Raw genomic sequence first — 288,358 nt, forward strand, 5'->3', positions numbered from 1 at the left:
GCATGTGCACCTCACAATTTCAGTGATGGTCGATTTACCAACACAAAATTGGAGATGCAGGGATGCATAGCTCTCTCCTGTGGCCAAGAAGCTGAAAAGGAAGCAGAGAAAAAGGGGAAAAGGATTAGTGAAATCAAAAGAACTAAAGTAGCATGTCACATACAGATCAACAGATTACATTTTCAGCATTTTCATAATGGAAATATTTGGCCAAAGTGCCTGGAACTTCCTTGCTATCTGCATTCCATTACAACAATGTTGAATGAAACAGAGTATTTGTCACTTTTTTTTTCATTTATCTGCATCGTACCGTTGCACTACATGGGCCCAGTAAAATTGATGAAAATTAATATTCCGTCGCCATACAAATACTCAATGTTGCTTAGTGGGACAGATACAAAGCGGCTTTTTTGGGGGGGAGGGGGGGTTTGTTGTCACCTACGGTAACTCAGCTCAGAGATCGTGTTTCCACAGGGGTTTGTACTTGTGTTGTCAGATTATTGGGTACAGGTGCACTAGCTAGCAAGCAAGGGATTTATATGAAATGTTACAGTTTGCTATGACAACCACCAACTCCATAAGCTGACTGATGCACCGGTAAAGTACACCGAGGACTCACACATACGCACATCAACAAGACATGGCAATGAGTTATGGAGGACTGTGCAAGGGATCTAAGTTTCAACACGCTCACAGACGGATACGTGCGTGCCAATACTATGTCAGCGTACAATCCCATTTTAACCAGTCTCCAGTCAGACTCAATAAGTAAGTAATTCTTACAAAAGACATATTTTGGTTACTTACCGAAGGGTGATGAGCAGCCTTTCCTCTGCAGTGATCGCCTTTCGCATTTGGGTGTCCTGAAATGTGAGATCCCGGCGCACCAGCTCCAGAAGACGCTCGAAAGCCTCCTGCGGCAGGCGGCAGAACATGACAAACTTCTCAGGATGGCTACAGAGAGACATACATAAGAGACAGTGTGAGACTGTGTGTGTGGTGGGCACAGAAAGAGAGAGTGAGAGAGAGAAACACACAGAGAGGGAAACATAGGGAGAGAGAGATATACAGAAAGGTGTAGAGAGGGAAAGAGAGAAAAAGAAGGGAGAGAAATATACAAAACAGTGAGAAAGAGGGAGAGAAAGAGGGACACACCAAGGGAAAGAGAGAGAGAGGAGAGAGATAGAGGGAGGGAAAGAGAGAGAGAGTGGGAAAAAGAAGGGAGAGATACAGAGACACAAACAGAGGTAGAGAGAGAGAGAGAGAGAGAGAGCGAAACAGTGATGAAATAACATTACTGCTTCAGTAGCAGCGAAGCAAATTTCGGGCAATAATATACGTACTTTTTCAGATCTTGGTACAGGCTTACAAAGTGCCCCTTCGTCCCCCGCTCCAGCAACAGGGGATGAACCCAATACCGCCTGGATCCCCATCCGGTCTGAAACATATTTTCAGCAATACATTAGCCCACTATTCGCAAGTTTAGCAAGTTAAACACACATTTGCATTTCACGTATATAGCTGACCTTGTTGGTTTTTGCGGCGTGCATCAGCAGGACACAGATCAGATACTTTCGCCTGTAATATTTTCGAAGACGCATTCTCTGTCCACTTTCCATCTTTCCTAGCTGTGCTTTCCCTGAACAAGCGGTCAGTGAACAGGGTGTTCCCACTTCCTTCCCAGTTGTGGGGAGGGATCATGACATCACAGGAAGCAGTCGAAATCTGCAGCAAAATCTGCAAGAAAATACGCGACTACATAGCAAATACCGCAGCGGTATTTTCTGCAGCTTCTTCGAGGCGGATTTTGATGCGGTTAAACCGCAATGAAATACGCGTATAAAACCGCAACAAATTTAAGTCAGTATATGCGGTTTTGCCGCTGATGCGTCTGGGTTGCGGCAAATACGCAACGGAAAATACGCAGTACTTACGCAGCAAATCCGCCGTGTGTGAACCTAGGCTAATAGTAAGAGGTACATACATACACATCCATGCCTAATGAGCCTGGATACACATATATCCCCAACACACATATCCTTTCCTTGGACCCATTAAATTGACATCAACATTAAAGGGTGTAATAAACAATCATTTTTCTTACAGAAAGGGCCCTAGATTATACTCCAGATTAAGACCACAAGGGCACGAAGAGTCCAATATAAAAAGCCATTAGAGCTTCACCCCCAATAAAGTTTTGGAATTCCATCTAACTCTATACCACAATTGACACACAGAATGTCCTGCCTCTATAAAATGTGTGGCAATGGGGAAATCTCTGTTACCAGTTCAAATCATACTCTTGTGTTTGGCAATATGCAATTTAACTTCTGTTGTTGTTTCCCCAATGTAAATCAGCCCTCAGAACATGTTTATCTGCATCAAGAGAGGGTGTTTCCCCTATATGAGCTGTGCTTGCTGCAGTAACCCCATCAAAGGTAACAAATTTACACATCTGAGTACAGGACGTATGTACTATATTAACAACAGGTTCTCTTGTCTTTCCTCTTTCGCAATTTACATGATTGTATGCCCTTGTGGGCTGATTTACATTGGGGAAGCTACAACAGAATTAGTAAAACCTCCTGAACAGATTATGAATATTGTCGCTACCAATGGACAAAATGTTCCCTTACTAGGCTTTTGGGAGGCTACAGTGATGACAGGGAATGCCGAACTGCACCATCAAGGTATCTTAGTAGTAGATGTAGCAGAGAGAACTGCTGCAGCCGTCATTTTTGGCCTGAACATTCTTAGAAATTGTTATGGAGAAATGCTGGAAGCCAGGGGCGTAACTAAAGGCTCAGGGGCCCTGTTGCAAAACGTGAGCTGGGGCCCCCCCTCTATCTGTATCTGTACCCATACCTAAACCATGCTGCACAGAGACATAACTTGAAGCTTCTGGTCCCCAATGCAAAACCTGTAACAGGGCCCCCAACTATAATGCTTTATTAATATTCAATAGTTTTTATTAAAAGGCATAGGCATGACATTTGTGAACTTACAAACTTTTACAGTCCATACAATGATTAGATGGATTGCAGAGTAATACATTTCTTAAATTACATTTGTGTATGCGGCAGTTGCCAGCTTTCTTGTAAAATAAAACTTTCTTATACTTCTAAGAACAAAGGGATGGGGGGGGGGGGCTTAGGTAAGTGGAAGAGGGAGGGGGGAGGGGAGAAAAGGGGGGGAGATGGGGAGGGGAGAATCTGTGCTTATTCATACTGGTATTTTATTTCCATTCCGTACATATTTAAGTTTTGAACCTATATAACTCTTTCTATACCCCTTCTAGGATAGAATATTTGATCGTTACCAAGAGGCTCAAGATTTTAGTCACAGGCTTTATGAATTTAGGTTTAGCATAATTTGGTGTGGGTGATAGTGTCTTATCCAGGGATCCCATGTCTCCCCAAAGTTAGAGATTCTGTTTTCTCTTATGGCGTAAATTTTTTTCCATGGTCATGTGTTCTGACATTAGCAGGATAAAGTTGGACAGGGAGGGTGTGAGGTGGGATCTCCAATTCCTCACTATCAAAAGTTTGTATACCAACAGGCTATGGGTTATGAGTTTTCTCATTTTTTGAGGTATATTTTCTATGCCTAGTAGGAATAAGGCTATGTCTGGTGTTGGGGAGATCTCTACCCCCCTAATTGTTTTAATAAGGTGCAGGAGCTCTCTCCACACCCCATTTATTTTTGGGCAGCTCCAAAAGATATGTTGTAAGGTACCTCTTTGCCCACACTGTCTCCAGCACTGGTCTGAGGAACTGGGGAAGAAGTCAGCTAATCTTACTGGGGAGTGGTACCAACGGGTGGTTAGTTTATAATGTACCTCTACTAGTGAGGCGCATAAGGATGCTTTGTTTGCCCACTTATATGAGCGATTCCAATGTTCTGGTGAGTAGGATCTTCCCAATTCCTTTTCCCAGTTTAGGGTGTGTGCTCTTTTCTTTTGGTTCGGTTGAGAGTTGGATTCACCGCAAAAGAGTTCATATATGTCTCTTAAGGGTTTTTTTTGAGGGGAGGGGTTGAAGAGGAGATTAGTTAGAATTTTAGGCAGGGAGGTCCCCTCGAGTGCCAGATAGGGCCATCTACTTTTTAGCTGGGAATATAGAAGGAAGTCTCCTCCTTGTAATCCATATTCTTTTTGGAGTTGTTGGAAGGGTTTTATTTTTTTTCCACCTGCTAAATCTGAGATCCAATTGATACCCTCTATTCTCCAGGACTTTGTCTTTATGGTGTTAGGCTCAAATTCTACACAACCTATCGGGAGGGGTATATGGGATCTGGGGAGGAAGTCTTTCGTGATTTGGAGTAGGTGTTTCCATATTGTAACCGTGTTTGTTATTATTGGGTTTTTAATTGGGTTAGTTTTCCAGTTCAAACTTGTGATCAGCAATAAATCCTTTAGTGTTCCGTTGCCCAAACTGGTTTGTTCTATGGAGAGCCAGCTAATTCCTGTTTGGGAGGTTCCCCGGGTCTAGTTTGTTGGATAATGTTTGCTTCATAGTAAGCAGCGATATTGGGGACACCCAAGCCTCCTTTCCTTTTTGGGGTATATAGTATGGCAGCAGCAACTCTCGGTCTTTTGTTTTCCCATATAAAGGACATTAGTTGTTTTTGTAGTTTCTTTAATAGTTTGGGGTTGCATCTTAAAGGCATAGTCCTAAATACATATAAGATTTTGGGAAGAATCATCATTTTGTAGATCACTATTCTTCCCATCCAAGTTAGTTCTGTTTTGCTGAAGTTAATCAGGTCTTGGCGGATAACCCGAATAAGTTGTGCTATGTTGTTATCCATGCTTTTTGTTATGGGAAGATTAATTGTTGTCCCTTGGTATTGAATACCTGTAGGGTCCCAGACGAAAGGAAACTCCTCTTTTATTATTTTTTGTAGATTAGAGTGTAAGTTGATGGGGAGGATTTTTGATTTTGATGGGTTCACTTTATAATATGAAATAGTACCAAAGAACTTTAATAGGTTGTATGCTTCCCTAAGGGAGCCTAGAGGGGAGGATAGCATCAACACAATGTCGTCGGCAAATAGACCTATCTTTTGGTCTCTGCCTGCTATGGGTATCCCTCTGATCTTGTCGTTTAGTCTAAATGCTTCCCCTAACGGCTCTATTGTTAAGATGGACAATGTGGGTGAGAGGGGGCAGCCCTGTCTGGTCCCGTTGGTTATCAGAAATGGGTCCGATAGTACTCTATTAGTAAGGACTCTGGCTGACGGTTTTTTGTAGAGTGCCTGGATGGCTGAAAGTATGTTACCTTTAAGCCCAAATTTTTCCAGAGCTGAAAAGGTATAACCCCAATGTAGTCTGTCGAATGCCTTCTCCGCATCCAAAGTTAGGAGCAGAGAAGGCATCCGAGAGCTTTCCACCTCCCCCACTATATCTATCAATCGACGAGTAGCATCCGACGCTTGCCTACCTTTGACGAATCCCGCCTAGTCGCTATGTATGAGATATGGTGTGAATTCCAACAGTCTCAAAGATAGGATTTTTGCGTAGATCTTAGTGTCATTATTTAGCAGTGAAATGGGTCTATAGTTAGCTGGGATTGACGGGACTTTACCCGGTTTGGGGATGGTTACTATAGTGGCCTGTAGCATTTCGGCTGGGAGGGATCCTGTTTGCATTGCTTTATTGTATATGTTTACCATGTGGGGAATCTTTTTGAATGTTTTGAAGTATTCACACGAAAAACCGTCGGGTCCTGGAGCTTTGTCTTTTTTGGTTTTCTCTATGACCTGAAGGATCTCTTGGGGTATGATGTTAGAATTTATTTTTTTGAGTTGCTCTTCGCTTAGTTTTGGCAGTTGTAGATCTGAGAGGAATGTGTCTATAGATTTTTTTGAGGGCGGATGAATGTTCGGGTTTTGGTTGAGGTTGTATAATTCCTCGTAAAATTTCCTAAATTCTTCTGCGATAGTTTTGGGATTAAGTATTTTGTTTTTTGAGGTTTGGTCTATCACAAAGGGTATTTTGGTTTTAATTCTTTTTTGTATGACTCTGTTAGCCATCCATTTGGTGTTTTTATTGATTTCAGTGTAGTAAGTGGTCTTCATAAATTTTATGTTTTTTTCATGCTCGTCTATTAGGATGTTGTGGACTCTAAGTCTAGCTTCTCTTATTTGATTACTGCTTGAAGGGAGGGGGTTGGACTGGGTATGATTCTCTAGATTTTTCAAATCCTCTATAGCTTTTTTAAGGAGGGTGTTTTTTTCTTTTTTATAGATGGACCCTTGTTGAATCATAACTCCTCTAATGACTGACTTGTGTGCGTTCCATAATGTATAACGACATATATCTGGGTTGTCATTGTGGAGGAAGTATTCTTCCATTGCTTCCTTAATTTTTTGTTGGAGTTTTGGTACCTTCATTAGGAATGTATTGTTTCTCCAGGTGTTAGAAGTGTTTGTTGGGGGGCCCATTTTTAATTTTATCGAGATCGGAGCATGGTCTGACCATGTTGTTACACCTATCTTGGCCTCTTGGGTTTTATTCAGAATGTGAAAATCTACTAGAAACATGTCTATTCTAGGTGATGAGCTATGTCTAAAGGAGTAAAAGGTAAATTCTTTAGCGTTTATGTTCATTACTCTGAACACATCAAATAGATCATTATTCTGTATCCAAGATGATAGGCTTGTTCCTCTGTTTCTGCCTGGGTGGCTGGAGTCAAGGGAGTGGTCAGTGATTACATTGAAGTCACCGCATAATATCAATGAGCGTTTCTGGGCTCCCTTGATCTTTCTCATCACTCTGTTCAAGAATCTGATTTGATGTGAATTCGGGGCATAGATGTGGGCCAGGGTGACGAGGAAGCCTTCAGTTCTACAAATTAGAATTAGATACCTTCCCTCAGGGTCTTTAATTTCTTAGAGTAGCTGGAAATCCACCGAGTCTTTAACTGCGATCATAACGCCCGCTCTTTTCTTGGTTGCATTAGCCAAGAAGCATCTGGAGAACTTAGGGTGAGCCATTTTCGGATGGTTGGGTTCTTTTAAGTGTGTTTCTTGAACACAGAGAATGTCCGCGTGGGATGCGATGGCTTCTCTCCATAGGCAGGATCTCTTAAAGGGTGAGTTGAGACCTCTCACATTCAGGGAGATTAGTTTCAAGTCCATTTTAGATTCTGGTTGGTTGCTGCAGAGTTGTGTTGGAGCTTGTGGTATATCCTAGAAGTTCCTGAGGTTTTGTTAGCCCAGTAGTATGCACGGAAGGGTTCGGAGTTTTGTTCGGGTGACATCTTTTGATAGAGGAGTGTGCAGGGATATTGCTGGTAGGGTAAATCAGGGAATGAAATAGCTTTGTAAATGTGGAGCAACATAACTTGTGTTGCCATTGTCAACTAAGAGTAAGGTTAACAGAAAAGGACCTATCCTTCAGTGGGTTCTAGGGCCCTAGGAAGGTCTTGTTTGGGGGTTGAAGAGTTCAGCCTGTGCCCAAGCATAAACGTGCTTATGGTGCCCAGGGTTTTAGTTGTGAGTCTTGATCTACTTTTTTTTTTTTTTTTAGGGTGTTTCAGCGGTATGAGGTTTTGTCCTTGTTTGGTCTGTTGTTTTGTTTGCGTGACCAGTCTTTAGTGATGTGTGGCGGGTGATGCTCTTTGGGCTCTGGGAGATTCCATCCTTTCAGGAGATGTAAACCATCTTCATAGGTTGAGATTGTGGTAGTTTTGCCGTCTTGGTTGATGTGTAGTTTAGTGGGGAATCCCCATCTGTAGGTTATGTTATTTTCCCTCAGAACCTTGGTTATGGCCGTGAATTTCTTCCGAGCTAGCATTGTGGTCTGGGAAAAATCAGCAAAAATTTTTATGCCGCTTTAAGGAGCGGGGAGTTCTCTTATGCTTCTTGTTGCTCTCATCAAGTTATCTTTTGTGTGGAAGAAGTTCACTCTGGCTATGACATCCCTTGGAGCACTGTCGGGGATATTTTTAGGCTTCGGGAGCCTGTGGATTCTATCTAGAATGTGTTTGTCTTTTTTAGAGTTGGGAAGAAGCGTTTTAATTAGGTCTTGTACATATGCATTTAGGTCTTCTGGTTTCACTGCTTCAGTAATGCCTCTGAGTTTTATATTGTTACGGCGATTTCGATCTTCAAGATCGGCCATTTTGTTTTTTAGGAATGCCACTTCCTCCTCTAATTTATAGTGAGCATCGATAAGCTCGTTGTGTGAGGTGGTTTTTTCACCAGTTTTATTTTCCAGGTGATCGACTCTTTCTTCTAATACGTTAAGATTCCTGTTTATCTTAGTGTTTATATCTGCGAGGTCACTTTTAATTGAGCTTTTTAGAGCTATCACCATGTCTCTTATAAAACACTGTGAGGCCATTTGGTCTGTGCATTCAATATTTCGAAGTGGGTCAATATCTTCCTCTTCTTGTCCACCTTCTACTGTTTTGTTAATAGCCTTATATGGTGAGTCCTTTCTGGGATGTCTTTTATCTGGGCTCTTGCTGGGGGGACTAATGGCTCTTTTCTCTTTGCTATATGTGGGTGCTTCAGGAGGAGAAGATGGCGCCTGCACCCCCCCCTCCTCCCCCCCTCGCCTTCTCCCTGTAGCTCCGGGTCCTCTCTCCTCTCTGGTGTGTCTGTCTCGGCTGTTTCTATTATGCCGTTATGTGGTGAGCTACATGAGGGAGTTGTATGCAGTGATGTGGACAGCTTGCTGTTTCTGCTTATCGCTTGATCTTTCGGTCCCTCTGCTCGTGCTGCTGCCTCTCCTCCGGCGCTGCTGGAAGCCGGCTCCGCCATTTTCTCCTCTTCTGAGCCGCGCGCCGGGTAGAAATCTGTGAGGCGCTTCGGTCCAGTTTTCCCGGTTCTCCTTCGGGTCGCCATCAGCGGTAGGTTTTCTTGTTTCCCCTAAGAGGTTTGGTGCCCTGGGCAGGCTTTTAAACGCGGTTATGCTGGGTTTGAGAGCGGAGCTACTCAGGACACGTCTTCCATCGGCTCCGTCAGGCCACGCCCCCCAACTATAATGCTTTATTCATAGTACTGGGCTCCCTATATGGAGAAGAGAGGCCTTATGGGCCCCCTAAGGCTCCTGGGCCCGGGTGCAACCGCATCCCCTGCACCCTCTATAGTTACGCCCCTGCTGGAAGCCTTACAAAACTCCATTTTTTCTGCTTTACAAGCCCAGCAACGAGTCTTACATCAGACTATAAAAGTCTTGTCCACCCACGAGAAGTTCACCAACGATAAAGGTCAAGTAGGACATGCAAGAAAAAAATTGTGAGAGCCCATAACTTTAAAACCTGGGACTGAAACTATAATCAGGTGTCAAACTTGACCAGGTCTCCAAGGAAGAGATTACCAAGCCCTGGTAGAGCCACTTCAATTAGAAAATCATCCAGTTATTATGGCAGCCTGGAGTGTAGTGAACATCTTATGAGGAAGAGTGCCTGTCTGTCTACTTAATATAGGAGAGTCTGTGGTGCAGTTGAAGAAATATTATCCAGTAACACAAATCTCTCACACAAGGACGATATCCTCACCCTCTCCGGAGCAGAGGTTCAACAGAATACATAGAGTCTCGACCGCAGATATAGCCAACCTGAGACGCCTTGGTGGGCTGAATTACAAATTGGAATTGCTGACAGCCCTGTTACCAAGAAAGAAAGAGTAGTCAGAGTAGCTCAGAAATTTCACCAAGCCTTCAGTAAAAACTCATTAGACTTTGGCCGAACTGAACAAGTCTGTCACTATATCCCAAGAGGATCCCATCCACCCAAAAGAGAAAGATACCAACCCATACCACCAGCCATATACAAACCTGTAAAGAAACTAATGAAAGACACCAAGGTGATACAGGAGAGTCATAGCCTGTTAGCAGCCCCGCTGGTACTGGTGAAGAAAAAAGATGGAGGTATTTGGTTTTGTGTGGATTATAGAAAATTGAACAATATCACGCATACTGTTGGCTATCCTTTGCCCCAAATTGAAGACTCCCTCACTGCTTTGGGGTCAGCAGTTTATTTCTCCACTCTAGATTTGACTAGTGAATACTGTCAAGTACCCATGGCTCAAAAGGACAAAGAGAAAACAGTTTTTCCTTCCCCAATGGGGCTATACGAGTTCAATTCTATGGCCTTCAGCCTATGTAATGTTCCTGGCACTTTTCAAAGACTCTTGGAAAGATGCTTTGGGCATAAGAATTTTGAAACGGTGCTGCTATATCTGGACGATATCATCATATACTCCAAGACTTACGATGACCATCTGAAACACCTGGCTGAAGTGTTCAAGTTACTAGTTCGCCATCACTGTAAGGTGAAGCCACCCAAATGCCATCTGTTATAAATGCAAGTACGATACTTAGGACACTCAGTGAGTGCGGAAAGAGTTAGCCCGTTCCAGAGCAGATTGCAGCAGTACAAGAATGGCCAATTGCCCAAACTGTTAAACAAGTGAGGAGTTTCTTAGGAGTCGCAGGATACTACTAAAGATTTATCCCCAATTTTGCCAGAATTGCGGAACCACTGCACGAACTGATCCGAGGAACATCAAAACTAAACTGCAGAAAACCATTTACATCACATAGGAGAATGAACAACAAGAAGCTTTTGAAATCCTGAAAAATAAGTTAATATCCCCTCCTGTCCTGGGATATCCAAATTACAACAAACCGTTTTGAGTATGCCTTATTGAACACCAGGAAAGATACTCACTGATTGAGGAACAGCATTTGTGTCCCAACTATTTCAAGAACTGTGTAAACTATATAAATGCACCAAGATCCAAATGACAGCTTATCGTCCTCAAGGAAATGGAGTCTGTGAGAAAATGAACCAGACGATACTAAATCTGTTACGTACCATACCAACCTCCAAGAGAAGTGATTGCCTAGGTTTACTACCTGAATTGATTTGTGTGTGTGTATAATAACACCATCCATTGTTCAACGGGATACACTCCTTATTAACTAATGTTTGATCGACAAGGGAAATTGCCTGCTGATCTGTCAATGGGAGTATAAGTGTTTAAAGATCTAAATCCTTTATGCACCACAGAATGGATTCACGATCTACAAAGACGCCTGAAAACAGCACAAGAAACTGTAGACACTCACATAGAGCAAGTTCATAAAAGACAAGAACAAGATTTTAACTTGCAAACCAAGGCTGAACCACTAAGAAAAGGAAAGAGTGTGGCTAAACAAAGAACACCGAACAGGAAAGCTAGACGACAGATGGGAAGCAATGCCTTACACCATAATAGAAATACCTTTTCCAGAAAAAGACCTGTATCGAGTTGCTCAAGAGGGAAGTGTCTCAAAAATTGTTCACTAAAACAGGCTAAAACTTTGTTTACTAGACCTTACTTCGGAAGACACATCAGAAAAAGACGAAGCTACACCAAACCCAATGAATAGTTAAGAGGTAGCAGTAGGTTGTGAGGGTGGGCCCTGTTCCCCATGTTTGAAGAAAAGCGAGACGTTCCAGAGATCCGCGAACCTCTCTGAATTCCCTGCCCGTTTAGCTTTGACTTTTTCAAAGGAGCAGATTGTGTTCACCTCTTTATACCATTCCGAGATGGAAGGAATCGTGTTATCTCTCCAGTATCTGGGAATTAAGATCTTGGCCGCATCTATGAAAAATGGGAGAATGGCTTTGTGTTGAGGTGTGAGGCCTGGAGTATCTAAGTTTAAGAGAACAACCTCAGGTGTAAGGGAGATGTTAGATTTGAAAATAGTACTTAGTAACCTCTGGATCTCTTCCCAGAACGATTTTAAGAGCGGGCATGAAAACCAGATGTGGGAGTATGATCCGGTACCGTCTGAGCATCCCCAGCATAGAGGAGAGTAGTCTAGATCTATTTTGTTTAATAAGACTGGGGTTTTATACCATCTGGAGATGATTTTGTAATTTAGTTCTTGTAACCTAGTGGAGGAAGAAACCGAGTGAAACCTAGATATAATATCCTTTATCTCATCTGAAGTAAAGGTGGTATTTAATTTGGATTCCCAGCGAGCAATAAAGGAGGGTTGATGTTCGTCTTGTGTTAGAGTCTTGTATATTTTAGAGATTGGACTCTTAATGGACTGGAGGTTCCAAAATAGTTTATGAAATAGTAAGTTCTGATCTGTGTGTATGATGTCTGGAGAGTGCAGCACAACCGAGTTCCTAATGATATGCAAGTCTTCGATTGTGAGTAGCGTATCCCCTAGGAGGCTTTAGTAATATTGTATATCTTGGGGTACAGACTTGTCCTGAATAAGGCTGTTGCTGTGTAGCGTCTTTAAATGTGAGTCCCTCATGATTTTCTGTTTAAGTACTCTAAATTTGTTGGGTATTAGTGCAAAAAGTGGGGTGTAGCCGCTTGTCTGGGGTACTAGTTTATGTTTCTTGTTAGCTTTGTGCCATACATTTAGTTAGTTTAGTGTACGGATTCTGGATCTCCTTCAGTCTAGCTTTGTTGTATGGGGTGGACCAGAACGATAATTTCTGATCATTGTTTAGTGAAAGAAGCTCTAGTTCCACCCACAGTTTAGAACTTGTTTGGCGGGTTAGGTCTACCATGCGATTCAAATGTGATGCCATCCAATACAGTTCAAAATCTGGAAGTCCAATTCCACCGCATCTCTTGGATTTAACAAGCGTTGCGTGTTTGACCCTGTATCCTTTACCCTGCCATATAAATTTAGCTATAAGGCTTTTGAGTTTGGTGAAAAAGATCTGTGGAATCTCAACTGGAAGCGTCTGGAGCACATACCATATCTTTGGTAGATAAATCATTTATTAGATTCTTTCTGCCAAACCAAGAGATCGGCAGAAAGCTCCAAGATATAAGATCTTTTTCCATTCTCTCAAGTAAGGGTACAAAATTTAGGTTGTATAAGTCTGCTGCGCACCGAGATATTCTTGCCCCTAGGTATGTGATTTGTTTACTTGAATTTTTGAATGGCGAGATTTTTAGAATTTCTAACTAAGAATCATGCCTAATGTTTATGTTTAATAGTTCTGCTTTTGAAAGGTTTAGTTTAAAGTTGGATATCTGGCTAAAGCTCTTGAAGAATATGGGGAATTGCAGTTTTAGGGTCCGTAAGGAAGAACAGCATGTCTTCTGCATACGAGGCCGATTTGTGCTCCCTGGAGTGGCATATCATACCTGTAATTTTGTTATTTTGTCTTATTTTTCCAAAAAGGTTTCCAAAGTTAGGATACATAGTAGAGAAAAGAGAGCAGCCCTGTCTGGTTCCATTATTGATTCGGACTACAGGGGAAAAATCAGTGTTAACTTTGATTCTGGCCGAAGGGAAGGAGTACAAGGCCATGATCTTATCGATGAATATTTCTGGGAAGCCAAATTTTGAAAGGGGCATTCGTAAGAATAACCAGTCTACTATATCGAAAACCTTTTCGGCATCTGTTGTGAGAAGGGCTAATGGGGATTTGTTCTGGTGTGCTGAATGCATTATATTGAGTAATTTTAGGCCTCATGTCCACGGGCAAAAGAAGAATTAAAATCTGCAGCGGATTTTAACTCTTCTCCCGCACGCATAGGGATGCATTGACCACCCGCGGGTAGATAAAAACCCGCGGATGGTCAATAAAAGGGATTTTAAAAAAAATGGAGCATGAAAAAATCTGGACCATGCTCCATTTTCGTGCGGGTCTCCCGCGGGGACGGCTCCCGCGGGCTTCTATTGAAGCCTATGGAAGCCGTCCGGATCTGCGGGAGACCTAAAATAGGAATTTAAAAGAATTAACTCACCCGCAGCGGACCGGGAAGGTCTTCTCTTCTTCACGGCCGGATCTTTCTTGCTTCGGCTAGGCGGATGTGCCCGGCTCATGCGTGCGGCACGTCGGCAACGTGCCGCCGGCGTGACGAGTTCATCCGCTGGCCGAAAAAGAAGGTCCGGCCGTGAGGAAGAGAAGACCTTCCCGGCCCGCTGCGGGTGAGTTAATTCTTTTAAATTCCTATTTTAAGCACTCATGTCCGCGGGGCAGGAGGGACCCGCTGCAGATTCTACATGTAGAATCCGTAGCGGGCCTGATTGTCCCCGTGGACATGAGGCCTTAGTGTATTGTCTTTTGCTTCTCTGTTTGATACAAACCCCACTTGCTCACAGTTGATCAATTCGGGCAGAATCTTTTTACTTCTGTTAGCTAAGATTTTAGCAGATATTTTTATATCGTTATTGATTAAGGATATGAGCTTATAGCTGCTACATAGGGAGCAGTCTTTCCCTTCTTTGGGGATTAGTGGGATGTGTGCTGTCAGAGCCTCTTTTTGAAATGGGCTTTCCGCAGTAATGGAATTGAAGTAATGGACTAAATGTGGGGTGAGGGTCCCTTTAAAAATTTTGAAATATATGGATCCAAAACCATCTGGGCCAGGGTTTTTCCCGTTCGGGGCTGATTGGATACATTCCTCCACCTCTCGGGAGGAGATTGGCTCAAGTAGCGGTTGTAATTGAGTTATAGGTACAGTGGGAAGTTTGACTGAATCTAGGAAGTCACGTATTTTTTGTTTGATTGATATATAATATTTGAAACTCCAAAGAGTCTTTTCCCGCATTTATCCGATAAAGCATAGTGTTTATATCTAGCGAAAAAGAGATACTTTTCGGATTTTTTTTATTTAAAATCTTATTTAACTTGATACACAGGTTAAATAGTTGTTTTTCATATTAAAATGACACCTTTTTCTTGTTACAAGTTTCTATATGTTTGATCTGTTCAGTGAGAAGGGTAATCTGATCTCCCTCTCTCCTTTTTTTCCCCTTGCACCCACTTCAATAAACAGGCCCCTTATTTCCGCCTTATGGGCCTCCCAGAGGATCGTGGGATTTTATGGTTCTAGCGCATTCTCCTCAAAATAGTGATGTAGACCTCTTTGTATATATTCAATGTCTTCTTTGTTCTTTAACAAGCTGTCATTTAAGAGCCAGTTGGACACTGATCTCTTTTTGGGGGAAATGACTATCCTCATGAAGATCGGGGCATGGTCAGAATATAAAATAGAGTTGTAGAAAGTAACATAAAAGTAATCTATTCTCGAATATTTTTTATGAACCGAGGAGTAAAAAGAATAGTCCCTTAACTCTGGATTGAGGACCCTCCAAGTGTCTACCAGGTGGAGATCGGCCAGTAATTTTTTAAATTTTTCTAATTTTAGAGAAAGGGACAGCTGAAGAGCCACTGGACATGTCCAGGGTGGGATTAAGTGGCACATTGAAATCCCACACCCCCCTATAATGAGGTCCCCTTCAGAGAATTTTTGCAACTGTTTGGTGACTGCCACAAAAATTGTGTCTTGGTTAGAATTAGGAGCGTATATGTTTGCTAGGGTGAGTACTCTGTCACCCATCGAGCCCTTAACAAAAATAAATCTACCCTCTGTGTTGGCTAAGACATTTAGTGTTTGAAGGGGAACTCTTTTATGTAAAACAATTGCTGCACCTCTATGTCTTTTCATTGGAGTAGTGGCGTTAAACCATTTAGTGAAGGTTTTATTTTTAGTGAGAGGGGTGTAATCTTTCTTGAAGTGGGTTTCTTGAAAGAAGATGATATCCACACCTTGTTTCTCTAGGTAGTGTAGTATTTGAGACCTTTTTTTGTGGAATATTGATACCTTTTACATTGAACGAGGCTAGGTGCAAATTAGCCATAGATAAATTTTCTAGAGAGTATTTTTAAGCGGAAAGTGTCAGCAGAACTGTCAGGGCAATTCAAAACACATAGATAAAGAAACACATAACAACAGCTGGTCTTTGTTGGACCAGTAATAAGTAAACACATTATGACTAGGGATGAGCGAGCGTACTCGAAAAAGCACTACTCGCTCGAGTAATTTGCTTTATCCGAGTATCGCTGTGCTCGTCCCTGAAGATTCGGGTGCCGGCACGGAGCGGGGAGCTGCAGGGGAGAGCGGGGAGGAACGGAGGGGAGATCTTTCTCTCCCTCTCTCCTGCCCGCTCTCCCCTGCTCCCCGCTGCGACTCACCTGTCAGCCGCAGCGGCACCCGAATTTTCAGGGATGAGCACAGCGATACTCGGATAAAGCAAATTACTCGAGCGAGTAGTGCTTTTCCGAGTACGCTCGCTCATCTCTAATTACGACCTTTTGCTGCTTTACCAGATTTAGGGACAGGGTCCTTTTCCGGATCCACGTTAACAAGCAGAAATTAGAGAGTTTGCGGGGGCGTGGAGTAGCAGGTGAGAAACCATGGCTCCCCACGTAGTCTGTAAATTTAGTGGATAAAAGAAAGATTGAGAGAAAGCAGAAGCAAGCAAGCACATGCCAAATAGAAAGCAAACAGTGAAATCAAAGGAAAGAAGTAGCATCATGAAGCGTTTCTTATTTGGGTCTTTGGCGTGATGTTCAAGTATCGTCATTAGGCAATCCTCTTCTGGATGATTTGGTTGGGTTTGTGTCATGAGTGCGAGATTTCTTCGCTTTACGGGGTGTCACTGATGACCAGTTCTCACAGGCTGGGAGAGCAGGCAGGTTCAGGAGATCCTCAGCAGTGGTCCAGTCCGTTATTTGGATATGGTTCAGATCCAGTTTGGACAGGACCTGGGGAAGGTCTTCGGGAGTTCTAATAGTCCATGTCCTATTATTACTAAATATCGCCAAGCCAAAAGGAAAAAGGCATTCTTAGACTATCGTTTTGTCACTCAGAGCTTTGGTTAGAGGCTGAAGTTGTTCTAAGGTCGAGAGTGAGTTTGGATAGATCTTGGAATATCATAAACTCCTTGTCGGCATATTCTATCTTTTTCGCTAGTCTGGCTTTGTATAGAATTTCTTCCTTAATTTTGACGCTTTGTAGACAAAGTATGTCTCTTGGCCTATCTGCATTGATTGATCTTGGTCTGAAGACCATGCCCTGATCGAAATCCTCAGGTTTATTCAGGAGCTCTGCGAAAATCGCCGATAGTGCTGTTGGTATTTCTTTATCTGGGACCGATTCTGGGATTCCCCTTAAACGTATGTTTCTCCTCGAGCGATTTTCAAGATACTCAATTTGTAGTTTCTGGAAATAAGCTTCTTTTTGTTTGTCAACGACAATCTCTGTAACCCTCTCAGAGTGGTGCACCACCTGGGAGTAAGTGTCCTCCAGGGTTTGCACTCTTGAATAGATTTGTTTGACGTCCTTTCTCAATTCTGAGATTTCTTCTTTTATTGTCTGGGTAAATTCCCTGAAAAGATCTCTTATGTACACTTTGGTGGACAGCGCTTTGATATAGTTTTTAAGATCCGAGTCATCTTGTGCATGCGCCTCCTCCTTTGAATCACTGTCCAGATCTGGGGGCAGGGCAGGCATGGGTATAATTTTATCTTCTTCTATGGTAGCTTTTGTTCTTGTGGATTTTGAACATTCAGGCGTGGATCTTTTGATTATTTTTTTCGCTTTCTAAAGATCTGTTAGGTGTTTTAGAACTTTTGTTTGGCTCCGGATTGACATTTTTAATATTTTTTTCTCATCGTATCTGCTTTCTGATGTCACTACGTTGGGAGGAGGGTATATTTTGGTTTACATTGGTAGAGAGTTGACTAGTAGTTGCTTTGTGCGGAGAGCCACTGTTGCGGCCGAGCGATCTTTATTGCAGAGTAGACGGGAGCAATAATATTTTGTTATTTGAGAGGTGAATTTATGAGTACAAAATTTCCTCTGTCTGGCGGGCTAGGGTTGAATTTATTTATTGTGTTGATACACTTTGAAGAAGCCTTAAATTGGAAGTTTAAACAAGCGGAACATCAAGCAAAAGTCCCAGTGACCTACCAGAACTGCTTTAAAATCATGTATTGTTTGTCCAATATATAATAGTTAACAAGGGCACCATAAAGCAAACCACAACTTTTTAAGATGCATATCAAATAAAATATGCCCCAGTGTTATATTTTTTTCATCAGTGAGCAATTTAAATTTTACAATATGCTCAGATAGTTTGATTATCACAATTAAAACACCATCTATATTATATTAATGGCTATGGACAAGGGGCGGGAGAGGGTGGAAGCTTAGTTCCATCCACGTCCTGTCCCTTGTCCACAGCCAGCAATGGGAGGAGGCTGCCCGGGCTGGTGCTTAGCTCTGCCCACATCCTGCCCCCTCCCAATGCAAAGAACTAGCGGGGAGGATAGGACAGGTGAGCCTGCACAGGGGGAAGGAGAGCAGAGGGAGGAAGTTTAGCAGCCAATAGGAGCCCATGCAGCGGCCGACGTACTCCGGCCCAAAAGATAATTCCAGGAATATCTTTTGGACCCGACATAAAAACGCCGGGCGCTATATTGGCCAGATGGATGCTTTTATGTCTCAGAAATACGGCCATGTGATCTGATGCATTGGAATCCAATGCATCACATCAAAGCATATATTAGCCGAACGTGAAAACAGATATAGAGCTTGATTACCTGTGCTGGTTGAAGACTAATGGCTGGGTGGTTCCACATTCCAGTCAATCACGCACAGGTTATTTATTCAATAAATATGGTAAAATATATCTAGAAAGAAACATATGTTACTAAATCTTATATTAAGCATCATATGTCTATGTATTAGATATTACAGCAAACTGTTTTGTTTCAGTTGAAAAGTGGAAGACAGAGCACTGGAGGATATTGGCTTAAATGACTTTCCCATACTTATCGCTGCTCACTATGGACAGTATAACATTTTGTGCTCTAATAATTTATTTGAGGTTATTTTTTTATTATATTTGCTTACTGAATCCACTGTTATTTCTTTCACACCCATAAAAGCATTTTTTAACTCTCCTAAATTCATAATAGATGCATATAAGACATCACTGTGTCACTATTCACATCCTGTCCTAATGCAGTGCATTAAAAAACACTATTGCGTACTACAGAGTAGTCAAATGCATGCTATTAAAGCCTTTCAGGTCAATGCTATGTCATTTCATTATACTCTGTTTTTAATATATTTTCTTTATTATATTTTTTTTAGTGTATAAAATTATTGGCTTAAGTTAGACCTTACAATACAGATAAATGGGAGTGGCGTAGGAAATGAAAATAAGTATTTTATTCATAGACACATTTATGTTTTTTTTTACCCACAGATGTCATGTCATTCCTTGTGCATACATGAAAGCCCTTCCAATTCTCCTCTATTCCAAGCAAGACATGCAAGACATTACTATGCTACTATTCACATTCTAACTGCACATAATATATATATTTATTTATAAAAATGAAAATTAAATGTTATGATCATAAAAATACTACCCGACAATATCAGTGCACTACACGTGTTCTCCATGTATATTCACAGAAATTTATGTGTGTTTATATATTTTTTGATTTATGTCCCACAAACTCACAATGGCACTCAATGATGTTATATTAGGAAATCCCCCGTTTTTTTTTATCAACCAAAGGTAATGTATATTCATGAATCTGTGGGTTAATAACTAGAGATGAGCGAGCATGCTCGTCTGAGTTTCATGCTCGTTCGAGCATTAGCCTGCTCGATGTACTCGTTACTCAAGTCGAGCACAACGTGGTGCTCGGGTGCTTGAAGAAATGTCACCCTCTCCTCCCCACATGTTTTGAAAACAATGGTCTGCCAGCACCCCTAATTGTTTTTCATGGAAGGGCTTTACATATAAGCCCTTCCCTGAAAAACAATAATTTTAGTGTAAAAAAACAAACAAACCTTACCTCTCTGCCGCTGCCGTGTCCCCCGCGGTGATGAAGAACACATCTGCCACATGCGGCAGATGTTTCCTTCATCCCCGCTAGTAAAAATAATTCTCTGCTGCTACATCTGCCACATCTGTGACAGATGCAGCAGAAGAATTCTTCAATTCCCTACCGCAGCTGTCACAGATGACAGCTGGGTAGAGGATCCTGCTGCTGGCACCCGGTAATTGTTTTTCAGAGAAGGGCTTTAAACATAAGCCCTTCCCTAAAAACAATAATTTTAGTGTAAAAAAAACCCCAAACCTTACCTCTCCGCCGCTGCCGTGTCCCCCGCGGTGATGAAGAACACATCTGCCACATGCGGCAGATGTTTCCTTTATCCCCGCTAGTAAAAATAATTCTCTGCTGCTACATCTGCCACATCTGTGACAGATGCAGCAGAAGAATTCTTCAATTCCCTACCGCAGCTGTCACAGATGACAGCTGGGTAGAGGATCCTGCTGCTGGCACCCGGTAATTGTTTTTCAGGGAAGGGCTTTAAACATAAGCCCTTCCCTAAAAACAATAATTTTAGTGTAAAAAAAAAAGCCCAAAACTTACCTATCCGCCGCTGCCATGTCCCTGCAGGAATGTAGAACACATCTGCCGCACGCGGCAGATGTTTCCTTCATCCCCGCGAGGAAAAAGAATTCTCTGCTACACCTACCACATCTGTGACAGATGCAGCAAAGGAATTTTTCATCCCTGCGGCGAATAAAGAATTCACTACCAAAGCTGTCACAGATGACAGCTGCAGTTGGGGATCCAGCTGTTGGCATCCTGAAATTGTTTTTCAGGCAAGGGCTTTAAACATAAAAAACAAGAAGAAATGGTGAATAATAAAAAAAAAAATACTCACCTTTTTTCAGCTGCCGGGGCTCAGCCACATCCAGCCGTCTCTTCTCCGTGCACTGCTGTCACTAGTATTCAGCAGGCAGGGATTTTAAATCTCCGCCTGCTGAATGGGCTGCCTCTGACTGGCTCAGTGTAGGGACCAATCAGAGGCAGCCCATTCAGCAGGTGGGGATTTTAAATTCCTGCCTGCTGAATATTCCTCAGAGCAGTGCAGGAGAAGAGCTGGCTGGACGCGGCTCAGCCCCGGCAGATGAAGAAAGGTGAGTATTATTATTTTTTTTATCACCATTACTTCTTGTTTTTCAGGGAACGGCTTATATTTAAAGCACTTATGTATAAAAGTGTTGGGTCTGATTAGCGATCAGCCAATCACAGGCAGTGCTCAGCCATTTATTAAATTCAAAGCAAAGTTATGACTAAAGGCACATTACCAGTTACATGGGACCCAAGTCTACATTTAATTTGCTTAGTTTTAAAATGTTTGGATGAAAACTTCTCTGGTTAAATGACCTACTCTCATTTACATGAACATGGTGCATGATCCAAGATCATGAATTTTAAAATCCTTGTCTGGGTGACTTTTCTATAAGAAATTAATTCAATGAATGGCTGAGTGCTGTCTCTGATTGGCTGAGCGCTGTCTCTGATTGGCTGAGCGCTGTGACTAATCACAGTCAGTGCTCAGCTGTTACTCAATGAATGGCTGAGTGCTGCTTGTGATTGGCTGAGCACTCAGCCAATCAGACACAGCACTTTCAGGACGTGGGGATTTTTAATTCCCCGGACAGCAGAAAGTGCTTCAGAGCAGTGTCGGGGAGCCTGCGAGACAGTGGCAGAGAGGTGTGTGTGTGTGTCCCCAAAAATCATGCAGGGGTTGCCTGCATCCCATTGCTTTCAATGGAGTGGCAGTAGTGCCAGCCCCATTGAAAGCAGTGGGCACAGAGCTTCAGTCTTGCGCTTTTTGAACATGCATGGAGTGCATTTTTTTGTGCACATAGGTGTGCAAAAAAAAGAACGCTCATCTGACTTCGCCCATTCTGACTTTACATCTGGTGTTACCTTTCACTATCTCTATACCGAAAAAAGAAAAGCTGTTCATATTACCCCCGTGATGACATACAAAATGATTAACCACACCAAAACTGCCGATGTCACTTTTGGAAATGTTTCTCACATGTTCCATAATTTTGGTGGAGAGTTTCCTTGATGTGCATCCCACATTTGACAAATTACATTGTGTGCATTGTATGTTGTATATCACACCTGTGGAAAAGCAGTTGATGAAAATATTTTTCTCATGCCAGGGGTATAGAACTACTTGTTTTTTTAGGCGAATTGACATGCATTACATTTGTTCTAACCAAATTTTTTTAAAAAAAACTCTTATCTGGTAACCAGTGTTCCTTGCGGGGAGTGCTTGAAAAACGGCTTGGTGATAGTTTGTTCCTTATACTTCTATTCTTTTTGGGGACACAATATGTACCTTTATCTAAAATAGTTTTCAGGTCCTCAATTTATTTTAGAATAGGCAAGAATTTAAAGAAGAGTTTTTTTAATGCTATTGAATTCCTTACTGAAAGCTGTTGCAAAAGTTAGTCTATGTCCATTGGATTTCTTTTGTATTTTGTTTATTTATCAAGGTTTCCCTAATGGAATTGACTCTTTTCCCATCTCTTTCCAAAGTCTTGGTATTATATCCTCTCTGTTTTAACCTGAGGCATACATCCCTCTCAGCATCAATGTAACTGTCTTCATTAGAGCGGCTCTCCTAGCTTTGTACAGTTCTCCCACTGGGATTGCCTGTATGCTATTAGAAGGGTGACAACTACTTGCTAGCAGAACAGTATTGCCAGCATTGGGTTTGCAATATAGGTAAATATTTACCCTTTGTTAATATACATCACCCTTAGGGCGAGCACCCACTGGCGTTTGCGTTTTCCGCTGGAAAAAAACGCAGCGGTTTCGCCGCGTTCCCCGCGTTTTTTCCGCCCGTTTTCCGCGGCGTTTTTCGCGGCGTTTTCGCGGCTTTTCCATTAATTTCCATGGAGAAAAATAAGCACACATATGCAACTGACAGCTCCTATGTTAAAAACGCAAACGCAACGCAAAAAAAACGCCAGTGGACAGGAACACATGTTATCTCTATGCCTGTGCAGGAAAAACGCAAAACGCAGGTAAAAAAACGCCAGTGGGTGCTCGCCCTTAAGATGGAGATCTAAAAATAGGATCTCCAAAGGGTGATGCAAACCAGCAAAGCTTAAATTGCAATTATTAATAAATGTAAAAAACTCAGATATGTCATTCAAAACATAATCTGACACCCATGCCCTTTGCCCATTTGTATATTCTTGTCCCATACCAGAATTATGTCATCTATATCCCACATACCACACCACACAATGCAGAAAAGGATTAGAATATCAAAAAAATAGTATGCTGCTCCCATCAGGCTACAAACAAGTTGGCAATGGGAAGGGGGGGGGGGGGGACTTGGAGCCCATAGGGGCTCCCACAATCTGTAAATAACACACACCATGAAACAGAAAATAGTTGTGTTTAAGTAGAAATTTGACACTAGAAATGATGAATTATTTCAAATTGTGACCATATTTACTGTATTTTTTAAAATGAAATATTAGTGCCTGTAATGCCGTGTGGTGTGGTATGGTATGCACGAGTAGAGACTTGTGACATCACATGTCACCCATTTATATTGGTCATAGCATCAAAAATTTTCCAACTGCTGGATAACACTTTTACTGTCATTGAGAAATTCAGGTGTTCTCAGCACAAGAGGTTCTAGGGCTTGGTCAATCCACGTGCTCAACCTTTTGCTCAGGGAACTGATACTCGACACGATCGGATGCAGGGGTAGGGGGAAGACATTCTTATGTGTTTTTGGGAGGCCATAAAAGACAGCATTAGATGAAATCAAATATTTTGCCTCCTTCTCAGATATCACCCTAAGACTCAAGCCTTCCTTTCACATGTTTCGTAGCCTGGTGGGATCCTCATTCATTCTTCTGCATGTTGTGGAATCATCCACAATAATTTGAATTCATTTAGCATATAGCACAGAATTCAGAATGACAATGCTCCCATCTTTATCATACTGCTTAATTAAAAGGTTGTTGTTCTCCATCAAACTATCCAGTTCCCTGCGTTCCCCAACTGTTAGGTTCTTCACATTTCTCCTTTTATATTCCCCACTTTGTGTTTCCTTGTATAGGTTCTTCAATTCTCTTTCCATTGTATGTTGGAAATCCTAAATGGCTCTCAAGCTGCATGCCAAAGGATAGAAGCCAGGATTTGGAACTCTCATATGTAATCTGTCGCATTTCCCCAAAGGGACATTATTTTCTTCTTCTAGTGCCTGTAAATCCAGTAGAGCCGTTATCTCCAGTATGCTTTTTCCAGAAAAACTATTCTGTGTTCTTTCATTTTTAGATTGCACACTCTCCATTTTATCCTCATTTTTGTTATCCTCAATATATTTTTTGACAACTAATGTCCTAACAAACTTGTTCAGATCCAGAATTGTTTGGAATAAATTGAATGTAATGTCCTGCACGAAATTTAGTCCTTTATTAAGAGCGTTGATCTGTTCTTGGGACAAAATATGGGGAGTCGTGCAAATTACATTGTCTTGTATTCCCCCTCCGAGTTGGATATCGTTTTGTTCTTTCTCCTTCTTTGTGTCATTTTTAGGACCCCTCTTTTTTGAGTTGTTAGAATTTCTCTTATAGGACTTGTCAGAATAGGATTGTTCGAAGTCAGATGTGTCAAAACACCCATCAGACTCATCCAGCTCCGAGGATGAAAATGTGACTCTGGCACATGATTTCTTAACTGGTTTTCTCATTTTTAATATAGACCTAGGACAATGACCAGATGGACTTTTTAATTATATATATATGATGGATTCTTCAAGTTTCTTTAAATTTTCTGTTATTTTTGTTTGTGAAGCATTATAATCTGCTTGGCTTGTTGATTCAAATAGTTGTTTTTCAGAAGCTTTAATGTCCTCCTTTAGATCCTCCAATTTTTTTTGTGTTCAAAGTCAATAATGCGTTTTATCAAGCTAAGCAAGCAATCCATTAGGATATTATTCCATCTGGTTAGAAATTCTTCAGAACAAATGGTTGTTGGAGTCTTGTTGATCCACAGACCTCTTGGCACCATATTCATCTCTAGATATTTAGATAGTGTATTGCGGTCCCACCAGTCTTTAATCTCTGCTTTTTTTTACTCTTTACAAAGAGTTGAATAGCATTTTCAGGTCTGTATTTAAAGAGCTTCCTGTGGATGCCACATTTAAAACCTGTGATAACCAGCTGAATTGTGCTTGCAATTCCAAATCCTATCTGAATTCCATAATTCAATTATATCTTGTTATGTCGGTAAACAAGCAAAAACAAAACCTTCCATTTAGTGGCTTGGGGTGTATTAGAATTATGCAATAAAATTCAATGCAATATCGATGAAATCAATGTAAAAACCCCGCAAGAGATGGCTCCTGAAGCTGAAAAACATGCAAGTGTGAGGTAAGAAAACATAGAGCCCACCCTCTATAGCAAGGACCCCACAGCATGGCGATGATAAAAGACAAAGCCCAAACCAAAAGAAAACAATCAGCTTCAGCGGAATAGCAATATACTAATGAAGAAAAAGGTCGGCTTCAACATCTATATTCTTCTTTATTTTTAGGGAAGAAACATAATTTAGGCCGCCTGCAGACGAGCGGGTCGGATCCGGCAGCGAGAATTCTCGCTGCGCGATCCGACCCGAGCGCCTGCAGGGACGAGCGCGTACTCACCCGCGCCTGGCGGCCCCGGCTCTTTCATGTGCCGGCTGCCGCGCAGCCGGCGCATGCGCAGACCGGAGCCGGCGGCCCGGTAAGTGCGTGCCCCGCAGAAAATTAGGACATGCCGCGGTTTGTTTGCCGCGCGAGATTTCCCGCGGCCAAACCGCGGCCGTCTGCATAGGAGTGCGTATTTTAATGCACTCCTATGCAAACTTTCAGCGGCGGAAATCCCGCAGGAAATCCTGCGGCGGGATTTCCGCTCGTGTGCAGGCGGCCTTAGACAGACATCAAAGGAGCTGCAACAGCTATGTATACACTGACAAACATAGTCTTGTATAATAAAAAGTCTAAAAACAAACAGATATAGAGCTTGATTGCTTGTGCTGGTTGCAGACTAATTGCTGGGTGGATCCACACTGCAGTCATTCACTCTCAGGTTACTTGCAGGTTTTCAATAAATATGTTAAAATATATCGAGAAAGAAACATACATTACTAAATCTCTTATTAAATATCATATGTCTACTTATTGGATGTTACAGCAAATGGTTTTGTTCCAGTTAAAAAGTGGATGACAGAGCGCTGGAGGATATTGGGTTAAATCACTTTCCCATACTTATCGCTGCTCACTATGGACAGTATAACATTTTGTGTCCTAATAGTTTATTTGAGATTATTTTTTTATTATATTTGCTTACTGAATCCACTGTTATTTTTTCACACCCATTAAAGCCTTTTTCATTTCTCCTCTATTCATAATAGATGCATATAAGACATCACTGTGTTACTATTCACATCCTGTCCTAATTGAGTGCAATAAAAAACGCTATTGCGTACCACTGAGTAGTCACAAAGGCTGAATATGTATGAGCCCATGCATGCTATTAAAGCCTTTCAGGTAAATGCTCTGTGTCATTTCATTATACTCTGTTTTTATGTATTTTCTTTATTATATTATGTGTTTAGTGTATAAAATTATTGGCTTAAAGGAGATGTCTCGAGGCAGGAGTGGATTTTTTTTTTTGCGCAGTCCCCCTAATTAAGCATACATTACTAAGCCCCCCTGTAAATGACTTTTCTAGCTGGTTTGTACTTACCGTTCCAGCGTTTCAGCAACTTATAAAAATTTTCCCAAGATGGCCGCCGGCTCTTTTCCCGTCGCTTGCTGTAGCCCAACGTGCGCGCTCCCGAGACGCTACCAGCTGTGTCTCCCTGACAACCAGATGCCCCGCAGCCGCCGACCGGACCCCTGGAGTGAACACGGCCGACCAGTCACCCACCGCCAGGCAGCAGGTAACCGGCGCAGCCCCCCCCCCCCCGGCACAGCGGCAGCCCCCCCATCACAGCGGCAGCCCCCCCATCGCAGCGACAGCCCCCCCATCACAGCAACAGCCCCCCCCATCGCAGCGACAGCCCCCCATCACAGCGGCAGCCCCCCCCCCGGCACAGCGACAGCCCCCCCATCACAGCGGCAGCCCCCCCATCACAGCGGCAGCCCCCCCATCGCAGCGACAGCCCCCCCATCACAGCAACAGCTCCCCCCATCGCAGCGACAGCCCCCCCATCACAGCAACAGCCCCCCCCATCGCAGCGACAGCCCCCCCCATCGCAGCGACAGCCCCCCCATCGCAGCGACAGCCCCCCCATCACAGCGGCAGCCCCCCCGGCACAGCGACAGCCCCCCCATCGCAGCGGCAGCCCCCCCATCACAGCAGCAGCCCCCCCCGGCCCATCACTTACCAGGACGGCTGGACGGTGGGACAGCTGGGCGGCTTCTCGGGACAGCTGGGCGGCTCTGCACCTTCCTCTAACAGAGGATGGTACAGAATGGCTGCTCCAGCGCGCTCCCGAGCAGTGACAGCTCATCTGCGCATGCGCAGAAGAGCTGTAGCGGGGAGCACACTGAAGCGGCTCGTGCTGAAAGGAGAAGAACGGACTGCGCAAGAGCGTCTAAAAAAGCAAGCTGCTAGCGAATTTAGATGGAACCATGGAGAAGAGGACGCTAGCAACGGAGCAGGTAAGTGAATAACTTCTGTATGGCTCATATTTAATGCACGATGTATATTACAAAGTGCATTAATATGGCCATACAGAAGTGTATACCCCCACTTGATTTCGCGAGACAACCCCTTTAAGTTAGACCTTGATTTATTGCTACACTTTTTCTCAATAGTATATCAACAATACAGATAAATGGGAGTGGCAGTGAAAATGGGAATCAATATAAGTATTTCATTCATAGACACATTTATGGTTTTGTGGGTCTATGACTGAAACCAAAATTCATTTGTGTCATATGTGTGATATTTATTTGGATTTTTGTCCCACAAACTCACAATAGCACTCAATGATGTGAATATACATGGAGAACACGTGTAGTGCACCAACATTGTCGGGTAGAGATGAACAAGCACGCTCATTTGAGGGCTTATTCAGACGACCGTATATCAGCTGCGTATTCACGACGACCGATATACGGCATCCCTCTCTGCAGAGGGAGGAGGCTGGAAGAGCTGGGAGCAGTGCACTGAGCTCCCGCCCCCTCTCCGCCTCCTCTCTGCCCCTCGGCACTATTTGCAATGAGAGGAGGCGGGGCGGAGCGGAGCTAAATGCTGATACTTGACCCCGTCCCGCCCCTCCCATTACAAATAGTGCCATGCAGCGGAGAAGAGGCGGAGATGGGGCGGGAGCTCAGTAAGCTGCTCCTGGCTCTTCCAGCCTCCTCCCTCTGCAGAGAGGGACGCCATATATCGGCTGCCATGAATAACCAGCCGATACACGGATGTCTGAATAAGCCCTAAGGCTGATGCTCGACTGAGCATCGGTCTTTTCGAGTAACTGATTACTCGTCCGAGCACCATGCGGTGGGCGGCGGGGGGGGAGTGAGAGAGATCTCTCCCCCCCCCCCCGGCTCCCCGACGCCCGCCCCATGGTGCTCGGACTAGTAATCAGTGAATGGAATGTGGATCCACCCAGCAATTAGTCTGCAACCAGCACAAGCAATCAAGCTCTATATCTGTTTGTTTTTAGACTTTTTGTTATATATGACTGCTTGTCAGTGTGTGCATAGCTGTTGGAAAAGGCCGCAAGATGAGCCGAAACACGTCCAGCTCCTTTCATGTCTTTCTATATGATGTCTCTTCCCTGAAATAAAGAAGATTTTAGACGTTGAAGCGACCTTTTTTTCTTCGTTTATATATTGCTATCCCACTGAAGCTGACGGTTTTCTTCTCGTCTGGGGTCCATCTATCATCGCCTGGCTGTGGGGTCCCCGCTATAGAGGGTAAGCTCTATTTTTTTCTTACCTCACAACTAATGGGTGGTATGGAGTTAAACTAGAAAGTTCAAAAACCTGACAGATTTATAATCCAGCATGAGTCGCTGTGGTGAATCCGGCACATTTTAAGCTTGCCTTTCTTAGCTTGCACTGTATAACTTAGAGGCAGTATGTGTAAATGTGCCCCAGTGTTTTTGCAAATACTCTTTAAGTAATTTGCCTTTCCATGGTCCATGGCTAATTTGAACTCATACATCATCAAAGCGTCCTTTTCATTGGGGGCATAAAGTTATTTATGGTAGAGCACATACTTTTCGGAGGACACATTTTCAACTTGGTGGCACATTTTTTAAAGAAGCAAATTGTCATCGATCTACCTTGCCTTCTATATTTAAGAAATATACAGTATTTTATATTAATTTTTTAAACAATCAATAAAAGCTACTGCAGTCTGTGATGAATTGAGTCTTGATTTCCCCAGATTTTTCTCTCTTCAAAATATCTTTCCTTTGCAGCAATCAGTGTTGCAAATGCGGCCTTTTTTTGTCAACTTCCTAAAGTTGCGGCTTCAATTGAAGCTAGTTTCTTTTGCAGCAACTCCTAAAGGTGATTTTGACTTGCAACTTGCATATCTCGAATTTATTTGTCCAGATGATCCCAAAGGACTTCCACTGGATTGCAATTAGGATTCTGGGATGGACAGGACATGTTCTTCAGCACCTGGTGTCATTATTTTGACCCTAGCACACTTTTTGCAAAAATAAGCAAGTATGTTGTGGGTTCTCACCTTGCTGTAGTGCACAACCTTAACCAATTAGGGGGGCTCTTAAAGGGATAGTATGGGATACTATGTTACAGTAACAGAGAGGCACTAAGGGACTGCGGAAGTGCGACACAGGAGTGGTGATCTGACAGGTGGGGCACGACTCACAGTACTCCTTTATGTCCTTGTATACCCCTGGCCAGAAAAACCTTTGAAGAATTCTATCCTGTGTTTTTTTTATAAGTTCCTAAATGTCCTCCTAATGCATGATTATGCGCTAAGTCTAGCACCTTGCACCTGTACGGCTACGGCATGACCAACTGTTCCACTACTTTCCCGCTTGTTTTTGTTACGCTATACAACAAGTTATTATTCATGGCAAAAAGGGGGGGGGGGGGATTTGGTCAGAACCCGGTTCCTGTAACACACCATTTATCACTACGACATTTTCTTTTGCATTGACAAGTGGGGGGTCCCTTAACTGGGCTGTCCCAAAGTTCCCAGACGCATCCTGCAGATCGGACACATCCTGAACCAAGGGGTAAACTGCCTCTTCAGCATCATCTCCCGCCAAGACCTGAAAAGGAAAAGTTACATCCTCTGATTCAACGTCCACATTTACCCCGCTATCCTGCGGAGGTGTAAGGTCAGCTGGGTTTGCTTCAGTCTCTTTAGAAAGGGTTATTATTTTCCCCAACAAGTCCCAGAACACAGGGAAATCACATCCCAATATCACGCTGTGCATTAACCCTTTGACAACACCAACATTGTAGGTCACGGCTCCGACATGAGTTTCAAAGTTACACTGTGCCATAGGATACACACTTGTATCTCCGTGTATACATACCACACTCGTGCTTACCCGGTATGAAGCCTTCTGCTATCAGGCTGGCATGCACTAGGGTGACCAGGCTACCCCAGTCCAGTAGAGCCTCCACAGAATAGTGGTTTACACTTATGCGACACAGTTGTGGCTCAGTCTCTAGTCTCTGTGAGGCATTGCAAGCAGGCCTTGTGAACAAGGACTGGTACCAAGCACTGTCACACTCCATAGGCTCATTGGTCATAGGGCACTGCGCCAATACATGCCTGAGCCCCTGGCATCTTCAGCACCTCAAAGGCCCTGGCTTCTTTGTCTTTGGAAACTGGTTGGGGCTATCAGAGCCTTTCAACTCCAATGGTGCCCTTTCTAGTGGCCCGACCTCCTTCCAGCCAGACTACAGCTTTCCTCTAGCATCTAGTGGTCTCTTACCCCGTTCAGGTCTGGAACTTGTAGCGGCGGTCTGGACATCCCAGAGGTAGTTCTCAGTTGCAGTGTAGTGGTCGATCAAGTCTACCAGCTGGTTAGCAACCCTGGGTCCTCCGTGACCTGCCAGGGTCCTCCATGACCTGCAGATCTGCCAGCAGGGCATGGGTATAACGATCCACCACAACCTTGTCAACCATCTGGGCAGGTGTGCAAACGTCCGGCTCCAGCCTTTTGTTCACCAGATGGTACTTGGCTGATTGGTCGGACCTGTAGCTCCAATTACGGACTCTCAGAGCCCAGACCGCCACCGTAACACCCAGATGAGCCAGGATCCCTGCTTTTAACCTGGCGTAGTCGTTTACCTCGTGACTACTGAGGTCGTGGTAGGCCTTCTGTGGTTCCGCCATGAGGAACGGTGCCAGAACCTCGACCCACTCAGCCTTGGGAAGTTTCTCTCGTTCGGCGATTCTCTCAAACCCAGTTAGATAGGCCTCAATGTCGTCCTCAGGAGTCATCTTTTGCAGAAATTTCTGCACAGTCTCTCTGGGCCTGGCTGTAGTCGGAGCTCCGTCCTTCCTCAGGGCTGGATGTTTAAGGAGGAAATCCGTCAGCCGGTCCATCCGCGTCAACAGCTCCTCAATAGCTGGGGTTAACACTTGCATCGCGGTCGCATGCTTTATCCAGGACATTCACCGGGTGTCTTGCCATAGTCCTCAGCAGTCGGGATTGCTGCCCGCATCCGAGCACCAAGTATAACAAAGAACTCCAGGGGGAGGGGCGGCAGAGACACACTGTAGCAGAAATAGAATAAAACTTCCTTCAATTTTACTTCATGGTAAAATCCAAGCAAAGTAAAACAGCAAAAGTCCTCTCAAAACAAAGCAACAGGTGCACCATGCAGAGTGCTCAGGTCCATGAAGTGAGGTGTTGCTCCCTCCTCAGCTTGACAGGCTCTGACTCCTTGGGAGCTGCAGTCTCTTATGCGCCCATTAACGGGGTCAGTGCCTTAAGCTGAGCCTCCTAAGAACCAGGATGAAGTTGTGGACTGGACCGCCATTACAGTGAAATTTACAGTGAAATCGCGATTTTGCTCGATCGCGATTTTAACATTACAAGTCCTATAGACCCCTGCAGAAAAAAAAAACGCTGCAAATTTCGCAGTGAAAAAAAACTGTATCGGGTAGTCACTAGAGATGAGCGAGCATACTTGACCACGCGCCTTTTTTGCCCGAGCGCCGCGATTTTCGAGTACTTCCGTACTCGGGTGAAAAGATTCGAGGGGTGCCGTGGGTGAGTGGGGGGTTGCAGCGGGGAGTGGGGGGGAGAGGGAGAGAGGGCTCCCCCCTGTTCCCCACTGCTACCCCCCGCTCCGCCACACCTCCCCCCGCCCCCGGCGCCCCCCGAATCTTTTCACCCGAGTACCGAAGTACTCAAATCGCAGTGCTCGATGGAGTAATTACTCGAAACGAGTACGTTCGCTCATCTCTAGTAGTCACCCATACAGAGAAATTGATGAATCTGGAATTAATGAGCAGTAGAGTATTTACACATTTTTTTCCGTCTTCAGGCAATCAAGAATGCAACAGTTGGAAGGAAGCAGAATATTATGTCTTTCCTTTTCAATTTGATGATGATGACGATGTCCTCCACGATGTGTCCATCAACGGCAACACCCTAGCTTCTGGCATGCATTCAAATGTGTGATGCTAAACCGAACTTGATCTTAACAATCTGGTCACAGGTGGCACAGTATAGTAGTCCACTAGAATTGTTGGTGTCATTATAGGAGGGCTTTGAGCAAATTTTCAGAATCTGGCGTTTGGCGTCAAGTTCTTCAAGGCAGGAGTGTCCAAAGGCATTAGTGCCTGTATTGACAGAATTTCACTATCCTGGTCTTCACTGAGCAAGCTCCTCCAAAGTTTCATATGAAAAGCTGTAAGACTTAAGGTGCCTCTTCAAGACATCCTTATATCTAAGGTATTGGCCTCCATTTCTGCATTTTCCACAGGAAAGTTCCAAACAGCTTTGGGCAGTCTTGAAAAGTCCATCTGCACCACATATTCACGCCATCCAAGTTGTCCCTGCATAAGCATGTATTCCATGCCAGCAAACTTGGATCAACGCAATATTACAGTGTTTGGTACACATTCCTCTTAGCTCATACGAAGGATGGCCTGAAGACACTTCATGTCGAAAATGTCCTAACACCAGATATCACCTTTATAAATGCACCACATTTGAGATGCATAAAGCAGTAAAGGTGCAATTTCTAAACTTTTGATTGAGTTTGCCAAAGCAGCCTTGCAATACGTGAAGAGATTTCCGACTCAAAATCATTGTTGCTAAATACCGAGCTTCCAAGATATCAGAATGTTGATACTTCTTCTATCATTTTGTTGCTGAGGAGAAGTGCATTATCTCTCGTAGATGTAGCTCTTGCAGGTTGCTTCAGGAACTTGGTTTTTGATGCATTTATTATGAGGCCAAATCTGTGACATGAGTCATCTAAATGGCTCAAGAATAACTGCAGGTTTTCCATGCTGTCAACCATAAGGCATACGTCGTCGGCATATAGTACTTTAACAGACTGTTATTCCACCTTGTTTTTAGTTTTAAAGCGAGACAAGTCAGAGACACGTCTACTGAATCTCACACTAATCATCATTTGTTCACAACATCTTTTCAGGGCATCATTTAGCACAGCAGCAAAATAATCAGCAAATAAAGTAGAAGCCATTACACCACCTTGTTGAACACCACTAATGACTGGGAACTGATCTGTAAGCTCCTTTTCATGTTGTACATTAGCCAAAACGCCATTATGGAATTGATGTACAATATTGACAAACTTTTCATGACATCCAACCTTCTGCAGAATTATCCATACAGACCTTGGTACTCGATGAAAGGCTTTTTCAACAAAACACATATAGAGGTCACAGTGTTGTTCTAGGCTTTTTTCCTGGAGTTACTTGATCACAAATATTGCATCAACGATGCCTCTATTAAAGGGGTTGTCCCGCGAAAGCAAGTGGGGTTCAGCACTTCTGTATGGCCATATTAAAGGGGTTGTCCTGCGAAAGCAAGTGGGGTTATACACTTCTGTATGGCCATATTAATGCACTTTGTAATGTACATTGTGCATTAATTATGAGCCATACAGAAGTTATCAGAAATTATTCACTTACCTGTTCCGTTGCTAGCGTCCTCGTCTCCATGGTACCGTCTAATTTTCAGCGCCTAATCGCCCGATTAGACGCGCTTGCGCAGTCCGGTCTTCTCCGTGTTGAATGGGGCTGCTCGTGCTGGAGAGCTGCTCCTCGTAGCTCCGCCCCGTCACGTGTGCCGATTCCAGCCAATCAGGAGGCTGGAATCGGCAATGGACCGCACAGAAGACCTGCGGTCCACTGAGGGTGAAAATCCCGGCGGCCATCTTCGCAAGGTAAGTAAGAAGTCACCGGAGCGCGGGGATTCGGGTAAGTACTATCCGGTTTTTTTTTTCAACACATGCATCGGGTTTGTCTCGCGCCGAACGGGGGGGGGGGCTATTGAAAAAAAAAAAAAACCGTTTCGGCGCGGGACAACCCCTTTAATGTTATAAGCCAGTACTTCTCCATCTACAGAGAGAAGAGCAATGCCTCCGTATGATCTGCCAAATCTCCCTTTCCTCTGTAAAGTTTGCAGATGGAGTTTTTCTGTTATTGTGATATAGTTTCTAGTCTACAGATTCTCAGGACCAGTTCAAACAGTCTATTTCATATATTTGGTCCATTGTATGTATAAATCTCAGCTGGCAGGCCATCTGAACTGGGAGTTTTACCATTTTTCAGTCATTTTATATCATTACTGAACTCTTTGAAACCAGGTAAAATGTCACAATCTGACAAGGTTGGTAAATTTTCAAGGGTGGTGATATAAGGTATATTTGCTCCATGGCTACCCGGATTTAGCAATTCATTAAAGTATTCTACCCATTGCAAAAGAGCTTCTTGAGGGTCTGTTAATCACTAGGTCTGATCTTGTGAGAAAGCTACTGCTGTTTGTTCATGTATAGGTCCAAAGACAGTTTTTATACCCTCAAAAAATGTTGCAGTCTGGCTGGTTTCTGCATACTTCTGTTCTTCTGCCTTCATCTGCCACCATCAGTTTTTCAAATCACGCACTCTAGTTTGATTTTCAGGGAAGGGCTTAAATTTCAAGCCCTTTCCCGAAAATCATTGCGGGAGTTGCCTGCATCCCATTGCTTTCAATGGGGCCGGCTGCAGTAGTGCTGGCCTCATTGAAAGCAAAGGGCACGGAGCTTTGAACCCGTGCATTTTTAACATAGGTGCGCAAAAAACAACGCTCATCTGACTGAGCCCTTATAGTGTACGCATTGTTCTATATTATACAGAATATTTATCATGACTGTGCTGTTTAATGTGAATGATGTCAGCAACACCTTTACAAGTAAATTGCTAGTTTTGTTGAAACCTAATTATATCACAGTTTTCATAAGATACAGGTTTACAATTTCCATTTATTAAATGGAATCCAGTGCTGCTGATTAAATATTAGACAGTCTTTCATTATTTGAAGTTTTGGGAATACTGCCCACCCATAATGACCCTTTCTTTTAAATTAGCCAATACAATATGCTTACTACAATATTAATTACAATTTGCCTATATTTGTGTTTCTAATTAGCAGCTTTATGGGATAAAAAATGATATTGCTTTTATGTACTTAGCAAGCGAAAAAAAAACACAAATCATGTTTTTTCATTTTCCTATATTCGTACTGTACATTTTTTTTTTTATAGTAACATCAAGTGATGGGAATTATTTTTCGTATTTCAACATTTTACATTTTGCACAGTATCTATACATTCATGCATATACCAGAAATGCTATACAATGATAATTCAACATTCCTGAATATTATCACCAAACCTTTATGCAAATTACTTAGGTCAGAGGCAAAAAAGATTACACTCAATTCAATGTCATATGATAACTGATACATTTTCCTAGGATCTTATGGTAGTATAGGACTGGTGGGCAAGTTCCTAAAGTGGCAGGGAGCAGGGGCAATTATTATTATTGTATGTGTTAAATGTTGAACTTGGTACTAAGTGCTAAGCTGGACAATGGTGAAGGCTGTGTTATTTGTGTGTCCAGGTCTAGAAACATCTGACAATGTGACATATATTTAGTCCGGCTGCTTTTTGCAGCAACATGAAAATGTTTTTGCGTAAATGTAAAGTTTCTAGATTTCAGTGTAGTGTATGTGGTCCAACCCCAGAGTTAGAAAGGATGACTGGCACACTAATACCCCATCCATTCTCCACAGGCGTCTCACCACCTGTGCGAGTTCAGTGTATTTAGTGATTTTCTCGGTGTATGTATTGTTAATGTTGTGAGTGTTTGGGATATATATGTCTACGATAGAGATGAGCGAACGTACTCGTCCGAGCTTGATACTTGTTCGAGTATTAGCGTGTTCGAGATGCTCGTTACTCGAGACGAGTACCACGCGATGTTCGAGTTACTTTCACTTTCATCTCTGAGACGTTAGCGCGCTTTTCTGGCCAATAGAAAGACAGGGAAGGCATTACAACTTCCCCCTGCGACGTTCAAGCCCTATACCACCCCCCTGCAGTGAGTGGCTGGCGAGATCAGGTGTCACCCGAGTATATAAATCAGCCCCTCCCACGGCTCGCCACAGATGCATTCTGACATAGCTCAGGGAAAGTGCTGCTGGTGCTGGAGCTGCTATAGGGAGAGCGTTAGGAGTTATTTTAGGCTTCAAGAACCCCAAAGGTCCTTCTTAGGGCCACATCTAACCGTGTGCGTAGTGTGGAGGCTGCTTTTTGCAGTGTTTGACTTTTTTTTTTTTTGTATATCGGCCGTGCAGAGCATTGCGTCCTGCAGTAATTTTACATAGTCCAGGGCCAGTAGTGGTGAGGCAGGGACAGAAGACATATTTAGTGTATATAGGCAGTGGGCCTTTCCAAAAAAATTTGGGAAAAAAAATCTACTTGGGCTGCCTGTGACCGTCCTCAGTGTACTGGGTCTCTGCTGGGGGCAGTTGTCCTAATTCATACGCAGCCAGCTAAGTGTTACAGCAGGCTTGCGCAAAATTCTTTCCTGCCTCTGTGTTGCCTCTTACATCACCGCTGTATTTCTGTCCACAAGTGTACTGGGTCTCTGCTGGGGGTAGTTGTCCTAATTCATACGCAGCCAGCTAAGTGTTACAGCAGGCTTGCGCAAAATTATTTCCAGCCTCTGTGTTGCCTCTTACATCACCGCTGTATTCCTGTCCACAAGTGTACTGGGTCTCTGCTGGGGGTAGTTGTCCTAATTCATACGCAGCCAGCTAAGTGTTACAGCAGGCTTGCGCAAAATTCTTTCCTGCCTCTGCTGTGCGTTCCGTAAGCGAAGTCAGCCTCCAACCACAGGCCAATAAGCGGCACATTTAATTACAGCGTTCTGTTTCTGCACTACTGGTAATACAGCATGCTGAGGGGTAGGGGTAGGCCTAGAGGACGTGGACGCGGGCGAGGACGCGGAGGCCCAAGTCAGGGTGTGGGCACAGGCCGAGCCAGTGCGGTGGCCAAGGGTAGAGGCAGGGCCAGACCGAATAATCCACCAACTGCTTCCCAAAGCGCCCCCTCGCGCCATGCCACCCTGCAAAGGTGTGGCAGTTTTTCACAGAGACGCCTGACGACCGACGAACAGTGGTGTGCAACCTTTGTCGCGCCAAGATCAGCTGGGGAGCCACCACCACCAGCATGCGCAGGCATATGATGGCCAAGCACCCCACAAGGTGGGACGAAGGCCGTTCACAGCCTCTGGTTTGCACCACTGCCTCTCCCCCTGTGCCCCAACCTGCCACTGAGATCCAACCCCCCTCTGAGGACACAGGCACGAGTGCCTACCGGCCTGCACCCACACCCTCACCTCCGCTGTCCTCGGCCCCATCCAGCAATGTCTCTCAGCGCAGCATCCAGACGTCGCTAGCGCAACTGTTTGAGCGCAAGCGCAAGTACGCCGCCACGCACCCGCACGCTCAAGCGTTAAACGTGCACATAGCCAAATTGATCAGCCTAGAGATGCTGCCGTATAGGGTTGTGGAAACGGAGGCTTTCAAAAGCATGATGGCGGCGGCGGCCCCGCGCTACTCGGTTCCCAGTTGCCACTACTTTTCCCGATGTGCCGTCCCAGCCCTGCACGACCACGTCTCCCGCAACATTATACGCGCCCTCACCAACGCGGTTACTGCCAAGGTCCACTTAACAACGGACACGTGGACAAGCACAGGCAGACAGGGCCACTATATCTCCCTGATGGCACATTGGGTGAATTTAGTGGAGGCTGGGACAGAGTCAGAGCCTGGGACCGCTCACGTCCTACCCACCCCCAGAATTGCGGGCCCCAGCTTGGTGCTGGTATCTGCGGCGGTGTATGCTTCCTCCACTAAACCACTCTCCTCCTCCTCCGCCTCCAACGCAACCTCTGTCTGGCAATCAAGATGTGTCAGCAGCAGCACGTCACCAGCAGTCGGTGTCACGCGGCACGGCAGCACAGCGGTGGGCAAGCGTCAGCAGGCCGTGCTGAAACTACTCAGCTTAGGAGAGAAGAGGCACATGGCCCACGAACTGCTGCAGGGTCTGACAGAGCAGACCGACCGCTGGCTTTCGCCGCTGAGCCTCCAACCGGGCATGGTCGTGTGTGACAACGGCCGTAACCTGGTGGCGGCTCTGCAGCTCGGCAGCCTCACGCACGTGCCATGCCTGGCCCATGTCTTTAATTTGGTGGTTCAGCGCTTTCTGAAAAGCTACCCACACTTGTCATACCTGCTCGGAAAGGTGCGCCGGGTCAGCGCACATTTCCGCAAGTCCAAGACGGACGCTGCCACCCTGCGGACCCTGCAACATCGGTTTAATCTGCCAGTGCACCGACTGCTGTGCGACGTGCCCACATGGTGGAACTCTACGCTCCACATGTTGGCCAGACTCTATGAGCAGCGTAGAGCTATAGTGGAATACCAACTCCAACATGGGCGGCGTAGTGGGAGTCAGCCTCCTCAATTCTTTACAGAAGAGTGGGCCTGGTTGGCAGCCATCTGCCAGGTCCTTGGAAACTTTGAGGAGTCTACCCAGATGGTGAGCATGGGCAATTTTTCTCAGGTACATTAGTACTGTTGGTACACCAATTTTTGGGGGCCCTCGCCTACAGTGTAATCCAATTAATTTTTTGCCCACCTGCATTAAAGCTGACGTTACATCAGCTGTGCTGGGCACTGCAATGGGATATATTTATGTACCGCCGGTGGCTTCCTGGCACCCACCCATGCTGTGGGTCCACACGGAGTTGTAACTGCATGTGTCCACTTCTAAAGAACCCCAGTCTGACTGGGGCATGCAGTGTGGGCCGAAGCCCACCTGCATTTAATCGGACGTTACCTCAGCTGTGATGGGCACTGCAATGGGATACATTTATGTACAGCCGGTGGGTTCCAGGGAGCCACCCATGCTGTGGGTGCACACGGAATTCCCATTGCGGAGTTGTACCTGCCTGTGACTATTTATAAAAAACCGCGGTCTGACAGGGGTATGCAGACACCTTGACAAAATGAATAGTGTGTGGCACATAGGTTCCCCATTGCTATGCCCATGTGTGCAGCTCCTGATGGCGGTGGCACAGGATTATATTTCTCATTGCTTATGTACAGCATTGTGGGCTATCTCCCCACCCCTTTTAAAGAGGGTCGCTGCCTAGCCGTGCCAACCCTCTGCAGTGTGTGCCTGCGGTTCCTCCTCATGGCAGACGCACTTATGAATAGACATGAGGGTGGTGTGGCATGAGTGCAGCTGAAGGCTGCGCAGGGACACTTTGGTGTGCGCTGTGGACACTGGGTCATGCGGGGGGTTGGGCAGCATGTAACCCAGGAGAAGTGGCAGCGGAGTGTCATGCAGGCAGTGATTGTGCTTTGTTGGAGGTAGTGTGGTGCTTAGCTAAGGTATGCATTGCTAATGAGGGCTTTTCAGAAGTAAAAGTTGTTGGGAGGGGGGGGCACTCTTGCCGCTATTGTGGCTTAATAGTGGGACCTGGGAACTTGAGATGCAGCCCAACATGTAGCCCCTCGCCTGCCCTATCCGTAGCTGTGTCGTTCCCATCACTTTCTTGAATTGCCCCGATTTTCACAAATGGAAACCTTAGCGAGCATCGGCGATATACAAAAATGCTCGAGTCGCCCATTGACTTCAATGGGGTTCGTTACTCGAAACGAACCCTCGAGCATCGCGATAATTTCGTCCCAAGTAACGAGCACCCGAGCATTTTGCTGCTCGCTCATCTCTAGTTAACACGGTAGAGATCAGAGGTTTTCTCCATTCTCTGCTGTGTAAGAGCTGATGCCCAGCTATCCTCTGCCAGAGGGAGCACCCTCCCTCTGTCAGCCCTTTACATGCTGCGGTCGCATAGAACATGGCATATAAAGGGTTAACACAGCAGGGATCGGAGGATTTCTCCATTCTCTGCTGTGTAAGAGCTGGTGCCTGGCTATCCTCTGACAGCCAAGTACCAGCTCTCCCTGCCATAGAGACCATCGGCTGGCTTCTGACAAGCCGATGGTCTCCATGGCAACCTGTAAACAAAGCAATGCAGGAGTTTGAAAATAGAAGCCAGAAGTTGCCGGCAGATTGGTAATATCTTCCTGCTTCTTTTTTCAAAGTTCTGCACTGCTCTGTGTTGGAGTGTGCAGGAAGAGCACAATGCCACAGCTTATTGCATTGTGCTCTACAGGTCCCATAGTGAAACAGAGCCCAGAAATATTCCGGGCTATATCAATATTTGCAGTGAAGCTCGTCCGGGAAAATTTACGGGTATGCCACTCAAGGGGTTAATGTACCCAAAATGCTTTGTACATTGTTTTTAAAAACAGAAAAAAAAGTTATAAAAATGTAATATTTTGTTTATTACTTTTCTAATATATTTTTTTTTATTATATTGAACATTTCCTCACATGTATTTAGAATGAAAATAAAATTCACTATATAAAACGAAATACTTTTGCTGAATACTTTTTTCTTGTTTTGTTACATATTTGATAAAAAAATTTTACGTAATGGGCATAGATCAAGGTTTATCGTGAATTTAGGCAATGCTATACTTTTTGTCCCTAGCCTAATAAAAATGTGTAGTGTCAAATATTAAGACTTATCTTTGACTGTATGGGATTGCCCTTAAGCTATAATATTTTGATTCAGATATCTTACACTGTGAAAACAGATTTCAAATTCCATTCACATAATTCAAAGAATTCATCTGCAGCCAAAAAAGTCATACAGTAAAACCAGGATAAATTCTTTATCACGTAAGAAAAAGGTAAAATTGAAATGAGGTGAAAAAGTGCACTAAAATATGGATACATCTCTATTTCACAATGCTTAAGTACAAAAATTAAATGTATTCAACATTCAAATGAACAGAACCACTTCTTCTATTCTTTACATTAAATAGGCTGTTAGGTTATTATTTGAAATGTAAATGTCGGGTGCAGATGTGGTAAAATAAGAAATCAAATAGTACTTGCCTGTCGATCCAACACTGCAACCCCTAATTCTCCCGATCTCTGTTAACAGCAGAAGTCAGGTGACGGCTGCCTGCAAATGAGAAGCTGCAGTGGAACCACTTATTTTCCTAGCATCAGTGATCCCATCATGGAGTACAAAACACCAACACTGCAGCTTTTGATTAGTAGGCAGCGGTCACCTGACTTCCGCTGTCAATAGAGATCGGGAGAATTGTGGGGTTGCAGCACTGGACCACCAGAGCCGAGGACAGGTGATCAATCTTTTTTTATTTACATTACCACATCTGCATCTGATATTAATTTCAAAATATAATCAGACAACCCCTTTAAAAGTTTAAACACAACGTTGCCTACAATATATATTAAGATTTTTCAGATTTTTAATTTCCTTGTAACCTTAAAGTAAACAAGTGATTTTTCATAGTAAGCTACCATCTGTGTGTGCATGATGAGTAGCACTATATCTGATCATATAATGTATCTCAATTGTATTCTGCATTTTAGCAGTTTTCCCTTTTGTAGGTTGTATCTCTATGTCTCAGTTTTTCCTGAGCTAGTGAGTGGAGACTAGCTGCTATGATGTCTTCCATATTCTGCACAAAGAGTTGAGGAAATCTTGCTCTCCTACTCTAAATACCCTATACAGAAAAGCAACAGCAGCAGGGAAGACAATATAGAGATAACTGAGCAGTATAGATGTGATTCCAGTAGCTATGGGACATTATTATTTATATATTTTTAATAGTTGTAAAATATCATTAGAAAATTATGTCTCAGTCTTTTTCCCTCTGTTTACAGATAGTAGGTAGTTTATTTCTAAACAATCTCACATATCTTAATCCCCCATTTTCTTGATCTTTCTATTCTTTCCCTCATCTTCCCTGTCTAAAAAGACAGTTGCAACATAAAAGACTAGGCTTAGATACAAAAACTGTGTCAGTTCCACATATAGCACTAGTCTATTGATTTTAAGAGTAGGGTGTTCACCCTGAACAGAGCATCCTAGTGGTTCTGAAGATTCACCACTAATAACAAATTACACAGCCCTTATTAGTAGGAAACACCAAATTACATATAGCCCAGTAGATTATTATTTATCTTTCATCCTTACATGCTTTCCCCTTTGTAAGGTGATCCTACATAGAAAAACAGCATGCACTGCTACAAGATAAAGAATGCAGCCGGGCAGCACAATAACCACATCTAGAGACAGCAGAGATTTGAATACCAATCTTTTGCACCCATTTAAACCGGTCACACACGTCACCAATCACAAGTCAGCCAATAGCAAGTCAGCATCATGGATAAACCTACTCAGCAGGAGCTAATCCACCTGTCCATGATGATCCATTATGAAAGTACATGCCATCAACAATGTCACATGTCTATGTCAAAGATCCAGCTAAACTAACAGGCTGATATTGTGTGTGTGTGTGTGTGTGTGCGTGCGTGCGTGCGTGCGTGTGTGTGTGTGTGTGTGTGTATGTGTGTGTGACGTGTCATCATGTGTTGCATGTACATTAAACTTATTGTGGTTGCCTGTAGTAAACTACAGCCTGAGGCCTACTGGATGCCTGCATTGGCCACAAACTCACAGATCAAAGGAGTCAAGTGCTATACGCCTACCTAAGAAAATATATTAAAGTAGGCTATACACTAATAGTGAATCATAGGCATAAGATTGTAACATGTATAGATAAGCAACCTTCACAGAGTACACTAACTAAAAGTTTTTATTAGATTACACTGGCCAACAAAAAATATTGCAAGAGGACATGCTCATTGAGTTTTTCCTATTATAATAGCTTAATTACTTTTGCCTCAATTATTATTACTTGTAACATTTATTTGGGAAAATGACCTGTATTCTGAATATTATGGGCTGGGCTATGGAAAAGTAGCCCTAACCACATTGTTATGAAAGCTGTCTAAAAGAAAATCTGTCATTTTCATGCCCATAGCAACCAATCACAGTGCAGCTTTCATTTTTTATACTTCTGAGGTAAATAGAAACTGTTTTGTGATTGATTGCTATGGGCAGCAAAGACAGGTTTTATTTTAGACAGCTTTCATAAGAACATGGTGCCAGGCTACTTTTCTGTGGCCCACCCTGAATTAAATAGGTTTAGGAGGATAGGTGCTAATGTCAGTTTAAAAGACATTTGTCAACCTATCGTGCCTGGGGGCCTTATGTGGTTTAAGAGTTATAATAACAATATTAATTTCTAATAGAGAAATGGGGTAGCTAATGTAACTAAATGTTGCAGCAACACTGTTGGAAGGAAGACTGAGTTTAAAAACACTATTATAGTATTTCAGAAAACAGAGATTGAGGAGTTGATGAGTCATCTTTAACATTATAAAGGATGTGTAGTATTCAGTCATGACATCTGCTATAATTTGGGAGTTGAATATTTTTTCTTTCTTGCATTAAATATAAAAGGTATTGTAGAGTTAGAAGAGAGAGGTTTAGGACAAGATGCTAGCAAAGCACTTCCTTTGTCACATAGCTATAATATTTAGCCTTAGGTTGTCAAAGAGCTTGATCATACATATACAAATCCAACGAATATAACTGATTTTGAAAATGACTAAGTAATAGAGATGAGCAAGCGTACTCGGATAAGCACTACTCGCTCGAGTAATTGGCTTTATCCGAGTATCGCTGTGCTCGGGGCTAAAGATTCGGGTGCCACTGCGGCTGACAGGTGAGTCGCAGCGGGGAGCAGGGGAGAGCGGGCGGGAGAGAAGGAGAGAAAGATCTCCCCTCCGTTCCTCCCCGCTCTCCCCTGCAGCTCCCCGCTCCGTGCTGGCACCCGAATCTTTAGCCCCGAGCACAGCGATACTCGGATAAAGCCAATTACTCGAGCGAGTAGTGCTTATCCGAGTACGCTCGCTCATCTCTACTAAGTAACTCTGCTCTGGCGGGACAATATAATATCTTACTGAATTGGCTCAATGGATAATGCTATTGGAAAGATGAACTCACAACACATTTCTCAGTAGCTGTCATGCTTGTGAAGTGTCCCCAAAGAAATACCTTGTGGGTGCATAAGACCATGGTAGAATCAATGTCTGCCATGCAATTGAGCTTGAAAATGTTTTGAAGTGTATAAGGGTTTTCTAGGGGACTGTATAAGATATTTATTGAGTCTCAAAATTACTAAGGGAGGATTATTAAAAGTTTCAGATATAACAAAAGAGATCGGTGTTTCATCAGATAAGGAAATCATATCTCTTTTAGAGACAATGCATTGAAACAATAGTTTAGCAGAAAGGAACATATCTAAATTGGAATAAGTTTTGTGGGGGTGAGAAAAAACAAATAGTCATTCCAATGAGATGGACTTGTTTAAATCAACTAAGTTTTTCTTTAAAACTTCTGGAAATTTGTAGGTTTATCTGAGTCACTTTGAACAGAGGTATCTAAAGAGGTCCACATGAGTTTAATAAAATTACTCACTATGAGGACAGAGCCAAATCTATATTTATCAATTTTCTTAAAAAAAGAGCGATGGAATTTAGATTGTTTTTTATTTAGGGCATAAATGGTTGCTATAGTATAATCAATATTGTTTATTGTACATTTTAGAAATATACATCTCACTTTGGAATACACATATGGTTTAATCAGGCAAAAGGTCAATGTATTTTTGAGGGTTAGTTCTTTATAAAGGTGAACATTATTAACACTAAGTGAAATTATTTGAAAATATCATTTTTAAGGCATTTATCGGCCCTCATGTGGTGCATAGTGTTAAGACAGCTGTATGCAGTCCTAAGCTTTTTGCTCACTACCTGAAGGTTGCAGGTTCAATCCCCACTTGGTTCAGGTAGCCCGATCAAGGTTGACTCAGTCTTCCATTCTTCCGAGGTTGGTAAAATAAGTACTCAGCTGGCTAAAATTACCTGAAAGAGCTGTGGAATACGTTTGCTCTATACAAATAACAAGTCCCTTTCCCTTTTTGATAAAAATAATAGCCCTTTTCTTTTTTTCCCCCATAGGAGAAAGATTTATGCCTTAATCTAAATAAATCTGATTGTTTCAAATTTGAACCTGTATACACATAATATCTGCATGAGTTTGTTTGGCTTCTTCCACAACTGTGAATATTTAAATGAATTATTTAGTTCTTTATTAGGCCTTAGTCACACGGGCGTTTTTTCGCGCGATTTGCGGATCGCATGACGGATGCGCATCCGCAAATCGCGTGACCGGGGCCAAAAAAATCGCCCGAAAAATCTGCTACTAGCCGCGTTTCATTAGAAACGGGCTGGAGCTGTCCAGCGCATTAAATTCAATAGAGCCGGCAATACAGCCGGCTCTATTGAAAGCAATGCGCTGCGGGCGAGCACAGGATGAATTGTCGGGAATTTTTGTGAGGCCCAATTATTTTATATTTATTTGTTAATAAAAGTTATATTTTAAGGGATATACCCAGTGAATATTTTGAAAAAGCCTTTTCTTCTATATCCCTCTGCCTCTGTGAATTATATTTCAAACGTTACCTATGGCAGGTTTCCTTTCAACTAATATTGATACTAATCTTTGGCTATCAGAGGCTAACTCTGTTTTTTCGGATAAGACCTTTCACCCACAGTCACAATTCACTACCATAAGATCGACCTTTAAACACCTGACAACAGCATACAGGGAATACACCAGGAGCTGGTGGGAGATCCAAGGCCTCCAAAAATATCTAGAACATAATATTGTTCCCAGAGGCCTTCGATCCCCACTACTCCCACCTCCTAGATGCCACACACCTGAGTTTCTTGCCAAATGGGAAAAGGAGGTGACCGATAGTTCGTTGAGACTGATCGGCCTTCTTCTTGAAGAGGAAAAAAGCACATACGAAAAGAGCTCTAGAGTCTTGACAGAGGCTATAGAGAAAGCCAAGTCTTTCGCTACTGATCCCGAATTTCCAAATAAAGAAAAGGCATTACAGGAAAATATAGAGAGATATACTTTGCTCATTAAAGAGAGGAAACACTCTCAATTCTCTAGAGATTTGCAAGATTTCAGGGAGAGAAGAGCGTATAAAATCTCTTACACCAGATCTGATACTGAGATTAGCTCATCGGAAGGTGACTTCTCAGAAGGTGAAACCTCTAAAAGAGCTCAGCAGGCTCCTTTTTAGGAAGGGGCAAGAGGAGGTACCCCCCCAGAACTCGGGGCAGAGGTCGCCCCCAATCAAATCGGGGCACGGGCTTTCTAGGGCAGCCCATCGGGCACTATTTCATGAGGGAACGACGAGATCCCCAATGAGTCCTAATCATTCCAGCCCAATAATGATAACCTCTGCTCTCGTGTCCCCTCCTAGGGAGGCAACCTCTTCATCTGCTTCCATTACCTCAGATAGACTACAGGTGATTAATCTGTCTTCTCATACTTTGTCGGCAAGTGAACTTGCTCTCCTGGAGAGGGGCCTGTCCTTCGTCCCGACTTGCCAATTTAATAGGTTTGTTTGGACGAAGGACATGGCCCTCTTCCTGAGGAAATTGAGATGGAGGAAACATTTTGCCATGGCAGACCGCAAGTTGGCAGCCAGCTTGGGGCTTGAGTCCAGTGATATGACAACGATAAGGGATCTGGAGGCTCTCGAACATGATCAATTCAGAGAGAAGGGGGTAGGACCCTTTACTGATCTCAAATTGAATAGTACTAAGTTTCCACCACAGGGACAGTCACCACACATCGATATTTTTGAAAAGATCATTCAGAACGAAATAAAAAACAGTTTGTTATCCCCATTGAGAAAGAATAATCTGTCCCCCAATGAATTGAGAGCTCTAAAAAATCTTGAGACAAATCATGAATTAATAATCAAGTCATCGGACAAAGGGGGGAATACAGTCGTCCTATCGCGGGATGACTATATTGTGATGTGTAACAGAATACTGAACGATAGAGATACATACAGAACTTTATCTCATGATCCCTCCGATCCGTTCAAAAATTCCTTGAGATTACTCCTGGACCAAGCTCTAAATGATCACTGTATTGATCAAACTGAATATAATTTCCTCCTCCCCTCGAGCCCACAGATAGCCACCTTTTATTCTTTACCAAAGGTGCATAAGGGCCTACACCCCCTCAAGGGAAGGCCCATAGTCTCGGGGGTGGACAATTTGTCACAGAATTGTGGCATCTATTTGGATAAAGTGCTGCGCCCGTTTGTCCAAGCGTTACCCTCTTTTGTTCAGGACACTCCCGATGTCCTTCGTCATATCGAAGGCATTCAAATTGAAGAAGGGGTCTGTCTCGCTTCCCTGGACATAGAGTCTTCCACCAGATCAGGGGCACCGCGATGGGGAGTCCAGCTGCCCCATCCTACGCAAACTTGTTCCTGGGCTGGTGGGAGGAGCATCTTGTCTTTTCGGAGGAGAATTGCAACTGGACTAAAGACATTCTAGTCTGGTATAGATACATCGATGATGTTTTTCTGTTATGGTCTGGGACTAAAACCAGTTTTTCTGTCTTTGTCGATCGACTAAACGACAATAACATTAATTTAAAAGTCACTTCGGAACTACAGGAACAATCTCTGTCCTTCCTCGATATTAACATCTCTAAATCTTCACAAGGGTATCTTTCCACGACGCTATTTAGGAAGAAAACGGCTACCAATAGCCTGTTGTCGTGGCACAGCTACCATCCTTTTCCCCTACGTCGGGGCATTCCCAAAGGGCAGTTCTTAAGATTGAAAAGGAACTGCTCATCTGAATCTGATTTTCGGAGGGAATGTGTTAACTTAACAGACAGATTTCTCCAGAGAGGCTATCCTAAAAACATAATCGATCAGGCTTATGATTTTGCTGTGAAACAAGACAGAACGATTCTTCTCAAACAACAGACTAGATCATCAGACAATAAAGTACGGGTCATTGGAACGTATGATGATGGAGTACCATTCATGCAAGAGTTACTGCAAAAATACTGGTATATCCTCAAAGAGGATCCAGATATTCGAGACATCGTCCCAGAGAGGCCCCTCTTCACTTTTAGGAGGGGAAGGAATCTTAAAGACCATTTGGTCAAAAGTCATCTGGACCCTTCTGTTAATACACGCACCTGCTTGGGCCAAGCTCGACCTAGTGGTACTTTTGCATGCGGAAGGTGTGAAGCCTGCACATACATCAGTAAGGGTGATAGATTTTACAGTGTGTCAACAGGTACCCCGTATGTGATTAAGGATTTCATTAATTGTAAATCCTCACACTTAGTCTATGTTGCCACATGCCCATGCCCCAAGAATTACGTCGGCAAGACAATTCAGCAATTCCGCAGACGTATCTTGGGGCATGTGGGCAATATCAGCAGGGGAGAGAGCACCCCGATGGCAAACCACATGCGTCAGGTGCATGCGGGGGACAAAGTCAATATTAAATTCCAGGGTGTAGAACTTATACGCTCTTATGGAAGAAGAGGTGACGTCAACCGCAAAGTTCTACAGAAGGAATCACAGTGGATTTATCGGTTAGATTCCGTGGCACCCAGGGGTTTAAATGAGGTGCTACCCTTTGGATATTTTCTCTAACTCCTCTCTGGTTTATACATTTCACTTTCAGTTTCCTGGTTATTTGTCTTTGGTCTTATCCATCGTCCCTGTTTTCATTTATTTCAAATAAGCAGTAGGCATTTTTTTTCCAGAGTATATATGTATACTTACCTTTGTCATTTGTCATTTATGGGGTCTTGCAGTCCTTGATATCATTTATGCGTTTTTTTTCTACCCTTTAAATATCCAATGGTGCGCATATATAATAGTTTTTTCATTTTAGTGACTCTAAAACGTGCAAGTTCCATTCATATTTCTATGTAGTGCATATCACTCTTTTCCTATCGTTTTTGATTACAGTAGTCCACCTTTCTATTTCATTAATTATCCTGATTTTACCTTTATACTATCAGTGACTGCTGTTTTCATGTATATCACTAATCTAAATGCTATTTTTCTGCTAAGCCACACTTATTTATCTAAACATCACATAATCATCCATATGTATACTTACATTATCTATTGCTGCTTCGTATTTTCAATCTCACAGTCATAATCACCTACTAGCGAACGAGCATAAACTCTCCGGTCTCCATGACTACGGATGTCCGTTTGTCTATCTATTAGCCACAAGCACATTGGCCATCCTGCGGCTCAATCCCTCCCTCTCACGTCAGCAGGCCGACATGCAGTGACGTGTCTGGGAGGCGTGTCAGTGCGGCTCGGCATCACCAGCCTTAGCCCCGCCTTATCAGTGACGTCATCATGTTGTGCCCCGGGCGCACCTCCGGACGTCAGCGCGTTCCCCTGGCAACTCAGGGACGCGTCCGGTCCATGCAGGGTCCTGTTGCCAGCGCTGTTTTTGTAAGTAGCTACGATCGCTTAGCTAGCGGTCGTTCTTTTCAATACGCAGGCGATCTGCTAATATGCGATGGGGGTTTGTTTTACATGTCCCCCCCCCCCCCCCTATGGTGAATTATGACTAGTGGCCTGGAGCTGATTGCGCTCGGCCCTCCCCCCCTCCCCCCTGTCCACAACGTTGTAAGGGGATGGTTTTACTATGGATGGCCACTCATTGGTTTACAGGGACGGGCCCCCTAGTGGGGCGTGAGCCTCCTGGCCTCATTTAAGACACACAACTCCTGTGTAGTCATCATTTCCCTCCTGTCTACCATCAAGACAGGAGTTGCTGTTCTTACTCTTCTCTTCCCACCTTTTGCTCTGTCTCCAACCGGATTAGGGTTTACCTTTTTGTGTTATCAGCTTTCTCCACACATCGTGGGGTTGCTGATTTTTTGTGGACATTGTTTCCAGTTTTTCATTTTCTTAAACCCCTTTTAGGGGTTTAATTAATTTTTGGGTTGTTTGGGACGCTTTATCCTCTATTGGCGTCCCTTGTTCTGGTTAGGTCTATCTAGAGGAGCAAATTCCTCCTTTTCTATCTAGGAGGACTTAATTATGTAGGGAAGTTCAGGGTTCAATATTTATTGCCTGCTAACAGAATTATCTTTAGTCTAGGGCACCGTTATAGGTCAGTCAAATCGTGTAATAGAGAAATGTTACAACTACCAAGGACAATTCTTTTTCGTGTCTTTTGACACTATCGTGTACTACGGTTCCTGATGAGTCTGTATATGACAGAAACGCGTCGAACCAGTATGAACAAACCAGTATGAACCATTTTTGTAATAATAATTCTTTCAGAAGGTTTCTCTGAAACTTGTCCTGAATGGTTACTGAAACTATATTCTGCATGAGAACGCATCATTATTTTAATGGTGGTTCGCTGGGTATTTCTAGCAGAATTTGACTCTTCTTTGACTAGTAACCTGTGGTCGATTATCCATCAGCCACTTGTGTACTCTTTCTCAGGGTGCATCAGCAGAGGCCTTGCTTGTGGTTTATCCACTCACAATTAAGCTATATACAGTTCCTTTTCTCCATCATGGACAAAAATCTATCATAAACCTCTGCTGGTGTCCTACTGTTTCAACATCTGTAGCTCGGTGCTATTATCCAGATTGGGCAGTTACCTGGTCAGAACCAGACCTTTTCTCTTATTTAAGAGGTTTGCGTATTATGAAGACATAGGCCTGATGGCCTTTTGTCATTTTTTTCACCTCTAATGAATTCCGGTCTGCTTTTGATGAGACACAATAGAAACCTGAATGCACGTCGCCATTGGAGGGGTTCTGTAAACCACTTACTTTGACGGAACGATCACCCTTCTTGCATCTCTTTGCAAAGGACGCATACTAATTTGGTCCTTTAATCTGTGTTGGGTGGCATCCATCCCCAATGGTGACTAAATAAGAGTGCATAATAGTGTCTCACTTTGCAGGCTACCCCTGTACTTTAATAAGAGGTGTCAATTATATATATTTTCTCTGGTTTCTCTCCAGGGTTTAAATTCTTGCTCTGTGTTTGTCAGTTCTAGTTTGTCTGTTTTTTGTGAGGCCCAATTATTTTATATTTATTTGTTAATAAAAGTTATATTTTAAGGGATATACCCAGTGAATGAATTGTCGGGAAGGGCTTAAATATATAAGCCCTTCCCTGCAATTCATCCAGAAAAGTGTAAAAATAAAAAAAATCTATATACTCACCTTGTCCCGGCAGACGGAGTTCAGAGCAGCCGGCCTGCAGTGGGTGTGAAGGGGGTGTGAGTCAGACCTGCCCCCTGATTGGCTCAGCGCTGAGCTCGCCGGCAGCCCATTGCTTTCAATGGAGCTGGCTGTATTGCCGGCTCCATTGAATTCAATGGGCAAACATCGTTCTTCTCTGCCACAGCTGTTACAGCTGTGGCAGAGAAGAATGATTTGTCTTCTATATGTTCTCAATGGGGTCGGCGCTGCTGCCGCCGGCCCCATTGAGCGCATATAGAGAAGAGAACAGGAATCGCAGATCGCAGATAGGTGCGATCTGCGATTTCTGTTCTATAATTTATCGGACGAGCGCATAAAAAGCTCTCATGTGTCCGATACCATTGCAAAGCAATGGTTTTAAAAAATCGCCGGATGCATGCGCATGCGCAAATCGCGCAAAAAAACGCCCGTCTGACTAAGGCCTAAGGGCGCCCACCCACTGGCGTTTTTTTTCCCTGCGAAATTCGCAGCATTTTTTTCTCTGCAGGGGTCTATGGGACTTGTAATGTTAAAATCGTGATCGCGCAAAATCGCAATTTACCGCGAAATCGCGATTTTGCGCGATCGCGATTTTAACATTACAAGTCCCATAGACCCCTGCAGAAAAAAAAAATGCTGCGAATTTCGCAGGGAAAAAAAAACGCCAGTGGGTGGGCGCCCTTAAGAGGAACATTATTAACAATAAATGAAATTATTTGAAAATAACATGTTTAAGGCTTAACACTCCTGTATTGAGGTCCCCATTAAAGTACCGAAACCATACTCCATACATAGAAATTCTGTTACATATTCTCAGTATGATGCAAACAAATTTTTTTAAAAAAACCCTTTCATTGAACATACAAAACTTTAAACAATGTGAGCAACTTCTTTAAAAAGGTAAGCCTATGATCCATATTGGTGATGCAAGAAGGGTTTGGAGAAAAATATCTAAACTATTACATACTGTGTAAATTGATGCTAAGTTCTATTTTGGCATTTTTATGACTTAGATATAAAATACTTATGTTAGACTTCTTATTGTTTGTAAGAAAAATATATTTCTAATTAAAAATTAATGTTTAAAAAACAATTATGTAAAATGGAGAGCTCTAATCATGAGTTATGAAAAGGGAAAAGGAAAAAGCAGTTCTTCTAGTGGTGTCACTCAAAACTGAACCAGAGGTCCACAGTGATAATTATAAAGAGAGCATAAACAGTTAAGATGCTGAGCTAGCCACCCATTCTTCTTCCAGTTGAGGCAATTGTCTTGCTCTAGGAGATCCAGAAGAGGTATCCAGGTTCCAATCCTAAAACAAAAAGCATCAAGGTATCTGGTGATTCAACTGCCATTTCCCCCCATTGTTTTCACGACTAGTATAACTGGAAAAAAAACATTTATATGGGATATTGTTGGCAGGAAGAATTTTAGTAGCATTACCAAATTTTTGTCATTCTGCAACAGTAGTTACTGATAGATTGTTGAAAATATTCTGCAGTTTTTCCAGGAATTTCTGGACATTTATTGCTACAAACACAAGTTTGTCTTTAAGGGCTCAGTCAGATGGGCGTTTTCTTTTACGCACATTTTTTGCATGAAACGCACACAAAATGTATGCATCAAAATTTTGCGTGGATGAAGAATTCCCCTGCCACAACAAGGGTACCAAGGAAGATAAAGTCTCGCACACATTCTATGTAGATTTTAATTTGAATTTGGCCATTTTTTGCAGTTGTGATCATTTTTATCTTCTTTAAATTCAGGTAGATTAAATTCACTTTCAGTTTTAATCTCACATATCAGCTGCTTCAGACCTACTTCTGTTTATTGCTTTACTTATTCCTCCCATATTTTTTAGATTTATGCAAGACGCCCTCCTCCACAGGCAGAAACATTACTGTATTACCAAAATACCAGCTACCAGCTACAGTTCAATATCAATGCTCAATGCAGACCTCAAATGGTGAGCAAAGTTCCTGGTTTTACATCACAGCCCCAAAATACTGTGGATTTATTCCTCACAGAAAAGCCAACCATGAAATAACTAGAGACCATGTTCATTTAGTTCTTCTCAGCACAGATGTCAATAAAGGCCCATTTACATCAGCAGATGATCGCTCAAAGATCGCTCAAACGACAGTTTGAGTGACAGCATTGAGCGATCATTTTGCATAAGGGCTTATGACTAAACCCTTACTGCACGAAGAAGACGGACGCACTTCAGGACGAACGATTCCCCGCACCGCGAAGAAAGAAAACATGACCGGCAATGAAGCTGGTTACATGTTCTGTCTTCCGGCGGTGCGGAAATTCGTCCTCATCTGCAGTGCGTCCGTCTTTTATTGCAGTAACACAGGTGCCGATGCGCCCGTGTGACTAAGCCTTAAAGTATTAAGTAGTTACTCAGCTACTTAAGTACTGATTAGGTTTGCAAATGAAGTCTTTGCTGAACTCAGCTAATAGCCGGAGGGCTATTATCTGCCCTCAGATCCTTTGTTCTCCATGGGGAAACAATGCTATCAGCACTCCCCGTGGAGAACTTCTGATAAGAGTGAAGGACGATTTTTAGGTTAGCTTGAATTTAAAGATCATCTAGCAGTGCCCGAAAAGCGGACGATGGGTGCCTGTTTAGACCCGCCAATGATCACTAAAACGATCACCGATTAGCGATTTTTTTTGCGATCATCGGCTGGTGTAAATGGGCCTTTAGGCATTTGATAGGATAACTCTACATGGACAAGGTGCTGGAAACATTTGGCCTTCCTCCCCTCCTCAATAAGTCTATTTTTGTTTTTGATTCCAATTTCTCAGGCAAAATTCAGGTAAATGATACTGTGTGGGATCCATTCTTTATCAATAACTTGACTAGACAGGGCTGTTGCCTGACACCCACTTTATTTATCTTGGTCCTGGAGATATTGATTTAAACAAAATATACAACATCCAGGTGTTGATGGTCTCAAAATCATAAACTTTGTCTATAAAACATGGGCTTTTGCCAATGACTTACTGCTTATGCTTACCAATCCTGGATAATCCCTCCCGAGAGCACTAAACGTCTTTAAATGTTTTGGCCAAGTATCAAATTTTAAATACATTACAATAAAACTGCAGCCATAAAATGTACAGTCCCAATACACCAGCTAGCGAAGCTGAAAAGTAACTCCCCCTTCAAGTTGCCCTCAGCCAGTAAGAGAATACATAGGGTTTCAATTGAAAGCACATCCAGAAAATATATTACCTACTCTCTTAGTAATATTAAATGTAAACTAGAAAACCTAAATATTTCCTTTATCTCTTGCCTTGGCAAGAAACATATTGCCACATATGAGCTAACACAAATCTTTTTACAAAACCATTAAAGCCTTTCATAAAGTTTTTGTTACGTTCGTGCAGGTCTTATTCACCTTGCCTGCATGATTGTAATATTTTCATAGTTGGGATATACACACGTTTTGGCACCGTTCAGATCAGATATAAACCAAACATGCAAGTAACGAAGGCAAAACAGGGGCATAGACTCTTCACCACAGCAGGCGGCCAAATACTTATGAAATATACTAACATAACAAGATAGATGAGAGTATAAATAAATATAAGGTATGAGTTAGTATTTTGGGAAAAGTACATAAGCTCTTAAGCCCATGTCAAAGGTCCTCATTTCCTTGTGAGTCCCTAAACAACTAAACCAGAAAAGGGAATCCTGCTGACAAACTGATACCTATGGACCACCTTTCTCAACTTAGATAGGCAGAAACACCAACATAGGACATAATACACACCAGGTGTCTGCACACCTACAGTCAGACACTGAACAATTCATAGTTCACACCAGTTGTCTGTACACCTACAGGCAGACACTGTAAAAGACCTTGAACACTCCAGGTGTTTGGACACCTACATACACTGGACAAGTCATAGTTGATATAAGGGGTTTGCACACCAACTAACAGACACTGACTGCTCTTTTGATAATACATATAATTGCATGTGTCAGACAGCATCACCAGTTGAGACAGGAAAGCATCAGCTTCCTGCCAAAAATGCTGCAAAATCTGTGCACTCAGGCATACTTTTGATTTGATTTTGAGACCCACTTGGCAGACACCTTCCTCATGTCTAGATGATCAGGAATTATAGACCCAACTCTTACCATGGAAATGTTCAGAGCCTCAGCAATAATCTTAGCAGAAATTCACCTGTCTTCCAGAATCATGTCATGAATGGCATCTACAGTTTCAAGAATGGTCACCATTAGAGGTCCCCTGGAATGGTTTTCAGTGTTGGTGTTGAAGTGGCTGTTTTTAAATTTGGCAACCTAATTTTTCACTGTGGAGTATGAAGGGAACTTGTTGGCTAATGTTTGCACCATGTCATTTCATTACTTCTCTTCTCTCCTTTGCAATGAAATCTGCTGCAGACTCTAAATCGTTTTCAAACCTGCATAACATAATAGCACATGAGATCTTGCTAAAATTTGCTCACAAAGTATTGCAAAGATTATGCTTTTAAATGATATAAATTTTATTGATGTGAAAAGAAATGAAGATCGAAAAACCAGGGACTTATCAGCACCCCCTTGTGTACTATCATGCCTTATCCTAATCCTCATTTACACGCAATGATTATTGCTCAAAATTTGCTCAAACGATGTATTTTGAGCGATAATCGTTGCATGTAAATGCTACCATTGTTTGCTTTACGTTCAAACGATGATTTTTAGCTGAGTTTAAAATCCATCATTCAGCCGGGGAGCTGATAGCAGGGACCGCGCAATGTGATTCTCCATTGGAGTGCTTATAACACTGTATTCAGCTGCAGTCCCATGGCAAAACAAGAGGGATGCCTGTAGATAACAGACCACCTACTGTTTTCTGCATACAGCTCAGCGAGGCTCATTTACATGCAAATGAAGGTAATAAGCTGCTAATTGGCATTAGTGCCCATTAGTACCTTATGCAAAATGATCGCTCAAACTGTCATTCTCCCTATCTTTTGAACGAATTTTGAGCAATCAGCTATGCATGTAAATGGGGCTTTAAACTGATATGGAAGAGCTTTGCTGACATGAGGCTTGAATACCTTACCTAAGGGTATTGGCACACTGTATTTGTCAATTTTATCCAATAAGAGATTTGAATTTAAAAAATCCTGGCTACAGAGCACTCGGCAATTAACTTATGGCCTTTTTACATGGGATCACTGAATTAGGCCTTAGTCACACGGGCATTTTTTGCCGCGATTTGCGGATCGCGTGACTGGGGCCGAAAAATCGCCTGAAAAATCTGCTCCTAGCCGTGTTTCAATAGAAACGGGCCGGAGCTGTCCAGCGCATTGAATTCAATGGAGCCAGCAATACAGCCGGCTCCATTGAAAGCAATGCGCTGCGGGCGATCTCACGATGAATTTTCGTGAAGGGCTTAAATATATAAGCCTTTCCCTGCAATTCATTAAGAAATGTGTAAAAATAAAAAATATATATATACTCACCTGGTCCTGGCAGACGGAGTTCAGCCGCGGCCGGCGACAGTTCTCCTGAACTGCTCTCTGTAGTATTCAGCAGTCGGGGATTTAAAATCCCCTGTATTGCCGGCTCCATTGAATTCAATGGGCAAACATCGTTCTTCTCTGCCACAGCTGTTACAGCTGTGGCAGAGTAGAAGGATTTGTCTTCTATATGTTCTCAATGGGGTCTGCGTTGCTGCCGCCGGCCCCATTGAGCGCATATAGAGAAGAGAACAGGAATCGCAGATCGCAGGTAGGTGCGATCTGCGATTTCTGTTCTATAATTTATCGGACGAGCGCATAAAAAGCGCTCATGTGTCCGATACCATTGCAAAGCAATGGTTTAATAAAATCGACGGACGCATGTGCAAATCGCACGAAAAAACACCCGTCTGACTGAGCCCTTAAGGTGAATTTTAAGCTGAAATGAGCTACAATGATCTCCGACTGTCAGACTCCATTCATAGTAAACAGGCCTTCGTTCATAGATGAATAATGGCCTGTGTACTGAGGCCGATCATCATTTGATTTTTCAGCATTGGTCATTCAGTTGCTGCAGGCATTTACACTGAACGATTATCGTTAAGATTTCCACAATACAGTGGGAATCTGAACAAAGATTGGGCTGTGTAAAAGGACTTTAACATTCCTATTTTGATAAGATCAATTTGTAGCTTGTGCTGTGTACATAAAAAGTGGACTTACAGAGAACAAAGTAAAATCTCCATTTTAACCCCTTAATGTTTTTTTTTTTTTTTGCTCTACTACTTTTATTTTTTTCAGAGACGGGGATGGCTTGATAGGCAGTCTTGCAAGACAGCCCTGGGGCCTTTTAAGAGGATCCCAGCTGTCATGACCCCCGCACAGCTCCTTGCAATCTCAGAATTGACAGCAGCATTTAAAGGGTTAATAGCCGCGTCAGGCCACGTGGCTGATTGCAGCTATTGCTCGCGGGTGTCAGCTGTTATAAAAAGCTGACGCCCACGCTGTGTCAAGAGAGGTTGCCCCGCGATCACTCTTCATACATACCCTGACGTTGCATGACGTAAATGTACATCATATAGCAGGAAGATGTTAAAGCAGATAATTCCCTGAAAGTATGACAGGTTTATTTAAAAAAAAAATAGATCACAAGTAATTGTGGGACCATAGTTACACAGTCTTTAACCCCTTAATGACGCGGCCATTTTTCTTTTTCCATTTTCGTTTTTTCCTCCCCTCTTTAAAAAAATCATAACTCCTTTATTTATCCATCCACGTCACTGTATGAGGGCTTGTTTTTTGCGGGATGAGTTGTATTTTTCAATGGTGCTATTTAAAGTACCATATAATGTACTGAAAAACTTTTAAAAAATTCTAAGTGGAGTAAAATGGAAAAAAAACGACATTTTGCCATCTTTTAGTACGTCTTGCTTCTACGGCGCACAAATGGCAACAAAAACGACATGATAACTTTATTCTATGGGTCGGTACGATTACTACGATGCCAAACTTGTTTAGGTTTTTTTTTACTATACTCCTCTTTTTTTTTTTTAAAGACATAAAATTTTTTTCAATTATTTTCTGTCGTCATTTTGTGCGCGTGATAACTTTTTTATTTTTCCGTCGACGTAGTTGAGCAAGGTCTCATTTTTTGCGGGATGTCCTGTAGTTTCTGATAGTACCATTTTGGAATACATATGACTTTTTGATCGCTTTTTATTGCATTTTTTCTTGGAGACAGGGTAACTAAAAAAGTGCATTTCTGGCGTTCTTCATTTTTTGTTTCGGACGACGTTCACCGTGCGGGAAAAATTATGTGCTACTTTGATATATCGGACTTTTACGGACGCGGCGATATCAAATACATATTTTTAATTTATTATTTAGATTTTTTAATAATAGATATGGCAAAAGGGGGGTGATTTAAACTTTTACAACTTTTTTTTTTTTTCAATTAAAAAAAAACTTTATTGATTCTTTTTTTTACTTTACTTTGAAGTCGCCCTGGGGGACTTTAAGATGCGATGCTTTGATCGCTCCTGCAGTATGACGTAATGCTATAGCATTACGTCATACTGCTTTTTGACAGGCAGCCTATGAAGCCACCCCACGGGGACGGCTTGATAGGCAGTCTGCTAAGGCAGCCCTGGGGCCTTTCAATAGGCCCCCGGCTGCCATGATACGTGCATGGCTCCCCGGATCTCACCGCGGGGGGGCCGCGCGGGACCCCCGAACATCGTTCGGGGGATTTAAATGCCGCTGTCAGAATTGACAGCGGCGTTTAAATGGTTAATAGCCGCGATCGGCCGCGCGGCCGCGATCGGCTATTGCCCGCGGGTGTCAGCTGTTATAAACAGCTGATGCCCGCACTGTATGAAGAGAGGTTGCCACGCAACCTCTCTTCATACATACCCCGACGCTCCATGACGTACCAGGTACGTCATTGGTCGTTAAGGGGTTAAGGTTAAAAAATAATCATAACCGTCAAATTTAACAAAGGCAATTTGTGTACAAACAAAATAAACAATCTACTGTCTAAACAAAACAAAACACGAATATTTTTATTAAACCCAACTCATACACCCTAGAGCACCACAGCAGAGGGAAAGAAAAAACTAATAAAAAAATATTTTTTGTGCGCGGAGGTCAGGGATTTTTTCTATGGTTCCTAAAGCCCCCGAAATGTTTGAAGTTTATTAATCTTTGTATAATATAAGTTTTCATAAAGAAAAATAGAAAAATGTCCTTTTTTTATTCAAGGTTTATAAGAAGGTCCTTTGACAGTTATTTACTTGCTGCCAATTTATGAGCCATGTATAATGATTTTTATATAGCTACTGTCATGTTAGAAGGAATATTAACAAGGTGTGAAATTCCCAGTATACACAGAGTATTTTCTAGGAAAGTGTGTAAATTAAAAATTAAGTTAATATTAAATTTTGAGCATCTCCATAATGAATGAATCCAATCTGTATATCTCTAGATTTCATCCCTACCAATATTTGCATGTATAATATACACAATGTGTAAAAGAGAACAGAAACTTTTGTAGCTTTTTTTTTTTCTGCAGAGGTCTATGGGACTTGTAATGTTAAAATCGCGATCACTCAAAATTGCAATTTACAATTTCGATTTACGAAATCGCGATTTTGCGCAATCGCGATTTTAACATACAAGTCCCATAGACCCCTGCAGAAAAAAAAACGCTGTGAATTTCGCAGTGAAAAAAAACTGTAGTGGGTAGTCACCCTTAAACAGCTGAATGTATTTGGAAAATCTTAACGAAATAGGAAAAGTTTAAACAGTTGCAGACGTGTGTAAGAAATATCCATATATATTCAGAAACACAGGATAACCGTTAAAACAATTACACAATATGGTTACCTATGTCAATCTATTTAGCCCACATTTGGCGGAATTTAATTGTATTACCAAGTTGACCAGCAACTGAATTGTATGTGTCACGGTCTGTTGGCTGCAGCGGGGTCATGGCATGGTGGTCTCGACGTGTAGATGGACTATCTGCACTGTTTCGGTTTCTCCGAGCAGTTGATGTTTATGTTTTTGTGGTTTGTTGTTTCTTTGGGTGTTACTTTGGTCATTTGTTTGCATTCTCTCAGGGTTTTCCCTGTTACTGATTTTGTTCTATTGATTGGTATGTGGATTTTACCCTGGTGTTTGTGGAACTCTGTCTATTTAATGGCATTGCCTCAGTCATTATTTAAGTCTTCTTTTAGGTCTGGTTGTTGCTCATTATTTTATCAGTGGAGAGACAAACAGGGGGATCTATTTTGAGGTGAAAGTCTTCATTCATGTGTGTGCTGTAAAAAATACTGTTTTTAAAATGACACAAATGCCAAAAAAATGAAAATCTTAATTTTTTCCTTATGCTATGCTTATATTCATTCAAAAACTGTGGCATCAAAATACGTAATACACCCCTGGATGAATTTGTTAAAGGGTCTGGCTTTCAAAATGGGGTCATTTGTGGGGGTTCTCCATCGTTTTGGCCGCTCAAGGTCTCTACAATTGAGCTATGGGGCCTAAAACATCTCCAAGCAAACTGTCTGTTCTGAAAGCCATCAACTGTTCCTTGCCGTTTGGGCCCCATTGTGCATACGGACATAAGATTAGGGCCACAGTGGGTATGTTTCTGAACACATGATAAATGGGGGTATCCATTTTGGGATGCAAATCCTCATTTTTATGTGCACTATAGAAAAAAAACTGTCTTTAAAATGACATATTTTCAAAAATATGAAATTTTATTTTTTCTCCTCTAAATTGCATTAACTCTTGAAAAGAAACTGTAGGATCAAAATACTCATGCCCTCACTCAGTGAATACATTAAGATTAGAGATGAGCGAGCATACTCGTCCGAGCTTGATACTCGTTTGAGTATTAGGGTGTTCGAGATGCTCGTTACTCGTAACGAGTACCACGCGATGTTCGAGTTACTTTCATTTTCTTCCCTGAGAAATTTGTGCGCTTTTCTGGCCAATAGAAAGACAGGGAAGGCATTACAACTTCCCCCTGCAACGTTCAAGCCCTATACCACCCCCCTGCAGTGAGTGGCTGGCGAGATTAGGTGTCACCCGAGTATTAAAATCTGCCCTCCCGCGGCTCGCCACAGATGCATTCTGACATAGTTCAGGGAAAGTGCTGCTGGTGCCGGAGCTGCTATAGGGAGAGCGTTAGGAATGATTTTAGGCTTCAAGAACCCCAACGGTCCTTCTTAGGCCATAGAAATCGCAGATCGCACCTATGTGCGATCTGCGATTCCTGTTCTCTTCTCTATATGCGCTCAATGGGGCCGGCGGCAGCAGCGCCGACCCTATTGAGAACATATAGAAGACAAATCATTCTTCTCTGCCACAGCTGTAACAGCTGTGGCAGAGAAGAACGATGTTTGCCCATTGAATTCAATGGAGCCGGCAATACAGCAGGTTCCACTAAAAGCAATGGGCTGCCGGCGATCGCGGGATGAATTGTCGGGAAGGGCTTAAATATATAAGCCCTTCCCTGCAATTCATCCAGAAATGTGTTACAATAAAAATATATACCGTATATACCGGCATATAAGGCGACGGGGCGTATAAGACGACCCCCCAACTGTCACCTTATACACCGGGAATACAGCGGAGCAAAGAATAAAAATCATTACTCACTTCTCCTGGCGTTCTGCGGTGCTGCTGCAGGCTGTCGCTCCCTCCTGGTCCCCGGCAGAGCATTGCTTTCTGGACACAGGGCTTGAAATCCCCGCCTCCAGAAAACACACGTGCCTTCAGCCAATCACAGCCATTCAATGACATCAATGACATGCAAAATGTTTACGGAATTATTCTCTGTTAAAGTGACACATGTCAGATTTCCAAAATTTGGCTCCACCATTAAGGCGCAAACAGGCTTGGTCCCTTAAGGGTTAAGTAAAGTCAAAAGATAGTTAGGGACTTCCAAAAGATAAACACTTTTAGGGTGACTACCCACTACAGTTTGTTTTTTCACTGCGAAATTCGCAGCGTTTTTTTTTTCTGCAGGGGTCTATGGGATTTGCACGATCGCAATTGGCAGTGTGGCCAGCAGTCTCTTCCCCCTCTTCTTCCTCCCCCTACTCCTCCTCCTCCAAAACACGCTGAGATATAGACATGAGGGTGATCTAGCTATTAAGCGACATACTGTCATCCCCTGTCTCCTATTCCAACTGCAAAGCATCGGCTTTTATGCTTAGCAGCGAACTTCTAAGCAGGCAAAGCAGCGGGATGGTAACGCTAATGATTGGTGCATCGCCACTCACCATCTCGGTAGACTCCTCAAAGTTTCCGAGGACCTGGCAGATATCTGCCATCCATGCCTACTACTTAGTAAAGAATTGCGGAGGCTGACTACCACTCGGCCGACCACGTTGCAGCTGGTATTCCACTATTGCTCTACGCTGCTCGTACAGCCTGGCCAACATGTGCAGCATAAAATTCCAGCATATGGGCACGTCGCACAGCAGTCGTGCTCTGGCAGCTGAAACCAAAGTTGCAGGGTCCTCAGGGTGGCAGCGTCCGTGGTGGACTTTCAGAAATGTGCGCAGACGCGACACACCTTGCGAGCAGGTCAGACAAGTGGGGGTAGTTTTTCAGAAACCGCTGAACCACCAGATTGAAGACGTGGGCCAGGCATGGCCAGTTTGTGAGGCTGCCGAGCCGCAGAGCCACCACCAGGTTACGGCCATTGTCACACACGACCATGCCAGGTTGGAGGCTCAGCGGTGAAAGCCAGAGGTCGGTCTGCTCTGTCAGACCCTGCAGCAGCTCAGGGGCCATGTGCCTCTTGTCACCTAAGCTGATTAGTTTCAGCACGGCTTGCTTACGCTGTCCCACCGCTGTGCTGCCACGCTGCGCGCTACCGACTGCTGGCGGCGTGCTCACACATCTTAATTTAGAGGTAGACGTGCCGGAGAAGGAGGAGGGGAGGGTTAGGAGGAGGTGGCATAAAATGCTGCAGATACCAGCACCGAGGTAGGACCTGCTATTCTGGGTGTGGGTAGGATGTGAGCGGTCCCAGGCTCTGACTCGGTCACAGCCTCCACCAAGTTCACCAAATGTGCCGTCAGGGAGATATAGTGGTCCTGCCCGCCAGTACTTGTCCACGTATCCATGGTTAAGTGGACCTTCCCAGTAACCGCGTGGTGAGGGCATGATTTATGTTGCGTGAGACGTGCTGGTGTAGGGCGGGGACTGCACACCTGGAAAAATAGTGGTGACTGGGGACCGAGTAGCACGGGACCCCTGCCGCCATCATGTTTTTGAAAGCCTCCGTTTCCACAAGCCTGTACGGTAGCATCTCCAGGCTTATTAATTTGGCAATGTGCACGTTTAAAGCTTGTGCGTGCGGGTGGGTAGCGGCGTATTTCCGCTTTTGCTCCAACGCTTGTGTTAGCAACAGCTGAACGGTGCTCCGAGGGACATTGCTTGATGGAGTGGAGGACCGTGGAGGTAAGGGTGTGGGTGCAGGCCGGGAGGTGCTCATACTTGCATCCTGGGAGGGGGATTGGAACTGTGTGGCAGTTTGGGCACAGGGAAAGAGGCAGTGGTGTGAACCGGAGGCGGTGAATGGCCTTCGTCCCACCTTGTGGGGTGCTTTGCCATCATATGCCTGCGCATGCTGGTGGTGGTCAGGCTGGTAGTGGTGGCTCCCAGGCTGATCTTGGTGAGACACAGATTGCACACGACTGTTCGTCGGTCATCCACGCTCTCACTAAAAAACATCCACACCTTTGAACACCTAGCCCTCTGCATGGAGGCTTGCCGTGAGGGGGTGCTTTGGGAAACAGTTGGGGAATTCTTTGCTCTGGCCCTGCCTCTACCCCTGGCCATTCCACTGCCTCTTCCAACCTGTCCTGCTGCTGCACTTGCCTCCCCCTCTAAAGCCCTGTCCTCAGTAGGCTTAGCAAACCAGGTGGGGTCAGTCACCTCCATCGTCAAACTGCTCTTCCTCCGAATCCTTTGTGCGCTCCCCCCTCGGACTTACTGCCCTTACTACTACCTCACTGACAGACAACTGTGTCTCATCATCCTCATCCACAAAAAGCTCTTGAGACAGTTGCCGGAAGTCCCCAGCCTCATCACCCGGACTCCGGGAACTTTCCAAAGGTTGGGCATTGGTCACGACAAACTCCTCATGGCAGGGACCCGAGAATAGTTCCTGGAAGTCTGCCTGCTCAGAATATGTCATTTTCATGGAGTGAGGGGGCAGGGAGGAAGGAGGAGCAGCCAGAGGATTTAGAGTTTCAGTCCCTAGGCTGGGAGTAGTGGACTGCGTAGAAGACTGGGTGGTCGATAAATTGCTGGACGTGATTTCTGCCATCCTCAACAGGACCTGCTTGCACTGCTCTGTTTGTAATAAAGGTCTACCACGCGGACCCGTAAATTGTGATATGAAGCTGGGGAGCCCAGAAACTTGCCTTTCTCCTAATCCCGCAGCAGTCGGCTGTGATTCACCATGCCCAAAAATTCGGCCTGTGCCCACACCCTTACTTGGACGCCTGCGTCCTCGACCCTTACCCCTATTCCTCATCATGACGGATTAAGAATAGAGCAGGGCCCAAATAAATTACCCCAGTGTACAGCACTGACAACTGTGGCTTAATTCACCGCACACAGAGACTTGTAGATAGCGGAGGCTCTATGCTGTGACTAGAAAAAATTAACCCCTTGTCTTGCGCTGATACCTAGGAGTAATTTACTGCTCGCAGAGACTTGTAGATAATAGAGGCTGTATGGAGTGGGAGAAGACTCTAAAGCCAGTGGATAGTGCTGGTAACTGCGGCTATTTCAACCCCACCAAGGAAAGGGTATTGTGAGACGCTCTGCACAGTGGCAGAGCTGAAATACTTTGCAGTGGCCCAGGAAATATTACTGTACTGTTTAGTGGTGAGACCTCTTTCTAATGCACTGCAGACATGGAACAATATAACTGAAATAGTTTGCAGTGGCCCAGGAAATATTACAGTACTGTTTAGCGGTGAGACCCCTGTCTAATGCACTGCAGACACAGAACGTATAACTGAACTAGTTTGCAGTGGGCTAGAAAATGTTAGAGTGCAGTTTCACGGTGAGAGCTGGTTGTATGGCACTGCAGGCTGAGAACGCTATTACTGAAAGGCTGGGAACATGCCTAGATGCGTAATACAAAAATTGATGCACTACTGCTCCCAGCCACCCACAACTGTAAAGCACACGGTCAGATGTAGCCCTAAGAAGTACCGCTGGGGTTCTTGTACGGAGGATCAGGACAGTATAACTTTCCCTATAGAAGCAGCTCTGTCCCTAACCTCTGCGTTATCCACTGCAGACTGAGAATGCTATAGTTGAAATGGCCTGCACAGCCCAAGACGCTTAAAAAAAATGGTGCCCTACTGCTCCCAGCCAGCCACAACAGTAATGCACACTATGAAGAGTAGCCCTAAGAAGGACCATTGGGGTTCTTGACGACAGGATCCTATTCTAACACTGTCCCTATATCAGCAGCAGCACTATCCCTAACCTCTGCCAGCATGCATCTGAGGAGAGCCACGGGCGGGACCAGTTTAAGTACTCGGCGGTCACCTGATCGGCCCAGCCACTCACTACTGTGGGGGGGGGGGGAGGGCTGGCACATCATAGCAGGAAGTGGTAATGCCTTCCCCGCATGTCTATTGGCTAGAAAATGGAGCTAAACATGCGGGGAAGGAAATGCAATTGACTTGAGTACCGCGTGGTGTTCGTCTCGAGTAACGAGCATCTCGAGTACCCTAATACTCGAACGAGCATCAAGCTTGGATGAGTGTGCTCGCTCATCTCTAATAATGAACAAATCTCTCACTTTGCTCAACACAGTCTCTGTCATTCATTTTTGGTAGAAAGATTAAGAGAATTTGGATTATCTAAAATAGATCTCTGTCATGAAGATCCTATAAAAATTCGAGGTAAACCCAAAAAAGTCTTTTTAATATTGATATCACAACAGGGACCTTGGTAGCAATAAAATAATTTCTCTCTTATAGAATTGTCTTTCTTTTTAAGAGTGAGAGTGGGGAATAGTTTGAAGAAGGCATTTGCAATCACCCAACTTTCTAGGAAAAGTTCTTAAGAGCTCCAGAAGATGTGTAGTTGCAAATGGGGCCAAAGCTGTGCCTCCTTTTGGTGCTGCAAACTAGGTGTAAGCAAGGAGAATGTGGGGTTCCCCAATGGTGTCCCATCTCTGGAGCACTATAAGGCCACCTGCAGACGAGCGGGTCGGATCCGGCAGCGAGAATTCTCGCCGCGGGACCCGACCCGAGAGCCTGCAGAGACGAGCGCGTACTCACCCGCGCCTGGCGGCCCCGGCTCTTTCATGTGCCGGCTGCGGCGCAGCCCGGAGCCGGCGGCCGGGTGAGTGCGTGCCTCGCACAAAAATAGGACATGCCGCGGTTTGTTTGCCGCGCGAGATTTCGCGCGGCCAAACCGCGGCCGTCTGCATAGGAGTGCGTATTGTAATGCACTCCTATGCAAACTTTCAGTGGCGGAAATCCCGCGGGCAAGCTCTGATTGGCTGAGACAGTCAATGAAGGGCTGTGATTGGGCATCGAGCAAGCGCCGACAACCAATCACAGAACTCTATTGCCGGAGCCGGGGTTCTCAAACCTGGCCTCCGGCAATAGACTTGGGAGTGTTGGAGAAGCCCGGATCAGCGGCAGAGAGCAGCGGCCACGACCCGGACTGCAGCGGCTAGGTGAGTATTGCTTTCTTTTTTTCTACCTAGCGAGCTGGGACTGATTTTCGGGGTTGGGCTTCTATTACAAGCCCTCACGCCGAAAACCGGCAAGCGGTTAACGCTGCCAAAAACGCGGCACCAAGTGTTGCTGCATTTTCAGCAGTGCTAAAATCGCTGCCCATTCATTTTAATGGGTGACGCAGGGCTGAAAATGCCCAAAATAGAACATGCATCGCTGTCAAAGCGCAGCGTTGGGAGGCGCTGTGTTTTCAGCCCTGTGTGAGCAGCCCCATTGAAATGAATGGGAGTGTTGTACAGCGTTTAGCGCTGGGCTGAAAAGGCAGCGCTAAACGCTGTATAAAACGCCCTGTGTGAGGGAGGCCTAAGGGTTATCACAGGCCAAAATTCACAGTGGGCTTACAGATCCTAAACGATTGTGATTCACAGAGAGAAACTAAAACATAACTTTAATTTGTGTGTCTAATTAAAAACAAGAGCAGATATATAATCATACAGAACTATGGATGGCACCAACTAATGTGATGGAATGCTACCTCAAGGTACTCAACAGCCTGGATCTTAAAAAGCAGGAGGCAGCCTTAGGTTCCTACGATACCAAACACTAGTGTCGGTGGACATTTAAAAAAAAATGAGCATCAGTGGGAAGTGCACCATCCCTATCACCTCTCTCACTGAATACCTATCCATTTTCCAAGGTAGTACCCTGCCCCCCCTGTACTTGAACCGTGAAATTGGTCCTTGAACCCACACTGTTCAAATAGAAAGCTGCAGATCCCCCATGGCAACATTGAGGGATCAGCAGACATGTGGGAGGTACACAATAAAGGTGGTAAGTGCCCCCCCCCCTCCCACACACACACAGCATTAGTAGAATGCTGGTCTTCTTATGTGCTGTAAAACAGCCATAATTCCCCAAGGTGAACAAGTGGTGTTTTAATGGGGGTCCTAGCTGGCAGCACTGAGGTAACTGACCCAAAATTATCTGACAATCCTGAATCCCAAAAATTTAAAACGGTAATGCAAATCTAGGGTAGGTCCTATTAGAAAATTAGAGCTAAAAATAACTAGCGCTCAGGCTCAACACATTTCTGATAGACATATATCTGTCTCATCCTCAGGAGCATAAAGAAAGCAACAGGATGTTTGCAAGTAAAATAATAAACCAGATGATCGGTGCTATCCCACCCAGATGCTAGGTGGATGGTCTGAATGATAATCCTGGGGTTCAGTATCACCAGGTTATTTTTGGGTCAGTTACCTCCTGCTTGTCTGCTGATTCCCCAATGTTGCATGGGGGGATCTGCAGTTTTCCATTTGCATTTTACGGGTCCAAGGACCAATTTCACCGTCCGGATTTAAACGCTGGGTATGGGTGGGTGCTACCTTGGAAAATGGATAGGTATTCAGTAAGAGAGGTGACAGCGATGGTGCACCTCCCACTGATCCCCATTTTTTCAGACATGCCCACCGACACTAGTGTTTTATACCATAGGAACCTAAGGCAATCTTCTAGTTTCAGGATCCAGGCCGTTGAGTCCCTAGAGGTGGCATACCATCACAAAAGGTCAAATGTCCATGAGCAATTTGAATTGTGGAATCCATGCTGGGCACCTGCACGGAAGATCCGTGAGGGAGACATGAGGGTCTGCAGCTTAATTAAAGCATGCAAACTTGTTTTGAGGACCTTCTGGTCCAGAAAACAAATCACAGCATGCTTCTTATTGCTGCGGTTCCTGCACAGACGGCTTCTATTGAAATCAATGAAGCCATCCCATCCACAGTCCATTCGAACTTGAATTACGGATGGGCCGTGAATTCTGCGGGAGAGCAGATTTTAAAAAATAATCTCTACTGCGCATGTGTGGTGGCGAACTGGCTGGCGCTTCCGCACACATCCACAGTGAAGACCTGGACGGGTAAGCACGGTGTTCAGCCACGGGTAGGGTCAGATTCCGCTGCTGTCTACCGCATGCGGTATCCCACCCACCCATGATCATGAGGGCTTAGTTGGTGCCATCCATTGTTCTGTGTGATTACATATCTGCTGTTGTTTTTAATTAGAAACATGAATAAAAGTTACGTTTTTTATCACAAGCCAACTTTGACAAGACTTAAACAAACAGTCTCCTCATAGAAGTAATCACTCCAAATTTCTTCCTCACTATCTTTTCTCCTTAGAGAGAGCAACAATACTATAAACTAAGTGAAGAAATTGAAATGGCCATGCACGCTCCTCTTGGTAATATGCAAATAAGAGAGATGGAATAAATCCTCCACAGTGCCACCTATTGAAAGTCTGACTTTGGCTTGAAGGAATGCTGCCTTTCAATAGGTGGCACTGTGGAGGATTTATTCCATCTCCCTTATTTGCAAATTTCTTCCTGTACTACTACACTAATCCTTCATGTTTACCTAGAAGCGCAGCTTTTTTTTGCACATTGTTATATTTATCTCCACATCTGCGGTACGAGTTTATCCTGGGTATCCGGCTAATGCTCTCCCTATCACCAGAGGTCAGGAATCCGGTAATATGATTCATCCGAATAAGGCTGAACTGGACTTTTGGTGTGTGGGTCTATACATTAGACGGACCCTCTGCACCAGGTGAGTCCTCACCTTTTTTAATTATTCTTTTCTGTCTTATTGTTGTACACTAGAATATATATTTACAGGAGCACAGTCTTATCATTATTTTCTAACATCTCAATGGAGTATTAATAAAGTCCATGCAGGTTTTATGCTTGATGGGATTTGAACCTAGGACCCCAGCACTAAAATGTGTTGCTAACACACACAACTAGTTAGTGAAGCCAATATATAAAAAGTCTACACACTCCTGTTAAAATGCCATGTTAAAAATCCGACAAAGATGAATCCATTCAGATTTATTTCCACGTTCAATATTACTCATTAAGTGTACAATTCTATTGAAAAACAAACTGAAATCATTTAAGGTGGAGCAATTAAAATAATGGGGTTGCATAAGTGTGAAACCCTCTTATACTTGGGGATATAGTTGTGTTCAGAATTAGTCAATCACATTTAAAATCATGTTAAATAGTAGCTAGAGATGAGCGAATGTGCTCGTTTAGAGCAATTACTCGATTGAGCATCGCTTTTTTCGAGTAACTGCCTAATCGGGCGAAAAGATTTGTGGGGCGCCGGGGGTGAGCACGGGGTTGCGGTGGGGAGTGGGGGGGGGAAGAGAGAGAGAGCTCCCCCCTGTTCTCCCCTGATAACCCCCGGTGCCCCCCGAATCTGTTCGCCCAAGTAGGCAGTTACTCGAAAAAAGCGATGCTTGATCGAGTAATTGTCCTAAACGAGCGCGCTCGCTCATCTCTAATAGTAGCTAGCACTCAGCTGCCATTATTTGAAGTGATTATGATTAGAGATGAGCGAACGTACTCGTTACGAGTACTTACGCACCCGAGCACCGCCATTTTCGAGTACAGCGGTACTCGCGCGTAAAGATTCGGGGGGCGCCGTGGCGGCACGGGGGGTAGCAGTGGGGAGTGGGGGGGAGAGGGAGAGAGAGAGGGCTCCCCCCTGTTCCCCGCTGCTACCCCCCGCACCGCCGCGCCTCTCCCCGCCCCCCGGCGCCCCCCGAATCTTTACGCCCGAGTACTGAAGTACTCGAAAATGGCGGTACTCGGGTGCGTAAGTACTCATTACGAGTACGTTCGCTCATCTCTAATTATGATCTACCCCATATAAAGTTAAGCTATTCTTGAAGACTTTTTCTGACATTTTCTTATGGCCCATTTACACCAGCCGATGATCGCTAAAAAAACGCTAACTGGTGATCGTTTTAGCGATAATCGGTGCATGTAACTGTGCACCCATCGTCAGCTTTTCGGCTAAGTAGCTGAGTAGCTACTTAAATACCAATTAATTTTTATGCAAAATGATCGCTCAAAGCTGTCACTCAAACTGTTGTTTGAGCGATCTTTCAGCAATTATCTGTTCGTGTAAATGGACCTTTAGTTGGATTTTTCAGCAAAAGCCATGGTCTGTGAAGAGCTTACACCACATTAAAGGCATCTGATTGTTGAAAGGTATCAGTCTGGAAAGCAGTACCAAAAAATTTCCAAGGCATTACATATTCCATGCAACAGACTGTCTAGGGTGGTCGCAAGATGTAGGGGGAATTTTGTTTTTCATTGTATCTTTGACGGGAACCCCTAAAAAGTTGCCAATTGGTGAAAAATTAGATTGTCAGAGATTCAGCTCGATCAGATAACATTAAGACCTGCCTCATCAATCTTACATTATCCTAAAACAGCTACTTTTGAAGTTTTGTGGAGAATGCAGCCAGTTCTTCCCTTTTGTCTCTGAAGGCTGCATGGGAGAAGTCGATATAAAATTCCTACGAGCACAAGAACGAAGAGAACAAAGAAAAGCAGCTGAGACGGTCAGACTGGAGAAATCAAAACTGAAACCCATCAGGGTCATCAGGTCCAACCCCCTTCTCAATGCAGGATTCACTAATTCATCCCAGAGAGATATTTGTCCAGCCTTTGTTTGAACACTTCCATTGAAGGAGAACTCACCACTTCCCGTGGTAACCTGTTCCACTCATTGATCACCCTCACTGTCAGAAAGTTTTTTCTAATTTCCAATCTGTGTCTTCTCCCTTTCAGTTTCATCCCATTGCTTCTAGTCTTTCCTTGTGCAAATGAGAATAGGGCGGATCCCTCTGCACTGTGACAGCCCTTCAGATATTTGTAGACAGCTATTAAGTCTCTTCTCGGCCTTTTTTTTTTGCAAGCTAAACATTTCCAGATCCTTTAACCATTCCTCACAGGACATGATTTGCAGACCACTCACCATCTTGGTAATGCTTTTCTGAACATCCTCCAGTTTGTCTATGTCTTTTTTAAAGAGGGATGCCCAGAACTGGACATAGTATTCTAGATGAGCACTGACTAAGCAAGAGTTAAGGGGGATATTGACCTCACGTGATCTATGATATCAATTCCCTCCTCCAGATCATTTATAAAAATGTTGAACAACACTGGGCCTAGGACAGAGCCTTGTAGTACCCCACTTGATACATTCTTCCACTTGGATGTGCAGCTATTTATGACCACTCTTTGAGTACGATCACTCAGCCAGTTGTGAATCCACCTAACAGTTGCCTTGTCAATCCCATGTTTGGTCATTTTTTCAATAAGTACGGTATGAGATACTTTATCAAATGCTTTACTAAAGTCAAGATATACTATATCCAGCGCATTTCCCTGATCAACCTAGTTGGGGATTCTCTCATAGAAGAAAATTAGATTTGTTTGGCATGACTTGTTTGTTACAAATAGAGATGAGCGAGCATACTCGTCCAAGCTTGATACTCGTTCGAGTATTAGGGTGTTCGAGATGCTCGTTACTCGAGACGAGTACCACGCGATGTTCGAGTCACTTTCATTTTCTTGCCTGAGAAATTTGCGCGCTTTTCTGGCCAATAGAAAGACAGGGAAGGCATTACAACTTCCCCCTGCGACGTTCAAGCCCTATACCACCCCCCTGTAGTGAGTGGCTGGCGAGATTAGGTGTCACCCGAGTATTAAAATCTGCCCCTCCCGCGGCTCGCCTCAGATGCATTCTGACATAGTTCAGGGAAAGTGCTGCTGATGCCGGAGCTGCTATAGGGAGAGCATTAGGAGTGATTTTAGGCTTCAAGAACCCCAACGGTCCTTCTTAGGCCACAGAAATCGCAGATCGCACCTATGTGCGATCTGCGATTCCTGTTCTCTTCTCTATATGCGCTCAATGGGGCCGGCGGCAGCAGCGCCGACCCCATTGAGAACATATAGAAGACAAATCATTCTTCTCTGCCACAGCTGTAACAGCTGTGGCAGAGAAGAACGATGTTTGCCCATTGAATTCAATGGAGCCGGCAATACAGCAGGTTCCACTGAAAGCAATGGGCTGCCGGTGATCGCGGGATGAATCACTGGCTACATGAATTAAATGTAGCCAGTACATCCCTTTTGTCTCTGAAGGAGCAAAAATTGTCTGTCTTCTTCATTTCTGTTCTTTAGTAGAGATGAGCTAACGTACTCGTAACGAGTACTTACGCACCCGAGTACCGCCATTTTCGAGTACTTCAGTACTCGGGCGTAAAGATTCGGGGGGCGCCGGGGGGCGGGGAGAGGCGCGGCGGTGCGGGGGGAGCAGCGGGGAACAGGGGGGAGCCCTCTCTCTCTCCCTCTCCCCCCCACTCCCCACTGCTACCCCCCGTGCCGCCACGGCGCCCCCCGAATCTTTACGCCCGAGTACTGCAGTACTCGAAAATGGCGGTACTCGGGTGCGTAAGTACTCGTAACGAGTACGTTCGCTCATCTCTATTCTTTAGCACATCCTGGTGTGCAATATCAAACAGGTCATCAAGGCTTGACTTAAAAGCTTCCACTTCCTTACTTTAAGCTTGATTTTGCAGTTTTTTCCACACCTTGTCAAGTTCTTCAAGTTTCACAATACAATCTTTCAAATGTTTAGTAGGTAAATTAGCTTTTTGAAAGAAAAGTAGAACTTCCTGGATTGTGAGCCTAGCATCTCTGGTTTCTAGTTTAACTTGGTAATTATTGTAAAACAAACTGAGTAAAACTTGACCGTTGGATGGCAGCTTACTGCCAGTAATTTGATGGGACATATATCTAATCAGAAAAACCTTGCCTTTCTGCCTCAAACTTACACCACTTGTAGCTGCAGAGGACAAAGTCGAAGGTTCTGAATCCATTATTACTTACAGCTCTGGAAAACAAGAAATATAGTATTTAATAATATATAAATCTTAAAAACTTAAATTGAAACATTACTTTGATGTGCTTGACTGCAAAGACTTCAACTACCAACAAAAGCATGGTTAAAAAGTAATGTTTATCACGTTTACACCTTTTTTTTTAAAGTCTATCTTCTGATCTGTACATTTGTCAAAAAAGTTGTGGGAGTGAAAATTAAAGCGAGAAACATTCTCTACAAAAGTAAAAAAAATAACATGTTACTAAGATAAACCATTCATAATTTATAGTGGAAAAACACTGATTTTGTTTTAAAAAAATAGCTATTTTAGAATACTTTAAGGTTGATGGGGCACGTCTTAACATTATCTGACCAAGCTGAAACTTTGGCAATCTAATTTTTACAACTTTTTAGGCGTTCCCATTGAAGAAATTTGGACATTGATTTCTTGCGACCACCCAACTGAAGATGGTAATCAAGAAGTAGATTAAATTTGGCACAACTGTGACATTACCAAGAATTGGCTGTCCCTCAAAAATTGATGAAAAGGCCAGAAGAAAATTGGAGCAAAAGCCTGCCAATAGGCCTACATCAACATTAAAGAAGCTGCAGGTATTTCTGGCAAGTACTGGTTGTGCAATGCATGTGACAACGATCTACCATATTCTTCATATGTCTGGGCTCTTGGGTACGGGGGCAAGATGGAAGCATTTTCTAACAAGTAAAACATCCGAGCCTGGCTATGTTTTGCTAAAACCTACATCAAGTCTGTCAAAAGTGTTGGTTGAACTTTTTTGTCTTAATGCTAAAAGGTATGTTTGGTGCAAAGTTAACACTGCACAAACCCCAAAGAACACCATTCCCACAGTGAAGCATGGTGGAGGCAGCATTATGCTTTGGGGCTGTAACTGGAGCTTTATCAAGGTGGAGGGAGCTATGAGCAGTTGCAAATATCAGTCCATTTTGGCACAATACTTTCAAACCTATGCTAAAAAGCTGAAGATGAAGAGGAATTTTGCCTTTCAACAATGACCCAGAGTATATCTCCAAATCAACAAAAAATGGTTTAATTAGAAGAAGATTTAAGTTTTGAAATGGCCCAGACAGGGCCCAGAATCATCCAAAAAGACTGAATGCTGTTATAAAGTCAAAAGGTACTCAACAAAGTATTAGCTTTAGGCCTCATGTCCATGGTAGCCCACAGCGGAGTCCCACCCTGCCCACGGCCGAGGCCACTATCTTACCTGTGCGGATCCCGTGTGGGTCTTCTGCGTTGTGACCAAATCTTCTTTAGGGTAGATGTGTGTGGGCATGCCGTCCAGTGCGCCCGCACACATGCACAGTAGGAGTTTTTTTTCAAACACCTGCTTACCCACACAATCCGCGGCTCGTCAACAGTGTCAGCTGCGGGTGGGCCAAGGAGAGGACGGCTTGAATTGACTTCAATAGAAGCCATCTGTGTGAGAACCGCACTGAAATGGAGCATGCTGTGATTTGTTTTCTGGACAAAAAAGGTGTGCAAATCAAATCTGCATGCTTTAATGCATTTGCGGACTGCCCATGTATCCCAATGGGCGGCTTGATTTGTGGATCTTCCACGCGAGTCACCCACGCAGATTCTGCAAATCAGGTCAGCCCGTGGACATGAGGCCTTAGGGTGTGCATATTTAAGCAACCACATCATTTTAGGGGTTTTTTTTCCACCCTAAAATATTTCAGTTCATTTTTCAATGGAATTGTACAGATAATGTGTCTCAGTAAAAGTGCAAATAATTATGCAATGATTCATCTTTATCACTGTTGGGAACCACTAATAAATAAAATTTAACTTTTAATAAATAATTAATTAAAATAATGCGCAGCCTAAATATGGTTCAAGAAATTTTTCTATGCAGTTGAGAACCGGGGTAATGTTGTATTCGCACAATCAGTCATAGATTAATAATTCTTGGACTAATATGATAAACGTTCAAGATAGTCCAAGATCTGACAAGTGATATGTATATCGCAGCTTAAACACTGTGATCACCAATATGTGAGCTTCATTGGATATAACTCAATTATCCTCAGGCATGGCTCTTGATGCATTGAACCATGTCTGTTGAGGTCCAATAGAGCTCACTTACATCAATTGTAATTTATTAAGTCTAGAGCCAATAGTTATATATGACTCATATAGAGCTCTATAGAGAGTGGGAGTGCATGTATTAAAGAGCACTCCATTCACAGTCAACTGTAGTATTATCAGTCATACATTTGTAGCTCTTGGACTAATATGGCATATATTCACACCAGTCCAAGATCTGACAGATAATAGATGTATGACAGCTTATATGCTGTGATCACCAATTTCTGAGTCTCTGTTGGATATAGCTCAGATAACCACAGACATTGTCATTGATGCAATAGACAATATCTGTTGAGATCCAGTAGTACTCACTTATGTCACTTATTTTTCTCTAAATCTAGAGCCAGTGACTATGCCTAACTCATATAGAGCTCTATAGAAAGTGGGGGTGCATGTATTGAAATGCACTCCATTCACAGTGAGCTGTTGTGCTAATGTGCGTTACCCTATCTGGTTGTACATGATAATATCACTAAGCATAGTAGCTATGTTGTGATTAATGCCTTCCAGATTTGTAAGAGAGCTATATTTTCTATATTTTCTGCCCGTGATTTCTAGGCAGAAAAAAGCTCTTCTTAAAAAAAAAAGAAACAGATAGTAAGAGGAAAGGGATGTTTTTTGTTTTTTTAAAGTTATCCCATATTCCTCATTTATTAGAGGAGATGCTGTCTAAAGTTTCAAAGTCATCTCCTTTTGCCTGCCACCAACGCGTTTCCGCAATAAGATATAAGCTATTGCTTCATCAGGGTGGTTGTTAGAGGAGGACAGACATGCAGCCTCTCGGCTGTAAAGATCTGAGCATAGATGATTGTGATCATTGTGATCTATGCTCAGATCTTTACAGCCGAGAGGCTGCATGTCTGTCCTCCTCTAACAACCACCCTGATGAAGCAATAGCTTATATCTTATTGCGGAAACGCGTTGGTGGCAGGCAAAAGGAGATGACTTTGAAACTTTAGACAGCATCTCCTCTAATAAATGAGGAATATGGGATAACTTTAAAAAAACAAAAAACATCCCTTTCCTCTTACTATCTGTTTCTTTTTTTTTTAAGAAGAGCTTTTTTCTGCCTAGAAATCACGGGCAGAAAATATAGAAAATATAGCTCTCTTACAAATCTGGAAGGCATTAATCACAACATAGCTACTATGCTTAGTGATATTATCATGTACAACCAGATAGGGTAACGCACATTAGCACAACAGCTCACTGTGAATGGAGTGCATTTCAATACATGCACCCCCACTTTCTATAGAGCTCTATATGAGTTAGGCATAGTCACTGGCTCTAGATTTAGAGAAAAATAAGTGACATAAGTGAGTACTACTGGATCTCAACAGATATTGTCTATTGCATCAATGACAATGTCTGTGGTTATCTGAGCTATATCCAACAGAGACTCAGAAATTGGTGATCACAGCATATAAGCTGTCATACATCTATTATCTGTCAGATCTTGGACTGGTGTGAATATATGCCATATTAGTCCAAGAGCTACAAATGTATGACTGATAATACTACAGTTGACTGTGAATGGAGTGCTCTTTAATACATGCACTCCCACTCTCTATAGAGCTCTATATGAGTCATATATAACTATTGGCTCTAGACTTAATAAATTACAATTGATGTAAGTGAGCTCTATTGGACCTCAACAGACATGGTTCAATGCATCAAGAGCCATGCCTGAGGATAATTGAGTTATATCCAATGAAGCTCACATATTGGTGATCACAGTGTTTAAGCTGCGATATACATATCACTTGTCAGATCTTGGACTATCTTGAACGTTTATCATATTAGTCCAAGAATTATTAATCTATGACTGATTGTGCGAATACAACATTACCCCGGTTCTCAACTGCATAGAAAAATTTCTTGAACCATATTTAGGCTGCGCATTATTTTAATTAATTATTTATTAAAAGTTAAATTTTATTTATTAGTGGTTCCCAACAGTGATAAAGTTTGTTCCAGTGGGAACTTTTCTGCCTCAGTGATAAAATGATTCATCTTTGTTGAATTTTTTTAACATGAGAACAATATATAGATTCCACTCTATACATATCTATATTATTTGACTCTCATTGAAATCAATGAGTCAGAATCAGCTGTCCCAATTCCTAATTATTTTTTGGAAATCGGGCTGCGCACTCTAAGGTGTTTCATTTTGTAAGGCAAAAAATAAAATGTAACATTTTTGCAAACTTTGCTTATGCCCCCGAGTCTCAGGGATGCAAAAGATATATATGCCAAGTTTTAAGAAGATTGGATAATATTTAGACGTTGCGCCCTTTGATCAGTTTTGTAAAAGTAGGCAAAAAATACGATGTTTCAATGTTAATCACTTTTATTGGGAAAACTAGAAATCACAAACTTAAAATAATACTAAAACTAGACACCAAGATTAATAGGTAGTATGATAGGCAAAAGATGTGTTATATTTATCAACTTTCAACGATGCAATCCCTTCTTTTGTTCGCTTGGTGATGACTTTTCTGTGATGCTGGACTACCCTCAACAAGAATTGTTTTTGTTGTTAAACCCTGACCGATTCGTTAAACTTTTTATCAGAGCAATTCCTCTTCCTGCGTTATCATTGATCACCTTAAGAGCGTTCACACGGCTTCTTAGAGAATCACTGCAGTATTCTGTCACTTCGTGGATCCCAAACAATTCAAAGAATGTCCTTGTTTTATTAGTAACAAAATGGCTCAGGTCTTTTCCTTCCAAAACTAGGTTTTTATCCTCTAATCGTTTCATTTCCTTTTTCTTTGCAGGTTTGGTTTCTAAACTTTTAGTCATATTCTTCTTTTCAACCTGAGTAATATGTTCATCCAAAAAAGCCAATCCTATCTTTGTTTCTGACAGATACCAAAGATGTCTCTTAGCAACTGTGAGAGCACTGTTTTTGATATCTGCATCTGGGTAAGTGCTCAGAAGCTGTAGCATAGCCAAATCATTTTTTGGAGCCTATCGACTTACAATTGCCTCGTGCTAAAAGCAAACATATATGAGTCTGACAAAATGTGCAACCCGTTTCATTCCTTTCAATTCTCAATGAGGAATATTCAACTGTTTAGTGAAGAGGACAATTTTAAGTGCATATTGCCTTTGCTATCCACCTTGCTTGATGCAGAGATTCTGGGATCCTGAAACTGAAGAAGTTTTGAGACCAACCCCCTAGTACAGGAGTGAGTGTTATAATAACTCTTTGTAGTCTTCTTTTGGATGACTTCTGTCTTTTAGGACATTTTGGATGTAGTTAACCATTTTCACTCGTTGTTCTTCTAGAAAGCCTTGAACGGGACTTTCTTCATCCAGCATTGTCTTATATGACTCCTTATCAAGTGAAGCCCACAGACTTTGGAACTTCCGAAAAATCTGGATGTCAGGACCACTTGATGGGTATGCCACAACACTCCTCAAACACTCCTTTTAATATTACTTCATGGGTGTGATGATAGGAAGCCAACCACAACAATATTCGTCTAAATTCCCTTTCAATTCTGGGTACATGCCCCTTGGATCAGTCCTGTATTAGATGCTGTAGTATCAAAAGATATACTGATGACATTGTCACGTAGCCCAAATCGGTCCACTTCCCGAATAAGCACTTTAGCCATCTGCTCACCAGTGCCTTTTTAGGGCAACAGGTACACCAAGCAAATGCTCAAAATCTTTGCCAGTCACTAGAACTGCAACTCTATCTTCCAAAGTTTTGAGACTGAAATGGGCAACAGTTTACTATCCCAATGCAAGACCAAATGAGGAGGATTTTCAAAGAGTGACTCTGATTTTCTTTGCCATTTTACTTCTATTGATTGCCCGAGCTCGGTAAACGGTAGCTGGAGATATGGACATTTTTGAAACATCGTGGGCAAGGCTCTTTGCAATTGCTATAAATGAAGTACTTGCTTGTTGAATAGAGAGCTGTTCTCGATCCCAAGTAGACGTGAGTGTCTGATCAAGAGGTTTTAACCTAGGACTTGAACATAATTTTTTTGCTGCTAGAGGCAAAAACTTGGCCTCTTCGTCACTTGGTGCTGATAATGATGGGGATGAGTCTTCCAGTATAACTGTCATATCGATTTCAGCGATAGCTTTGTAATGTTTATTCTTATATGAATCATTTTTGTCTTCTTCTGTACACTTAGTTCTTATTTTAGAGGTGAAAACCTTGTCTACTCCACTCATTGACAAACTCATATGATCTTCTCTTTGTGACCTAAGAAATTCTTTATCTTCTTGTGATACGCTAGTCATGTCCATCACATGCCGGAAAATGTCAAATAACTCGACAAAATCACCTTTCCAAATCTGCCGTTTCACATTTGCTTTATTCCTGTTTCTCAATTTATCTTACTCAGATTTTGGTATTCTTTGTACAGATTCTGTATAATAGCATGGATATTCTCCTCCGTCTTAACAGGGATATTTGCTTTCCTCCACACTTCCTGTAGTTTACTACTGGTAGATTTAGCAGCACCCGAAAGTGTTTCTTTCATTTCCTTGTTAATACAATTCAGAATAACGATCCGCGCCACCATATAATGAGTAATAGGAGTAACTCACCTGGTGCACAGCGGGGTTCCCGTAGACCGTTGAATCATTGGGGAACACCCCGCCTGCACCTGTGGTCCGAGTGTGCCTGTAGTGTTACACGAAGAGACTCCAGATATCCTTCAACGGGGAAGGAGAGCCGCCAGAATGAAACAATCCCAAAGAGAGAAAACTTCCCTCAATGGGTTAAAACGAGCAAATCTTCAACGTGGAAAAAAACTCTTTCCGCGCTCCTACTGTGGCTCCTCTTAGAATAAAATGAACTGTCGTAGCAGAAAGTCTTTATATAAATTATTAATAAATTTATTTCCAAATAAAAAGATTGCATGCAAGTGGAAATCTTGCAGCAATGGTTATACAACGCGTTTCGGCGTTCTAAGACGCCTTTCTCTATTTAAAGGTTGTACTCTGATCTATCTGTATACTTGAGAAAGGCGTCTTAGAACGCCGAAACGCGTTGTATAACCATTGCTGCAAGATTTCCACTTGCATGCAATCTTTTTATTTGGAAATAAATTTATTATTAATTTATATAAAGACTGTCTTCTACGACAGTTCATTTTATTCTAAGAGGAGCCACAGTAGGAGCGCGGAAAGAGTTTTTTTCCACTTTGAAGATTTTCATTTCCTTGTGATGGTAAATAAAAACTAAAAGTACTTGTTCATTTTAAGGGAGCCGAGCTCCTAAAAATTCACCCACTAGGCACCTTTTCTAGCAGCCAAATTCTTCTTTTGGTTCTCATTTACAAAGTTCAATTACTTGCAAAAGATGAAAGAAATAGATGAGAAGCCCATTAGTACAAAGCACTTCAATATTACAAATTTCACTAGTTTGAGATAAAAGTGATCAATGTGTGCAACCCCTAAATATTATCCAATCTTCTTGAAATTTGGCATACATATATCTTTTACATCACTGAGACTCGGGGCGTAAGAAAAGTCTTACGAGAATCACATCTTTGGAAAAATGAAACACTCTAGCGCACTCCCAACCCAAATAGTTTAAAAATCATTCAAAACTACTGTTAGTCCCTCTATCACTTATATGTTATGTCATTCAATGGTCAGAGTCATCAAGTGCAAGTACAATAAATAATTTGTTTATCCAAAGTTCTGTATCTTGGATGGACCAAATAATGGATGAGCACATCTGTGAGTGCCTGCTTACCCTCAATCTTATATTGCTCCTCCCCAGCCCAGCCCCCTAGCAGTTCTATAAACTGTCACAGTTGTATCCTCCTGCCCACTCCTATACCGCTTCTCAATCTCAATCCACTGCAAACTCCTACTCCTCTGCGCCTTCTTCTTTTCTCACTTTCCTCTTTCTAAAAAGCAATCAAACAAGAACAATCTAAATAGCACAACACAACTAATATAACAAGTGGTTTCTTCACATTCAGCACAAAATGTTACTTTTAGGGTGGTTTCACACAGGCAAGAAAATCTTGCGATTTTTCTCCTGATGCGATAATCAATAAAAAAGCAGATTTGAAACCAATGATTATCACTGATGTGATGTTGAGAGATCAAAAAATTGCAGCATGCTCTATTTTTCAGCATTGTGCCATTTTTTTTCTTAAATTTCCCATCTTTCCCTATGGAGCATGCTTTTGATTGCATCGCAATACAACAAGCATGCGATGCGATTTTGATAGAGATGAGCGAACGTACTCGGCCATGCCCCTTTTTCACTCGAGCACCGTGATTTTTGAGTACTTCTCTACTCGGGTGAAAAGATTCGGGGGGCGCCGTGGGTGAGTGGGGGGTTGCAGAGGGGAGTGGGGGGGGGGGAGAGTTAGAGAGAGAGAGCTCCCCCCTGTTCCCCACTGCTGCCCCCAGCTCCACCCCGCCATCCCCCGCTCCCCGGCGCCCCCCAAATCTTTGCACCCGAGTAGCCAGGTACTCGAAAATAGCGATGCTCGATCGAGTAATTACTCGAAACGAGTACGTTCGCTCATCTCTAGATTTTAACATTAGAAAGTCCCATTGGCAATAAAAAAGTGCAATTTTATTGCACAATTTTATCACGGACGGCAGCGATGCAATGTGAAATTATTCTAAAAAAAAGGATAGCTGAGGCGCATAAATCGCAAGACCAAAAACGCAATTTTGCCGAGATTTTCTCGCTGCAAAATTGTGATCGGCCGTGTGAACCTAGCCGTGGGCCAGCTTTACATGAGTGTAAGCATATTTGCGTGCTTTTCTGCGAGTTGGGCATTGTGTATTTGTGCGCAGTTTGGTGTATTTCACTGTACTTTTTAAACACGCAAGCCGTGCACAATTATGTATGCAAAAAAACATGCATCGATACTCTCAGCTATTGAAATGGCCATATGTTTCATGAGTTCAAAAGGTTCTCTTTCCCTGCACAAATGCGAGAAAAACAGAGCATGCTGCATATTTCTTTGCGTGACCAAATTGCATACGTCAAAAACACACATGTGAATGAATCATTGAAATCAGTTCTATTTCAGGCTCGGTCACACAAGCATTTTGATGCTCAAAAAGAGCGCTGCCCGCTATCCTCTGCCACAGCTGTCACAGAGGAGCGTGATCTTCTCCCATTGAATTCAATGAAGTCGGCAATACAGCCGGCTCCATTGAAAGCAATCGGCTGCCGGCAAGCGCTGTAGTAATTTTCGGGGAAAGGCTTAAAATCTAAGCCCTTCCCTGAAAACCATCCTAAAAATGTGAAAAAGTAAAAAAGATATATACTCACCTCTCTGCAGCTGCCAGGTCTCAGCCGTCCAGCCGGCTTTTCTCCTGCACTGCTCTGAGGAGTATTCAGCAGGCAAGTTAAAATCCCCGGCAGCTGAATGGACTGCCTCTGATTGGCTGAGCACTGTAACCAATCAGAGGCAGCTCTCAGCTATTGAATGACAGCTAAGAGCTGCTTCTGATTGGTCACAGTGCTCAGCCAATCAGAGGCAGCACTCACCCATTCATGAATTCATAAATGGGTGAGTGCTGCTTCTGATTGGCTGAGTGCAGGTAGCAATCAGAAGCAACTATCATTCAATAGCTGAACCCCTGGATACACAGAACCCCAGTTTGTGCAGAATGCAGTTACATGCGTTCTGCGAATCGTTGTGTCCTATAATTTTCACTGCAGGCGTTTATCCGCCTGTAAAATTTGCACATGTAGCCGCTGCTATTGAAAAGCATTGGTTCTATCTAGTGCAAATCTTTTGACGTGCGGAAAAACATCCATTACAAACGCCCATGTGACTGCGCCCTTCCTGTGTATTGTGCATGCAAATCTTTTGTATGCAAGTATGATCTCAAATACAATGTTGTCAATAGAGCCTTAATGACTCCTGCAGTCTCAGAATTATTCAACCCCTTCATGACAAGCATCTATAATACCTAGTAGAGCTATTTTGCTGTTCTGACCTGTTGCAAATGTAATGCATAGCCATACACCAGCTGCTGACAGCACTCCGGAGTGATGGGGAGGATTTGATAACGCTCCCGTCTTCACATCCTCAGGTTCAGCAGAACAAAGCTATAAACAATATGAGCAGGCAACATTTTAGGTACAGATGAATTCTGTATAGCATATAGAGCAAATATACAATGATACTCTCCTCTGTAAGCATCGTGTCCAGAATAAATTCTCCCATTATCTTCAGGCTTTATATTCTTTCCTAGTTCCAAAAAAGGAAAAAAAAAGAGTAAAAAAATAAAGAATGGATATGTTCAAATGGATGTAAACCAAGCACAGACATATACCGCATGTGCAGTCAGTTCAACTACACAGGGACACAAGGATATTTTTAATCTACGGTATTCTGTAAATTAAAAAAAAGTCCATACTTACCTCCAGCATCCCCCCATCTGCTGCAGTCTGTGCTGCACCAGATTCCTGCTAACTTCCTGGTAGCGCAATTAGCACACATGATAGCACTAACTGTAAGTCGGTGGGGACCGATGCAGTGTTCATGGCAGGGGCTGCGGAAGTGAACAGAGGTAAGTATAGGCTGCTTTTTGTGCTTATAAGAGATTATTACTACTAAGCAGGAACAAAAGGGGCACCATTAGTGAATAGGGTAAGCTGTTGTTATCCATTTAGCCGCTCACCACCATCGGTGACCCTAAAGCCAAGCTCCCTCCATGTTTTTCGGTTTTGCACTGCTTCTTTCAGTTGTGTGATATCCATGCCAGTATCCACTCTGACAGTATCTGCCATCATGTCCTTTGGCGTCCAGGTCTTCTTTTGCCACTGATCTGTCCAAGCATTATAGATTTTTCTAGCGACTCTGCTCGCAGTACATGACCAAAATACATAAGTCTAAGTCTGGCCATCTTGCCCTCTGTGAGCCTGAGCCGAGTCATCATACCTCCAGTGATACTGGACTCCAGTCTTATATGATTCAGGACTTCTCTGTTTGTTACTTTCGCAATCCAGGGTATACGCAGCAGCTTTCGCCAGCACCACAGCTCCAACGCGTCAATCCTTCTATCAGCCTCTCTCACAGATCAACTTTCACATCCATACATGGCTCTGGGGAACACGATGGTTTGCACTATCCTGCATTTAGTTGCTATGCCGATATCCCTACTTTTACAGGTTTTGCTTCGCCCCAATGCTCTGCTATGTTTTATCTATGGCACAGAATCTCCAGCCTGGTCAATTTTGGAGCCAAGGAAGATGAAGTCCCGAACACATTCTATGGCCTCATTGATTACAATTTGGCCATTTTTTGCAGTCGTCTTAAATTTTGTCTTCTTTAAATTCAGGTAGAGGCTTGTTCTTTCCCTTTCGGTTTTCAGTATAGGGTATAGTGGTCATTTTTACTGAAGAGGGCATTATTAATAAATGTGCGCATAAGGGGGACTTTTACTGAGTTGGGGCATACATGAGGCATTGGCCATGTTTACTGTGGGGAGGATGCCAAAAGTGGCATTTAATGTATTGGACCTAGAATGGGCACAAAATAGCGGCTACTATTACTGTGTGGGGCACGCACGGGTTGCATTATTACTATTTGTGGCACTATAGATGGGAACATTTTCTATAGATAAAGAAAACAAAGGCAGGTTGTTTAAAAACTGAGGAGCCAAAATATTTGTTTCAAATTCTGCAGAGACTTGGTATAACAGCACTGTAATCACTTATTTGGACTGCAGGGTGCCTACGTAGAGTGAGTCTGAATCACCATATGGTCACTCCATGGGTTAATATTGTTTTTCTATTGTTTTTCTTTTCCAGTAACAGTATGGCGATAATATGTGGTCACAGCCTGAGGGTTTCATTTGGGTCTCATATAGTGCTGTTCTTGGCAATATTGATCTTTGTAGATTTCTTTATTCAGTAAGAGTACGGTGGTATTTTTCCATCACTATGTGGTGGTATTACGTGGTCATGGTCTAAGCATATTATTTGACCCTTATATCAAACTACTAACGACGACCTGTCCGTTCTGCATGACTGAGTGAGTGGGTTTGTGAGTGACTGACATGCTCGGCCCCTGATCACAATGCGGTAATGTCATCAAAGGTCCTTCATCCCCAGTGAGGGAGTTACATCCTCCACCCCTGAGCACATGACAGTGACATCATCACAAAGTCTGTACGGCTAGGTGTTCATTAGTATTCCATAGCAACTGAGGCCACAGGGGGTTTGTATTGCACCCATAATCTGCACAAGAATGTAGGATATTTGATGATGTCACTGTCATGTGATTAGGGGCAGAGCATGTAAGTCATTCACTCGGGATGAGCATCACCGTCATGTGAACGGGGCGGAGCATGATGATGACATCATTACAGGTCCTTCATCTCTAGTGCTGTGTTGCTCCTGATTTCTGTTGTATGGGATGAACAATGTAGGTAGCAGTGCTGTATGTGACATGCATGTAGCAGTGCTGTGTGGTGCATTGCACCACCAGAAACACCAGTACTATAATTTCCTAATCATTACTAGTAATGTTAATATTGGCAATGTTTGTCTTTGTAGCGGTCTTTATTCATTAACAGTATGGTGGTATTATTCTATCTCTACGGGGTGGTTATATATTATTGGATTATTAGTAATGTTGGTTCTGGTATGGTGGGTTTTATTCAGTGACCGTATGGAGGTAATATGAATGCTGATATTGTATATGCACCTTGTATATGTTTTATGTAATATAATTTAGAGGTCTGGTCTCATGCAACATATCAGTGCTTAGCAGTTTGTTACACTAGTCTGCAATTGAGACTCAGCAGGAGAGTGTGTCCTTACGGGAACTTTTCATGAGACTAGTCAATGTTCATGTTTGGGGAGGGGAGGGAATATTCAGAATTTTGCTATGGGGCCAAGCCTTTTCTAGTTTTATATATATTCTTTCACAGAGGCCCTTAACACTCCGTGTCCCCCTCCCCTTGCAGATGGCAGTAAACCTGACAAAACAGATATGAAAATGTTCCTTTTTTTTTTACAGATCTGTATAACTGATCTGTCAAACACCGTTTGTTTCAGCTTGTCAGTCATTTTTTAATCCATTTCCGTAGGCGGATCCGTAAAAAAAAAACCAGAAAGCCAAGTGCAAATGTGAACAGAACATCCGCATATGCTAATTTATTGTGAAAAACTAAGAATAAAAAAAAATACATATTCCAGTTTGAAGATGAAACAATTAACTGCAGTTCAGCACACCTTAAATACTCCTCAAAATGATAATTTTCTGATTGCAGTGGAATTAGCATATTTAATACTGGGTTTGTATCTCTTCTTTTAAACAGATGGAATGTTTAATCTCTGCCAACAAATCTAAAAACAGCTTTGGTAATGCAGTCATCTAAGGTCTAAAAGATGTCAAATTGATGAAGCTGGTCCCAACTCTAATACATGCAGAATGCCAAGGTCTCCTTATGTAAATGTATGCCTGCGTTCCCTACAGCATGATGCTGGAATGTAATTTTTCTGGTGATGAAGAAGTTACAGAGATGTTTTTAGCTGCTACGTTTTAGCTGAAAGCAGATTAGATGGGGCTGATTAACTGTAGCTAGATCCAGTCTGTTACAAAGTAGTCTTTAAGAAACCCCTCCTCTGTGTGGCAACCCACCCTATTCATTTGCAAATCATTCTGTGTGCAGCCAAGATTTCACTCATGCTATTTCTCCTCCTTCCCTAGCTATTACCTTCCATGCTGAATACTGCTTTTCTATCAGCAGCACAATCTCTTCATATCTGAGCCTTGTTTATTAATCTCAAGCTTTGAAAAGAAACCAGACAGTCTGTTTGACTGCAATCCTTCTCTTGTCAGAGTTTAAATAATACTGGAAGAGGCATCTTAGATAAGAGCAGATGTAGAAGAGAAGTTACTGTGCAGCACAGTGGAGAATGTAATGACAGCAACCTGCCGAACATAGATTGATGTGCTTGATGCTTACTTTGAACTAAGGTAAGTGTCTCATACAGTGCTAGTTGTGTTCCAGTAGATCTATTTGTCTGTATACATTATATGAACTCAGTAATTACTTTTTTGCTTGCTATAAAATGATTTCAGATTTAATCTGCTATATGAAATTTTAAAAGAAAGCAATGAAATAACTTTTGCATTCCTTTTCATATTCAATATGGCATGTAATTCAGAGTATAAATTGCAGAATGTTTCTTATTTATACCCAAGACTTTGTTTAGAATACATATTGTAATAAACACAGGGTTGTTTTCCTTTAATTGTACACAATGTTGCAATTACAACGTGTTGAAAAGTGAATAGCTGAGGGCTGGTAGAATACAGAATAGCTAGAATGTGCAAAGTAGAGCTGCTCTTGTATTAAACTTGTTTACCAGATGTTGTACTATGGCACTCTGACCTTCCCTTTGATATTAATCAGCACTAATATACTGCGACAAGGCAAAAACATATAAAACTGACATTACGAAATAAAATGAATCAGCAATTATATGATAAATTGTTGTGCTTTATCTTGTCTTGCCAGCGATATATATGAGAATGGGTGTATTTGCATATTTCTTGTTACCTTGAAGATCCCAAACGTGAAATGATGAATACCAGCTGTAAAGAAATCAATATTTACTGAGATTGGAAGGAAATTTTGCACTTTATTGATTCACCTTAAATACACCTACACATTTGGGTGACCTGTGAAATATAATTGTGCCAGAAGTATAATTTTCAAGATAGAAAATGCGGTTTTGCATGTTTTTTTAAGCAGATGATAAATGAAGGAGTACTTTGATAATCCCCATTTGTTCCTTATGGGTACAAACTGACCCACCAGTTTAAATCATTAGCATGGTCCATAAAAGCAGAATGCTATCTATGGGGGTTCTATTGATAGAACTATGTCCAAAATAGTGATGATACAAACTAACATGAATCACTTGTTCAATCACTTTGGATGAGTTACATGAAAGTATATAATTTAATGGGTGGATACTATAATAGCAGTTTAACATAGGACTACAAATAAGCCTACTGTATTATTAATGTCTCGTGGCATGCATCCCCCCCAAAATGTGATCTGGTAAATTCAACTCTGCTGCATCTGTATTGTAAAACCTTATATGTATAAACATTGTATTACATTGGTGCAGAATATACATTTCAAAATAGTGTAAAAGTAAAATAAATAAGAATTCAAGGCAAGGAAATGTAAATCCAGAGGAATTAGATTTCCTCTGTGGAGTATAAATGAAATAATATAATTGTATGATGGTTAGTAATCATTCTCGCAGTACAGTATCTCTCCCTTGTTCTTGAACTAGGATAACACTTTTTCAAGCACAATAGTTAAATCAAGGCCAGTGAGAGATTTAACACCATTATATAAAGGTCTGATCTTGACTGAAATGACAGCTCATTATTTGGAAAAATGCATCCGACTCAAGGCTACATTTCTATAGCTGTGGATGGAGAGCACTTGTTTTCACCTATTCGGAGTTCTATTTGCTGTTAATAATAAAAGCTGTGTATGATTTTACACTTGTGTTAATTGCTTGGAGAACATTTTCAGGAAAAAATAGTATTAGATGTATGAGAGGGCATAAACAGATGTTCTCTTCTCTCGCCTGACCCAAAGATTAATCTCCATACAAGCTCTAGATAACTGTCCTGAAAATCTCCCTTACAATGTATTCCAACTGTAGTCCTGCGAGGATATCTGTATAAGATATGATTATCCAGATAATACTGATATTATCCATATGGTCAATAACCTTAGGAATATGTAGATGGTAATCATGGAAATCGTATTACAGTTGTGTTGTCTGGTCCTTTCAGGCTATATCTTTCTTGCCTTTGTGTAATTTAAACTTTAATTATTTTGCCGGCACAAACTGTTTTGGAATGACTTTTTCCATTTCAGAGATGTACAGAATATAGCAAATTGCATAGTTAACATAGTGCTGATATTACTTTTCGTGATAAATGAGCCCCAGTGCTAATCTGAAGTACAAAATGTCTGCTTCTGACCTTTAGAGGTCACCTGCCAATAACCGCAGCTGCTAAACCCCTTTGTGTGTTGTTCTTTGGACCTAAAAAGAGCAAAGTTTCATCAATAATGTTTCTCTCTAAAGTGATCCTTAGAAGTTTGAGATTGTTTTTTTTTCTGAAGAGGTCATTTATAGTACAGCTATCATTATTAGTGAGACAGTACTGGTTTTATCAGATGCTAAGCAGAAGGCAAAATCAGTTTCACTGCACGGGGCAAGAGAGTTCATGGAGTAGGAAATGGAGAAGAATAGTGTAACTAGTTCTGCAATTAGGGCAATGGTATTTGTCTGGTGCAGCATCACTTGTATGCTGTATGCGCATAGTTTTCTTGATTTATCCGGCAGTATATAATACTCTTAGTAATATGTGGTCATTATGTGCAAATCAGTAAACACTAGATGGACTATTTATCCCATTAAAGTGAGTCACTTTCTAATGTATGTAACCGTGCTTACAATTAAAAAAAAATAATAAAATAAATCAAATTTGTATAGCGCCAATTTATATTCCGCAGTGCTCTCGGGTAATTTATTTATTACTCCTCACCAAGCTGGGTACACATTTTACCGACCTCGGAAGGATGAGTTAACCTTGAGCCGGGTACCTGAACCATGTGGGGATTGAACCCACAATCTTCAGGTCCTGAGTGAGAGCTTAGGACTGCATTTCTGCTGCCTTTGCGTCTGTGCGCATAATTTTCCCAGCCATTGTGTACATCTGGACACATTGTAGCACCTAGAATAATATGTAATGCACTTAGGGACCTCTCACATGGCACAGAATTGTCCGTAGGACGCAGCTCAGATGCGAATTTGGTCAATTAGTGTAGATTTTGTTGCGTTTTTAAATGTAGAATGCGTTCTGCAGAAAAGTCTTCCAGAATTTATTGCTTTTTTTCCCGCAGACTTCAATTGCAGAATTATGTCTCTCATGTATGTTAGAAATCCGCAATGAGAATTTCACAGCAATGCAGCAGAAAGCTTTTCCAATGGGGAATTTATTCTTGTGGCTTCTAAGTAAAGATGTGCGGATTTAAACAGGTGCAGAATTCAAGCCTCATTAGGATAACATTGGGATGCAGAAATGTCGGCACGGGGTCCATCCCATGTGAAAGGTCCCTTATGTGTCAGGGAAGTGTATGACACAGTTTGAGGTAATGAAGTGTCCAGCCTATCTAAAGTCAGTAAATTAAGGAAACAATTGAGGCGTTTCAAGGAGATCCAAACATAAATTAATTGGAAGCTATTTCTTTCTTATGATACAAATGGAAATAAAATTGATGCATGTACCAAATCGCCCAGCTTGAATTGTGCCTTTCGTCTGGGTTATTTCGGGACATTACCTCCAACAACACAGGAGCCCATATGTAAGGCTTCTTTAGGGTTCTTAGGCTACAGTCTCAGGGCTTCCCCAGATGAACATATGCACAAGTACGCCTGCCGCAATGGAGCACATGAACCGGGTTGTAGGATGGCAATAATCAGGCTGATACGCGCATGTCAGTGGATAGTAATGTAATTTTTGGCTTGAAATGCCAGTCCCCACTTGTGTGTTACTCACTTTCATGAAATAGAGTGGATATTTAAGGCCAAATAAGGGCAGGCTGTCTCCTTTTTCCTGCATTGTCCGCAGGTTCACACCCTTCTCCCTGCGTAACAAGCAGAAAGTTAGGGCAGCTCCCATCTTTTCTCACGTAGGAAATGCGCGTGCGATATGATTGAGTAATGGCTTTCGATTCATCACATTATACGAGTGTGAGTTTCTGTGCAAACACATTTGTCTGTTTAATCCCTTAACACTTAAACTGCTGGAGTGAATAATTACCCTTGCTTGTAGATCAGAAGGAAGAAGAATATATCATAGATGATTTGTATTTGGATCCCCAGTGAAGCTCAATCATTATTTATTTATTCATTTCACTTCTTCAGTATTTCCCTGTGTAATTTACGGCACTCCCAGGGCAACGTGTGGACGTAAACAGACGGGTGCATGCACTAATACGCTCACCGCTACGGAGCATATTAGGGCATGAACCAGTGTTTGGGGTTTTTTGACTATTCAAACTCTGCACTTTTGTATGCAAGTTTGAAAAAAAAGAGGGAAGGTAGGTTGGGAACTATCTTTCTCGAGTAGAGAAAAAGTCCTATCTTTTCTCAAGCGCAGTATTAACGTGTCAGAATCCTACTGGTGAAAAAATGCAATTTGCTCAATTTTGGCGTGCAATTGCCCTCCAAAGACATGAAATCACACACCAAACTGCAGGATTTTGTGTGGAAAACCAATAACACCTGGGACTAGGTAGGCTGGCTACTCAAACATGGCGCTCTCCGGACTACGCCAATGTGAGCAGTCCTGACAGCGAAACAAAGTACAGTAAAAAGCCTTGATATGGGCATGGTAGCATGCGATCAAGCTCCCTGAACAGCACATAACAGTCACGCTATCACGAACATATATGCGCTTATGCCCGTGTGTGGCCAACCTTGGAAAGAAAAAATCAAGCAACATATATTTGTAAGGGCTTCTTCACACGACCATATCTGCGTGTGCAAAATATACACATGTAAAACACATAGTAGGACCTGCTCTATCTTTCTGCATTTTACGTCGCAAAAGCCCTGGTAGAAGTCTATAGGAGGTGCCATGTACACAAGGGAATGTATGAAACACTGGGCAAAATGCGAAAATTATAACACATCAGGACCTCATTAGGCTAATAGCCTTTTAATCCACAGAAAGATGTGAGGTACATGTGTATAAACTGGCCATGTGTGCGCAAAGAATACAGTGCTATGAGCAGACAGGCACGCAAATGTACCTCATCGAACCTCATTCATGCACAATGCAGCAAGCGTATTTGTGCATATGCTGTGAAGAAGCCCAACGAGTTGTTTCACACGGGCGCGAAAATTGCATGATTTTCACCTGTTGCGAGAGTCAGTAAAAAAAGGAGATTATGAAACCAATGATTTACAACGGTTTCCTTCCCATCTGCGATGTTTTACTGATAAGATGTTTTACTGATAAGATAATAAAAAATCGTGCCACGCTCTATCTTCCTGCAATGTGCAATTTTTATTTTTTTTTATCTCCCATGCTTCCCTATGGAGTCTTCGTTTTATTCTTCTTCTTGCGTTGCGATATGATTTTAACATTAGAAAGTCCTATTGACTTTTGCAATAAAACAATTATGTTTGGATCAGGCGATGTTATTGCGGGTGGCAGCAATTCAATGTGAGATTATTCTAGAAAAAAAAGCAATGCTGACGGCTAAAAATTGTGGGAACGAAGACGCAATTTTGCTACGTTTTTTTTTTTTGCGGCAAAATCTCGATCATCTGTGTTACACTAGCCTAAGGGCTTATTCAGATGGGCGTCATTTTAATGCTCAGATAGTCACGCTACAGCCATGCTAAAACAGTGCAGCTACGAGTATCTGACTGTTAAATTGGGTGAATGAATAGCAGCTGCGAGCATGTCGCGGCTCCTATGAGTGAGTATATTATACCCCTCCCTCCCCACCCACCCACTCTCTTTGCCAGACAGCTCCCGTAGGAGTCTATGGGAGCCACAGGCACTGTACGGTCAAAAGGTAGGACATGTCTCTTTATTTGAGGGAGAGAAATTTTGTTTAAAATCGTTTATCCGAAAAAGCCCATCGGAAACCATGGGTTCTTTTAGATGCACTTTTTTTGATGCACCTACTCAGCGTCAAACCGATGGTTGTGTGAAAGAGTCCTTAATTTGTGATTAAAATGGGTGGGGAATAGAGATGAGCGAGCATACTCGCTAAGGACAATTCCTCGATCGAGCATTGTCCTTAGCGAGAACCTCCCCGCTCAGAAGAAAAGGTTCGGCTGCCGGCGCAGGTGAGAGGTGAGTTGCGGCAGTAAACAGGCGGGAGCGGGGGGGGGGGGGGAGAGATCTCTCCTTCGTTCCTCCCCGCTCTCCCCCGCCGCTCCCCGCCGAATCTTTTCTTCCGAGCGGGCAGGTACTCGCTAAAGGCAATGCTCGATCGAGTAGTTGCCCTTAGCGAGTATGCTCGCTCATCTCTGGTGGGGAAACAATCCAAGCAGTTTTAGATATGAATACATTGTTACAAATCTTTCTACTACATGAAATAGTGAGATTCAATATTTAGAATAGCGAGTGACTCAATATACTCAGAAATCCTCCACCGGCAACTACTCAAGGTCATGGCGAGTCCTAACAATAGCACAACTGGAGATGTGAAGGAAGGGATTCTACACTTATCGAGAACAATTAATCATTTTTGCCCTGTTCATTGAAGTACAAGAAATCTATTTGAGTTTTTGATTATTAAATGCCATACACAATTCCTCAAAACTGATATTCATTAAAGATAAAGTATTTAAGCGAAGCACTTAATCTGCAGCGTCTATACCGCTGTGGAATCGAAAAACAACATATGTTTGAAAAAAGCGCTACATTAAATACATCAGAGGAATAAAATCAGAGAAAATGATATTTTTAGACACAGTACTGTCATAGGATGTTGACATTGATGGGAGTTAAACCAAATTTCACTAAATTATTCAAATGCTATGCATGTAGGATGAATGTACAAAACATTAGAGGCGTCTGTTTTAATCTCGATGATGCATGCCGGCAGTTGCTATCATCCATGATTACTTTTTCATCAGTTATCCAATCCTACCTAAGTCCATTGACCTTAATGTAAGAAGAAAAAAATGCTGAGCTATCCTGCCCGGCTCTTTCTGCTCATATCTGCTTTTAGTTCCATTTTTTTGTATATTAACATCAGTGAACAATTGAACAGCTGATGCAAAGAAATCCATCAGAGAAAGAAATGTAACGGGATACGTCTAATCTGGCAGTAATGGGAATGTATTTTCAAATCAGTAAATGTGAAGCAGAGGAGTAAGAAGTGTAAAAGTTTTTTAAAAATTGAGAAAACTTGAGCATGAGGACTTGCCTAAGGGCAGCTTTAGATGGATACATTTGTTTTTGTTTTTGTGCATGCAAGAATTGCGCGTGCAAAATACAGGGTATGGAACCAATTGATTGCAATGGGTTTGTTCTCATTTCCTTTTTTTTGCACGCACATTTCTTGTGCACGTAAAAAAATAGGACCTGCTCTACTTTCCTACATATTTGCACACCAAAGGGCCCCATAAAAGTGTGCAAATGTGCGTGCAATATACAGGAACATGCGCAAAATGCTGGGTAAAAAGATGGGGAAAAGAAGATATCCAACCAACGTACGCTGCCCATCTGATGCATTGGTTTAAAATGCATTGGTTCAGATGGGCATATTCCTGTGGTGTAAAAGCACCCGGCTGGCCAAGATAGCGCATATTTCAGCCAGGCGCTTTTTAACGTCAGCCAGGAAAGATAGTTCAGGAATAGAGATGAGCGAACGCGTTCGTCCGAGCTTGATATTCGTGCGAATATTAGGGTGTTCGGGATGTTCGTTATTCGTAACGAACACCATGCGGTGTTCTGGTTACTTTCACTTCCTTCCCTGAGACGTTAGCGCGCTTTTCTGGCCAATTGAAAGACAGGGAAGGCATTACAACTTCCCCCTGCAACGTTTAAGCCCTATACCACCCCCCTGCTGTGAGTGGCTGGCGAGATCAGGTGTTCGCCTAATATAAAAGTCGGCCCCTCCCGCGGTTCGCCTCAGATGCGGTGTGAGTTAGATGAGGGACAGTGCTGTTTATACCGGAGCTGCTGTAGGGAAAGAATTGGTAGTTAGTGTAGGCTTCAAGACCCCCCAAAGGTCCTTATTAGGGCCACTGATAGCTGTGTGTTGGCTGCTGTTAGCAGTGGGATTTTTTTTTTTCTCAAAATCGCCTCTGCAGACCGTTGCACCCGGCATTAGGGACAGAAGTGCTGCATAGGCAGGGAGAGTGTTAGGAGTGAGTGTAGCCTTCAAGAACCTCAACGGTCCTTTCTAGGGCCATATTTATCCGTGTGCAGTACTGTCCAGGCTGCTGTTAGCTGTGCTGCATTTTTTTTGGGCTTCTCAAAATCGCCTCTGCAGAGCATTCCACCCTCCATTGATACTGCAGGGAAAGAATTGTATAGGCAGGGCCACAACACAGTTATTATTCATAGAATATACGCAGTGCTGCCTTTTGGTGGAAAAACAAGTGGAAACAAATCTATTTGTCCAGCCTCTGTCCGTCCTTACGAGCGGTGGACACGTGTGAGCTGCGTGAAGAACAGTGCTAAATCATACACACCCAGCTACGCTTTACTGCTGGCTTCGCCATTTGCTTTCCTTAATTGGGAAAAGAAATACCTGCTCTGCCAGAGTTATAATAACTCTGCTACCCTCACGTTCTGTGACACATAAGCAGGGACACAGCACAGTTATTACACTTCTCATGTTCATTGAATATACGCAGTGCTGCCTTTTGGTGGGAAAAAACTGAAAACAAATCTATTTGTCCAGCCTCTGTCCGTCCTTACGCCTGTGGACACGTGTGAGCTGCGTGAAAAACATTGCTAAATCATACGCACCCAGCTACGCTTTACTGCTGGCTTCGCCATTTGCTTTCCTTAATTGGGAAAAGAAATACCTGCTCTGCCAGAGTTATAATAACTCTGCTACCCTCACGTTCTGTGACACATAAGCAGGGACACAGCACAGTTATTACACTTCTCATGTTCATTGAATATACGCAGTGCTGCCTTTTGGTGGGAAAAAACTGAAAACAAATCTATTTGTCCAGCCTCTGTCCGTCCTAACGCCTGTGGACACGTGTGAGCTGCGTGAAAAACATTGCTAAATCATACGCACCCAGCTACGCTTTACTGCTGGCTTCGCCATTTGCTTTCCTTAATTGGGAAAAAAAATACCTGCTCTGCCAGAGTTATAATAACTCTGCTACCCTCACGTTCTGTGACACATAAGCAGGGACACAGCACAGTTATTACACTTCTCATGTTCATTGAATATACGCAGTGCTGCCTTTTGGTGGGAAAAAACTGAAAACAAATCTATTTGTCCAGCCTCTGTCCGTCCTAACGCCTGTGGACACGTGTGAGCTGCGTGAAAAACATTGCTAAATCATACGCACCCAGCTACGCTTTACTGCTGGCTTCGCCATTTGCTTTCCTTAATTGGGAAAAAAAATACCTGCTCTGCCAGAGTTATAATAACTCTGCTACCCTCACGTTCTGTGACACATAAGCAGGGACACAGCACAGTTATTAAACTTAGATTATTCATTCACTAGAGGCAGTGGGGCCTTTCGTTTTCCCAAAAGGGCAAAAATTATATTTGGCCTGCAGTGTTGCGCCAATTTATTTCCTGCCTGTTAAATCAAATCACTGGTAATACAGCATGCTGAGGGGTAGGGGTAGGCCTAGAGGACGTGGACGCGGCCGAGGACGCGGAGGGCCAAGTCAGGGTGTGGGCACAGCCCGAGCTCCTGATCCCGGTGTGTCGCAGCCGACTGCTGCGCGATTAGGAGAGAGGCACGTTTCTGGCGTCCCCACATTCATCGCCCAATTAATGGGTCCACGCGGGAGACGGTTATTAGAAAATGAGCAGTGTGAGCAGGTCCTGTCCTGGATGGCAGAAAGTGCTTCGAGCAACCTATCGTCAACACGCAGTTCTGCGCCGTCCACTGCTGCAAATCCGAATCCTCTGTCTGCTGCTCCTCCTTCCTCCCAGCCTCCTCACTCCACTACAATGACACCTGCTCAGGAGCGGGAACACTCCCAGGAACTGTTCTCGGGCCCCTGCTTAGATTGGGCAGCAGCGGTTCCTCTCCCACCAGAGGAGTTTATCGTCACTGATGCCCAACCATTCGAAAGTTCCCGGGGTCCGAGGGAAGAGGCTGGGGACTTCCGCCAACTGTCTCAACAACTTTCTGTGGGTGAGGAGGATGATGACGATCAGACACAGTTGTCTTGCAGTGAGGTAGTAGTAAGGGCAGTAAGTCCAAGGGAGCAGCGCACAGAGGATTCGGAGGAAGAGCAGCAGGACGATGAGGTGACTGACCCCACCTGGTGTGCAACGCTTACTCAGGAGGAAAGGTCTTCAGAGGGGGAGTCAAGGGCATCAGCAGGGCAGGTTGCAAGAGGCAGTGCGGTGTCCAGGGGTAGAGGCAGGGCCAGACCGAATAATCCACCAAGTGTTTCCCAAAGCGCCCCCTCGCGCCATGCCACCCTGCAGAGGCCGAGGTGCTCTAAGGTCTGGCAGTTTTTCACAGAGACGCCTGACGACCGACGAACAGTGGTGTGCAACCTTTGTTGCGCAAAGCTCAGCCGGGGAGCCAACACCAACAGCCTCACCACCACCACCATGCGCAGACATATGATGGCCAAGCACCCCACAAGGTGGGACGAAGGCCGTTCACCGCCTCCGGTTTGCACCCCTGCCTCTCCCCCTGTGCCCCAACCTGCCACTGAGATGCAACCCCCCTCTCAGGACACAGGCACTACCGCCTCATGGCCTGCACCCACACCCTCATCTCCGCTGTCCTCGGCCCCATCCAGCAGTGTAGTTCAGCGCACCGTTCAGCCGTCGCTTGCGCAAGTGTTCGAGCGCAAGCGCAAGTACGCCGCCACGCACCCGCACGCTCAAACGTTAACCGTCCGCATAGCAAAATTCATCAGCCTTGAGATGCTGCCGTATAGGGTTGTGGAAACTGAGTCCTTCAAAAGTATCATGGAGGCGGCGGCCCCGCGCTACTCAGTTCCCAGTCGCCACTACTTTTCCCGATGTGCCGTCCCAGCCCTGCACGACCACGTCTCCCGCAACATTGTGCGCGCCCTCACCAACGCGGTTACTGCCACGGTCCACTTAACTACGGACACGTGGACAAGCACAGGCGGGCAGGGCCACTACATCTCCCTGACGGCACATTGGGTGAATTTAGTGGAGGCTGGGACAGAGTCAGAGCCTGGGACCGCTCACGTCCTACCCACCCCCAGAATTGCGGGCCCCAGCTCGGTGGTGGTATCTGCGGAGGTGTATGCTTCCTCCACTAAAGCACCCTCCTCCTCCTCCTCCTCCTCTGTCTCGCAATCAAGATGTGTTAGCAGCAGCATGTCGCCAGCAGTCGGTGTCGCGCGGTGTGGCAGCACAGCGGTGGGCAAGCGTCAGCAGGCCGTGCTGAAACTACTCAGCTTAGGCGATAAGAGGCACACGGCCCACGAACTGCTGCAGGGTCTGACACAGCAGACCGACCGCTGGCTTGCGCCGCTGTGCCTCCAACCGGGCATGGTCGTGTGTGACAACGGGCGTAACCTGGTGGCGGCTCTGCAGCTTGGCAGCCTCACGCACGTGCCATGCCTGGCCCACGTCTTTAATTTGGTGGTTCAGCGGTTTCTGAAAAGCTACCCACGCTTGTCAGACCTGCTCGTAAAGGCGCGCCGGCTCTGCGCACATTTCCGCAAGTCCCACACGGACGCTGCCACCCTGCGCACCCTGCAACATCACTTTAAGCTGCCAGTGCACCGACTGCTGTGCGACGTGCCCACACGGTGGAACTCTACGCTCCACATGTTGGCTAGGCTCTATGAGCAGCGTAGAGCAATAGTCGAATACCAACTCCAACATGGGCGGCGCAGTGGGAGTCAGCCTCCTCAATTCCTTTCAGAAGAGTGGGCCTGGTTGGCAGACATCTGCCATGTCCTTGGTAATTTTGAGGAGTCTACCCAGGTGGTGAGCGGCGATGCTACAATCATTAGCGTCACCATTCCTCTGCTATGCATCTTGAGAAATTCCCTGCAAACCATAAAGGCAGCTGCTTTGCGCTCGGAAACGGGGGCGGGGGAAGACAGTATGCCGCTGGATAGTCAGGGCACCCTCCTGTCTATTTCTCAGCGCGTACAGGAGGAGGAGGAGGAGCATGAGGAGGATGAGGAGGAGGGGGAAGAGACAGCTTGGGCCGCTGCTGACGGTACACCGGCTGATTGCCTGTCATCCTTTCAGCGTGTATGGCCTGAGGAGGAGGAGGAGGAGGAGGAGGAGGATCCTGAAAGTGATCTTCCTAGTGAAGACAGCCATGTGTTGCGTACAGGTACCCTGGCACACATGGCTGACTTCATGTTAGGATGCCTTTCTCGTGACCCTCGCGTTGCACGCATTCTGGCCACTACGGATTACTGGGTGTACACACTGCTCGATCCACGGTATAAGGAGAACCTGCCCACTCTGATTCCCGAAGAGGAAAGGGGTTCGAGAGTGTTGCTATACCACAGGACCCTTGCGGACAAGCTGATGGTAAAATTCCCAGCCGACAGCGCTAGTGGCAGAAGGCGCAGTACCGAGGGCAAGGTAGCAGGGGATGTGCGTAGATCGAGCAGCATGTACATCCCAGGCAGTGCAACAGTCTTTAAGGGCCTGGCCAGCTTTATGGCTCCCCACCAAGACTGTGTCACCGCTCCCCAGTCACGGCTGAGTCGGCGGGAGCACTGTAAAAGGATGGTGAGGGAGTACGTAGCGGATCGCACGACCATCCTTGGTGATGCCTCTGCCCCCTACAACTACTGGGTGTCGAAGCTGGACATGTGGCCTGAACTAGCGCTGTATGCCCTGGAGGTGCTTGCTTGTCCTGCGGCTAGCGTCTTGTCGGAGAGGGTGTTTAGTGCGGCTGGGGGAATCATCACAGATAAGCGTAGCCGCTTGTCAACCGACAGTGCCGACAGGCTAACACTCATCAAGATGAACAAAGGCTGGATTTCCCCAGACTTCTGTTCTCCACCAGCGGACAGCAGCGATACGTAAGCAATACGTAGGCTGCACCCGCGGATGGAAGCTACGTTCTCTCTCACCATCCAAAACGGGGACATTTCTGCTTCATCAATCTGTGTCTAATATTCCTCCTCCTCCTCCTCCTGCTCCTCCTCCTGAAACCTCACGTAATCACGCTGAACGGGCAATTTTTCTTAGGGCCACAAGGCTCACTCAAATAATTTTTCAGAACAATTTTTATAAGTTTCAATGCGCTTAAAAGCATTGGAACTTTAACTTGAACCAATTTTTCGTTACACTGGGCTGCCTCCAGGCCTAGTTACCACTTAAGCCACATTAACCAAAGCGATTAATGGGTTTCACCTGCCCTCTTGGCTGGCCATGGCCAATTTTTGGGATGTACATTAGTACTGTTGATACAGCAATTTTTGTGGGCCCTCGCCTACAGTGTAATCAAATTAATTTTTAGGCCACCTGCATTACAGCTGACGTTACCTCAGCTGTGTTGGGCAATGCAATGGGATATTTTTATGCACCGCCGGTGGGTTCCAGGGAGCCACCCATGCTGTAGGTGCACACTGAGTTTTTAATACATCTGTACACTTCTAAAGAACCCGTCTGACTGGGGCATGCAGTGTGGGCCGAAGCCCACCTGTATTACGCACGACATTACTACCTCAGCTGTGTTGGGCAATGCAATGGGATATTTCTATGTACCGCCGGTGGCTTCCTGGCACCCACCCAGGCAGTGGGTCCACAGGGAGTTTAACCTACATGTGTCCACTTGTAAAGTACCCCAGTCTGACTGGGGCATGCAGTGTGGGCCGAAACCCACCTGCATTAACCCTTTCCAGTCCACTGTGTGACCTGTGAAGACATTAGGGTTTAAGGCTGTACAGCTCCGTTGTTGGTAGACGTCCGTCGGGGTTCTCTTACTGTATATTGCCAGCCTCTCTGCTGTCGGAGCCTATCCTACGTGTCAGCTCATGCAGTACTGGCTTTAGCCAGCATATAGCGCCGTTGTATAACAGCAGAAAAAGAGTAAGCCCCCTAGGAAAACCATATACAAATTGGATTGGAAAGGGTTAAGCACAACATTACTACCTCAGCTGTGTTGGGCAATGCAATGGGATATTTCTATGTACCGCCGGTGGCTTCCTGGCACCCACCCATGCTGTAGGTGCACACGGAGTTTTTACTACATCTGTACACTTATAAAGAACCCCAGTCAGACTGGGGCATGCAGTGTGGGCCGAAGCCCACCTGCATTAAGCACGACATTACTACCTCAGCTGTGTTGGGCAATGCAATGGGATATTTCTGTGTACCGCCGGTGGGTTCCAGGGAGCCACCCATGCTGTGGGTCGACAGGGACTTCACAATAGGGAGTTGTACCTGCCTGTGTCTATGAATTAAAAAGCCCGGTCTGACTGGGGCATGCAGACACCTTGACAGAATGAATAGTGTGTGGCACATAGGTTCCCCATTGCTAGGCCCACGTGTGCAGCTCCTGATGACGGTGGCACAGGATTCTATTTCTCATTGCTTCTGTACAGCATTGTGGGCTATCGCTCCGCCACTTTTAAAGAGGGTCGCTGCCTAGCCGTGCCAACCTCTGCAGTGTGTGCCTGCGGTCCCTCGTCATGGCAGACGCAATTCTAAATAGACATGAGCGTGGTGTGGCATGAGGGCAGCTGAAGGCTGCCCAGGGACACTTTGGTGTGCGCTGTGGGGGGGGGGAGGGGGGGCGGTTGGGCAGCATGTAACTCAGGAGAAGTGGCAGCGGAGTGTCATCCAGGCAGTGATTGTGCTTTGTTGTAGCTAGTGTGGTGCTTAGCAAAGGTATGCCATGCTAATGAGGGCTTTTCAGAAGTAAAAGTTGTTGGGAGGGGGGGGGGCCCACTCTTGCCGGTATTGTGGCTTAATAGTGGGACCTGTGAACTTGAGATGCAGCCCAACACGTAGCCCCTCGCCTGCCCTATCCGTCACTGTGTCATTCCCATCACTTTCCTGAATTGCCCAGATTTTCACACATGAAAACCTTAGCGAGCATCGGCGAAATACAAAAATGTTCTGGTCGCCCATTGACTTCAATGGGGTTCGTTGTTCGAAACGAACCCTCGAGCATCACGGGAAGTTCGTTCCGAATAACGAACACCCGAACATTTTGGTGTTCGCTCATCTCTATTCAGGAACTATCTTCCTGGCCGGAATACAGCAGTGGCTCCCATAGACTCCTATGGGAGCCTATGGTAGCTGCAGGAGAAGGGAGGCAGGAGGGGTGTGTAATACACAGTACACAATTAAATAAGCATGTAACGTGTATTTACACCATATTTTAAAAATCACAAGCACAATATATGTCCAACTTACTCAGACTCATATCGCACTCATTCGTGTGCAACTGTAACAAGAGGGCGCACTCAATGTCTAGAGGAAAAAAGTTTTCTACACAACATAAAGGAGGTTCTTTACTGTAAGAGCAGTGAAAATGTGGAGCTCTCTGCCTGAGGATGTGAGGATGATGGTCTCGATAAAAGAGTTTAAGAGGGCCTGCATGCTTTTCTTGAGCGATACAATATTACGTTATATCACTGATTACTTCAGAAGGTTTGTTGACCCGGGGGTTATTCCGATTGCCAGATTGGAGTCAGGAAGGAATTTTTTTCCCCCTTTAATAGGGAAAATTGGCTTCTACCTCATTGGGGTTTTCTGCCTTACTCTGCATTAACATTGGGGGGATAACAGGCTGAACTGGATGGACATATGTCTATTTTCAGCCTTACATACTGTTACTATGTGTGTATACAGCTTTTCTCTGTCATGTGTGAATGAGGATTCACCAGCATAGTTCTGTACTTTATCACATATTTTCTGAAAATCCTCAACAATCTCCCCATATATGAATATACCCTAATATGGTATTAAAAATGGAACAGTTTTTTTTAATCTCAAATCTTTAGTTTTTGCTTTTTAAGTATCAAAACTCCATCACGTTGTAAAACAGTCTGTTTTTTGGAAAAATAATCAATATTGCATTTTCTTTTCTCCTATTAACTTACTGAACTCCTCAGTGAATTTATGAGCTTATTTTAGTATAGCATATAAGCAAAATCAACAGTCAATGTGAATTATGAAGCACAGTAAATGGCCATGCAGTTCCGTCAGCAAAATGATGCCACTTTATAGGATTTAATGGACCAATATATTAATCTAACATTGTAATGGATTCCCTAAGCTTCTAAGGAGAGAAAATGTATTTGTATTAAATGTATTATTACAACTATTACTACTGGCATGTTTTAAAATTATAACATACAGAAGGGGGAAAGAATGCACTTGTATATTGGGGTTTGTTAATTGAAATCCTATTAACTATGTGAAGTGTGTATGTGGTTACCATTTAAGTGGTCGATACTGCATAAAGAAATCTGATATTATAAGAAATACTCCAGCAAGCACATAAAATGATTCACACCACCCCCTAACTTAGCCCATTTTGAAATAGACAACCTCTGCCTTGCTTTTTAGATAAAATAACCTAGTTTCTCAAATTTTTATAGTAGAAATTAGAGATGAGCAAGCATGCTCGGATACATCAGTTACTCGAGCAAGCCTCGCTCTTCTCGAGTAACTGCATTCTTGTCCGAGCAGGCTCGGGGGGGGGGGGGGGGGGCGGCAGGGGATAGCAGGGAGGAGAGTGAGAGAGATCTCTCTTTCCCTCCCGCTACTCCACACCCCCCCCCCCCCCCCAAGCACGCTCGGACAAGAATGCAGTTACTCGAGAAGAGCGAGGCTTGCTCGAGTCACTGACTTATCCGAGCGTGCTCGCTCATCTTTAGTAGCAATCACAATTTTAAGATAAGGGCTCATTCACATGAAAGAATTTGTGCAGCTAACATACATGTGCAAAAAAACGTTACTATTGGAACCAGTGGTTTCCTATGGAAATATTCAGATGAAGGAATTCTAGGTGCGCAAAAAAATCGCACCTAAAAAAACATGACATCAGGGATTAAAATTCCCGGCTGCAAGAATATAGGTCTTCAACTAACTTTGGTGCGCAAAGCGCAGGAGTGTCCTTAAACTCCTATGAGAGCTTGAAAAAAAAGGAGGGGGAGAGAGTTTAGCTGTGCCCCTAAACCCAGAAGTATTGTGTCCCCGCTGGGGTGAAGGGAAGCCCTGCCTCAGGAAAACCCCTTTTTTCTCAGGGGAATCCCTTTATCCAGGTTGCTGGGAAATCCCTTATCCCTGCTGCAGGGAAAACTCTTCATCCCCACTGAGATAAAGAGAGTCCCGGCAATGAAGGGAACCTGCAGAAATATGAAGGGAATCCCCAGGGACCCCCTTCTTCTCTCTCTTCAGCAGAGCATATTTTCAGTCCCTCCCGTTTGGCGTGGAAAGTTTGCGGCTGAAGCTCACGACTGCAGCGCAGAAGAATCATCTGTTCAGATGATTTTTCCGCAGCTAGAGTTGCGATTTTTTGTGCAGCTGATAGCTGCTTGAATTCAACACCCATGTGAACGAGACCTCAAACTGTAATTCTGTGAAGGACTGTACATGAGCTACTCTAATGGGGGTAGTCCAGGCATCCTATACAGTAATAGAGCCTTATCATATTTGGCAGAAGCTGTAGTTATATGGATTATTCCAAGTTGAAAGCAAGATGCTAAATGCCCACTGTAGTAGGGTAAGGCAGCAATACTGATGACACAGACAGGGGCACAGTGATTGGGGTACAGAAGTTGCAGTCACACCAGTGTTCTGAAGTCTTAGTGGCACAAAAGGTACCTCTGCCCCATATGAGGTTGTCCATTCTTGTTCAATGGTACACGCGATGCAAACATGCTCATGTGAGAGAGCTCTAAAGACTTCTTCACATGGGCGATTTTGTATACTTTTTTGCATGTGCAAAATCGCTTGTGCAGCCTACAGAGGACTGAACCTATTGATTTCAATGGGTTCCCTCACATTCTGCAATTTTGAGCTTAATTTTCATGTGGGCAAAATATAGCAAGATGCGTGATTTTGCAGGGTTAATCAATACCACTGGGGAATTAGTAGGCTGCCTATCCGGCTCAATCATGCTGCACCGATGTGAACGGGCCTGGCAGCATAGAAAAGTACAGTAGAATGCGCAGATTCATGTGCGATAGCCCACGATAGTGCTCCCTTCACAGCACTATTACATCATGCTATCACAGGTATATCTACACATACAGTATGCTTGTCTGCAAGAGCCCTAACACAGTAAATATTTTTCTTGCACAGATCATATTCCTTTACCTACGGTAGTAAAGGAAGTATAAAACTGTGTTGCTACAAGGAAACCGTTCTGCTTTAATTTTCTAAAAAATGATGATTTAGCCACAGGATAGGTCATCAATAGCCAATTGTCTGGGGTCTGGCACATTTTTCAGCTGAACCAGCTGCCACCTTGCAGGAAGCAAATAGCTCCATACATTGCTCCTGTGTATAGGTCATCAATTTTTAAGAGCTGGAATCCAAAGCCATATTCAGTAAGTGAAGATAAGAAATGTCGCCTGGCCTAACAAGACAAAACTAGAACTTTTTGATTTATAAGTTATGGAAATATTAACATATATTTTTTCAAGGCCAACTTCATGTAAGTGTATTGTGGCTGCTTTTCTACAGGGTTAGGGACAGCGCTCCAGAAATAGGCAAAAATAGTTATAGTTGGAGTAGGGACTCACCTGGTGTTTGGGGCCAAAACCCAAACAATGTCAGGTTGACCACGAATCCTGTCGACGTCCCAGTGGTCAAAGGATTTTTCTCAGACCTTATGTATAGCGTACATCCACCAGGGATGTGGAGTGGCCAGATCAGCACCACATATCATGTTGGAATATCCAGGAATCAAGACACAAATACGAATGCAAAGTAAAAAGTTGGTCATGCGCTCATAAAGAGTGATGAATCAGGAAGTTTGCCTAAATAGAGGAACTTACTAAGACATAAAACATAAGAGGTCTCATGTCCTTGAGATCTCCGCAACAGCAATTGGCAATGTACCATTGGACTGGTTCTACATCCTTCACTCGAATTGCCTTTTGGAAGGTCTCGAGGACATGAGACCTCTCATCCCAAATAAGTTCCTCTATTTGGACAAACTTCCTAATTCATCAGTCCTTATAAGCGCAGGACCAACTTTTTACTTTGCATTTGTGGCTGCATTTCTGTGCCTCTAATACAGATGTGTGTTCTGGCCCTGTCGAAGAGTTTGCTAACCCAAACTGTCACCATCATAAATTCCTATTTTACTGACAATTTGGGTCAGGACAGAAATATGGCGCAATATGCTTCTATGAAACTGGCCTTTAATGCCTTGCACGTGTTTTGCAACTGGTGTTAAATAAAGTTTCTGCAGCATTTGTCTTCTACAGCTTACATGTTTTGTACTACAATACAAGCCGTTCGATTCCATTTGGTGCTCATTGCTTTCAGATGAGTTCTCTGAGGGCTCAGGCTGAAGTTCCTTTGTGCTCTCCCGAATGCCAATCTAAGCTGACATCTTTACAACCAACTAAAATAAGCTTCAATCTAAAGGCATGTCAGCTTAGATATATATTTGTTTTATAGCTGTTTGGGCATGAAGAGGGTGAGAATGTGGTCAAAATATATGATGGACATCATCTTTGGTTTCTGGCATGTGTAACTTTACATCTTTGAGTTTATTCGTATTTGCTTTAGAGGCTCAGACTTGGAAGTGTTTAGAGATGAACAAATATTATAGAACGGCTTTAGTACGGTTCATGAATTCCACACTTCAAATCCATGGCAGTTTACAATGCAATGCATGCAGTTGGGGGGTTTCAAAACCCCATGCATTTCTAGTGGGAAAAAAATGGCCCCAAAATATGAGTATGCTACAGACTTAAAGTTTCGCCCATTAATGTCTACAAAGATGGATGTATACAGTACGTTGGCGATCTGTTTAGCATCAGCATATTAGCAGTAACCAGTATATTGCATCTTCTTTTCAAAGTAGCTGTCTAATGTAGTTCAATTATCAGCCCATCAATGTTAGGCTGGCGCTACTTGATGATTTTGACAGCATCAGGTGTTGCTCGCTGTGTAACAACATTGCACTGCCATTTAACTCAACAATGTCGCAGGTTGTCACAACTGCAATGTCGCGGGGCAACAAAAAAACAAACAACCAATGCCATGGCTATGGCAATCTGACTTGCATGGCTCTACCAATCTATTCAATGGCAGTGCAATTTCACTGACTTACACATTGGTTTTGGTCGCACAACGCACATCGAGTCCAAAATCGTGGTGCAGCCCTTGCCTAACTGATACAATACTAAATATATACTGATGCAATATCATCAATATTACATCTGAATAGCAGATCCATATTACAGATGTTTACCAAGAAGCGGTACTCACGTGAAACGGGCCTTACCTCTCATTCAGATGGTAATATTCTGGTCAGTATATTGTTTCAGTATTTATTAGCTAAATCCAAGAGTGGAACTTACGGCTTCTGCAGACAAATGTATGCGTAAATACGCTCGCCACAAAGGAGTGTATTTGCGCAGAAACTAGATTTGGAGATGGCCCTAAACTGGCTGATACGCACATGACAGTATTAGTACGGTAATTTTTGTGAGTGTGTCACCCCCACTCTATTGAATATAATGCCAACTTAAAGCCAAATTAGGGCCAGCTGCCTTTTTTTCCCTGCGTTTCAGAAACGCAGGGTAACTCCATCCCTCCTTTTTTATTTGCCAAAGACTTCTATTGCAGCTTTCTGCATAGCGCAAGACCTCTCTTTTCTCGCGTGTAGGATTTGCACACAAGAAATACACCCGTGAGAATGAACCCATTGAAATCAATGGCTCTGCGTTGTCACGTTTTACGGGCATGAGTTTCACTAGCGCAAAAACCTGCACAAACACATTTGTCTGTGTAAGCCCTAACAGGGACAAAAACTATAATGGAAACATTTGTACCTCTCCCGTGTTTTGGACCCACTCCTAAGTTTATCTTGCAAACAACTCTGCAAAATCCTGATCAAAATACTGTTGTCGCAACGCGTCCGACGGCTGGAGCCACATATGCCGCTTTTGTATCGCCTTCTGGGCTTAAACAGATGGGCGTGTTTTAGTTTCGTTATGTGGCCGTGAAAATTACGTCTGCATACCGGGACAAAACGAAGCCATTGATTTCATTGGTTTTGTTTTCACAACCAAAATTTTCGTGCGTTAGTAGTACATGAGAGAAAATATAGGAGTTGCCCTATCCTTCTCACACGTCGTATTAATCTAAGATAAGGCAGGACCTATTTGCCCACTTTTTTTTAAACTCGCTTGAATACTCTGTACAAAAAACCCTGCTTCATGAGCTGAGCCGCTCCGTAGCGGTGCGTGTATTAGCGCATGCATCCACCTGTTTTTTCGCTTTTTTACTGTCTAAATTTTGTGCTATTTCAAAAATACTTTATATGCCTCTTCATGTATTTGGCTCTTCCCCTCACTTCTACGTTCCTACACAAAAATGTACGCCAGTTTCAATATGGCGTACATTTTTGCCATTATTTGCACCAGTTTCGCTTTACAGAATTGGGGAGGCCAGAGCAGAAAGGTGAAAAGTTGCAAATTCTTGTGCAAATCCCCACTTGGGCAAAAATTTGCAACTTTCTCATACTAGAAACTGGTATAAAAGGCTTTAAAAAGTTTTTCATACTTTTTAAAGGAGTTGTAACTTTTTTTAAGTACCTTATTCATTATTAGGCTCAGCACTACTCACCGTCTTTGTACTCAATTGATGAGATGTTGTTGGTGATGCACAGTTGGGCAGGAAGTATTGTCAGAAGGGGTCATACTACAGATGTGCACAGGCCTTCCACAGGCAACAGCAGTCTCTGGTTTAGGCTTTAAACAGATGAGCGTGATGCACAAAACGCTCGCTCCTGGATGATTTTTTTTGGCGCATTGAACAGATGTATTTAGCACTCATGCCTGCGCAAATATAGAGCATGTGTGCACAGGAACAGGTCATTAACATGGGTGGGGGAATCATCCCATTCTGATTCGAAAGGCTAATTATCCTAACAGGGTGCCGGTGTGTTTAGCGCATACCCGTGCCGGCAAATGTGCATGTTTGCACACCTCCCAAAGACCTCCATGGGCTTTTGGATGTGCAAACACACACAAGATAGGGCAGGTCCTATTTTTTTGCACCAGCAAAAACAATGGGCACAAAAAAATGTAAATAAACCAATTGAAATCATTGGGTTCTATTCTCCACATTATGTGCGCAAGAATTTTCCATGGCAAAATTGTGGCATATCACGCTCATCTGTTTAAGCCCTTAGCAATATGTTTGGCTCACTGTGTGCTCATACTGTGTTTTCAGTGCACAGCAAAGTGCTTGAAGGAACTTTCATCTGAGGCATTTACAGTTGGGTAAATATATATATATATATATATATATATATATATATATATATATATATATATATATATATATATATATATATATATATATACATATATATATATACATATATATATATATATATATATATATATATATACATATATATACATATATCCTGTGAAAAGCTACAATAACCTTGTATTCCTCATCCTTATTTCTGAGGATATGCAATTTCCCCTATATTTTACTATTTATCATCTTTAGGCCTCGTGCACACGGGCACGCACGGATTCTGCTGCTGAGTCTCGCAGCGGAATCCGCTGGTGCCCGCAGACATGGGTATCAAAAGACAGGTTCTTACCTCTCCTGATTCAGCGCAGGTGTCCTCCGTCGCAGCCAGATCTTCTTCAGCATGGCTGATGCGTCCAGGCACCTCGCACCCTGGCACCCCACAGATCAGCGGCACGTCCACAGTGACAGCTGCAGGTATGCCAAGGCAGGGACGGCTTCCGTTGACTTCAATGGAAGCCGTTCCTGCGGAATCCACAGAAAATAGAGCGTGCTGCAATTTTATTTCGGCACGTAGCGGCCACAAATAAAATCCGCTGGTGTGCGTGGACCGAGGAATCTCCATACACATCAATGGGCACATTGAGCAGGGGATCGCCCACACCTGCTGACAAGCGCGGAATCCACTGCTCAGTTTGCCCGCAGCGCATAAGGCCTCAGGGTGGCTTCACACAGGTAAGAAAATCACACAATTTTCGAGTGGTGCGAGAGTCAGTAAAAAAGCAGATTATAAAACCAATGATTTTCAATGTTTTCCTTCCCATCTGCAATGTTTTCACTGATGTGATGTTGAGAGAACAAAAAATCGCAGCACGCTCTATCTTTCCTATTGACTTTCATGTTACAAAAAAAAAACATGTGATTTTTAACGCGGACGGCAGTGATGCAATATTATTCTGAGGAAAACCTTCGCTGCTTGCAGCAAACCGTGATCGCCCGTGTGAAACTAGCCTTCGTGTAACTGTTGTTTCATTTGTTTACAAGTAGATGTATGTAAACAAAGGAAAAAAAACTTAGTTAAAAACACCAAAAATCTTTTAGTTTGGATAAAATGTGACTGTATAGGATCAACAACAACGACAATGTAAAAAAGAACTTGAATATTTGTAAATTGTCAAGTATAACGCGCGCTGCATTATACTTGACAATTACACCTCAAATTTTGGAAAAAGCTATTTCCAAGGTGTTTTTTCTTATTCATGCATATATTTAGTTGCTTTTGTTTTTTGCTTTTTTTTCAGAAGCCAAGTCTTGAAAAAGAAATATTTTACGAAAATAATCAAAAGTGTTCTCCGGAAAACCATGAAGGCATGTTACAATTTGTCTTTGATTATGTGCGCAAATTTAATATTTATGGCATATACAACGCCTGTGGATAAAACAACTGTGGAATATAAGCATCGAAACCGCCGCAGCTTACCTCAAGATGGCTTAAAAGTGTTACAGCGCAGAAAGCGAGGCTGGATGTGGAATCAGTTCTTTTTACTTGAAGAGTATACAGGTTCGGACACACAGTACGTTGGGAAGGTAAGTTGTACGGGAGAGTGCGCAAAAAATATGTATCTGCCAATTTCTTACTATTATTACTCCGGGGGATTATTGGGAATACTGTTCTTCATTATCGCGCTATGAGGGAAATGTTCTTCATGCTAGACATTAAATGGCTCTTGTTAGAATTGTTGGCTGCTATCATTGCCCAGTGATTTACATTTCTAGACTTCATCTCTGCTGCTTCTGGCCAGTTTCACATCAGTGTGCAGTAAAATACGGAAAGACAATTGCGCAAAAATGTGTTGTAATGCACATGTAAATCCGCTAACGCCCATGTGAAGCCAGCCATAGGGCTCCTGTGGATGAGCGTATGTGCAAATACGCTCGCTTCTGTGCCATGTATTTGTGCAGTAAGCAAGCCACGTAATGGCGTATATATATTTTTCCATTTGCAATAGCTGCACATAAGCACGCACATAAAAACACGCTAGCAATACATCATGCTGTCATCTTTGACCCAGCTCACTGTAATCACCCATAAATATTCAACATGTGCGCCGTGACGCCATCCTGCGTTGCTTCTGGCACTTTCTGGGTTTGGGAGAAAGTAGTTGAGGTTGGAGACGTCTTCTGATGACGAGGATGTTCTTTTGCCGTGGTTGCTGTCGTTCTAATTTGGGCGTCATATGAGATGGCGGAGGTTGTTCCTAGAAGGAGGAGTCTGCAGTTTAGGTTCATCCTTTAGTGTCCCAGAGTGCCGTCCCCCGCTCAATTGACTAAATTGATGAGCATCTCCATCTCAACTCAGTTGAGCTTCCAAAATCCTAAATTCCATTATCCTAAACAATCTCCAAAATGGCAGCTGTGTAGAGATGAGCGGATGTGCTCGTTTAGAGCAATTACTCGATCGAGCATCACTTTTTTCGAGTAACTGCCTAATTGGGCGAAAAGATTCGGGGGCGCCAGGGGTGAGCTGGGGGTTGCGGTGGGGAGTGGGGGGGATAGAAAGAGAGAGCTTCCCCCTGCTCCCCCCTGCTACCCCCGCTCCACCCTGCCGCCCCCCGGCGTCCCCCAAATCTTTTTGCCTGAGTAGGCAGTTACTCGAAAAAAGCGATGCTCGATCGAGTAATTGTCCTAAACGAGCATGTTCGCTCATCTCTACAGCCGTGCCTTCCCTGCAATCAGCTTTAAAATTTATAGCATCCTAACAGGTGGCTGTGTAATTATGCCATTTTTGTCGCATGCTCATGTGTAGTTTGTGCGCACCGCTATAGACTCCTATGATGCCTTTGGCGCACACAAAGATATAGCTCATTGCGTATTTTCCTGCCTGATGAGCGATGTGAGCAAACCCATTGAAAACAATCGGATCTATTGTCTGAGGTTTGCGTGAGCGTATTTCCACGGGCAAAAGCAAGCACAGATACGCCTGTGTGAAGGAGCCATTGCTGTATGCAAAACACAGACCCAATATGGAATAAAAGCACGCTTGTCTGAAAGCAGCCTTTAGGGGATTTTCACATTGGTCAGAAATGCTGTAGATTTTCCATAGCAGAATTAGCCGCAGCGTTCGCGGTACAAGCATTGTGGATGGTATTTTAGACATTTTATCCACAGGCCTGTGCTGTGGGTTTTATATCGGCTGTAAATGCACATGAAATACACACAATTTTGTGCTAATTTGGTGCAGATTTGCTGTGAACTTGCTGAGTATTTTCTTATGTGAAAAGCAGACAATGAGGCCGGCGACAGATGAGCGTAAAACTACTTTTTTGCGCAGAGAACAAGTGTGTTTTGCGCTTGTGCCTGCGCGAATACTTGTGTATTAGTGCAGGCAACGGTTGTTCCCATGGGCGCGGGAATTACTCTGCCCTGTTTTAAATGTCTAAATAGAGATGCTGGTGATCGCGGTATGCGCAGCGCTTTGAGCATAGCTGCGTGTGTTTGTGCGCCTCCCATAGACCTCTACATGCAAATACGCGCAAAATAGAGCAGGTCCTACTTTTTTGTGCCTGTGAAAAAAGAAGTGAGAACCCATTGAAAGCACGGCCGTCTGCGTTTTCACTTACAGGACAGCTGAAGAGTTCAACCCTTGTGATATACATAAATATACATACTGCAGAAGAAGAATCTGCAGCGTTTTATAAAATCAGCGCAAATCCGTTGTGGAAGTTCTCTGCACCACATGGCTTGTACTATAAATGCTGCACTGGTGGAAATTCTGCAGCGGATCCTGTCCGTGTGAAAGCAACATGAATCTGCAATATGACAGCATACTATTAGGGCCCCTGCAGATCAGCATATGCAGAGATATACTCGCGATGGTGTGATGTAATTGGGCTGTAAAGGGAGCGCTCTTGCTGGCTATCGCGTGTATCCATGCATTCTACTGTACTTTTCTATGCTTCTGGGCCCGTTCACATCAGCGCGGTACATGTAAATAGTCCTTGTGTTATCGATTAAGGGCTTATTTACACAAGCGTATATCGGCCGGCATTATACACTTCCATCTAAGCAGTTCCCCCCTTCCTTCCCCCTCACCGGCCTAAAACGCACTCAAAATCGCTTGTTTGTAGAAGCCCTATGCTGATTTCACAATGCATCTTTTGTTGTTGTGTTTTAAGCAGTTTTAGGGACCTCAGCATAGGTCACTGATAGTCGATCGGCAGGATCCGCTGCTTGCATACTCCCCAGGTCAGCTGATTGTCTGGCCCACTGTGAATTCAACGGAGCTTCATTCCTATTGAAATCAGAAGGAGCAACGCCTCTATTATACTTCCAGCTCTGACTGCAATGAAGAACTGGAAGTGTAATAGAGGGCGTTGTACCAATTGATTTCAATGGAAGTGAAACTGGCTATTACACCTTTGGCCCTGACCACCCATGCCAATGTCTGGCTCTGCTGCATTGACAGCAATCAACTATTGATGACCTATACCCAAAAAAGGTCATCAATAGTCCCAGAATACCCCTTTAATTAGTTCTGATTAAAATCTAATCTATAGCCAGCCAGACATGTTTCGCCTTGCGGCGTCCTTAGGGGTACACCAACCAGGACTATAAATTACATTTTAAGGGCTCAATCTGATGAGCGTTTTTTTTTGGCGCACATAAGCTATGTGCGCAAAAAAATGTGCACCACGCATGTTAAAAATGCGCGTGACCGAACCCCCTGGCTCCACTGAAAGCAATGGGATGCAGGCAATATCTGCAATGATTTTCAGGGAAGGGCTTTAAATATAAGCCCTTCCATGAAAATAAGCCCTAGCTGCTTGAAAAAATATATACATCAACTCTCCGATGCTGTCCATCTCTGGCACGTCTTTTCTCTGGCTCTCCGGCAAACTGAATTCAATGAATGGCTTAGCACTGCCTATGATTGGCTGAGCGCTCAGCCAATCAGACACAGCCTTTTCAGGAGATTGGGATTTTTAAATCCCCAGCAGAAGAAAAAGCTTCAGAAGAGTGTCGGGGAAGCCAGAGAGAAGACGCGCCAGAGCTGCACAACGGCGGAGAGGTGATGTATGTATTTTTTTATTTTTTACAGCAGCTAGGGATGATTTTCAGGGAAGGACTTATATTTCTAGCCCTTCCCTAAAAATCACTGCGGGGGTTGTCTGCATCCCATTGCTTTCAATGGGGCTGGCAGCAGTAGCACCGGCCCCATTGAAAGCAATGGGAAGGCTTCGCAGTCCTTTGTCACAGCTTTGACAGCTGTGACAGGGGATTCCTTCATCCCCGCGGTGAATTTGCTTGTTACTGAACACTGTGACAGTGCTGTCACAGTGTTCAGTGACGAGTGGACTCCCTGCGGGAAACCTTTACGCGCAGCACGGACCTTCCCAGCGCACGGATGTCCTATATTTTGCAGATGTGAGTATTTTGTGCCTGTAAAAGACGCACATGTGAACACACCATAGGAAACCAATGGTTTTATCAGACGTGGGTTTTTTTAGCGCATATAGACGAGTTTGCCCTAATAGGGTTTTGGTGGTTCTGACTTATTAATCTGTACATAGGCTTCTGGAAGTTGGCCAACCAGGCCTATGTTTTAGTGTGTATATGCACAATTACACACATGATACTAACTGATGACTGCTGGTGACATTTGATTTGCCACCACCATTTTCCCCCTTTTTAAATATTATTTAATGTTGTCTTGTGTTTTTGAATAATAAAATATTATATTTTATGGGATATTACCTGTGGGTACTTTTTGCCTTTGGCAATTACAATTGTGAACCTCATGTATGTGTGGCCTATCAGTTTTCCAGTTCTTTGGCAAAGTTCTTATGTATTTGTGCCTATGTACTCCAAACAACACATATGGATCCTTACAAATGACATCTTTAGACATACAATTCACGTGCAGCTCTATTATTTCTGTCAAATGTCACATCATCTGCTTTGATGATCCTATAGACAAAATTTTACCTATCAAGAGGACAATAGAACTATCATTCCAATCCAGATATGTGTCCCACCTTGATTGTGGTGTTTACCAATCTGAACTGTTGACATTGTAGAAATCTGTGATGCTGACAGTTTGGGTCTGTAAACCCCACTTGGGATGGGACACTCATCCATATTAAGCACTACCTGATATATCCGGCTTCGCCCGAGTTGATTTGGTACTGGTGTTTATCTGGTGTTCACACGGAAAATCTTATGAAGTCGTGGTTACTTTAGAGATACCGGAAAAACATATGTTCACCATTTTGCATAGTTCTCTGCGTTGCCCAGGAAACACCACGTGGAGGTAACCATGCAACGTTTCCTTTATATAAAATGACATCAGGAAGTGAGAGAATTAGATTCCATACGTAAAATTTGGACAGTAATTCTTTTGCGCTAAGAATTAAATAATCGAGTTGGGACCCATTAACTTTTCCTATTTATGACATAGTCAATGCTCGTGCCAAATTTCATGTTTCTATGACATTGGGAAGTGAGAGATTTAGATTATGTACGTAAAATTTGGACGCTAATTCTTTTGCGCTTAGAATTGATCACATGTAATAGCTACAGCATGGCCGAAAAGTGCACTGACATGCGGTTTTATCACAAAACTGAGCATAAATTGATTTTTAATGCTTGTGTGATTTTGCATATGAACAGCAGTTTTATCCACAAAACCGTGTGCCCATTAACAGTCAATTTGGAAGCTGTTCCAATTTGCAGTAGAATATCATGTCAGCATAGTTTTCATGTCACCACACCCTTCACAGGGTTCCTTGTGGAATGCAAACTGTGTGAATAGTACAACTCCTTGCAAGAACCTGAAGGTCCACAACTGTCAGGGCATGCTGGGAGTTATAGCTCACTGTGATGATGGGGGACCCAGGGAGGGAGGATATACCCTGCAATGCAACTGTGCCTACATGTCATCTCAACCAGCATCTATAGAAAAAGAAACTTGGCAGTTTATTATATGGATATACAGGCTATCTAAGGTGCGGTATAGTGGACTGTGTCATTTGCTATTTGTAGGGAGCTGGGGACCCAATCTTGGCCAGGGCCCACCTGTTCCCTTGTGGGCCAGTCCAAGCCTAGTGGGGCCGTATAATTACTTCTAGGACTCTTTTCTTTTCTTGACACTGAGTATGATTCATAGTAACATTGGTTTTATATTGGAGGCCATTGCCCTGCTGCAGAATGAAATCCGGAGCCAGGGGCCTTCTATTTTTGAAAAAAAGTCTTACTTTGCAGCATTTTTTCTACACCTGCCTAAAACGTTTACACAGTACTAGAGATGAGCGAGCACCAAAATGCTCGGGTGCTCGTTACTCGAGTCGAACTTTCAGTGATGCTCGAGAGTTCGTTTCGAGTAACGAACCCCATTGAAGTCAATGGGTGACTCGAGCATTTTTGTATATCGCCGATGCTCGCTAAGGTTTTCATTTGTGAAAATCTGCAAAACACAAGAAAGTGATGGAAACGACACAGAAACGAATAGGGCAGGCGAGGAGCTACATTTTGGGCTGCATCTCAAGTTCCCAGGTCCCACTATTAAGCCACAATAGCGGCAAGAGTGAGACCCCCCACCACCACTGTCAGCGTAAAGATCGTTCTCCTCTGCCAAAGCTGTAACAGCTGTGGCAGAGAAGAACGATGTTAGCCCATTGAATTCAATGGAGCCGGCAATACAGCCGGCTCTATTGAAAGCAATGGGTTGCCGGCGTACGCGGGATGAATTGTCGGGAAGGGCTTAAATATATAAGCCCTTCCCTACAATTCATCCAGAAATGTGTAAAAATAAAAAATATATATATACTTACCTGGTCCCGGCAGAACGATGTTAGCCCATTGAATTCGATGGAGCCGGCAATACAGCCGACTCCATTGAAAGCAATGGGCTGCCGGCGATCGCGGGATGAATTGTCGGGAAGGGGTTAAATATATAAACCCTTCCCTGCAATTCATCCAGAAATGTGTAAAAATAAAAAATATATATATACTTACCTGGTCCCGGCAGACGGAGTTCAGCGCGGCAGGCTGCAGTTCTCCTGAACTGCTCTGAACAGCTGTGAGTAGTATTCAGCAGCCGGGGATTTAAAATCCCCGCCTGCTGAATGAGATGCCTCTGATTGGTCACAGCCTGACCAATCAGAGGCATCCCTCACTCACACCCATTCATGAATTCATGAATGGGTGAGTGAGGGCTGCCTCTGATTGGCTCAGCTCAGGGACAGCTGAGAGCTGCCCCTGAGCCAATCAGAGGCAGCCCTCACTCACCCATTCATGAATTCATGAATGGGTGTGAGTGAGGAATGCCTCTGATTGGTCAGGCTCTGACCAATCAGAGGCCTCTCATTCAGCAGGCGGGGATTTTAAATCCCCGGCTGCTGAATACTACTCACAGCTGTTCAGAGCAGTTCAGGAGAACTGCAGCCTGCCGCGCTGAACTCCGTCTGCCGGGACCAGGTAAGTATATATATATTTTTTATTTTTACACATTTCTGGATGAATTGCAGGGAAGGGCTTATATATTTAACCCCTTCCCGACAATTCATCCCGCGATCGCCGGCAGCCCATTGCTTTCAATGGAGTCGGCTGTATTGCCGGCTCCATTGAATTCAATGGGCTAACATCGTTCTGCCGGGACCAGGTGAGTATATATATATTTTTTATTTTTACACATTTCTAGATGAATTGCAGGGAAGGGCTTATATATTTAAGCTCTTCCCGACAATTCATCCCGCGTACGCCGGCATCCCATTGCTTTCAATAGAGCCGGCTGTATTGCCGGCTCCATTGAATTCAATGGTCAGTGCTCGTTTAATCGAGACGAGTACCGCGTGGTGCTCGTCTCGAGTAACGAGCATCTCGAGCACCCTAATACTCGAACGAGCATCGAGCTCGGACGAGTATGCTCGCTCATCTCTACACAGTACTATAAATATATATATTGTATCTACACATACTAGAAAATATATGTTTTCCATATATTGTATTTAAAAAATACGCCTTTCTAATTAGTGTCCCTCCATGGTCTTGATTACTTGCATTCATGGGCACACATCTTTTTTATGTTTGTATATTGGATTTTTACATTTTTTTTGTATGCAATAATCCAATTCTTCTGTGCCTTGAAAGGTGAAGGTGCTATTTGAAAGAAAATCAGCATATCCGTGTTTAGAATGCAAATAAGCTTCACATTAGTCATCTGACAGAAAATATTCTTTTGCTACAAACATTCTCCTTAATTTCTGTGGCTTTGATGTATTTTCTAAAGGTTAAATAACATTTTTGATAAGTAGGAAAAAAACACCAAAAATTGCAGTGAAAATGCTTTTCTAGAGGATTGGTCTTTATGAAGAAGTGGGCCAACATACATAAGACCTAAAGCAGGGGTGGACTTCACGAGAAAAGGGGGAGAAGTTTAATGGTATATTCATAATAGTATAGCAATACTTATCTTATCAATTATTGAGAAACAGCTTCTATAATTCTTGTATTATAAATCAAACCATTATTTTGACAGTGTACTGAATAGCACAAATGTGCGCGCTTCAAAGGATGACAGTAGTAATATTAGTGATAATGATAATAGGAATAAATGATGAGGATTGCAATGATTTAACAAGAACATCTCATGATTCTCAGTTGCTACTAATTTCTAATGAAACATGCTAAACTGAATGCATGAACTGACTGTTATGTAGACTAATATACTATCCAAGCAGAACTGCCAAATTGAACAGTCCAATGCCAAAGTCTTATTACATCGTAAAGATCAATTATTATGAACAGGTTGCATTGGTAATGTAATATTTTAGCTCATATGACTCATAAGGTCTCGCTAAAAGATTATAAAAATCATTTGTTTAACCTGAAGCTTTTATATAACTAATATTCCAAAATATTCTAAGCACAGTTTCCCATAAATGCACAGTGCCATGATATTATTAGATACTCTATCATTGTGTCTGTAGGAATTTTTGTTTTTGTACATCTAGATATTAGAATACAAAATCGAATCAGATGGCTACAAAATTTGTGATGTTTCGTTGATAACCTAATTCAGAATATTCATATGTTCATATTAGTAGTGGCGTAGCACAAGCCAGTAACAGGTCCCATGTTTATTTACTACGCTAATGTACAGAGATTGCATACTGAAATATACATTTTTATGCATGATACTCAACTGTGTAAGGGAATTTACACAAAGACATATTAGGCTCCGAATAAATACATTTTTGTGCAGAAAAGTGGCAAATGAAGTTTAGCACTGAGAAGTATCAGCTTATGCACATGATAAGGGGAATTACATGGCAACCTTATATGTTAAATGGGAAAATGACACAGGAAAGGACTCAGGAATTTTAATTGACAGCAAACTTAAAGGGGTTGTCCCGCGCCGAAACGGGTTTTTTTTTTTTTAACCCCCCCCCCCCCCCCCCGTTCGGCGCGAGACAACCCCGATGCAGGGGTTAAAAAAACAAACCGGAGAGTGCTTACCTGAATCCCGGCGGTCCTGCGTCTTCATACTCACCTGCTGAAGATGGCCGCCGGGGTCTGCTCCCTCCGTGGACTGCAGCTGTTCTGTGCGGTCCATTGCCGATTCCAGCCTCCTGATTGGCTGGAATCGGCACGTGACGGGGCGGAGCTACACGGAGCCGGCATTCTGCACGAGCGGCTGCATTGAAGAGAGCAGAAGACCCGGACTGCGCAAGCGCGGCTAATTTGGCCATCGGAGGCCGAAAATTAGTCGGCACCATGGAGACGAGGACGCCAGCAACGGAGCAGGTAAGTATAAAACTTTTGATAACTTCTGTATGGCTCATAATTAATGCACAATGTACATTACAAAGTGCATTAATATGGCCATACAGAAGTGTATAGACCCACTTGCTGCCGCGGGACAACCCCTTTAACAAATAGCATCATGGGGTGCACCAAAAGAGGTATAGGTGCATGGGACAAAATATACTGTAGTTCTTCGACTTTACAAATCACAAGTCACGGGATTTTGTGTACACTTTGTGCACCAAGAGATATCAGAGGTTGAGCGAGAACAGTACCCAGAGAAAGCATCACAACTAGGATTATTTAATAATAAGCTTTATTTATATTGCGCCAACATATTCAGCAGCGCTTTTTGCTTACAACACAGACTGTTGAGGGGCAGACTAATAAATATGTATGAGTATATCGGGGGTTAATGAGAATCTCTGCTGATCATCTCTCTACCGTTCTGTTTACACCTGAGATTGTAACTACAATAAGGAAACATCCAATAGGAATAGATGAAATATGATTTCTCCACCAACATAGTAGGGGGTTCTTTACTGTAAGAGCAGTGAGACTATAAAGGGATGCTTATGATATACTTGTCATGGTGAATTCACTAAAAAAGTTCAAATGGGCCTGGAGATCTTTTTTGTGTGTGATAGTATTACAAGTCATAGTGACAAGAGAACTGGAGACTATGATGCTGTTGATCCAGGGATTTATTGTGATTGAGCGATTTAGAATATTAAAGCAATTGGCTTTTTTTTCAAAGGTCTTTTTTTACCTTCCTCAGGATAACTCTGCAGTGCAATAGGCACAAACATGATGAACATACTGTAGGTTTTATTTCACCTTACAAACTATGTTACTATTTTATTGTGACTGATATATCCAAGCCACACTCCAGCATTATGGTACGTCTTGGTGATAGTTAACACGCGCCCTGCTTATGTGAGAGATAACTGTGCTCCTAATACTCAGTGTGGCACTTAAGGAGTGTTAACAAAGGAAGAGGGATCTCCTCTCCTAATTATATAACTGCTGCGAATTGATCTTTCGGTACCGGGGATGTCTGCCAATAGTGAGGTTCAATGCTTAACATGAACATTGCAATATTTTAGGATTATTGTTGAACTATAGATAGTGACAAGAAAAAATAAATACTGTTTTGTTTAATGTAAAATCTTGGGATACTGGCGTGGGAGCAGTGGGCGAATGTAAAAGGCAAATTTTTATTTTTTTCTATTTTTACACATATTCTGTAGCCAATTTTGTTTTTCACCTACACAACATCTTTCATTGCACAATGTACCAGGCACATGCTAATATACACCTTCTGCACCAATGTCCTGATTTCTCTTGCTATGCACTACTGTACAGCACAACAATATTGCACTCTTCACACATTTAGCAAAATATAGGAACTGATGAGGGGTATTATGCCTTGCTGGAATGTCTCATACACGTTTTGTTAATTTTTCTTCCTTAGAGGCTCAACACAATGAACAGTTACTGTCACTTTAAGTGGTTCATAAACACAATGCTTACAGTCTCTAGAAGAAGTAGACTACTTAAGGGTTTCTCTCACACTTGGTGAACACAGTCACAAGAACAGAAGAATAGCTACAATAAATGTGTACAGTCTCTTACTGCAATACAGCCGGCTCCATTGAAAGCAATGGGCTGACGGCGAGCGCGGGATGACTTTTCGGGAAGGGCTTAAAAATATAAGCCCTTACCTGAAAATCATCCTAAAATGTGTAAAAAGTAAAAAAAAATATACTCACCTTGTCCCGGCAGAACGATGTTAGCCCATTGAATTCAATGGAGCCGGCAATACAGCCGGCTCCATTGAAAGCAATAGGCTGCCGGCGATCGCACAATGAATTTTCAGGAAGGGCTTAAATATATAAGCCCTTCCCTGCAATTCATCCAGAAATGTGTAAAAATAAAAAAAATATATATACTCTCCTGGTCCCGGCAGACAGAGTTCAGCTGCGGCCAGCTGGCATTTCTCCTGAACTGCTCTCTGTAGTATTCAGCAGCCGGGGATTTAAAATCCCCACCTCCTGAATGAGCTCCCTCTGATTGGTCACAGCCTGACCAATCAGAGGCAGATCTCACACGAATTCATGAATGGGTGAGTGAGTGCTGCCTCTGATTGGCTCAGCGCAGCTCTCAGCTGAATGACAGCAGTTCAGCACCACAGTGCAGGGGACAGCAGGAGAAGACGTGGCTGTGCCCGGCAGCTGAAGGGAGGTGAGTATCTATTTTTTTTTGTTTTTTAAATCACTTTTAATTCATTTCCAGGGAATGGCTTATATGTAAAGCCCTTCCCTGAAAAAGAATTCAGGTGTGCCAGCGGACCATTGTCTTCAATCGAGTCGCCGGCAGCAGCAGCGGCTCCATTGAAGAGAATGCCTGCATTTTTATTCTTTTTTACACTAAAATCTTTCTTTTTCAGGTAAGGGCTTATATTTTTAAGCCCTTCCCGAAAATTCATCCCGCGCTCGCCGGTAGCCCATTGCTTTTAATGGAGCCAGCTGTATTGCCGGCTCCATTGAATTCAATGGGCTAACATCGTTCTTCTCTGCCACAGCTGTTACAGCTGTGGCAGAGGAGAACGATCATTATGCTGACAGTGAGGGAGGGGGGGTGTCTCACTCTTGCCACTATTGTGGCTTAATAGTGGAACCTCGGAGCCCGAAATGCAGCCCTGCATGTTGCCCCTCGCCTGCCCTATCCATTTCTGTGTTTTTTACATGACTTTGGTGATTTGCTAAGATTTTCACAAATGAAAACCTTAGCGGAGCACCAGTCATATACAAAAATGACTTCAATGGGGTTCGTTACTCGAAACGAACTCTCGAGCATCACTGAAAGTTCGACTCGAGTAACGAGCACTCGAGCATTTTGGTGCTCGCTCATCTCTAGTTATTAACATTGATGCTACCCTTGTTCTTATCACTTCACAAGTTTTCTATGTTTTGTTATATGACCTATTACTCATTTGCGCTATTTATTTATTATTTTTAGCCTTCCACCATATTTTTTTGTAGTTTACATTTTATTCTGTCATGTATAATTGCATAATGTCTACTGTTGCACATTATTTTAGTATCACTAATGGGTTTTAATTGCATTTGTATCACTTTTATTATCTTCATCATAGAAGTTGGCAGTTTTGCCTTTTTATTTCACAACCACTAATAGTTCACTAGCATTCCACTATTCATCTTATATTTTATGAACATCTATGTATACTTTTATATGTAAATATGTCTATATATGTGTGTGTGTTTTTATTGGGGGATTGATTTACTCTGTTCTATTTTAAGTATACATATGACAATACACATTCATTTGTTTTATTCGCCCCTGTGGTCAATTTGGTGATTAGTTCGCTTGGTTAATCTTTGCTAAGCGCTCCTTCATCACATCTGATTGTTGGAATGCAGACCAGTGGAATACACATGTGACTTCCAGTCTGGCGAGCTCTTCCGCTCCAGCATACATTTCCGGGCTTTAGTGTGCAATGCCATGCAACATCGAGCGCTAATTACCTCTGCCATTAACGAACAAAATGTTTAATTGGCATTATAAATGCAGCACTTTTTTGTCTCTTATAAATGTTTGATATTGGGGGGCTTTTGATGCATTCCATGCAAAATGCATTGCAGAGTTGTACCTCTGTTATCTCTTGAAATAAATCGATGAAAATCTTTACTGCTTGCCAGTATTTGTGTTATTTGGTTTTGCAATTTCTCTTGGCTACAGGGGGTTGTGGTGACTACGTTTGGTCTCACATTCTGCACTGGTGAAGTAAGTGAATGTTCTATTTTATCTATATCACTATCACCAGCTAGAGATTTACTCCCTAAGCACAATCCATATTTTATGCTTTTTACCCATTCTCCTTGGTGCTCTCCAGAATTGGGTGTCCTGAATGGAAGGGACATTCTCTTTACCCTTTGGGTTTCATAACACTAGGCTATCGTGGCTGTAAGGTTCAGGGGCTGACCTCGGTTTCCCATGATGACCTTATTACACCAAGTGAGTTTGTTCCACGCTTTTTATTCTTTGGGAGTGCTGCTCATCTTTTTCCATTTGATAATTTGTGCACAATCTCAGATATGGTTTTCTTGAGTACTGGTGCCAAAGCTGTACATAGTAATCCATGTGTGGTCTGACCAGTGATTTGTAAAGAGGAAGAACAATGATCTCATCATGTTCCCCATGACCTCTTCTGATACACCCCATGATCCTATTTGCCTTTATGACAGCTGCCTGACACTGGTTGCTCCAGTTAAGTTTATAGTTAACTATAATCCTCAAGTCCTTTTACATGTCAGTTTTGCCCAGTGTTTTCCCACTTAGCATGTAAGGGTAACATGTATTTTACTGTGCATAACCTTACATTTAGTAGTGTTACATATCATTTGCCACCTTTTTATCCAAGTCCCCAGCTTATCCAGATTCATTTGCAACCATATACTGTCCTCTTTCGTGCTAATTACTTTATATACTTTTGTATCATCTGTACATATTGATGTGTTGCTGTACAATCCCTCCCTGATGTGGTTAATATATTAAAAATAAAAGGGCCCAATTCTCCTTAGGTACCTCACTGGTATTGGTGACCCAATCAGAGTATGGAGCATTAATAACCACCCTCTGCTTTCTAGCACTGAGTTACTTACCCACTTACACACATTCTTGCTCAGACTAAGCATTTTCATTTTATATACTAACCTTTTACGCAGCACATAATGAAATGCTTTGGGAAAATCAAGGATCCAATGACTCCCCCCAGTTAAGTTTGCTACTTACCTTCTTTTAGAAGCTGATCAGCTTGGTTTGACAGAAGTGACCCCTTATAAACCCAAATGTATATGGAGCTCTACAGCTATTTTCCTTGAGGTACTCCAATATAGCATCTTTCAGAAAACCCTCAAGCATTTTACTCACAATAGAAGTTATACTAAGCAACCAATAGTTTCCATTTTTGCTTTTTATGACCCTTTTTGAATATTGCACCTCATTTATTATGCACCAATCCAGTGGATAGACCTTGTCACTATTGTGGTAGATGGCTAAGAGGTTTGCCATTTTGTCTGTATTTTCTGTATTTTTATCAGCTGTGAAGGTGCTATATTGTATCTCTAATCTTATCCTCTCAGAAAGGGAATATCACCCCCCCCACCTCCACAAGAATTGAAAGAGCAGTGCTTTGTGTCTATAAACTGGTCAAACTGGTTCTAACCAGCAGAGAACTTATCTAGGAATATCTTTGTGTAAAGGGACAAGAAATGGCTGTCTGGAGAGAGAAACAGGAAGTATTTCCTTCAGACAACAAGTCAAAAATGAATAGAGCATGCTCAAGGGAAGCTCCTCCCGGGTGAATGATCTCACAGCTACCTCACAAATACCTCCCTATGAGAATGACCTATCAGCACACAAAATTATGTAACTGTAGCTGTAACCTAAATTACCTAACTTCCTGATTTGAAAGCTTATATAAACTTTTACCCGGCTAATACATCAGAAGCTTTTTGGCACACATGATGTAAGACGTGTGGTTTTGAAAGGCTCTCCAAGCCTGTACTTTGTTCCTATCTAATATGGCACCCACAGTATATCGAATAGCGAAAATCACGCTAACACTATAATGGTCTGTCTATCACATTACTTAATTCTCTTAGAATCTAGGGGTGTATGCCATTGGGACCTGACGATAAGTCTATGTCAATCTTTGTTAAGGCAACTCTGCACTTGTTCCTGGGTGAGGCTGGTGAGATTTAACGGAGTGTTCACTTTACTTTATCTCTCTGCATTTCACCTGACATTTCATTTTCCTGAGTGAATATACTGGTAAAAAACTTTTTAGATTTGCTTTCTCTTCATCAGCCTCTGCAATTTTTCCTACATTATTTAAACTTTCACTATTAATCTTTTTACTGTTTATATAGTTCAACAACAGTTTAGAGTTTGTTTTGCTCTCTTGGCAATAAGTCTCTCTATCTCCATCTTCGCTGATTTTATTTGCTTTTTACAGAATTATTTTTTTTCCTCTATAGCGCTTTAGTGCTTCTTCACTGCCTTCTTGTTTTAAGAGTTTGAATGCTTTCTTTTTGATAAAACTTGATAAAAGTGTTCAAGAGGGGTCGGGATGCCTTTCTTGAGTGATACAATATTATATGTTATAATCATTAATAACTTCAAAAGTGTTGTTGATTCTGGGATCATTCCAATTGCTAGATTGGAGTCAGGAAGGATTTGTTTCCCCTGAAATGGGAAAAATTGGCTTCTACCTCATTGGGTTCTTTTTGCCTTCCTCTGGATAAACATTGGGGGACAATAAGCTGAACTAGATGGACATATGAGAATAAAAAGTGAAAATCACTTACTTGGAGGAGGGGTTTGATAGAATTTACAGACCCACCCAGTAATGGCTGCTTGAAAAAGGGTGTTTTAACCCCCAAACCACATTGCATGCTACCCTGCTGTATGTTTGTTTACTTTTGTTACAATAAAGGACTCTTTTGAAATTAACCCACTACCTCTGGCATTATCACTAGGGGGGTTTATAAATGCCATCAAACATCTCCTTCACGTAAGTGATTTTTACTTTTAATTGTGAATATTTCTATCTGGTAATCTAAGCATAGGAATTTTATACATTTTTTTTTATTATTGTGGTACTCGGTTACCCCTAGATGCTCTCCTTCACATGGATTTTAAGCTCTCCAGATTGTATACTCTGGGTTTACAGGGATTTCAGGTGTGACAGCTGTTACCTATCCAGGTCCAGCCGTTCACACCAGGTGAGTCCCCCTCTTTCTTTTCTTTCCTTTATTCTCCTATCCCAACTGATTGTGACTTACTGAGACTGAAGTGCTGTCCTATTTATACTGTTTTTTGTAGATGGCCATATGTCTTTTTTCAGTGTTACATGCTATGAAACTTTGTAAGATGTTTTTTTTTAATTTCCCATTAATTGTTTGTACTCTTATTTCTGAGGACATTGTCCAAGTCAGTTATGTTAATGACATCTCTAGGCTGATTGAACTTTGCCTTATTGAAGTTTAGTATTTTTGTAGCCCCCTGACAAAAACATAAAGTAGAAATGTATTATATTATGATCACTATTTTGCAGGTGCCCCCCAACCTGTTCCCATTATTCTGTCAGGTTTGTTGGATATTATCAGGTCCAAAATGAATATTCCTTTAGTTGGGCCCTGCACAAGTTGGGTAAGGTAACTATTGACTGAAACTCATATTGTTCATGAGATCTGTAGGTTTCACTTTCCCTGTTTTTATCTGGCTAATTAATGTCCCCCTTAATAATTACCTCATTGTGATTTGCCATTTCATCGATTTACCTTAGTAATAGACTTTCTGTGGCTTTTGTTATATTTGGTAATTTGGTGGCCTATAGCAGCCCTCCATGAGGATTTTATTATTGCTGTTTGCTCCATGTATTTCTTCCCATAGAGACTGCACATGTTCATTTCAATCACACATATCTTCATGTAGTGTGGGCTTTAAACAAGACTTTACAAAAAAACAAACCCAATCCCTTTCATTTCTTGCAGTCGCTCCTGTAAGAGAACCACCCAGTCATGGTTTTTGTGCAACGAGGTCTCAATTATCCTCGCTATGTCATAGTTTTCATTGGACATTATTACTTCCAGTTCATCAGCCCTATTGATTATACTTTTCGCTTTAGTCACCATGCGGTTTAGAAGTTTCTGGTTATTTTTTATTTTAAGTGTATCTCTATTTATTGTTCTGCCAGTTGTAACTGTACTACCCACTCCAACCACCCCACCCCTATTTTTATTACTTAGTCAAATAACTTCCCCTCTATTTCCCTGGTTGCCCTTCCTCACAGTCCTTAGCTTAAACAGTCCTCCAACCTCCTAGCCATCTTCTCCCCCAGCACAGCTGCACCCTTCCAATTGAGATGCAGCCCATCCCTATGGTAGAACCTATAGCCAACAGCAAATACATCCCAGTTCTTCAGGAACCCAAATCCCTCTTTCCTACACTAACTATTGAGCCCCTTGTTTACCTCCCAAATCTCCCACTGCCTTTCTGGTATGGCACATCGTACAGGTAGTATTTCAAAAGATACTATTTTGAAGTTCATTGCCCAAAATTTACATCCTAGATTCTTGAAAAAGTTTTTAAGGACCTTTCACCTACCTCTAACTTAGTCATTGGTGTCAATGTGCACCATGACCACTGAGTCCTCACTAGCCCCTCCCAGCAATCTGTCAATCAAATCCACAATGTGTCAAACTTAAATATCAGGAAGACTACACACCATTCAACAATCCTGGTCTTCATGGTATATCACCCTGCCTATCCCCCAATACTAGGACCTGCCTAGCCTGTCTTACTCTCCCCTTCCCTTTCTTACTAGTGCAGACATCCCCCTGATGTTCAGAGGACATGTCGTGCTGCGGCAGTGCTAACTCTGTAATGGCATTCTCCTCATCTGCCAACTTTTCGAAACTTGTTTGGGTGTGTCAGTTTAGGACTAGCCTCCCAGAAATTTTCCCTCTATTTTTTCCCTCTTAGTGAGCAGCAAACTCCTTTCCAGGCTGTTAATGGATCTGTGTTGAAAGCTGCACATTTAGGGCAGGCTCACACTTGCGTATGTGCAGAAATGCTCGCAATAGCATGACTTTTTGCACTGTGAAGGTTGCGCTATCATGTGTGCATCTGCACTTATTACTACACTTTCTACGCTGCCAGAGATCTTTTACATCGTTGCAGGACACACTCTCACCATGATTAAAAAGGCTGGGCAGCCTAATTAGCTGCTGGTGTTATAGATTTCCCCGCAAAATTGAGCAATTCATTGAACAATTTTGTGGAAATTGGGTGCAGATTTTACCCCCCCCCCCCCATAGACCAGTAGTACCAAAATGTTGCACTTTTTTGAAAACAATAGATTCTATTTCTTGCTTATGTGAGAAAGCCATTAGATCCAGGATCTGGGCTTCCGAATGCGTAACAGGCTCACATCTCGTACAGCAGTATGTGCCTTCAAACAGCTATTCAAGGTCTGCATACTTGGCACATGATGTACACTGGATGGCATTGTCAATCATGGAGCACATTCTAAATGGGGATGGTATAGATAAAAATCAAATAATATATAGCATTGCAAATAACCATGAATAGATTTAAGTGACTCCATTCTAAAGTCGATGAATCTAAAGTCAGCTGATTTTTAATCACACACTGAAAATAAACCACACATTAAATCAAACCGCACTCACAGCTCACACAATCATAGTTTTATTTGCTTCAAATGGCTCTTAGCAGCAATAACTCCTCCAATGAATCCTCCTTTTGGAAATAATAATAGAATTCAAAGGAGATTGATGTGAACATTTAAAGAAGGGGGTGGCAAAACAAAAAACAAGATTTCCCTGCTTAGATTTTTAATTGTTACTAAAAGTTTGAATCTTTATTTTTCTCTCGAAAACATGACAGAGCCACCCCACGAGTAGCAGGCATCAACATGTTCTTTCCTGGAAATGCAACATCACAATGTTTCTCTAAATATTCTGTATCTTTGGTTATTATAGACAGGAACATGCCCAGGATTTTCTCACTAAGGGAATGTTCCTGCTAGTGCTGTAATGTTCCTTTCTAACTTAAAGGGTTTGTCTCGCGAAATCAAGTGGGGTTATGCACTTCTGTATGGCCATATTAATGCACTTTGTAATGTACATCGTGCATTAAATATGAGCCATACAGAAGTTATTCACTTACCTGCTCCGTTGCTAGCGTCCCCGTCTCCATGGTTCTGTCTAATTTCGGTGTCTTCTTGCTTTTTTAGACGCGCTTGCGCAGATGGGTCTTCTCCCTTCGGCTCCGCTCGGCAGCATCGGCGTTTTGGCTCCGCCCCCTTGTACGCATCATCACGTAGCTCCGCCCCATGACGTGTGCCGGTTCCAGCCTCCTGATTGGCTGGAATCGGCACGTGACGGGGCGGAGCTACACGATGATGCGTACAAGGGGCGGAGCCAAAACGCTGATGGTACCGAGCCGAAGGGAGAAGACCCATCTGCGCAAGCGTGTCTAAAAAAGCAAGAAGACACCGAAATTAGACGGAACCATGGCGACGGGGACGCTAGCAACGGAGCAGGTAAGTGAATAACTTCTGTATGGCTCATATTTAATGCATGATGTATATTACAAAGTGCATTAATATGGCCATACAGAAGTGTATAACCCCACTTGCTTTCGCGAGACAACCCCTTTAATATTCTCACCACCCATTTGCCCGATAGCTCAAAGAGTTGGAAAAAAGTTCACTTCTCTGTAAGGACACTTGCTGATGATACCGAAGATCAACAACAACACTTCACATACTGAGAAGTGAACAATGTCACTCAGGGTCTCATTGTCTACCAGGGCAGCAGGTAAGCTGTCTGCCTTTACTCTATACATAGAGTGACGCTGCAGACCATGGCTGGCTGCACTGACAGGCTAAAGTAGCTTGCCCCCTTTCCCTTCACACCAGCAATGCTGCAGCAGGGATGTGTGCATTAGTAATTCCTACAACAGCAGATGGAATGGAGTTGAGTTTTTTTTGCAAAATCCAATAAGATTCTTGGGATTAAAGGGGGTAGTCCATGAACAACATTTATCACTTGAGATTAACTGGAATCACTGAAGGGCAGTGGTGGGGGGCACAGGGTCATGTGCCCAACAGGCCGATCGCACTGCAAGTGCTTTGCGCTGCTGCACCTACTGATCTGACCGCTGACTATAAGAGGCTCTGCAGCTGAACACGTGTCCCCTTTACGTGATGTCACAAGCCTGCTTTTCACTGGCCTTACCTGTGTGAGGCATTGCAATGTCTGAATATGGCATTCTAAAGCATTGCAAAGAATTAATTAGCACCTCCCCTTCCTGCTGAGCGCCAGGTGAAAGAGTTCAGGGTGATGGAGCTGCCCTGCATTAGCTGTTCCTAGAGCTTTCACAAAGACTCTGTGCATGGAGCTGGCTGGGACTCAGGAGCAGGAGGAAGAGAGTTTGTCTACTGTACAGAGTCTCTGCTGGCAGACAGATTCATTCTAAGGAACCGATGCTGCACCTGCCTGTGTGACTATGGACTGAAGCATTAAAAAACGTAATTGCGACCTTTCCTGGCCATAACATTGCTTAAAAACACTTATGTTACCTTTAAACATTTTGTCAGCAGTTGGGAGACAATTCCTTTAAGGGTATGTTAAAGGGGTTGTCCCGCGCCGAAACGGGTTTTTTTTTTTTTTTCAACCCCCCTTCCCGTTCGGCACAAGACAACCCCGATGCAGGGGTTAAAAAAGAACACCGGACAGCGCTTACCTGAATCCCCGCGCTCCGGTGACTTCTTACTTACCCGGTGAAGATGGCCGCCGGCATCTTCTCCCTCCGTGGACCGCAGGGCTTCTGTGCGGTCCATTGCCGATTCCAGCCTCCTGATTGGCTGGAATCGGCACGTGACGGGGCGGAGCTACACGGAGCTACACGGAGCCCCATTGAGAAGATAAGAAGACCCGGACTGCGCAAGCGCGTCTAATTTGGCCATTAGACGGCGAAAATTAGACGGCAACCATGGAGACGAGGACGCTAGCAACGGAGCAGGTAAGTGAATAACTTTTGATAACTTCTGTATGGCTCATAATTAATGCACAATGTACATTACAAAGTGCATTAATATGGCCATACAGAAGTGTATAGACCCACTTGCTGCCGCGGGACAACCCCTTTAACATATAGAGAAAATGCTGTGGATCTACACCAAAATCCACAGCATTTCCGCATTAAAAACTAAGTTCAAATCTGTGCCACTACAGTCTGGCTAGTAGGGGGTTGTCACAGGCTACTGCAGCCAATCACAGACCTCAATGTTCAAGCGCTGAGGTATGTGATTGGCTGCAGCAGCCTGTGACATCTCATTCACAGAATACCTCTGCAGCCTGTAAACAGACCTGTTATGGAGCATGAAGGTGCTGTGCTGGACATGTGAGGAGCCAGGAGACGGGATTATATGATCTTTTATTATGATTGGCCATGGGAGCAAGCACAAATTAAAACAAAAAACTAACAACCCTATTTAAAGGGTTTGTCCAGATTATATACAATGGCTTTTAATGAATCTCCCGTGCTGTAAAATAACAGTCAGCTGATACTCACCTCTTCCTCACTCTCTGCTCATCCCCTGCTGCTGGCTCCAGTCTCTGTTCTCAGCCTGTGACATCCCATAAGTCTGTCTGCTACAACAAATGACAGCACTCATCACTAAGCCCTGTCATTGACTGCAGTAGCTTGTTTATAGAAGGGCTTGGGCTGTCAACAGCCTGTAAAGTGACGTCAGCCAAAAGACCAGTATCGGACAACCTCTTCAGGTTCGTGAAGCTTGTTTCTCATGAACGTATTACTGCTGCTCAACTTTGCATCCATTTTAAGGATGAGTTTCCTAATCCGACCATATTCTCATGTGTGTGTAAACTTGCACCTGAACCAATTTTTATTTTAACTGGGCTGCCTACAGGCCTAGTTACAAATTAAGCCACATTAACCAAAGCGATTAATGGGTTTCACCTGCCCTCTTGGTTGGACATGGGCAATTTTTCTGAGGTACATTAGTACTGTTGGTACACCAATTTTTTTGGGCCCTCGCCTACAGTGTAATCCTAGTAATTTTTTGCCCACCTGCATTAAAGCTGACGTTACCTCAGCTGTGCTGGGCACTGCAATGGGATATATTTATGTACCGCCGGTGCCTTCCTGGGACCCACCCATGCTCTCGGTCCACACGGAGTTGTAACTGCATGTGTCCACTTCTAAAGAACCCCAGTCTGACTGGGGCATGCAGTGTGGGCCGAAGCCCACCTGCATTAAACCTGACATTACCTCAGCTGTGCTGGGCACTGCAATGGGATTTATTTATCTACCGCCGGTGGGTTCCAGGGAGCCACCCATGCTGTTGGTCCACACGGAGTTGTAACTGCATGTGTCCACTTCTAAAGAACCCCAGTCTAACTGGGGCATGCAGTGTGGGCCAAAGCCCACTTGCATTAAACCTGACGTTACCTCAGCTGTGCTGGGCACTGCAATGGGATTTATTTATGTACCGCCGGTGGGTTCCAGGGGGCCACCCATGCTGTCGGTCCACACGGAGTTGTAACTGCATGTGTCCACTTCTAAAGAACCCCAGTCTGACTGGGGCATGCAGTGTGGGCCGAAGCCCACCTGCATTAAAGCTGACGTTATCTCAGCTGTGCTGGGCACTGCAATGGGATACATTTATGTACAGCCGGTGGGTTCCAGGGAGCCACCCATGCTGTGCGTGCACACGGAATTCCCATTGCGGAGTTGTACCTGCCTGTGACTATTTATAAAAAAACCCGGTCTGACTGGGGCATGCAGACACCTTGACAGAATGAATAGTGTGTGGCACATGGGTTCCCCATTGCTATGCCCACGTGTGCAGCTCCTGATGGAGGTGGCACAGGATTGGATTTCTCATTGCTTCTGTACAGTATTATGGGCTATCGCCCCGCCCCTTTTAAAGAGGGTCGCTGTCTGGCCGTGCCAACCCTCTGCAGTGTGTGCCTGCGGTTCCTCCTCATGGCAGACGTACTTATAAATAGACATGAGGGTGGTGTGGCTATGAGGCCAGCGTGTGGCATGAGTGCAGCTGAAGGCTGCGCAGGGACACTTTGGTGTGCGCTGTGGACACTGGGTCGTGCAGGGGGGTTGGGCAGCATGTTACACAGGAGAAGTGGCAGCAGAGTGTCATGCAGGCAGTGATTGTGCTTTGTTGGAGGTAGTGTGGTGCTTAGCTAAGGTATGCCTTGCTAATGAGGGTTTTTCAGAAGTAAAAATTTGTTGGGAGGGGGCGGGGCCCACTCTCTCCGCTATTGTGGCTTAATAGTGGGACCGGGGAACTTGAGATGCAGCCCAACATGTAGCCCCTCGCCTGCCCTATCCGTTGCTGTGTCGTTCCCATCACTTTCTTGAATTGCCCAGATTTTCACAAATGGAAACCTTAGCGAGCATCGGCGATATACAAAAATGCTCGGGTTGCCCATTGACTTCAATGGGGTTCGTTACTCGAAACGAACCCTCGAGCATCGCGGGAATTTCGACTCGAGTAACGAGCACCCGAGCATATTGGTGCTCGCTCATCTCTAATCACTACATTTTTTGTTATAACATATTCCCTATTTTAATGAAGGGGGATGCAGTTTGCATATTTATATATTCCATTTGCTCTTATAGGAAACTATTAATGTTGAAGTTGGAGCAAAGATGTAAAATGGCAACTTATTAGCCTATCTTTAATATTTTTTACCCCATCTATGCAATATGTAACTGACGGAAATCCAGATACTGCATCCACTACCATACATCTGTGTCCAGCTTGAGTTTACCCCAAAAAGTGCCCAATATCTTTTTCACTTCCTGATGTTTTTCATCATCATGACTGGCTTCTGTCCTTTCTTACTCGCATGAGAAAATGTTGCGTATCAGAACTAAGCACAATGCCATGCACTGCGAGCCTTTGTAAGGACTATCTGAGAAAAACCTCTGTCATTGAAACTTCCTTATAGCTCTTTAGCTTTCTTTCTACAATCACTTTGCGTGGAGCATTTCCTTCAAAGTCTTCAAAACTAACCCTTGGTTGTGCTTTTCTGCAAGGGCAGAGGATTATGACTATTCCAATGTAATAGGCTATTAACCCCCCAACAGTCACATAATATTTGGAAATATCTGCTCCGAAATGTCACCTTTTTTTTTGTAGATTTTGAATGTATGTCTCATGTAAATAAATTTAGTGCAGAACTCAGTCGCCTTAAGCGCATTTTTAACCCTTTAATGATATAACAGATTTTAGCCTTAACAACCAGTAAAAAGTATTTACCCTTTTTTTCATAGTCACAGCATTTTATTGCTTCATGTAGGTGTATGAGATCTTGTATTTTTGGGGCGAGTTCTAATTTATATTAAAACTAATTTCAGGTATATATAATGCATTGAATACATTTTATTATTTTCTTTGCTAGGGAGCAATGAAAAAAAACCTACTTCATCATCTTTTTTTTATTATTATTATAGTATTCACTATGTGTTTTAATAATGTATTATTTTAATATGCTAACTTTATACTACTGGTCAGTACAATTATAACACCACCAAATGCATAAAGGTTTTATTATGTTTTACTACTTTAGCACGATAAAAACACTTTTTTTTTTAACAAAAGTGTTTTTTGTGCCGCCAGATTCGAAGATCAAAAAATTCTTATTTTTCCACTGAGAGAGCTATATGAGGCTTCACTTATAGTTTTTATTGGTACCATTTTGAGGCATTTCTGACTTTTTAATTTTTAATTTTTTTTTTTTTTTGGGGGGGGAGAGATGAACAGAGACTGGCTATCTTAGCATTTTCTTATTTATTTCCAGGGGTGCACAACTTTTTCTGGTCTGAGGGCCACATTACTGAACCAATTTCAAGGGTCACAAGGGCATTTCCACCTGAGACATTTATGACATATCCTAAGTATGTGCTATAATAAAATGAAGTAAGTTCCCCTTCCCAGAATCCTACCTATTGGGAGAATGGGGGTTACCATTCCCCTCAATCAGCACCCCAGAGAAAAGATAATGGACATGGCTCTCTCCATTGTAGATGATGGATATTGAGGTAACGGCCCGGCATTTCATAAGTCCTATAAACTACAACAGAGAGAGATGCATGTATATATAATGCCTCTAACTCATATACTCATCTCTAGAGTGCCAAATGGGTCAAGAGACTTTATTCTAATATATAAGTGACCCAGACATGGTTACACAGGGCACCCTTAATACTTGTCTTAAATATAAGGGATCTAGACCTGGCTACACAGTGCACTCTTAATACTTGTCCTAATATATAGGGCACCCAGACATGGCTACACAGTCCACCCTTAGTACTTGTCAAACTACTAACGACCACTTGTCAGTTAGTTTGTGAGTGCTTCTTATGCTCCACCCCTGGTGACACTATCACTCTGCTCCCTGTTGACGTCATTGAAGGTCCTAAAACATATATAAAACACAGATCCTGACCATCAGAAGAACAACAAAGTTAGGGCTCTTGAAAAGGGGAAGACAAAAATACCATAAAATAATGATAATACAACTAAGCCGTTATTGTCTCAGACACAACTCAGCAGTGCTGACAGAAGACACTGACCTGCTGTGACCACATAGAATTGGTGAGCTGAAGGATCTGCAGTAATGTCACTGCTGTGGGAGAAGACACTCTGCAGTTTGGTTTAACCCTTTCCAATCCAATTCATATTCTGGTTTTCCTAGGGGGCTTACTCTTTTTCTGCCGGTATACAACGGCGCTATCTGCTGGCTAAATCCAGTACTGCATCAGGTGACACGTTGGATAGGCTCTGACAGCAGAGAGGCTGGCAATATACAGTAAGAGAACCCCGACGGACGTCTTCCAACATCGGAGCTGTACAGTCTTAAATCATAATGTCTTCAGACGTCAGACAGTGGATTGGAAAGGGTTAAAGTACTGTGAATGGGTTCTTCCCATTTTCCACCCCCTGATGACATCATCACATACCCTACAGGATATATACAACACAGAGCCTGATCAACAGAAAAACAACATAGTTAGGAGTCTTGAAAAGGGGAGGACAAATATAACAAAATGAAAATACAACTAAGTTGTTATTATCTCAGACACAACTCAGTGGTCCTGACAGAAGACACCAACCTACCACCACCACCACAGATATCCAATAAGCTAAAGGACCTGCAGTGATGTCACTGATGTGGGAGGAGCCAAGCTGTGTTTGTCTTGTGCGGGGATCAAGATGGATGTAGTAGAGCTTTGTGTTTGATGTGTGGGGTTCATAATGGATGTACCATGTAGCAGAGTTGTGTGTGTGTGTGAATTAGGATGTAGCAGAGCTGTGTGTGTCATGTGTGGGGTCAGGATGCATGTAATAAAGCTGTGTGTGTAATGTGTGGGGTCAGGATGGATGTAGTAGAGCGGTGTGTGTAATATGCTGTGTGTGTAATATGTGAGGTCAGCATGCATGTAGTAGAGCTGTGTATGTGATGTGCTGTGTGTGTAATGGGTGGGAATCAGGATGGATGTAGTAGAGCTGTGTGTGATGTGTGGGGATCTTAATGGATGTACCATGTAACACAGCTATGTGGCACATTGCACCACCAGAAACACTGGTACTATGATTTCTTAATAATTACTAATCCTAATATATGGGGCACACAGACATGGCTACACAGTGCACCCTAAGTACTTGTCCTAATAAGTAGTGGACCCCGACCTAGTAACACAGTGCACCCTAGTATACAGGGGTCCCAGACATGACTACTCAGTGCACCCTTAGTACTTGTCCTAACACATAGTTTACTCTGATATTACTACACAGTGCACCCTTGGTACTTGTCCTAATATACAGAGGGTCCCAAACATGGCTACACAATGTACCTGTCACATCCCCCGGGTGCACCTTGCCACAGAATGTTGACATTCACACTGAACGCAAGTATAAAACACTACGCAATGCGGCACAGTGAGCACCACTTAAGGTAGATGGAAAGAACTTGTAACTACCAAACACTGAAGTGGGGAGCCCCTGCCTGCAAGCACAGTTATTCTCCTGATAAGGACAGCCTCACTGTCTTCCTCTAGGTCCTGACTATCCCTGGAGGAACCTCTGGAGAGATGAACTGACACCACAATGCAAACAACAAAGATAACCAAAAACAACAGAAAGGAATAAAGCAGTACTTATCTGTAATGGGAGCTATCACCCAGGCTAGAGGATCTCACCAGCTACCACCTCTCCTCTAGTGAACTGAAATCAACAGCAAGGGGAAGAGGGCGTGGTAGAAATATAAAGCTCTCCACATCAGCTGATAGGTAGAGCAACTAGCAATCTCTGCATAATATGCATTAACCCTTGCCCTGCATAGTAACAGGGTGACAGGTCAGACCCTGTGTCGTGACCACCATGCCACAATGCCGTCATGTCTGACAAGCTGCGACAGTACCTCCCCTCCGAGGAGGGGCCTCTGGACCCATAGGACCTGGTTTACTGGGATTCCATTTATGGAAGTTCCTAATTAATTGGTCCGTGTTCACCTGAACCACTGGAACCCACATCCTCTCCTCAAGACCGTACCTTCATCCATGCACCAGATACTGTAGCGAGTTCCTGACTTGCCAAGAGTCAATGATGCGGTTGACTTGAAATTGCAATTTCTCATTCACCAACATCGGCAAAGGAGGGGATAACCGAAGTACGGGACTCACCATTTTCTTAAGTAAAGACTAATGAGCTAGGAATCTCCAATCAAAAGGCCCCTTGGGTAATGCTCTCTGTGACCTTAAAAGAACCAATAAAATGTGGACCCAGCTTAAAGGATGATTGTTTAAGCTTGATGTAATTGGTAGACAACCAGACTAAATCACCCACTTGAAAACCAACTCCCTTTGACCGATTCTTCTCTGCCACCCTATTATAGCTTCTTACTGATCTTTTAATATTTCTCTGGACTTCTTCCCAGACTGCCTCGAGACTGGATGAAGATTCATTCTCTTAGGGCACCTGCGATATAGATTTAGTGAATGAACCAAAACACGGATGGAAACCATCATTGCAAAAAAAAGAAGATGTGCCCATAGACTCTAAGGATCTATTGTTCAGAGTAAATTCTGCTAAAGCTAAATACCACAACCAGCATTCTTGATTATCAGAAACAAAGCATCGCAGGTACTGTTCGAGAGTCTGGTTACATCTCTCCATCTGACCATTTGTCTCAGGATGGTAAGCTGAAAAAACAGACAGCTGTATACCTAACTGACGACACACAAAATGTCAGAGCCCCAATACAAACTGATCTCCTCAATCAGAGACAATATTAGATGGTACTCCGTGTAACCTAACAACACGAGCTATGAATAACTTGCCCAAGTTTTTTGCACTAGGTAGGCTAGGCAGAGCGCCAAAATAACAGATCTTGCTTAAAAGATCCACCACCACCCAAATAACAGTGTTTCCCTCTGATGATGGTAAGTCAGTGATGAAATCCATGGCCAGATGAGTCCAGGGTCTTTCCAGTACCGGTAGGGGCAACAATTTACTCGCTGGGAGATTCCAAAGTCATTTGGCTCTAGCACAGACCTCACATGCAGCAACAAAACAAAAAACAACACATCTCAAAGACGGCTACCAAAAAATTATATTTATCAACTTCTAAGTATTATTAATGCCTAGATGACCTATGAACTATGCATCTCAGAGAGTACCTGAAAACTCAGATGTAGAGGAACAGAAAGCTTCCCCTCTGGCAGGCCATCAGGCGCCAAATCTTGTGCCTTATGAATTTGCTCCTCCAGTTACTGGGACACCACGGACACCAACACCCTCTCAGACAGAATGGGTGCAGGGGGTTCATCAGAGACCACTGGGACAAAATTCCTAGAGAGGGCATCCGTCCTGATATTCCAACTACCAGGCAGGTATGTGACACACAAAATCGAAGCGAGAGAACGACAACGACCATCGCGCCTGCCTAGGATTAAGTCTCTCTGCTGATTCTAAATAAATCAGGTTTTTGTGATTGGTGATAACTGTTACCCTTATGTTGAGCCCTCTCCCAAAGGTGATGCCTCTCCTTGAAGGCCCATTTAATGGCCAACAACTCTCTGTCACCAATGTCATAATTCTGTTCAGTCGGGGTAAACTTCTGTGAAAAGAATGCACATGAGCGAAGATTCTTCAATTCACCAGAACAGCCCCCACCCGGACCTCTGAAGCATCTACCTCAACAACAATGGCCTAGAAGAATCTGGCTGTAGCAATCTCTGCACAATATGCATTAACTCTTGCCTTGCATAGTAACAGGTCAGACCCTATGTCGTGGCCACCATGTCACTACACCATCGCAACTGACAAGCCACAACAGCAACCTTAGAATTTGTCCTGTCCTGTATCTCTGCACCACACCTCTTCACTCTGACATGGGAAATATATTTGGGCAGCCACCCACAGATATTTCTGTGTCCAGATGATTGGGGCTGCACAGAATGGCATTTAGCATGTTGTGCACCCCTGTTTATTTATTTTTTATGGAATTTACTGTGCTGTATAAATAAAGTAATATTTTATAGCGAGGGTTGTTATGGATGTGGCAATACTAATTATGTGTAGGGGTTTTATTTGTTATTTTTAGTTTTTTCATAATTTAAAGCCTTGTATAAGTGGAAAATAACAAACATTTTCTGTGAAAACTTTAGATGTCGTGGTTAGCAATGACTGCTGCATCTATAGAGTCAAAGGTTAAAAGTAGTTAGATGAGCAAGTCCTGATCTTTCACTCCTTTTCTGGGAAAAAAAAACATATTTGACAATGACAGAAATGAGAGCAATTATGATGGGTGGATGATAAAATAAAGTAAAGTCCATGTCACACCTCCTAGGGCCAGGGGGAGAGAGACAGGAGAATTACAAATCTTCTATACTGCCTGCTGATCTCCCTTTCCTCTGTTCTGTAAACCCATTGAAAAGTGAAAGCTGTAAATTCAGGATTCCCAAATTCAATTCAAATGCCTACAATTCTGGTTCTGTGTCATTTTAAAGCCAAGAATATTGACTTTAAAATAGCACAACAAGCATGTTGATAGTAATGATAGAAGTAGAGCTAAAGCCATTTGAAATAAAATGAACTCTGTGTGTCCCAAATTGTAATGTCAGTTTCCTGCAGAAAAAAAACAGAATTCTGCCTAAATAGTTGGGGGGGTTAATAACCATTACTTTATGTAATGCAGTTGTAGTGAAACATCTGACTGCTATTTTTTTGTATTTTTAGCTCCAGGAATGCCAACATATCTTCTCTTACTTAGCTCATAAAGCATAAGTCTAAGTTGGTGATTCAATGCCTCTACAAAGTGTTTAAATGCATCCAGTGAGCAAATCCAAAATGATCAGAATATAATCCATATATTTAAACCATAAGATCACAAATTATGTCCATTTCTGAAATTCTTCACTGAAGGCTACTTGGTTCTCCAACCAGCCCAGATTTATGATGGCATGTATGGGGGCACAAGGGCTCCCTCCGCCCCACTGTACCCCTGAGCTGGTGGAAGAACCTGTCCTCAAACATGGAGACATTGTACTGCAGGTTCAGTATAAAAGTATTGTTGTTCTTGTTAGTTGTTTAGTCGTTCACAACCCTCGGTGACTCTAAAGGTGAGCTCACTCCATTTTTTTTGGTTTTGCACTGCTTCTTTCAGTTGTCTGATATCCATGCCAGTATCAGCTTTGACAGTATCAAGTAATAATAAAATTATTATGCCCCATAAATTGTCTGACTCTTGTCTTTAGAAATGTCTCCACTGCATGACATTCCTTCTTCTGGTAAATTGATGAATATAAAGCCTCAATGTCCAAACAGACTTAATAGCTAAACCCATTCACTTCTAAACCCTTTGGTCTTTTTCAGTACATCAGTGGTATTTCTGACATACAAGGGTAAGGGTATCCCAATGACATCCATATACATACTTATGTTTTGTGTCTGACTATTGATACCTACACAATTAATCTGCCTTGTACATTTTGTGCATTTGGGGGGCAATCTAGAATGTGGCCATATTTGGAAATAGTGAGAATGTATCATCAAATTTGTTCTCCTCAATCATATTCTTTACCTTTTCCTCAATTCATCTTTACAAGTGATTTGAAGATTGGACGGTAGCACCAAATAGCATTAAAAGTTTGCAGTACCAAAGCTGATCAAAATGAAATGCTGCTAGAGCAATCAGCTAATTAAAATACTATTGCAAATGAGGAAAAAGAAATGCTAATAGAGCAATTACTGCTAAATGTTAAGCCATTTTTTATGAGACAACTGTTGGCACTCAAGCTACCGACAGTTGTCCCGGGTATGATTGCTCCTGTGCTTTTACACAGGAGGATCATCGCTCAGTGAATTGAGGCTAGCGGGCCGAAGAACGTTCTGGTCTGCTCACCTCTATTCACAGTAAACAGGCCATCATTCATAGATGAACAACTGCCTGTTTAAAATGATTTTATGGTCGTCTACATAAAAAAGATCCGATCAGTGATATAATGTTGATTGGTCTTTCACTGCATGCATTCACACTGAGCAATTGTTGCGTAAACTGGTCAATCTAATGAGTGATTTGCGTGATAATTATTCTGCGTAAAAGGAACTTTGAATATTGGAGTCCTGATGAAATTATGAAATTATGGTCTTGCTTGTTTTAGCTCCGCAATATGGATCTGCAGACTGCTATATCTCCTTGCTTTCTTCTGCTTAGAATAAAGAGCAATCAAGTGAGGCTAGTTGAACAGTATTAGTTTGAATCCTGAGCAGTATGCTATGAAGTTATGATTGGAACATGAAAAATCATCCATTTCAGCACAGCTTTCAGATATATACTGTAAGACACTGAGTATTTGATATATTATTTTAATGTGAACCAGTAAAGATTATGTCTTAAGATTCCTGTTTTTTCTTACTGACAGTGAATGGAGCACTAGTATGTATGCATGACCATTAGAGATGAGCGAACGTACTCGTCCGAGCTTGATGCTCGTTCGAGTATTAGCGTGTTCGAGATGCTCGTTACTAGAGGCGAGTACCACGAGATGTTCGAGTTACTTTCACTTTCATCTCTGAGACGTAGTGAAGGAAAGAGACGGTTGTTCGGAGGGTGGATATTCCCAGGAGCGCGGTGTCCTATTTTTACAAGTATACAGTTTTTATCTCTGAGACGTTAGCGCACTTTTCTGGCCAATAGAAAGACAGGGAAGGCATTACAACTTCCCCCTGCGACGTTCAAACACTATACCACCCCCCTGCAGTGAGTGGCTGGCGAGATCAGGTGTCACCCGAGTATATAAATCAGCCCCTCCCGCGGCTCGCCACAGATGCGTTCTGACAGAGATCAGGGAAAGTGCTGCTGGTGCCGGAGCTGCTATAGGGAGAGCGTTAGGAGTTATTTTAGGCTTCAAGAACCCCAACGGTCCTTCTTAGGGCCACATCTGACCGTGTGCAGTACTGTTGAGGCTGCTTTTAGCAGTGTTGCACAATTTTTTTTTTTTGTATATCGGCCGTGCAGAGCATTGCGTCCGCAGTCTGCAGTCATTGTATAGAGTATAGGGCCAGTACTGGTGAGGCAGGGAAAGAGATATTCAGGCTATATAGGCAGTGGGCTTTTTCCAAAAAATTGGGGAAAAATACTATATTTGGGCTGCCTGTGACCGTCTTCAGTTTACTGCGTGTCTGCTGGGGGTAGTAGTCCTAATAAATACGCAGCTAAGCATTACAGCAGGCTTGCGCAAAATTGTTTCCTGGATCTGCTGTCTCTGTTACATCAGCGCTGTCATCCCGCCAGAGGGAAAGAGTATACATAATATTATACGCTGCCTACAGTATCTATTTGCTGGGGGTAGTAGTCCTAATTAATACGCAGCTAAGCGTTACAGCAGGCTTGCGCAAAATAGTTTCCTGGATCTGCTGTATCTGTTACATGATCGCCGTCATCCTGCCAGAGGGAAACAGTATACATAATATTATACGCTGCCTACAGTATCTATCTGCTGGGGGTAGTAGTCCTAATTAATACGCAGCTAAGCGTTACAGCAGGCTTGCGCAAAATTGTTTCCTGGATCTGCTGTCTCTGTTACATGATCGCCATCATCCCGCCAGAGGGAAAGAGTATACATAACATTATACGCTGCCTACAGTATCTATCTGCTGGGGGTAGTAGTCCTAGTTAATACGCAGCTAAGCGTTACAGCAGGCTTGCGCAAAATTGTTTCCTGGATCTGCTGTCTCTGTTACATGATCGCCGTCATCCCGCCAGAGGGAAACAGTATACATAATATTATACGCTGCCTACAGTATCTATCTGCTGGGGGTAGTAGTCCTAATTAATACGCAGCTAAGCGTTACAGCAGGCTTGCGCAAAATTGTTTCCTGGATCTGCTGTCTCTGTTACATCAGCGCCGTCATACCGCCAGAGGAAAACAGTATACATAATATTATACGCTGCCTACAGTATCTATCTGCTGGGGGTAGTAGTCCTAATTAATACGCAGCTAAGCGTTACAGCAGGCTTGCGCAAAATTGTTTCCTGGATCTGCTGTCTCTGTTACATGATCGCCGTCATCCCGCCAGAGGGAAACAGTATACATAATATTATACGCTGCCTACAGTATCTATCTGCTGGGGGTAGTAGTCCTAATTAATACGCAGCTAAGCGTTACAGCAGGCTTGCGCAAAATTGTTTCCTGGATCTGCTGTCTCTGTTACATGATCGCCATCATCCCGCCAGAGGGAAAAAGTATACATAATATTATACGCTGCTTACAGTATCTATCTGCTGGGGGTAGTAGTCCTAATTAATACGCAGCTAAGCGTTACAGCAGGCTGGCGCAAAATTGTTTCCTGGATCTGCTGTCTCTGTTACATGATCGCCGTCATCTCGCCAGAGGGAAAGAGTATACACAATATTATACGCTGCCTACAGTATCTATCTACTGGGGGTAGTAGTCCTAATTAATACACAGCTAAGCGTTACAGCAGGCTTGCGCAAAATTGTTTCCTGGATCTGCTGTCTCTGTTACATGATCGCCGTCATCCCGCCAGAGGGAAACAGTATACATAATATTATACGCTGCCTACAGTATCTATCTGCTGGGGGTAGTAGTCCTAGTTAATACGCAGCTAAGCGTTACAGCAGGCTTGCGCAAAATTGTTTCCTTGATCTGCTGTCTCTGTTACATCAGTGCTGTCATCCCGCCAGAGGAAAACAGTATACATAATATTATACGCTGCCTACAGTATCTGTCTGCTGTATCAGCTCAGCATTTTAAAAAAGCAAAATACTTAAGGCCTACTACTGGCCTTTGGCCACTTGACTGCTTCTGCGCTGTGAATTCCACTAGCTCAGTCGTACGCACCTACATCTCACTACAGGAGTGCGCAAAATTGTTTCCTGGCTCTGCTGTGCGTTCCGTAAGGGAAGTCAGCCTCCAACCACAGGCCAATAAGCGGCACATTTAATTACAGCGTTCTGTTTCTGCACTACTGGTAATAGAGCATGCTGAGGGGTAGGCCTAGAGGACGTGGACGTTTGCGAGGACGCGGAGGCCCAAGTCAGGGTGTGGGCACAGGCCGAGCTCCTGATCCAGGTGTATCGCAGCCGACTGCTGCGGGATTAGGAGAGAGGCACGTTTCTGGCATCCCCACATTCATCTCACAATTAATGGGTCCACGCGGTAGACCTTTATTAGAAAATGAGCAGTGTGAGCAGGTCCTGTCGTGGATGGCAGAAAGTGCATCCAGCAATCTATCGACCACCCAGAATTCTGCGCCGTCCACTGCTCCAACTCTGAATCCTCTGGCTGCTGCTCCTCCTTCCTCATAGCCTCCTCACTCCATTACAATGACACATTCTGAGGAGCAGGCAGACTCCCAGGAACTGTTCCTGGGCGCCTGCCCAGAATGGCCAGCAATGGTTCCTCTCCCACCGGAGGAGTTTGTCGTGACCGATGCCCAACCTTTGGAAAGTTCCCGGGGTCCGGGGGATGAGGCTGGGGACTTCCGGCAACTGTCTCAAGAGCTTTCAGTGGGTGAGGAGGACGATGACGATGAGACACAGTTGTCTATCACTCAGGTAGTAGTAATTGGAGTAAGTCCGAGGGAGCAGCGCACAGAGGATTCGGAGGAAGAGCAGCAGGACGATGAGGTGACTGACCACACCTGGTTTGCTATGCCTACTGAGGACAGGTCTTCAAAGGGGGAGGCAAGTGCAGCAGCAGGGCAGGTTGGAAGAGGCAGTGCGGTGGCCAGGGGTAGAGGCAGGGCCAGACCGAATAATCCACCAACTGTTTCCCAAAGCGCCCCCTCGCGCCATGCCACCCTGCAGAGGCCGAGGTGCTCAAAGGTCTGGCAGTTTTTCACTGAGAGTGCAGACGACCGACGAACAGTGGTGTGCAACCTTTGTCGCGCCAAGATCAGCCGGGGAGCCACCACCACCAGCCTCACCACCACCAGCATGCGCAGACATATGATGGCCAAGCACCCCACAAGGTGGGACGAAGGCCGTTCACCGCCTCCGGTTTGCACCGCTGCCTCTCCCCCTGTGCCCCCAAGTGTTGGAGCGCAAGCGCAAGTACGCCACCACGCACCCGCACGCTCAAGCGTTAAACGTGCACATAGCCAAATTTATCAGCCTGGAGATGCTGCCGTATAGGGTTGTGGAAACGGAGGCTTTCAAAGGTATGATGGCGGCGGCGGCCCTGCGCTACTCAGTTCCCAGTCGCCACTACTTTTCCCGATGTGCCGTCCCAGCCCTGCACGACCACGTCTCCCGCAACATTGTACGCGCCCTCACCAACGCGGTTACTGGCAAGGTCCACTTAACAACGGACACGTGGACAAGCACAGGCGAGCAGGGCCACTATATCTCCCTGACGGCACATTGGGTGAATTTAGTGGAGGCTGGGACAGAGTCCGAGCCTGGGACCGCTCACGTCCTACCCACCCCCAGAATTGCGGGCCCCAGCTCGGTGGTGTTATCTGCGGCGGTGTATGCTTCCTCCACTAAACCACCCTCCTCCTCCTCCTCCTCCTACGCAACCTCTGTCTCGCAATCAAGATGTGTCAGCAGCAGCACGTCGCTAGCAGTCGGTGTCGCGCGGCGTGGCAGCACAGCGGTGGGCAAGCGTCAGCAGGCCGTGCTGAAACTACTCAGCTTAGGAGAGAAGAGGCACACGGCCCACGAACTGCTGCAGGGTCTGACAGAGCAGACCGACCGCTGACTTGCGCCGCTGAGCCTCCAACCGGGCATGGTCGTGTGTGACAACGGCCGTAACCTGGTGGCGGCTCTGCAGCTCGGTAGCCTCACGCACGTGCCATGCCTGGCCCACATCTTTAATTTGGTGGTTCAGCGCTTTCTGAAAAGCTACCCACGCTTGTCAGACCTGCTCGGAAAGGTGCGCCGGCTCTGCGCACATTTCCGCAAGTCCCACACGGACGCTGCCACCCTGCACACCCTGCAACATCGGTTTCATCTGCCAGTGCACCGACTGCAGTGCGATGTGCCCACACGGTGGAACTCTACGCTCCACATGTTGGCCAGGCTCTATGAGCAGCGTAGAGCTATAGTGGAATACCAACTCCAACATGGGCGGCGCAGTGGGAGTCAGCCTCCTCAATTCTTTACAGAAGAGTGGGCCTGGTTGGCAGACATCTGCCAGGTCCTTGGAAACTTTGAGGAGTCTACCCAGATGGTGAGCGGCGATGCTGCAATCATTAGCGTCACCATTCCTCTGCTATGCCTCTTGAGAAGTTCCCTGCAAATCATAAAGGCAGACGCTTTGCGCTCGGAAACAGAGGCGGGGGAAGACAGTATGTCGCTGGATAGTCAGAGCACCCTCCTGTCTATATCTCAGCGCGTTGAGGAGGAGGAGGAGGAGCATGAGGAGGATGAGGAGGAGGGGGAAGAGACAGCTTGGCCCAATGCTGAGGGTACCCATGCTGCTTGCCTGTCATCCTTTCAGCGTGTATGGCCTGAGGAGGAGGAGGAGGATCCTGAAAGTGATCTTCCTAGTGCGGACAGCCATGTGTTGCATACAGGTACCCTGGCACACATGGCTGACTTCATGCTAGGATGCCTTTCTCGTGACCCTCGCGTTACACGCATTCTGGCCACTACGGATTACTGGGTGTACACACTGCTCGACCCACGGTATAAGGAGAACCTTTCCACTCTCATACCCGAAGAGGAAAGGGGTTCGAGAGTGATGCTATACCGCAGGACCCTGGCGGACAAACTGATGGTAAAATTCCCATCCGACAGCGCTAGTGGCCGAAGGCGCAGTTCCGAGGGCCAGGTAGCAGGGGAGGCGCAGAGATCAGGCAGCATGTACAGCACAGGCAGGAGAACACTCTCTAAGGCCTTTGACAGCTTTCTGGCTCCCCAGCAAGACTGTGTCACCGCTCCCCAGTCAAGGCTGAGTTGGCGGGAGCACTGTAAAAGGATGGTGAGGGAGTACGTAGCCGATCGCACGACCGTCCTCCGTGACGCCTCTGCCCCCTACAACTACTGGGTGTCGAAGCTGGACACGTGGCCTGAACTCGCGCTGTATGCCCTGGAGGTGCTTGCTTGTCCTGCGGCTAGCGTCTTGTCAGAGAGGGTGTATAGTGCGGCTGGGGGAATCATCACAGATAAGCGTACCCACCTGTCAACCGACAGTGCTGACAGGCTTACACTCATCAAGATGAACAAAGCCTGGATTTCCCCAGACTTCTCTTCTCCACCAGCGGACAGCAGCGATACGTAAGCAATACGTAGGCTGCACCCGCGGATGGAAGCATTGTTCTCTATCACCATCAAAAACATGGACCTTTTAGCTTCATCAATCTGTGTATAATATTCATCCTCCTCCTCCTGCTCCTCCTCCTGAAACCTGACGTAATCACGCCGAACGGGCAATTTTTCTTAGGCCCACAAGGCTCAGTCATATAATTTTTGTAAACAATTTTTATACGTTTCAATGCTCATTAAAGCGTTGAAACTTTCACCTGAACCAATTTTTATTTTAACTGGGCTGCCTCCAGGCCTAGTTACAAATTAAGCCACATTAACCAAAGCGATTAATGGGTTTCACCTGCCCTCTTGGTTGGGCATGGGCAATTTTTCTGAGGTACATTAGTACTGTTGGTACACCAATTTTTTGGGGCCCTCGCCTACAGTGTAATCCAATAAATTTTTTGCCCACCTGCATTAAAGCTGACGTTACATCAGCTGTGCTGGGCACTGCAATGGGATACATTTATGTACCGCCGGTGGGTTCCAGGGAGCCACCCATGCTGTGGGTCCACAGGGAGTTGTAACTGCATGTGTCTACTTCTAAAGAACCCCAGTCTGACTGGGGCATGCAGTGTGGGCCGAAGCCCACCTGCATTTAATCGGACGTTACCTCAGCTGTGATGGGCACTGCAATGAGATATATTTATGTACCGCAGGTGGCTTCCTGGCACCCACCCATGCTGTCGGTCCACACGGAGTTGTAACTGCATGTGTCCACTTCTAAAGAACCCCAGTCTGACTGGGGCATGCAGTGTGGGCCGAAGCCCACCTGCATTTAACATGACATTACCTCAGCTATGATGGGCAATGCAATGGGATATATTTATGTACCGCCGGTGGCTTCCTGGCACCCACCCATGCTGTCGGTCCACACGGAGTTGTAACTGCATGTGTCCACTTCTAAAGAACCCCAGTCTGACTGGGGCATGCAGTGTGGGCCGAAGCCCACCTGCATTTAATCGGACGTTACCTCAGCTGTGATGGGCACTGCAATGGGATACATTTATGTACAGCCAGTGGGTTCCAGGGAGCCACCCATGCTGTGGGTGCACACGGAATTCCCATTACGGAGTTGTACCTGTCTGTGACTATTTATAAAAAAACGCGGTCTGACTGGGGCATGCAGACACCTTGACAGAATGAATAGTGTGTGGCACATAGGTTCCCCATTGCTATGCCCACGTGTGCAGCTCCTGATGGCGGTGGCACAGGATTATATTTCTCATTGCTTCTGTACAGCATTGTGGGCTATCGCCCCGCCCCTTTTAAAGAGGGTCGCTGCCTAGCCGTGCCAACCCTCTGCAGTGTGTGCCTGCGGTTCCTCCTCATGGCAGACGCACTTATAAATAGACATGAGGGTGGTGTGGCTATGAGGCCAGCGTGTGGCATGAGTGCAGCTGAAGGCTACGCAGGGACACTTTGGTGTGCGCTGTGGACACTGCATCGTGTGTGTGTGTGGGGGGGTGGGTTGGCAGCATGTAACCCAGGAGAAGTGGCAGCGGAGTGTCATGCAGGCAGTGATTGTGCTTTGTTGGAGGTAGTGTGGTGCTTAGCTAAGGTATGCATTGCTAATGAGGGCTTTTCAGAAGTAAAAGTTGTTGGGGGGGGCCCACTCTTGCCGCTATTGTGGCTTAATAGTGGGACCTGGGAACTTGAGATGCAGCCCAACATGTAGCCCCTCGCCTGCCCTATCCGTTTCTGTGTCGTTCTCATCACTTTCTTGAATTGCCCAGATTTTCACAAATGGAAACCTTAGCGAGCATCGGCGATATACAAAAATGCTCGAGTCGCCCATTGACTTCAATGGGGTTCGTTACTCGAAACGAACCCCCGAGCATCGTGACAATTTTGTCCCGAGTAACGAGCACCCGAGCATTTTGGTACTCGCTCATCTCTGGTGACCACCAATAGAAACATGGCTTGGAACCCTCCATTCTAGTGAGCAGTTGGGTCCCAGAAACCCTCAGAGATCATACATTTATCCTGTGAATAAGTAATAAATATTTTTCATTGGCCATTCCTTTTAAACAGAATGCCCCACCATTGGTTCTGTAGCAATATGGACTCTAACTGTTTGGGTGCTGTTCAATAGTGGATGTGTCAATCCATTAATAGGCAACATGTGAAGGCCTTTAGGCATAATCTTAAGCCAGATCTCACTTGAACTGGGTTTACAGGCTATCTTGTCACTGTGCCTGCATGTCTGCAGTTTGCCATTCGCACCTCTTGCCCTACGCCACTCTCCTTCATGCTTATCTGCTGCAGTCTTCTTCCACCTGTTCCCTCCCTTCATTTTCCCACTTTTTCTCTTCTTTCTTGTCCACTTTTTTCCCACTTGCCTGCACTCCCTGTTTGGCCCCAAATGCTTCTTATCTCCTGCTCTCAGAAAGCCAAAGTTCCACTTTCTCAGCCACTATATAGTCTCCCCATCTTTGGCTTCAGACTTTGGCAAGGATGCAGACACTATATACCATTAAAGGACAGTACCACACTCTTACATGGCCCTGGTGCTCAAGTGGGACAGGGAGGGAGAAGTAAGCTGCTGCTCTAGCAAGTGTTGAGTGGCATACTATAGAGATGTTGAGTTTTGTCAACAGTTTGCAAGTAAAGTTTTCTTCTTATGACCTTTGCATTAAGATTATATTTGTATAAACGGTATAGGCTGTGCTTTACTCCTGCCTATGCAGCACTCTACATCCTACTCTACCTCCTAGGCTCTTATCATCAGTTTTGGTGCTAGCATTCATAAATATATACCTGGAGGTACTCTTTAGATTCATTTTTTAAATAACATTTTAAATGGTAGATATTGCAGACAGGATGCATCTTAATATATTTTCATTGTTCTCCCCTGCGATTTGAAGCCCAATAATCTTTATTTTCATAGACCATCACTGTTTATTATAACCAAAATACCTGAGATATTTGAAGAGGCAAAGAATTTATTAAACTCAGAAATGATCTAAAACTGACTATGGATTTTTCTACATCTGATTATGGAGTATGAAGTTGATTAAATGGTACCTGTCATTTCATAAAACTTGTTACATTCCATTAAGACATATTAAAAGTTCTGATTAGTGAAGGCTTGGGTACTGATGCCTTCCCTGGTGCAAAAAAGTATAACTGGACACTACTGATCAAAACTTTTAACATTTATTTATTACAGTATTTTTTACATAGTTCTGTATTTTATAGCTAAATTTCAGCACGTCAGATTAGTTTCCTATCTTAAGGCCTTTGTCTGCAGAGTCACTTTAAACATTTATACTCACTCTTATTATTCTTTTCTATTTTCCCTTCAGTTGTACACAGATCAAGACAAAGGAGAAGGAAACTTAAAATATATTTTATCAGGAGATGGAGCTGGCAGTGTATTTATTATAGATGAAAACACTGGGGACATCCAAGCTGCAAAAAGACTGGATAGAGAAGAGAAGTCAACTTATGTTCTTCGAGCCAAAGCAATAGACAAAAGAACAGGAAAGCAAGTCGAACCAGAATCTGAGTTTATAATTAAGATTCACGATATCAATGATAATGAACCAAAGTTTGACCAAGATGTTTATACTGCAACTGTTCCTGAAATGTCAGAAGTTGGTAAGTAAAATTAACATCTTAGTTAACTCACATTACACTATATGATCAATTTCACAATAACAATATTTACTAATTTACTTGCTGGCTGTTAACAAGATGTAATAGTGTCACAGACTAGGTAACTACTCTATGTGAAACATTGCAATGCATACATTGTAAATGGATTTAAATGAGATATGAATTAAAACTCCAGTTGATCCAGAAGAAGATAAAAACAAGATTTAGATCCGTTTACAATAGAGTGAAAATTCCTTTTAGAATTCCTTTGTTTAACTCCTTGTGTAACTCTGTAAATTATGTTTCTACCCACTCTTTATAACATTACTAATTCTACTCTGATCGTGTTTTATAAGTATGGTTATGAGCCATTTGTGATTACTTTTATGTAAATGGGAGGACAATATAAGCCTTGTAATATCCACATCTATAGGCATCTCACTAAGCAAGCTAGAAACCGGCTGCACACTGATGAGTGGCAATCACCTCGAAACAGCTGTCTGTGTATGGTTATAATCTCCTTCTGTAGAAGAGTCTAGCTTTGGCTCAAAATTCCCAGTCATTGTTAAAAGGCGTTTTAAAAGGTCTAACATTGACTTGCAGGAATGCTGCTTCCAATTGGTGGCACCGTAGAGGTATTGTTCCCATTTTCATATTTCCCAGAGGAGCAAGGATGGCCTTATAAATCTCCTCACACTTTCTAGGTGCTCTCCTTAAGAAGAAACAATACCCTTGCTGATTACTCTTAGACCTCTTTCACATGAGAATCATTCCATGGCAAAGTGACTGTCAGAACCAATGGTTTCCTATGGATTCATTCAGACAAACAATTTTTTGATATGGAAAAAAATTGAGCTGAAAATTATCATAAAAGCACGATTTCAACTACCAAAATTCAACGCTGTCATTATATAGGTTTTGCCCTTTGTTTGGACAGAACAACACAGGAGGATCCATAGATTCCTATGGGAGTCTATGGGAGCTATCAGAAAAAGAGAGAGGGAGGGAGTTAAGCAGAGGCTAGCACTGCTAAGCACATACAGGTGCCTCTAGTTGAGGCATTTAAAAGTAATTTAAGTAGTTCTGCTGACCGAGGGATTTCGGGGCAGCAGCGTGTTTTTTCTGCAAGCAGCTGTGTGAATGGACAGAAAAATTGGGAATAATAGCAGCGACTTGGTTGCGGCTACTCTTTGTTCGTACAATTTTCGGCAGAGATAGTTGCAATATTTTTTAAACGGCTCACTTTGATGTTTGTGTGAAAGAGGCCTTATGCATGACCTTTAGGTGACTTTTGTACGTAGCAGAGATGAGCAAAGCCAGATTCAAGATTTGGGCAAAACTAATCAGTTTAAGAAGTTTGGTAAAGTATAAACAGTCTTGGTTTCATCCACAAAACATTACAAATGAAAGTAGATAATCAGCAATTTTATTTTACAGCTGGTAGAGTGTGTCTGCCATTATTAGTTATAGAAGTTTTACACAGGATAACTATTGTCTGAATAACTGCTCAAAAGAATGAATGCAGACATGCAGAATACGCCGCTGTTCACACCTACAGAAAAACATACATGATTGCAAACACAAAGGTACTGGGAGGCAAATGAAGAAACCACCACCCTCAAGCCAGAGGGGCTGGTATTTATGTGCAGCAGACCAGGGGGGATTGGTAGCTGGAGAACTTCACACCCCTGAAGCCACCTTAAGCACCCCACACCTGTGGAGGTGGGCTCCTGGAAACCTATAGAACTACAGGTCCTAGGATGTCCTAGTGCAGTAGCCCTCTGACCCCCAAGTAGTGGTAGTCCTTCTGTGCCCCCCTCAAGTAACAGTGGTTTCTCTATGCCTCCTAAGTAATAAAGGTCCCTTTGTGCCCACATAGTGATCACTCTTTGTTCCCCCAAGTTATACTGGTCTATGTTCCATAGTGGTCCCTGTAAACCCCTCCTTAAGAAATAGAGCTTTATTGTGGCACCCTTCCAGTAATAGTGCTCCTCTGTACCCTCATAGTGGACCTTCTGTGTCCTCATCATATAATAATGGTCCTCTAGCCTCCATACTGGTCCTCTTTACCCACTCTTAATTAATAATGGTCCTTTGTGTACCCATATAGGTGACTCTGTTCCCCCGGTTCAACTGGCACCACCACCTTATCATTTTCTATACACTGTGCATTGTTGGCACTTGGCAGTGTGGACATCCTACATGCTTCTCCCTTCCCCAGTCTCCTCCACTCCAGCACCTCTGAGTACTAGAGAAACCAAAGAGGAGGAAATTGCAAAGCAGAATGTAGGACACACGTGTTGTTGTGTGCCAGCACCACACTTGGTAAAGTAGGAGAGGATTATGACTCGTGAAGGTATTGGTTAGTGTTAGTGTGGCGAGAGGAAGTGAGGGCCCCACTGTTTATCTTTTTTTTGGATAATTTTGAGTACAATTTTAGTTTTCTTGATTCCATCTAGAGGTGATATGGTGGATGTATGGTTCCTTTCACCTATATAAATTTTACTATCCTGCTATGTTGCATACCTTTCTTTAAGACGTTCTCTCTGCTATGATGTCATAAAATGTTTGGAGGCTCATTTACTAATATCTTCATGGGTTCAGATCAGACTAGTGCACGTGCAGTGCCTCGTGTAAAGTCATGCAATGTAGACCACTGATGGACAGATCTACTCACGTGCCCCTCCATCAACAGCCATGTTTAAGACAAAAATGGTATACAGCAGTGAAAAGGCAGGGGGCAGGGCTTTTCACAAACACAATCCTGGTCTGAAACCTTGAAAATATTAGCAAATACATTGTTTCCAGACCATCTTTAGAATACAAATATATGTACACTGTTTGTTTGCAAAACTCATCATACAGTCACAGCTCAGGGAGATATACAAATTATTAAAGTTGTGGCATGATTAGATGAAGGATCTTGCCACCTAAGGCTATAAAAGTGTTTCTACCCATAGCCTATAAAAAAGTCCTCAGAGGATTCCTGCATGTAGTAGACCTTTTTTTCCACTTATGTATAGCTTGTTAACTATTACACATGCTTCTAGGATGCAATCAAAAAGATTTCACCAAGTTAACAGAGTTTGAGAGTGGGCACATTATTGGAGTATGAGAAGCTAGATGGATGTATCGATAAATTGCCTGCCACATAGGCTTTTCTGACCAGACCGTTAGGAATTGATGGGACCAGTGGATGAGTGAAGGCATGCAGACAAGGCAACTGGGCTCAGGACACCCTCAACAGACCACGAGTAGAGATAATCGTCTGATCATCTGAAAAAGCTCAAGCAGCTACAAATGTTTCATTGTCTACCATCGAAAGACAGGTGGTGCCATTGTTACAGGCCCCTGTGTCTTTCGGAACAATTTTCAGATGCTTGGCTGAAGGACATTTGGTCTCACAGTGCCCATTATGTGTTCTGCTTTTGACACCAACCCACCATTGCCCTTTTTGCTGTGGTGTTGTGAATAACGAAACTGAACTGCTACAGAATAGAACTAGGTTGTCTTCATTGACAAATACAGTTTTAGTTTAGGCACTAACAAACAGCTGTGTTTATGTCAGGAGACCAAGTGCTGTGGAGCAGAACACTATCCCCCACTGCTGGTGTGATGGTCTGGGGGTCCATCACATATGACAGTTGGTGACTTCTAATAGTGGTATGAGGGCCAATGACAGCTCAGCGATATGTTCAGGACATCCTGCAGCCACATGTGTTGCTTCTCATGGTGGCTTTCAAGAGAAATTTTCCAACAGGATAATGCTCATCCGCACATACCAAGGGTATCACAGGAATGCCTCCCCCATATTAACACATGTCAGTGGCCTGATAAATCACGAGATGTATCAATAATAGAACATGTATGGGACCATCTGGGATGCCAACTGTGACAGCCTACAAGTGTGCACGATCTAGAGGTTCAGTTATAGCTAATAAAGACCAATATGCCGCAGAATGCCATACAGAACTGGTGTGCCTCGATTATTACACCTTACATCCAAGCTAGAGGCGGTACAACTGCGTAATAGAGACTCCCTTCAAGTGCTCCGTTTTCTGCAATTAATTATGTTTTTGCTTTGATATTGTAATCACATACTTATATTAACGTTATTTTCACACATGTAAAGTTTCATTTAATTCTGACTACTCCTTCTAGATGCTTTACTTTTTTTTGAATGAGTGTATATATATATATATATATATATATATATATATATATATATATATATATATATATATATATATATATATATATATATCCCATTCAAGGCATGCCAAAAACTCAAATCCACTAGTTCTGGTAAGGAAGGTTAAGATGGGAAATATCTGGGGGAAGAGAGGGGTGTGGTGAGTAGTGTTATGTTTTGAGATCACACTGTTTCATTTAACCACATCTGAAATTGAGAGAACATGAAAGAGCATGAAGGTCTCTGCAAGCTGGCACCACTTGCTCGAGTATTTTGCCTTAACGAGTACACTCGCTCATCTCTATTGCTAACACTATAAACAGTATGATTAGTGCATTGTAACATGTAACAAAAAAAAATGAAATATAATTATGCAGGCAGTGTATTTCAATGTTGGCTAATATTTAAACATTTACAATAATTTATCATATTCAACATAAAAACTTTGTACTATGGCAACTGCAGAAAGATTAATTCCATAACTGCCCCCTAACAGAATGAAGTATTGCACATTGTGGGCATCCATTGTCACATTGATCTATGTTGCATATGTTATTATGTCACTGCATTAAATTGTGCTCGAAAATGCCTAATGTAATTGCTTCAAGAAAATATGGGCCCTAAATTAATATAACAGAAATAAATGAAACAATCCAATTTATCTAGAGATAGTTGTAGAGCTGATCAACATGATGTTTTGTTAGATGTCATATGAACATTTTACCGTTCTCTTTAATAAATAACTTTTCCTTGAGCGTTCTGTAGTCAAGCAACAGTGACAATAAATTACTTTTGAAATTATTTTCTATATTTTCTGTATATTTGAACGTTTTGGATATGACAACACATGCTGTAAAAGCATCTGTAAAATATGTGATAATATTCTGTTTTGAGTTATATTACCTATAACAGACAACAATAAAGCTGCCCACATTAAAGTAGTGAAAATAAAATACTTTCATGCAAGTATATTTCATGTAATAGTTTTTTTTCTTTACAATCAGCATTCACTTTGCTTTCATTCTTTGTAATAAAGTAAACTAAAACGCATCCATACAAAAAGGTCACTGCAATGTGAAAAAGCAGCATAAAGCAATTAAATGATAACAAAACTCCAACATGTAAACACAGCTTTGCACATGGCGTTATTATGGCTCTGCACAATCTCCAGGTTGTGTGGAGCCATATAAAGGCACCAGCATGCTTCTGCTTTTATATGGAGGCATACAGAGGTATTTGTCAAATTCTGTGTGAAAAAGTGTCATGCTTCACTGATCATCATCCTACATCAATATTCTACCCTAGAAGCACCGCTTCCTTGGGAGAATTCTCCTGACATATGGAACCCCACAGAGTGTCATATGACCACACACAGTAGGTCCTTGTGTCCTCCGAGTACTAAGCTGCAGGGAATTACACATGTTGCCATACATCATCCTGCCCACAGTTCTGCCAAGACTATATTAGTCTATAGGTGTTTTTTATGTAGTGTTGCAGTGGCTTTTGCTATCATTTTTTTTTAAATATGGCTTAACCCCCCTCCTCCAGTAAGATTAGAATGAGCTCTGTTTGTTCTGCAGCAAAAGGACATTACCGCTTTAGACAAACAGCTTGTTCTAATTCAAATGGCAGTAGTTCCAGTTCTGTCAGTGCTACCAACATGTCTAAAGAAATGATTCTTGGCTTTAAAATGACAGCAAAAGCATGTTGTTGGCACTTAAAGGATTGGAGCTACAGCCGTTTGAAGTTGAGTCTGGAATACTGAATAACCAGCTGTCACTTTTCAGAAAGTGGGTGCAGAGCAGAGAGGGAGTAAAAGTGGAGAACAGAAGCACCTACACATAATTGGTATAGCCACATCTATAACATCTACTATTATCTATCCAGGTTGGTAAATTCCATTAAAAAATACTGAAGAAAGAAAATGCAAAAAATAAATATTTTCTGTTCCTCTTGCTTCATCAAAATGGGAATAAAAAAAAGAATGCCAATCAAAACTAAAAGTTGTCCCACAAAAAAACAAGAAAAAAGCAAAAAAAATGCTCTGATCCAAGAATGTGTTGCCACACAAAAAGTCTTTTCTTAAAACAAAAGTGTTTATTTTGCACAAAAGTAGTAAAACATAATAAAACCTCTGTAAATTCTGTGTTGCTGTAGTCATAATCAGGCGTAGAATAAATTTAACATAATATTTATACTACACTGTGAACTCTGTAAAATGAAATGCCAAAAACAATGTAGAAAATGGTTTTTCTTCTATTTCCCCGTAGAAAAAAAATAAGAAAAGCAATTTAATACACTTTATGTACTGTACCCAAAATGGATATTAGAACGGGTCCCACAAAATACAAGATGTCATACAGCTTCATTGATTAAAAAATAAAAGAGTTATGACTGCTGAAACACAAAAGGAGAAATAACTTACTAGTTCTTAAGGCTAAAAATACCTATGTAATTAAGGGGTTACAAATACACTTAAGGCAACTAACGTATGCACCACATATATTCATGTGAGGCATGAATTCAAACTCTACAATAAAAAAGGTACATTTTGGTACTGTTTTTCCAAATTTAGAGCTTGGTCAGACTTGCTAAAAAAATCGCATATTGCGTGCAGAAAAATTGCGTGACGGGGTGCATTTGCACTCGCATGTCCTTTTTTTTGCAGGTATAATTATTTAGCACCTCTACAACACAGACATGTGATTGCTTTCATGGGAAAGTACTGGTTCTATTAGAGTCCATTTTTTTTATTCATGCACTAAAAAAATTGCTCATCTGATCATGGCCTTAGGGCGGACACCCACTGTCGTTTTTTTCTCCTTTGCGCTGCGAGAGCAAGTGAAAACTCTCGCAGTGCGAGAAAAAAACGGGATGACATCGGGATATCGCCTGTCTTCTCAATGGGGCCAGCGGCAGCAGCGCTAGCCCCATTGAAAACATATGGAGAATACCACGGACTTCTGCCACAGCTGTCAGAGCTGGGACAGCTGTTGCAGAAGTGCAGCATGCTAGCCCATTGCTTTCAATGGGATTGGCGCTACTTCCAGACCCATTGAAAGCAGTGGTTTTTGGCAAACCCTGCAGTTGAAATATAAGCCCTTCCCTGAAAATCATCAATAAGGGGTTAAAAAAGTTAAAGAAAAAGTACTCACCTCTCCGCTACTCACACATGTCCACCGGCTGGCTCCCCGACACTGCTATCCAGCACTTTCAGCAGGCGGGAATTTAAAAATCCCCGCCTCCTGAAAGGGCTGTGCTGATTGGCTGAGTGCTCAGCCAATTACAGATAGTGCTTAGCTATTCATTCATGAATAGCTAAGATAGTGCTATTATCTGGCAGCCAGACTCAGAGCCGCGTGAGCTGGTGAGCGCCGCGCTAGTTCCTACAGGGGCTCGGGTTGGGTCCCGCTGCCAGAATTCTGCAGGTGGCCTAATACAGCACATGGACTGAATATACAGCTATGCAAATTGCAGCAGGCTGTAGGATTGGTGTTTTTTTTCTTTTTTTTTTACCAGTTTTGCACATCAATTTCTATAAGAATAAAAGCCTTTGGGAAAAAAAAACACATGTAAAACAAAATGTCACCAAGAAAATGCCTTTAAAACACACATGTTAAATTTAGGCAGCATTTTTTGTGGCAATATTTGGAACTTTAAGACATTTCACCTAAATTATGCCATATTATGTTTCTGCAGGTTGGGTTGAATCTTCAATGTACACTGAAGATTCAACCCAACCTGTTGCTATTTTTCGGTAATAGTAAAAATTCTATAACCAAATCTTTTTTTATCACTTACACCAACAGGAATTTAACATATAGATGTAACATAATAGCCAATATTGCTTACGTTTATTGAATTAATTACTGATTTCCGACCGACCATGCTATGAATTGCATGAAAAAAACATGAGATCTTCTATTGCAAACATATGTTGACAGTTTTGATTAGTGATATTTTTGTACATCACTTGGGCCAATAGCTATAGAATATAAAAATATTCCACTTATCCTGTGCTTTGCTAATGCATTGCAGTAATGGTACCACTGGCACCCAACTGACCTAATTGATTTACAATGGAGTTCTTCATGGTTCTGTTAGGGACCTTTCACACGGGCAGACTTTTTCACACCACAAGTCATGGTAAATTCAGCACCAAAATCTGAATGGTTCTGTGTGGATTTTGATGCTGAAAGATATTGACTTAAAATCAGCCTCCAACTCTGCATCAAACTCTGCAGTAAGCCCTGCGTATATCGGTGTAGAATTTCGCTGTTGCAAATTCCACAGTGTCTATGCAGAATTTTTCCACCTGTGTAAAAGGTCCTTTATAGTGTTTGATAAACATGGTATCTCTCTTCACATCAGATCAGATCAAATTTGTGATGCAGTCTCTGAAAAGAGTCTTTGACGCAAATGTCAACTAAGCTTTAAAGGAGTTGTCCAGTTTTAAACTACTGATGACCTATGCTCCTCCCTGAAACCACAGCAATCAGCTATTTTCTAAACCCCTGTCACAAGGTATGGAGATGGAAACAGACAGCCCATACACTTTTGCGTGGTCCGTTTTGGTATTGCAGGCACTATTCCCTTTGAATGCAATGGGAGGAGCAGCAGCCTCCTTCCTCTGCCGTCTAGAGCATGACAAAAAAACTTAAGCTCCACCCCTTGGATAAGTCATCCCAGTCAAGTCACCATAGGAAAATGGAACAGATCAGCAGGAGGTCAACTACTGTGTTCTCTTCAGGATTCCTACAAGACTGTTACAGGATCAGACAGAAAATGCTGCAAACTAACAAATAGTAGGAACAATTATATTTCTTGTTTACTGTTATCAATCATTTCTAGATTTACTGCTCCCTTAAGTTATTTCTGCTGTCCTAAGTCCTATTTCTTATTAAATAGAGTTGAGCTGATTTTTGTCCTAACATGCACACGATTCATATCATGTCATAGGAATTTCTAGATAACTTTTTATTGATGACTCTGCAAATCCTTGTTACATTACAATTTCACTATTGTCTTTGCAGGCACATCAGTAATCCAAGTAACTGCCATAGATGCTGATGATCCTTCATATGGAAATAGTGCTAGAATTATTTACAGTATTCTTCAAGGACAGCCATATTTTTCCATTGATCCTGATACAGGTCAGTACTAAAATAATGTTACTTTATCTACTTCTCAGTTCTTGGACAGATTATTTCCAACATATTATCTGAAGTGAACTGCAATAATAAGCAGGCAGTGCTCAACCATTCATTGAATCACAGCTGAGCGCTGCCTGTGATTGGTCACAGCGCTCAGCCAATCAGAGGCAGTGCTCAGCTATTCATTGAATTTAATGAATGGCTGAGTGCTGTCTGTGATTGGCTGAGTGATGTGACCGATCACAGGCAACAATCAGGTGTCATTTAATGGCTGAGCGCTGCCTGTAATTGGCTGAGCATGCAGCCAATCAGACGTAGCCCTTTCAGGAGGTGAAAGACCATCAGTACAATGTCAGGGAGCCAAGCGTCAAGACGTGCTGAGCCCTGACAGCGGTGGAGAGGTGAGTATATATTTTTATTTTTTTAGACAAGCTAGCCCATCGCTTTCAATGGGGCCGGCTGTAGTGCAGAAAGCAATGGAAGAAGATCGCGATCCTCTGCCACAGCTGTGGCAGGGAAATCCTTCATCCCCACAGGGAGTCCCCTTATCACTGAACACTGTGACAGTGCTGTCACAGTGTTCAGTGATGAGGTGACTCCCCACAGGGATATTTTACATGCAGCACAGACTTACCCGGCACACGGATGTCCTATCTTTTGCAGGTGCAAAGATTTTGCAGGTAAAAGATGGACATGTGAATAGTGTGGGCAAAAAAAAAACGCTCGTCTGATTGAGCCCTAAGAGTGCAACATGAAATCTTAAAAGAGGTGAGCAAGAAACCAAGGGTAACAGCAAAAAACTATACAAACTACAAAAACCTCTGTTCTTGTGTCCACTCTTAGAAAAACACTGAACAAAAATGTTATTCATCACGGAATCTACATTATTGGGGCTACGTAGACTCCATTTACATTCCATCTCCGCCACTGTTTGAACTCAGATACCAAACAATGACTGTTTATAGCCCTATGCTAAGGTATTTATAGGAATATTTTTTAATGAATATTAGCCTTTCATATATATGCATTTTAACTTTGGTCTCTATTATGTTATAATGAATCATCCTAATAACACGTCCTCCAACTTGTGGGTTATTGGTAGAATATAGACCCATATGGTCACTAACATCTCTGTTATACATTTCCTCCTCAGGTGTATTATCATTTGGGCTTTGTATATATTTTTAGCACCCTAGTCAGCGATTGTGCAGCACATATTGCTTCTAACCTAAGCTACATGATCTACTCCTAGTTGTGTTTAATAGGTTACAATTTGAGGCTTCTTCAAGCTGTAGATTGGTTAATTGCTACTGCAAGTTCTTAAAATATGATTATTTTGAAGATTGTTTGGAAAAGACATTAAGAATCAAATACTATGTTCCACACAATGGTGTTTGGGTATCTTTCCGTAATTTTTTTTAGAATTACAAGCTTCATGGTTATGTCCTGGAATGTGAGGGGGTCTGGGGATACAACATAAGAGGTCCATAATATTCTTCCACATCTATCAGTATAACCTTCACCTGGTATGTTTTCAAGAGATACACCCTACAGGTGAACCTGTCGGAATTTTTAAAAAGTTATTATTTATCATTTGCAATAAACATGAAGTGCAAGAAAACAAAGGACATAACTCATGTGTTAAAATGTGTGCCACATACGTGCAGCATGATTTGGGGGAGCAATAAGGTCAAAGCGAAGACAAATATTGATCTGAATCCTACATAAGATTTAAAACATAGGTGCATGAGGAAAAATTCTTCCAGGAGTACAAGGCTGATCCACCAAAGCAACAAATTAGGTGGCAAGCTGCAGGGTCAAAATGGCAGTCGCCACTCTCTAGTCCAAGACAGTCCACTGAAGCAGACGGGATGTGTGAGTAGGCTGAATCACCCAAGTAGCTGATTGGTTTTTTACACAGGGTCATAGGCAGGAGAGCAAAGCAGCCAACAGGGCAGTTTGATATAAGAAATTGGCCTGATTATTGAGCCTTCCATGGGAGCTCCAGTGGAGTAATGCGTCTTACTCCGCCAGCCATAAAATCACCCCCCCCCCCCAATGGTAAGAATATTTAAAGGGAATCTATTCATTATTTTGATCCTTATAAGTTGAGCTTATGGATTCAAACTACCTGACCTATTTAGCTCCCCCACCATTCCACCGTTGCCAACGCTCAAACTCACTACTGAATGCATTGAGGAGTATGTCATTCTTACATTCTATGCATAGAATAGGAGGATCAAGCATTGCATGCCTTAAAGGGGTTGTCCCGCGGCAGCAAGTGGGTCTATACACTTCTGTATGGCCATATTAATGCACTTTGTAATGTACATTGTGCATTAATTATGAGCCATACAGAAGTTATAAAAAGTTTTATACTTACCTGCTCCGTTGCTAGCGTCCTCGTTCCCATGGAGCCGACTAATTTTCGCCCTCCGATGGCCAAATTAGCCGCGCTTGCGCAGTCCGGGTCTTCTTCTTTTCTGAATGGGGCTCCGTGTAGCTCCGCCCCGTCACGTGCCGATTCCAGCCAATCAGGAGGCTGGAATCGGCAATGGACCGCACAGAAGCCCTGCGGTCCATGGAGACAGAGGATCCCGGCGGCCATCTTCAGCAGGTGAGTATGAAGACGCCGGACCGCCGGGATTCAGGTAAGCGCTGTGCGGGTTGTTTTTTTAACCCCTGCATCGGGGTTGTCTCGCGCCGAACGGGGGGGGGGGGGGGGGGGGGTTAAAAAAAAAAAAAAAACGTTTCGGCGCGGGACAACCCCTTTAATGTATTAAGTGGCAGGTTTGAGGGAACGGCGGGGAAGGTAAGCATAAAACTTACATCCCTAGACTCAGAAGGTGAGCTACTTTGAGCTTATAAGCTTAGCTTATAGGTCTCAAAGTAGCTGACAGAGACGCTTTAATAAAGCATGGATGCAATAGTGTAAGCATTCGTATTATACATCTTTCTCAATGGTTGATCTCAATCTTAGTACATAAATCCCTTAGGTGGGAAGTATTTCAATGCATTAGAACAAGAGGGGGGATATGTGCTTATCTCAGCTAACATTAATTGCATCCTGTATACTATTATGATTAATTACAACTTCCTTGCAACCGCTAATGAGATTTAGCATGATATTGCAATATTTGCAGCTTGTTTTTCTACAACTAGACGACTCAATATGGGAGATTTTAATATTTTAACCCAATTGCATCCTCTGCTGTAGTAGACGGCGTATGTCAGAAGTTAGTTTATGGAGCCAGCTCCGAAGCTTTCCCGTCTCTATGTATGGTGGGTGTTTTTAATAACTGACCCATACCTGCAACAGCCAGGATCAGAGATAACTCTGATATAAGCCGTTTAACCATTTGAATGTCATTGTCAGTACTGACAATGCATTTAAATAGACTGAAAGAGGAAGAGGTCTCCATCTGTCTCCTGAATGACCCCTGAGGCCTTAGTCACACGGGCGTAAATACGCGCGTATATACGCGCATAAAAACCCACGGGCGTTTTTACGAGCGTAAAAACGCACCTACAAAATATAGAACATATTGGTGGCAATGGACACGGTCATGCGGTTTTTTTACGCGCGTATATACGCGCGTATTTACGCCCGTGTGACTAAGGCCTTACAGTGAGACTGAAGAGTTTTGTCCAGTCATCATGGCAGCCTGATGTAGATATCCAGGGCTGCCATTAAACTTTACCTGTAAATGCACAATATACTGCACTTCCGAAGTACTGTAGTATACTGTACAAGTGATCAGATGGGCACTTATTCAAAGTCTCTATAGGAACTTACAATAAGTTTAATAAAGTTTTTTTTGTTTTTTTAAATTATTGGTAAATTAAAAAAAATATCAAAACTTTAATATCCCCCTGTTCCCAGCCATAAAAATCCAATTCTTAAAAAGTTCCACTATTTATAGTGCAAAGTGAACTGTTAGAAAGAAAAACATTGCTAAAAATGAAACTCTTCTGGTCACCCCCATCTCCAAGAAAAAAATTCAATAAAAAATTATCAGTAGGGCTCAGTCAGACAAGCAAATTTTAAACGCATGTATAGTTGCATTTTCGATTTGCATTTATTAGAATCAATGCTTTCCAATGAAAGCGGTCATATGTCCGTTTTTTACAAGTGAATAAATTTTGCACCTGTTAAAAAATAGGACAGCGTTTCACAATTCACACATCGCATCGCACTGAAGGAATTCCCCGCCACAGCTGTAACAGGGAACAGCTGTGGCAGGGGATTCCTTCATCTCCACGCGGAGTCTCATTATCACTAATCACTGTGACATTGCTGTCACAGTCATAGAATCATAGAATGATAGAGTTGGAAGGGACCTCCAGCTTCATCTAGTCCAGCCTAGACATTCATTAATGACGGGAGAGGAGCGTGATGCTATCCCTTTGCTTTCAATGGGGCCGGCGCTACTGCCGACCTATTGAAAGCAATGTGAGCAGATTGCTATCCCCTGCTGCGGCTGTGACTGCTGCAGCAGGGGATTCCTTGGATGTGAAACCCCTGGATGCTGTCACATTCAGGGGCTTCACCTTGTTTTAAATAGCGCCGCCACTGCTCCCACTTAATTGAAAGCAATGGGATGAAGTCAACCACTGCAGCGATGATTTTTTTTGGGGGGTGGGCAGGGCTTGAAATATAAGCCCTACCCCGAATATCATCCCAAGCTGTAAAAAAATAAAATAACTCACTTAGAAGCGCTGTGCGACTCTTCTCCCCGTCCCCGACAGTCTTCTTCCATATTCTGGTGTCCAGGGTTTAAAAAATCCTCGCCTTCAGAAAGCACTGCCTCTGATTGGTTGAGCGCTGTGACCAATCAGAGGCAGTGCTCAGCTGTCATTCAATAAATGGCTGAGTGGTGCCTCTGATTGGGCAGGGATAAAGGAATCCCCCGCCATAGCTGTCATAGCTGTGGCAGGGGAGTGTGATGTTCTCCCTATGTTTTCAATGGGGCCAGTGCTGCTACTGCCAGCCCAATTGACATCAAGTTGAAGCCCCTAGATGTTACAGCATCCAGGGCTTTCACATCCAACGAATCCCCTGCTGCTGCTGTCATAGCCACAGTAGGGAAGAGTGATGAACCACACTTTTATGTGTGAATTTTCCCATCGTGTGACCGCACAGCAAGTGCGAATAAAAAATGCATCTGACGCTTCGGTCACGCATTTTGTTTACATGCGTTCTTCGTTTTTTCACATCTATAGATGAGGGAAAAAATGCTCGTCTCACTGAGCCCTAAGTTGTCTATTTTCAAAATAGTGCCAGTAGAAACCACAGCTCACCCCACAAAAAGAAAAAAATGCTAACACTGGCCCATTCTCCGAACAATAAAATGTTATGGGGTTTAGAAGATGGTGAGAGAAAGTAATATTTAAAAAAGGCATCTTCTTAAAGTAGTACAGCAATAAAATACAATTATGTAAGTTAGGTATTTCCCTGATTGTATAGACCCACATAATAAAGATGACCTGTCATTTTTACTTTACTCTGAATGCAAGAGAAACACAATTACCCCTCAAAATGGTGAAATTGTGGTTTCTTTCCATTTCACTCCACTTGGAAGTTTTTTAAAGTTTTCAAATATGTGGAGGAGATGCAGGATGCTGTCTCTCTAAACTGCGTGCATGAGAAAATGATTGCAAATCAAAACAATAACATGGCTCAGTACAAAAAAAAAAGCTGGGCAGTGTGGCCTCAGAGGTTAACAACCCCCTCTGGATTTGACTAGCCTGACAGCTTGCTCACTCCCCTCTGCCTCCATCCCTCCCACTTTGTGACAGGTTTCTGCCAATACACCTTAAGAAATCGAAGAGTATCTCTTAACTTGGACATGACTTTATAACACCTAAAAAGTCTATTCAGGAAGAAACCAATTACTACATATTCTACTAATCTGTTCCCTTTATAATTGAAATTATCTATGTTTGTGAGCCCCCCCCCCCCCCCCCAAGATTATCAACCCCTCCTCTTTAACCTTCCTCCTCAACCCTGTAAAGTTTTAAAATGCATATAATATATATTGATGGAATGCTAATAAAAAATGAAAGTAAAAAAAAAGTTTTCCAGTACATTATATGGTATATAAAATGGTATCATTGAAAAATACAACTTGTTGATTAAGAACAAGCCCCCATGTAAATATGCATCCAGAAAAATATATATGAATTTTTGAAAGTGGGGATGAAAATATTAAAACAGAAAGGGTGCAGGAGAAAGGGGTTAATGGATCCTCAAATGGATACATTTTCTGTTTAAGCCCCAGCTCAAAAGCACATGAGCGGGTTCTTGCAGGGACGAGTGTCGGGCATCATTTGCCTGACATTTGTCCCGTCTAAATGGGTCTTTACACGCAAAGATGATTGCTCAAAATTTGTTCAAAAGATAGGGAGAATGACAGTTTGAGTGATCATTTTGCATAAGCTGCTAATAGGCACTACTGCCTATTAGCAGCTTATCACCTTCATTTGCATGTAAATTAGCCCCCAGAGCTATATGCTGAGAACAGTATGTGGTCTGTTCTCTACATAAAGTTCCTTTGTTCTGCCATGGGGCTACAAGCTGAATACAATGTAATCAGGGCTCCCCATGGAGAACACAGCATGCGGTCCCTGCTATCAACTCTCCAGCTGAAAGATGGATTTGATGCTCACCTAAAAACCATTGTTCAGCTTAAGAGTGAAAAAATGTCCAAAAGTGTCTAAATCACATTATAACTGTGGTGCAAAGCATGAAAGACAGTTTTCTGGAGCAATTGCAGCAGAAAACTGGCAAATTTTCAGTAGTTAATATTGCCCATATCCTTTTCTTCTTGAATTCAGCCCAGACACTATAATGGCTTCTCTTGACAACTGCATGCTTTACTGCCAACACATTTCCGGCCCCTCAATTCTACAGCTATTATCAATGTCTATAACAACACAAACAAATTCAGACTTCAGAACAGATCGCAGAATTAAAAAAAAAATCAGTACTACCAATAATAATAATTAATATTATTCAGCATTAAATGCAGAGTCCAGACCAAACCCGCTGACAAATGCAAACCTAAGACTACCTAAACAAATACAAACCCCAGAACTGTTTCCCTGATCAGATCCCCTAAATAAATGTAGACCCCAAAACAGACTTCAAGATTCCTCACACCCTCAGCTAGTTCTATAAAAATGTAGGTCAAGTGGAAGACTCTATGAGAATGGAGGTGCATGAATGGGCCGCTAAGAGTATAGTGGAGGTTGTTGGAGATATACCGTTATTAACATGTACAATAGTCTACATCAACCTGAATAACTGCTCAATCTAAGGAAAATACATTTTCATAACTAAAGGGTACCTTGCAATCTTTTTACATTAACCAATTGAAAAACTATGGGCCAGAATAACCCCTTTGTGATATGGAAAAAAAAAATATATATATGTTTTTTAAGGGGAAGAAAAACTGTAACTAATATAATTTGTTAAATTTAATTTTACTTTTTACTATGCCTCTAGGGTACTTAAAGTAGAAATCTATTGATTTCTTACATAGTACTTTGGAGTACACAAAATCCCCAAACATTAATGCCTGCTAGTGTTACACTTACAGGCAAACTATCAGCCATGGCCCTTTGCAGAAGGCAATGATGGACTTGTGGCCTTTTGTTAGTCCCCTGGATACCATGGTTATCTATTGCAGGACTCCAGTTTTGGTGACCAAAATAGTTGCTTGTGCGCAAAAGACATTGCAGATAGAGACAAGATTTTTCAATTCTGTCGCATTTTAAGTCATTTTCAATTTACCACTGTACAGCTGTTATGAAACAAATATCTTTTCTGCATCTTGCAGACATGTCTCACACAAGGCATGTCAGCTACATGACCTGCCCCAATTGCTCATGTGGCCCGCTAGGAACTACAGGGACTTCATCTGTGCTGCCTTAGCATCTCTTTTGATGTGTCTCCCTTCCTGGTTGCCAAAATAAGTATTTATGTGCCACACGACTAGCAGTTTATGGTAATGTGATTACTGTGGAATTGCCAATTGGTAGACTTGCCAATCGGAGAAAACTATGGATGACGCGGGAAGAAGTGCAGGCTTGTCAGCTGGGCACAGTTGATGTGGTTAGGGAGTCCTGCTGACTGTGATAACAGCCTGCAATGCTGATAAGAGTTCACTGCTCAATTCAGGAAAACTAGAATTGAGCGAGTAACGACTTGTGCAAGAAAACTGCACGATGTCCATGCATTTAGATGTATCGGTTATCGCTTAAAAGACGACTTTAAGTGAATTTTCAGCAAGAATCGTTGGGTCTAAATGGGCCTTAACAAATGAGCATAAACTATCTGAAATGTTAAAGGGGTTGTCCCGCGAAACAAAGTTGGGGTATACACTTCTGTATGGCCATATTAATGCACTTTGTAATGTACATTGTGCATTAATTATGAGCCATACAGAAGTTATTCACTTACCTGTTCCGTTGCTGGCGTCCCCGTCTCCATGGTGCCGTCTAATTTTCAGCGTCTAATCGCCCGATTAGACGCGCTTGCGCAGTCCGGTCTTCTCTGTGTTGAATGGGGCTGCTCGTGCTGGAGAGCTGCTCCTTGTAGCTCCGCCCCGTCACGTGTGCCGATTCCAGCCAATCAGGAGGCTGGAATCGGCAATGGACCGCACAAAAGACCTGCGGTCCACCGAGGGTGAATATCCCGGCGGCCATCTTCGCAAGGTAAGTAAGAAGTCACCGGCGCGCGGGGATTCGGGTAAGTACTATCCGGTTTTTTTTTCAACACATGCATCGGGTTTGTCCCGCGCCGAACGGGGGGGCTATTGAAAAAAAAAAAAACCCGTTTCGGCGCGGGACAACCCCTTTAAGTACATTTTACGTCTTTGATCACTCCAGTGCTGGTCTCTCTATTCATTGCTGCAAATATAATGTGCTGGATCGACATATGATCACTGCTGACAGTTGTTACATGCCAAGCAGACTGATAACCTCACTGCTATCTGTCATTACTGGTACAACATGTCATTGATGCTGCAGTGTATATAGAGACTAGCCAAGAAGACGAGACCAGCAGGGCTTCCGCAGCTGGAAATTTAAAAGGTGAACATGAACTCATTTGTTATTTTATCGCAAATATAAGTATCCAGATTTTTCACTAAAACTGGACAACCACTACAAAACCCGTATATCAGAATTGCTTTTTTTCTCATTTATTTCATGATGAAATATTTATATGATATTAATGAAACACTAATTTGTTTGTACTTAAAAAAAATGATGCCTGAGAAATCTCTGCAAGAAAATAATTACTAATACAGATATATCAATCGAAAAATAAAAGTTATGGGTCGTCAGATGCAGGTAGACAAAAACAGAAATCTTTGTTCTTTCAAGACCAAGAATAATGAAAACCTAAATGGGTTAAATTCTAAATTATTTGGTTGTCATTAGTAAAAATGTATATATTATCCATGAATATAATTAATTAGTGTCTTGCATTGCCTAAAATTGCTAACTAATCATGTATAAATCCGTTTGTGTTTTCCTTAAGAGATCATCACTGCTTAGCTATTTTACTTTTCTACTTGTTTTAAACTTAACCTGAATGAGCTGTAATTAAATGGGAATTTGCTGACAATGCCTTCACATCTGCAGAACATTCCAGGAGAAAATGTTTGAAATGATTTTTACTTTTTCCTTTTTTTGCAGGCATAATCAAAACTGCTCTACCAGATATGAGCAGAGAGAATAGGGAACATTACCAAGTGGTTATTCAGGCCAAAGATATGGGTGGCCAGATGGGAGGATTATCTGGGACCACCACGGTGAACATCACACTGACTGATGTCAATGACAATCCGCCTAGATTCCCACAGAGTAAGATGCATTTAATACTTGTGCTGTGTTTAAAACCCTGTTTAAATTTGGTAATTTAACAGATACCATCTGTGATGCTCTTTCATAAATACTGTGCCACTGCAGTGCCTGCTTATAGCTTTTTGCTAGATAAAGGAAAGCAGTAGCCTGTTTTAATAGGCATTTTTGTTTCTTTTTTATTACAAAATAGTAAAACAAAATTAAATCCATTCATTCTGTAATGAAAACCTCTACAATACTATATTTTACTTAATGTTTGCAGGCTGAAAAAAGGGTTATTAGTATAATATTTTATTCATGAAGTTTCAACTACTATTCAGTTGTTTTATAATAAAGAGTAAAAGAGTATGCATATATATATATATATGTGTGTGTGGCTGTATATACATATATGTTACTTTTATTTACATGCATCATATTTAGTATTTTAGTTATAGACAGAACTACCATACCATCATTTCCTAATGGTACATAAGCTTCTTTCAATTACCATTGGAGAAATGAGTACAACTACCTCTCCAGATGTTAGATGGCATCATGCCTTTAAAGTGACCTTTAATATAATTATAGTAAATATAATGTGCTCTATGGAAGGGGGACAAGAGTCTTAGTACATTTCATGCACAAATAGCACATAGACCTTTTTATCAAAACAAACATTTTTTGAGATGAATATTTCTGTAGTCCCCAAGGTGTCTTTCTGTAAAGCATCGGATTAGAAACAATTGGTGTAAGTCCAAGAATGTCAGGTTCATTCATGGTAGCTGTAAGTCAACAGGGAATTATGAAAGACACGACGGTGAATTTTAATGTTGGCTCTCTTTTTACACTTTTTTGTGTATTTTTTTGGGTTAGAGGTAGTTTTTGCAAACACAGCAGGCTGTAGATTTGACATTTTCTTCTGACAGTTTTTGCATTGGCTTCTCTAAAGGACAAGAAATATGGCAGAAGAAAAGTGTTGAAATTGTGTGAATTAAAAAAAAAAGGCACCCAAACAGTGCCTGTAAATACAGCAAACACCAGTTAAAAAGGCTTTTTTACATGTGTTTTTTTAGGGTAAAAAAACACACAAAAGTAGTGTGTGTGAAGGAAGCTTAAGGGTGCTTTCATACACAACAGAATATTCCGCAAGACAACGTGTAATATTCTGCTGTGCAGAAAAATCTGTACCAAAATTTGCATGTCTCAGAAAATTGGAAGTAGCACTTGATTGTACCTCAATCTGAGGGGAGGTATAATCTGGGTAAATGATGCCGGCTCAGAAAAAATGGATCTGGATCCACGATCCATATATTCAAACACAATCCTTTATCGATTTGAGCCACATCAGGGATATTGAAGGCATGATACTCACATAGTTGAGTGCACCATCTTTATTAAATGAGCGCAAATAGCCAACGTTTCAACTGTCTTGCACTCTTTATCCCAGTCTAGAGATTTGCAGGCAATACGCAGGGAATAGAATTTATTGATTTCTATGGGTTTGCAGAATGCACTATTTTTCTATGCATTTGCGCACAAAGGTCTCCATAGAAGTCTATGGGTGCTTTACAAATGCACACTCAACACACGTGCAAATGTGCAATACTGTGAAAAAAAGAACACATCTAGACCTCATTAGGCTAAATCCCCTTTTAAGTCATTGCAGGGCATGGGTGTCCCAAGCCCATGTAAACGTTCCCTGCATGTGCAAAAAGTACAGTAATTGTGTCAATATGTGCACATATCTACCGCATTCATTGTGCTAATACGTTGCGCTGAAGCATATGCAATTGCGCATACATCTGTGTGAAGGGGCCCTTCCACAGTGGAATTTTCTGTAGTCATTTTTTTGTGGAGTCATGTTAAAAAGTTACACGTATCAAGTGAAGCCCTTGATTTCAATGGCTTCGTTCGGACAAATGTAGCTTTTCCGCGCAAAATATTTGTGCAAAAAGAAATAAGACCTGCTCTATCTTTCTTGGGCGTATCTTTTATACAGGTGTGAAAAGATAGGTCTTGACTAGAGATGAGCTTGATGCTCGTTCGAGTATTAGGGTGCTCAAGATGCTCGTTACTCGAGACGAGCACAACGCTGTACTCACCTCGATTAAACGAGCACTGACCATGGAATTCAATGGAGCCGGCAATACAGCCGGCTCCATTGAAAGCAATGGGCTGCCAGCGATCTCAGGATGAATTTTCGGGAAGGGCTTAAAAATATAAGCCCTTACCTGAAAATCATCCTAAAATGTGTAAAAAAAAAATATGTCAGCATAAAGATCATGAATGGGTGAGAGCTGCCTCTGATTGGCTCAGCGCAGGGACCAATCAGGGGCAGCTCTCAGCTGTCAATCAGAGGCAGCACTCACTCACCCATTCATGAATTCATGAATGGGTGTGAGTGAGAGCTGCCTCTGATTGATGAGGCTGTGACCAATCAGAGGCAGCTCATTCAGCAGGCGGGGATTTTAAATCCCCGGCTGCTGAATACTACACAGAGCAGTTCAGGAGAACTGCCGGCCAGACGCGGCTGAACTCCGTCTGCAGCGGAAAGGTGAGTATACATTTTTTTTTTATTTTTACACATTTTAGGATGATTTTCAGGTAAGGGCTTATATTTTTAAGCCCTTCCCGACAATTCATCCCACGCTCGCCGGCAGCCCATTGCTTTCAATGGAGCCAGCTGTATTGCCGGCTCCATTGAATTCAATGGGCTAATATCGTTCTTCTCTGCCACAGCTGTCACAGCCCAACATGTAGCCCCCCGCCTGCCCTATCCGTTTCTGTGTCGTTTCCATCACTTTCGTGAATTTCCCAGATTTTCACAAATGAAAACCTTAGCGAGCATCGGCGATATACAAAAATGCTCAAGTCGCCCATTGACTTTAATGGGGTTCGTTACTCGAAACGAACCCTCGAGCATCGCGGGAAGTTCGACTCGAGCAACGAGCACCCGAGCATTTTGGTGCTCGCTCATCTCTAGTCTTGACGTATCATTGGCCCTGTTATGCAGAAAGCTGCCATAGACATATGGCAGATGAAATAAGCGATGGTAGGGAGTTACCCTGCGTACAATGCTGAGACAAGAAGACAGCTGCCCTAATTAGGTATTTCATTGCCATTCCGAACATTTCTACCGGTTGTTGCTTGCCATCCATTCTGCGTGGTTTTCTAGCTGTTTGCTGCAGTGCATGGTGTGAACGGCTTTAAGAATGCCAACTACAATTGGGAATTGATCGTGATAAAAATTAATTCATGTGTAAATTTGTTTCAAATGAGCAAACCCATTAACGCATACATTCATGTGAAGGAGGCCTTAGGACTGGAAATCCTGTGGATTTGTTAGGGAATTTTAAAAATTCTCCATAACATGATGTGGAAATTTTCTGCAATGAATCTGCTGCATTTTTGTAAAACATTGAAGATTCTAAATCTGCATATCTTTTTATGCTGCAGAATTTAACCCTTGAAAAACAAGGCTTCCTTCCACACACACTTTTTTGATAGTTTTTTTTGGCTTGTAAAACTTACCGTGAAATGCATGCATTTTTTAAGTCCTTTGTGTGGCTTGTTTTTAACTACAGGCCTACTTCATCTGCCTCTGTAAATGCTAGTAAGCAGGCCATTTCAGCAACAGCTGGGGGTGTGAATATGCAAAATGATACACAAAATTAAGCTACTTTATGCATAGTTTTTTTTAGCTGTGACTAAAAGCAATACTGTTTTGTCTCCCTTCTCTGATCAGGTTTGTAGCCTGAAAGAGGATGTTGGGTTTATAAGATGCGGTTTACAGAAAGTTACTGAGAGATTGTTTAAAGCAGAGACATGTATTAATGACCCGGAAGAAAAAAACTGTTCCTATGCGGGATACAATTAGTGAATGCGAGCAGTTTATCTGTACTTTTCAATATAGAGCAGATGATGTGGAAAATAGACTAAGGAGAAATAATTTGTGACTGGTGGGGGATCCAGCAAAGGTGGAGGGATTGTGTCCGAGAGAATGTTTGAGGGATGGTTGAAATCAGTAATTGGAGTAGATATTTTGTTAACTTTCTTTGCTGTGGAAAGGATTCATAGAGTCCCTGCTAAACCCCCTTCTGATGCCATGCTGAGACCTGCTTTGAAAAAACTCCTGTAATCCTTTGAATCAATATTAGGGGATAATATGCTGAACTAGATGGACATATGTCTGTTTTCAGCATTACATGCTGTGTTACTATGAAGATCAAGACTAGAGATGAGCGAGCACCAAAATGCTCGGGTGCTCGTCACTCGGGACGAAATTTTCGCGATGCTCAAGGGTTCGTCTCGAGTAACGAACCCCATTGAAGTCAATGGGCGACCCGAGCATTTTTGTATATCGCCGATGCTTGCTAAGTAGAGATGAGCGAACGCGTTCGTCCGAGCTTGATATTCGTGCGAATATTAGGGTGTTCGGGATGTTCGTTATTCGTGACGAACACCATGCGGTGTTCTGGTTACTTTCACTTCCTTCCCTGAGACGTTAGCGCGCTTTTCTGGCCAATTGAAAGACAGGGAAGGCATTACAACTTCCCCCTGCAACGTTTAAGCCCTATACCACCCCCCTGCTGTGAGTGGCTGGCGAGATCAGGTGTTCGCCTAATATAAAAGTCGGCCCCTCCCGCGGCTCGCCTCAGATGCGGTGTGAGTTAGATGAGGGACAGTGCTGTTTATACCGGAGCTGCTGTAGGGAAAGAATTGGTAGTTAGTGTAGGCTTCAAGACCCCCCAAAGGTCCTTATTAGGGCCACTGATAGCTGTGTGTTGGCTGCTGTTAGCAGTGGGATTTTTTTTTTTCTCAAAGTCGCCTCTGCAGACCGTTGCACCTGGCATTAGGGACAGAAGTGCTGCATAGGCAGGGAGAGTGTTAGGAGTGAGTGTAGCCTTCAAGAACCTCAACGGTCCTTTCTAGGGCCATATTTATCCGTGTGCAGTACTGTCCAGGCTGCTGTTGGCTGTGCTGCATTTTTTTTGGGCTTCTCAAAATCGCCTCTGCAGAGCATTCCACCCTCCATTGATACTGCAGGGAAAGAATTGTATAGGCAGGGCCACAACACAGTTATTATTCATAGAATATACGCAGTGCTGCCTGTTGGTGGGAAAAACCTGAAAACAAATCTATTTGTCCAGCCTCTGTCCGTCCTAACGCCTGTGGACACGTGTGAGCTGCGTGAAAAACATTGCTAAATCATACGCACCCAGCTACGCTTTACTGCTGGCTTCGCCATTTGCTTTCCTTAATTGGGAAAAAAAATACCTGCTCTGCCACAGTTAATAACTCTGCTACCCTCACGTTCTGTGACACATAAGCAGGGACACAGCGCAGTTATTAAACTTCTCAGGTTCATTGAATATACGCAGTGCTGCCTGTTGGTGGGAAAAAACTGAAAAGAAATCTATTTGTCCAGCCTGTGTCCGTCCTTACGCCTGTGGAGACGTGTGAGCTGCGTGAAAAACATTGCTAAATCATACGCAGCCAGCTACGCTTTACTGCTGGGTTCGCCATTTGCTTTCCTTAATTGGGAAAAAAAATACCTGCTCTCCAAGAGTTATAATAACTCTGCTACCCTCACGTTCTGTGACACATAAGCAGGGACACAGCGCAGTTATTAAACTTCGCAGGTTCATTGAATATACGCAGTGCTGCCTGTTGGTGGGAAAAAACTGAAAAGAAATCTATTTGTCCAGCCTGTGTCCGTCCTTACGCCTGTGGAGACGTGTGAGCTGCGTGAAAAACATTGCTAAATCATACGCAGCCAGCTACGGTTTACTGCTGGGTTCGCCATTTGCTTTCCTTAATTGGGAAAAAAAATACCTGCTCTCCAAGAGTTATAATAACTCTGCTACCCTCACGTTCTGTGACACATAAGCAGGGACACAGCGCAGTTATTAAACTTCGCAGGTTCATTGAATATACGCAGTGCTGCCTGTTGGTGGGAAAAAACTGAAAAGAAATCTATTTGTCCAGCCTGTGTCCGTCCTTACGCCTGTGGAGACGTGTGAGCTGCGTGAAAAACATTGCTAAATCATACGCAGCCAGCTACGGTTTACTGCTGGGTTCGCCATTTGCTTTCCTTAATTGGGAAAAAAAATACCTGCTCTCCAAGAGTTATAATAACTCTGCTACCCTCACGTTCTGTGACACATAAGCAGGGACACAGCGCAGTTATTAAACTTCGCAGGTTCATTGAATATACGCAGTGCTGCCTGTTGGTGGGAAAAAACTGAAAAGAAATCTATTTGTCCAGCCTGTGTCCGTCCTTACGCCTGTGGAGACGTGTGAGCTGCGTGAAAAACATTGCTAAATCATACGCAGCCAGCTACGGTTTACTGCTGGGTTCGCCATTTGCTTTCCTTAATTGGGAAAAAAAATACCTGCTCTCCAAGAGTTATAATAACTCTGCTACCCTCACGTTCTGTGACACATAAGCAGGGACACAGCGCAGTTATTAAACTTCGCAGGTTCATTGAATATACGCAGTGCTGCCTGTTGGTGGGAAAAAACTGAAAAGAAATCTATTTGTCCAGCCTGTGTCCGTCCTTACGCCTGTGGAGACGTGTGAGCTGCGTGAAAAACATTGCTAAATCATACGCAGCCAGCTACGGTTTACTGCTGGGTTCGCCATTTGCTTTCCTTAATTGGGAAAAAAAATACCTGCTCTCCAAGAGTTATAATAACTCTGCTACCCTCACGTTCTGTGACACATAAGCAGGGACACAGCGCAGTTATTAAACTTCGCAGGTTCATTGAATATACGCAGTGCTGCCTGTTGGTGGGAAAAAACTGAAAAGAAATCTATTTGTCCAGCCTGTGTCCGTCCTTACGCCTGTGGAGACGTGTGAGCTGCGTGAAAAACATTGCTAAATCATACGCAGCCAGCTACGCTTTACTGCTGGCTTCGCCATTTGCTTTCCTTAATTGGGAAAAAAAATACCTGCTCTCCAAGAGTTATAATAACTCTGCTACCCTCACGTTCTGTGACACATAAGCAGGGACACAGCGCAGTTATTAAACTTCGCAGGTTCATTGAATATACGCAGTGCTGCCTGTTGGTGGGAAAAAACTGAAAAGAAATCTATTTGTCCAGCCTGTGTCCGTCCTTACGCCTGTGGAGACGTGTGAGCTGCGTGAAAAACATTGCTAAATCATACGCAGCCAGCTACGGTTTACTGCTGGGTTCGCCATTTGCTTTCCTTAATTGGGAAAAAAAATACCTGCTCTCCAAGAGTTATAATAACTCTGCTACCCTCACGTTCTGTGACACATAAGCAGGGACACAGCGCAGTTATTAAACTTCGCAGGTTCATTGAATATACGCAGTGCTGCCTGTTGGTGGGAAAAAACTGAAAAGAAATCTATTTGTCCAGCCTGTGTCCGTCCTTACGCCTGTGGAGACGTGTGAGCTGCGTGAAAAACATTGCTAAATCATACGCAGCCAGCTACGGTTTACTGCTGGGTTCGCCATTTGCTTTCCTTAATTGGGAAAAAAAATACCTGCTCTCCAAGAGTTATAATAACTCTGCTACCCTCACGTTCTGTGACACATAAGCAGGGACACAGCGCAGTTATTAAACTTCGCAGGTTCATTGAATATACGCAGTGCTGCCTGTTGGTGGGAAAAAACTGAAAAGAAATCTATTTGTCCAGCCTGTGTCCGTCCTTACGCCTGTGGAGACGTGTGAGCTGCGTGAAAAACATTGCTAAATCATACGCAGCCAGCTACGCTTTACTGCTGGCTTCGCCATTTGCTTTCCTTAATTGGGAAAAAAAATACCTGCTCTCCAAGAGTTATAATAACTCTGCTACCCTCACGTTCTGTGACACATAAGCAGGGACACAGCGCAGTTATTAAACTTCGCAGGTTCATTGAATATACGCAGTGCTGCCTGTTGGTGGGAAAAAACTGAAAAGAAATCTATTTGTCCAGCCTGTGTCCGTCCTTACGCCTGTGGAGACGTGTGAGCTGCGTGAAAAACATTGCTAAATCATACGCAGCCAGCTACGGTTTACTGCTGGGTTCGCCATTTGCTTTCCTTAATTGGGAAAAAAAATACCTGCTCTCCAAGAGTTATAATAACTCTGCTACCCTCACGTTCTGTGACACATAAGCAGGGACACAGCGCAGTTATTAAACTTCGCAGGTTCATTGAATATACGCAGTGCTGCCTGTTGGTGGGAAAAAACTGAAAAGAAATCTATTTGTCCAGCCTGTGTCCGTCCTTACGCCTGTGGAGACGTGTGAGCTGCGTGAAAAACATTGCTAAATCATACGCAGCCAGCTACGGTTTACTGCTGGGTTCGCCATTTGCTTTCCTTAATTGGGAAAAAAAATACCTGCTCTCCAAGAGTTATAATAACTCTGCTACCCTCACGTTCTGTGACACATAAGCAGGGACACAGCGCAGTTATTAAACTTCGCAGGTTCATTGAATATACGCAGTGCTGCCTGTTGGTGGGAAAAAACTGAAAAGAAATCTATTTGTCCAGCCTGTGTCCGTCCTTACGCCTGTGGAGACGTGTGAGCTGCGTGAAAAACATTGCTAAATCATACGCAGCCAGCTACGCTTTACTGCTGGCTTCGCCATTTGCTTTCCTTAATTGGGAAAAAAAATACCTGCTCTGCCACAGTTAATAACTCTGCTACCCTCACGTTCTGTGACACATAAGCAGGGACACAGCGCAGTTATTAAACTTAGATAATTCATTCACTAGAGGCAGTGGGGCCTTTCGTTTTCCAAAAAGGGCAAAAATTATATTTGGCCTGCAGTCTTGCGCCAATTTATTTCCTGCCTGGGAAATCTAATCACTGGTAATACAGCATGCTGAGGGGTAGGGGTAAGCCTAGAGGACGTGGACGTGGACGTGGCCGAGGACGCGGAGGGCCAAGTGAGGGTGTGGGCACAGGCCAAGCTCCTGATCCAGGTGTGTCGCAGCTGTCTGCTGCGCGATTAGGAGAGAGGCACGTTTCTGGCGTCCCCACATTCATCGCCCAATTAATGGGTCCACGCGGGAGACGGTTATTAGAAAATGAGCAGTGTGAGCAGGTCCTGTCCTGGATGGCAGAAAGTGCTTCGAGCAACCTATCGTCTACCCGCAGTTCTGCGCCGTCCACTGCTGCCAATCCGAATCCTCTGTCTGCTGCTCCTCCTTCCTCCCAGCCTCCTCACTCCACTACAATGACACCTGCTCAGGAGCGGGAACACTCCCAGGAACTGTTCTCGGGCCCCTGCTTAGATTGGGCAGCAGCGGTTCCTCTCCCACCAGAGGAGTTTATCGTCACTGATGCCCAACCATTCGAAAGTTCCCGGGGTCCGGGGGAAGAGGCTGGGGACTTCCGCCAACTGTCTCAACAACTTTCTGTGGGTGAGGAGGACGATGACGATCAGACACAGTTGTCTTGCAGTGAGGTAGTAGTAAGGGCAGTAAGTCCCAGGGAGCAGCGCACAGAGGATTCGGAGGAAGAGCAGCAGGACGATGAGGTGACTGACCCCACCTGGTGTGCAACGCTTACTCAGGAGGACAGGTCTTCAGAGGGGGAGTCAAGGGCATCAGCAGGGCAGGTTGCAAGAGGCAGTGCGGTGGCCAGGGCCAGGGGTAGAGGCAGGGCCAGACCGAATAATCCACCAAGTGTTTCCCAAAGCGCCCCCCCGCGCCATGCCACCCTGCAGAGGCCGAGGTGCTCTAAGGTCTGGCAGTTTTTCACAGAGACGCCTGACGACCGACGAACAGTGGTGTGCAACCTTTGTTGCGCAAAGCTCAGCCGGGGAGCCAACACCAACAGCCTCACCACCACCACCATGCGCAGACATATGATGGCCAAGCACCCCACAAGGTGGGACGAAGGCCGTTCACCGCCTCCGGTTTGCACCCCTGCCTCTCCCCCTGTGCCCCAACCTGCCACTGAGATGCAACCCCCCTCTCAGGACACAGGCACTACCGCCTCATGGCCTGCACCCACACCCTCATCTCCGCTGTCCTCGGCCCCATCCAGCAGTGTAGTTCAGCGCACCGTTCAGCCGTCGCTTGCGCAAGTGTTCGAGCGCAAGCGCAAGTACGCCGCCACGCACCCGCACGCTCAAACGTTAACCGTCCGCATCGCAAAATTCATCAGCCTTGAGATGCTGCCGTATAGGGTTGTGGAAACGGAGTCCTTCAAAAGTATCATGGAGGCGGCGGCCCCGCGCTACTCAGTTCCCAGTCGCCACTACTTTTCCCGATGTGCCGTCCCAGCCCTGCACGACCACGTCTCCCGCAACATTGTGCGCGCCCTCACCAACGCGGTTACTGCCACGGTCCACTTAACTACGGACACGTGGACAAGCACAGGCGGGCAGGGCCACTACATCTCCCTGACGGCACATTGGGTGAATTTAGTGGAGGCTGGGACAGAGTCAGAGCCTGGGACCGCTCACGTCCTACCCACCCCCAGAATTGCGGGCCCCAGCTCGGTGGTGGTATCTGCGGAGGTGTATGCTTCCTCCACTAAAGCACCCTCCTCCTCCTCCTCCTCCTCTGTCTCACAATCAAGATGTGTTAGCAGCAGCATGTCGCCAGCAGTCGGTGTCGCGCGGTGTGGCAGCACAGCGGTGGGCAAGCGTCAGCAGGCCGTGCTGAAACTACTCAGCTTAGGCGATAAGAGGCACACGGCCCACGAACTGCTGCAGGGTCTGACACAGCAGACCGACCGCTGGCTTGCGCCGCTGAGCCTCCAACCGGGCATGGTCGTGTGTGACAACGGCCGTAACCTGGTGGCGGCTCTGCAGCTCGGCAGCCTCACGCACGTGCCATGCCTGGCCCACGTCTTTAATTTGGTGGTTCAGCGGTTTCTGAAAAGCTACCCACGCTTGTCAGACCTGCTCGTAAAGGCGCGCCGGCTCTGCGCACATTTCCGCAAGTCCCACACGGACGCTGCCACCCTGCGCACCCTGCAACATCACTTTAAGCTGCCAGTGCACCGACTGCTGTGCGACGTGCCCACACGGTGGAACTCTACGCTCCACATGTTGGCCAGGCTCTATGAACAGCGTAGAGCTATAGTCGAATACCAACTCCAACATGGGCGGCGCAGTGGGAGTCAGCCTCCTCAATTCCTTTCAGAAGAGTGGGCCTGGTTGGCAGACATCTGCCATGTCCTTGGTAATTTTGAGGAGTCTACCCAGGTGGTGAGCGGCGATGCTACAATCATTAGCGTCACCATTCCTCTGCTATGCATCTTGAGAAATTCCCTGCAAACCATAAAGGCAGCTGCTTTGCGCTCGGAAACGGGGGCGGGGGAAGACAGTATGCCGCTGGATAGTCAGGGCACCCTCCTGTCTATTTCACAGCGCGTACAGGAGGAGGAGGAGGATGAGGAGGAGGGGGAAGAGACAGCTTGGCCCGCTGCTGACGGTACACCGGCTGATTGCCTGTCATCCTTTCAGCGTGTATGGCCTGAGGAGGAGGAGGAGGAGGAGGATCCTGAAAGTGATCTTCCTAGTGAAGACAGCCATGTGTTGCGTACAGGTACCCTGGCACACATGGCTGACTTCATGTTAGGATGCCTTTCTCGTGACCCTCGCGTTGCACGCATTCTGGCCACTACGGATTACTGGGTGTACACACTGCTCGATCCACGGTATAAGGAGAACCTGCCCACTCTGATTCCCGAAGAGGAAAGGGGTTCGAGAGTGTTGCTATACCACAGGACCCTTGCGGACAAGCTGATGGTAAAATTCCCAGCCGACAGCGCTAGTGGCAGAAGGCGCAGTTCCGAGGGCCATGTTGCAGGGGATGTGCGTAGATCGAGCAGCATGTACATCCCAGGCAGTGCAACAGTCTTTAAGGGCCTGGCCAGCTTTATGGCTCCCCACCAAGACTGTGTCACCGCTCCCCAGTCACGGCTGAGTCGGCGGGAGCACTGCAAAAGGATGGTGAGGGAGTACGTAGCGGATCGCACGACCATCCTTGGTGACGCCTCTGCCCCCTACAACTACTGGGTGTCGAAGCTGGACACGTGGCCTGAACTAGCCCTGTATGCCCTTGAGGTGCTTGCTTGTCCTGCGGCTAGCGTGTTGTCGGAGAGGGTGTTTAGTGCGGCTGGGGGAATCATCACCGATAAGCGTAGCCGCTTGTCAACCGACAGTGCCGACAGGCTAACACTCATCAAGATGAACAAAGGCTGGATTTCGCCAGACTTCTGTTCTCCACCAGCGGACAGCAGCGATACGTAAGCAATACGTAGGCTGCACCCGCGGATGGAAGCTACGTTCTCTCTCACCATCCAAAACGGGGACATTTGTGCTTCATCAATCTGTGTCTAATATTCCTCCTCCTCCTCCTCCTGCTCCTCCTCCTGAAACCTCACGTAATCACGCTGAACGGGCAATTTTTCTTAGGGCCACAAGGCTCACTCAAATAATTTTTCAGAACAATTTTTATAAGTTTCAATTAGCTTAAAAGCGTTGGAACTTTAACTTGAACCAATTTTTCGTTACACTGGGCTGCCTCCAGGCCTAGTTACCACTTAAGCCACATTAACCAAAGCGATTAATGGGTTTCACCTGCCCTCTTGGCTGGCCATGGCCAATTTTTGGGATGTACATTAGTACTGTTGATACAGCAATTTTTGTGGGCCCTCGCCTACAGTGTAATCAAATTAATTTTTAGCCCACCTGCATTACAGCTGACGTTACCTCAGCTGTGTTGGGCAATGCAATGGGATATTTCTATGTACCGCCGGTGGCTTCCTGGCACCCACCCAGGCAGTGGGTCCACAGGGAGTTAAACCTACATGTGTCCACTTGTAAAGAACCCCAGTCTGACTGGGGCATGCAGTGTGGGCCGAAGCCCACCTGTATTACGCACGACATTACTACCTCAGCTGTGTTGGGCAATGCAATGGGATATTTTTGTGTACCGCCGGTGGGTTCCAGGGAGCCACCCATGCTGTAGGTGCACACTGAGTTTTTAATACATCTGTACACTTCTAAAGAACCCCAGTCTGACTGGGGCATGCAGTGTGGGCCGAAGCCCACCTGTATTACGCACGACATTACTACCTCAGCTGTGTTGGGCAATGCAATGGGATATTTTTGTGTACCGCCGGTGGGTTCCAGGGAGCCACCCATGCTGTAGGTGCACACTGAGTTTTTAATACATCTGTACACTTCTAAAGAACCCGTCTGACTGGGGCATGCAGTGTGGGCCGAAGCCCACCTGTATTACGCACGACATTACTACCTCAGCTGTGTTGGGCAATGCAATGGGATATTTCTATGTACCGCCGGTGGCTTCCTGGCACCCACCCAGGCAGTGGGTCCACAGGGAGTTAAACCTACATGTGTCCACTTGTAAAGAACCCCAGTCTGACTGGGGCATGCAGTGTGGGCCGAAGCCCACCTGTATTACGCACGACATTACTACCTCAGCTGTGTTGGGCAATGCAATGGGATATTTTTGTGTACCGCCGGTGGGTTCCAGGGAGCCACCCATGCTGTAGGTGCACACTGAGTTTTTAATACATCTGTACACTTCTAAAGAACCCGTCTGACTGGGGCATGCAGTGTGGGCCGAAGCCCACCTGTATTACGCACGACATTACTACCTCAGCTGTGTTGGGCAATGCAATGGGATATTTCTATGTACCGCCGGTGGCTTCCTGGCACCCACCCAGGCAGTGGGTCCACAGGGAGTTAAACCTACATGTGTCCACTTGTAAAGAACCCCAGTCTGACTGGGGCATGCAGTGTGGGCCGAAGCCCACCTGTATTACGCACGACATTACTACCTCAGCTGTGTTGGGCAATGCAATGGGATATTTTTGTGTACCGCCGGTGGGTTCCAGGGAGCCACCCATGCTGTAGGTGCACACTGAGTTTTTAATACATCTGTACACTTCTAAAGAACCCGTCTGACTGGGGCATGCAGTGTGGGCCGAAGCCCACCTGTATTACGCACGACATTACTACCTCAGCTGTGTTGGGCAATGCAATGGGATATTTCTATGTACCGCCGGTGGCTTCCTGGCACCCACCCAGGCAGTGGGTCCACAGGGAGTTAAACCTACATGTGTCCACTTGTAAAGAACCCCAGTCTGACTGGGGCATGCAGTGTGGGCCGAAGCCCACCTGTATTACGCACGACATTACTACCTCAGCTGTGTTGGGCAATGCAATGGGATATTTTTGTGTACCGCCGGTGGGTTCCAGGGAGCCACCCATGCTGTAGGTGCACACTGAGTTTTTAATACATCTGTACACTTCTAAAGAACCCGTCTGACTGGGGCATGCAGTGTGGGCCGAAGCCCACCTGTATTACGCACGACATTACTACCTCAGCTGTGTTGGGCAATGCAATGGGATATTTCTATGTACCGCCGGTGGCTTCCTGGCACCCACCCAGGCAGTGGGTCCACAGGGAGTTAAACCTACATGTGTCCACTTGTAAAGAACCCCAGTCTGACTGGGGCATGCAGTGTGGGCCGAAGCCCACCTGCATTAAGCACGACATTACTACCTCAGCTGTGTTGGGCAATGCAATGGGATATTTCTGTGTACCGCCGGTGGGTTCCAGGGAGCCACCCATGCTGTGGGTCGACAGGGACTTCACAATAGGGAGTTGTACCTGCCTGTGTCTATGAATTAAAAAGCCCGGTCTGACTGGGGCATGCAGACACCTTGACAGAATGAATAGTGTGTGGCACATAGGTTCCCCATTGCTATGCCCACGTGTGCAGCTCCTGATGGCGGTGGCACAGGATTCTATTTCTCATTGCTTCTGTACAGCATTGTGGGCTATCGCTCCGCCACTTTTAAAGAGGGTCGCTGCCTAGCCGTGCCAACCTCTGCAGTGTATGCCTGAGGTCCCTCGTCATGGCAGACGCAATTCTAAATAGACATGAGCGTGGTGTGGCATGAGGGCAGCTGAAGGCTGCGCAGGGACACTTTGGTGTGCGCTGTGGGGGGGAGGGGGTGCGGTTGGGCAGCATGTAACTCAGGAGAAGTGGCAGTGGAGTGTCATGCAGGCAGTGATTGTGCTTTGTTGGAGGTAGTGTGGTGCTTAGCAAAGGTATGCCATGCTAATGAGGGCTTTTCAGAAGTAAAAGTTGTTGGGAGGGGGGGGGGCCCACTCTTGCCGCTATTGTGGCTTAATAGTGGGACCTGTGAACTTAGGATGCAGCCCAACATGTAGCCCCTCGCCTGCCCTATCCGTCACTGTGTCATTCCCATCACTTTCCTGAATTGCCCAGATTTTCACACATGAAAACCTTAGCGAGCATCGGCGAAATACAAAAATGTTCTGGTCGCCCATTGACTTCAATGGGGTTCGTTGTTCGAAACGAACCCTCGAGCATCACGGGAAGTTCGTTACGAATAACGAACACCCGAACATTTTGGTGTTCGCTCATCTCTATTGCTAAGGTTTCCATTTGTGAAAATCTGGGCAATTCAAGAAAGTGATGGGAACGACATAGCAACGGATAGGGCAGGCGAGGGGCTACATGTTGGGCTGCATCTCAAGTTCCCAGGTCCCACTATTAAGCCACAATAGCGGCAAGAGTGCCCCCACCCAATAATTTTTACTTCTGAAAAGCCCTCATTAGCATGGCATACCTTAGCTAAGCACCACACTACCTCCAACAAAGCACAATCACTGCCTGCATGACACTCCACTGCCACTTCTCCTGGGTTACATGCTGCCCCCACCCCCCCCCCCCGCACGACTCAGTGTCCACAGCGCACACCAAAGTGTCCCTGCGCAGCCTTCAGCTGCCCTCATGCCACACCACCCTCATGTCTATTAATAAGTGCGTCTGCCATGAGGAGGAACCGCAGGCACACACTGCAGAGGGTTGGCACGGCTAGGCAGCGACTCTCTTTAAAAGGGGCGGGGCGATAGCCCACAATGCTGTACAGAAGCAATGAGAAATATATTCCTGTGCCACCGCCATCAGGAGCTGCACACGTGGGCATAGCAATGGGGAACCTATGCGCCACACACTATTCATTCTGTCAAGGTGTCTGCATGCCCCAGTCAGACCGCGTTTTTTTATAAATAGTCACAGGGAGGTACAACTCCGCAATGGGAATTCCGTGTGCACCCACAGCATGGGTGGCTCCCTGGAACCCACCGGCTGTACATAAATGTATCCCATTGCAGTGCCCTGGACAGCAGAGCTAACGTCCGATTAAATGCAGGTGGGCTTCGGACCACACTGCATGCCCCAACCTGACAGGGGTTTTTAATTCATAGACACAGGCAGGTACAACTCCCTATTGTGAAGTCCCTGTGGACTGACAGCATGAGTGGGTGCCAGTTAGCCACCGGCGGTACATAAATATATCCCATTGCATTGCCCATCACAGCTGAGGTAATGTCATGTTTAATGCAGGTGGGCTTCGGCCCACACTGCATGCCCCAGTCAGACTGGGGTTCTTTAGAAGTGGACACATGCAGTTACAACTCCGTGTGGACCGACAGCATGGGTGGGTGCCAGGAAGCCACCGGCGGTACATAAATATATCCCATTGCAGTGCCCAGCACAGCTGATGTAACGTCAGCTTTAATGCAGGTGGGCAAAAAGTTAATTGGATTACACTGTAGGCGAGGGCCCCAAAAAATTGGTGTACCAACAGTACTAATGTACGTCAGAAAAATTGCCCATGCCCAACCAAGAGGGCAGGTGAAACCCATTAATCGCTTTGGTTAATGTGGCTTAATTTGTAACTAGGCCTGGAGGCAGCCCAGTTAAAATAAAAATTGGTTCAGGTGCAAGTTTCAACGCTTTAATGAGCATTGAAACGTATAAAAATTGTTTAGAAAAATTATATGACTGAGCCTTGTGGGCCTAAGAAAAATTGCCCGTTCGGCGTGATTACGGGAGGTTTCAGGAGGAGGAGCAGGAGGAGGAGGATGAATATTATACAAAGATTGATGAAGCTAAAAGGTCCACGTTTTTGATGGTGATAGAGAACAATGCTTCCATCCGCGGGTGCAGCCTACGTATTGTTTAGGTATCGCTGCTGTCCGCTGGTGGAGAAGAGAAGTCTGGGGAAATCCAGGCTTTGTTCATCTTGATGAGTGTAAGCCTGTCGGCACTGTCGCTTGACAGGCGGGTACGCTTATCTGTGATGATTCCCCCAGCCGCACTAAACACCCTCTCTGACAAGACGCTAGCCGCAGGACAAGCAAGCACCTCCAGGGCATACAGCGCGAGTTCAGGCCACGTGTCCAGCTTCGACACCCAGTAGTTGTAGGGGGCAGAGGCGTCACGGAGGACGGTCGTGCGATCGGCTACGTACTCCCTCACCATCCTTTTACAGTGCTCCCGCCGACTCAGCCTTGACTGGGGAGCGGTGACACAGTCTTGCTGGGGAGCCAGAAAGCTGTCAAAGGCCTTAGAGAGTGTTCCCCTACCTGTGCTGTACATGCTGCCTGATCTCTGCGCCTCCCCTGCTACCTGGTCCTCGGAACTGCGCCTTCGGCCACTAGCGCTGTCAGATGGGAATTTTACCATCAGTTTGTCCGCCAGGGTCCTGTGGTATAGCATCACTCTCGAACCCCTTCCCTCTTCGGGTATGAGAGTGGAAAGGTTCTCCTTATACCGTGGGTCGAGCAGTGTGTACACCCAGTAATCCGTAGTGGCCAGAATGCGTGTAACGCGAGGGTCACGAGAAAGGCATCCTAACATGAAGTCAGCCATGTGTGCCAGGGTACCTGTACGCAACACATGGCTGTCCTCACTAGGAAGATCACTTTCAGGATCCTCCTCCTCCTCCTCAGGCCATACACGCTGAAAGGATGACAGGCAAGCAGCATGGGTACCCTCAGCAGTTGGCCAAGCTGTCTCTTCCCCCTCCTCCTCATCCTCCTCATGCTTCTCCTCCTCAACGCGCTGAGATATAGACAGGAGGGTGCTCTGACTATCCAGCGACATACTGTCTTCCCCTGCCTCTGTTTCCGAGCGCAAAGCGTCTGCCTTTATGCTTTGCAGGGAACTTCTCAAGAGGCATAGCAGAGGAATGGTGACGCTAATGATTGCAGCATCGCCGCTCACCATCTGGGTAGACTCCTCAAAGTTTCCAAGGACCTGGCAGATGTCTGTCAACCAGGCCCACTCTTCTGTAAAGAATTGAGGAGGCTGACTCCCACTGCGTCGCCCATGTTGGAGTTGATATTCCACTATAGCTCTACGCTGCTCATAGAGCCTGGCCAACATGTGGAGCATAGAGTTCCACCGTGTGGGCACGTCGCACAGCAGTCGGTGCACTGGCAGATGATACCGATGTTGCAGGGTGCGCAGGGTGGCAGCGTCCGTGTGGGACTTGCAGAAATGTGAGCCGAGCCGGCGCACCTTTCCGAGCAGGTCTGGCAAGCGTGGGTAGCTTTTCAGAAAGCGCTGAACCACCAAATTAAAGACGTGGGCCAGGCATGGCACGTGCGTGAGGCTGCCGAGCTGCAGAGCCGCCACCAGGTTACGGCCGTTGTCACACACGACCATGCCCGGTTGGAGGCTCAGCGGCGCAAGCCAGCGGTCGGTCTGCTCTGTCAGACCCTGCAGCAGTTCGTGGGCTGTGTGCCTCTTCTCTCCTAAGCTGAGTAGTTTCAGCAAGGCCTGCTGACGCTTGCCCACCGCTGTGCTGCCACGCGCGCGACACCGCGACGCGCGACACCGACTGCTGGCGACGTGCTGCTGCTGACACATCTTGATTGCGAGACAGAGGTTGCGTAGGAGGAGGAGGAGAAGGGGGGTTTAGTGGAGGAAGCATACACCGCCGCAGATACCACCACCGAGCTGGGGCCCGCAATTCTGGGGGTGGGTAGGACGTGAGCGGTCCCAGGCTCTGACTCTGTCCCAGCCTCCACTAAATTCACCCAATGTGCCGTTAGGGAGAGATAGTGGCCCTGCCCGCCTGTGCTTGTCCACGTGTCTGTTGTTAAGTGGACCTTGGCAGTAACTGCGTTGGTGAGGGCGCGTATAATGTTGCGGAGACGTGGTCGTGCAAGGCTGGGACGGCACATCGGGAAAAGTAGTGGCGACTGGGAACTGAGTAGCGCGGGGCCACGGCCGCCATCATACCTTTGAAAGCCTCCGTTTCCACAACCCTATACGGCAGCATCTCCAGGCTGATAAATTTGGCTATGTGCACGTTTAACGCTTGAGCGTGCGGGTGCGTGGCGGCGTACTTGCACTTGCGCTCCAACACTTGCGCTAGCGACGGCTGGGCGGTGCGCTGAGAGACATTGGTGGATGGGGCCGAGCACAGCGGAGGTGAGGGTGTGGGTGCAGGCCAGGAGACGGTAGTGCCTGTGTCCTGAGAGGGGGGTTGGATCTCAGTGGCAGGTTGGGGCACAGGGGGAGAGGCAGCGGTGCAAACCGGAGGCGGTGAACGGCCTTCTTCCCACCTTGTGGGGTGATTGGCCATCATATGTCTGCGCATGCTGGTGGTGGTGAGGCTGGTGGTGGTGGCTCCCCGGTTGATCTTGGCGCGACAAAGGTTGCACACCACTGTTCGTCAGTCGTCTGCACTCTCAGTGAAAAACTGCCAGACCTTTGAGCACCTTGGCCTCTGCAGGGTGGCATGGCCCGAGGGGGCGCTTTGGGAAACAGTTGGTGGATTATTCGGTCTGGCCCTGCCTCTACCCCTGGCCACCGCACTGCCTCTTCCAACCTGCCCTGCTGCTGCACTTGCCTCCCCCTCTGAAGACCTGTCCTCAGTAGGCGTAGCAAACCAGGTGGGGTCAGTCACCTCATCGTCCTGCTGCTCTTCCTCCGAATCCTCTGTGCGCTCCTCCCTCGTACTTACTCCAATTACTACTACCTGAGTGATAGACAACTGTGTCTCATCGTCATCGTCCTCCTCACCCAGTGAAAGCTCTTGAGACAGTTGCCGGAAGTCCCCAGCCTCATACCCCGGACCCCGGGAACTTTCCAAAGGTTGGGCATCGGTCACGACAAACTCCTCCAGTGGGAGAGGATTCGGAACCATTGCTGCCCATTCTGGGCAGGGGCCCGAGAACAGTTCCTGGAAGTCTGCCTGCTCCTCAGAATGTGTCATTGTAATGGAGTGAGGAGGCTGGGAGGAAGGAGGAGCAGCAGCCAGAGGATTCAGAGTTGCAGCAGTGGACGGCGCAGAATTCTGGGTGGTCGATAGATTGCTGGATGCACTTTCTGCCATCCACGACAGGACCTGCTCACACTGCTCATTTTCTAATAAAGGTCTACCGCGTGGACCCATTAATTGTGAGATGAATGTGGGGACGCCAGAAACGTGCCTCTCTCCTAATCCCGCAGCAGTCTGCTGCGATACACCTGGATCAGGAGCTCGGCCTGTGCCCACACCCTGACTTGGGCCTCCGCGTCCTCGCCCACGTCCTCTAGGCCTACCCCTACCCCTCAGCATGCTGTATTACCAGTAGTGCAGAAACAGAACGCTGTAATTAAATGTGCCGCTTATTGGCCTGTGGTTGGAGGCTGACTTCCCTTACGGAACGCACAGCAGATCCAGGAAACAATTTTGCGCCAGCCTGCTGTAACGCTTAGCTGCGTAATAATTAGGACTCCTACCCCCAGCAGATAGATACTGTAGGCAGCGTATAATATTATGTATACTGTTTCCCTCTGGCGGGATGACGGCGCTGATGTAACAGAGACAGCAGATCCAGGAAACAATTTTGCGCAAGCCTGCTGTAACGCTTAGCTGCGTATTAATTAGGACTACTACCCCCAGCAGATAGATACTGTAGGCAGCGTATAATATTATGTATACTGTTTCCCTCTGGCGGGATGACGGCGCTGATGTAACAGAGACAGCAGATCCAGGAAACAATTTTGCGCAAGCCTGCTGTAACGCTTAGCTGCGTATTAATTAGGACTACTACCCCCAGCAGACACGCAGTAAACTGAAGACGGTCACAGGCAGCCCAAATATAGTATTTTTCCCCAATTTCCCTGCCTCACCAGTACTGGCCCTATACTCTGTACAATGACTGCAGACTGAGGACGCAATGCTCTGCACGGCCGATATACAAAAAAAAAAAAATTGTGCAACACTGCAAAAATCAGCCTCAACAGTACTGCACACGGTCAGATGTGGCCCTAAGAAGGACCGTTGGGGTTCTTGAAGCCTAAAATCACTCCTAACACTCTCCCTATAGCAGCTCCGGCACCAGCAGCACTTTCCCTGATCTCTGTCAGAATGCATCTGTGGCGAGCCGCGGGAGGGGCCGATTTTTATACTCGGGTGACACCTGATCTCACCAGCCACTCACTGCAGGTGGGTGGTATAGGGCTTGAACGTCGCAGGGGGAAGTTGTTATGCCTTCCCTGTCTTTCTATTGGCCAGAAAAGCGCGCTAACGTCTCAGAGATGAAAGTGAAAGTAACTCGAACATCGCGTGGTGCTCGCCTCTAGTAACGAGCATCTCGAACACACTAATACTCGAACGAGTATCAAGCTCGGACGAGTACGTTCGCTCATCTCTATTCCTACCGCTTCCTTTGTCCATTCCTGCAATTCATTTCTGTTGGTGGTTTGGTGGGATCAGGTTGGAGCCTCTATTATGAGTGAAGCCATCTCCACACAGATAAGTGCTGATCTATCTTTCCTTTCTGTATTTGTGTTTTTCATGAGAGTTCTGCTATATTTAGAATATCCCTTCAGGGATAGTTAGGTCCCAGGAGAAGAGTGTGGGGCCGTCCTTATCAGGACACCAACTCCACATTCAGGCAGGGGTTCCCCATCTTCCTGTTCAGTAAGGGACTAGTGTCATCCATCTTCTCTAGCCTGGTGTGGAGTAGTCTTCTCAGCATCGTACTGCAGCTATCTTTGCAGTTTTGTGTGAACACTACTCTGTTTCCGGGCTGGGCATGCTGCCCATCACCACTAAGACGTGACAGCCATGCTGTCATATTTCTTTTAGAAAGAAGAGGCCTTTTCCTGGCAGCCTTTCGAAACAAGCAAAATTTTTCATGAATTTAAACATTTAACATGCCAACTTGTTAGTAAGCGGATGTGGATTCATATTTTCACGCACTGATTTTGCTTAGGGCTATATCTGGTTCCAGCCCTTGTGGAACCCCAGTTTTAACCCTTTACCCCTCCAATTGAGATTTAGTCTTCACTACAAGGTTTTCAAACCATTTCCAAGGGTGAGGCATAATACCTGAGAGTGTGAGTGCAGACATAACCAGAAGACAAGCTTAGGTTGGAGGTGGCAGCATATACTACACAACAGATATCAGGCAGTAGGTCTGGGCTCACAGAACAAGTGCAGTATGGTAATACTGTGTGGGTCAGGGCACGCAACAGGCTAATAGCGTAGTCCAATATTGTAGCTGAGGTCAGGAATAAAAAAGTAAGGAAATTCAGATACAGGCCAGGAATCATGAAATACACCAAACGCTTGCTGAATCTTACACAGCAGGAATGAGCAATTTCCTAGGCATCCTCCATACTGGAAGAATGCCTATAATAGCTCAGAGCTAACAGATGATGACTACTGGAAAGGTTAGAGGAGTACACAATGGCCCTTTAAGTCAGGAGGCAGAAGTACGCATGAGTCCTGCAGGCAGAAGCAAGAGGCCTTCGGTGGGAGGAAGCAGCATGCACCATGGGAATGAGGACCTTGATTGACTGTAGCTCCATCAGCAGTTGAGCAGGGCTGGCTGTTTTGGGGTGCAATAACATAACTGAAACCTTTAGAGTCTGAGATGCATCTCTTGGCTTTTTTACAATTTCTCTGAGCATTGCATTGTCTGACCTTGGAGTGAATTTGCTGGAATGTCCAATCCTGGGAAGATTGTCAACTGTATTGAATATACGTTCTTATTGTAGAATAATGTACTCTAAATTGTTTGGTCTTATAACCTTTCCCACATTGTTGGACAGCAACAATTGCTTCTCTAAGATCATAGCTGATGTCTTTCTTCTTTGGAATTATGTTAACACACTTCTGAATGCTCCCAACCAGCAAACTGTCAGAAACTCTGCTTTTACAACAACAACAATGCATTCCCCATACATTAAAATAATAGATTGGGAAATACTCATTTCTCCCTGCTCCCGCTGTCCCGTGGTGGTGTTTATTCTCCTACTCCAGTCTCTGTTGAAATAACAGAACTTGGTCATCAATCGATAAGCTCTGTTATTGGCTGCAGCCCCTGTGATTTCCTATAAATCAGAAGGGACTGCAGCTATAAAAAGAGAATGGGGCAGGGTTTTGAGTGCAATCCTAGGACACATCAGGAGCAGGGAGAGGTGAGTATATTCCTATTTGTTCTTACAACTCAGACAACACTCTAAATCAAGCAGATTTGATTAACAGCACCTGACTGCTATTTACCCTTACTTGAATTCTATGGAATTAATAAGGGTGCCTTTAATTTTTCACACACTGATTCTGCATTTTGTCCTAGTTTTTGTTAAATAACACAGTATATTTGGTCATGTGTTATTGTTCATGTCTGAAGCTGTATTCACCTAATTTTAAGACCTTCCAGGGACCCAATTTTTTAAATTATGTCCTGATATGTAAAACCATACAGTTATTGAATTCAAAGAGTGTAACAATGCATGAATGTATGTAGAAGCAGAGATGTTAATTCTAGTAATTTGTTCTTACTTATATTAAAGGGGTTTTCCAAGTTTTAAAGGGGTTGTCCCGCGCCGAAACGGGTTTTTTTTTTTTTCAATAGCCCCCCCGTTCGGCGCGAGACAAACCCGATGCAGGGGTTTAAAAAAAAAAAAAAAACGGATAGTACTTACCCGAATCCCCGCGCTCCGGTGACTTCTTACTTACCTTGCGAAGATGGCCGCCGGGATCTTCACCCACGGTGGACCGCAGGTCTTCTCCCATGGTGCACCGTGGGCTCTGTGCGTTCCATTGCCGATTCCAGCCTCCTGATTGGCTGGAATCGGCACACGTGATGGAGCGGAGCTACAAGGAGCAGCTCTCCTGCACGAGCGGCCCCATTCAGAAGGGAGAAGACCGGACTGCGCAAGCGCGTCTAATCGGGAGATTAGACGCTGAAATTAGACGGCACCATGGAGACGAGGACGCTAGCAACGGAGCAGGTAAGTCTGTTTGGCTCATATTTAATGCACGATGTATATTACAAAGTGCATTAATATGGCCATACAGAAGTGTATACCCCCACTTGCTTTCGCGGGACAACCCCTTTAAGTATTAATGACCTATCCTCAGGATAGGTTATTAATAGTAGATTAGTGGCAGTCTGCTGCCCAAGACCCATGCTGATCAACTAATCTGCAGAGCTACTGTGTTAGTAAATGGAACTGTTGCATGTCGTCAACAAACAACTTTGTTCACTTTGCAGTGGTCCAGAATGGTACTGCAGGCAAAGTTCTCATTGAAATAAATGGGAACTTTGCCTACATTACCATTCAGGGCATTGCATAGTGTACAGAGCTGTATTTTTCCAGCACACAGCAGTGTTATACACTAACAGTACACTAACATAAGAAATCAGGTGCAAAAGTTTGGATACAGTTGTAACCAGAATTATTCCACTCTCAAAGCAAAATAAGCTGTTTTTGTCAAATTTGCAAAGTTTCAGCTGTTTGCAAAAACAGTCAAACAAGAACAATTTAAATAACCCAACACTACTAATATAATAAGTGGTTACTCAAAATTCAACACAAAATGTCACTTTTATTGACCACTGCCTTCTTAGAATTTTTCAACCCCTTCATGACAAGCAGCTTTAGTATTTAGTAGAGCACATTTTGCTGTTATACTCTGCTGCAAAAAAAAAATGCATAGCCAGATACAAGCTTCTAACAGTATTGCAAAGGAATTTTGGCCTGTTCCTCCCAGGCATTGGCCTCCAGGTTGCTAATATTCTTGGATTTGCGTGCTGCAACCACTTTCTTCAAATTCCACCAAATATTTTCTGTGAGGTTTAAGATAGGCAACTGTGATGGCATTCCAGAATCTTCCAAGAATTATTTTGAGACCAAGCCTTGGTGGACTTCCTTGGATCATTGTGTGTGTGTTCATGTGATCGCACTACAACCACATTGTACATATATAGCTTGCTAGATGTATGTACAGCAAAGAGTATAGTGACAGGTTGTATGTGTACAGAACAAAGTATTCTTGTAAATATAAACAGAGAAAGGTTTCAATGACACTGTATATTGGTGGCAATACATATGTGAGTGTATCTCTTGTTTGTATTATGAAAGAGTTGCCACTGCAATGACATACTTATGCCTCTAAGCCACCAAAGTAAAGGCATCCAGAATGCTTCCAACACCTAAGTGTGGAATTTAGGAAGCAAAAGCACTGGATTTCTGAATTAGAGAGATGAATGGACTTCACTCTACACAGCCTGGACACGTCTATATTATGAGTCATCTGGAGGACTAAATAAAAGCACATGTGAGCCCCTCAGTTGTTGCTACTGCATGCAAAAGAGACAAGCTTATGCCAAAGGTCAGTCGGAACTACCTGAGCCCAGTATCTCTTGGGGGTATAGACTTTAGCCCTTACACCTTGTATAGCGTGGGATACTAAATGTATAGCTAGTGGCCAGATGGCCAGGATTTTGTTTTGTGCAATTCTCTGTGTCTTCCAAAGTGAATAAAAATGGAAGAAGCTAGCTTGGAAAATAAATCAGCTTAAAATAAATAAATAAAGCTTTGGATATGGTGATTCTCATGAGTTGGTGAATCCTTAAGTGATCACAGTGTACACCTACACACAAAAGAGTTTTTTTTTTTATAATACAAAGAGATGACTTAAGGTTCTTTTACTCATAAAGCTAATCTTTCAAATGACTGAAAGATTGAAATATTTAGCGATCTATTTGCATAAAGTGTTAATAGCCATTAATGGCCATTACCACTTTATCACCACCATTTGCACATAAAAGGAACTCCAAGAGCTGTTTGCACAGCCCAGCATGTGTTCTCTCACGGCTGCCTGCAGATTGCATTGCTCTTCTCTGGGCTAGTGTAAACATGCAGCTGGGAGAACATTGTGCCATCTTTTGAAAGATGAGCGAAATGCATTCAAATAGAATATATTTGCTTAGTCTTTCAGCTGTTGAAAGATGGATTTCAAGTTTAACTAAAAGCCATGATTCAAATGAAAAGTGCACGATGCCCGCGTTTACATCTAACGATTATCACTCATTTATTTTAAGCGATAATCGTAGCGTGTAAAGGGGCCTTGTTCGCATATATCTGTCATGTTCCTACAGTTGGTTTATACCAGAGGCATACATAACCTAACTCTGTTAGACAACTATGTGTCAGCTTGCTTTTACTTTTGCTTGTATAGGGAAGTGCAGCAGCTATCCCCACCCACAACACACTCTGGCCACTGTTTGACAGCTGTCTCCATATCATTGTGTATAAGGAGACAGACACTAATTAATGTCTGGAGGGTGGAATGGATGCGACTAGCCCTCTGTGTGGGCACAGCTAGCTGCTGCTCATGAGTATCAAAGACTAGTCCTCTATGTATGGCTGGTACTAATAAAATATACATTTTCAGCAAACTACTGCACAGATGGGTACAACAGACATATTGTTGTAATTGCAGTGCCTGTCAATATCTTATGCTAAAGAGGATAACCGATTCCCTTTAAATATATCTTTTCAATGTGTTTTTTTGTTTTTTCATGTCTTATATTGCATACCATTGATTAAACCTACTTTGTCATGTATACTGCTTAATATATCAAAAACTACCTCAAATTCTATACCTGTTACCAAATATGCACATTTCCAGTATTTTACCTAGTTGTAAAGGGCAATTTTGGTAAAAAAAAAAAAAAAAAAAGTATTTTTCATTATGTGACTAGTCACCCACTATGTATAAATCCACTAGTTTTTACTTGTTGAGTTACTAATGTTTATCTGAAATCCCCTTCAGGTAGGTCATGTGACCTCACTGCAACTATGTGGGAACTTCTTGTCTCTTTGTTCTGTCCTGGAGTTAGTATCTCAATCACTAGAACTTCATGTACCATGAAAGTACATGTACTGTACTGTACAGGCTCTTCACAGGGGGATATAGAAGCTCCTATCACAGTTAATGCTGATTATTGGAGACCCCTGTAGCACAATTATATGAAAATGATAGTTTTGCCCCCCTGACTGCATACTCAGGGTCTTTAGTTTATTTAGGATATTGCAGAGTAGTAATATTCACAGTCTTCCCAGCAGGCAATAATGGTACTGGTTCGTCATGTGATGCTCTTCTGATGCATCAAGAGATTACTAGCCTAGCACAGTGGAGGAGGAAAGCAGAGTGAAATCTACAAAGTATAACATATAATCCTAAAAGGTGAAGACGTGGGAATGTGTGTTCTCTAGAGATGAGCGAGCGTACTCGGAAAAGCACTACTCGCTCGAGTAATTTGCTTTATCCGAGTATCGCTGTGCTCGGGTCTGAAGATTCGGGTGCCGGCACGGAGCGGGGAGCTGCAGGGGAGAGCGGGGAGGAACGGAGGGGAGATCTTTCTCTCCCTCTCTCCCGCCCGCTCTCCCCTGCTCCCCGCTGCGACTCACCTGTCAGCCGCAGCGGCACCCGAATCTTCAGACCCGAGCACAGCGATACTCGGATAAAGCACATTACTCGAGCGAGTAGTGCTTTTCCGAGTACGCTCGCTCATCTCTAGTGTTCTCCTTGTAGTGACCTTTTAAAGCTGGTCATTTCTGTATTAATGTGCGAGAGGCAGATTTGACATTGCTGCATGATAATCAAGTGCATTGGCTTAAGATTTAAACTAGTATTGTATGACACAACCTAAAATAGGACCTTAGGATTATTGCAAAAGGACCAGACCATTTAGAGATTCAGTGGTGGTCAAAATGTATCCACATAGGAAAACACTGGGATTAAGGTAATAGTACTGCAAAAGTTTTACCACGGGTTTCCAAAAAAATATGAAATTTACAAATAAAACACAAAACAGCAAAAACACTGTGTAAATATAGCTTTAGGCCTCATGTATTATATTTAGGCCCTTCTCTTATATTTTGTTTACATGTTACAGGTATCTACCAGTTTGTGGTATTGGAATCTGCACCTATAGGAACAGAGATTGGAAGAATAAAAGCTGTTGATGCAGATGTGGGTAAAAATGCAGAGATCAAATATACTATAAGTTATGGAGATGCCAAAGAATTATTTGAGATAATCACAGATCAGCAAACACAGGATGGAATCATAATGGTTAAAAAGGTTATTATATTTTTATGCATATGTTTTTACTAATTTACAGTATAACTTTTTTAATGTATACACAGTATTATAATGTAATGTTGTACAGAAACATAATATGGTGCCCATAGATTGCTATGGGTCCCACTGCACCTCTTTATGTCTCTAAGTTCATACAGAGACATATAGGGTTGCTTCTTTTAGATTTCTTTTTGCCATGCTCTATCCGATGCCATATAATAGAGCTATGGAGGGAATATATTTAGAATATGATTTTATATGGCAGGGCTCAGAGGAAAAGGAGCGCTATTTGGCTTTTGTTGGGCATATAAAGCTGGATTGGTTTTGGAATACAATGTATCACTTTTGCAGAGCTCCTGAAGTACCAGTAAAGTGGACACCCTTCCTGAGAATAGGCCCCATTTTTGAAAGGGCATCCCCTTTTAGGAATCTATAAGAGGCAGTTGTTTGAGTTTTTTGGGTGGTTGCTGGTACTTCAATTTATAATGGTGGCATATATAAGTTGTTCAGAGCTCATCAGGGTATCATAACATGGTATAATAATAGAAAAAAAACATGCTAAAAAAAACAATCCATGGATATGGGGTGTACTTTGAAGAAATCCTTTGTGCAGAGGTCATGCTTTTCAAAGCACCTTTCACAGTGATTAATGGTGGACTTTAATATTCCCCTTTTGGAACTTCATAGAGAAATGTTACCTTTCATACAATATAAAGACCCTCTCTTACAGAAGTAACAGGGACCTCAGCTTCATGGTTTCCAAAAATGTGGGCCTTGATAACCACCTTTTGAAAATTAAGGAATGTTGCATTTTGCCCTGTACATGATGCTAACATATAAATACTATGGTTGAAAAGCTGGCCTTCCACATCGTACAGATGACAATCATCTATATGCACAACCTGCTTTTTATACCACACCTTCATTACATGTCCCCATAGGGCTTCAGCACTTGATCTGAAAGATCATCACCTTCTATATACATATTGTAATCCAGGATGCAACCTGGCTCAAAGAGATAAAGGGGTGCTCTCATTATCCCAAATATCAACATAAGGATATCCCTCTTGTCCTTACACTTGACCAATAATATATTCTCATTAGACAGTGCCCTATTCTCGCCCTTTCCGAATGTTTGTCCAATTAGTGTTCTAGAGAGGTCTCTGTTTTTTGTGCATTGCACCACATGCCTCAGTACCTCTGAAAGTGAGGCACTAAAAGAGTTTGATACTGGTATAAAAGTCATGAATGTAGAGGTGTAGCCTTAGCCAGCAGTAGGTGCACTATTTTCCTACTAACTCCTAGGATGGTGGTAGACATTCTGGTGGTTTAATCCTAATATCAGGCATAGCAGCCATCTTTACTTGCTCATTATGTCATTAGACATGGTGGCCCTTTGGTATGTAATATATGTACTGCAGTTTGCAAGAACTACATGGATATATTGTCGGAAAAGGGCTAGATTTCAAATCTAACTCCCATTATAAACATGCTGCAATTTTTCTATTAAACTTCTGTATTTATTAGAATATATGTTTAGTTTTCCCTAAGTTAATACCTTTACTTTTTTTCTTTTCTAATAGAATGAGAATTTTGAGATGCGAGTTAAGAAACAATATTATCCTGCCATTTCATGACTCTAGTTAAGAAACTGGATCACTTGTACCTTTATTTAGCCTTTTTATCTTATAAAAAGATGACTGCTCTGCAAGAAATATAGAGTTTTGAATTAATTATCCTTTCTGCTATGAGATAGGTTTTTTTGGTTGTCTTTTTCACTTTATATAAGGGATATTGCGGGTCTATAAATCACAACATTATTTTTCCATTAGTAAAGGTAATGTCCGCTGGTGCACGCACCAAGCCATGACTGACTCTTAGGGTCACATCACAAATGTTTTCTTGGCAGACTGTTTTTGCAGGGTGGCTTGCCATTACCTTCACCAGTCATATTTTACCCTCCAGCTGAGTACTCATTTTACCAACCTCGGAAGAATGGAAGGCTGAGTCAACCTTGAGACAGCTACCTGAACCGAACGGGGATTGAACCTGCAACTTTTAGGTTGTGAGTGAGAGCTTAGGACTGCATTTCTGCTGCCACATGAGGCTCAAAGTATGTTACGATAAGTACAGGGTTAATATATGCCTACAGAGAGTTTGTCTCCAAGTATTCAGTGTATACTACACTTGACTAAATTGTAGTGGCAAATTAAAAGGGATACTGTAGCAAATACATCTATAGCATCTAGTCTAATTAGGATTTTATTGATGCAATGCTCTGATCTTTTATAATTACACAAGGACATTTTTACTGGGTAATCACAGTACATTGTTGATTCTGTATTCATTTTTTTAATTTTTTGATAACTCACATCCATTTCAATATTCCTACAGCCTCTTGATTTTGAAAGTCAAAGACTGCACACATTTCAAGTGGAAGCTACTAATTTATATGAAGATACAAGATTTACTCACCTTACCTCATTTAAAGATACAGCTATTGTGAAAGTGCTGCTGCAAGATATTGATGAGGCTCCTATTTTTAGTAAACCTTTCTATGTGTTTGAAGTGAACGAAGACACCAAAGAAGGTAGCATAATTGGTCATGTAACTGCTCAGGATCCTGACTCTGCAAAAAGTTCTGTAAAGTGAGTTTAATTATTTTCAGAATCTATACAAACTGTTTTAGAAACAACTATTTAGAGAAGGTCACTCTAAGGCCTTAGACAGATGGGCTTTTTTTCGCGCGATTTGCGGACCGCATGTCGGATGCGCATGCGCAAATCGCGTGACCGGGGGCGAAAAATCGCGGGAAAAATCTGCACCTAGCCGCGTTAATCGTCGCAGCAAAACGCCCGTCTGACCGGAGAAAAATCGCCGTGCGCATCAAAATGCGCATGAAACTTAGACTGGCCGGCGAAAAAAATGATTTTGGTGCGCACATAAAACGCCAAACGCAGATAGGCGCGATCTGCGAATCGTCGTGTCCCATTATTTATCGCATATCCGCATAAAAAGCGGACATGTGACCGATACCGTAGCGAACCATTGGTTCTATATATGCGCGAATCGCATGCGCATGCGCAAATCGCGCAAAAAAACGCCCGTCTGACTAAGGCCTTATAGCTATAAAAACCGCTAATCATTCTTGATAAATTTCTAAATTATACTAGAGCACTATCCACATTATAAAAATATATATTAACACAGATATGCCCTCCCTTAACTTCACCCTTTATTTAATATGTCTTGAGATGCCATATCTACTATAAGGTCTGTTGAACAGTTGGCCTTAGGCAGCAGCCTACAGCATTTTAGAAGCGACCATACTGCAGCTATAAGCTGCTGGCTGATGCTCCCTCCATATATCAGCAACTGCAATCTGTGCTGCTACTCTATTTCTCAGACTACCTAGCAAAGTAAGCAATGATGTTTGTAGTACCACGATGGTTCTTACATAAGGTCTTAGAAGCACTGAGACAGTGATTCTAGAGTATCCAATTAAATGGGGTTTTCCAGGCAGCCCCTGCTGTCAGTGCCGGCTTCACTGTAGTCTGAGCAGTTCCACTCTAGGCAAAATTTGGGTTGGAGCACAAGCCAGGCAAAATTCGGATTGGAGCACAAGCCATTGCTCAGACCTCTGTATAGTGGCCAGCAATGCAATTACAAGCACAGTCCCGATTGATTTCAATGAGAGCTGCACCTGCAATTATGAGTGCTGGCCAATTATGAGCTTCTGCTCCAACCCCAATGTCGCCTGGCACTGACCGCCAATACTACCTGGAAAAACCCTTTAAATGGGTTTTTGCATCAGGATAGGTCATCAATAGTTGATCGGCTGGGGTTTGTCGTTCAGGACCCCAAACTATCAGCTGAGCGGGCGCATTCTGTCAGCGCCACAAGTACACAGAGGTCGGGGTGGAAGTCTCTGCGATGAACTCTGTGTAGTGGCCGGCACTTGCAATTGCAGGCACGGCTCCCATTGATTTCAATTTGGAGACTTCCACTCCAAATACACAGAGGTCGGAATGGAAGCCTCCGAACCGACCTCTGCATGGTGGCTGCCGCTTGTAACTGCAGGCACGGCTCTAAGATCACTAAGAATTACTACACAGAGGTCAACACGGAGGCTTCCATTCCAACCTCTGTTTATTTGCTGATCGGTCAGCAAATCGGTCGAGTTCCCGAGCGATGGGCCCCAGCCAATCAACTATTGATGACTTATCCTGAGGATACATCATCAGTAGTATTTTCCCTGGAAAACCCTTTCAAATGCAGAGATATTTTCAACATAGGCTTTTTGATGAAATTAAAAATCTTCTGAATGCCTTTTTCCACAATGTGTAAGGTGCATACTAGTACAATAAGGTATGTTGTTTATTTTTTTGTGCTCTGCAGAAAGTATCCCACGTGATCATGGCTTTAAAGAGTTGATAAAAAGAAATAAAATCTCAGCGCCTCAAAGTATATAAAAAATTGATAAACGTAAAGAATGGTGAGTGACAACTCACCTGGTGCACAGTGCGCTCCTAATCAAAGGAGCCACCGGCACCCGATATCCACGTTTGCCTTCAGAAAGATCCTGGTCTTCAATCCTGTATCTGCAGGAGAGACGTCCTGGGGTGTAAAGCCTTCAGGCTTCCGACATCCAAACCAGTATAAAGAAAAAGACCCCCGCGCTCCAGGACCAGGAAACTCCGTTACATAAATTAAATTACTTTTATTGCGACGCGTTTCAACGGTACACAGCCGTCTTTCTCAAGCATTACATACACAATCAAATACACACCTTTATATACATAAATAAATCAATCTTTACTCACTACACCCGGCTCGGATAAACGCCGCGTCCCGGCGCCATCTTGAAACCACGTGGAGTGATCCAACATACAAACCACGTGATGATCATCACGTGGTTTCAAGATGGCGCCGGGACGCGACGTTTATCCAAGCCGGGTGTAGTGAGTAAAGATTGATTTATTTATGTATATAAATGTGTGTATTTGATTGTGTATGTAATGTTTGAGAAAGACGGCTGTGTACCGTTGAAACGCGTCGCAATAAAAGTAATTTAATTTAATTTAATTTAATTTATGTAACGGAGTTTCCTGGTCCTGGTGCGCGGGGGTCTTTTTCTTTATACTGGTTTAAAGAGTTGAGGTTCTTGTATGCAGTATTTGCATTAGCTTTAAAAGCTATATATTTTTGTAGTTGCAATCTGCAGAAGCTTATTCATTTTTTGGAGTAGGGAAGAGAGTCATTTTACCTTTCACCTCAGACAGCAGAAAAGCAAGATATAGCCCTACCGAGATGTGTGTCATAAGTTGAAAAAAAAAGTCCAATGGATGTCATCCGTCATCGCAAACTCCCATCTTGAAAAAATAAAAACTTTTACATTTAAAAGGGTTTTCCAAGTTATTTCTGTTATATAGTTTTTGGGCTCCCCATGCCAAAAACTTTATAAAGGAAATATACTCACCATAGCGCCAGCCAACATTTGGGAAGTTCAGTGCTCTGGCAGTTGACCTAACCCAACCATCAGCCTTGGTAATGTCCCGTAAACATGTCAAAGAATATCAACTAACAAAAGGGTCTTTTACATGAGCCGATAATCATTTTAATTTCGGCAATCCAGCGAGAATCTGAATGGTTATTGTTCCGAGTAAATGCATGCACTAAATGAATGATAAATGACAACTGGTTTGCTTCTCATTCGTCATTCAGTTTCTGCATGCCGAAAACCCAATAATGAACTGACCCATGTAAACTGGCAATCATTTACTTATGGATGACTGCCGGCCTACTGTGAATGGAGGTGGGCTGAAACACTCCATACCCTGCTATGTCTCCATTCACTAGCGATAATCGTTCCTGTGTAAAAGCACAGGAACAATTATTCCTTGGAAGACTTGTAGGGCATCTTATGCCCGACAGATCATCTTGTGTAAAAGCACCTTAAGTGTTCTCCCTTAATAGCAGCACAAGTTGCTGCATACTTCTCCCAAAACATATAAAAAAGTTGGACAATTACCACATTGAGTATCTCATCTGACCAAACTTCTGCATAGCAGAGCCACTTCAGCAAAAACACATTTTTTCATCCCTGCCCTGATTGTAAGGACCAACATCAATGTGTAATATTGTAACAGTGGTTTAATAGGAAATTGAATTAAAAATGTAGCGTGTGTCAAAATTTGGTGCAACACCGAGCATATTCACTTGCTGATTTGTTGATGCTCTAATATATAAAGGACTGCATTCTACTATATAATGAATCTAGCTGACGAATGACCCAGGATTAAACAGCTGGTGTTCGTATTGCCTACTTTTCTAGTGTTAAATAGAGATGAGCGAACGCGTTCGTCCGAGCTTGATATTCGTGCGAATATTAGGGTGTTCGGGATGTTCGTTATTCGTGACGAACACCATGCGGTGTTCTGGTTACTTTCACTTCCTTCCCTGAGACGTTAGCGCGCTTTTCTGGCCAATTGAAAGACAGGGAAGGCATTACAACTTCCCCCTGCAACGTTTAAGCCCTATACCACCCCCCTGCTGTGAGTGGCTGGCGAGATCAGGTGTTCGCCTAATATAAAAGTCGGCCCCTCCCGCGGCTCGCCTCAGATGCGGTGTGAGTTAGATGAGGGACAGTGCTGTTTATACCGGAGCTGCTGTAGGGAAAGAATTGGTAGTTAGTGTAGGCTTCAAGACCCCCCAAAGGTCCTTATTAGGGCCACTGATAGCTGTGTGTTGGCTGCTGTTAGCAGTGGGATTTTTTTTTTTCTCAAAATCGCCTCTGCAGACCGTTGCACCTGGCATTAGGGACAGAAGTGCTGCATAGGCAGGGAGAGTGTTAGGAGTGAGTGTAGCCTTCAAGAACCTCAACGGTCCTTTCTAGGGCCATATTTATCCGTGTGCAGTACTGTCCAGGCTGCTGTTAGCTGTGCTGCATTTTTTTGGGGCTTCTCAAAATCGCCTCTGCAGAGCATTCCACCCTCCATTGATACTGCAGGGAAAGAATTGTATAGGCAGGGCCACAACACAGTTATTATTCATAGAATATACGCAGTGCTGCCTTTTGGTGGGAAAAAACTGAAAACAAATCTATTTGTCCAGCCTCTGTCCGTCCTTACGGGCGGTGGAGACGTGTGAGCTGCGTGAAGAACAGTGCTAAATCATACGCACCCAGCTACGCTTTACTGCTGGCTTCGCCATTTGCTTTCCTTAATTGGGAAAAAAAATACCTGCTCTGCCAGAGTTATAATAACTCTGCTACCCTCACGTTCTGTGACACATAAGCAGGGACACAGCACAGTTATTAAACTTCTCATGTTCATAGAATATACGCAGTGCTGCCTTTTGGTGGGAAAAAACTGAAAACAAATCTATTTGTCCAGCCTCTGTCCGTCCTTATGGGCGGTGGAGACGTGTGAGCTGCGTGAAGAACAGTGCTAAATCATACGCACCCAGCTACGCTTTACTGCTGGCTTCGCCATTTGCTTTCCTTAATTGGGAAAAAAAATACCTGCTCTGCAAGAGTTATAATAACTCTGCTACCCTCACGTTCTGTGACACATAAGCAGGGACACAGCACAGTTATTAAACTTCTCATGTTCATAGAATATACGCAGTGCTGCCTTTTGGTGGGAAAAAACTGAAAACAAATCTATTTGTCCAGCCTCTGTCCGTCCTTACGGGCGGTGGAGACGTGTGAGCTGCGTGAAGAACAGTGCTAAATCATACGCACCCAGCTACGCTTTACTGCTGGCTTCGCCATTTGCTTTCCTTAATTGGGAAAAAAAATACCTGCTCTGCCAGAGTTATAATAACTCTGCTACCCTCACGTTCTGTGACACATAAGCAGGGACACAGCACAGTTATTAAACTTCTCATGTTCATAGAATATACGCAGTGCTGCCTTTTGGTGGGAAAAAACTGAAAACAAATCTATTTGTCCAGCCTCTGTCCGTCCTTACGGGCGGTGGAGACGTGTGAGCTGCGTGAAGAACAGTGCTAAATCATACGCACCCAGCTACGCTTTACTGCTGGCTTCGCCATTTGCTTTCCTTAATTGGGAAAAAAAATACCTGCTCTGCCAGAGTTATAATAACTCTGCTACCCTCACGTTCTGTGACACATAAGCAGGGACACAGCACAGTTATTAAACTTCTCATGTTCATAGAATATACGCAGTGCTGCCTTTTGGTGGGAAAAAACTGAAAACAAATCTATTTGTCCAGCCTCTGTCCGTCCTTATGGGCGGTGGAGACGTGTGAGCTGCGTGAAGAACAGTGCTAAATCATACGCACCCAGCTACGCTTTACTGCTGGCTTCGCCATTTGCTTTCCTTAATTGGGAAAAAAAATACCTGCTCTGCCAGAGTTATAATAACTCTGCTACCCTCACGTTCTGTGACACATAAGCAGGGACACAGCACAGTTATTAAACTTCTCATGTTCATAGAATATACGCAGTGCTGCCTTTTGGTGGGAAAAAACTGAAAACAAATCTATTTGTCCAGCCTCTGTCCGTCCTTACGGGCGGTGGAGACGTGTGAGCTGCGTGAAGAACAGTGCTAAATCATACGCACCCAGCTACGCTTTACTGCTGGCTTCGCCATTTGCTTTCCTTAATTGGGAAAAAAAATACCTGCTCTGCCAGAGTTATAATAACTCTGCTACCCTCACGTTCTGTGACACATAAGCAGGGACACAGCACAGTTATTAAACTTCTCATGTTCATAGAATATACGCAGTGCTGCCTTTTGGTGGGAAAAAACTGAAAACAAATCTATTTGTCCAGCCTCTGTCCGTCCTTACGGGCGGTGGAGACGTGTGAGCTGCGTGAAGAACAGTGCTAAATCATACGCACCCAGCTACGCTTTACTGCTGGCTTCGCCATTTGCTTTCCTTAATTGGGAAAAAAAATACCTGCTCTGCCAGAGTTATAATAACTCTGCTACCCTCACGTTCTGTGACACATAAGCAGGGACACAGCACAGTTATTAAACTTCTCATGTTCATAGAATATACGCAGTGCTGCCTTTTGGTGGGAAAAAACTGAAAACAAATCTATTTGTCCAGCCTCTGTCCGTCCTTACGGGCGGTGGAGACGTGTGAGCTGCGTGAAGAACAGTGCTAAATCATACGCACCCAGCTACGCTTTACTGCTGGCTTCGCCATTTGCTTTCCTTAATTGGGAAAAAAAATACCTGCTCTGCCAGAGTTATAATAACTCTGCTACCCTCACGTTCTGTGACACATAAGCAGGGACACAGCACAGTTATTAAACTTAGATAATTCATTCACTAGAGGCAGTGGGGCCTTTCGTTTTCCAAAAAGGGCAAAAATTATATTTGGCCTGCAGTCTTGCGCCAATTTATTTCCTGCCTGTGAAATCAAATCACTGGTAATACAGCATGCTGAGGGGTAGGGGTAGGCCTAGAGGACGTGGACGCGGCCGAGGACGCGGAGGGCCAAGTCAGGGTGTGGGCACAGGCCAAGCTCCTGATCCAGGTGTGTCGCAGCCGACTGCTGCGCGATTAGGAGAGAGGCACGTTTCTGGCGTCCCCACATTCATCGCCCAATTAATGGGTCCACGCGGGAGACGGTTATTAGAAAATGAGCAGTGTGAGCAGGTCCTGTCCTGGATGGCAGAAAGTGCTTCGAGCAACCTATCGTCTACCCGCAGTTCTGCGTCGTCCACTGCTGCCAATCCGAATCCTCTGTCTGCTGCTCCTCCTTCCTCCCAGCCTCCTCACTCCACTACAATAACACCTGCTCAGGAGCGGGAGCACTCCCAGGAACTGTTCTCGGGCCCCTGCTTAGATTGGGCAGCAGCGGTTCCTCTACCACCAGAGGAGTTTATCGTCACTGATGCCCAACCATTCGAAAGTTCCCGGGGTCCGGGGGAAGAGGCTGGGGACTTCCGCCAACTGTCTCAACAACTTTCTGTGGGTGAGGAGGACGATGACGATCAGACACAGTTGTCTTGCAGTGAGGTAGTAGTAAGGGCAGTAAGTCCCAGGGAGCAGCGCACAGAGGATTCGGAGGAAGAGCAGCAGGACGATGAGGTGACTGACCCCACCTGGTGTGCAACGCTTACTCAGGAGGACAGGTCTTCAGAGGGGGAGTCAAGGGCATCAGCAGGGCAGGTTGCAAGAGGCAGTGCAGTGGCCAGGGGTAGAGGCAGGGCCAGACCGAATAATCCACCAAGTGTTTCCCAAAGCGCCCCCTCGCGCCATGCCACCCTGCGGAGGCCGAGGTGCTCTAAGGTCTGGCAGTTTTTCACAGAGACGCCTGACGACCGACGAACAGTGGTGTGCAACCTTTGTCGCGCAAAGCTCAGCCGGGGAGCCAACACCAACAGCCTCACCACCACCACCATGCGCAGACATATGATGGCCAAGCACCCCGCAAGGTGGGACAAAGGCCGTTCACCGCCTCCGGTTTGCACCCCTGCCTCTCCCCCTGTTCCCCAACCTGCCACTGAGATGCAACCCCCCTCTCAGGACACAGGCACTACCGCCTCATGGCCTGCACCCACACCCTCATCTCCGCTGTCCTCGGCCCCATCCAGCAGTGTAGTTCAGCGCACCATTCAGCCGTCGCTTGCGCAAGTGTTCGAGCGCAAGCGCAAGTACGCCGCCACGCACCCGCACGCTCAAACGTTAACCGTCCGCATCGCAAAATTCATCAGCCTTGAGATGCTGCCGTATAGGGTTGTGGAAACGGAGTCCTTCAAAAGTATCATGGAGGCGGCGGCCCCGCGCTACTCAGTTCCCAGTCGCCACTACTTTTCCCGATGTGCCGTCCCAGCCCTGCACGACCACGTCTCCCGCAACATTGTGCGCGCCCTCACCAACGCGGTTACTGCCACGGTCCACTTAACTACGGACACGTGGACAAGCACAGGCGGGCAGGGCCACTACATCTCCCTGACGGCACATTGGGTGAATTTAGTGGAGGCTGGGACAGAGTCAGAGCCTGGGACCGCTCACGTCCTACCCACCCCCAGAATTGCGGGCCCCAGCTCGGTGCTGGTATCTGCGGAGGTGTATGCTTCCTCCACTAAAGCACCCTCCTCCTCCTCCTCCTCTGTCTCACAATCAAGATGTGTTAGCAGCAGCATGTCGCCAGCAGTCGGTGTCGCGCGGTGTGGCAGCACAGCGGTGGGCAAGCGTCAGCAGGCCGTGCTGAAACTACTCAGCTTAGGCGATAAGAGGCACACGGCCCACGAACTGCTGCAGGGTCTGACACAGCAGACCGACCGCTGGCTTGCGCCGCTGAGCCTCCAACCGGGCATGGTCGTGTGTGACAACGGCCGTAACCTGGTGGCGGCTCTGCAGCTCGGCAGCCTCACGCACGTGCCATGCCTGGCCCACGTCTTTAATTTGGTGGTTCAGCGCTTTCTGAAAAGCTACCCACGCTTGTCAGACCTGCTCGTAAAGGCGCGCCGGCTCTGCGCACATTTCCGCAAGTCCCACACGGACGCTGCCACCCTGCGCACCCTGCAACATCACTTTAAGCTGCCAGTGCACCGACTGCTGTGCGACGTGCCCACACGGTGGAACTCTACGCTCCACATGTTGGCCAGGCTCTATGAACAACGGAGAGCTATAGTCGAATACCAACTCCAACATGGGCGGCGCAGTGGGAGTCAGCCTCCTCAATTCCTTTCAGAAGAGTGGGCCTGGTTGGCAGACATCTGCCATGTCCTTGGTAATTTTGAGGAGTCTACCCAGGTGGTGAGCGGCGATGCTACAATCATTAGCGTCACCATTCCTCTGCTATGCATCTTGAGAAATTCCCTGCAAACCATAAAGGCAGCTGCTTTGCGCTCGGAAACGGGGGCAGGGGAAGACAGTATGCCGCTGGATAGTCAGGGCACCCTCCTGTCTATTTCTCAGCGCGTACAGGAGGAGGAGCATGAGGAGGATGAGGAGGAGGGGGAAGAGACAGCTTGGGCCGCTGCTGACGGTACACCGGCTGATTGCCTGTCATCCTTTCAGCGTGTATGGCCTGAGGAGGAGGAGGAGGAGGAGGAGGATCCTGAAAGTGATCTTCCTAGTGAGGACAGCCATGTGTTGCGTACTGGTACCCTGGCACACATGGCTGACTTCATGTTAGGATGCCTTTCTCGTGACCCTCGCGTTGCACGCATTCTGGCCACGACGGATTACTGGGTGTACACACTGCTCGATCCACGGTATAAGGAGAACCTGCCCACTCTGATTCCCGAAGAGGAAAGGGGTTCGAGAGTGTTGCTATACCACAGGACCCTTGCGGACAAGCTGATGGTAAAATTCCCAGCCGACAGCGCTAGTGGCAGAAGGCGCAGTACCGAGGGCAAGGTAGCAGGGGATGTGCGTAGATCGAGCAGCATGTACATCCCAGGCAGTGCAACAGTCTTTAAGGGCCTGGCCAGCTTTATGGCTCCCCACCAAGACTGTGTCACCGCTCCCCAGTCACGGCTGAGTCGGCGGGAGCACTGTAAAAGGATGGTGAGGGAGTACGTAGCGGATCGCACGACCATCCTTGGTGACGCCTCTGCCCCCTACAACTACTGGGTGTCGAAGCTGGACACGTGGCCTGAACTCGCGCTGTATGCCCTGGAGGTGCTTGCTTGTCCTGCGGCTAGCGTCTTGTCGGAAAGGGTGTTTAGTGCGGCTGGGGGAATCATCACAGATAAGCGTAGCCGCTTGTCAACCGACAGTGCCGACAGGCTAACACTCATCAAGATGAACAAAGGCTGGATTTCCCCAGACTTCTGTTCTCCACCAGCGGACAGCAGCGATACGTAAGCAATACGTAGGCTGCACCCGCGGATGGAAGCTACGTTCTCTCTCACCATCCAAAACGGGGACATTTCTGCTTCATCAATCTGTGTCTAATATTCCTCCTCCTCCTCCTCCTGCTCCTCCTCCTGAAACCTCACGTAATCACGCTGAACGGGCAATTTTTCTTAGGGCCACAAGGCTCAGTCAAATAATTTTTCAGAACAATTTTTAAAAGTTTCAATGCGCTTAAAAGCATTGGAACTTTAACTTGAACCAATTTTTCGTTACACTGGGCTGCCTCCAGGCCTAGTTACCACTTAAGCCACATTAACCAAAGCGATTAATGTGTTTCACCTGCCCTCTTGGCTGGCCATGGCCAATTTTTGGGATGTACATTAGTACTGTTGATACAGCAATTTTTGTGGGCCCTCGCCTACAGTGTAATCAAATTAATTTTTAGCCCACCTGCATTACAGCTGACGTAACCTCAGCTGTGTTGGGCAATGCAATGGGATATTTTTGTGTACCGCCGGTGGGTTCCAGGGAGCCACCCATGCTGTAGGTGCACACGGAGTTTTTAATACATCTGTACACTTCTAAAGAACCCCAGTCTGACTGGGGCATGCAGTGTGGGCCGAAGCCCACCTGTATTACGCACAACATTACTACCTCAGCTGTGTTGGGCAATGCAATGGGATATTTCTATGTACCGCCGGTGGCTTCCTGGCACCCACCCAGGCAGTGGGTCCACAGGGAGTTTAACCTACATGTGTCCACTTGTAAAGAACCCCAGTCTGACTGGGGCATGCAGACACCTTGACAGAATGAATAGTGTGTGGCACATAGGTTCCCCATTGCTATGCCCACGTGTGCAGCTCCTGATGGCGGTGGCACAGGATTCTATTTCTCATTGCTTCTGTACAGCATTGTGGGCTATCGCTCCGCCACTTTTAAAGAGGGTCGCTGCCTAGCCGTGCCAACCTCTGCAGTGTGTGCCTGCGGTCCCTCGTCAAGGCAGACGCAATTCTAAATAGACATGAGCGTGGTGTGGCATGAGGGCAGCTGAAGGCTGCCCAGGGACACTTTGGTGTGCGCTGTGGGGGGGAGGGGGGGCTGTTGGTCAGCATGTAACCCAGGAGAAGTGTCAGTGGAGTGTCATGCAGGCAGTGATTGTGCTTTGTTGGAGGTAGTGTGGTGCTTAGCAAAGGTATGCCATGCTAATGAGCGCTTTTCAGAAGTAAAAGTTGTTGGGAGGGGGGGGGGGGCCACTCTTGCCGCTATTGTGGCTTAATAGTGGGACCTGTGAACTTAGGATGCAGCCCAACATGTAGCCCCTCGCCTGCCCTATCCGTCACTGTGTCATTCCCATCACTTTCCTGAATTGCCCAGATTTTCACACATGAAAACCTTAGCGAGCATCGGCGAAATACAAAAATGTTCTGGTCGCCCATTGACTTCAATGGGGTTCGTTGTTCGAAACGAACCCTCGAGCATCACGGGAAGTTCGTTACGAATAACGAACACCCGAACATTTTGGTGTTCGCTCATCTCTAGTGTTAAACAATTATTGAACACACACAGGGAAACATAAAAACATCGTACAGATGTTGCCCTTGGATAGATTTCAATCTAGAACTCCAACACTGCAATGCAGCACTGCTATCAACTCTGCCAACACACTTGATCTTTCATGTCTGGACGTGGAAAATAAGGAAAAACACAAAGAGAACATATAAAATCCATGCAGATATTATTCAGTCTCATGTTGACGCCCATCAAGGGGCTGTAGTGGGCTGTTTCCCATGCTGAGGAAGCAGTCATGGAGTAAAAAAGACCATCCAACATCTCTGAGGACATGGGGGCGGAGACAAAGGACAATTTGCATCCCTGGGCTGAAGCACCCCACAGTGAGTAGAAAGAAAGGAATCCCCACTCCTAGCATTACTGGGCATAGCAGTGGCACTGCTGAAGACCAGCACCAGATGCCTCAAGTGACAGAGTCAGCGCTGCTAGTAGATGTAAGTGTGAGCAAACTACAACCCCTGGTACCCTACGAGATAAAATCTCTGGGTAGTGTGGGGTGTTTTACTGACTCATGATACTGTGTTAGCATAAGAAGTTAACATGGTGCCAGTAGGTTACACAAGGCCCTGCGAGGGCTTATTGCTAAGTAGTAATGTTTATAGCATAGTGTAATGTGATGTTATATAGAGTGCTTATACTAATGTGTAATGTACCTGATATATGTTTATATTAATGTGTAATGGCGCAATTAGGCACATTGCATAGAGTGTACATGGAATCAAGTAATGTAATGTGGGAGTGAAACCGTTAGTACGATGATGATGATGTATGACATGAAATTTAAGACGTGATGCGTTCAGTAGATAAGAACGCTGCTCCAATGGTGCATTTGAGGTTGAGGCCTATGGGCATAGAGAATGATTATATATGCAGCAGTTACGTCTCATTAATGAGAAGCAGCAAAACCCTCTGAAAACTATGAGGAACGTCATGTGCCTTGCTGCTGCTAGGAGTAGCTAAAGCAGTGATGTATATGAATGGTGCAAGTCACCGAGTGATGAGAACACATATTTTGAGTTGCGTTTGATTTTATAAGTACCACCCATATAGAGAACTGTCACTTCAATACTACAGTCACTTTTTAGAGTTTAATGCCAGTTATTACATAACGTTAAAAATAATCGAATCCTCCTATGGAGCGCAATACTGTTTATTATGTAACTATTAAGAAAGGCTATTTTTGTAAAAAAAATGTGCCACCTCTGCCTCCATTAGTGATTGCTGCTTCATCCTAAACCTATGTTGCTATATCACCAGCACCCACGTGACACCTCTTTCTCCTCCAAATGAGAAGATGAAGAAAGTGAAGGAGAAGAACATTTAGTGTCTACCACTTGCACACCACATCCTCATCTTGATATCTTTTTGTTAGTTATCCTCGAGATTCTGTCCCTGGACATCTTTTCTTTTCTGTCCACATCTTTGGCTTAGAACAAATCTTATAATCGACACTCTGCTTTCAGTGCCACTTTTATGCTGATCAAATGAAGAAACAAAACTGGTAAATCGGCACTGCTCTCCAATGAATTCTGACAGATAGAGTGATAGGTTTATCTAACTTTTTTTTTTATATTAATTAAATAAAACCTGCAAAGCAGATACACATTTTGGGATAGGCCCCTTCATCAGTCGGACTGGGTAAGCATAGAGACAGAAAATAAAAGGTAATCAAAAAAGGGAATAAGCATTTGGTTTGTCAGATCAAAAGGAGTATAAGGAAAGGAAGAGGACAGGAAAACAGACAAAATAAAAATCAGTGAGTATTTGGGGCAAATAGACAGGTAATAAATGATGCATAAAATATCAAAATGAATAAGACTAGTAAATGACATGAATTTTGAACTTGCACTTAAAATATATCTACATATATAACGGTGAAAGCCCTCACTGACTGACTGACTCGCCACTAATTCTCTAACTTTCTAGTGTCGTACAAACATGAAAGTTGGCAGGAGCATTCTTTAGGTCCAAAGTAGGAAAAGTAAAGAGATCACAACTAGATTATTCAATGCTAGCTGCAAAAGTATTGGCACCCCTGTGTAATTTACCTAATCTAATTCTCTAACTTCCTGGTGTTGTACAAGCATGAAATTTGGCATGACCATTCTTTAGATTCTAAATAGGAAAAGTAATGTGGTGACAACTCGATTATTCAATGCTAACTGCAAAAGTAAGTCCACCCCTATGTAATGTTACTTTCCAGGGTCATACAAGCGTGAAATTTGTTGAAAGCATTCTTTAGGTCCAAAGTGAGGAGAGTGGGAGGGGTGCACATACAGTACATGCGGCCTGAGGAGAATCTATCGCTCATCTATGTGTATACATATTTTATTCCTCAGTTCCTCTAACATAACCTTGGTGTAACCTCATACATTTTCTGTGCGAACAACATGTAAACTTCTGTATCAAATTAACTTGGGTGAAGCTGGGTATATCAGCTAGGTTGTTTATAAACCATAAGCAAAATATTTGTACTTAAGAAATTTAAAACATATAAATTATGAGATGGAGAAATGTCAATGAAATAGCAGTGTGAAAAAATATGTATAGTGTGAATAAAAGATTTGCATATGTATGACATTAAATAAAATGAAGCATAAAGTACAATGTAACATACAATATGGACTCTGCCAGTGTATCTTAAACCGGTGGATAGCACATTGCTAGTGCTTAAAAGGCATACAATGACAGAGAGGCAAAATAATTGATATGTGTCTAAAAGTGGCTGACTGAATGTATAGATATATGTATGTATATAAAAAGTATGTAAATGGATACCTTTAGACTTTTAGACCCATATCAGTTATTTTGCCTCTTTGCCATTTTATGCCTTTTAAGTGCTAACAAGTTAATATCAATGACATACAAGGCTGTCCACAATCTGTTACATATATCTCTGATCTAATCTCCTCTCCACATGTAATCTCTGGTCTTGACAAGACCTCATTCTCTACTCCCTAGTCCGCTCCTCATATAACCACATCCAAGACTTCTTTCACAGGTCACCTATACTTTGGAACTAGATACTCCAACACACCAGACTCTCCACCACTTTGGAAAATTTTCCAAAACAACTTGAACACCCACATCTTTAAAAATGCCTTCAACCTACAGTAGCCCAGCTACAACCACTATATTAGCAGCCTCTACTCTCACCAACCTTCGCTTTCCCCTTTCTCCTAAGCCCGTGTAAGCAGAGTCTTATTTCCTTCTGTACCAGCTTTATCAGTCACTGATTGTATGCTGTTGTGGATAGAACCCTCACCCTTTCTGTTCAGTTCATTTATTAGTTTTATATTATATAAAATGTCTGATAAAGCACTGCGGAATATGTTGATGTTATGTAAATAAAGATGATTGTTAATTGTTTTTTCTTATACAATATATTTAAACCCCTGTTTTCATATGTACTGCACCAAAGAATTAATGGCACTTAGGGTGGGTTCACACGAGCGTGTTTTTGTGCGTACATATGCAAGCACAAAAACACGCTTCTATTTGCAACAATGCATTCCCTATGTTGTGTGCACATGTCCGTACTTTACAGGTGCGTGCCTGCAAAGATAGGACATGCGTGCACCATAGGGAATGCACGCATTGTTTTCAATGGAGCCACGGCTGCTGCCGGCGGCTCCATTGAAAACAATGGTCTGCCGGCACCCCTGCATTCTTTTTCAGGGAAGCCATTTACATAAAAGCTCTTCCCTCAAAAAGAAAAATTTTAGTGTAAAAAAAAAATGTAGGCATTCCCTTCAATGGAGCCGCTGCTGCTAGCGGCTCCATTGAAGACATGCTCTGCCGGAACACCTGAATTGTTTTTCAGGGAAGAGCTTTACATATAAGCCCTTCCCTTAAAAAGAAAAAATTTAGGGTAAAAAAAAAAATAAATAAAAAATATACTTACTAGAGATGAGCGAGCGTACTCGTTTGAGCTTGATGCTCGTTACTCGAGGCGAGCACCACGCGATGTTCGAGTCAATTCCATTTCCTTCCCTGAAAGTTTTGCGCCATTTTCTGGCCAATAGAAACGCAGGGAAGGCATTACAACTTCCTCCTGTGACGTTCCAGCCCTATCCCACCCCCCTGCAGTGAGTGACTGGCAAGATCAAGTGACCCCCGAGTATTTAAAGTGGGGCCGCCTGCGTCTCGCCACAGTCACACACTGGGAGAGATCAGGGACAGTGCTGGTGCTGCTATAGGGAAAGTGTTAGTGTAGGATCCTGTGTACAAGAACCCCAACGGTCCTTCTTAGGGCCACATCTGACCGTCTGCATTACTGTTGTGGCTGCTGGTAGCTATAGCGTTCTCAGGCTGCAGTCTGTACTACATAGTATAGGGACAGTGTTGCTGAGATAGGGAGAGTGGTAGTGTAGGATCCTGTGTACAAGAACCCCAACGGTCCTTCATAGGGCTACCTGTGACCGTGTGCATTTTACAGGTTGTCTGATGGGACTTGTAGTCCATCACTATTGCACTTAGGCCTGTTTGCGGCCTTCCTGACTTCTTTTTTCTGCCTGGAGTTTGCCTTACTATAACGCTCTCAGCGACAAAGTCTACGCACATAATTCCAAGATTATTTACACCGGCCTGTGTCTGCAGTGAATTTGACGCTCAGCGTACGGTCAACACAGGTACTTATAGAGGGAAAGTAATATACACAGTATATAGCCTGTCTTCTATTTCAAAAAAACTACCTCTGACCGACTGCATTTTACTGGGTGCCTGGTGGGAGTTTTAGTGCATCACTATTGCATTGCTAGGCCTGTTTGTGGCCTTCCTTCCATTTTTTTCTGCCTGGAGTTAGCGTTACGATTCCGCTCTCTGCGTGAAAGTGTACGCATATAATTCCTTAATTATTTACAGTGGTCTGTGTCTGCTCTATTCGTAATCTGCCATGCTGAGGGGTAGGGGTCGAGGATGTGGACGCGGGCGAGGATGTGGAGTTCCAAGTGAGTGTGTGGGCACAAGCCGAGTTCCTGGTCCAGGTGTATCCCACCCGGCTGCTGCGGGATTAGGAGAGAGGCAAGTTTCTGGGGTCCCCAGCTTCATATCACAATTTATGGGTCCACATGGTAGACCTTTATTGCAAACAGAGCAGTGTGAGCAGGTCCTGTCGTGGATGGCAGAAAATGCATCCAGCAATGTATCGGGCACTCAGTCTTCTACGCAGTCCACTGCTGAAACTCTGAATCCTCTGGCTGCTGCTCCTCCTTCCTCACAGCCTATACTGCTGCTACAAAAATGGTGCTGGGGTCTGCATATGCTTCTGCTACATAAATGTTACAGGGGTCTGCTGATATTGCAGCTACAGAAGTGTTACAGGGGTCTGCGTATACTGCTGCTAGAGAAATGTTACTGGGGTCTGCCTATACTTCCACTACATAAATGGTACTGGGGTCTGCCTATACTGCAGCTACAAAAATGGTACAGGGGTCTGCCTATACTGCTGCTAAAGAAATGTTCCTGCGGTCTGTTTATACCTTTGCTACAGGAATGTTACAGCGGTCTGTCTATACTATGGGTGCACTAAGTCTTCCCATCGCAGTGTTTTACCTATGTGGCACAAATAATACAGACACTGACTAGGCCAGCATTGCTGGCCGAGGCCAAGTTGCTTGGCGGGGCGAAACTCTCCCATGGTTGGGCACTCCGATTTCTTCCTGTGTAATACCATCTTTGTGCACTTACAGCATAGGCTAGGCCAAGGAACTCAAAGACTGCCTCTTCCAGTGTTGAGCTATCTATGTTGCGACACACGGATTTCCCGTTGCTATGTCACTCAGGGCACCTTGGGTCACAAAGGCGGAGGCTTGGAACCGAACCTTACCCTGGGCCCACTAACGTGCTTCCCACACAGACTATTGCGGGTCCTGGTCATCGTGTCTTGGGCCTGTAATGCCACCTCCTCCTCCTGCTTGGGGTCAGGAGATCAGCACTGGGCATCATGTATTTTCTCCCGTGTTACCACAATTATCTGAGACACTGGTTTGGGCAAAAGAAGAGGAGTGTTACTGCATTGATGAGACCTTCACAGCCGCACTAGCATCGGAGTCTGCTCTATGCCCACGATTGCTGAGGGTGTGTGCAGAGGCCTACGTACTCGGCACAGTGAAAGTCTGGCATGTTTGGGCACTATCATTTCTTCATGTTTATTACTGTCTTTGGGTTCCTTCGGCTCGCCTATGCTGTGGGTGCACACCCATAGCAGTGATTTTCCTTTCCTGCACAAAGTAACTGACTGACTGACTTGGGTAGGGTGCATAGTGCAGATGCCTTTCCCCTTGCGGTGTCGCTACAGCTATCCGACACCTAGACAGAATGAATACTGTGTGCGCACATGGACTGCCCATTGCTATGTCAGTCGCAGCACCTTGGGTCCCAAAAGGTATTTGCTGGGACCGAGCCTGGCCAAGGGCCCACTCACATCCTTTCAGCACAGGCTACAGCGAGTCCTGGTCATGGATTCTTGGCGTTGTGAGGCCACCTCCTCCTCCTGCTTGGGGTCAGAGGGTCAGCATTGCGCATCATGTACTTTCTCTCGTGTTACCACAGTTTTTTGAGAAACTCGTTTGGGCCACAGGAGAGGAGCATAACTGCATTAATGAGACATTCACAGGTGTACTAGCATCGAAGTCCGTTTCCTGCCTATGATTGCTGAAGCTGTTGGCTGAGGCATTTGTCCGGGGGGAACTGCAACGGCGCCAGGTTGGGCCTGTGGAACTTTTTCCTGGCTAATCCAGTCTTTGGAGTGGTGAAAGAAATCATAACGGATTTACTGAGACCTTCACAGGTGTACTAGCATCGAAGTCCGCTTCCTTCCTATGATTGCTGAAGCTGTTGCCCGAGGCCTATGTCCCTGTGGAACTGCAACGGCGCCAGGTTGGGCCCGTGGAACTTTTTCCTGGCTAATCCAGTCTTTGGAGCGGTGAAAGAAAACGGAATGGATTTACTGAGACCTTCACAGGTGTACTAGTATCGGAGTCCGCTTCCTGCCTACGATTGCTGAAGCTGTTGGCCGAGGCCTATGTCCGGGGGGAACTGCAACGGCGCCAGGTTGGGCCTGTGGAACTTTTTCCTGGCTAATCCAGTCTTTGGAGTGGTGAAAGAAATCATAACGGATTTACTGAGACCTTCACAGGTGTACTAGCATCGAAGTCCGCTTCCTGCCTACGATTGCTGAAGCTGTTGGCCAAGGTCTATGTCCCCGGAGAACTGCAACAGTGCAGGGTTGGGCCTGTGGAACTTTTTCCTGGCTAATCCAGTCTTTGGTGCAGTGAAAGAAAACGTAAGTGATTTAATGAGACCTTCACAGGTGTACTAGCATTGAAGTCCGCTTCATGCCTACGATTGCTGAAGCTGTGGTCCGAGGCCTACGTCGTCGGCGCAGTGTAAGTCTGCCATGTTTGGCCACTCTGATTTCTTTATTGTTCATGTCTTGGGTTGCGTTGGACCCACCTATGCTGTTGGTGCACACAGACTTCCCATCGCGGTGTTTGACCTGTCCGGCACAAAGACACTGACTGACGTGGGTAGGGGGCAGAGTGCACATGGCTTTCCCCTTGCAGTGTCAATTGAGCTATCTGACACCTAGACAGAATGAATACTGTGTGGGCACATGGATTCCCCATAGCTATGTAACTCATGCCCACGTTTGCAGTTCCTGACGGAGGTTGGCACTTTATTGGAATGAATATCAAATGTCAATTTCTCATTGATTCTCAACTGCATTGTGGGCTATCGCCCCGCCCGTTTTAAAGAGGGTCGCTACCTGGCCCTGCCAACCCTCTGCAGTGTGTGCCTCCGGTTCCTCCTCATCGCAGACGCACTTATAAATAGACATGAGGGTGGTGTGGCTATGAAGTCAGCGTGTGGCATGAGGGCAGCTGAAGGCTGCGCAGGGACACTTTTGTGTGCGCTGCGGATGCAGGGTCGCGCGCACGCACGCATGCGAGGGGGGGTTGGGCAGCATGTAACCCAGGAGAAGAGGCAGCGGTGTGTCCCGCGGGCACTGATTGTGCTTGGTTGGAGGTAGTGGGGTGCTTAGCTAAGGTGTGCCTTGCTAATGAGGGTTTGTACGAAGTAAAAATTGTTAGGGGGGGGCAGGCCCACTCTTGCCACTAATGTGACTTAATAGTGGGACCTGGAAACCTGAGATGCAGCCCAGCATGTTGCCCCTCACCTGCCCTATCCGTTTCTGTGTCATTTCCATCACTTTCTTGGGTTTTCCAGATTTTCACAAATGAAAACCTTAGCGGAGCATGGGTCATATACAAAAATGCTCGAGTCGCCCAATGACTTCAATGGGGTTCATTACTTGGAAAGAACTCTCGAGCATCGCGAAAAGTTCGACTCGAGCAACGAGCACCCGAGCATTTTGGTGCTCGCTCATCTCTAATACTTACCTGTCAGCCGCTGCTGTGTCCCCTGTGGTGATGAAGAACACATCTGCCGCATGCGTTAGAGGATTCTGCTGCTGGCAATTGAAGGGAAGAGCTTTAAATATAAGCCATTTCCTGAAAATCAAGTAAAAGTGGTTTAAAAAAAAAAAAAAAAATAGATACTCACCTTGCTTCAGCTGCCGGGGCTCAGCCGAGTCTTCTCCTGCTGTTCCCTGCACTGTGGTGCTGATCTAGCAGCAGTCAGGGATTTAAAATCCCCGCCTGCTGAAAGAGCTGAATGTGATTGGCTGAGGTGCTCAGCCAATCACAGGCAGCTCTCCCCCAAAGATTGCCAGAGCTTAGATGCTTTTAATAGTGTTTAGTAGAACCCTTTCCTTCACGGGAAAAGAGTTGGGTGGCTACTTGGAAACTTAGTCTTCCATAATGCTAAAGGTACAGGTAACATAGTGTAGAGATCAAGATCAAGGCTCAAACAAGTAGATACAGGAACTCCAATCAGCAAGTTGTAGAGTTGAAGCAGCATGTCAAGCAAGCAGGGGGATTCCCTGACATTCTTTATATTGCATAAAGTACTTGCAGCAATGTTTATAGTGGTTATTGTACATGGGAGTATATCTTACTATTTATTTATAAGGTAGATGATGTTCCATTTTTGTTGCAGTATCCACTTTATTTTTGATAACACTTAATAAACATATTTCATTTTTAATATATTTTTGTTGATCTTCATGTTTTGTGTAGGGGCATAAACTAGTATTGTCTATTATTTTCAAAGTTATAGTTACAATACAACAACCATATTTAACACATGCATTGTAATTAAATCTTTGATAAAGCGGAAATAACACTAAATGTTAAGTAATCTAGTTGTTTTAAGGGGTTATCCCAGAAAAATCCTTTACCACCTATCTACAGGATACATGATAAAAGATAGCTTGTAGGGAATTTGATTGCTGGAACACTTCCATGAAGGAATTTTTTCCTTCAAATGAGCTAAATTGGCTCGTTGGCTTGTTTTCGCCTTCCTCTGGACCAACAAGGATGGGGGGGCATGGGGGGTGTAACAGGCTGAACTAGATGGACATTGTCATTATTCAGCCTAACATACTATGTTACTATGATCATGAGAATGGTGCACACTGAATCCTCCAAGTGAATGGAATGCTGGTATGCATGTATGACCACTGCCCTAGTTACTGTCTATAAGCAGTTAGGGGAAGTACCAAAGGTTAAAGTTAGGTAGAAATAGCACAAAGCAAAAGGGATACCTGACATCTTAAAATATATTACAAAATAACAACTGACTTAATGTTTTTGTTTTCTTGTATTAATTAAATTTACATTCTCTTTGCACACAGATATAGTATTGATCGTAGCACAGACCTGGAGAGAATATTCAATATATACTCAGGAAATGGTTCAGTAACCTTAGCCAAAACTCTTGATCGTGAAATGACTCCATGGCAAAATATCACATTAGTAGCAACTGAAACACGTGAGTTGATTTTCAACACTTGCAGGTGAAAAATATATATATTTATACTTTTATGCTGGTGTTAAATCACATGGTGAGAATGAAACTAAGTACTTGCCTACTTAATTGTACTCAAAGTACTGCACATACTCTAGTTATACCCTGAAAGTTTAGTAATGCTTTACAGAAAGATTTTCATGTTTTGGTAATCTCAAAATTCATATTGCATATGTATGTATAATTTATTGTGAATTAACTATCAATAATTAATTATTTACTTTAGGCAGTCCAATAGACACTTTTTATCATATTTAATGTTCAGCATACCAAGTGAGAGCTTAACAGCTTGCAAGTTCGTAAATGTTTCTTTTCAAGTATATTTTTTGTAGTAACAAAGGATAATAATTTTCAAACAAAATTATGATATTATATATATTTAAAAATATATAGACATAAAATGAATAAACTGATATTTCTGCATTTTTCAAACTTGCAATAAAATTGTGTTGCTTTACACATTTAGTACTAATTAATTTGAAAATCCCCATTTATTATCTGAATGAGAATCATTTCTGCAAAATCTTAAAGGAATGAAAGTTCATATTTATTAATATTACTTTTACAACTACTTTTATAATTATTTTAACACCATTTTTGTCATTCTAATAAACAATAAACGTTCAATAAAACTCTAAGTAACATCTCAATGTATGTTAAATTAACTCTTGTTTTTAATCTATTTATTTTGTTAAGAAAATCCAAAGCTCAACAGATATGTTCACGTGTATATAAAGATACTTGACATTAATGATCATGCACCAGAATTTTCAGAACATTATTTGACATTTGTGTGTGAAAATGCAAAACCAGGTCAGGTAAGTACAAACTAATATGTTTTAAAAAACAAACTATACTTTTTTTATTGGTTAATGTGTTTGTGTTCAGCTTGAGAAAAATGGATTTAAAATGTAAAAGTAGTGTCTTCATTACATTTACAACAATTGGATCTATGATGACTTAAGCTTTATTCAGTAGACTATGGGGGTCTAAATGTTGCAGCCAAAGTACTGACACTAAAATGTGGTAATCTCATGGCCATCTGTAACTTACCTCAGGCTGGAATCACACCTGCAGTTTTTGTGCAGTTCTGGTGGACTTCTACTTCCTGCTGGGTCGACTTCTAGCTTTATCTAAAAAAAAAACTATCAAAAATTGCAGTGGTGATTTTTTTTTCTTTTTTTAACCCTTTCCAATCCACTGTCTGACATCTAAAGACATTATGATTTAAGGCTGCACAGCTCTGATGTTAGAATACATCATTCGGGGTTCTCTTACTGTATATTGCCTGCCTCTCTGCTGTCAGAGCCTATGCAACGTGTCACCTCATGCAGTACTGGCTTTAACCAGCAGATAGTGCCTTTGTGTAACGGCAGAAAAAGAGTAAGCCCCCTAGGAAAACCAGGATACAAATTAGATTGAAAAGGGTTAAATGCTGTATGTGAAAGCACCCTTATAATGTTTTTTTGAGTGTGAATCAATGCATTAGCATGCAAGCTCACGAGTTCTTAAGCAACTATATTAAATGTGTGAATATAGCAGAGTATTTAGTTTATGGATTATTTATTTAAATAAATTCAAAGTTGATGGGCGTTGCAGTGTTTCACTTGCATATTTTAATAGCAGATTTTTCAGCTAGATTATGGACTTGAAGTCTTATTCTTTACCATAGATATTACTCTTGCTAAAAGCCGAAGGTAGGGTACGAATTGCTTTGGAGAATTCTCATGGCAGACAAACCAATTTTAATTAGCACTTCAATTACACTTTTTTTCTATTTTTTGGCATTTTCTATATTTACTACGTGCTGTAGCATACGTGTCAGGCCTCATGCACACAGCAGTTAGGCCTGTTACACACCATGTGCACACAGTCTCCTGAGGTTCTGTACCACAGAATCACAGGAACACTTTGTGCCACTATAAAATGCCAAGTAGAGCTCATTCTTCTGATATACAGCCTTCTGCATACTCCCAAACTTACTACTTTATAAATAACACTTTATCCCACTAGCTTTTAATGGTAAATAGAAAAGCTAACATCCTGCAATAACCCAATCTCCATTACAATACTATATAAGCAGTTTCTATCCTCATCTACTGTTACTTTCCTCTTTCACTGTAAATTGTAAACCATTATAAGCTGAGTGCTCTTTACTTCTGTACCAATATGTAGCTCAGTAAGCTCATGTTTATTTTACTTGCTGGCTTTTATCATTTATACCTTATATTCAATGTATTTAAATCAAATGTCTCAGCAGAAAAGGACCTGTGGTGAAAATTAAGTTTCTATATATATATATATTAATTAATTTGTTTTGATTCATTTCTTGGGGTTTCCATGTACCCATGTATATTTCAAAACATCCTAATAACTTCCAGTTTTCATTCTGGCCTAATAATAGTCTGACTCTTCTCATTCTCTATAACAGTCTAATGGACCGTAAACACAGTGGACTAGATAAGACTCGTTGACTACATTAGGGGAGTATTCTAGGCATATTTATGGTGTTGAAAGGGGTTAACAGGCTTTTCTTGGCATTTATTATTGATGATTGCCTCCTCATTGCAGTCAGAGCTGGAAGTGTAATACAAGGCAACATTGATTTCAATAGGAGCAAAGCTTTTCTATCACATTTTAGTCTCTGACCACCAATTTCAATTCCCCCCAAAATTAAAAGAAGTAACAATCCTATTGTGCATGTCACAAAACTGTCTAACATCATCTGAGATATTCCAGTTGGAAGTGGATGCAATGTCTGAAATGTGTTCAGCAATTTTGCATTTTAATTTTCAGTCTGTACCTTCTATATATGAGAGATTCACAACTGACATAATCATTTATTCTAAGTGTCAATTAATTATTAATAATTCCAACTTATGTAGTAATAACTGCATGTTTGCATGATATTTTTTAAGTGTGTGACTTGAGATTCAGACTTTAGAAAAGCCACTTATATCTATTGCCTGTTTATCTATTTTATTTTTCACTAGCATGGAATACTATTATCTAACCTTTCTGTATGATCCCTATTTACAATGTGCTTGATTTTTGACAATGCCATCCAGTGTACATCTTGTGACTTGTATGCAGGTCTTGAACAGCCATCTGAGGGTTCATACTGCTGTATGAGATGTGAGCATGTTGTGTGTTTGGAAACACAGATCCTGAATCTAAATGTGCAGCATACAACACTGATATCTAATGGCAACCTGGAAAGGAGTTTGCTGCTCATTGAGCAGACACATGCTGGGGTAGATGTAGGGTGAATGATAGTATTGATATACGATCTAACATCCGATGCGATACCCAGGGACATAGGGAATGAATAAAGATTTATTCTGTGTTGGCACAAATGTTGAGTCTGGGAGAAAGAAGGTTGACATCACAACAGAGCTTTTTATATCCTGTAGGCAGGCTTAGTAAAAGCTAACACTTATTGATTCATCTTATCATTTTATCATGCAAAGAAATCAGGTAGAGTATATTTACTTTCACTTATGCTAGTCACATGTGGAAAAAGTGTGTGTGTGGGAGGGGGGGGGAGATACAGGAAGAGAGGGACACAGTCAGACCAGGAGGGGAATGGGGGATGTCCCTGCATCTCCCAGTACCCACTTACACTGCATTCTCAGGTAACTATATGGGATACTTATTACAGCAAAGAAGAGAGGGGGTACAGTGAATTCCAACTGTTGCTCCTTGCACTGGGTTACATAGTGAATCTTGGCTGCAACTAGCATTACACAGAAAAAGATTAGATTCACAGCAGAGCTGACTGAGATACATAACAATATATAATATGCTTCAGCCTTTGAGCTGATGACAGAGAAACAATAGCTTTTAAGTCCTTTTACCACAGTATGGGAGTGCAGAATGATCAGGCAGCTAGCTGGGTGTTAGGGGTTTTGTGGATCCACTGTGTCTCCCTGCCAAATGGAACCACCCAGCAGAGGAGACAGCTGACACCTAGGGGAAGTCAGGATAAATGCGAGAACTCGGCGCAAGAATGTAAAATGGGTCTTACCCTGATCTCAGATGGAAGAAGTGTCCCTGTCCTGGAGGTACTCCTGATGGTGGAGAGGTCCAGGCCACCTTTCCTGACCCTGGTTCCTACATGTCCCTACCTGCCTAATGGCAATGGGAATCCAGGGTCATATGCTTGGCGGATATGCAGGAGTGAATGTAACGTAGGAACCCGAAACAGTCCGGAACAGAAAAAACACAGAGAAAGGACAGATGAAACAAGACCCAGCACAAAAACACACAAGAAGCTGGGGACACACTGAGATAAAGAATATGCTGGTTTGGAAGACACAATGAACATAACATAGACAGAAAGAGCAAACCAGTGAGCCAGCAACTTGCATTCAATCATAAAGGAAATGACATCAACAGCAGGCATCATCGGTACAGACTGAATGGTTTAAATAGGAAGCTTGACTACAAATCTTCCCAAGCTGAGTGAAGGAGCCAGACGCAGTAACTCTGTGACTGCTGGAAGAAACAGAATCAGGAGACCGGACAATGGCCTGGTCTCCTGGACCTAACACTGGGTGACAGATAAAAGGAGGCGTATAGGGAAGAGTGCCAGAGAGGCTAGTCCTGAACTGGCACTCCCTAACAAGTTTGAATGCCATTACAAAGTTAGCACTGCTGCAGCACAAAATGCTCTCCAAACACCAGGGGGATGTCTGATTAATTAGGGAAGGGAAGATAAGCACAGGGCAGGCTAGAATTAGGGAGCTTAATTATCAGGGAAACATACAAGCCAATCTGTAGCAAGGACAAGGATCATTAAACAGTGTGTTGTCTTCCTGGTGCTTGCGTTTGACACATTGCTAATTGGGTTGATAGAATACTTGAAGGCACATTGGCATCAATTACAAAGTTAGAGACAGGTGGGAGGTCCTAAAAAATATTTCAGGGAACAAGGCTGTAAGCTTAGGGAAATGACCTCCAAAATAGTATTTCTTTAAATACTATCTGTACCATGTGCCACACCAGAAAGACAACAGAAGATTAGGAAGGTAAACAACTGACTTCAAAAGTTGATGTAGGAAGAAGGGATTTGAGTTTCTAGACTTTGCTGTTGGCTACAGGTTCAATCCTAGGGATGAGTTGTTTCTCAATGTAAAGATTGCAGCTGTGCTGGGGGAGAAATTGGCTAGAAGGTTGGAAAAGTGTTTTAAACTAGTGTCTGGGGGAGGGCAACTAGAGAGATAGAGGGGAAGATGGTGTCAACAGTGATCTGGGACAAAGTAATATAAATGAGGCTGGAGCGGTGGGAGGGGTTAGTTAATTAAGGCTGGTAAAACAGTTAGTAATAATTTTAAAAGCATCTAAAATACTCAGTGAGTGCAGTTTATACCTTACAGGAATAAAAGAGTTAGGATTAGAGATGAGCGAACCTACTCGGCCACGCCCCTTTTTCACCCGAGCGCCGCGATTTTCGAGTACTTCCGTACTCGGGCGAAAAGATTCGGGGGGTGCCGTGGGTGAGTGGGGGGTTGCAGCGGGGAGTGAGGGGGAGAGGGAGAGAGAGAGGGCTCCCCCCTGTTCCCCGCTGCTACCCCCCGCTCCACCACGCCTCCCCCGCCCCCCCGGCGCCCCCCGAATCTTTTCACCCGAGTACGGAAGTACTCGAAAATCGCGGTGCTCGATCGCGTAATTACTCGAAACAAGTCTGTTCGCTCATCTCTAGTTAGGATTAGGAGAAAACTAAGGTGGCAATATAAAACAAAAATAAAGCATTTAAACAAGAAGGTAGTGAAGAAGCACTAAAAACCTATAAGAAAAAAGAAATAATCATGTAAAAAGTAGCTAGTAAATTAAAATCACAGACGTGAGGGGGAGCACAAAAACATATTTCACTTTAAAAGAGCCAAAAATGCACTACCTGATAAGATGCAGAGCCGTAGACTCTAACAATATGCAGCAAGCCAGACTATAAACCAGAGGACCTAAATTGTCCACTGCAGATGTATATGCAGTCACCCACTCAACCCAGCCCAGATTGGGGAGGAGTGACTGCAGACAACCAAATCTGCATTGTGAACGATACCACAGAAGCCAGCCAATAGATGGGTGCGTCCCACAATACAGGATTACAATTTACACTGACATAGCAGTGGGTTTCCCTTTATGCAGCGGTGCCTTACTACTGGTACCACCTGTCAGTGCAGTAAATTTTAGCTGCAGTGCAGGAAAGAGTCATACACTATGGTACAACTCCCATCAAAAATGACCCTCCCACCCCATTCTCTGAAAAACAATATACCCAACAAAGCAGCACTCAGTATTGGTTTGTATGACTCAAGTAAGGTATTAGCAGGCATTATCTCCAGACAGTCATGGGGAATTGTGTCAGGTCTTGGGATTTTCATATTAAACCATTAGACTAAAGGATCACGATTCAGAGGCGAACAAGTGAAATAGAAAGTAAAATTCCTGCAGTCTCGCCCATCAATCCTTTACTTCTTGGTATCATAAAATCAAGAGCTGGGGACAGATGGAAGGTAAGAGCAAACTACACAGATGCTTTTATAGTATTTTACCTTGGAGAGCCATACTTCTGTGTAGGAGCTATACAGAAATGACAGGAAGATATCTTTATCCATGACTTCTGTATTTGCTGTTCCATTTTAGGGCAATGAAAACCATAATTGCAAAGGAATTCATATATTTTATGACTTCTTAATTCTACCCAAATCTGACACCGCGGGACTTTGAGTCTGGTATTTTGTCAGCTACCACAATATATGAACTGTTTGGTCTTGTTATAAAGTATATATACAGTATATTCAAATTATGAATGGAATTATAAAAATCCACATATCACTTTTATATAGGATGTTATAGAGAGTGATACAGTGATAGTTTTACACTGTTGCAGTAGTTATTCTCACTTTCAAGATGCAACTCAAGCATATTTTCTTTATACTCCACAGAAGTACAATAAATATGAAAGTGATATTTGGCAAGTTCACTCGGTAAAGTGTTTGTTTGTTTACAGCTTATTCAAACTGTAAGTGCTGTGGACAAAGATGAACCTCCACGGGGGCATACATTTTTCTATGAAATGGTACCAGAATTTTCCATCAATCCAAATTTTACAGTTGTAGACAATAAAGGTACAGTATTTGAAGCATATACATATATATTTCAAACTATATTCTTTATTCTATATCTCTCAACTTTTTCATCTTGTTTATAATTTCAGATAACACAGCAAGTATTTTAACAAAAAAAACCAGATATAATCGTTACACAATTAGTGCATATACATTGCCGATAATTATTTTTGACAATGACTATCCAGTTCAGAGCAGTACTGAAACACTGACTATACAGGTGTGTGCCTGTGACAATAGAGGAAACATGCAGACGTGCAGCGCTGAAGCGTTCTTTCTTCCAGCTGGATTGAGCACTGGTGCATTAGTTGCGGTTTTACTTTGCATCATCATACTTCTCAGTAAGTCATTTTGTGCTATACATTGTGCTTGTGTAAATAAGATGACGTATATATGTATCATAAAATATATCTAATTTATGTATATTAAAACAAGAATGATATATTTTAAACCCTAATGGCTTTAACTACCTGTGTTTGAACGGGGTTATATACATGAGTGATTTTTTTTTCTCGCATTGTATCACGGCGCAGGAAAAAATTGCAGCATGTCCTATCTGTGGGCGTTCCCTGGGAACATATCACCTATTGCTTTAAATGAGGTGGAAAACACATTGTACAGTGTGCGATACAAGGTTTCCCATTGAAAACAATACTTGCCAATCCTCCAGTACACTGGAGCATCACAACTGTACTGAAGTGATGGGAGGCATTTTTGACACAAAAACACCTAGCATCAGCTGGTACCTCACACTTTCGCGAGTGTGATATCAAGCCCAGTATTATGGCCTGATATCACACTTGCCCGTGTGTAAGAAGCTTAACCCCTTAGTGACCAGCCCATAGTGTTTTTATGTCCTGCCCAAGTGGGCTTTATTCCCTGAGGACGTAAAAACATGTGTCCTGCAGGGAATAATGCCACATGGGCTATGGACGTGACAGCTCCATGCTGTCGGTGTCCGCAGGTAGCTGACAGCATGGAGCTGTCATCCTGGGCTGCTGGCAGTCCCCCTGGCAATGCGATCGCGATAAAGTGAAAAAAGTTTTAAAAAGTTAAAGATTCAGCTGCCCTGCTGGATGGGATCCATCAGGGCAGCTGAAATTACTCACCCACCTTCTCCGAGGTGCTCTGCAGTGAGGGGGGTTCTTTGGCACCTGTCGCCGCTTTTCTGCGCATGCGCGCCAGACGAATGACGTCACGCGCATGCGCAGAAGGCCGAGAGCCCCGGCAAATTCAAAATCTCCTGGCTCCCGGCTCCTGAAGGCAGCCGGGAACCAGAAGATGTTACCGGTTACTGCGGTAAGTGATCCCCAGGCCCATGATCACCGCTATTCAATGGATAGCGGTGATCACGAAAAAGTTTTTAAAAGTTCAAAAAAGTTTTTAAAAAGTACAAGTTTCACCTCCCCTCATGGATCCGATCCATGAGGGGAGGTAAAAATACTCACCTTGCATCCTCAGCGGTGTCCCAGTGTCCCAGGACCTGAAGTCCCCTTCTGTGCATGCGCACCCGATGTCAATCATCGGGCGCGTGCACAGAGGGGCTCGGGTCCCGGGAAATTCAAGATCCCTCTGCTCCTGGCTACCATGTGTAGATTTCACCGGAGACATGGTCACTGTTGTCCAATGGATAACAGTGATCATTTAAAGTAAAAAAAAAGTGTAAAAAAAGTAAAAAAAAAAAAAGTAAAAAAAGTTAAAAAAAAAGTTTAAAAAGCTTACATTTCATCTCCCCTCACGGATCATATCCATGAGGGAGGATGAAAGTACGTACATAAGGCCCCCAGATTTATCCGCAGACCTTACCCTAGCTTCTGCACACACGCTCGTCGCCAAAATGGCGGAGGCATGCGCAAAAGCTGTGGATTGCCAGGATAATTTAAATTCTCCCTGCTCCAGGGTACAAAACTGAGCCAAGAGCCTGGAGATTTCACGTGTTCGCCATTATTCAATGGATAATGGCGGTCACATAAAAGTTTTTAAAAAAAATTGAAGTTTCATCTCCTCTCACCGATGCGATCGATGAGAGGAGATGAAACTTTTTAACAGAGGCCTCCGTATTTGAACCCCGACGCGAACCTCCTCTGTGAACCTTCCCGGATTCTGCATATGCGGCTGCCGGAAAAATGCCAGACACATGCGCAGGAGTCGGGGAGCCCAGGAAATGTAATATCTCCTTGCTCCCAGCGACCAATGGTCACTGAGTGCTTGGAGCAGTGACTGGTGGCCTTGTTGAGCAGTCCCCGATCACGTGATAAAAAAGTAGTGATCTAACATAGGTCGGTCACACATGACCGGATAAGAATTACAGATTCCGCATGCATCTGATCCGCGGTAATACGCAGATCAATCTCATTGGATTACACAATTCCGCTCACATTAGTGGGTCGAAATTGTGCAATCCACTCACAGAAAAGAGAACGTAGCAGGCTCTATTTTACTGTGGATATCCGCAACATAGAGCCCATTGTGCTCCATGGTCGTAGATATACCCGCAGCCCATATGCAACTACGTTGTTTACAGGCTGCAGGTACCCGTGTCATCGCTAAGCGACGGTGCGGGAAATACAAACAAAAAAAGGTGTACTGTGCATGACCGCCTGTGTGAGTAGGCAGTTATGCGCAGTACATTACGTGGCTGTACGCAGGGTCACAGCTGGGATCCACTGCGGGCCTCCGCAAGCGGATTCCACCTACGGTGCGTGAGCCCGGCGTTATTCAGACCACTACCTATAATACGTATTTTACAAGAAGCCCTGGGAACGCTTGCCTTCCTGCAGTTCCAGGAGCAGCTTGTTGAGCGCCTTCTGTGTGAGACCGCCGCACCTCAGTAAGCTTACGAAGACTCACGGAGCCCCACTTTTTACACCCCATACCCGCCACTGAGGTCAAAAAATACCCCCCAAAAAGCATGAGAGGAGGGGGGGTACCCGGTTTTATTGCCCCATGTACCCATCCCAAACAGGCCCCCGTAATTACCCCTGTTTTCGGAAATACCACACAGTATACATTATTTCTTTTATCTAAGATTTGGGGAATAAAAAGGGAGGGGGGGAATATTTTTAGGGAGTCAATTTTTATTCCGTACAAGTGAGCAATAGGGCCTAGAATTTATTCAGTTCTGCTCTGAAATCCAACGGGTTTTCCTTCCATTAAAGGCCTTGCAATGTGTCCTGTAAGTAGATTAGGGCCACAATGGGTATACTTCTGAAAACAGGACAAACAGGGGTATCCGTTTTGGGGTGCAAGTCTTCATTCTTATGTGTGCTGTACAAAAAAAGCTGTTTCTAAAATGACAGAATTGCCAAAAACTGTGGCGTCAAAATATGCAGTACACCCCTAGATAAATTCGTTAACGGGTCTAGTTTTCAAAATAGGGTTATTTGTGGGGGTTCTCTATGGTTTTGGCCACTCAAGAACTCTACAAGTGTGCTATGGGGCCTAAAAGGACTTCAAGCAAAATCTATGTTCTGAAAGCCACCGATTACTCATTGCATTTTGGGTCCCGTTGTGCATCCAGACATAAGATTAGGGCCACAATGGATATATTTCTGAAAACAGGACAAACAGGAGGATCCATTTTGGGGTGTAAATCCTCTTTTTTATGTAAACTATAGGAAAAAAAATATGTCTTTAAAATGACATATTTGCAAAAATATGAAATTTTACTTTTTCTCTAAATTGAATTAATTCCTGAAAAAAACTGTGGGTCAAAATACTCCTGACCCCCTTCAGTGAATACATTAAGGGGTGTAGTTTTTAAAATAGGGTCATTGGTGGTGATATCTATCATTCTGACACCTATGAGCCTTTGCAATCTTGGCTTGGTGTAGGAAAACAAAGTGTTCCTCAAAATGCTGAAAAGCAATGTTAAATTTGTATGTCTCCTAAATGGTTAAAAAAAAACATAAAAGTTTTTCAAATGTGCATCCAGAATAAAGTAAATAGATGGAAATATATATCTTAGCAAAAGTTTGTACAGTATGTTTGCACATATTTGATATATTACAATTAGAGATGAGCGAGCACCAAAATGCTTGGGTGCTCGTTACTCGAGTCGAACTTTCAGTGATGCTCGAGAGTTCGTTTCGAGTAACGAACCCCATTGAAGTCAATGGGCGACTCGAGCATTTTTGTATATTGCCGATGCTCGCTAAGGTTTTCATTTGTGAAAACCTGGGAAATTCAAGAAAGTGATGGGAACGACACAAAAACAGATAGGGCAGGCAAGGGGCTACATGTTGGGCTGCATCTCAAGTTCCCAGGTCCGACTATTAAGCCACAATAGTGGCAAGAGTGAGACCCCCCCCCCCCCGCACTGTCAGCATAAAGATCGTTCTCTCATCTGATTGGTCCCGCTGAGCCAATCAGAGGCAGCAGTCACACACCCATTCATAAATTCATGAATGGGTGTGTGAGTGGAATCTGCCTCTGATTGGTCAGGCTGTGACCAATTAGAGGCAGCTCATTCAGCAGGCGGGGATTTTAAATCCGTGGCTGCTGAATACTACTCACAGCTGTTCAGAGCAGTTCAGGAGGACTGCCGCTGGCCGCGCTGAACTCCGTCTGCGGGGACCAGGTGAGTATATATATATATATATTTTTTTTTTACACATTTCTGGATGAATTGCAGGGAAGGGCTTATATATTTAACCCCTTCCCGACAATTCATCCCGCGATCTCCGGCAGCCCATTGCTTTTAATGGAGCCGGCTGTATTGCCGGCTCCATTGAATTCAATGGGCTAACATCGTTCTGCCGGGACAAGGTGAGTATATATATATTTTTTTTTTACACATTTCTGGATGAATTGCAGGGAAGGGCTTATATATTTAAGCCCTTCCCGACAATTCATCCCGCGCTCGCTGGCAGACCATTGCTTTCAATGGAGCCGGCTGTATTGCCGGCTCCATTGAATTCAATGGTCAGTGCTCGTTTAATCGAGACGAGTACCGCATGGTGCTCGTCTCGAGTAACGAGCATCTCGAGCACCCTAATACTCGAATGAGCATCAAGCTCGGACGAGTATGCTCGCTCATCTCTAATTACAATTGAAAATGTGAAAAAAATGATACTTTTTTCAAAATTTTCCCAATATTGGCGCTTAATATTTATACACAAATTATATCCGACTATTTTCACCACCTAAATGAAGTACAATATGTGGCGAAAAAACAATGTCAGAATCACTTGGATATGCAAAACCTTTATGGAGCTATTCTATGTTAAAGTGACACGTCAGATTTTCAAAATTTGGCCTGGTCATTAAGGCACAAACAGGCTTGGTCACTAAGGGGTTGAAGGTTGGCAACTTATTTTCTTATTGATCTAAAAAAAATGTTTTAACTATGTAAAAATGTGGGATTGTTTAACCATCATGGACAAAGAATCAAGGTGATTTTACAGGTTAATCACCAGGGATCATTGACAGTTTACCCACATAATCAGTGGAGATGTCAAGGTCTGGAGGCAGGCTTGGAGTGCAGCAGCTGAAGTAGATTTTACTGGATGATATTATGAAGTCAGTGCATTCAAGCAATAGTCCAAGGTTCATACAGGGACAGATTAGGACTGCCTACATAATAAAGCTGTTCAATTATGTCCCTCCACCCCTATAGCGACAATGCTTGTTCATATTCAAAAGGTACAGCCTATTATAAATTATTCCCCAAAAAAGCCTCTTTTTGCAGCCTTTTTCCTGGCTTTTTATGCCATGCATTCATTTTTTTCATGAAAAAAAAGACCTCAGACGGATTATACCTCCCAAATTTTCAACAACAAAAAGAAGACAAAACTCTGCTGTGGCAAGTTTTTGGTGAGCCACATCCCTTTTATTCTAATCTATGCCCTTTTTACCCCTCACAATAATAGGGCATATTAGTGACATCCTCAGAGTATAGTGTCCCTCAGTGACCCACTCACAATACTAGTCTGCCTATAAGTAATAGTCAGATAGCAGCTCTACACAATGCTGTTACCTCCAGTGATCACAGGTGATATTGTCTGTGATTGGTGGTGTTCTCTTTTCCTTCTTTTCTCAATCCAAGCCAAGACTTCCATGATGACCACTCCCTGCCACAATTTGTCTCTGCAGAATCTGGCACACAGACATCTTAGGCCACTTGCTTTTCTGGAATTCTCTCTATGTTTTCCATATCTCTACACAATCTGCCCATCCATAGTGCTCCAGATAGTAATTAGGTTGACACAGTAAATGCTGCTTATAGTGACCTCCACATTGTAAAATTGTCCCATTTTATGAATCTAGTAAAAATACCCCCTTATGGTTCCATCAGTAATAATATCCATGTATGTCACCATCATTAATAATGTTTCCGTATGCCCATTCTAAAAATTGCCTACTTATGCGCCCATCAGTAATAATACCCCCTTTTATGTCCTTGCATAGCAATAATGCTGCCTTGTCTGACTCTATTAGTAATTATGCTACCATCAGTAATAATCCCCCTCTTCTTCCCTTATAAGTAAAAAGCTCCCTTTTCTCTCGGTAAAAAAAAAAACTATGCACCTACCCACGTGACCTTAATGGCCATTCTCTGATCTCAGAGTCTGAGAGCAAGGATTAGCCAGAGGTCATATGCATTTTGACATACCTGCACCCCCCAGAAAGGAAAAAAAGAGCAGTCCAGAGTTGCTTATGTAGCAAAACAGGCGGGTATATAGTTTTTTCATCATCAGAAAAGGGTTGAGGAAACTGCTACTCACTGTTTGTTTTTAAATCTTAGTAAAACTAGATCTTGACAGTGTAATTTTTATTTTAAATAGCCCAAACCAGGAGTGTTTTCTTAAGGAAAAAATAATATTAAGGGATAATTTAGGCCAGATTCACAGCTGTTGGAGACCTCCAATGTGATTTATGTGCATCCGGACTGGATGTGCTAGAACCTGTACATGATGGACTTGAGCTGCATCAAACAGACCCCTTTGACTATAATGGGGTCCATATGGCTTCTGACACACTGCCCAATATTATCCAGAAAAATATAGTGCAATGGGATTTTGTGACACATCTGCACTGTAGGCTCCAAATTAAGCTTCCAGCAAAGATATGAATGTGGCTTTATACTTCTCTCTTTGTATCTACTGCTTGTTTTGGGGAAAAAAATTGAAAAACTGTGCCAAAATGACATAGTTATAAACTAAAAAAAGGAGTTTATTGGCAAGCATTGTATGCAGGATATGCATATTCAATGTGAACTTTTGTTATATAAACAAGAATACATTTGCAAGAGACACAATGAGCACTTTATACTGCATATATGGATGGTAAGATAGAAATGCAAAATATTTCTGGAGAAAAATATTAGACACAAGCTACATCCTTTATATTTAATGTGTGGCTCAAGAATATGTCTTAATAATTTATATTTGTTCGATCAATTAAATCTTAAATTATTATAAGCATTCTCTAAATTTTAAATACTGTTTTTCCTATTTTCCTTTGCAGCATTAGTAGTCCTTTTTGCAGCTCTAAAGAGACACAGAAAAAAAGAACCATTAATAGTTTCAAAGGATGATGTGCGAGACAATGTTGTGACCTATAATGATGAGGGAGGAGGTGAGGAAGATACACAGGCTTTTGATATTGGAGCTCTAAGAAATCCTGAAGCCAGAGAGGAAAATAAACTTCGAAGAGATATCATCCCTCACACTATATTTCATATACAAAGAACAGTTCCTCTGTGGGAAAATGTTGATGTTGAAGATTTTATCCAACAGAGAATAAAGGAAAATGATGCTGAAACAACTGCTCCTCCATATGACTCACTTGCAACCTATGCTTATGAAGGTAATGACTCTATTGCTGAATCACTAAGCTCTTTGGAATCCCTTGAGGTTGATGAGAATCATGATTATCAATATCTTAATGATTGGGGGCCTCAATTTAAAAAACTGGCAGATATGTATGGTGGGGATGAAAGTGACTGATAAAACATGTTTTCTAGTGATGACGAACTATGTAGACTTGTAGAAATTACATCCCACACAGTTACTAATTTTAAATACAATCCAAACTATTTTCCTACCATAGTAAAGGAGTATGCATAGAAGTAATAAGAATATACTGGAATACTGTTTTGTGCCTTTAATGATTATTCGGTTTTGTTTTGTTTCTTTTGCATTAGTTCACAAATAATGTAAAATAAATGCAAGGTAGGCATATAATTCAAAATTAAACCAAAAAGAAACAATCATTATTATAATTATTTGAAAAAATATTTTGAATGTTATTTATTGAATTAGAAAATCTGTGATTGTATGTTTGTTCTATTTTTTTATAAAAGCAAAGCTATATTTTTGTACTGTTTTGGAATAAAAAATAATTGTAATACAAGCGTTTGCTACATTGTATAAGAATATTATATTTTAAAATGTCTAAGGTTATTCTTTGTGTATGCGTGTTTGTGTCTGTGTGTGTAAAATGAAGAAACTCCAATGATTTTGAGCGTAAACGTATTGGCTTTGTATTAGATTGGTCTAGTTAGTAATATTTGAAGGATAGAATTAACAGTCGTGTATTGAAATTTTGAAAAACAATTTATTGTGTATTACCATATACACTAATTAGTCTTAAATTCCCAACCACCTGCTTGATATTTTGAAGATCACCGTTGTGCTACCAAAACAGCTCAAGGCTTAAACTCCACAAGGCCTTTGAAGGTGGCCTGTAGTATTTGGCGGGAGAATGTTAACAAGAAATCCTTTAAGTTCTGTTGGTTCCTCTTGGTGGCCTTTATGGTTAGACTTATTTTTCCAGCATGCCCCTCAGACTGATGCTCAGATTGAGGGCTGGATATTTGGAGGCCGTGTCAACACCTTAAGATCTTTGCCATTTTTCTAAAACCACCCCTAATAATTTTTGCAATGTGGTAGGGTGCATTGTTTTGCTGAAATAGTCAACTGCCATTAGGGAATAAAGTTGTCATGGGTGTTGTCAGTCTACAGAAATGTTTAGGTAGGTATAAAGTGTCAAATGAGAAATCTCATGAATACCAGCACTCATGTTTGCAAGAAGAACATTGCCCAAACCATCACACTGCTTCTACCGGCTTGCTTTCTTTCTGTATTGCTTCCGGGTTCCATTTTTTCTTCCCCAGGTAAGTGCATAAGCACTCAACCATCCATATGAATTAAAACATGGTTCATCAGGCTAGATAACCCTTTTCCTTTGCTCCATCATCTAGTTCTCATGTTATGTATTCATAGTAGGTGCTTTTGGAAGTGGACAGGGATCGGCCTGCTTAGACTTATGCTTAGCTCTTCCCATGTCTTTCGGCATATCAGATAACAAAAGAATGCCAGCATTGACTGTCAAAGGCATTGAAGGTCGACTTTGTTCAAGTCTTCCATGTTGCCAGGTGATCTTTTGCCTTCCTCGCTGACACTTCTCATTTCTTGAATTCCATGAGAGCGATTCTTGACAGTCTTGTCTCAGGGAATCATAGAATGTGCCCAGCAAAACAGAATTGGCATTCGATGACTCAGGAGTGGAGTGACTGCGTATCTGAGCTGCGGTACATTTCTTTATTCATAGCCAGATCATGGTAAGTGACCTTGAGTAGGTGATGAAGGCATTTTTGTTGGAAAACATTAAGTTCAGAGTTTTCCTGCTACCAATATATCAACCTGGGGAACTGACTTTCTACGTGTTGGCATATCCCACCTTTGGCAGTTGACATCAAAATGAAAGAAATGCTATTCATGTCTCCTTTCAGTTATTGTAATGTTATGACTGTTTAGTGTATAATACAATGCATGGTTATGTTCAATGAAAAATAACACGTGCAACTAGTTCATCTGTCCAGAGGTCATTAGGGAAAGGAAACATACTGATCTTTGTTATGTAATACGCTCTGCTTTGAATAAAGTGGTTTAATATTGTTACAGTCTTAACGACCTACTTGCAGGCTGTTGCAGGAATGTACAGCTGAGTATATGTGTGTCAATGAGTGAGCCTCTCAAAGTTTGGATAGGTGTTGGAGTGCCAATGGTGCTCAGTTTAATATGCAGCCAGGTTCTAGATGCAGGCATGAACAGCAAAACCTCTCAACAAGTGAAATGTCCCATAGAGAGAATGTCTAGAACAATGTCCCATTTCCCACAGATGTGTGGCAATGTACAGTATATAGACATGCAAAAATCATATTTGCCATTAATAACACTTGCATATAAAATGTTGATTAGCTCAATACTAATTTTATATGAGAAGCTGATATGCACGTTTGGGTGGCTTTGTGGACAAACCCAGGAAAAGGTCCTCATGCATTTATTTCTGACCTTTGTTATCATGTATTAACTTTCTAAAAAAAATGTACAAATTTACTTCACAGATAAAGAAAGATTGTAGCATTTTTACAGCTGCAAAATCACAGAATAACTCCAATCCTTAGCGGTTTTTAGGGCTCGGTCACATGGGCGTTTTACGCGCGTATATGCACGCGTAAAAAAAAACGCAAAACCATGTCCATTGCCACCCATATGTTCTATCTTTTGTGGGTGCAATTTTTTTTTTTTTATGAACGCAGTACGAATGCTTTTACGCGTATATACGCGCATAAAAACGCCTGTGTGACTGAGCCCTTACACTGTAGAAAATCTGCTAGAGGTGAATGTAGTCTGTTTTCTACAGCTATATTTTGGCGATGTGGCTGCACTCCCCTAGACACGAGATTTGTATTACAGCATGTTGGTATTTACCACATGCAGCGTTGTATGGAGGCCAGATTTTGTCTCATATAAATATCTGTAATGATGTGGAGGGTGTTGAAAGATGATACAAAAAGGTGGAGGAAGAGAAGCAGGAAGGTGAGGAGGGGACTGACAGATTAATACACCTCAAATGGGGTTACTATGAAACGTGGACCTCCACTTTCAGCTTCATGCCCCACCTGCAGGATATTGCCCCAGTGTGCTGTTAAAGATATGTAAAACCCCCTAACCATGCTTGTTGGACCACATATTTGTGGTCAGGTGCTCCCTGACACTGACAGTGTTCTGCAATGCCACAAACACGTTTTCACTCATAAAATACTGCATGGCGGGACAAATTTTGGACAAAGAAATGGCATCTAGTACTGCAGGTTAGCATAGAGCATCATGTTGCAAAAGGCGCCTGTGTCCACCAGTCTAAAGGTCAGCATTTTCTTTATGTAAAACTTGCATTCAGGCTCTGTGGTTGTGGATAGTTGGAGTGGATTTTTTTTTATTCCCATAGCTGGAGGATGGAGGGCTTGTTGCTGACCTGAGATGGGCTGGAATATAGAGTAGATGTCAATGTCAGTGAAGGTGATAGTGATGTTGGTGGCTCAACTCCTGCTCTCCGTTTCCCATTCCTGGCTCTGAAGCTTGCAGCCTTGTCATCCATTGCGGATGAGAAGCCTGAAGTTGGTGTCCTATTTTCCCTACACAAAACTTTCCCTCTGTACTCAAAGGCTACTGCATGAACGGGGAGGGAAATGGAAATAGAGGCAGCTACAACAAATGAAGGAGGAGCAGGATGAGGCTAACAGCCCTCTGGCCTAGGTGGGCTCTTCAAGACAGTAAATGGTTAGAGTTTATGTGGCTGTTCATACATGTTGTGCTGGTTGCTTATGTTCTTATCACATTTTACCACAGATGTTACAGCTGACCATTCTTCTGTCATGTACAGTTTCAAAGAATGTCTATACTGCACAAGTCCTGTAAGCAGACATAACTCTGGGATTGGCTTTGCTGCTATTGCGACTAATAGTAACTGATGGTGGTGATATGGCCCTTTTGTTTTTCTGCATCGCCTACTCCCTGTCTTGGTAGGGTACTGTCTCACAACATCCACCTTTTCCTCCTCCTACTGTGAGCTGATGACATTCCCTGCCTCGCCAAGACAGGTCAAGTACACCAACCTCTTCCACCTTTTTTGCCTCTTCATCCTCCTCCTGGTAGACTCTATGCTGCAGTGAGCAGCAGGAGCTGACACTTCCATTTTCACATTCCCCAGAGTGTATATTTCTTGTCGAGGACTGACAGTCGAAATCGCAACATTTTGCCGACGGCATGTGTGAGAGCGGCATTATTCTTTACAATTCACTGGTCAGACCACACATGGAATACTGTGTATAGTTTTGACACCAAAGCTCAAGAAGGACATATGAGAGCTTGAGCGAGTTCAAAGATGGGCAATTAAAGTAGCAAATGAAATTGAGGGACTACAGTATCCAGAGAGATTAACACAATTAGGGCTATTTAATTTAGAAAGACACTTGAGGGGTAACCTAATATCTATGTATAAATATAGAGATCTCTTCCATTACCATTATCTGTTTAAACCTATAACTGTAACAAGGGGACATCTTCTATATCAAGAAGAAAGAAGGTTTCTACACCAATATAGAAGACAGTAAAACGTAGGTAGCGCTCCAAAGAGTGGACCTATTAGAGATGTATGGGTGAAATAAAAAGATAAGACTTACTCAACGTCACCGGGCCGTCAAAGTCGGCACCGGTATGTCCAAATCCAGGACGGCGTATATCTGCAATTGGTCCCTGGGTCACTCAAGATAATCCAATGGCAAATGCCATTAGGGAGCACTGGTCAGTTATGGCATCCTCAGAAGAGCGCCGTGATAGAATTCCAGGTGTATGAATACAATCAAGTAATGTAGATAGGTGGCAACAAATATGGAAAAAAGTTACCAACGCTCCGGTACACCAGAGCGCTGGTAAACTTTTTTCCATATTTGTTGACACACCAATATAGAAGGGTGTTCTTTAACCCCTTGAGTGGCACGTCCGGAAATTTTCCGGGACGAGCTCCACTGCTCATAGTGACATAGCCCGGAAGATTTCCGGGCTATGTATCACTATGGGAGCTGCAGAGCACAATGCCACAAGCTGTGACAGTGTGCTCTGCCTGCACAGACCCACACAGAGCAGTGCAAGGGCTTTGAAAAACCAGCAGAAGATATTGCCGATATGTCGGCAATCTCCTGTTTTGTTTACAGGTTGCCATAGAGACCATCGGCTTGTCAGAAGCAAGCCGATGGTCTCTGTTGCAGGGAGAGCTTGGTGCTTGGCTGTGAGAGGACAGCTAGGTACCTGCTCTTACAGCAGAGATCAGAGAAAACCTCCGATCTATGCTGTGTTAACCCTTTACATGCTGCAGTCTGTGTGACTGCAGCATGTAAAGGGCTGTCACTGCAGCATGTAAAGGGCTGTCACCATCGGACCCCTGAAATGTGATCAGGGGTCCTGATGGGTCCCTGTGGAAGTCCCCTAAAGGGACAAAAAAAAAATTTAAAAAAAAAAAGCTAAAAAATTATAAAAAAAATAATAAAAACACTTGTCTCCCTTTACTTTGTAAAAAATAAAAATACAATCACACATGTGGTATCCCTGCGTCATAATGACACAGAGAAGGAAGTTAATGCATTATTTAACCCCTTAATGACATGGCCCCTTTTTTTCTTTTTTCCCCATTTCTTTTTTTCCTCCCCCCTGTTTAAAAAAATCACAACTTGTCCTGCAAAAAACAAGCCCTTATATGGCCATGTCAATGGAAAAATGAAAAAGTTATGGCTCTTGAGACGCAACTGCAAAACTAGTTGAAATTCAATGATTAGACCATTTAAAAAAAACCTGCCCTGGTGGGCACGACAGGGTGGTAGGAAACCCGCCACTCAAGGGGTTAATGTAATAACAGTGATTCTATGGAACTCTCTGTTTAAGATGTGGTGATGGCGAGTTTGATAAAAGAGTTCAGAAAGGGTCTGATTACCTTTCTTGAGCGTTACAATATTACATGTTATAGCCACTAGATTACTTCAGAAGAGTTGTTGATCCAGGGATTACTCTGATTGCCAGATTTGGAGTTTGGAAAGGATTTTTTTCCCTAAAATTAGAAAAATTGGCTTCTACCTCATGGAGAATTTTGACATCCTCTGAATCAACATTGCAGGGTAATTAGCTGAACTGGATGAATGTCTTATAAATCATGTTACTATGCTGATAACAGTGGATAAAATGGGATTTGGTTTAGCACTATAATACAACATTAATTGAACACTTCTGATTGACAGAATTTCGCACTGTATTACGGGGAAAAACCTCAGTTGCATTCATTACTGCTTTTGTTTTTCCTTTTAATTTGTATTACAGTATATTAAGATAACTGGGAGAGAACCGCGGTCATACTCCTCATTAAACTGAAGACTGGCATCAACTTTTTTTGAGTTTTTTACTACTGTTGTAATTCATTATTGATGATCAATTTATGAACCAGTTTCGAACATTGAGAAATGCTAGTTTAGAGCGCCAATTTTTTTCTTTTTCCCAGAAAATCTTGAATCCAATTGTTACAATCTACAGAAAATTATACCACATTCACTTGTAACAAATTGTTGTTGAAGAATCTCCATCAAAATCTGCATAAAAATATGTACCGTAAAGTAATCCTGCAGATTTCATCTGCTTCTACACAAATATTAGACATTTTTAGCATTTTCTACTTGGCTTCAACATTAGAGAGGAGAATGCTGACAGCATAATAATCCGCAGCATATCCTAACATCTGCACAAGTTTTTTTCTACAAGATGTGAAATTTTCTAAAAACCTGCATGCAATTTGCAGTGTCTAAGCATCACCTTAATGCCTCAGTCAGACGGGCATTTTTATGTGCGGGTGTTTTGTACGTTTGCGATCCGCATCTATATAGAAACAATGCTTTTCAATGGCAGCGGTCACATGTCTGAATTTTACATGCGCATAAAATTTGCACCACACATGGGTGGCAATAGACGTGGTGGCGCTTTTTTTTATTACGTCCGCAGTGCGATCTTTTTTCTGAACGAATAAACGCCCGTCTGACGGAGCCCTAAAGGAATTATCCCATGAAAAATAGTATTTATAGTTAAATACGAGTGAACTTGTACAGCAGATATTGGGTGTCAGTGTATGGTACAGTCTTAATAGGAAGACATTACAATATTATTGCAGAATATTAGAGCATATGTGACCAGATGATCACTATGCAAACTAAAAATACTAAGTACTTTTTAGATAAATAAAGTTTCATTAATTATTAGTAAATTTAAAAATATTAAACATTAACATATTTACAGTTCTTTTTTTTGAGGTCCATACTTTCAGACTCTTCCATCCTTTTTTATTGCTAGTGGTGATTGTTTACCATGCCCCCGGCACCCCGCCAGTTCCTGGATCACTTTTCTGCCTGACTCCCCCATCTTCTAGGTTGTAAAATTCCAACTCTCAGTCCAGGGGACTTAAACATCCCAATTTTATTTTATACTAGCTTACCCATCACACGTTGCTGCAAAGATAGACAGACAGACATTGTTTTTTATATATATAGACTAGCTTACCCGTCGCCTATTGCTGCGAAGACAGACATACATACATACATTCGTTTTTTATCTATCTAGATAACAACCAATCACAGTGCAGCTTTCAAGTTACCTCAGCAGTAAGAGAAATAACAGCCAACAACAGCGCAACTTTTATTCTGCCTCAGCAATATCAAAAATAGCAACCAATCACAGCATTCATTTTACCTCAGCGATATAATATATAGCAACCAATCACAGCGCAGCTTTCATGTTACCTCAGCACTATAGGAAATAGCATTCAATCATAGCACAGGTTTCAGTATACCTCATCAGAACATGTACTATGCAGATACACAGCTTGACCACATGCACACACATATACACAAACAGCACTGCAGAGCATGCACTATGCAGATACACAGCTTGACCACATGCACACACATATACACAAACAGCACTGCAGAGCATGCACCATGCAGATACACAGCTTGACTACGTGCACACATGTATACACACACTGCACTGCTACATGTATAACACAGCTCTGCATAACATGAACTATGCAGATACACAGCTTGACCACGTGCACACATACACACACACAGCTCTGCAGAACATGAACTATACAGATACACAGTTAGGCCTTAGTCTGACGGGCGTTTTTAGCCACGATTTGCGCATGCACATGCGTCCGTCGATTTTATAAAACCATTGCTTTGCAATGGTATCGGACACATGAGCGCTTTTTATGCGCTCGTCCGATAAATTATAGAACAGAAATCGCAGATCGCACCTATCTGCGATCTGCGATTCCTGTTCTCTTCTCTATATGCGCTCAATGGGGCCGGCGGCAGCAGCACCGACCCCATTGAGAACATATAGAAGAGAAATCATTCTTCTCTGCCACAGCTGTAACAGCTGTGACAGAGAAGAACGATGTTTGCCCATTGAATTCAATGGAGCCGGCAATACAGCCGCTCCATTGAAAGCAATGGGCTGCCGGCGTGCGCGGGGTGAATTGTCGGGAAGGGATTAAATATATAAGCCCTTCCCTGCAATTCATCCTAAAATGTGTTAAAATAAAAAAAAATTGTATACTCACCTTTCCCCTGCAGCCGGAGTCCAGCCGCGGCCGCTGTCAGTTCTCCTGAACTGCTTCTCGGCACTACTCAGCCGGCGGGGCTTTAAAATCCCCACCTGCTGAATGATCTGCCTCTGATTGGTCACAGCCCTGACCAATCGGAGGCAGGTTTCACTCACACACCCATTCATGAATTCATGAATGGGTGAGTGACTGCTGCCTCTCAGCGCTGAGCCAATCAGGGGCAGGTCTAACTCACATCCATTCATGAATTCATGAATGGGTGTGAGTGAGACATGCCTCTGATTGGCTCAGCGCTGAGCCAATCAGGGGGCAGGTCTGACTCACACCCCCTTCACACCCACTGCAGGACGGCCGTGCGGAGCTCCGGCTGCCGGGAGAAGGTGAGTATATATATATTGTTTATTTTTACACATTTTAGGATGAATTGCAGGGAAGGGCTTATATATTTAAGCCCTTCCCGACAATTCATCCCTGGCTTGCCCGCAGCGCATTGCTTTAAATGGAGCCGGCTCGATTGCCGTCTCCATTGAATGCAATGCGCTGGACAGCTCCGGCCCGTTTCTAATGAAATGCGGCTAGGAGCAGATTTTCGGGCGATTTGTGGGCGACTTGCACGCACCGGTCACGCGATTTGCGGATGCGCATCTGTCATGCGATCCGCAAATCGCGTGAAAAAACGCCCGTGTGACTAAGGCCTTAGGGCTCCCACCCACTTGCTTTTTTTCACGCGTTATAGCTTGCCTTTTTTAAAGCGATTGTCATTGGGAATTTCTAATGTTAAAAACGCTTTGCAAGTTGGTGCGTTTTTAACATCAGAAAGTCCCATTGAAAATAAAGCAGCAATATAGCATGAAAAAAAGGCAAGCTATAACTCGTGAAAAAAAACGCAAGTGTGTAGGAGCCCATATGGCATGAAAAAAAAGCAAGCTATAACGCGTGACAAAAAGCAAGTGGGTGGGAGTGCTTTAAGGCCTCATGTCCACGGGCAAAAGAAGAATTAAAATCTGCAGCGGATTTTAACTCTTCTCCTGCCCGCGGATCCGCACCCCATAGGGATGCATTGACCACCGGCGGGTAGATAAATACCCGCGGATGGTCAATAAAAGGCATTTTTTTAAAAATGGAGCATGAAAAAATCTGGACCATGCTCCATTTTCGTGCGGGTCTCCCGCGGGGACGGCTCCCGCGGGCTTCTATTGAAGCCTATGGAAGCCATCTGGATCCGCGGAAGACCAAAATCAGAATTTACTCACCTGCTCTGGATCTTCCCTTTGCCGCGGCTTCATCTTCTCTCCGTCGCGGCTGGATCTTTTTTCTTCAGGCCGGCGCATGCGCGAGGCACGCAACCGACGTGCCCTGCGCATCCGCCGGGCCGAAGAAAGAAGATCCGGCCGCGACGGAGAGAAGATGAAGTCGCGGTGAAGGGAAGATCCGTAGTGGGCGAGAGGTGAGTTAATTCTTATTTTTATGCCTCATGTCCGCGGGGCAGGAGGGACCCGCTACGGATTCTACATGGAGAATCCGGAGCGGGCCTGATTTTCCCCATGGACATATGGCCTTAGGGCTCCTGCACACTTGCGGTTTTTTCACGCGTTATAGCTTGCCTTTTTTTCATGCTATATTGCTGCTTTTTTTTTCACGCAATTGTCAATGGGACTTTCTAATGTTAAAAACGCACCAACTTGCAAAGTGTTTTTAACATTAGAAAGTCCCATTGACAATCGCGTGGAAAAAAGGCAAGCTATAATGCGTGAAAAAAAGGCAAGTGGGTTGGAGCCCTTATAGTTATGTATATTATTGTCCATTTTTCCAAAAATAATTAGAAATTTAATTTATAACAAATTATATAATCAAGTTACATGACTTTCTAAGAAATATACAATTCATTTAAAGTGTTTTTAATTTTACAGAAAAATGCTATATTACAATATGTTGCATTTATCGATGGTAGTCCAGAGTTTATGAGGAACAATGGTTTCTTGTTAGCTTCCTCTTCCCCTGGAGCACTAATAAAGGCAGATAGACATTGAATTTACCTGCCACATTTTTGGAATCCAGTTTTTTTGTAAATTGTGTGAAGGCTTACATTTTGCGTACATTTATTTCAATCCCCCCAATAGTACAGGGGCTCAGTGGCTGGTGCAAGCTCCTGAATTTCAGTCCCTAGGCATTTTGGAATCTTCCCAAACTCCAAAAGCATATTGCTAGGTTAATTACTAGAGATGAGCGAACACCAAAATGTTCGGGTGTTCGTTATTCGTAACGAACTTCCCGTGATGCTCGAGGGTTCGTTTCGAACAACGAACCCCATTGAAGTCAATGGGCGACCAGAACATTTTTGTATTTCGCCGATGCTCGCTAAGGTTTTCATGTGTGAAAATCTGGGCAATTCAGGAAAGTGATGGGAATGACACAGTGACGGATAGGGCAGGCGAGGGGCTACATGTTGGGCTGCATCCTAAGTTCACAGGTCCCACTATTAAGCCACAATAGCGGCAAGAGTGGGCCCCCCCCCCCCCCTCCCAACAACTTTTACTTCTGAAAAGCGCTCATTAGCATGGCATACCTTTGCTAAGCACCACACTACCTCCAACAAAGCACAATCACTGCCTGCATGACACTCCACTGACACTTCTCCTGGGTTACATGCTGACCAACCGCCCCCCCTCCCCCCCACAGCGCACACCAAAGTGTCCCTGGGCAGCCTTCAGCTGCCCTCATGCCACACCACGCTCATGTCTATTTAGAATTGCGTCTGCCATGACGAGGGACCGCAGGCACACACTGCAGAGGTTGGCACGGCTAGGCAGCGACCCTCTTTAAAAGTGGCGGAGCGATAGCCCACAATGCTGTACAGAAGCAATGAGAAATAGAATCCTGTGCCACCGCCATCAGGAGCTGCACACGTGGGCATAGCAATGGGGAACCTATGTGCCACACACTATTCATTCTGTCAAGGTGTCTGCATGCCCCAGTCAGACCGGGCTTTTTAATTCATAGACACAGGCAGGTACAACTCCCTATTGTGAAGTCCCTGTCGACCCACAGCATGGGTGGCTCCCTGGAACCCACCGGTGGTACACAGAAATATCCCATTGCATTGCCCAACACAGCTGAGGTAGTAATGTCGTGCTTAATGCAGGTGGGCTTCGGCCCACACTGCATGCCCCAGTCTGACTGGGTTTCTTTATAAGTGGAAACAGATGCATTTATAATTCCCTGTGGACCCACTGCCTGGGTGGGTGCCAGGAAGCCACCGGCGGTACATAGAAATATCCCATTGCATTGCCCAACACAGCTGAGGTAGTAATGTTGTGCGTAATACAGGTGGGCTTCGGCCCACACTGCATGCCCCAGTCAGACTGGGGTTCTTTAGAAGTGTACAGATGTATTAAAAACTCCGTGTGCACCTACAGCATGGGTGGCTCCCTGGAACCCACCGGCGGTACACAAAAATATCCCATTGCATTGCCCAACACAGCTGAGGTAGTAATGTCGTGCTTAATGCAGGTGGGCTTCGGCCCACACTGCATGCCCCAGTCAGACTGGGGTTCTTTACAAGTGGACACATGTAGGTTAAACTCCCTGTGGACCCACTGCCTGGGTGGGTGCCAGGAAGCCACCGGCGGTACATAGAAATATCCCATTGCATTGCCCAACACAGCTGAGGTAGTAATGTTGTGCGTAATACAGGTGGGCTTCGGCCCACACTGCATGCCCCAGTCAGACTGGGGTTCTTTAGAAGTGTACAGATGTATTAAAAACTCCGTGTGCACCTACAGCATGGGTGGCTCCCTGGAACCCACCGGCGGTACACAAAAATATCCCATTGCATTGCCCAACACAGCTGAGGTAGTAATGTCGTGCTTAATGCAGGTGGGCTTCGGCCCACACTGCATGCCCCAGTCAGACTGGGGTTCTTTACAAGTGGACACATGTAGGTTAAACTCCCTGTGGACCCACTGCCTGGGTGGGTGCCAGGAAGCCACCGGCGGTACATAGAAATATCCCATTGCATTGCCCAACACAGCTGAGGTAGTAATGTTGTGCGTAATACAGGTGGGCTTCGGCCCACACTGCATGCCCCAGTCAGACTGGGGTTCTTTAGAAGTGTACAGATGTATTAAAAACTCCGTGTGCACCTACAGCATGGGTGGCTCCCTGGAACCCACCGGCGGTACACAAAAATATCCCATTGCATTGCCCAACACAGCTGAGGTTACGTCAGCTGTAATGCAGGTGGGCTAAAAATTAATTTGATTACACTGTAGGCGAGGGCCCACAAAAATTGCTGTATCAACAATACTAATGTACATCCCAAAAATTGGCCATGGCCAGCCAAGAGGGCAGGTGAAACACATTAATCGCTTTGGTTAATGTGGCTTAAGTGGTAACTAGGCCTGGAGGCAGCCCAGTGTAACGAAAAATTGGTTCAAGTTAAAGTTCCAATGCTTTTAAGCGCATTGAAACTTTTAAAAATTGTTCTGAAAAATTATTTGAGTGAGCCTTGTGGCCCTAAGAAAAATTGCCCGTTCAGCGTGATTACGTGAGGTTTCAGGAGGAGGAGCAGGAGGAGGAGGAGGAGGAATATTAGACACAGATTGATGAAGCAGAAATGTCCCCGTTTTGGATGGTGAGAGAGAACGTAGCTTCCATCCGCGGGTGCAGCCTACGTATTGCTTACGTATCGCTGCTGTCCGCTGGTGGAGAACAGAAGTCTGGGGAAATCCAGCCTTTGTTCATCTTGATGAGTGTTAGCCTGTCGGCACTGTCGGTTGACAAGCGGCTACGCTTATCTGTGATGATTCCCCCAGCCGCACTAAACACCCTTTCCGACAAGACGCTAGCCGCAGGACAAGCAAGCACCTCCAGGGCATACAGCGCGAGTTCAGGCCACGTGTCCAGCTTCGACACCCAGTAGTTGTAGGGGGCAGAGGCGTCACCGAGGATGGTCGTGCGATCCGCTACGTACTCCCTCACCATCCTTTTACAGTGCTCCCGCCGACTCAGCCGTGACTGGGGAGCGGTGACACAGTCTTGGTGGGGAGCCATAAAGCTGGCCAGGCCCTTAAAGACTGTTGCACTGCCTGGGATGTACATGCTGCTCGATCTACGCACATCCCCTGCTACCTTGCCCTCGGTACTGCGCCTTCTGCCACTAGCGCTGTCGGCTGGGAATTTTACCATCAGCTTGTCCGCAAGGGTCCTGTGGTATAGCAACACTCTCGAACCCCTTTCCTCTTCGGGAATCAGAGTGGGCAGGTTCTCCTTATACCGTGGATCGAGCAGTGTGTACACCCAGTAATCCGTCGTGGCCAGAATGCGTGCAACGCGAGGGTCACGAGAAAGGCATCCTAACATGAAGTCAGCCATGTGTGCCAGGGTACCAGTACGCAACACATGGCTGTCCTCACTAGGAAGATCACTTTCAGGATCCTCCTCCTCCTCCTCCTCCTCCTCAGGCCATACACGCTGAAAGGATGACAGGCAATCAGCCGGTGTACCGTCAGCAGCGGCCCAAGCTGTCTCTTCCCCCTCCTCCTCATCCTCCTCATGCTCCTCCTCCTCCTCCTGTACGCGCTGAGAAATAGACAGGAGGGTGCCCTGACTATCCAGCGGCATACTGTCTTCCCCCGCCCCCGTTTCCGAGCGCAAAGCAGCTGCCTTTATGGTTTGCAGGGAATTTCTCAAGATGCATAGCAGAGGAATGGTGACGCTAATGATTGTAGCATCGCCGCTCACCACCTGGGTAGACTCCTCAAAATTACCAAGGACATGGCAGATGTCTGCCAACCAGGCCTACTCTTCTGAAAGGAATTGAGGAGGCTGACTCCCACTGCGCCGCCAATGTTGGAGTTGGTATTCGACTATAGCTCTCCGTTGTTCATAGAGCCTGGCCAACATGTGGAGCGTAGAGTTCCACCGTGTGGGCACGTCGCACAGCAGTCGGTGCACTGGCAGCTTAAAGTGATGTTGCAGGGTGCGCAGGGTGGCAGCGTCCGTGTGGGACTTGCGGAAATGTGCGCAGAGCCGGCGCGCCTTTACGAGCAGGTCTGACAAGCGTGGGTAGCTTTTCAGAAAGCGCTGAACCACCAAATTAAAGACGTGGGCCAGGCATGGCACGTGCGTGAGGCTGCCGAGCTGCAGAGCCGCCACCAGGTTACGGCCGTTGTCACACACGACCATGCCCGGTTGGAGGCTCAGCGGCGCAAGCCAGCGGTCGGTCTGCTGTGTCAGACCCTGCAGCAGTTCGTGGGCCGTGTGCCTCTTATCGCCTAAGCTGAGTAGTTTCAGCACGGCCTGCTGACGCTTGCCCACCGCTGTGCTGCCACACCGCGCGACACCGACTGCTGGCGACATGCTGCTGCTAACACATCTTGATTGTGAGACAGAGGAGGAGGAGGAGGAGGAGGGTGGTTTAGTGGAGGAAGCATACACCTCCGCAGATACCAGCACCGAGCTGGGGCCCGCAATTCTGGGGGTGGGTAGGACGTGAGCGGTCCCAGGCTCTGACTCTGTCCCAGCCTCCACTAAATTCACCCAATGTGCCGTCAGGGAGATGTAGTGGCCCTGCCCGCCTGTGCTTGTCCACGTGTCCGTAGTTAAGTGGACCGTGGCAGTAACCGCGTTGGTGAGGGCGCGCACAATGTTGCGGGAGACGTGGTCGTGCAGGGCTGGGACGGCACATCGGGAAAAGTAGTGGCGACTGGGAACTGAGTAGCGCGGGGCCGCCGCCTCCATGATACTTTTGAAGGACTCCGTTTCCACAACCCTATACGGCAGCATCTCAAGGCTGATGAATTTTGCGATGCGGACGGTTAACGTTTGAGCGTGCGGGTGCGTGGCGGCGTACTTTCGCTTGCGCTCGAACACTTGCGCAAGCGACGGCTGAACGGTGCGCTGAACTACACTGCTGGATGGGGCCGAGGACAGCGGAGATGAGGGTGTGGGTGCAGGCCATGAGGCGGTAGTGCCTGTGTCCTGAGAGGGGGGTTGCATCTCAGTGGCAGGTTGGGGCACAGGGGGAGAGGCAGGGGTGCAAACCGGAGGCGGTGAACGGCCTTTGTCCCACCTTGCGGGGTGCTTGGCCATCATATGTCTGCGCATGGTGGTGGTGGTGAGGCTGTTGGTGTTGGCTCCCCGGCTGAGCTTTGCGCGACAAAGGTTGCACACCACTGTTCGTCGGTCGTCAGGCGTCTCTGTGAAAAACTGCCAGACCTTAGAGCACCTCGGCCTCCGCAGGGTGGCATGGCGCGAGGGGGCGCTTTGGGAAACACTTGGTGGATTATTCGGTCTGGCCCTGCCTCTACCCCTGGCCACTGCACTGCCTCTTGCAACCTGCCCTGCTGATGCCCTTGACTCCCCCTCTGAAGACCTGTCCTCCTGAGTAAGCGTTGCACACCAGGTGGGGTCAGTCACCTCATCGTCCTGCTGCTCTTCCTCCGAATCCTCTGTGCGCTGCTCCCTGGGACTTACTGCCCTTACTACTACCTCACTGCAAGACAACTGTGTCTGATCGTCATCGTCCTCCTCACCCACAGAAAGTTGTTGAGACAGTTGGCGGAAGTCCCCAGCCTCTTCCCCCGGACCCCGGGAACTTTCGAATGGTTGGGCATCAGTGACGATAAACTCCTCTGGTGGGAGAGGAACCGCTGCTGCCCAATCTAAGCAGGGGCCCGAGAACAGTTCCTGGGAGTGCTCCCGCTCCTGAGCAGGTGTTATTGTAGTGGAGTGAGGAGGCTGGGAGGAAGGAGGAGCAGCAGACAGAGGATTCGGATTGGCAGCAGTGGACGGCGCAGAACTGCGGGTAGACGATAGGTTGCTCGAAGCACTTTCTGCCATCCAGGACAGGACCTGCTCACACTGCTCATTTTCTAATAACCGTCTCCCGCGTGGACCCATTAATTGGGCGATGAATGTGGGGACGCCAGAAACGTGCCTCTCTCCTAATCGCGCAGCAGTCGGCTGCGACACACCTGGATCAGGAGCTTGGCCTGTGCCCACACCCTGACTTGGCCCTCCGCGTCCTCGGCCGCGTCCACGTCCTCTAGGCCTACCCCTACCCCTCAGCATGCTGTATTACCAGTGATTTGATTTCACAGGCAGGAAATAAATTGGCGCAAGACTGCAGGCCAAATATAATTTTTGCCCTTTTTGGAAAACGAAAGGCCCCACTGCCTCTAGTGAATGAATTATCTAAGTTTAATAACTGTGCTGTGTCCCTGCTTATGTGTCACAGAACGTGAGGGTAGCAGAGTTATTATAACTCTGGCAGAGCAGGTATTTTTTTTCCCAATTAAGGAAAGCAAATGGCGAAGCCAGCAGTAAAGCGTAGCTGGGTGCGTATGATTTAGCACTGTTCTTCACGCAGCTCACACGTCTCCACCGCCCGTAAGGACGGACAGAGGCTGGACAAATAGATTTGTTTTCAGTTTTTTCCCACCAAAAGGCAGCACTGCGTATATTCTATGAACATGAGAAGTTTAATAACTGTGCTGTGTCCCTGCTTATGTGTCACAGAACGTGAGGGTAGCAGAGTTATTATAACTCTGGCAGAGCAGGTATTTTTTTTCCCAATTAAGGAAAGCAAATGGCGAAGCCAGCAGTAAAGCGTAGCTGGGTGCGTATGATTTAGCACTGTTCTTCACGCAGCTCACACGTCTCCACCGCCCGTAAGGACGGACAGAGGCTGGACAAATAGATTTGTTTTCAGTTTTTTCCCACCAAAAGGCAGCACTGCGTATATTCTATGAATAATAACTGTGTTGTGGCCCTGCCTATACAATTCTTTCCCTGCAGTATCAATGGAGGGTGGAATGCTCTGCAGAGGCGATTTTGAGAAGCCCAAAAAAAATGCAGCACAGCTAACAGCAGCCTGGACAGTACTGCACACGGATAAATATGGCCCTAGAAAGGACCGTTGAGGTTCTTGAAGGCTACACTCACTCCTAACACTCTCCCTGCCTATGCAGCACTTCTGTCCCTAATGCCAGGTGCAACGGTCTGCAGAGGCGATTTTGAGAAAAAAAAAAATCCCACTGCTAACAGCAGCCAACACACAGCTATCAGTGGCCCTAATAAGGACCTTTGGGGGGTCTTGAAGCCTACACTAACTACCAATTCTTTCCCTACAGCAGCTCCGGTATAAACAGCACTGTCCCTCATCTAACTCACACCGCATCTGAGGCGAGCCGCGGGAGGGGCCGACTTTTATATTAGGCGAACACCTGATCTCGCCAGCCACTCACAGCAGAGGGGTGGTATAGGGCTTGAACGTCACAGGGGGAAGTTGTAATGCCTTCCCTGTCTTTCAATTGGCCAGAAAAGCGCGCTAACGTCTCAGGGAAGGAAGTGAAAGTAACCAGAACACCGCATGGTGTTCGTTACGAATAACGAACATCCCGAACACCCTAATATTCGCACGAATATCAAGCTCGGACGAACGCGTTCGCTCATCTCTATTAATTACCTTTCTATGAAACTGGCCGCAGTATACTATGATGAGTTACCGTAAATTAGATTGTGGACAGGGTCTGATGTGAGTGATGTCAATCTCTGTAAAGCACAAGAATATATGTTGGCACTATATAATCAATGGAAATCAAATAATCAAGAAATAATTAAATGGTAAATAGGTTATGGACAGGATACACTATTGTTTCAAGTAACCAAAATAAATCTTTTTCTACAGGAAAGCATGTGCCTTATTTTACGGATGGAAAACACAATTGAAATGGCAGTTTCCAAGGAATGTTAACTCCTATTTATTTGCATGGGATAGTAGTAATAGAGGAAACCTTATTACCAGTATATAGCCTCTGCAGTCTCTACATATAGGGTGTTGGGCCTCTTTCGTACGGGTGGTATGATTTTTGGCCACCCGCATCGCAGCTGAAAATCATATGAAGTAAACTCTCTCCCCCTCCCTTTTTCAGGCCGCTGCTAAAGTCCTTTCCTCTCCCTCCCCCTTCCCCTTGCCAGCAGGTCCCATAGGCTTCTATGGGAGCTGTCGGCTGATCACAACCAAAAGATAGTGCAAGACCTATCTTCTCCAACCGGCTGGAATCCACAGCGTATGTGCTATCTTTTCCAGCTGGCCGATTTTATACGCTGGAAAATCACCCATCTGAACGAATGCATTATGATTAGAGATGAGCGAGCATACTCGGATAAGCACTACTCGCTCGAGTAATTTGCTTTATCCGAGTATCGCTGTGCTCGTCCCTGAAGATTCGGGTGCCGGCACGGAGCGGGGAGCTGCAGGGGAGAGCGGGGAGGAACGGAGGTAAGATCTTTCTCTCCTTCTCTCCCGCCCGCTCTCCCCTGCTCCCCGCTGCGACTCACCTGTCAGCCGCAGCGGCACCCGAATCTTTAGCCCCGAGCACAGCGATACTCGGATAAAGCCAATTACTCGAGCGAGTAGTGCTTATCCGAGTACGCTCGCTCATCTCTAATTATGATCCAATGCTTCAGATGGTTACAATTTTCATCCAACGTTTTATGGCACAAAAAAACCACCATAAAACATTTGTGTGAATAAGGCCTAATTGTTTTGGTGAAGTACTGTGGCCTCTGATGGTATTTTATTTAACTATTGCCATGCCAGGTAGTTAACAAGCCTTTGTGACAAGCCCTTACCTTTACCCTGTGAGCACCCGATTCATTATCTATTAGAGATGAGCGAACATACTCGGTAAGGCCGATTTCGCAATCGAGTACCGCGATTTTCGAGTACTTCACTACTCGGGTGAAAAGTACTCGGGTGCGCTGTGGGTGAGCGGGGGGTTGCAGAGGGGAGTGGGGGGAGAGGGAGAGAGAGCTCCCACCTGTTCCGCACTGCTACCCCCCGCTCCACCACGCCCCGCCCCACAGCGCCCCCGAGTACTTTTCACCCGAGTAGTGAAGTACTCGAAAATCGCGGTGCTCGATTGCGAAATCGGCCTTACCTTGTATCTTCGCTCATCTCTATTATCTATCTATCTTATCTATCTATCTATCTATCTATCTATCTATATATCTATCTATCTATCTATCTATCTATCTATCTATCTATCTATCTATCTATTTATCTGTCTACCTATAGTAACATACTATGTTAGGCTGAAGGGAGACAATGTCCATCTAGTTCAGCCTGTTTTCAGCCCCCTTGTTGATCCAGAGGAAGGCAAAAAAAACCCCAATGAGGCAAAAGCCAATTGGCCCATTTGAGGGAAAAAAAATCCTCCCTGATTCCATTATGGCAGTGAGAATAATCCCTGGATCAACGTTTTGAAAGTTTCTACCTGATTCCAAGACCCGGATTAACAACGGCACGGGTTATTTAATGTCTATATCCTGTAATATCATAGCGCTCTAGAAAGCCATCTAATCCCCTCTTTTTAAACTCCTCTATTGATTTTGCGATCACCACGAGCTCAGGTAGAGAGTTCCACAGTCTCACTGCTCTTACAGTAAAGAACCCCCTTCTGTTTTGGTGATGCAACCTTCTTTCCTCTAGATGTAGTGGATGCCCTCTTGTTACCATCGCAGTCCTGGGTATAAACAGATCATGGGAGAGATCCTTGTATTGTCCCCTAATGTATTTATACATAGTTATTTGGTCACGTCTTAACCGTCTTTTTTGTAGGGTGAAAAATCCCAATTTTGATAGCCTCTCTGGGTATTCCAGTCCTCCCATTTTCTTTTAACTGTTAAAGGGGTTGTCCCGAGGCAGCAAGTGGGTCTATACACTTCTGCATGGCCATAATAATGCACTTTGTAATGTACATTGTGCATTAATTATGAGCCATACAGAAGTTATCAAAAGTTTTATACTTACCTGCTCCGTTGCTAGCGTCCTCGTCTCCATGGTGCCGACTAATTTTCGCCCTCCGATGGCCAAATTAGCCGCGCTTGCGCAGTCCGGGTCTTCTCCTCTTCTCTATGGGGCTCCGTGTAGCTCCGTGTAGCTCCGCCCCGTCACGTGCCGATTCCAGCCAATCAGGAGGCTGGAATCGGCAATGGACCGCACAGAAGCCCTGCGGTCCATGAAGACAGAGGATCCCGGCGGCCATCTTCAGCAGGTGAGTATGAAGACGCCGGACCGCCGGGATTCAGGTAAGCGCTGTGCGGGTGGTTTTTTCAACCCCTGCATCGGGGTTGTCTCGCGCCGAACGGGGGAGGGGTTTAAAAAAAAAAAACCCGTTTCGGCGCGGGACATCTCATTTAATTTAGTTGCCCTTCTTTGTACCCCCTCAAGCACTGCAACATCCTTCCTGATCATCGGTGTCCAGAACTGTGCTCTGAGATCAGAACTTCTGCTCCTGCCCTGGCTGACCCACACCGCACAGGTAAACAGGATCTAATCATTAACCCTTTCGGGACGCACCAATTGCTTGTATGTTTTAAACACCAGCTGAACTGATGAAGGGGTTATCCCCGAAACGCGTTTTCATAAGCTGATCACGTACTTTATTAAATAAAAGGAGAAGTTCCTAACCTGGAGTGTTGCGCCTTCTGCACTGCCAGTTTTTAGTTCTATTCTCTTACTCTATCACGCCCATCCAGATGGTGGTCATCTGGTCAGGCAGCACTTCCACTATTGAAGTCACCACTTCACTCTCTTCACCACTTTTAGAGTATCATTTTTTCACAACAAACACATATGTACGGGTTTTGCTCCACCCGTCTTTTTCCTCCTCGCCCCCTTATAATTGAGTCCCCCACCACTAGGACCTGTCTAGCCTGCCCTGCGCTCCCCTTCCCCTTCTTACTGGAGCAGTCATCTCCCTGGCATTCAGAGGGCATGTTGTGCTGCAGCGATGCTGGCTCCGTAATGGCATTCCCCTAATCTGCCAACTTTGCAAACTTATTTTGGTGTCCCAGTTCAGGACTATCCTCCCTGGTTCTCTTCCCTTTACCCCTTCTAACTGTCACCCAGCTAGCTGCCTGCTTGTCCTGCTCTTCTGAACTGCTGTCCTCCCCCACATATACCCCAGAGAGTGCCTGCTCAGTGAGCAGAAACTCTTTTCTATATGGTCAATAGATCACAGTGTTGCTAGTCACTCATTTAGATCCAGGATTTGGGCTTCCAGATGTGCGACATGCATGCATCTTGCCAACAGTATGCACCCTTGATCAGCTGATCAAGGACCGCATACATTGCACAAGTAGCACACTGGACAGCATTTTCAAGCATGGAGCTCATTCTAGTGGGGATCTACAAATTTACTTACAAAAGTAATGAGAATAAACTAGATCACACTCCTCATGTGCCTCTGACAGTTCGCAACCTCTCACACACCTCTGCTGTTTGCAACCCTTCAAGCAACTCTGCCCTTTTGCGTGTTTAAAATTTTTGTGTTTTTTTCTTTAAATCTCTCACACGCTCTCACTGCCTGCTCACTATGTCACAACTGATTTGCTTCACTTACACGCTCAATCTCTTACCCCCCTCACTGACACACTAAGACACATATAAAATATACTTATTCGCTAGAGATGAGCGAGCACCAAAATGCCCGAGTGCTCGTTACTCGAGTCGAACTTTCAGTGATGCTCGAGAGTTCGTTTCGAGTAACGAACCCCATTGAAGTCAATGGGCGACTCGAGCATTTTTGTATATGACTGGTGCTCCGCTAAGGTTTTCATTTGTGAAAATCTTAGCAAATCACCAAAGTCATGTAAAAAACACAGAAATGGATAGGGCAGGCGAGGAGCAACATGCAGGGCTGCATTTCGGGCTCCGAGGTCTCACTATTAAACCACAATAGTGGCAAGAGTGAGACCCACCCCCCCCCCAATGTCAGCATAATGATCGTTCTCCTATGCCACAGCTGTAACAGCTGTGGCAGAGAAGAACGATGGTAGCCCATTGAATTCAATGGAGCCGGCAATACAGCTTAAAAATATAAGCCCTCCCCTGCAATTCATCCTAAAATGTGTAAAATTAAAAAATTAAAATTATCTCAGCATTAAGATCGTTCTCCGCTGCCACAACTGTAACAGCTGTGGCAGAGAAGAAAGATGTTAGCCCATTGAATTCAATGGAGCCGGCAATACAGCCAGCTCCATTGAAAGCAATGGGCTGCCAGCGAGCGCAGGATGAATTTTCGGGAAGGGCTTAAAAATATAAGCCCTTACCTGAAAAAGAAAGATTTTAGAGTAAAAAAGAATAAAAATGCAGGCATTCTATTCAATGCTGCTGCCGGCGACTCCATTGAAGACAAGGGTCCGCTGGTACACCTGAATTCATTTTCAGGGAAGGGCTTTACATATAAGCCATTCCCTGGAAATGAATTAAAAGTGATTTAAAAAACAAAAAAAATATATACTCACCTCCCTTCAGCTGCCGGGGCACAGCCGCGTCTTCTCCTGCTGTCCCCTGCACTGTGGTGCTGAACTGCTGTCATTCAGCTGAGAGCTGCGCTGAGCCAATCAGAGGCAGCACTCACTCACCCATTCATGAATTCATGAATGGGTGTGAGTGAGATCTGCCTCTGATTGGTCAGGCTGTGACCAATCAGAGGCAGCTCATTCAGCAGGCGGGGGTTTTAAATCCCCGGCTGCTGAATACTACAGAGAGCAGTTCAGGAGAACTGCCAGCTGGCCGCAGCTGAACTCCCTCTGCCGGGACCAGGTGAGTATATATATATTTTTTATTTTTACACATTTCTGGATGAATTGCAGGGAAGGGCTTAAATATTTAAGCCCTTCCTGAAAATTCATTGTGCGATCGCCGGCAGCCCATTGCTTTCAATGGAGCCGGCTGTATTGCCGCCTCCATTGAATTCAATGGGCTAACATCGTTCTGCAGGGACAAGGTGAGTATATATTTTTTCTTACTTTTTACACATTTTAGGATGATTTTCAGGTAAGGGCTTATATTTTTAAGCCCTTCCCGAAAATTCATCCCACACTAGCCGGCAGCCCATTGCTTTCAATGGAGCCGGCTGTATTGCCGGCTCCATTGAATTCAATGGTCAGTGCTCGGTTAATCGAGACGAGTACCGAGCATCTCGAGCACCCTAATACTCGAACGAGCATCAAGCTCGGACGAGTATGCTCGCTCATCTCTATTATTCGCCCTTGTCAGCAGCAGTCTTCTATACAGCTCCTCTTGACAGCTCCTCTGCATCTAATGATGTCACCTGCAGGCTCAGCGTCAGCTCCTCTCTCCTGGTGGTTGCACTCCCTGGCCTCTTGCCACTCAAGTACCTGCTCTCTTCTCCTCTTCCCCCTGCTTGATGGATCCTTCCAGCAGCTCTTCCCCAGAGGCTCTTCTGGTCTTCCTGTGGCTCTGCTGCCGCTCCAATGCTCCCCTGCTCCTGCTCCCTGCTCCATGGACTCTCTGCTCCTGCTGACGACACTTCCGGTATGTCACTTCCTCCAATACCTCTAATCATTTTTGCGCTCTACACTCTATAAAAACCACCCTTACAAAAGTGTCAGCCGATCTTTGGACAGCTAAATCTAATGGTGACTACTTTCTACTGATTCTTCTGGATCTCTCTGAAGCATTTAACAGCATAGATTACCAACTTCTCCTCAGTATGCTCCATTCAATATGCCTTAAGCACACTGCTCTCTCTTGGTTTTTCTTCTGCCTCTCTGATTGTTCGTTCAGTTTATCTTTTGCTGGCTCTACTTCTCCTCTTTTTCTTGCTGTTGGGATCTCTCGGGGTTCGATCCGCAGTCCCCTCCTTTTTACCATCTTCAAAGCTCCTACTGGACAAACTATCAGCAGATTTGTCTTTCAGTATGACTTCTACGCTGATGACCCAATTAAACATCTTTTCCTGAGAGATCACCCCTGCGTTACTACAAAACCCCCATGATTGTCTGCTATCTCTAACACAATATTCTCTATCTGAAACTAAATCTTTCAAAAAACAAACTTCCTGTGCTTCATCCATTTAACTTATTTAATCCTGATATTTCAGTCTGTGGTGCTACCATAACACTTAGGAAGTGTACCCGCTGTCTCGAGGTCATATTTGATTGTGATCCTTCCTTTACTCCATATTTTCAATCACTTGCATGCTTATGCTATCTGCACCTGTAAAACTTCTCCTGAATATATCCTTTTCTTATGGTAGAAAGAGCTAAAGCTCTTATTGTTGCCCTGATTCATTTTTTGTTTGATCACTGCAACTCCCTACTAATCGGTCTTCACCTCACCAAATTCTCTCCTCTCCAAACCATCTTGAATTCAGCACCCAGGCTCATCTTTTTATCAAACCGCTTCACTGATACCTCCACTGTGAACCAGTCCCTGCATTGGTTACCCATACATTGCATAACACAAACTTAACCTTAAAGTTCTGATGTACTCTAAACCTCGCACTACTGTCCCCAAGACTTTCAAAATTGTGTTTGCCTTTTTTGCTACTACATCACACTGTTGACTCATGTTCAGTCTGTGATCTATTAGCATGCCCAAATCTTTTTCACATATGCTGTTTAGCTCAATTCCTCCCTTTCTGTATGTGTTTTTTTTTTTCATTTTTCTTGCCCAGGTGTAGTACTTTGCATTTTTCCTTGTAAGTATCATTCTGTTAGTTGTCGCCCACTCTTCAAGTTTGTCCAGATCTTTTTGAGTCATCTCTCTTCTTTCTCAAGTGTTAGCCATCCCCCCCTTTATGCCATTGACAAACTTAATCAAGTTCCACTCAATTCTCTCTTCTACATTATTTTGAAAAAGTTTGAACAACACTGGGCACAAGACAAAGCCTTGCGATACCCCACTTGAGATATTCTTCCACTTGGATGTGTGCAATTTATGACAACTCTTTGAGTACAATCACTCAGCCAGTTGTTAATCCCCATAACATGTGCCTTGTCGATCCCACATTTGGTCATTTTTTCAATAAGAATGGTATGAGACACTTTGTCAAATGCTTTACTAAAGTCAAATTATACTATATCCACCACATTTCCCTGATTAACCCAGTCTGTGATATTCTGTCATAGAAAGAAGTTAGGTTATTCTGGCATGAATTGTTTGTTACAAACCCACGCTGGCTTTGGTTAATTACTCCATTCTTATCAAAATACTTGCATACATCTTGTTTAATAATTTGTTTAAATACTGTATCTTTCCTGGTATAGAAGTCAGGCCCACAGGACCATAGTTTTCTGGGTCTACCTTTTTCTCTTTTTTGAAGATAAGGACAACATTTGCCCTTCTCCAATTTTCTATGACTGCTCCTGTTCTCCAGTAATTTTCAAAGATCATGGCAAATCGTTCAACAATTACCTCTGCTGTTTCATGCAGTATCCTAGGATGTAACTCATCTGGACCTGGAGATTTAAATTCATTTAAATTAACAAAGTGTCCCATCACCATCTCTCTGCTTATAGATAGCCTGCAATTTTTTTTTTATTTCCCCAATAGCACAGTGAAGATCAGGTGATGTTACATTTACTTTCTGATAGAAAACAGATACAAAACAACAATTATTTTTCTCCATCCAAGAGGATTCTGAGTGCCTAAAATATTGTCCTTTATAGGCAAATTAATTTTTTAATGTACCTTTTTGTTATTCTTCTGCATGAGACCCTGGTACCAGTTCCTGAGGAATATGGATCCTGACTGACACTTGATCCTCCTGGTTCTTTGGGTCACATGCTTCTATTTCTCTGCTTTTACAGGTACACTGAAAATTTATTTTCCTTTAATATTCTTAGGAGTCACATCTGCTCCATCAAGGTAATCTTCATGTTCCTTAATGGGTTTCAATGTAGCTATTCTATCCTTAAGACTTTGGACCTTTTCCTGCCATGTCTCTAGCTCCACCATGAGTTGCACAAGCACTTTTTGGGATCCATATTACTGAAGTCCTATAAGTGATGCCCCACCTAGCATGACTGAAAATGGGTTTTGCCCTGAAACACGTAACCTATGCTGGTTTTTAATACACTCAATAAAACAGAAGTTGGATGATATATCCTACCCTCCCACTATCTTTTCTGGAGAGTTGTGCCTATCTACCAGTCTTTTCTCTGCTGTGCCACCATTGGTGAACTCTCCTGTTTAGTAGCACTTGCACAATGTTGCTGTGCTCTGCAAGGTGTGATACAGCGAATCTGCACATAAAGTTAGTATCTCTTCTGGGACACAAGAGTGGGAGTCATTTCTCATTTGGAACCTTATTTCATTTTCCCCATTGAGCTCAATCCACACCCTGAAAAATACTGACAATTGTAAGAATTGAGACATTTTTATTGCCAGACTTGTAAAAGCACACCCTGTGTGTGTGATCTATTTTTTTATATTTAGCTTACGGTATTAATCTTCCAATTATCTCAGGGGGATAATACAGGAACGTTTTCCCATGCCATCATCCCTCTTTAATAATGATAGAGAATATATGCTTTCTGATCGTCACATTTATGAGTCTCTTTTTTTCCTACAACAGGGGTGAGAGGATTTACAGCTGCATGTAATCACCCGCTACACGTAATCAGACGACTTGTCTACTCTGCAACTTAAGTATTTAACAGCATCTGGATTGCTGATATTTTTGGTCTATTGCAGTCTCATGATTACTTGAAGATATATCCATCAAGACAGAGACTTGGGTGGATCTCTGAATGCCGTACATCCTAAACTTATATTTATTTATTAAAAGGTGTTGTATTTCTTAGGTTTTCATTTGGTGAGATCACATACCTGTTGCTGTCTGGCTAGGAAATTGACTCCATAAGGCCAGTGTCACACGGGCGTAAGTGCACTTACCCACACATTTTTGCTGCGTATTTGCACAATGGGTGTTGTGTATTTGCATGTTTTACTGTACTTTTTATACATGCAAAAAAAAAAAAGCAAAAATGCTCACATTCATTGAAATGGACAATTAAGTTTATGAGTTCAATATGTGCTATTCAGCACAGGAAAATAGAGCATACTGTGTATTTTTTGGCACAAATAAAATGCGTACATGAAAGTTTGTAATTTCTAATTGCGCAACGAACCCATTGAAATCAATGGTTTCTATTCACTGAGTATTGTGTGTGCAAATTTTGTGTGCGCAAATACGTTTGTGTGATATAGACCTATTGAGAATAACAGTGTAAGCCCGCATTCACACAAAAGTGCTTTTAGCGCATTATAGGCGCCAGAAAAAATTGTGGCTTTACTGCACTTAGGACCCAGTTAAGCACTTTCATGCTACGTAAATACGCCCCTGTGCACTGATGCATTGTATACCAATGCACCAGAGGGTCAGTGTATATCAGCTGGCCGTGAAAACCTGGCCAATATACGCCCGTGTGAATAAGCCCTAAAGTTCACGTGAATGGATGGTTTCCAGTTATTAAGTCTCAAGTTTAATTAGCTGTGAAATTGCCCATTCATACGATCGGAGGTGCGTGGTTCGTGTTATCCAGCTCCTATACGAGTCTATAGAAACTTCTGTATATCATGCACCAAAGATAGGTCCGGTTCTCTCATTTAATGCATGACGGTCCTTAGATGTGAGCATTGCAGTCGCTCATGCTATCTTTGTATCTTCCTGTACCCCTGATGACGCCAGAGTTCTGGTGACACATTTTGGGGAATCTGGTCTTTTAGCACAGAGCCTCATTTAGTTTATCCTACTAAAGCTTATCTCAGGCTTAGTTTATCTATCAGCATTTATGACACATACTGGCAATTTATCACACATACTGGCAGTTTATGCAGGGAACTAATCACTTGCCAAATCTTTAGTACATAGCAGTGTACTGCTGCATGGTAGCCTGCACCATTTGAAGCAAGTGTTAGTCGTGACCCTGAGATTTGTGCATAATCAGGAAGGCAGGATATTGTTTCTCTTAAGCCGGTTTTGTCTATTGTACTACATTCACTCACACTACATTGACACTCTGATCTTTTTATTTCAATGCTACTATAATATATTTTATTACATATCAATGAAGGTTACTTTTTACGGGGACCCAATTGTGGGTTTCAGCTTATAGCAAAGGCTCTGGTTGGATTGGTTGCAATTTAACCCTAGTGGGCCCTTGAGCCCTCCAAACTTTTCAATCGCATCTGGTGAGATTTGTACCTAGTACCCCAGTACTACAAGGCAATAGTGCTAACCACTAAGTCACAACCATATCACCAATACATTTGCAGGGCTCTAAAAAAGTGCTCCATGAGTGTTTTAAGGATTTTTATGAATTTCCTGTTCTTTTAAAACTAATTTGGATCTAACAAATTTTGGCAAAATTCACTGAGCCAAACTTTTCAAAAGTTCGTTCATCTCTGCTATCCATACCCTAGGCTGCTCCCCACCTGATGCTACCGTCAAACAAAAACAATTGATAAAGTACATACATTTATCTTCACAATAAATAGTTATATTACATTGCTTTGGCATACAACTTTCTGATAGGGGTGCTACTCACTCTTTTATGCTAACTGCAAATAAAATAAAATGCACTCCCAGAGTAGTGCAATTTGCAAAAGTTATTTTTACATGTGAATCTTATGTTAACAGCCTTTAGGGAATCTAAGTCTGAACATTGTTGTAAAAGCTAAGAAGTTTCTTTGTGGTGTCCAATTCTTCTGCGTGCCAGTGTATCTGTCAGTCTTTCTCTATTATACAGCTGGATGGTACAAGACAGGGTAATGAGAAATGTATATACATTTTCTAACATTTGTGAAGGATATGAAATGCTTTGATAGTGTCAGCCTGGCGTTATGTATTTGACAATCCACAATCCTCCAAACATTAACTTCCATCTCTTGGGCTTATAGAACATTTAGTTGGATTTTATATACAGTAAATTCATACAATATAAAAATATCAATACATTGCATACAGACACAGTACAATTAAGATCTTACATAAAATTGATGAGAAGGAATGACTTTCTTTATTGCAGTTCTATAATACTGCAGTAGTTTGTCAGGATCATTTAGGTCCTTGTTTTACTATTCAGCAATATTAATCGAAAATGTTGTCAATTTGTAAATTAATAATACAAACAATAAGCACAGTGTAAGGAAATAATAGTTTAGTTTAATCTACCTGAATCCCCCTTTGAGTTCTGCAAATTTGTTTTCTGACTATTCATTAGGAAAGATTAATGTTGCATTCATAGAGAAATATATGGTACAGCAATGGTACTTTTATCAAGATTATTTTTTTAAGAACCACTCAGCTGATGTTTTTATTCATTTACTACGTAGCTTTTTCCCCAGTATATATCAGTGAGCTAGCGTTGCCTTGCTTAGTTATTTCTATCTGTCTGATCTCCCGTCCTCTTTTTCTTCATATAGTCATGTGATCTCAGTTCTGACCAGCTCGGATCTACTTAGGGGTTATGTGTTAATTTTATGATCATTTTCTCAGTCTGTGTGATGTAATTACATAGATATACCACTGCAACTGCCTGCAGGGGCTGGTCATTTCTGTCAGAGCTGCTGCTGATGATCACACAGCTCCTGTCATGCAGTTATAATCGAGGAGATCACAGTTCATCCTCCTGGCTGTATGCTTATGGGCTATAGCTTATTTTGATGAATTCAGAAGGTGATGATAGTTAAACTGTCCACCCATACAGGCAAAAATGAAACAGCCTTACCTAAGGCATCATGAGATTGATTGAATGTTAAAGCCAACAAATCTCACTCTCGAGATGGTGCATAACAAGCATCAGACAGGCCTGGAAGGGGCTAGAATATGCAGAGGAGATCCCCATAGTGTGACAGGCAATCAGGTGAGGGAGGCAGGCATGGAAAAAATGTGTTTTTGCTAGAGTGGCCCTTTAATATATCTTGAATACACTTTAAATATTGTGGTGTTTAACACTTTAAAGTACAGTAAGATCACATAAATGAACAGGGGAGAACAATAAATATGATAAAGTGTTACTTTTCAATCAAGTTCTTTTAAGTAACCCCTCAGGAACTCTATATTTTATTGTACAATTAGTATGAAGAAGGATAAGGTATTCAGGTCTTCTTTAAGGTGTTTGTTTTAAATAGACAACCCTTTCTGTAAGCAAACTGACCCAGACCCCTTTCTTCCTTCATGATTAGCTGTCAGCTCCCATGACACCAGAAGAGCAAACCACAGAATACAGACTGCAGCGGGGAGGAGAAAGACACTAGCAGAGATGTCTGGACCAGGCATCTGGAAGCTGGAAGTACTGTAAACATGCATTTTACTGGCATGTATTTTTTATTTATTTTTTGGTTTAAAAGATTCGGTCCTTGGATCACTTTAGATTCTGTGGACTCCTTTTGCTGTGGACATAAAGAAAGACATTAGGATGCTCTGTTGCATAGCTAGAGGTATAACCAGTAAAAAGAGAGAGATTGTGATCCCACAGTATGTAGCTCTGCTGAGACCATATCTGGAATACTGGGGTCAGTTCTGGAGACCTCACCTACAGAGAAACAGTCCAAAGATGAGCTACAAAAATAGTGGAAGGTCTCAAGAGCAAAACTTATCTGGAAAGACTTAACTTAATTTGGATAGCCTTGAGGGAAGAAGAGAGAATGGGAATTTGATCAAGACCTTTAAATATGTTAACTATACAATTAACCCCTTGAGTGGCACACCCGGAAAATTTCCGGGACGAGCTCCACTGCTCATAGCAACATAGCCCGGAAGATCCGGGCTATGTATCACTATGGGAGCTGCAGAGCACAATGCCACAAGCTGTGACATTGTGCTCTGCCTGCACAGACCCACACAGAGCAGTGCAAGGGCTTTGAAAAAACAGCAGAAGATATTGCCGACATGTCGGCAACCTCCTGCTTTGTTTACAGGTTGCCATAGAGACCATCGGCTTGTCAGAAGCAAGCCGATGGTCTCTGTGGCAGGGAGAGCTGGTTGTTAGCTGTGAGAGGACAGCTAGGTACCTGCTCTTACAGCAGAGATCAGAGAAAACCTCCGATCTCTGCTGTGTTAACCCTTTACATGCTGCAGTCTATGTGACTGCAGCATGTAAAGGGTTGTCACTGCAGCATGTAAAAGGCTGTCATCATCGGACCCCCGGAATGTGATCAGGGGTCCTGATGGGTCCCTGTGGAAGTCCCCTAAAGGGACAAAAAATAAATAAAAATAAAAAAAAAAAGTAAAAAAATTATTAAAAAAATAAAAAAAAGACTTGTCTCCCTTTACTTTGTAAAAAATCAAAAATACAATCACACATGTGGTATCCATGCGTCGTAATGACCCAGAGAAGGAAGTTAATACATTATTTAACCCCTTAATGACATGGCCCCTTTTTTTCTTTTTTCCCCATTTCTTTTTTTCCTCCCCCATGTTTAAAAAATCACAACTTGTCCGGCAAAAAACAAGCCCTTATATGGCTGTGTCAATGGAAAAATGAAAAAGTTAAGGCTCTTGAGACGCAACTGCAAAACTAGTTGAAATTCAATGATTAGACCATTTTAAAAAACCTGCCCTGGTGGGCACGACAGGGTGGTAGAAAACCTGCCACTCAAGGGGTTAAGGTTCAGGAGGGAAGTGTTTTTATTAGGACAAATAGTGTATATACCAGCTCACCCGCCATGACAGGTGGTGAGCTGGTATATACTATTTGTGCTGTTGCTGTTATTTTCTGGGCTTCCTGCATATATGACTAATGACAATGTTCAAGAGCTTCCCTCTCAGGATTTAGCATCTGAAGCTGTCAGCCTCCAATCAGAGGAGAACAGATAAGCTCATATGGAGCAAATGGCTAAAATGTTTGTTGAACCCGCTGCTGATACAAAAGACATCTTGGAGTTGAACATCTTTATTACACATCTAAATAGCATGCTTACCAAATACGCGCATACCTGGTAGGATTTATCTACTTTGAGTAATTGAATCAATATATGATTCCCCAAGGTCGTCAGATCCAGAAATATCCCAAAGGTATTTATTCTACCAATTTTGCTAAACACTAGTCAATAGTCTTTCCAAGTCTTCTTTTGTTTTTATGCAATTGATTGTCAAGTATGAACAGGATACCTTGAACATCAAACAGACCCAGAAATCTGTTTGCAAATTTTCTACATTACAAGAGTTTAAGGATCTGTATTCTAAACTCAGGAACAATATTTCAAAGTTGGAAACTCAGATTTTGGAAACCAAGCAAGTAAAGTATATCCGGGACTTGCAAGATTATCACAGCAACTCTATTTATACTTGAAATAATAAACAAAATGAAGTTTTCACCCATCTTGGAGAAAAACAAAAACGTTAACAGTAAATCTCAAAAATCAAAGGTTAATTCTAGCTCTACTGATGTTGACTCATCTGTCACTGTGTCTGAGAGATTTCCTGCAAATCTATCTGTTAGTTCTAGTTTATAATGATAGTGGAAACACTCTCATTAATAGACCTACTATATCAAAAATGCAGGGCAGGCTGAAAGCACAGACACATATAGGCACCATCCCAGACACACCGGGAGATAAATCCAGTTGTTAATTTCTCTGCTAAGTTTCTGTCTATTTCTCAGGTGTCTCTATTGTCCCATAGATTATCGTTTGCTCCCACATGTCATTTTGATCTATACTAAACTTTGCTAGATGTAAACCGTTTTGCTAGGAATCTAACAATCAAAAGAATATTTTTATAATGTAGATTATAATGAGTTGACACCTGTTCAGGTAAATACTTTAAACCCTGTTTACCCTGCAATGCTTTTTCACTTCAAGATCTTTCAGCTTTGTCTTATTTGCAGAAAAGTTGCAGTCTGAAAATGCATCGACTGAGGCGTCTGTTTCTTCTTGCGCTGTGAATAGTGCCTTTTACCCTCTGCAATACCGTTTGGCTCCTCTTGATTATTTTCAAGAGTTGAGTGAGATATAAATGCTTTACATTTAATTGTTTTAGGTATGGATCGAGGTAACAATCCATTCAGGGAGGAAATAAGGTTATAAAACAAGTAAGATATATATGCCTCATGTAGTAATTTGCTAGTCAGATGAAGGTGGTGCAGTTGTTGTCTTAGATTTCAGGCCTTATAAGAAACAAAATCTGGATATGTTATCTCACACTTCCAACTACCTTGAAGTGCCATGTGATCCTACATCTCAATTTCAAGATAGCCTTTTCCCCTGGTTGATGAGGGCCTTAATTTGGGGGTTTTGACTCCTAAACAGGTGGCAAGCTTAAAGGTTATTTTTCCAATAATGCCAATTTTTCATTCTCTATGAAAAGTTCACAAACTTGGTTTTCCACTCTCTTTCCATCCCATTGCGCCTGGCATAGGTTCTCTTACTGAAAACATATGTATTTGGGCGGATAGTCTTTTACAACCACTTGTCCCCAATATTCCAAGTTATATCCAGGATTCTAAACATCTATTAAGGCAGTTGGAAACATTTTTGTGGCAACCCTATTATATATGAATAACTGCTGATGTCAACTTTCTACACACTGTTATAACTCATTATCTTGCAGAGTTGGCATTAAAGTTTATAGTAAGTATACTACTGACCTGAAGTGTTTTCTCATGAAGTCAGTTTCTTTCTTTCCATACTTCTTTTCAGTGTTAATGGAAAGCTATTCTTGCAATGCACAGGAGCCAGTATGGGGGCAACATTTTCTCCTCCTATAGCTGTTATCTTTAACGCTTGGTAGGAGCATGAATATATTTTTTGTAGTGATAAACAGTTTCATAGAGCTCTTGCCTGGTACGCTCGCTACATAGACGACCTGCTAATTGTGTGGGCGGGTAGTGTGGCGGCTGTGACACAGCTTGAGTTTTATTTTAACAATAATCCATTTGGGTTAAAATTCTCCTTTTCTTTTCATGTATCACAAATCTCATTTCCAGACCTGCAGTTGACAGCTAATTTTGACCAACAACAGGTTATTACCGTCACTTATCACAAACATACTGCAAGTAATACAGTGCTCTGTGCCCTTTCTTGTCTTCCAATTCACACTATTAAAAGTATCCCAGTGGGTGAGCTTCACAGTCTTCTCTTTCTGATAAAGCTGATAGTGAGATCAATAAGACGGTTAATTGTTAAAGAGAACAAAAATATCCCCAGTGGATTTTAAATAGAGACAAATCCATAGTTGCCAATAAGGATGGTCTTGCTGTTGTTTATTCAAAAGCTATTAATTTTCTCAGCTTTGTCAGATTAAGAATAAATAATCCCTTTTTTGCATATGGACCATGTTTTTTCTTTTGTTCTTCAGAATGGCCATAGGTCCTACACTAGCCAAATATTGTCACCTAATTTGTTTCTTGATTACATTAAGCCTTCCACTATGCGGTTATCTTATCCTGGGTCATTCTACTATGGTCATTCCCAATGTATTCTGCCGCTTGGTTATGAGAGTTTCAAAAGCTTTTACTTCACAGATTTCACTGTTTTAGCATTAAACAATATAAAAATTGTAATACTGTTTATGTTGTATAATTAATTTCTTGCAATTAACGTGTAAACCGCCCTGTCAGACGTGGTGACCTTCACCAAAAATTACTTAACCCTTTCCAATCCAACTTTTATTCTGGTTTTCCTAGGGGGCTTACTCTTTTTCTGTCATTATACAACGGCACTATATGCTGGCTAAAGCCAGTACTGCATGAGGTGACACGTTGGATAGGCTCCGATGGCATAGAGGCTGGCAATATACAGTAAGAGAACCCCGATGGACGTCTTCCAACATCAGAGCTGTACAGCCTTAAATCATAATGTCTTCAGAGGTCAGACAGTGGATTGGAAAGGGTTAATAGGGAGAGTTATTGGATCTTTGTTCTAAAAACAAGTGCCCCTTTTTGGTTTGAAAAGGAGGTTTAACTCGATCTTGCATGATTAATTTTACTTTATGTTCTTGGTTGTTGTTACTGAGTGTTCTAGTTTTTGCTTAGTCACATGTTTTTCCTTTTGATGTTCCATTGGGTTCATGTTTTATTTTAAACTGAGCGTGCACGCATTGTCTTTTGCTATGACTAAAAGCTGCATGACAGCATAAATGCATCCGAAAGTTGTGTCCATTTGTTCATCTTTCCTGATGGGACTTTAACCAATGCAAAATAAGCCTTGATTTTATTAGATGTTGGAGCATTCTCTTTTTGTCCTATTTTTATTAGGAAGCTAAACACTGGAACGAAAGGGTGCATAATCTGAGATTAGTTTAGGGAAGGTCAAAAGCAATGCCCGAAAGTATTATTTTACTGAAAGAGTAGTTGATACTTGGAACAAGCTTCCAGCAGACTTGATTGGAAAACCAACAATAAATGAATTTAAGCATGCCTGGGATAAGCCTAGGTCTATCCTATGAGAGAAATAAAAAGGAAATAATATAAGGGCAGACTGGATGGACAATGTGTTTCTTTTCCTGCTGTCAATTTTCTATGTCTCTACATTTCTGTGATCAGTGTGGGATCCATTTATTTAATGGGAGGTAAGGTAAAGTCCCCTGGTGCAAGCACCGAGTAATGACTGAATCCTAGGGTGACATCACATGGTGACGTTAACTTGGCAGACTGTTTTTGCGTGGTGGTTTGCGTCTCTACAGGGGACTGGTTGAGTATGAAAAGAGGCATAATAACTTTGTTTCTATTGCTTATACTTGGTGACTGATTCCCTTTTAAAATGTTTTAAAAAGCGATGTTGTTGTGCAGTATTTTTCAAAATAAAGGCTCTTTTTCCCACATTATTACAGTAAAAGTAATGTAATTGTCTGACAGACAATATAGATGCCATCCCTATATTTTCAGCATGGACGGATATACATAGGAGAACACTAGTATAATAGTTATCTGTATACATAAAGTATTCTTTATGCAAGAATAATAATTAGGTCTCACACAATTTTGCCACTAATGGCAACAGTCCATGGGCAGCCTTGGTTGCTTCTACCAATATAGAGCTATGGGGCCTGCGTTAGACGCACCGAATTTAAATTAATTTCCACAGTTTTACTCCAAGAACTGCTAAAGTGTGGCAAAGTATAGGTTTTCTCCACCCTGAACATTGTACAAACCACTGTATTAGTATTCTCTAATTTTGGGATTTTTTGTAAATATAAATATGTTTAGAATTCTGGCCTGGATTTCCTGAAAGCCCCTTTATATGACCCTTACTTAGAACCTCAGAGTAGTTGCTAATAGAAATTGCGAATGACTTTCTGGTGGCAATTTCAAAGCAAGGTGCCAGAAGCAATAAACAGAAGCATAATTGTAGGGATATCAAATTAGCACTGACAAAATTTTATGCAACACAATAGATAGATGCAGATCAGGGCAAGCAGTGTTCAAAACAGAGATCCATAAACATGTGGTTAAAGTAACCCTCCAGTCCTGGACAAATAAAGATGGCCAGACCAGCTTCCCCGGAGGGAAGCATACTGTGTATTAGTATTCATCACTAGTTTAAGACACTACTTACTCACATGAGCAGTCCCAGCCAGTCAGAGCAGCATGCAGTGTCTTAGATTCCCATGCATACTAGTGCACAGTGTGCATCAGGTAGTCAGAGAACCGATGTGGCTATCTATGTGTATCCAGGCCAAAAGGATCGCTTTGAGGGCTTAAACATATGGGCATGAATTTGCCCCTTTATGAAGCTGTTAAAATTATGGCCGCATAACGGGATGAAATGAAACCATTGATTTCAATGGTTTTGTTTTCACTAGCGGTATTCTCGCCTGCACCAGTGCACACTTTTTTTTTTTCAAACTTACAGCCACTAGCGTGGAGTTTGAATAACTTGTGAACACAACCTCGCCTTATTTATGTGCAACTATGCTCCGTAGCAGCAAACGTAGTGCGCTCATGTCCAACTGTCTAAGCCCTAAGATCCAGCAAACAATAATTAAGACCACAACCTTCCATGTTGCAGTTTTGAGCATGTTTAAATAAGCAGTAGTTACACATAAGTTGATGGTCCAGTATAATGTCTCTTTACATGACATTATTTTGGTCAGCATTTTGCATTAGTATTTGTAAACCATGAGTCCAAAACAAGTCCAGGTCAAAAACATTGAAGTTCAGGTTTTTTGTTCTTGGTTTTGGTTTACAAATATTGATGCAAAATGCTGCCCAACAAACTGCCATGTGAATAAAGCCTAACAAAACTACGCATTGTAAAAAACTGTCTTTCTCTCGTAAATAAATCCTGGCTCCCCCCTTGAGGCACCTGGAGTGTTTCTGTTCTACACCATGCCCTGCATTTGGAATTTGTGCATCTTTTTTTCTTGACTTGCCTCTTATTGCTGGTTTGCATTTAGTGCCTCCACAGTCTTCTCTTCTCTCTTCCCTCTCTCCTTTTCCCACTGTCATGTGTTCTTTCATCTACCTAGCTTTCTTCTCTTGTCCCATTTTTCCACTTCTCCCCATCCCTGCTGCGAATACTCTAAGCACCTACTATCATTTATGGACTTGACCTGAATGCCAACTACACTCTTTAAACAGTTGGCAGGGGCCAATTTGCATTTTGTTATTCATGTTTAGTTTTGACTCAAGAACTGGCATCAGTACAACATTTTGCTTTGCCTTAGTACTGTACTCCTAGTTGCAGAGTTCTTCCATACCTTTGGCCACAGTCCAAGGTGTGCTTATCCCCCTTTACTTGATGTGTGATATACTATGTCTGTATGTCTTTTGTTTTTATACATGTTTTGTCTTTTGCAAAAACTAATATACTCTTTAATTGGGAAAAAATACTGTCTTGTCCTAGTCATTGCTCTCAGCAGAGTCAAGTCGAAGTACTCAGTGGAATATGGGTAGAATGCACAACTTTTTGGCCAATTGTACTACAGGGTACGCCATTTAAATGCCCTTTCTGCATCTCTTGGATGACAATTAAACTGGTGTATATTCTATACTTACCTTGCTACATTATTTTGCATATGCTTGCTATAACGTTGTTTGCGTCTGCATTTGACTTATTATGCTACCTGTTTAACATCTATACACTATGAGTGGACTTCAATCTGTTAAGTTTATCGACCATAACTTCTTGACTATGATTACATTTGCATGTATTGTATGAATATGCTGCATTTTACTTTTGACTGTTCTCTGCTTTGGCCCTGGGTACCCTTGACACCAGAATCGTTCTTTCCCCTTTGGCACTACATCTGTATCTTTGGTCTGGAGCTGAATGGTAAGTTTCATTTGGAATTTCTTGCACACTGTGAGAGATTGTTATTCCATGCATCTGTCAGGACTCAAACCTGGCAGCTCCAGTGATGGCACCTCTTCTGATTGGGCTATCAGTCCTCTGGATAGCTCCCATGCAAAACCTTGTCCTTATTTCTTGCTCTTGGATCCAGGGTCCTATGTTTCCCTGACTGCTTCCACTTTGTGTTTTCCCTAATTAGTCTCCCTATATAGACCTGGCTCTGTCCCTCTCTCCTTGTGCAATTATTGTGCTTCCAGCCTCTAGTCAAGCTCCTCCACGTGCCCGTTCCTCTTACAAAGGAAAATTGCTCTGTGTACCAATCTCTGGCTTACCTGACTACTCTATTTACCTGCTCCTCTTTACGCCATAGCTTCTTCCATGTAGCAACCTCTGGTTTACCTGACTACTCCACTTACCCACTCCTCTGTACTTCACAGCTTCTTCCATGTAGCAACCTCTGGCTTACCGGACTACTCCACTTGCCTGCTCCTCTGTTCTTCATAGCTTTTTCTGTGTACATTTTTCCACTCTATAGGAGGGCACCCTACTGGTAACATTGCATCAATCTGTGCACAGTCCTGAGTAAAAAACAACACAACAAGGCCTAACACCCACAAGAATATAGTTTCTTATATTATTTAGCCCCATGGGGAACCTCGCTAATGCAGAGATGATTTCTAGTAGGTAGTGCATTCACTCAGGCACACATGGATCATTTACAGTTCCCTATGCATGGTTCCCAAGAATGATCTACATCTCCAACCATGCCTTCTGAGCCACCAACTCTTGTACTTTCATCTTCACCTGCTAACTCTGGATGGATCTTATCACTGCACTCATCATGGCTTGGTTGGCAACCATGAAATTACTGCTTGTCCCCTCTGGTCATGGTAGAGAGGGTTCTTCCCTCTCCTCCAACACCCTGATGCTCTGCTTGCATGGCCGATATCTGCTATGCTGGGACTAACCTGGGTCATCTGCAGCCAATGTCACAGGTGACAGTCATCTCCTTCATGTGTGCAGCAGTTGCTACACAAGCTTTTACACTCTGTAGTTTACAATTGATTTACGCTGTTGTTAAATTTATAAAGCTACAGTATATATGCCTCACACTGAATGCCATAAACACTCAGAAACACAATGCTAGAATTGCTATTTTCTTAGTCACCTTACTGCCCAAAGAAAATGAAAAAAATATGATCAAAAAGGCATACAGATGTAGCAATCATTAACGTGACTGGTACACCATGATAACTCTATTCACACAATTGTAGTACATCCTATTTAATTTATCAAAATGCATTAATTGTCGAGTTAACATTTGCTATATCTGGATCTATCCCAAAAAGGTCCCATAAAAAACTACTGCTTACCCCAGAAGAAGTAAACTTTTACACAGCTATATCAATGGGAAAATAAAAAAGTATGAGGCTCCAAAAGCTATTTTTAATTTATAAAAAAGTTTTTTTTTCATCTTTCAAAAGTAGTAAAAAAACAAAAACTATTTGTTAGAGTTACTCTCCAGGCCTGGCCAAACAAAAATGGCGATGCTACATCTCCGACTACCTAATGCACACTGTGCATTAGTTTGTATTGGTAGTCTAACACACTACAAGTTACTCTGACTGGCCAGCACTGCTCTTGTGGACAGCACTGGTTAATCAAAACAGGTGTAGAGTCCATTTACATGGAACGAATATAGGGCAGACGATACCCGACACTAGTCCCCACACATAATCGCTCCTGTGTAAATGGGCTTTAAGACTTCAGATGCAAAGTAAATCACAGTGTCCATCAGGTAGTCAGAGAAGCTGGTCTGGTTATCTTTGCTCGTCTAGGCCTGGAGAGTTACTTAAACTTGTCATTTATATCAGTCTGTAAATGCTGTACAGATAAAACCTCAAAATGTTGCAAGTACAATGTTTTTTATTTCCCCATACTTAGGAATTATCACAAGCTTTTCAATTTATCATATGGTAAATTAAAGGGGTTTTTCAACTAGTAACATTTATCTTCTATTTAGGGGGTTCCCTCTGTCATCTATTGGCATCCCATGAATGGAATTGCTGGGTGCAAATAGGTTGCTCATATAGGGTTTAGTAAACTAAGTATAATAAAGCATTATTTCAGTGATACCTACATATATGATATTGACTTAATTGTAACAAAACATGAAATACAGTTAACTCATTGTTTTAACTGAATGGGATATAAGTAGAGATGAGCGAGCACCAAAATGCTCGAGTGCTCGTTACTCGAGTCGAACTCCCCGCGATGCTCGAGGGTTGGTTTCGAGTAACGAACCCCATTAAAGTCAATGGGCGACTCGAGCATTTTTGTATATCGCCGATGCTCGCTAAGGTTTTCATTTGTGAAAAACTGGGAAATTCACAAAAATGATGGGAACAACACAGAAACGGATAGGGCAGGCGAGGGGCTACATGTTGGGCTGCATCTCAAGTTCCCAGGTCCCACTATTAAGCCACAATAGTGGCAAGAGTGCCCCCCCCCCCCACTGTCAGCATAAAGATCGTTCTCCTCTGCCACAGCTGTGACAGCTGTGGCAGAGAAGAACGATGTTAGCCCATTGAATTCAATGGAGCCGGCAATACAGCCAGCTCCATTGAAAGCAATGGGCTGCCGGCGAGCGCGGGATGAATTTTCAGGAAGGGCTTAAAAATATAAGCCCTTACCTGAAAATCATCCTAAAATGTGTAAAAATAAAAAAAAAATGTATACTCACCTTTCCGCTGAAGCCGGAGTTCAGCCGCGTCTGGCCGGCAGTTCTCCTGAACTGCTCTGAATAGTATTCAGCAGCCGGGGATTTAAAATCCCCGCCTGCTGAATGAGCTGCCTCTGATTGGTCACAGCCTCACCAATCAGAGGCAGCTCTCACTCACACCCATTCATGAATTCATGAATGGGTGAGTGAGTGCTGCCTCTGATTGACAGCTGAGAGCTGCCCCTGATTGGTCCCTGCGCTGAGCAAATCAGAGGCAGCACTCACCCATTCATGAATTCATGAATGGGTGTGAGTGAGAGCTGCCTCTGATTGGCACGCACCAAAACACGCTCGTCTGAATGCACCCTTAGGATGATTTTCAGGTAAGGGCTTATATTTTTAAGCCCTTCCCGAAAATTCATCCTGAGATCGCCGGCAGCCCATTGCTTTCAATGGAGCCGGCTGTATTGCCGGCTCCATTGAATTCAATGGTCAGTGCTCGTTTGATCGTGACGAGTACCGCATGGTGCTCGTCTCGAGTAACGAGCATCTTGAGCACCCTAATACTTGAACGAGCATCAAGCTCGGATGAGTACGCTCGCTCATCTCTAGATATAAGTTATAACATAAAAAGAACAATAATGAAATACACTGTCACAGTGTTTCATGTTTTGTGACATACTGCAATGAGGCCCACTGAAACTGTTGTCCAAGGGTCCACATATACCTGGAAAAGGCCCTGAATGGGATACAGTTTTACTGTATTTGTAACAGAGCATGGTGGCTCAGTGGTTAAACATTGTTGTCTTGCAACACTGGGGTCCTGGGCTCAAGTTCGACCAAGAACAACATCTGCCTGTAGTTTGTTTGCCTGGATTTCTTTCCATGTTCCAAAACACATTATTTAGTGAATTTAGATTATGATCCCCAAAGTAGACAAAACCCTATATCAAGTGATGTTAAGCACTTACTTAATATGTATGCAACATGTAAATGAGCAGAATATAGAGTAAATAACATATTGTTAATAATTTAGGAAGAGAAAACATCTTGAATAGCAAACTGCTGAGATTTGGAAGGTGAGGCTCTACATATTTCTTACCGTATATACCGGCGTATAAGACGACTTTTGAACCCCGAAAAATCTGCTCTGAAGTCGGGGGTCGTCTTATGCGCCGGTAATACAAAAAAAAAAGTGTAAAAAAAAAAAATCATTACTCACCTCCCCCGGCGTTCTGTCGCGCTCCGGCAGGATGTCGCTCACTCCTCGTCCCCGGCGCAGCATTGCTTTCTGAATGCGGGGCTTGAAATCCCCGCTTCCAGAAAGCTAATACACATGCCGTCAGCCGGTACAGCTATTCAATGACAGCATTGAATGGCTGTGATTGGCTGAAGGCGCACGTTGCTTCAGCCAATCACACCCATTCAATGATGTCATTGAATAGTGTGATTGGCTGAAGCCACGTGCGCCTTCAGCCAATCACAGCCATTCTGTAACTGGCTGACGGCGTGTGTATTAGCTTTCTGGAGGTGGGGATTTCAAGCCCCGCATTCAGAAAGCAATGCTGCGCCGGGGACGAGGAGCGAGCGACATCCTGCCGGAGCACGACAGAACGCCGGGGGAGGTGAGTACAGATTTTTTTTTTCTCCATTGTAATACCGGCGTATAAGGTGACAGTTGGGGGGTCGTCTTATACGCCCCGTCGCCTTATACGCCGGTATATACGGTAATTGACATTTGCTCTAATTAGTGATTCTAAAGTTGACTTTAATTCATTTTAACTAACATTTTTTGTCCCAGGGAAAATATTGCTTATATTGAAATTCAGCCCATATTTATAAATATTTTCTGCAATTACAGTTAGACCCAATGTCCGCAGGTGGATTTGAATTGCGGAATCCGTGCGGGGTACCCTCGCGGACAATCCGCAGTTCAAGCCTCCTATAGGAAAACATTCGTGTCCACACCGGAATTAAAGCATGCAGATTTGATTTGCAGATTTTTGGATACAGAAATCAAATCGCAACATGCTCCATCTCAGTTTGGTTCCCGCATGGATGACTTCCAATGAAGTTAATGTAAGCCGTCTAATCTGTGGCCCCTTTGCAATTGACAATGTGGACGGGCCATGGATTCCGTGGGAAAGCAGTTTTCAGAGTAAAAAAAAAACACCAACTCTACTGCCCATGTATGCCAGTGCACCGGCTGGCACGTCCACATATATCTACAGTAAAGAAAAATGGAAGACAAGTATGCACGGTCCTCAGCCGCAGGCAGGGATGTATTCCACTGCAAGTCTCCTGCATGCGGAATCCAACCTGCTTGTGGACACGAGGCTTTATTTTTTTTTTTTAAATCTATCTCTAGATATTCCAGGACTAATGTTAGAATAGCTCAACCTTCTATTCTGTGCCCACCTTAATAATTGTTCCAGAGTGGTCACACTGGGTATGTGGTGAGTGGCTGCTTCTGAAGCTGCAGTATCTTTTTTGCTTGTCAGAGGAAATGCTGAGCAGTTGCAGTAACACTGTCCCACTTGTGGTGATCTTATCACTATAACTTCCTCAGCATCTCTTCTGACAAGCAAAGAATACATTGCAGTTTCAGAAGCAGCTGATCAACCACACCAGAGATCCCTTCATATAGAAAATGGGGAGAACAGAGAGAAGCAAGACTGACCATAGGTGACACTTTGAAACATTTGCTAATAAAATGGATGCAGAACAGAAACAGTAGGTGGGGTTATTTTAATATTAGTCCTGGAATATCTGTGGATGTAAAAATAATTGTGTGTGTGGGCAACCCCTTTAACACCTTCAGGACATCCCCCTTTTTTCTTTTTCATTTTTGAGTTTCCTCTCCACTTCAAAAAATTCTAACTCTTATATATCCATCAACATAGCTGTTTGATATTTTGGTTTTGGAGCTGTACTTTTCAATGGTACTATGTAATATACATTATAATATACTGAAAAACTTTTTAAAAATTCTAAGTGGAATGAAGTGGAAAAAAAGCACAATTCGGCCATCTTTGGAGATGGGGAGGCTTGTTTCTATGGTGTACAAACTGCAGTAAAAATGACATGATAACTTTATTCTATGGGTCAGTACGATTAATTTGATACTAAATTTATATAGTTTTTATTTTGCTGTAGTACTTTTAAAAAAAATTAAATATCTTTGGAAAAAAATAAAATTCTTTTCTGATGCCAACATTTGACAGCCATAACCTTTTTATTTTTCCATCGAGATAGTTGTATCATGGCTCGTTTTTTTGTAGGATGTCCTGTAGTTTTTAGTGATACCATTTTGGAGTACATATGCATTCTTGATCATTTTGTATTACATTTTTTATTGGAGACGATGTGACCATAAAAACACAATTCTGATACTGTTGTTTTTTCTGACGACATTCACCATATGGGGTAAATTATGTATTACTTTGATATATTGGACTTTTACGGATGTAGCAATATCAAATATGTTTCGGAATTTTTTTATTCAGTTTTTTTTATTTAAAGATGGTAAATGTTTTTTTTATTTACTTTTATTGCCTTTTATTTTTTTAATAATTAAAGAAAAAATTTAAACCTGATTTTTACATTTTTTTAGTTCCCACAGAGAACGTGAACTTGTGATAGTTTGATTGCTGCTGCAGTATAATGTAATACCTTAGTATTACATTATACCGCAATCTGACAGGCATTCTATCAAGCCACGCCACATACGAGCCTGGGGACTTTTAGAAGAATCTCAGCTGCCATGCCAACCAAACAACACCCCTTAATTTCATCAAAGAGCCGTTCAGGACCCCTGAAGTCTGATCCGGGCAGTTTAATGCCGCTCTTAGAATTTGCCGTGGCAGTTAAGGGGTGTTGATTGCAAATTTTGGTGGTGGATGTCAGCTGTAAGAAGCAGCTAGCGCCTGCATTGTATGGAGCAGCATCGACCCTCAATCCTGCTCTATACATACTCTGAATGCACAGGCATCGATAAGAGGTTGAGGAGCATTGTTTTTTTCATTATGTCACCAACTTAGTATAATACCTGGCTATGTTGGTGTTCAATATGTTTTATTGCTGTGTTTGTTTGTAATACCTATCTTTTCCTCATATCCATCTATTGTTTCATAAATTTGGAATTGATATATAATTTATGTTAATCAGTTCCATCTTCATGTTCATCAAATAGCCCAGATTTTAATGTAATCCAGATGTTCCACTCTCAGTTCCAATTTTACCATCCATGGACATTTAGAAATAGCATACTGATCTGCCCGGAAAAGCGTTTATAGATATCTAGAGTCCACATCTTTAGCACATCCCATCATTATTGATATATTTCATATTCCATATAATTTTATAGACAATACTGTTGTACCGATATGGATCAATCATTCATTTCCAAGAAGAGTATGTTAGGTTTCAGAAGCTGAATAATATATTCAGATTAATTTATGACAAAGAGAAACACATTAGATAATGATAAAATATTCACTAGTTTTCAATTTTGAATTGTGTCATTGATGCCAGTGATAATTAAGGAGATTTGGAATAAACCATTAATAGATATTGCTTTTTTATGGAGCCCGATAGAAGCTTTTCTATGTCATATATTCATATAAAGAATATTTATTGCTTTTAGATAATGCTAATGGATAGGAAAAGTTCGAAAATTTCTGGTAAATGCAGCCTTACTTCGTCCTGGCTTTTATACTAATTGTGGTAGAATGGTTAGCATAATAGATTTAACTCCCATGCTTTATTTCATTTAAGCACATTAAAGATAGAATATTCAATTAATTTAATTGACATAACTTTGAGGTGCATTTTTTATTGTCTGCATTATCATTCAGCTTGTGATATTCATTACTAGACAAATTAGACAATTGTCTCTTAATGTTCAAAATATATATCCATTGACATTTAGTTCATTCTCTTTTATTGCTCCTAAAACAAACAGGACAACACTCTCAGTGTATTTCAGATGGCAATATAATATAAACAGCACAGAATTGTCAGTGAATGACCAGAATACAAATATAGAAATGGAGCATATGTAGCTGTGTCATGGTCTACCAAGAAAATTGCATTGTAAAAAGCTTCATTGTTTTTACTTGCAAATTATCAGTTGGTTCTGCTTTGGTAAAGTGTTTTGTTAATTCTGAATTGATATAATATGTATATATAACAATGCCAAATACAAAACAGTACACAGTCTCTATGCGTTTGTCATGAGTGAAAACTACTGTCTAAACAAGTGTGCAAAAGCTCTATATAACAAAGTATTTTTAAAGAATTAAAAAAAAAAACCCTTCTAGGATCTTTTTATACTGTTCTTCTTCTTTGTGAGGCCTTAGTCACACGGGCATTTTTTGCCGCGATTTGCGGATCGCATGACGGATGCGCATCCGCAAATCACGTGACCGGGGCCGAAAAATCGCCCGAAAAAACTGCTCCTAGCCGCGTTTCAATAGAAACGGGTCGGAGCTGTCCAGCGCATTGAATTCAATGGAGCCGGCAATACAGCCGGCTCCATTGAAAGCAATGCGCTGCGGGCGATCGTGGGATGAATTGTCAGGAAGGGCTTAAATATATAAGCCCTTCCCTGCAATTCATCCAGAAATGTGTAAAAATAAAAAAAATATATACACTACCGTTCAAAAGTTTGGGGTCACCCAAACAATTTTGTGTTTTCCATGAAAAGTCACACTTATTCACCACCATGCGTTGTGAAATGAATAGAAAATAGAGTCAAGACATTGACAAGGTTAGAAATAATGATTTGTATTTGAAATAACATTGTTTTTACATCAAACTTTGCTTTCGTCAAAGAATCCTCCTTTTGCAGCAATTACAGCATTGCACACCTTTGACATTCTAGCTGTTAATTTGTTGAGGTAAGCTTGTGAAATTGCACCCCACGCTTCTAGAAGCATCTCCCACAAGTTGGATTGGTTGGATGGGCACTTCTGGCGTACCATACGGTCAAGCTGCTCCCACAACAGCTCAATGGGGTTCAGATCTGGTGACTGCGCTGGCCACTCCATTACCGATAGAATACCAGCTGCCTGCTTCTGCTGTAAATAGTTCTTGCACAATTTGGAGGTGTGTTTAGGCTCATTGTCCTGTTGTACGATGAAATTGGTTCCAATCAAGCGCTGTCCACTGGGTATGGCATGGCGTTGCAAAATGGAGTGATAGCCTTCCTTATTCAGAATCCCTTTTACCCTGTACAACTCTCCCACCTTACCAGCACCAAAGCAACCCCAGACCATCACATTACCTCCACCATGCTTAACAGATGGCGTCAGGCATTCTTCCAGCATCTTTTCATTTGTTCTGCGTCTCACAAACGTTCTTCTTTGTGATCCAAACACCTCAAACTTGGATTCATCCGTCCACAACACTTTTTTCCAGTCTTCCTCTGTCCAATGTCTGTGTTCTTTTGCCCATCTTAATCTTTTTCTTTTATTGGCCAGTCTCAAATATGACTTTTTCTTTGCCACTCTGCCCTGAAGCCCAAAATCCCGCAGCCGCCTCTTCACTGTAGATGCTGACACTGGTGTTTTGCGGGTACTATTTAATGAAGATGCTAGTTGGGTACCTGTGAGGCGTCTGTTTCTCAAACTAGAGACTCTAATGTGCTTATCTTCTTGCTTAGTTGTGCAACGCGGCCTCCCACTTCTTTTTCTACTCTGGTTAGAGCCTGTTTGTGCTGTCCTCTGAAGGGAGTAGTACACACCGTTGTAGGAAATCTTCAATTTCTTAGCAATTTCTCGCATGGAATAGCCTTCATTTCTAAGAACAAGAATAGACTGTCGAGTTTCAGATGAAAGTTCTCTTTTTCTGGCCATTTTGAGCGTTTAATTGACCCCACAAATGTGATGCTCCAGAAACTCAATCTGCTCACAGGAAGGTCAGTTTTGTAGCTTCTGTAATGAGCTAGACTGTTTTCAGATGTGTGAACATGATTGCACAAGGGTTTTCTAATCATCAATTAGCCTTCTGAGCCAATGAGCAAACACATTGTACCATTAGAACACTGGAGTGATAGTTGCTGGAAATGGGCCTCTATTCACCTTTGTAGATTTTGCACAAAAAAACAGGCATTTGCAGCTAGAATAGTCATTTACCACATTAGCAATGTATAGAGTGCCTTTGTTTAAAGTTATGACTAGTTTAAAGTTATCTTCATTGAAAAGTACAGTGCTTTTCCTTCAAAAATAAGGACATTTCAATGTGACCCCAAACTTTTGAACGGTAGTGTATACTCACCTTGTCCTGGCAGACGGAGTTCAGCGCGGCCGGCCTGCAGTGGGTGTAAGTGAGAGCTGCCCCTGATTGGCTCAGCGCTGAGCCAATCAGAGGCAGCTCTCACTCACACCCATTGATG

At 43.6% G+C, this 288,358-nt stretch overlaps 2 protein-coding genes across 2 annotated transcripts in view; one reads left to right on the forward strand and one right to left on the reverse strand.

Moving 5' to 3' along the window:
- The window catches only part of LOC136578633 (uncharacterized), a 2,423-nt gene extending 804 nt beyond the window's left edge, over positions 1-1,619 (reverse strand). Inside the window, exons 1-4 of the mRNA XM_066578827.1 lie at positions 1,527-1,619; positions 1,344-1,438; positions 808-954; positions 1-91 (exon numbers count right to left, since the gene is read on the reverse strand). The exon at positions 1-91 is cut by the window's left edge and continues 804 nt beyond it. Coding sequence (XP_066434924.1) covers positions 1-91; positions 808-954; positions 1,344-1,438; positions 1,527-1,619 — 426 coding nt within the window. The remainder of the gene's footprint in view (positions 92-807; positions 955-1,343; positions 1,439-1,526) is intronic.
- Positions 1,620-111,558: 109,939 nt separating this feature from the next.
- LOC136578756 (cadherin-9-like) lies at positions 111,559-239,682 on the forward strand. Its single transcript, XM_066578925.1, has 10 exons — positions 111,559-111,633; positions 152,603-152,897; positions 171,945-172,112; positions 200,124-200,311; positions 202,706-202,959; positions 224,428-224,564; positions 225,297-225,418; positions 231,616-231,733; positions 231,823-232,074; positions 239,201-239,682. The coding sequence occupies exons 1-10, from the start codon at positions 111,571-111,573 to the stop codon at positions 239,680-239,682; spliced, it is 2,079 nt and encodes a 692-aa protein (XP_066435022.1). The 5' UTR covers positions 111,559-111,570.
- Positions 239,683-288,358: the final 48,676 nt, after the last annotated feature.

The sequence above is a fragment of the Eleutherodactylus coqui genome, chromosome 9, assembly GCF_035609145.1.
Source record: "Eleutherodactylus coqui strain aEleCoq1 chromosome 9, aEleCoq1.hap1, whole genome shotgun sequence".
NCBI lineage: Eukaryota > Metazoa > Chordata > Amphibia > Anura > Eleutherodactylidae > Eleutherodactylus > Eleutherodactylus coqui.

Excerpts from the sequence above, each read along its gene's own strand:
- LOC136578756 (XM_066578925.1), top strand. The coding sequence starts at position 111,571 with ATGTGGAATCAGTTCTTTTTACTTGAAGAGTATACAGGTTCGGACACA. Across the intron at positions 172,113-200,123 it reads TCCGCCTAGATTCCCACAGA|GTATCTACCAGTTTGTGGTA; the intron begins GTAAGATGCATT and ends TACATGTTACAG. Across the intron at positions 231,734-231,822 it reads TACAGTTGTAGACAATAAAG|ATAACACAGCAAGTATTTTA; the intron begins GTACAGTATTTG and ends TTATAATTTCAG.